Consider the following 243,793-nt stretch of genomic DNA (forward strand, 5'->3'; position numbering starts at 1 on the left):
GTCACCTTGCAACCATGTCTCTGTAATGGCTATCAGATCATACCCATTTATATCTATTTGTGCCGTCAACTCATCTATTTTGTTACGAATGCTACATGCATTCAGATAAAGTGTGTTTAATTTTGTTTTTTTTACCATTTTGCCCTGCTTTGACACCACTTTCTGATACTCTTATGTTTATATATTCTGTCCCTTCCTGTCACACTCTGGTTATCATTTCTCCCAGTGCTACCCTGCTCTATTGCCTTCTCCTTGCGCTTTGACTTTTTAAATTTCCGCTCACCTGAACCCTCCCCCCACTATTTAATTTAAAGCCCTCTTTATAGCCTTAGTTATTTGATTCTCCAGGACGCTCGTCCCAGCATGGTTCAAGTGAAGCCCGTCCCATCGGAACAGCTCCCTCTTACCCCAGTACAAGTGCCAGTGCCCCATGAACCAAAACCCATTTCTCCCACACCAGTCTTTGAGCCATGTATTCAACTCTCTGATCTTATTTACCCTATGCAAATTTGCTTGTGGCTCAGGTAGTAATCCAGAGGTTATTACCTTTGTGGTTCTGCTTTTTAATTTAGCCCCTAGCTGCTCATACTCCCTCAGCGGAACCTCTTTCTTTGTCCTACATATGGTCATTGGTACCCACATGGACCAGGACAACTGGATCTTCTCCCTCCCACTCCAAGTTCCTCTCCAGTCCTGAGGAGATATTCTTATGTTCTAACCCTGGGAATGGGCAGGCAATACACAGCCTTCGGGACTCACGCTCTATGCTGCAGAGAACCATATCTATCCCCCTAATGATACTGTCCCCTACCACTACAATGCTTCTTTTTACTCTCCCCACTTGAATGGCTCCCTGTACTACAGTGCTGTGGTCAGTTTGCTCATCCTCCATGCAGTCCCTGCCCTGTCCACAAAGGAAACAAGAATCTCATATCTGTTGGACAATTGCAAGGGCTGAGGCTTCTCCAATGCTATATCCTGGGTCCCCATACCTGCCTCACTCATAGTCACACATAGTATCACTTTTGTCATACTCTCCTTTATTGTCTATGTACTTAGGATAGGCCTTTTCTTTTAGTTTTAATGTTACCCTTATCTCTTAACTATTCGTTAGTAGCAGTAGTTGTGTGTGCCTCAAATCAGAGGATGACAGTACCAACAAGAAGGGAGCAGAAGTGAATGACTATGCAGGCCAATATGCAAGTCAATTGTCTATGACAAGCCTCATTCCCAAGGGGGTTCTCCTGTTTATCCCACTGACTTTGCTAATCCTTTTGTCTTGCACATCTTGCCACCACATTGGTATGGCATTGTAGCTCAAAGCCCTTCATTCCTCTCACTTTTGCATGCTATTGGCCTCGGTCAGTGAGTGGGGTTTCCCCAAGAATCAATGATCAAGTTGCACTGCATCAAGTGAATCTTTACTGTGTCTTTGTATCATCTTTGTTTTCTGCCCTGCACTCTTCTGCCATCCACCAGTTCTCCATAAAGCACCTGCTACCAACATCACTTTGAAATAAACCAGTGGGAGGCACACAACAGCAGTTCATAGATATTCAATTATTCCTCCACTTTTCCCCATGGGCAAAAAAAAACTCCTTGTCTCTCCACTCAGCACTTCGGCAGTATAGAGGATATCAGCAGGGTGGGGATAGAACCTGTATTTCTCCAACTGCAAAGGTTGTTCCAGTACCGAAAATATTACTTGTTATACAGCAGCCAACAACAGTCAACAATTGGGGAAAGGAAATAATTTAAGCTCTGAATTTAAAAAAATGTGTACAACTTGCGGCTAATATTAGTTATTTTTGATCAGTTGATTGGTCTTTTTAAAAAACTGTTTCAGGTCTCTTGTGCTACGTACCCTTACCAAGCTAAGTTGCAGGTGATCAATTCCCAATGGTGTGCTCCTAATTAATAATAAGTAATTATATTTTTAACTGCATGAAAGATAGTATCTATAAGGAGTACAACATGAACAGCTGTCGAATGAAAATGATCTTGGCGGTAGCACGAAGATTTGTAGAAATTGCATTGGAGTAGCAACAGGGAAGTCATATTTCCGATGGCTTTTTCTCACATTTCCCAGAAAATCTCCAGCAATGGCTTCACTTCCCACTCCCCATCATTACCTCTGGTGTCCCCCAAGGATCTGTCCTTGGTCCCCTCTTCTTTCTCAACTATATGCTGCCACTTGGTGATATCATCCGAAATCACGGAGTCAGTTTCCACATGTACGCAGACGACACTCAGCTCTACCTCTCCACCACTTCTGTCGACCCCTGCTTGATATCTAAATTGTCAGATTGCTTGTCCGACATCCAGTACTGGATGAGCAGAAATTTTCTCCAATTAAATATTGGGGAGACTGAAGCCATTATTTTTGGTCCCCACCACAAACTGTGTTCCCTAACCACTGACTCTATCCCTCTCCCGAGCATCAATCTGAGGGTGAACAAGACTGTTTGACCCTGAAATGAGTTTCCAGTCACATATCCGCGGCATAACTAAAACCACCTTTTTCCACCTCCGTAACATTGCCTGTCTCCACCCCTGCCTCAGCTCTTCTGCTGCTGAAACCCCCATTCATGCCTTTGTTATCTCCAGACTTGACTATTCCAACTCACTCCTGGCCAGCCTTCCACATTCCACACTACATAAACTTGAAGTCATCCAAAACTCAACAGCCCGTGTACTAACCTGCACCAAGTCAAGATAACCCATCACCCCTGTGCTTTCTGACCCACATTGGCTCCCAGTTAAACAACGCCTCGATTTCAAAATTCTCATCCTTGTTTACAAATCACTCCATGGACTTGCCCCTCCCTATCTCTGTAATCTTTTTCAGCCTCACAACCCCACAAGATGTCTGAGCTCCTCAAATTCTGGCCTCTTGAACATCCCTCATTATCACTGCTCAACCATCGGTGAACATGCCTTCAGCTGCCTGGGCCCTAAGCTCTGGAACTCCCTGCCTAAACCTCTACGCCTCCATACCTCTCTTTCCTCCTTTAAGACTCTCGATAAAACCTACCTCTTTAAAAAAGATTTTTATCATCTGCCTTAATTTCTTCTGTGGCTCGGTGTCAAATTTATCTGTTTGTCTGTAACACTGTTGTGAAGCGCCTTGGGACGTTTTACTATGTTAAAGGTGCTATATAAATAAAAGTTATTATTATTATGGCTTAACACACTTCTGCAGCTCTGGTTGGCAAATAATGATTAACTCTGCATTTAAACTTTCTGTGTACGAGTGAGAGCTCCAAGCAATTTTCTGGAACAGCTCCACAATCATCATCTTCATCATAGGCGGTCCCTCGAACGAGGATGACTTGCTTCCACATGAGTTCACAGATGTTTCAATGAAGGACCCGATGTTCCAGTCCTGAACTCCAATTGAGAGGGTGGAAGATGCCTGTGCATGGATTTTTTTTTAACGTGTGGTGATCGTTGCACATCAGCCACCACACAGGCTCGACAGAGCTAGGCCTTTATCCAGTGACAATCAGGAGTAGCACTGCATGAACTTGTCATCACTGGACTTATCTGCGCAGACCTAGTGGATTAATAAGCTACTCCAACTGTATTTTAACAACTTTGGACTCTTAGTATGAAAATGAATATCATGTTTAACAAACAATGTCTGTGATCCTGCTTTAGTCATCTTTTGGGGAACGGATAGTTCAGCTACATCTCTGATCTTGAAGAGTGTGGGTTCTAGAATGTAGAAGGCCACCCTCACATTTGATGGTATGCAGGAATGGTAAGGCTTTATAGAACATAAATGCACAGATAGTTACATTGAAAGGCTGCATTAGAGGGAGCAGTGTGCGACGGCGTGGTCCCGGCCTGCAAGACCATCAGCAGGCCGGGGCCATCAGAGGGAGCAGCGTGCAGTGGCGTGGTCCCGGCCTGCAAGACCATCAGCAGGCCGGGGCCATCAGAGGGAGCAGCGTGCAGTGGCATGGTCCCGGCCTGCAAGACCATCAGCAGGCCGGGGCCATCAAAGGGAGCAGCGTCCGGCGGCATACCACTGCAGGAAGGCGACGGCTGTGAAGTCAGGTCGCATATTGTGGTGCGGGCAGGCACAGCAGGAGGGGCGAAGGAGCGGCGAGAGATTGTAGAAGGAAGTTACCGGCGTCCAGGAGAGGCATGAGTCTGGGGCCCAGAAGAGGCAAGGGCCCAGGGAGATTATGGACCAGCCTGCACCACGATATGTGTGCGCGCCCGGTCCGTGCAGCAGAGCTGGTCTCCAGTCGTCTTCGGTAATCCTTGCCACTGGACCAAGACCTGGCTCTGTCAAGCCCGTGTGGTGGCTGGTGTGCAACGGCCATCACACGTTAAAAAAATCCACGCACACGCATTTTCCACCCTCCAAGATTTAGTTTGGGATCTGGAATTTTAGGTCCTTCATTGAAACACCTGTCAACTCATTCCTTTTTGGCGTGAAAGCAAGCCATCCACGCTTTGAGGGACTGCCTATGATGATGATTTTCCCTCCATTTTAGAGAAGTGCCCTGTCCACTTAGAACCCGTCCCTATGATTGGCAACTTGCCTAGTGGAAACTGTGTACATATTAACTCTCAAAGGGTTGTGAATCTGTGGAATTCGCTGCCTCAGAGAGCTGTGGAAGCTGGAACATGAAATAAATGTAAGACAAAATAGACAGTTTCTTAAACGATAAGGGGATAAGGGGTTATGGGGAATGGGCAGGTAAGTGGAGCTGAGTCCATGATCAGATCAGCCATGATCTTATTGAATGGCAGAGCAGGTTCGAGGGGCCTTATGGCCTACTCCTGCTCCTATTTCTTATGTTCTTATGTTCTTATTTTGAGTTGTAATGTGACTAATGGGGTGTTAGATGATATCCTGGCCGTGGGTTTTTATCAGTTTCCTTGCCTCTTCCAGGATATTACATGGCTGTTGATGGGTAGGGGGTGTCCAATCATGATGGTTCAGGCATCACTACTGTGTGGGCTGTTTTGATGAACCAGATTTAGATTTCCTTGCCCATCATTTTTGTATTCATATGTTCAGGCAAAGAAGAACATGCTCGAGGTGGACGTAGCCTTCACGAGGAAGAGGACATGGGGTTCAGACAATCAGCTGAGGGATAAATTAGACAACGAGGTTGTGAACACTGGCTTATCCTGGAAACAATGATGGAGTCTGTAGTGAGGTTAGAATTTGTGGCGAAGCTGAAGATGATAGCATTAGTTTAGCTGTTTAAATGTTTAGCTGGAGAAAATTAGGTTCATCCAAGACTGACTGACACTAAAATAGTCTGACAGCAGAGGCAGTGGGAGGGGGCGTAGAGTTGGCAGGAGAGATAATGAAGAAATAAAGCTGAATGTCATCAGATGATAGTTATAAACTGACCCCATGTCTACAGATGATGTCGCCAAGGGACAGCATGTAGTTGATGAAAAGGCATAATTTGATGAATCCTTAGGGGTTCATAGAATCATAGAAATTTACAGCACAGAAGGAGGCCATTTGGCCCATTGTGTCCGTGCTGGCTGACAAAGAGCTATCCAGCCCCGGCCACACGGTACTTCTCCCCGATTATCAAGATCCATGATGAGACCTTGGACAATGTGAACCACTTCCCATACCTTGGAAGCATTCTATCAGCAAGGACAGACATCGATGAGGAGGTCCAACACCGCTTTCAGTGTGCCAGTGCAGTCTTCGGCCACCTGAAGAAAAGAATGTTCGAAGACCAGATAATGAGCAGATAACCTGTTTTTTTGTTATGTTGAGTGAGGGATAAATATTGGCCTAGACACCGGGGATAACTCCCCTGCTCTTCTTCAAAATAGTGCCATGGGATCTTTTACATCCACTTGAGAGAGCAGAAGGTCAGGGTTTTCAGTCTATACCCTTCAGAACACCAGCTGCCTGTTCTCTCCAGAACGTGATTGACCTGCTTGCTATGTACTTCCAGTTTTTTCTGTCTTCGTCAATCTAGCAGTCTATTATACTACTGTACATAAGATCTCCTCTACATTTTGAGAATAAACTGGAACTGGTGATAAATCATCAATGAACTGGTCAGTTGGGCAGAAAAGTGGTAAATGGAATTCAATCCGTAAAAGTGTGAGGCATTGCATTTCGGGAGGGGCAACAGAATACATAATAAATGGAAGGATACTGAGATGTGTGGAGGAGCAGAGGGACCTTAGAATATATGTCCACAGATCCTTAAAGATAGCAGGACAGGTCGATAAGGTAGTTAAAAAGGCATACGGAATGCTTTCCTTTATTAGCTGAGGCATAGAATACAAGAGCAGGGAAGTTCTACTAGAACTGTATACAACACTAGTTGGGCCATAGCTTGGGTACTGCGTGCAGTTCTGGTCACCACATTACAGAAAGGATGTCATTGCACTAGAAAGGGTGCAGAGGAGATTTACAAGGATATTGCCAGGACTGAAAAACTTTAGCTATGAGGAAAGATTGGCTAGGCTGGGGTTGTTTTCCTTGGAAGATCCTGCAAATCTCCTGGGAGGACAGACACACAAACATTAGCGTCCTCGTCCAGGCCAACATCCCCAACATTGAAGCACTGAACACACTTGATCAGTTCCGCTGGGTAGGCCACATAGTTTGCATGCCAGACACGAGGCTCCCAAAGCAAGTGCTCTACTCGGAACACATCCATGGCACACGAGCCAAAGGTGGGCAGAGGAAACGTTACAAGGACACCCTCAAAGCCTCCCTGCTAAATTGCGACACCCTCAATTACACCTGGGAGTCCTTGGCCATAGACCACCCGAAATGGAGGAAGTGCATTCGGGAGGACGCTGAGCTCCTCGAGTATCGTCGCCGAGAGCATGCAGAAATCAAGCGCAGACAGCGGAAGGAGCATGCGGCAAACCAGGCTCCCTGCCCACCCTTTCCCTCAATCACTATCTGCCCCACCTGTGACAGAGACTGTGATTCTCATATTGGACTGTACAGCCACCTAAGAACTCATGCTAAGAGTGGAAGCAAGTTATCCTCGATACCGAGGGATTGCCTATGATGATGATGATGGGTAGAGGCAGAAACCTTCATCACATTTAAAAGGTACTTGGATGTGCATTTAAAGAGCAGTAACCTACAGGGCTACAGGCCTTGTGCTGGAAGGTGGGATTAGGCTGGGAAATTATTTTTCAACCAGCACGGACACGATGGGCTGAATTACCTCGTTCCTAATCGTAGTTTTTTATGGTTCTATGATTCTGTATGCACAAAATAACGCAGAGTATCTCAAAATCTCTGGCCCAGAAATGGAAAATTGAAACTTTGGAGCCTCATTCCTGCAGGTAGTCAATGTTCCTAGAAGTTTAAAAAAAATTATTTGTTTCTTTTTTCTGTTTTAATCCAATCTTTATTTCACTCTCTCTATTTCTCTTTCTGTATCTAATTTGACTCTAATTCCTTCTCAATCGTTCCTCTGTTTCTTTCTCTATCCTGAGACGTCATTGACGATCCCATCGCTCTCTCTAGCCACTGCCTGAGACTGAACCAGACCGTTCGCAACCTTGCTGTCCTATCTGACCCCGAGATGAGCTTCCAACCCCTTATCCACTCCACCACCTACTTCCACCTCCGTAACATTGCCCATTTACGCCCTTGCCTCTGCTGATCTGCTGCTTAAACCCTTGTTATCTCTAGACTTGACAATTCCAATGCTCTTCTGTCCGACCTTCAGGTCTCACACCAAGTCCCATTTACCCATCACCCCTGTGCTCGCTGACCTACTTTGGATCCAGGGTTGGCAACGCCTCGATTTTAAAATTCTCACTCTTGTTTTCAAATCCCTCCATGGCCTCGCCCTTCCCTATATCTGTAACCTCCTACACCCTGCTGAGGTTGCTAACCTCCTCCAATTCTAGCCTCTTGCGCATTTCTAATTTTCATCACTCCACCATTAGCTGTCGTGCCTTCGGCTGCCTCGGTCCTAAGTCCTGGAATTACCTCCCTAAACCTTTCCACCTCTCCTCCTTTAAGATGCTCCTTAAAACCTACTTCTTTAACCAAGCTTTTGGTCACCTGTCCTAATATCTCCTTATGTGGCTCGATGTCAAATTTTTTTTGATAACGCTCCTGTGAAGCGTCTTGGGATGTTTACTACATTAAAGGCGCTGTATAAATACAAGTTGTTGTTGAGGAGATATACTGTTGGTCCCATCGTTCATTAAGGTCCCAGATGCCCAACTGACCTCGCCATTTCATGATCAGCAGAAGGGTGAGGAAAAAAGCTAAAAAACGGGGCATGCTCCAGCCAATATATTACTAGTCCATCTCCTATGGCGTTGGAAACAATGACTGAGAGAGTACAGTCTATCACTTATATATAGTTGATGCCCCACTGGAACTATGGATAGTGCTGCTGTCCACTTCCTTGTGTTCCTCCCAGCTCATGGTACCATGCTGCTCTTCATGTGTGACACTGCCCTATCATAGTGCAATCTCAAAAACGCCAATAAGGAACATTCTAAAATAATATAAGTACTGAATTTATTGAAATGTATAAATATATAAATATTAATGGTTTGCAAAATTAAAAGGCAAATTGTTAAATCTGATCAAATAACTATTAATTCATTGAAATGAATAAAGATTGGAGATGTCTATATGAATAATTATGAATTGAGGAGTTTAAAATGAGATATAAAAGATTGGTCCATTGAAATGAATAAAGATTGGAGATGACTATGCAAATAATTATAATCTGAAAAGTTTAAATTAGATATAAAATATAATTCTGTTAATAAATATTCACGAATGGAAAGTTTAAATGAATGATTACATGACTACTGATAAATATAGCAAAGTTAAATCGCGAACGATGAGGAAAAAGCAAATTGCGGAGAGAGGCCATCAGACGCAGTAGGGAGTTCTGGAAGGTAGCAATAGGGGTTTGGAGGGGAAGGAACCACTTGAAAACTCGTTCAGTTGGTGCCCAAACAGCTAAAACTAAAGTCTCTAGCTGTGCTATTGAGTCCGAAGGAAGTCCAGAGAGGTGGCCTTGGAGGGGCAGGAGGGACCTAAAGGCCCAATCACACACCAACATAATTCACTGAGTGCCAAAAAGGGAAATAAAGACTTTGGAGGAGCAGCAGAGAGCTGGGCAAAGTTGAGGAAGGCGAAACAATGCAAGGGAAGAACCGAGAGACCTGACCTCGGATCTCCAGGGAGGGAGCAGTCTGGGCTGGGCTGTGAGACAGGAACATCCTGAGACCCGATCAATGGCCATCAGAAATATGAGCAAGCACTGAGAGGACTTTCCCTGAGGATTAATGAAAGTTAGAGAGGGCCTTGGCCTGGAGCTGTTGAGGCTTGGGGCAGGGAGTTGGCTTAAACTTAAAGTGGAGAGAAGGTCCAAAACAATAGATGTGTTTAAATTAATATTTCAGAAGAAAAACTTTATGTAAAAGCAGGCCATGGTGAGAGTGAGCAGGGCAGCCAGAGGTTTCGGGAAAGTGAATAATTTAAAACTATTAAGGATACCTTTTAAAAAAAATCATATTTAAAATAAAATATTCTTATTTATTAAAAAAGATGGATCACAAAACCAACAGAGACCAACTAAATATCAACAAACTGAGCATATATATGCCTATACACTAGCATCATCATCATAGGCGGTCCCTCGAATCGAGGATGACTTGCTTCCACGCCAAAAAGTTCACAGGTGTTTCAATGAGGACCTAATATTCCAAGTCCCGAACTATATCCTGAAGGGTGGAAGATGCCTGTGCGTGAATTATTTTTAACGTGTGGTGGCCGTTGCACATCAGCCACCACACGGGCTTGAAAGAGCTCAGCCTTTATCCAGTGGCAAGGGTTAACCAGGACGATTGGAGACCAGCTCTGCTGCACGGACTTAGTGCACACACATATCGCAGTGTGGGCTGGTCAGTTCTGCCCCTGGGCCTTCGGCTCATCTGGGCCCTGAACTCATGCCTCTCCTGGGCGCCTTTGGCCTACGAATGGTGGCCATACCTTCAATCACCAAGGCATCACACCCTGGAATTTCCTGCCTGATTTGCTTCACTCTTTCAAGACACCACTTAAAACCCAGGTTTTTGGTCACCCTTCTGAATATCTGCTCCTTTGGCTTAGCGACCATTTTTCATTATATCTCTGTGAAGTGCCTTAGAATCATAGGGGTCAAAATTGATCAAAGGCAAATTCCGCCCATTTACTGTCGAAAAGACCGCTAAGATCCTGACGGTAGTTTGGGCGGAACTTTGGTCAATAAAGGAGGGAAAAAGTGCCTGGCGGCAAAAATTGATGTCACATGCCAAGACTGGGTGGTAGAGGGCGGTAGGGGGGATTCTGGGCGGCAAATGGAATCCTGGAGAAAGTTAAGCCAGGGAAGGGAGAACGCACAAAAAAAAAATTTTGAAAAAATAAAAAACAAAAAATCACAAACACAAAATCGCTGCAAAAGAAGTAAAAGAAAATCTCACTCACCTTCTCTTGCAGGTCTTCATATCTACCGTCTAGGTAAAACCTGCTCACATGAGGTGGACTTTTTTCCGGCAGGGGTGCAGGACTGCTCGGATGAATCTTGGGCAGGTACGGGCGGGAAGACTTTTTTTGGCATTATACGCCGGCCCAAGCCGGCGGATGCTTCTCAGCGGTCCTTCCAATCCGCCGGCGTGAGGGCGTCACCAATCTCCCACAGAGGGGAGAATGCCGAAAAAATGGGAAAACCGCCAAGAAAACTCATCGGAAGCCGGCGGTAGGATCATCAATTTTGATAGAGAAAGAGGCCATTCGGCCCATCGAGCCTGTACCGGCTCACTGCAAGAGCATTTCAGCAAGTCCCACTCCCCTGCCTTTTCTCTGTAGCCCTGCAATTTATTTCCTTCAGGTACTTATCCAATTCCCTTTTGAAAGCCACGACTGAATCTGCCTCCACCACCCTTTCAGGCAGTGCATTCCAGATCCTAACCACTCGCTGCATAAAAAAGTTTTTCCTCATGTTGCCTTTGGTTCTTCTGCCCATCACCTTAAATCTGTGTCCTCTGGTTCTTGACCCTTCTGCCAATGGGAACAGTTTCTCTCTGTCGACTCTGTCTAGACCCCTCATGATTTTGAACACTTCTGTCAAATCTCCTCTCAACCTTCTCTGTTCTAAGTTTCTCCAATCTATCCACGTAACAGATGTCCCTCATCCCTGGAACCATTCCTGTAAATCCTTTCTGCTTCCTCTCCAAGGCCTTCACATCCTTCCTAAAGTGCGGTACCCAGAATTGGACACAATACTTCAGTGTTTTATAAAGGTTCATCATAACATCCTAGGTTTTGTGCCTTGTGACATTTTTCTACACTAAAGATGTGCTACTAAAGGTGGCTAATTTTTTATGTTATGAGAGCACGGACAGAAAGAGAGCTTCTTCAAGAATATTAAAATGAAAAATTAGTTATAATGTTTATATTCAAAACTCAGATTGATAGATTTTTGTTAGGCAAGGGTGTTAAGAGAAATGCAACCAAGACAAGTAAATGGAGTTGAGATACAGATCAGCTATGATTTAATTGAATGGCAGAACAGGTTCGAGGGGCTGAATGATCGACTCCTGTTCATAAGTTCCTATGTATGCCATCAAAATTACATATGCAGAGCTCAGTATGAGACACCGTTGATAGTATAACTTGTTTTTACCTGCTAAGCATCACAGATATATGTAGACAAGGCTGAAGTATTTGCAACCATGTTCAGGCAGAAGTGCCGAGTGGATGATCCATCTCAGCCTCCTCCTAAGGTTCCCACTATCACAGAAGCCATTCTTCAGCCAATTCGATTCATTCCACCTGACATCAAGAAACGGCTGAGCACATTGGATACAGCAAAGGCTACAGGGCCCTGGCAACATCCCGACCTGCTCCAGAACTAGCTGCTCTTCTAGCCAAGCTGTTCCCGTACAGCTACAACACTGGCATCCAACTGACAAGGTGAAAAATTGCCCAGATATGTCCTGTCCACAAAAAGCAGGACACATCCAATCCGGCCAATTACCCCATCATCAGTCGACTCTCAATCATCAGCAAAGTGATGGAACATATCGTTGACAGTGCTATCAAGTGCCACTTACTCACTAATAATCTGCTCATCGATGCTCCATTTGGGTTCCGCCAAGATCACTCGGCCCCAGACCTCATTACAACCTTGGTCCAAACATCGACAAAAGAGCTGAATTCCAGAGGTGACGTGAAAGTGACTGTCCTTGACATCAAAGCAGCATTTGACCAACTGTGGCATCAAGGAGCCCAGTTAAACTTGAAGTCAATGGGAATCGGGGAAAAGTCTTCCCTTCCCTAACACAAAAATAAGATAGTTGTGGTTGTTGGAGGTCAATCATCACAGCCCCAGGACATCGCTGCAGGAGTTCCTCAGGGCAGTATCCTAGGCCCAACCATCTTCAGCTGCTTCATCAATGACCTTCCCTCCATCATAAGGTCAGAAGTGGGGATGTTCGCTGATGATTGCACAGTGTTCAGTTCCATTCGCAACTTCTCAGTTAATGAAGTAGTCCATGCCCGCATGCAGTAAGACTTGGACGACATTCAAGCTTGGGCTGATAAGTAGCAAGTAACATTTGCGCCACACTAGAGCCAGGCAATGTCTATCTCCAACAAGCATGAGTCTAACCATTGTCCCTTGATATTCAACGGTATTACCATCGCCAAATCCCTCACCATCAACATCCTGGGGGTCACCATTTATTGTCGCTGGATCAACATCCTGGAACTCCCTCCTTAACAGCACTGTGGGAGTACCTTCAGCACATAGACTGCAGAAGTTCAAGAAGGCAGCTCACCACCATCTTCTGAGATGAGGAGGAATTTCTTCTCTCAGAGGGTTGTAAATCTGTGGAATTCTCTGTCCCAGAGAGCTGTGGAGGCTGGGTCATTGGATATATTTAAGGCGGAAGTAGACAGAATTTTGAGTGATAAGGGAATAAAGAGTTGCGGGGAGTGGGCAGGGAAGTGGAGCTGAGTCCATGATCAGATCAGCCATGATCTTATTAAATGGCGGAGCAGGCTCGAGAGGCCAAATGGCCTACTCCTGCTCCTATTTCCTATGTTCTTATTGTTCTCAAGGGAAATTGGGGATGGGCAATAAAAGCTGGCCTTGCCAGTGACATCCACATCACAGGAACAAATAAAAAAATAAAAAAAGTGTAGGTAAAATGCAGCCTTTTATATTCACGAGCTAATTTGACATCTGAAATGTGTCCATCATCTTCATTCAGGAAGTCTGATTGAAAAATTAACATTTGTAATGTCATTATCTCCCATTATATTTCCATCTAATTTATCCTCAGAATAGCTATCTGGTTATTAAGCCAGTTAACAGTAAGAAAATCTAAATTTATTATTTCATCATAACTCTTCTGGACTGGGAAAATAGATTAAAGTGTGGGACGGTTGATGAGCGATGGCAGACATTTAAGGAGATATTTCATAACTCGCAACAAAAATATATCCCAATGAGAAGGAAAGACTATAAGAGAAGGGATAACCATCTGTGGATAACTAAGGAAATAAGGGATGGTATCAAATTGAAAATAAGGGCATAGAATGTGGCCAAGATTAGTGGGAGGCCAGAAGATTTGGAAACTTTTAAAAACCAGCAAATAACAACTAAAAAAATAATAAAGTGCTCAATTTTCCCCATTATCTGTGCCGTTGTTTTTGGAGAAAATAAAAATCTCCAAGTTTCCCCAAAGTTTCTGCGCCAGCGTAATTCACTAAGGTACGATTTTTTGAGGTTAAGATTTTTTTGCGTCTGATGTCTGCACCAGTTTTTCAAATTTAAACAAGTTTGGCCGATTGTGTTCCGAACACAGATGAGGCTGCACATAAGGAGGTTAAAGTAACAGTGACCTCAGTCTTTAATAAGACATTCCAGAGTGAGGAACAGGCCATAAGGGGCCGGCTTATATACAGTGCTCCCAAGGGATGCTGGGATCCCTTGGGACTTCAGGGGATGAGCTCCCTGGTGGCGGAACATGGGAGTGCATATTTTACAGATACACAACATCACTCCCCCCCCCCCGCCCAAAGTCAAACTGAAAACTATTTACAAGGTGAGGCAGTCGGGGGCATTTCTTTCCCTGGTGGACCGCCTCACTACAAATATCTGTTCTGGTGTGTTGGCTGTGCCCTTGCTGGGCTGGCGTGTTGTTGGCCCGGCAGGGCTGTGAGGTGAGCCTGGCCTTGCTGGGCTGTTGGGCGTGATGAGTTCGATTTCCTGGTCCGGCGTGGTGTCGTTGATCCTTTTGGTGTGTGGTGTGGGCTCGAAAAAGGTGGCATCTGCTGTGGGTTGATCAGGGCAGTCTGTGAACCGCAGCCTCATTTGGTCCAGGTGCTTTCTGCAAATTTGCCCATTGTCTAGTTTGACTACAAACACCCTATTCCCTTCTTTAGCTATCACCGTGCCCATGATCCGCTTGGGACCATGTCCATAGTTTAACACATACACAGGGTCATTCAGTTCAATTTCCCGTGACACAGTGGCGCGACCATCGCTTACATTTTGTTGCTGCCGCCTGCTCGCCTGTGACTCGTTTGAGGCTCTGTTTGATTGTTTGTACTGCCCACTCTGCCTGCCCATTGGTGGCTGGTTTAAACGGGGCCGACGTGACATGTTTGATCGCATTACGGGTCATGAATTCTTTAAATTCGGCACTGGTGAAACATGGCCTGTTGTCACTGACCAGTATGTCAGGCAGGCTGTGGGTGGCAAACATGGCCCTCAGGCTTTCAATGGTGGCGGTGACGGTGCTTCCCGACATTATTTCACATTCAATCCATTTTGAAAAAGCATCCACCACCACCAGGAACATTTTACCAGGAAACAGGCCCGCATAGTCGACATGGATCCTCGACCATGGTCTGGAGGGCCAGGACCACAAACTTAGTGGTGTCTCTCTGGGTGCTCAACTGAGCAAACATGCTGCATTGCCGTACACAGGACTCTAAGTCAGAGTCGATACCGGGCCACCACACGTGGGATCGGGCTATCGCTTTCATCATTACTATACCCAGGTGTGTGCTGTGGAGATCCGAGATGAACGTCTCCCTACCCTTTTTTGGTAGCACTACACGGTTACCCCACAAAAGGCAGTCTGCCTGAATGGACAGCTCGTCCTTTCGCCGCTGGAACGACTTGATTGGCTCTTGCATTTCAGCGGGGATGCTGGCCCAGCTCCCATGCAGTACACAGTTTTTTACTAGGGACAGCAGAGGATCTTGGCTGGTCCAAGTCCTAATCTGGCAGGCCGTGACAGGTGATTTATCATTTTCAAACGCTTCCATGACCATCAACAAGTCTGCGGGCTGCGCCACCATCAACAAGTTTGCAGGCTGCGCCATTTCCACCCCCATGGTGGGCAATAGTACCGACTGAGAGCATCCGCACAGTTCTCGGTGCCTGGCCTGTGGCGGATGGTATAGTTATACGCTGATAGCGCGAGTGCCCACCTTTGTATGCGGGCTGAGGCATTAGTATTTATCCCCTTGTTTTCAGCGAAGAGGGATGTGAGGGGCTTGTGATCGGTTTCCAGCTCAAATTTGAGGCCAAACAGGTACTGATGCATTTTCTTTACCCCGAACACACACGCTAATGCCTCTTTCTCAATTATGCTGTAGGCCCACTCGGCCTTAGACAAGCTCCTGGAAGCATAGGCGACAGGTTGCAACTTCCCCGCAACGTTAGCTTGTTGTAATACACATCTGTCTCCGTATGGCGACGCGTCACATGCTAGCACAAGTCTTTTACACGGGTTATACAATACAAGCAGTTTGTTGGAGGATAAAATGTTTCTGGCTTTCTCAAAAACAATTACTTGTTTTTTTTCCCCATACCCAATTCTCACCTTTGCGCAATAACACATGTAGGGGCTCTAAAAGAGTGCTTAACCCCAGTGGGAAGTTACCAAAATAGTTGAGGAGTCCCAGGAACGACCGCAGCTCTGTGGCGTTTTGTGGCCTGGGCGCGTTCCTGATAGCCTCTGTCTTGGCGTCTGTGGGCCGAATGCCGTCCGCCGCGATCTTTCTCCACAAAAACTCCACTTTTGTTGCCATGAAGACGCATTTCGACCTCATCAGCCGCAGCCCTACGCGATCCAGTCGCTGGAGGACCTCCCCCAGGTTTTGTAGGTGCTCGGCGGTATCCCAACCCGTGACCAATATGTCGTCCTGAAAGACCACCGTGTGTAGTACCGACTTGAGTAGACTCTCCATGTTTCTCTGGAAGATTGCTGCAGCCGACCGAATTCCAAACGGGCATCTGTTGTAGATGAACAGTCCCTTGTGTGAGTTGATCCAAGTGAGGCCCTTCAAAGACTCCTCCAGCTCCTGCGTCATGTAAGCTGAAATCAGGTCGAGCTTGGTGAAAGTCGCAAATAGGTCGTCAGCCTTAGGTAGCGGGTATTGGTCCTGTAGCGAGAAACGATTAATAGTTACTTTATAATCGCCGCAAATCTTGACTGTGCCATCACTTTTGAATACTGGAACAATCGGGCTGGCCCACTCGCTGAATTCCACTGGGGAGATGATGCCCTCGCAATGCAGCTTGTCCAGCTTGATTTCCACTCTCTCCCTCATCATGTGAGGTACCGCTCGCGCCTTGTGGTGAATGGGTCATGCCTCTGGGACCAAGTGGATCCGCACCTCCACCCCGGAAAAGTTTCCAATGCCTGGCTCAAAAAGGGAAGGAAATTTGTTAAGAACCTGGGTACATGAGGCCTCATCGACATGTGATAGCGCTTGGATGTCATCCCAGTTCCAGCGGATTTTGCCCAGCCAGCTCCTTCCAAGCAGTGTGGGGCCATCGCCCAGGACAATCCAGAGTGGCAGTTCGTGCACCGTGCCCTCGTGGGTGACCTTGACCATGGCGCTGCCTAGGACAGTGATAAGCTCTTTGGTGTATGTTCTCAATTTCTTGTGGATGGGGCTCAGGGCTGATCTGAATGCCTTGTTGCACCACAGTCTCTCAAACAACTTTTTACTCATGATGGATTGGCTAGCGCCAGTGTCCAGTTCCATGGCTACGGGTAAGCCATTCAATTTTACGTTTAGTATTATAGGTGGACATTTCGTCGAAAATGTGAGCACCCCGTTTACTTCAGCATCAGACTCCTCTCTCTGAAATTGCTTTGATCCACCATGGACCGATCTTCCTCTGCCACGTGGTGGTTAGCAGGTTTTGCAGAGCTTGCAGCTCGTTTGCAAGCTCGTTGGAGGTGCCCCATTGTTCCACAGCTCTTGCAAACATACCCTTTGAAGCGGCATTAATAGGCTGAATGGAAGCCTCCACAACACCAACAAGGTGTGAATTGCCTTGCATTCATCCTTTGTTGGGGACACCGAGTCATCTGGGTCACCTGAGGCCTGCTGGCAGTTGCAGACTCGTCAGTTCTGCCCTGTACATTTCTGCTCGCAAACACAGTTCCAGTTAATTTATGAACATTCCTAGCAATTGTGTGCTGAGAGATTTGTTTGGTGTTATCACTGATGGACATAAATACTTGTGCTATCGCAATAGCCTTACTGAGGGTCAGTGTCTCTACAGTCAAAAGTTTTCGTAGGATGGTCTCGTGGCCAATGCCCAATACAAAAAAGTCTCTGAGCATTTGCTCCAAGTGGCCATCAAACTCACATTGTCCTGCAAGTCGCCTTAGCTCGATGACGCAGCTCGCCACTTCCTGACCTTTAGATCGCTGGCACGTGTAGAACCGATACCTCGTCATCAGCACGCTCTCCCTCGGGTTAAGATGCTCCAGAACCAGTGTACACAGCTCCTCTTACGACTTATCTATGGGTTTCACCAGAGCCAGAAGATTCTTCATGAGGCTGTAGGTCGGTGTCCCGCAGACTGTGAGGAGGACCGTTCTCCTTTTTGCAGCGCTTCCTTCTCCATCCAGCTCGTTGGCTACAAAGTACTGGTCTAGCCGTTCGACATAGGCTTCCCAGTCCTCACCCTCCGAGAACTTCTCCAGGATGCCCACAGTTTGCTGCATCTTTGCGTTGGATTCATATTCTCATCGCCAGTTATTGTGTTCCTAACACAGATGAGGCTGCACACAGGGAGGTTAAAGTAACAGTGACCTCAGTCTTTAATAAGACACTCCAGAGTGAGGAACAGGCCTTAGGGGCTGGCTTATATACAGTGCTCCCAAGTGATGCTGGGATCCCTTGGGACTTCAGGGGATGAGCTCCCTGGTGGCGGAACATGGGAGTGCATGCTTTACAGATACACAACAGACCAACTTACATTTTTCCTCGAACGGTTTACGTGACCACTCCCAGAAAACCTTCTGGGCACTTTAGAAAAGTCACCATTGTTTTTAGCCAAGGTTTTGGAGGGAGTGAAGAAGGTAAAGAATATGTATCATAAATCTTAATTTTATCAAAGTCAAAAGGGAGAAATTAGAAATCTAATACAATTCTTGAATTTTTGATTTTTTTAAAGTAGCACCGCACCACCGAACGTCTCCTCACTGGGCTTGAGGCTCAACCGCAGAATCGCTCCCTCGTCCGGACACAGCAGCTCAGCTTCAAAAGAAGCCCGGGGTGGGGGTTGGGGAGGGGTGTGGAAGGCGGGGGGGGGGTGGGTGTGGAAGCCGAGCCCTGAGCACGTGTCCGGCCGAGGGAGTGATTCTGAAGTCTGACACTCTGCCCTCGAGCTCGGTGAGGAGAGGTTCAGTGGTAGGGTGGTACTTTGAAAAAAATCAAAAATTCAAGAATTGCAAAACACTTTGTTGCCCCAAATGTCTTCATTGAATACCTAGCTTTCTGTTCTAAGCAAGCCTATTGTGCACATGCAGCCCAGGGTGTGGTCCATACTAGGGCGTCCACCTTGAAGAGAGATGAAAGAGGTGTGAGTGCTTTGTCCTGCTGTTTTGAGGTTGTTGCAAAGCTACAGTTTAAGTATGGGGGAAATATTTACAATGCCATACCTCGTGCAAGCCTTCTGCATGATGGTGCTGTGGAGGAGGAAATTGATTAGACAGCATCACCTGAGGAACCTCAGAGTATATAGGATGATGGGCAGGAGGCTTTACCTACATCGGGATATCGAGACAGGCGTTCATTCCTACACCTGAGTGAGGCAGACTGTGTGAGAAGGCTACATTTCTGCAAAGAAGTTATAAACGAGATCTGTGAGTTAGTAAAAGCAGACCTGCACTCTAGAAGCATCAGGAGAACAGCTTTGTCAGTTGAAGTAAAGGTTACAGCTGCACTTTCATTTTATGCATCTGGATCATTCCAGGCCACAGTGGGGATGTGTGCGCCATTTCTCAACATGCAACACTTATCTGCATTCAGCAGGCGACTGCTGCACTATATGCCCGGAGAAATGACTACATAAAGTTCCCCATGACCGCCCAGACAATGCGTAACAGGGCTGTGGACTTCTCCAGGATTGTTGGCTTTCCAAAGGTACAGGGCTGCATTGATTGTACCCACATCGCCTTGCAAGCACCTTTCGAGGATTCCGAGATGTACAGGAACAGAAAAGGCTTCCACTCCATGAACGCACAGCTCGTGTGTGACGACATGCATCGCATCATGTCAGTTGATGCAAGATACCCTGGGAGCATCCATGATGCGTTCATCCTATGTGAGAGCACTATATCTGCCATGTTTCAGCAGCAGCCAGAAGGGCAGAGCTGGCTGCTGGGGGACAAAGGGTATGGCCTCGCCATCTGGCTCATAACGCCCCTATGCGTAATCCGGATGGAAGCTGACCGGGAATACAACATGTCGCACATTGCAATGCGCAGCATAATAGAGAGGACTATTGGCATCTTGAAGCAGCATTTCTGATGCCTGGACCATTCCGGAGGCTACTTGCAATACTCCCCTGAGATTGTCGGTAAGTTCACTGCTGTCTGCTGCATGCTGCACAACTTAGCCATCATGAGGCAGCAGCAGCTGGTAGTAGAAGACCCACCTGAGGTGAGAGTGGCTGATGATGGGGGGAAGATGAAGATGAGGAGGAGGAGGAGGATGAGGAGGACAAGGAAGCCATGCAACTACCTGAATCTGGAGCACAACGGTGGAAGAGGACGGGCCGTCATGCCCCTTTAATGATTGCTTGAGCCTTGCGCCAGCAGCTCATCCATGAACGATTTGCTGCCTGAAGGTTCAGCGGCAACTATTCCAAATAGACCATGGTTACTGTTTGGGCATGTTCCGTAATGTTGTGTTCTGTTAACAATGGAACAAATAATGCAAATGATTCTGTTATAATTTTTAAAATATTTTATTCAAAATGTTAACATTTGTTTGTATTAACTTAACTTTAATAAAAAATATTCTTGTATCAAACTTTAAACTATTCAGTTAAGATCACTTACAAACTTTAAGATCACTTACAAATTTTAAGATCACTTACAAACGTTAAGATCACTTACAAATTTTTAAACTTGTAAATTTACATTATTATATCCCCCTTGGAGAAGGGGGAACCAGTGGATGTGGTGTATTTGGATTTCCAGAAGGCATTCGATAAGGTGCCACATAAAAGGTTACTGTACAAGATAAAAGTTCACGGGGTTGGGGGTAATATATTAGCATGGATAGAGGATTGGCTAATTAATAGAAAACAGAGTCGGGATAAATGGGTCATTTTCTGTTTGGCAACTAATAATTAGTGGATTGCCGCAGGGATCGGTGCTGGGGCCTCAACTATTTACAATCTATATTAATGACTTAGATGAAGGGATCAAGTGTAATGTAGCCAAGTTTGCTGATGATACAAAGATGGGTGGGAAAGCAAATTGTGAGGAGGACACAAAAAATCTGCAAAAGGATATAGACAGGTTAAATGAGTTGGCAAAAATTTGCCAGATGGAGTATAATGTGGGAAAATGTGAAGTTATCCACTTTGGCAGAAAAAATAGAAAACCAAATTATAATTTAAATGGAGAAAAATTGCAAAGTGCTGCAGTACAGAGGGACCTGGGAGTCCTTGTGCATGAAACACAAAGGGCTACATTTTACACTTTTGTGCAGATAGCCCAAAATGGGCATTATTTCCGGTGTAAGTGGTAAAAATGGGTTTTCGAATCGGCGGCTTCTTGCCCATTCTCAAAGCAACTGGGGCTAGACTTTCCACTTCACATCGCCCATATAGCGTCCAAAATGGACCTCTAGCGCCCATTTTGAACAAAAAGTGTAAACTAGGCCAGAAACATTGCCGGAAAATTAAGCCCCCAATTTTCGGCTCACTTCGCCGAACTGATCGCTGAGGTGATCGCCCGCACATCGCCCATCCCAACTTTTGGCACATCGCCGGCACTTCGCCGGGCTGATTGCTCACCAAGAACATCACTGGATAATAGTTGCTTTTCCTGGTCCTTCCTCATCGAAATGAGCACTACGGATGCCATTTTGAATTTTGGAGGAAGGGAGGTGGCAGCAAAACGCTGCAGCTGAGATATTTGTTAATTATTTAAAACTATTTTACAGATAGTGCGACTCAGATTTATACTTATATTTCATTGTACAATTGTAGTTCAGTACATTAGGCATTTTTTAACTGAAAAGTGCATTTGTAACAAGTGAAAAAAATGATAGGGCCGATGCTTTTGTGCCATTACTCGTAACTGCTCACACGTTGGTTTCTGAAAGGATCAATCAAAGAGGTGGCAGGGTACTGCATAGACAGAGACAGAGGAGACAGGAGGTGAGCATTCAGCCAACGAAGGTACTTGGAAAAGCAATCTTACCTTAACTTGTCTGAAAACACGTGACTTAGGAGGCTGAGCTTCCGGAAGGAGGTCATCGATGAGATTTGCGAGCTCGTCAAGGGGGATTTGCAGCCTTCCAGCACCATCAGAACCGCACTCTCCATTGAGGTGCAGAGGCACTAGCCTTCTACGCATCAGGGTCCTTTCAGGTGACATCTGTCGTATCTCTCAACACGCCACACACTGCTGCATGTGGCAGGTGAATGAAGCCCTTTACACTCACAGAATGAACTTTATAAGCTTCCCTATGACCAGGGAGGCACAGACCGGGAGTGTTGTGTATCTGTAAAGCATGCACTCCCATGTTCCGCCACCAGGGAGCTCATCCCCTGAAGTCCCAAGGGATCCCAGCATCCCTTGGGAGCACTGTATATAAGCCGGCCCCTGAGGCCTGTTCCTCACTCTGGAGTGTCTTATTAAAGACTGAGATCACTGTTACTTTAACCTCCCTGTGTGCATCCTCATCTGTGTTAGGAACACAATCGGGAGGGCTTTGGAATTTGCCACAATAGCAAACTTCACCAAAGTGAGGGAGCAATAGACTGCACGAACATCGCCCTGAAAGCGCCTTTACAGAACGTGGAGGTGTTTCATAACAGAAAGGGATTCCACTCCCTAAATGTGCAGCTTGTTGTTGACCACAGCCAACTCATTCTGATAGTTAATGCTACATTTCCTGGCAGCTTCCATGATGCGCACCATCCTACGTGAGAGTGCTATCCCTGATCTGTTTGTCAATCAACCAGAAGGTCACGGTTGGATGCTGCGGAATAAGGGATATGGCCTTATCAGCTGACTGATGACCCCACTGCGTAATCCCATCATTGAAGCAGAGAAACATTACAATGAAAGGAACATCGTCGAAAAGACAATTGAAGTCCTAAAGCAGTGCTTCAGATGCTTGGACCCCTCTGGTTGCAGCCTACAGTACCACCCTGACCAGGTCGCTGAGTTTATTGCAGTGTGTTGCATGCTACATAATCTAACAATAAGAAGAGGACAGCAAATGCCTGATGGGGCTGTAGGTCCACCTCCAGAAGGAGGGGAGACGGAAGAGCCAGCCAGCGAGGAGCAAGAGGAGAAGGAGGAGGAGGATCAGGAGGAAGAGGAGGCTGGTGAGGACCTCGGGGAGGACCAGCCTGGCATTGTAGCCATGGTCCTACCACCCACCCCCCGCCAGAAGAACAGTACCCCGTGGGAGTTACATGGCCACAAAGCTGTTGCATCAACAGCTGATAAAGGAAAGCTTTGTATGAACTTACATTGGGGATCGTCGCATTTACATTTCGATTAACAATTACATTTATACAAAAGTTGCATTTGCGTTGAGTTACATTGAGTTATGTTTTAGGCTTGCTGCACTGGCCTGGCCTTTGTAGTGCAGCATTTGCATTAATGCTTAACTTAAGTAATGTTATTACAAGAGAATAAAGATGTTAAATTATTCAAAATGCCTAAGTTAACTAACCTTATCAGAGAATGCACAACAATTGTTAAAATCATTAACAACATTTATTGCAAACAGAATTCTTTTCAAACACCCTCCTCCCCACCCATCGACCCCTCCCCCCAACTATGAACGAACATTTTAAACAATTTAACGTAAAATGCACAATGATCTCTAAACTCTCCTCTCTATCTCTGCCTTTCTCCTCTCTCTCTATCCTCTCTCTCTCTCTCTGCCCCTCCCTGTGCCTTCTGCGCATGTGTGGATGACCTCTGACCTCCTGAAACGCGGGAAAAGCCAGTCGGTCGGAAAAAAAACCTTACACATGCGCAGAAGCCAATTGCTAGGAAAACCTTTGCCTTCCACATCGCTGGCCATGCGGTGGGCGAACATCACATCGCCGACATTTCGGATCGCCCATTTCACATCGCTGGCCTATTACCGAGTGGAAAATCGCTAAAAGAAAATGGACGATGTTCCAGCGATCAATAAGGCTGAGACGTCGTACATCACTGGAACATCACCCATTTTTTGGGCGATGGCCAGCAAAGTGGAAAGTCTAGCCCCTAGTCTCCATTTTTCAAATTGGGTGTTACCATGAGCGATATGAAATGGGCGGTAGCGTTAAATCTCTCTGACCTTCTGCCATAAAGTGTCACCATCCTTAGCCACGGCATAGCAATGCTCGATTCCCGCAATTCAGGAGGTCAAGCGTCATCATGACATGCGCAGAAGAGGAGACAGAGAGAGAGGGCGCTAAGAGGGACTGAACGCGTGTGTGGCTGTGGTGTGTGCTTGTTTGGCTGTTGTGGGAAGCACGAGGGAGATTCACCAGCAGCAAAAAGCCTATTAAGCACCAAGAACATAGTTGGCACCGAGTTTTTGTCCAACAAATAAGATATAACATGGAAGGGATGGAGGAGGCCCTGGAGCTGTTAGCCAGGAACACTGGTGGCAGAGGGCTCCCAGTGGTCCCGGAGCATGGCACTGCACTCCAAAGTGCTGCACCCCCATTGCCAATGACACATGAGAGCCAGGAGCAATATCTTGCTTCTGGCTCGGAGCACGCTCCCACCTCGGGACCGTCCTCTCCTGTATCTGTCCAAGCAGCGGTTCGGCCGTCATCCCACCCCCCCCACCCACCCAATGAAGCATCGCCTGAGGAGCTCCTCGGCCAGGCGGTTTGGAATTAGGAGGGGAAGGGGAAGGGGAAGGGGTAGAGGTGGGGAAGAGAAGCAGGGTGGGTGGGGAGGGTTGGTTTTTACAGAAATACTGATGATTTCAGACAAATGTTCGGTTTAAATGTTTTTTATTTAACAAAACCTTGTTGCCCATTGGCTCAGATAGCTGCACCGTTACATGCTGGTGATTCCTTAACATCAAAAGGTATAATTACACAACTTCAATCAACTTAAACATTAATTATCACCAAGATAATGCCCACTATTGATGTATGACCTACACACCCAGCAGTGTGTCAGCCTTGTAAATAACACCAACATTCTTTCAGGCAAAGCGCTCATTGATGAGCTCCTGACATAAGGCTTTTCCAACTATCATACCACCACGGGCCCTTTCATGTGGTCTACAGGGGAGCGGGGGCATGGCTTCAGCATTAGCCTGATTGTCTGGCCCGATGTCAGTGTCTGCCTCCTCGTCCTCCTCTTCCTCTCTCTGGTGAGGTGGACTGTCAGACTCTTCAGGCAATTCTTGTCCCCTCCTGATAGCCAAGTTGTGCAGCATGGAGCACACCACCATGAATTGAGTTACCTGCTCAGGGTGGTATTGGAGATCGCCTCCTGAGTGGTCCAGGCATCTAAAGTGCTGCTTAAGCACGCCAATGGTTTTCTCCACGATATTGCAAGTGGCTCTGTGGCTCTCATTGTATCACCTCTCAGCTTCGGTGTGGGTGTCACGCAGTGGGGGTCATCAGCTAGGTGGCGAAGCCATATCCTTTGTCACCAAGCATCCAGCATTGACCTTGTGGCTGATTGTTAAACAAGTCAGATACAGTGCCCTCAGGCAGGATGCTGCCCGGAAATTTAGCATTCAGTGCCATTATAATTTGCTGGTGGTCGACAATGAGTTGGACATTCAGGGAGTGGAATCCTTTGCAGTTCCTGAAAACCTCTGCATCCTAAAAAGGTGCCCGCATCGCGATGTGCATACAGTCTATTTCTCCCTGGACCTTGGGAAAGTTTGCAATTCTGGAGAATCCGAGAGCCCTCTCACTCTGTGCCTACATGGTCATAGGGAAGCTGATCAAAACCCTCCTGCGTGCGCACAGGGCTTCAGTGACCTGTCTAATGCAGCAATGTGTGGCATGCTGAGACAGACCGGAGAATGACAGTGCTGTGGTGACTTTGACCTCGACAGACAGTGCAGTACTGATGGTGCTGGCAGGCTGCAGATCTCCTCTTATGAGCTGGCATACCTCAGTGATAACCTCTTTGTAGAAGCGCAGTCTCTGAAGGCAGGTGGTGTCGGGCAAGTTGAGGTAAGACTGCTTGTCCCTGTACTTGCGGGAGGTGTAACGTCTGGTCTTCCTCATCAGTCTGGCACATATTACATTGGGCACATAATGCTGTGGAGCGTACCTTCGGACATCTCGAGTCTGTAGCATGTAATTGGTCATCAAGAGAGGGTGAGAAAGGACAGGCCCCATTGCAATAGCTCTCTGTTGTCCACCGATTGGTCACAAAGAATGAATGTCTCGATGAAGACACCTATTTCATTCCAATCATAAAGTTGTTTGTACAGATGTTCACATCACCTCCAAAGACCTCCAGAGTACATCTGAGCTCCCCCGAGGTTGAAGCAGAACAGCCTTTTAAAGGATGCAACATGTGATGTAGAACATGGCGTCCATAACGCTGTGATTAGTTCCGGTTAGTTCTACTTTTTCCGGGCGGTTTTTTGGGCGAGCGATATTGTGGGCGATATGTGTGCGAGGTGGTGAAAGTGACGCTGGGCGATCTCATGGCCGTTAGTTTCGGCAAAAAAAAGTGGGCGATCGGTATTATTGAATCTCGGCGTTAATTCCTTGCGGAAACTAACGCTGGGCAATATTATGAGCGTTGATTTTGCCCATTCTGATGATTCCGCCCAAAAAAAGTGGTGGGCGGTATTATTTTTTTCCAGCATTATGCACATGGGGAAAGTAACGCTCGCCGATAAGTTTCTGAAAAATGCCCGTCAGTTTCCACTTTGTGCCTAAATGGGCGATATATGGGTGTTATACGTCATTTCAGCGGTAAAATGGATGTTAAGTGGGCGTTAAGCATGCAAAAAAAGTGGAAAATCTAGCCCAAAAAGTTAGTATGCAGGTACAGCAAGTAATCAGGAAGGCAAATGGAATGTTGGCCTTTATTGCAAGGGAGATAGAGTATAAAAGCAGAGAAGACCTGCTACAACTGTAGAGGGTATTGGTGAGGCCACACCTGGAGTACTGCGTACAGTTTTGGTCTCTGTATTTAAGGAAGGATATACTTGCATTGGAGGCTGTTTAGAGAAGGCTCACTGGATGAGGGATTTGACTTTTGAAATTAGTTATACTCATTGTTGTTCAGAAGAATGAGAGGTGAACTTATCGAAACATATAAGATACGGAGGCTCGATAAGGGGAAACTAAAACTAGGGGACATAGTCTCAAACAAGGGGCCACCCATTTAAAACTGAGATGAGGAGGAATTTCTTCTCTCAGAGGGTTGTAAATCTGTGAAATTCTCTGCCCTAGAGAGCTGTGGAGGCTGGGTCATTGAATATATTTAAGACAGTGATAGACAGATTTTTGAGTGATAAGGAAACAAAGGGTTATTGGGAGCGAGCAGGGAAGTGGAGCTGAGTCCATGATCTGATCAGCCATGATCTTATTAAATGGCGGAGCAGGCTTGAGAGGCCAAATGGTCTACTCCTGCTCTTATTACTTATGTTCTTATGTTCTCTTCAGAGACTCACTTTTTTATCCTTTTACACAATGATAAACTGCAATCTATTAAATTACATGGAAAGCTGGGTGAAGTACTTTCTAAGTAGAGTATTTGCTCACTTTGCTCACTTAAAAGAATATACTAACAAGAAGTTTGCTCAGTGATATCCTAATCTACATGACCTATTTCTGGTTATATTAAGACTTACAATTACAGCTCTCCATTTGCATCCTAAGCTACTCTGGTGACATATGTTATGGGGATGGCCCATTGGTTTTAATGGGAGCCAGCACTTTGGCTCAGCCTGGAAATTAATATAGAGGATCATCTGGTTTGTCCAGTCACAAATTGGAAAGAACAGAAAAATAAAATAATAATCCAAAAGCAAAAGAAAGTGGAATTAAATATCTTTATTCAGAGAAAAATAAATGTTTGGAATGGCCCACTTTGTTAGCTAATGGAATAAACGAGGTTTGAGGCATTCAAAATGCAGTTGGGTGTTCGACTGAGTGAGTTGAAGACTAGACAACAAGCTTGATGGGCTGAATGGTCTATTCTCATCCTTGACCTTATCTAATGTTATAAAGTCAAATAATAGGCAGCACCTGCAGACAGGATTAAAAAGAGCACAGTGGACTAGCTGATGAATGAGTGATTTTCATCCCTCGCCCTTAGCATTGGTACAAGCAGCTGCACTTCGAATGCAAAAACCCATGTGATTCACATTGGCACTAATGGCCTCCGCTGTTGTACCTGAAGGTCCCACAAACAGCAATGTGATAATCTGTTTTAAGGATGTTGGTTGAGGGGTAATTATTGGCCAGGATACCAGGGAGAACAACCCTGCTCTTCTTCGAAACAGTGCCATGGGATCTTTTACATTCACCAGAGAGAGTAGGTTTAACATCTCATCAGATGAGACAACACCTCCAACAGTACTGTAGTCCCTCAGCCTAGATTTTGTGCTTCAGCCTCTGGAGTGGGACTTGAACCCACAACCTTCTAACTCAGAGGCAGGAGTGCTACCATTGAGCCACAGCTGACACCAACATAGTAAGTATTCAGGAAAACTTTGTATTGAGTGCCGATAAATAGCCTTGAAGTATTGTGGATCCATTAAGCACTGGAGTTATAAGACATAGCTAAGCTTTGGAACCTAATTGCTTTCACCTGCAAAATAGATGACACAGCATTAAATGAATACGGACTTTGAAATCCAAAGGTTATGCTCTTGGTTAGCAGCAAGTCAATTCTCTTTCTATAAATCTGAAAGAACTCGAACTGGCAAGGATATATGAGTGATAGCTGTTGCCAGAGAAATTGGCACACATATCCATGATGGTATTGCATTTCCTGTACATTAATAGAATGGAAACCTATCCTGTTACAGTAGAGATATAACTTCCGATCACATTCACAGATAGGTATGTGGGTGCAGTCAATCACAGACAAAGCGGCAAGAAATGCAATAGTGCGAGAGAATGGCTCTTCAGTTCCCTGCTGCTGCTGATACTGACTTTAGGAAGCTGATATGAGCAAAACAGAAGTGGTTTGAGAAACTACTTTGAACATTGCTGACAGTGATTTCCCAGATCTCCTGGAGTATGAAATATGCCAGAGGCATAGAAAAAAGGCATTGTGTTCACCTTCACTAGTGTTGGAAATGTATAATTCATAAGGTCCCTTTTTTATATCTCATATTACTTTTCAAGCATTTGCTTATTAAATCTAAAAGACTGCAATGATGATTTTCTGGGGCAGGCTTTTTGGGGATGGATCTGGGGTGGAGAGTAATCTCTAACCATCCACTACTTGTGCTCATCTTAATTTGAGTTAATTTCCCATCCCCCACCCTTCCACCCCGCCCCCCGTCCTACCAACAAAAGAATGGTTCGGTTTTGAATCAAACTGCCTCTAATTTCGGACAAAACTTTAAACCGAGGTCCCGTCTGCTCTCAAATAGACATACAAAATCCCATGGCACTGTTTTGAAGAAGAGCAGGGGAGTTAAACAAGTGTCATGGCCAATATTTATCCCTCAATCAACATAATTTTAAAAAACAGATTATCTGGTCATTATCACATTGCTGTTTGTGGGAGCTTGCTTGTGTGCAAATTGGCTTTTGCGTTTTCTACATTACAACAGTGACAACACTTCAAAAATAGTACTTCATTGGCTGTAAAGCGCTTTGAGATGTCCAGTGGTCATGAAAAGTGCTATATAAATGCAACTCTTTCTTTCTTTCTTTCTAATTAATGGTACCTTCTGTGATATAGATTCAGGAAGAGTCAAAGAGACAGGGTGAGAGCAACAGACACAGTGTCTTTCCTCATCTAAATTTTAGTTTATTTTTCAAATTTTAGAAACACCTATGCTTTGGTGATAGTAGTTCGAATATTTTGACTTTCATACATCTGTGTGTATGAGAGAGACACAGATACACGTTCAGAAAACCAGCACAAAATAACAAACTCAATGTTTACAGACAACTGTTATAAGGTCAGAAATCAGTGCTGCTGGACATGGAATTTCCCTACCCAGTGCTTCCAGACCTATGCCCTGCAGCTCCCCTCAATGCTGACAGGCCATAGATCCTAGGAACTAGGTGTAGGGAACGATCCCTGCACCGGAACTGGTAGGTCCAAGTCACATGCGATATTGGGCCTTAGGCCCTATTTACATGAGACCAAACAGCTCGTCGGCAAAAAGGATTTCAATTTTGGATCCTGCATCACAGCACTGTCCCTCATGTAGGTCCTGGAAGGCAGGCGGGGCGGGGGGAGTGGGGAATGATTGTGGGGAGGGTGGTGAGCGGGGCCATTGGGTGGGGGCAGAGTGGGGGCTGGCAACAGACTTTGCACTACAGTGGAGCTGGGAGGAACACTTCAGATCCTCCAGGCTCCATATTCCCTTACTTCATTGGCTGTAAAGCGCTTGGGACGTCCGGTAGTCGTGAAATAAATGCAAAACTTTCAAGACTTTCTTAAGGATATTTTTAAAAACCTATTTTTCTGGTGGAGGGCTCCAGCAGGCCCTTTAATGACTGCTGGTTAGGTCTCATTTCGATCACTTTTTCCTGAATGCAGCCGGCCTGGTGCCAGCTATTTTCAGAGCAGCATAGTTAGGCCCCCTGTATGCATATGTTTCAGGTAAAGGCATTGGATGCCTCTTTTCCAGCCTTTATCAATATGGTGGAAGGCGCATTTCCGGCACATAATGAGCATGCACACCCCACCCTCCAAATTGGATGCTTAAGTACCCATGGTGCACTTGGAATTTCTAGGCCCAGGAATTCACCAGTGATCTCATATTCTAATCACAGCTTGTGCTAAACCATGTTTACTTTCCAGATCTCAGGTCCCTCTCGACAGTGATGCTGGATGAAAAGAGTTCCCCCACTGTTATCCAAGCACATCATCATCATAGGCAGTCCCTCGGAATCGAGGAAGACTTGCTTCCACTCTTAAAATGAGTCCTTAGGTGGCTGAACAGTCCAATACGAGAACCACAGTCCCTGTCACAGGTGGGAGAGATAGTCATTGAGGGTAAGGGAAGATGGGACAGATTTGCCACACGCTCTTTCCGCTGCCTGCACTTGATTTCTGCATGCTCTCGGCGATGAGACTCGAGGTGCTCAACGCTCTCCCAGATGCACTTCCTCCATTTAGGGCGGCTTTTGGCCAGGGACTCTCAGGTGTCAGTGAGGATGTTGCACTTTATCAGGGAGGCTTTGAGGGTGTCCTTGTAATGTTTTCTCTGCCCACCTTTGGTTCGTTTGCCGTTTCCGAGTAGAGCACTTGCTTTGGGAGTCTCGTATCAGGCTTGCGAACAATGTGGCCTGCTCAGCGGAGCTGATCGAGTGTGGTCAGTGCTTCAATGCTGGGAATGTTGGCCTGATCAAGGACACTAATGTTGGTGCGCCTGTCCTCCCAGGGGATTTGTAGGATCTTGCGGAGACATCGTTGGTGGTATTTCTCCAAGCACAGGACCTCAACTGCAGCTGAACCTCATTTCCCACTTCCTAGTATGGCAAAATATCAGATATTTACTTCCAATTGGTGCATCTGGCATAACATCTTGCTGCTTATTCTCTGCTTTAAAAATGGTAAAGGATAAAAATAAAATAAAATAAAATAAGTTTGAATCACAGAAGAAGGCCCATTCAGTCCATTGTGACTATGCTGGCTCTTTGCTAGAACAATCCAAAACTAATACAACTGACTCACGCTATTTCCATATCCTTGTATTGGGTGAGCAGGACCTGGTGCAGGATAAGGTTTGGGCAGCAGAGTTTAAGATCCACTGAAGCTTGTGGACGCTGGGAGGCCGGCCATGAGAGCATTGGAACAGTTGAACTAAAAGCAGAAAATATTGGAAACACTCAGTAGGTCAGGCAGCATCAGTGGAGAAAACAGAGAGACAGACTATTATCTGAATGGTGACAGATTAGGAAAAGGGGAGGTGCAACGAGACCTGGGTGTCATGGTACATCAGTCATTGAAGGTTGGCATGCAGGTACAGCAGGCGGTTAAGAAAGCAAATGGCATGTTGGCCTTCATAGCGAGGGGATTTGAGTACAGGGGCAGGGAGGTGTTGCTACAGTTGTACAGGGCCTTGGTGAGGCCACACCAGGAGTATTGTGTACAGTTTTGGTCTCCTAACCTGAGGAAGGACATTCGTGCGATTGAGGGAGTGCAGCAAAGGGTCACCAGACTGATTCCCAGAATGGCAGGACTGACCTATCAAGAAAGACTGGATCAACTGGGCTTGTAGTCACTGGAGTTCAGAAGAATGAGAGGGGACCTCATAGAAATGTTTAAAATTCTGATGGGTTTAGACAGGTTAGATGCAGGAAGAATGTTCCCAATGTTGGGGAAGTCCAGAACCAGGGGACACAGTCTAAGGATAAGGGGTAAGCCATTTAGGACCAAGATGAGGAGAAACTTCTTCACCCAGAGAGTGGTGAACCTGTGGAATTCTCTACCACAGAAAGTTGTTGAGGCCAATTCACTAAATATATTCAAAAAGGAGTTAGATGAAGTCCTTACTACTAGGGGGATCAAGGGGTATGGCGAGAAAGCAGGAATGGGGTACTGAAGTTGCATGTTCAGCCATGAACTCATTGAATGGCGGTGCAGGCTAGAAGGGCCGAATGGCCTACCCCTGCACCTATTTTCTATGTTTCTATGTTTCTATGAAAGTAGGGTTAACGTTTCATGTCAATAACCCTTCGTGAGAACCACAAACTTCAGCTTTGCTGCACACCTTCATTTTGCCTGCAAGTGCAACCCCAAGCTCCCGGTTGTATGCCACTTTAATTCACCATCCCACTTCCACTTTGACATCTCTATCCCTGGCCTCCTATATGGTTGAAAAGAAGTCCGCGCAAGCTCGAGGAACAGCATCTTCCCACTTAATACTTTACAGTTCTATGGCCCTAACATAGACTCCAGACCTTAACCACAGCTTCCACGGCTGTTAATTCTAGTTATTAGTTAACTTTGGGGTTTTTTAAATCAATATTTGGGCACGTCAAGATTTCTACCCACGGACCAGTGATTAGTGAAGTTTCTAATTTCCTAGTCCCCAAATCTCTTTGGCATTGTATGCCAATATGACAGTATAAATGCTTAATGCATTCTTATGAAATATCTTTGTCTGCTATTTTAACAGAGGCATTGAAATACATACGGGACAGATGGGACTGCACGTGTAAATTCCTAGTAATTTGCAAAGCCATACGTTCTCCTGGTGAGCGATGGCAAAGCTGTTTGTGCCAACATATCCAATGTGTATAAAAGTATTGCAGTACTATTGCTTTGTTTAGATGTTTTGTGTTGCACAAAATGTTCTTTTTCTCTTTGTCTACATGAGCAAAGTAATTGTGGGTGGCTATTTTTCAACTTCATGAATTTTGCCTATGTTTTATAGGTTTCCATTCTAATTTTGTGGAGAAGTTACAAGCATTATGAAAACTGGTTTAATAAGTACCAAAGTATATAGAAAACATAAATAGCCATTCTACCAGAAAGATGCAGCTGTGTATTGTATTTGAGAATCAGTGCGTAATGCCACAGAGTGCTGTCCTGAATGATTGATCACCATGCGCTCCGAGTTCCTGATCTGACCCATATTGCTGTGAGAGGTTAGGTTAGGATTAGCTGTCATGCATTTTGCAATAGACAAGCTGGGAAAGTCAGAGGGAAAGTTCTTCACATAATGCCGTTGTATATCTCCCAGAAACCAGTTCAGAGAAAAATCTCACAGAAACTCTGGAGCAGACACCACCTGTTACAATAGCCACTGTTGTCGGAACTGGGAAGACTGAAGGAGAAAAAAAAAAAGAGGATGTTTATCTTGAAACAACGTGTTTAAAAAAACTAGCCTACAAAACTGAACTATGGGAAATAACAAGAGTATACTTTGATGCTATGCAGTGGCAAGACAGAGAAAGAAAATGGAGATGGATTAAATATGAGTATGTATGGTTATTTGCTCACCTGTAACACTGGCTGTAATGCATGCACCTGTGAGTATGCTTACAGGTTTGTTGAGCTGTTGACACGGCCTTCCGCGAGAGGTGGACGCCGGAGGGATTGGAGTGCATCGTTACCCCCGGCAACCAAATTTTAATTTGATTTTATATGTTTTAAAGTTAATTTGTTTTAATTGCTGGTTTTAGTGTCCCCCTCCCCTTTTATAGGGGGCACTTGTAAAGTATATGATTTTAATGCCCCCAAAAAAATCACAAAAAAAGCACAAAGAAAACAAAAAAAAAACATTTTTAAAAAAAGGGCAGTTGAAAAGTGTCTGGAGTGTCCCCCAGATTGGGGGGCACTTGATTTAATGTTTATTTTGTTTACTCCAAAAGAGTTGTTGAGCTGTTGAGTTGGGAGTGACTTAGCCAGTCACATGATGTTCACAAGACTCAATAAAACCCCAGCCAGTTGGGTTTGGGGGATCCATGATGAGGCAGGCGGTTGTGAGCCTGGTGAATGTACTGGTAATGTGTAGTGTGATCGTTAAATCTTTTGCTAATAAACCAACTAGTTCATAACAGCAATGTGTTGCTATGAATTCTTAAGCAAAGAACCCACGAAGCAATTACATTACACTGGCCAACTGAATGTTATGCTATTTGAATATGTCACTCAGAGCCTCTGGAGGTGTTGCTTAATCAAATCTTCTTTATCAACTCACAACCACGAAAATGGAGGCATCTATAATGACAGCAACATGCTTCCTGAGCTGCTCAACAATTCAAAATTATCAGCGGACCAACAAGGCTTATTCTATGAGCCACCCCATCAACATCGTACAGAACAAGAACTACCCTCTTGTTGCAGACTTCATTATGAGCGTATCAGCCATATGAAATTTCTTAACTGATTTGGTAAATGATTTTATTATAGAATTGAAATATGCTATATCTTTATTGTTTTCAAAAGGTATTTTTTTAATTTTTACAGTAATAAGGAAAATAATAGATTTTATACTTATTAGTGGTGTGTTCATTTTTTTTTCTTACATCCTGATCCCACAAGATGTTTTGCAACTTTGGTTTGTCCTGTATGATGTGTTTTTTAATGAATACTACAACTGGTAGAGGTCAGATTAGACCCAATTATGGCCACAGGTCAGTAAGAACCCAATTCTAGAAATTTTTGGAATCACATCTGGAGAATGTCAACATGCTACAGTAACTTACTTCTCCGCCTTGAACAACAGGGGAGATTGTATGCCCACAGCACAAGTCAAGTTGATAAGATCCTATAAGAGCTTGTCTAGCTTGTTATATCATTGTTCTTCCTTTGGCTGATAAATGTTGGCCAGATTATATGCAGAATCCTTGTGTAATACCATAAGCACAATGAACTTATTGAACACAGATGTATTACAAAGTATTTACAGCACAGAAACAGGCCATTCAGCCCAACAGATCCATGCCGGTGTTTCTATTCCACATGAGCTTCCACCCACCCTTCTTCATCTAATCCCATCAACATATCCTCCAATCTATTCTCTGCCATGTGTTTGTCTAGCTTTCCTTAAATGCATCTATGCTATTCGCCTCAACTAGATAGAATAGTAGAGGCAAAAAACCTTGAAACATTTAAGAAACAATTGAATATGCAATAGGGAGACATTGGAATTTTTCTAAATGGGTGAATTAAGAATGGTCTTCCTCAACCATTATCGTGATATCGCATCTCCTCGACGCTGCTCCCGACTGCTCCCGACTGCCCAGCGTCGGCGGCAGTCGGGAGCAGCGTCGAGGAGGTCCATTGGTGATGCCTATAAAAGGCACAGCAGGGAATCCGGGGCCCAGCGTCGGCGGCAGTCGGGAGCAGCGTCGAGGAGATGCGTTGGTGAGACCTATAAAAGGCACAGCAGGGAGTCCGGGGCCCAGCGTCGGCGGCAGTCGGGAGTAGCGTCGAGGAGGTGCGTTGGTGAGGCTTATAAAAGGCACAGCAGCGAGTCCGGGGCCCAGCGTCGGCGGCAGTCGGGAGCAGCGTCGAGGTGATGAGGCCTATAAAAGGCGAGCCGGTGCAGCTACAGGGAGAAGGCAAAAAAGAAGTAGAAAGAAACAGAAAGGTGACGTCACAGCCAAGGGGGTAAGTGATTGGCTGGTGATTGGTGAGTAGTTTTTCTTTTTTCTCTTCTATAACAGTGAGTAAACTTTAGCATTGTTGTTGCCTATCTAAGGGTTAAGTCATGGCAGGAGAGCTCGGTCACGTGTTATGCTCCTCCTGTACCATGTGGGAACTCAGGGACGACTCCAGTGTCCCTGACGACTACGTGTGCGGGAAGTGTATCCGCCTCCAGCTCCTGACAGACCGCGTTGCGGAGTTGGAGCTGAGGGTGGATTCACTCTGGAGCATCCACGATGCTGAGAATGACGTGAATAGCATGTTTAGTGAGTTGGTCATACCGCAGGTGAAGTGTCCCCAGCCAGCTAGGGAATGGAAGACCAGCAGGAAGAGCAGTGCAAGGAAGGTAGTGCAGGGGTCCCTTGCGGTCATCCTCCTGCAAAACAGATACACCGTTTTGAGTACTGTTGACGGGGATGACTCATCAGGGGAGGGCAGGAGTAGCCAAGTTCATGGCACCATGGCTGGCTCTGCTGCACAGGAGGGCAGGAAAAAGAGTGGGAGAGCGATAGTGATAGTGGATTAGATTGTAAGGGGAATAGGTAGGCGTTTCTGCGGTCGCAACCGAGACTCCGGGATGGTATGTTGCCTCCCTGGTGCAAGGGTCAAGGATGTCTCGGAGCGGGTGCAGGACATTCTGAAAAGGGAGGGTGAACAGCCAGTTGTCGCGGTGCACATTGGTACCAACGAAATAGGTAAAAAAAAGGGATGAGGTCCTACAAGATGAATTTAAGGAGCTGGGAGCTAAATTAAAACATAGGGCCTCAAAAATAGTAATCTCAGGATTGCTACCAGTGCCACGTACTAGTCATAGAAGGAATCGCAGGATAGCTCAGATGAATACATGGCTTGAGCATTGGTGCAGCAGGGAGGGATTCAAATTCCTGGGGCATTGGAACCGGATCTGGGGGAGGTGGGACCAGGACAAACCGGACGGTCTGCACCTAGGCAGGACCAGAACCAATGTCCTAGGGGGAGTGTTTGCTAGTGCTGTTGGAGAGGAGTTAAACTAATGTGGCAGGGGGATGGGAACCAATGCAGGGAGACAGAGGGAAACAAAAAGGAGACAAAAGCAAAAGACAGAAAGGAGATGAGTAAAAGTGGAGGGCAGAGAAACCCAAGGCAAAAAACAAAAAGGGCCACTGAATGTAAAGGGGCTGAAGGAGGGGTCAAAACTAAAAATCATGGTTTAAAAACTAGTATTAAAACACTCTACCTAAACGCACGCAGCATTCGAAATAAAGTAAATGAGTTGACGGCACAAATCATTACAAATGGGTATGATTTGGTGGCCATTACAGAAATGTGGTTGCAGGGTGGCCAAGACTGGGAATTAAACATACAGGGGTATCTGACGATTCGGAAAGATAGACAAGAAGGGAAAGGAGGTGGGGTAGCTCTGTTAATAAAGGATGATATCAGGGCAGTTGCGAGAAATGATATTGGCTCTAATGAACAAAATGTTGAATCATTGTGGGTGGAGATTAGAGATAGTAAGGGGAAAAAGTCACTGGTGGGCGTAGTTTATAGGCCCCCAAATAATAACTTCATGGTGGGGCGGGCAATAATCAAGGAAATAATGGAGGCATGTGAAAAAGGAACGGCAGTAATCATGGGGGATTTTAACCTACATATCGATTGGTCAAATCAAATCGCACGGGGTAGCCTTGAGGAGGAATTCATAGAATGCATATGGGATTGTTTCTTAGAACAGTATGTTACAGAATCTACAAGGGAGCAAGCTACCTTAGATCTGGTCGTGTGTAATGAAACAGGAATAATAAACGATCTCCTACGAAAAGATCCTCTCAGAATGAGTGATCACAGTATGGTTGAATTTGTAATACAGATTGAGGGTGAGGAAGTTGTGTCTCAAATGAGCATACTATGCTTAAACAAAGGGGACTGCAGTGGGATGAGGGCAGAGTTGGCTAAAGTAGACTAGGGACACGGACTAAATGTGGCACAATTGAGGAACAGTGGAGGACTTTTAAGGAGCTCTTTCATAGTGCTCAACAAAAATATATTCCAGTGAAAAAGGGTGGTAAGAGAAGGGATAACCAGCCGTGGATAACCAGGGAAATTAAGGAGAGTATCAAATTAAAAACCAATGCGTATAAGGTGGCCAAGGTTAGTGGGAAAATAGAAGATTGGGAAAATTTTAAACGACAGCAAAGAATGACTAAGAAAGCAATAAAGAAAGGAAAGATAGATTATGAAGGTAAACTTGCGCAAAATTTAAAAACGGATAGTAAAAGTTTTTATGGATATATAAAATGGAAAAGAGTGACTAAAGTAAATGTTGGTCCCTTAGAAGATGAGAAAGGGGATTTAATAATGGGAAATGTGGAAATGGCTGAGACCTTAAACAATTATTTTGCTTCGGTCTTCACAGTGGAAGACACAGAAACCATGCCAGAAATTGCTGGTCACAGGAATGTGGGAAGGGAGGACCTGGAGACAATCACTATCACTAGGGGGTTAGTGCTGGACAGGCTAATGGGACTCAAGGTAGACAAGTCCCCTGGTCCTGATGAAATGCATCCCAGGGTATTAAAAGAGATGGCGGAAGTTATAGCAGATGCATTCGTTATAATCTACCAAAATTCTCTGGACTCTGCGGAGGTACCAGCGGATTGGAAAGCAGCTAATGTAATGCCTCTGTTTAAAAAAGAGGGCAGACAAAAGGCAGGTAACTATAGGCCGGTTAGTTTAACATCTGTAGTGGGGAAAATGCTTGAAACTATCATTAAGGAAGAAATAGCGGGACATCTAGACAGGAATAGTGCAATCAAGCAGACGCAGCAAGGATTCATGAAGGGGAAATCAAGTTTAACTAATTTACTGGAATTCTTTGAGGATATAACGAGCATGGTGGATAGAGGTGTACCGATGGATGTGGTGTATTTAGATTTCCAAAAGGCATTCGATAAGGTGCCACACAAAAGGTTACTGCAGAAGATAGAGGTATGCGGAGTCAGAGGAAATGCATTAGCATGGATAGAGAATTGGCTGGCGAACAGAAAGCAGAGAGTCGGGATAAATGGGTCCTTTTCGGGTTGGAAATCGGTGGATAGTGGTGTGCTGCAGGGATCGGTGCTGGGACCACAACTGTTTACAATATACAAAGATGACCTGGAAGAGGCGACAGAGTGTAGTGTAACAAAATTTGCAGATGACACAAAGATTAGTGGGAAAGCGGGTTGTGTAGAGGACACAGAGAGGCTGCAAAGAGATTTAGATAGATTAAGCGAATGGGCTAAGGTTTGGCAGATGGAATACAATGTCGGAAAGTGTGAGGTCATCCACCTTGGGAAAAAAAACAAAAAAAGGGAATACTATTTGAATGGGGAGAAATTACAACATGATGCGGTGCAGAGGGACCTGGGGGTCCTTGTGCATGAATCCCAAAAAGTTAGTTTGCAGGTGCAGCAGGTAATCAGGAAGGCGAATGGAATGTTGGCCTTCATTGCGAGAGGGATGGAGTACAAAAGCAGGGAGGTCCTGCTGCAACTGTACAGGGTATTGGTGAGGCCGCACCTGGAGTACTGCGTGCAGTTTTGGTCGCCTTACTTAAGGAAGGATATACTGGCTTTGGAGGGGGTACAGAGACGATTCACTCGGTTGATTCCGGAGATGAGGGGGTTACCTTATGATGATAGATTGAGTAGACTGGGTCTTTACTCGTTGGAATTCAGAAGGATGAGGGGTGATCTTATAGAAACATTTAAAATAATGAAAGGGATAGACAAGATAGAGGCAGAGAGGTTGTTTCCACTGGTCGGGGAGACTAGAACTAGGGGGCACAGCCTCAAAATACGGGGGAGCCAATTTAAAACCGAGTTGAGAATGAATTTCTTCTCCCAGAGGGTTGTGAATCTGTGGAATTCTTTGCCCAAGGAAGCAGTTGAGGCTAGCTCATTGAATGTATTCAAGTCACAGATAGATAGATTTTTAACTAATAAGGGAATTAAGGGTTATGGGGAGCGGGCGGGTAAGTGGAGCTGAGTCCACGGCCAGATCAGCCATGATCTTGTTGAATGGCGGAGCAGGCTCAAGGGGCTGATGGCCTACTCCTGTTCCTAATTCTTATGTTCTTATGTTCTTATGCAGAACTTAAGCACGCTGCTGGAGCCTCTCCATGTGATACTCAGGAAGGGGTGCGATTGGTTTTGGGGGGACGCCCAGAAACGTACCTTCAATAAGGCACGCAACCTTCTGTATTCCAACAGTGTTTTGACTTTCTTTGATCCAGGTAAAAAGCTAGTTCTCACATGCGATGCGTCAGCGTATGGGGTCGGGTGCGTTTTGCAACATGTCAATAGTGCGGGCAAATTACAACCCGTAGCTTATGCCTCCAGGTCACTTTCGCGGGTGGAGCGCAGGTATGGAATCGTAGAGAAGGAGGCGCTCGCATGCGTGTACGGTGTCAAAAAGATGCACCAATACCTTTTCAGGGCCAAGTTCGCATTAGAAACCGATCACAAGCCCCTCACGTCCCTCCTATCCGAGAGCAAGGCAATAAATGCCAACGCCTCGGCGCGAATTCAACGGTGGGCACTCATGCTGGCGTCCTACGACTATACCATAAGGCACAGACCAAGCACAAACAACTGTGCCGACGCGCTCAGCAGGCTACCCCTGGCGACCATGGAAGGGTCTGATGAACAGGACTGTGAGATAGTCATGGCAATCAATGCCTTTGAGTCCACAGGTTCGCCCATGACGGCTCGCCAAATCAGAGCCTGGATGGCCAGCGACCCCACGTTATCCTTAGTAAAAAGATGTGTCCTAACCGGTGACTGGGCAGAGGCTCGCGATGCCAGCCCCGAGGAATTAAAACCCTTTCACAGGCGCATGCATGAGCTATCACTATAAGCAGACTGCCTGATGTGGGGCAGCCGAGTAGTCATGCCTCTGCGAGGCAGAGAGGCATTTGTCCGGGAGCTCCACTGCGAGCACCGGGGATCGTTCTCACGAAGGCCATAGCCAGAACCCACGTCTGGTGGCCTGGTATTGACGCGGACTTGGAGCTCTGCGTCCGAAGGTGCACCATTTGTGCCCAACTCAGCAATGCCCCCAGGGAGGCTCCACTGAGCCCCTGGCCCTGGCCTACCAAACCGTGGTCGCGGGTGCACGTAGACTATGTGGGCCCATTCATGGGCAAAATGTTCCTCGTAGTTGTAGATGCATTTTCAAAGTGGATCAAATGCACCATTTTAAACTCGAGCACAACCTCCACCACTGTGGAGAGCCTCGCAACCATGTTTGCAACGCACGGAATCTCTGACATATTGGTCAGTGAAAATGGTCCGTGCTTCACCAGCGCAGAATTCCAAGATTTTATACTTGACCACGGCATAAATCACGTCAAGACGGCACCGTTCAAGCCGGCCTCCAACGGCCAGGCGGAGAGAGCAGTGCAAATCATTAAACAAGGCATGCTTAAAATCCAAGGTCACACGCTGCAGGGTCGCCTGTTGTGACTGCTGCTGGCATACAGATCTCGTCCGCACTCATTGACTGGGATCCCCCCCGCGCAACTGTTGATGAAAAGGACTTTAAAAACAAGGCTCTCATTCATCCTCCCAGACATGCACGAAATCGTTGAGGCAAAGCGCCGTAAGCTGACTGAGTACCATGACAGAAATTCGAGGGGGAGATGGAATGAGATAGGGGACAAAGTGTTTGTACTAAACTATGGCAGGGGTCCCAAATGGCTTGCAGGGACAGTAACAGGCAAGGAAGGAAACACGCTACTGGTAGTATAAATGGACAATGGAAAAACCTGCCGGAGGCATGTAGACCAAGTCAAAAGCAGATTTACCAACAACACTACGGAACCAGAGGCAGACTACAATGTGGAACTCGCACCACACCTGGTGGACAGATAGAGGGAACAACCTGAGGAAAGGGCAATCCCAACAGACAGCCCAGGCGAGTCAACAACAATCACACCAATCAAACCAGACAGCCCAGGCGAGATACCAGCAACCACACCCAAAGAAAAACAGACACCAAGGCAAATAACTGAACCACAACTCAGACGCTCCACGCGAGAGCGTAGACCACCTGAGAGACTGAACCTATAAAGAAAATAAGACCTTGGGGGAGGGTGATGTCATGTATCTTACATTATTATATATAACTGTATCCTAACGTGCTATTCATGACTGTAATAAGATATGACCTGTAACCACCAGCATATCTTACCACCAGGGGTGCACTTGCAAGAGACAGGTATATAAGGACAGGTCTCAGGCAAGTGCAGCATTCCAGAGCTGTGAAATAAAGGTGCAGGTCCAGAGTGACCTTGACTTCACTACATGCCTCGTGTGAATCTGTACTGAGGGGACAGGACTTTACACTAGTCAGTCATCATCATAGGCAGTCTCTCGAAATCGAGGAAGACTCACTTCCATTCCAAAAGTGAGTTCTCAGGTGACTGAACAGTCCAATTCGGGAATTACAGTCTCTGTCGCAGGTAGGACAGACAGTCGTTGGAGGAAAGGATGGGTGGGGAGTCTGGTTTGCCGCCGCTCCTTCCGCTGCCTGTGCTTGTTTTCTGCATGCTCTCGGCGACGAGACTTGAGGTGCTCAGCGCCCTCCCGGATGCTCTTCCTCCACTTAGGGCGGTCTTTGGCCAGGGACTCCCAGGTGTCAGTGGGAATGTTGCATTTTATCAAGGAGGCTTTGAGGGTGTCCTTGAAATGTTTCCTCTGCCCAGCAGAGGCTCGCTTGCCATGTAGGAATTCCGAGTAGAGCGCTCGCTTTCGGAGTCTTGTGTCCGGTATGCGGACAATGTGACCCGTCCAACGAAGCTGGTCGAGTGTGGTCAGGGCTTTGATGCTAGGGATATTGGCCTGATCGAGAACACTGACGTTGGTGCATCTGTCCTCCCAGGGGATTTGCAGGATCTTGCGAAGGCAGCGCTGGTGGTACTTCTCCAACAATTTGAGGTGTCTTTTATATATGGTCCATGTCTCTGAGCCATACAGGAGGGCGGATATCACTACAGCCCTGTAGACCATAAGCTTGGTACCAGATTTTAGGGCCTGATCTTCGAACACTCTCTTCCTCAGGCGGCCGAAGGCTGTGTTGGCGCAATGGAGGCGGTGTTGAATCTTGTCGTCAATGTCTGCCCTTGCTGATAATAGGCTCCCGAGGTATGGAAAGTGGTCCACGTTGTCGAGGGCCGCACCGTGGATCTTGTTGACTGGGGGGCAGTGCTGTGTGGTGGGGTCAGGTTGGTGGAGGACCTATGTCTTACGGATGTTTAGTGTAAGGCCCATGCTTTCGTATGCCTTGGTGAAGGTGTTATACTGTAGTTCGATGACAGAGGATGGGAAGGTCTTGGATCTGGCCTGGAGGCGATGAAGGTTGAACAGGCTCCCTCTGGTTCTATAGTGTAGTTCCACTCCAGCGGGGAGCTTGAGTGTGAGGTGGAGCATTACAGCAAGGAAGATCGAGAAGGGGGTTGCCGCGATGATGCAGCCCTGCTTGACCCCTGTTCAGACATTGATTGGGTCTGTGGTGGACCCGTTGGTTAGGTTCACGGCTTGCCTGCCATCGTGGAGCAGGCGGAGGATGGTGACAAACTTTCAGGGGCAGCCGAAACGGAGGAGGACGCTCCATAGTCCCTCGCGGTTAACAGTGTCAAAGACCTTTGTAAGGTCAAATAAGTCCATGTACAAGGGTTGGTGCTGTTCCGTGCATTTCTCTTGCAGTTGTTGCACTGTAAAGATCATGTCCGTTGTGCCCTGTAGTGGACGGAATCTGCACTGTGACTCCGGGAGGAGCACTGCAGCCACAGGGAGAAGGAGGATTCTAGCGACGACTTTCCCAGTGGCTGACAACAGGGAGATTCCTCTGTAGTTGCCGCAGTCAGACTTGTCCCCTTTTTAAAAAATGGTCATGATTACTGCATCCCTGAGATCTCCTGGCATGCTCACCTCCTTCCCGATGAGAGAGATGAGGTCATGCATTCGTGCCAATAGTGCCTCTCCACCATACTTTAGTGCTTCAATGGGGATTCCATCTGCTCCTGATGCCTTGTTGTTCTTGAGCTGACGGATGGCCTTTTCTACCTCGTGCAGGGCTGGGGTTTTGCTGAGATGTTGGCGGGTAGCATGCTGCAGGATGGAATCGAGGACAAACTGATCCTCCTCGGCAACTTCACTGCCAGAGTCAGTGAGGACACAGACCTCTGGAGAGGCATGATCAGCAGAGAGGGGTTAGGTAAAAACAACTCCAGTGGTACCCTGCTCCTGACAAATTGCCTCGAACACGACCTTGTCATCACCAACACCTTGTTCCGCCAGAGGGACAAGTACAAGGCATCGTGGCAACACCCTCGCTCCAAGCACTGGCACCTGCTCGACTATGTCATCGTTCGAGCAAGGGATTGCAAGGATGTGCGCATCACCCGCGCCATTACAGGAGTCGATGACTGCTGGATGGACCACCGCCAAATCCGCTCTGTCATCAACATCAATATAGCCCCAAAGCGACGATGGCAACAGAAGCAGTGCCGCAGAAAAATCAACGCCGGAGCTCTCAAAGACCTAGCTAAGAGAGCCTTGTCCACCCAGTGCTTCACTGCTAACCTGGCGACCCTTGATGACCCTGAGACGCAGAATGCCAACAGCGCTTGGTCTGCCCTCCAGGCCACCATAACCAGTGCCTGCAAAGAGACACTCGGTCACTCAACCAGGAAACATCAGGACTGGTTTGATGAGAATGACCAGGAGATCCAAGAGCTAATAAATTGCAAGCACAGGGCATTTCTGAACCTAAAACAGCAACTCGGGAGCAGCAAAGCAGCTATACAGGCGGCTTAAAGGCCGAGGTCCAACAAAAAATTTGTGACCTAAAGAATGGATGGTGGGTGGAGAAATCACAATCACTAAGGAGGTGGTACTCAGTAAGATAATGGGACTAAAAGCAAATAAATCCCCTGGACTTGATGGCTTCCATCCTAGGGTCTTAAGAGAAGTAGCAGCAGGGATTGTGGATGTTATGTGTGTAATAACTCGATAGATTGAATACTGTAAACTAACACAGGTACAAATCTGACTCTGCGTTATTAGGACCCAAAGTGATTACATTACATGATGGCTTGCCTTTTATACCTGGGCCACACACACGTGCGTACAGCCCAATGACCTCCGATAGTGGTGCCACCTGGTGGATAGTCACCCCAAGCATGCATACATGACAATATCCCCTTTAAGATATTAGTAACAGTCTTTTTATAAATTGAAGCGATTCGGGGTTTGCCGCTCCCAAGTTGATCGTCTCAGTTCAACTCCAGCCTTGGGCTAGCGTTCTGAGTCTGTTATGACTGGGGGCTGGGTAGCCGATCTGATGGGAGTGACAATGACCATGTCAGGGTTTGAAAGTCCAGATTCATTAATGACAGCGGAGTCCTTTGATGACTGAGGATAGGCTGGTTGGTCACTGATTGTGTCTTCCTCAGACTGTTCCGGTTCATCCATGTGCCTGTAGGGGAGGACGAAAACCCCTCATTTTACCCAGAAGAAAAGGAGCTGTGGGATCTGCCTGTGCTGCAATAAAACAGAAGGCTAGTGTCCTGGGAGAAACAGAGAACCCAGGACGAGGGCTGTGAGGCATCATTTGTCCGTCTGAAGAGAGACCTGCAGATAGCACCAGCCCTAGGGGCAATTGATGGGGGAGAGGAATTCTTCCTGGAGGTGGCAGCTAGTGGTGACATCTTAAGTGCAGTGTTGCTCCAGGAGCAAAACGGCCAGCTGAGACCAGTGGTGTACTCCTCCAGGGTCCTCACGGAGGTAGAAAAGGGATACTCCAATTGTGAGAGGCACTTGCTTACCACTCACTGGGCAGTAAAGAGAGCTCAGATCTTTACTGGAGTATCCCCCATTACACTCCTCACCCATCATACCCCGATGCAGATGCTGTTGGATGAAACATAGAAACATAGAAACATAGAAAATAGGTGCAGGAGTAGGCCATTCGGCCCTTCTAGCCTGCACCGCCATTCAATGAGTTCATGGCTGAACATTCAACTTCAGTACCCCATTCCTGCTTTCTCGCCATACCCCTTGATCCCCCTAGTAGTAAGGACCTCATCTAACTCCTTTTTGAATATATTTAGTGAATTGGCCTCAACAACTTTCTGTGGTAGAGAATTCCACAGGTTCACCACTCTCTGGGTGAAGAAGTTCCTCCGCATCTCGGTCCTAAATGGCTTACCCCTTATCCTTAGACTGTGACCTCTGGTTCTGGACTTCCCCAACATTGGGAACATTCTTCCTGCATCTAACCTGTCTAACCCCGTCAGAATTTTAAATGTTTCTATGAGGTCCCCTCTCATTCTTCTGAACTCCAGTGAATACAAGCCCAGTTGATCCAGTCTTTCTTGATAGGTCAGTCCCGCCATCCCGGTAATCAGTCTGGTGAACCTTCGCTGCACTCCCTCAATAGCAAGAATGTCCTTCCTCAGGTTAGGAGACCAAAACTGTACACAATACTCCAGGTGTGGCCTCACCAATGCCCTGTACAACTGTAGCAATACCTCCCTGCCCCTGTACTCAAATCCCCTTGCTATGAAGGCCAACATGCCATTTGCTTTCTTAACCGCCTGCTGCACCTGCATGCCAACCTTCAATGACTGATGTACCATGACACCCAGGTCTCTTTGCACCTCCCCTTTTCCTAATCTGTCACCATTCAGATAATAGTCTGTCTCTCTGTTTTTACCACCAAAGTGGATAACCTCACATTTATCCACATTATACTTCATCTGCCATGCATTTGCCCACTCACCTAACCTATCCAAGTCGCTCTGCAGCCTCACAGCATCCTCCTCGCAGCTCACACTGCCACCCAACTTAGTGTCATCCGCAAATTTGGAGATACTACATTTAATCCCCTCATCTAAATCATTAATGTACAGTGTAAACAGCTGGGGCCCCAGCACAGAACCTTGCGGTACCCCACTAGTCACTGCCTGCCATTCTGAAAAGTACCCATTTACTCCTACTCTTTGCTTCCTGTCTGACAACCAGTTCTCAATCCATGTCAGTACACTACCCCCAATCCCATGTGCTCTAACTTTGCACATCAATCTCTTGTGTGGGACCTTGTCGAACGCCTTCTGAAAGTCCAAATATAGCACATCAACTGGTTCTCCCTTGTCCACTCTACTGGAAACATCCTCAAAAAATTCCAGAAGATTTGTCAAGCATGATTTCCCTTTCACAAATCCATGCTGACTTGGACCTATCATGTCACCTCTTTCCAAATGCACTGCTATGACATCCTTAATAATTGATTCCATCATTTTACCCACTACCGATGTCAGGCTGACCGGTCTATAATTCCCTGTTTTCTCTCTCCCTCCTTTTTTAAAAAGTGGGGTTACATTGGCTACCCTCCACTCCATAGGAACTGATCCAGAGTCAATGGAATGTTGGAAAATGACTGTCAACGCATCCACTATTTCCAAGGCCACCTCCTTAAGTACTCTGGGATGCAGTCCATCAGGCCCTGGGGATTTATCGGCCTTCAATCCCATCAATTTCCCCAACACAATTTCCCGGCTAATAAGGATTTCCCTCAGTTCCTCCTCCTTACTAGACCCCCCGACCCCTTTTATAACCGGAATGGGAGGATTAAGGACGGGACAGTGAGCAGTGCTAGGATCACTCGCTGGACCCTCCTCTCTCAAATGGCATTAAAGGTCAAGGGCCTCTGCGAGCCCAGTCTCGGAACAAATTTAATCTATCCAGGGCAGCCTGTGGAGGGGGTATGGGACATCGACTTTGGATTTCGGGCAGGAATACACCCCACAGACCGCGAGATCTACGTTGATCGCTCCAGTTCAGTGTATGTGGGTACAGGATTCACGGGCTGCGGAGTTTGGGATCCCAAGGCAGGGATTGCCTTGGCTCTTAAACTCCCATGCACCCTGAGCGCCCAGCAGGCGGAACTCTCGGCGGTGATGTATGTGGTCACACACCCCGAAGAATTCCCTACCCCATGCACGATTTGCTCGGACAGCATGTTCACTTGCAATTCATATACAGAGTATCTGGCGATTTGATCATGCCGTGGGTACACCTCTGCGGATGGGAAGCCCCTTGTGACCAAACCCCTGCTAGAAAAAATCGTGGCTGCAGTGGGAGAAACCGGGGATGTATATATCCATAAGGTAAAGGCCCACTCCAAAACTGAGCCATGGGGGGAAGGTAACGAGCAGGCAGACCTGCCGGCAAGGGAAGGTGCTCATACAGGTCGCCTATGGGACCCATACGAGGCAGGCAGGATAGCAGCAGCAAAAAGCAAGCCAGGGACACAAGGGAGCGTAGGGGCAGCTGCGGCCCCAGACCTTAGAGTAGTCCAGATGCAGGATCCGGTCCTGAAGGCTGCCTTGGCTGCTATCAAAAAGGGGGAAAAGGCTGAGGGCCCGTACAGTGCTGCAGATATTGCTGTGCAGGAAGGCATGTTGTTTAAAGGGGATAAATGGGTAGTGCTGCCATAACACCGAAGGGAATTCATTCAGCTGGCCCATGAGGATCCAGGTGCGGGACACCCTGGGCCAGAGTCTACCTGGCAATGGGTAGAAAAGGCAGAGTGGTGGCCAGGCCTCCGGGAAGACGTCCGCGACTTCTGTGCAGGCTGTCTGGTTTGCGCTGCAAACAACCCAGACCCTCAGAAAAGTAAGGTGTCCATGGGACATGTCAGGCGGGTAGAGGGACCATGGTAGTCAATCCAGATCGACTACATCGGACCCCTACCGGCCGCCCAGGGTGGTTATAAATACTGCCTCGTCCTGGTGGATGTGTTTTCCAATTGGGTGGAAGCCTTCCCTTGCCAAACGGCTACCGCGGTGGGGACTGCAAAAATCCTGATGAGGGAGGTGTTCTCTCGCTGGGGTCTACCACAAATCGTGGAGTCCGACCGGGTAAGCCACTTCACCGGCCAGGTGATGCAGGCCACCCTAAAGGTGCTGGGGATAAGAGCCAAATAGCATGTCGCCTGCAACCCTCAGTCCTCAGGCCCTGTAGAACGCCTGAACCAGACCCTAAAGAAAAGGCTGCACAAGGAGACGGGAGACTCACCGAACAAGTGGGTGGAGGTCTTACCGTTGGTCCTCATGGGAATCCGGGCCAGTCAGTCAAAGAGCACAGGGTACTCACCCCATGAGCTGATGACGGGCCGGATTATGAGAACCCCAGTGCATGTGCTGGCGCCGGTTTTCACCGAAGGGCAGCTTCGAGAGGTGAACAGGGACCGCTTCGTCAAGAATCTGTTTGAACAGCTTCAACAGATTCACTGGCAGGCGGCCAACAACATGGGTAAACAGCACCGCATCAATCGGCTGCTGCTGGAACCCTGTAGTCACCATGATTGGGAGGTGGGCGACCAGGTGATGGTGAGAAGCTTCGCCCGGGTCGGGGTATTTGAACCACTGTATATGGGACCATACAGCATAGTCGACAAGGCTAGCCCTATGATCTATGTGGTTCAATTGCCTCGCCGGGTGAAGTGGTATTAATCAGTGTAAATTGTTTGACCCCAAAAGAGGTAAAAAAAACAGAGGGGACGAGCAAGGGAAGGGAACCAGGCACTGGGGGAAGAACAGGCCCCGTTGGATGTGGAGGCTCCGGAGGTAGCAGCGGGCCCCGAAGCTCTACAGCCGGGGATGGTTCACTGCTCCAGTAAGGCTATCCCACCACTGGGTAGGGGTTCCCAGCCCACTAACAGAAGTGGGGAGAAAGGCTCTACCACTAGCAAGGTCCAAGGGGAAGTTGAACCTCCCATGGTGGATCAGCTGGGGTTAGCCCAAGAGGTGGAGGAGATAGCATTGCAGCCCATTATGTGGGACTCTGCACCGACAGTAAAAAGGAGTGACAGAGTGCCACAGCCCAGGGCGCTGTGGTCCCCTGTTTACTTAGCCCCCCGCGCCAGACCAAGAAGGCAAAAGACAACAGGGAGGGTGCTCTGTTGCGCTAGCAAGGGTCTCCCACTGATTATCCAGGGCTCGGGAGGGCCTTGGAGGGCAGCACCAGACCCATTAAGGGGGACTATACGAGTCCCTCAGCGGAATGCATCTTGGTCCCCAGGATACGGTCAGCCGAGTGGTCGACGACGCCTGTACAGTGACAGGATGTAGCCTGGCCACCCGGGGACGGGTGGTGGTGTATATATTTTCCTTCGTGTTTTGTTACTTTGTGTTGTGAGCATATGTGTTTAGGTAAGGCAGTGACAGTTGGGTACAGCATTTTATGTTTGGAACATGTTACGCGAGCCGAGCCTGGAGAGGTCTCTCAAGGCAAGGCCATGTTCTTCTTGCCTTTCAGATGTCAACACCTCCCTACTGGACGTTAGTGATGCTGGTATCGCTAAGGATCTGCACTGGGCACCAAGGGGACACCGAGGACTCCCTGGTTTTCGGATGCTCCGGGGGCAGAGCGCCGACAGTGACCACAAGAGAAGGGACTCCAGCGGCGGATGGCCGGGTCACCTACTCCCACGAAGGGAGATGGCCTGGGTGGTTGGGATCAAACTCCACCAAGTACTCCAACCATAAGGACTTTACCTATGGAGAGGCCTCCATCTCCTGCCCGGAGATCACTGTGGCCACTTCCAGAGTGAGAGTGACAGAAGCCAGGAAGGTATGCCTAACTTGCCAAGGGGACATACCTCTGGGACGGTGGTGGTGGCTCAGAAAGCTCAAGAGGGATGTGGGAGACCGACACTCGGACTGGGAACGTCTGGATAATGATACCTACCGAACCATCATGGGGTCATCCGGCAGGGTCACGGTGTGCTGGGAGAAATGGTGGGCGTACGACCAAGGAATTTATTTGTGTATGTGGGGATCCACTCCCGTGTGTTCAGCGGGGGTCTCCATTGTTTTCTAAAGGTGGTGGCAGGATGTTGGGGATGGGGTGGTATGGGATCACAGCGGGGAGGCGTGTGTGACCCCCAATCTCCGGGTACCAGTAAACGCCACCGAACTAGTAGTTTGGGAAAGGAAACCCCCACCCACGGCCAAGCCTCACCGTCCCACACGGGTGCCCAACAACAACCAGGGGGCCGGGGAATGGTTTAGTGTTGGTCCCGACCGAGAAACTACTTTATCAGGGGGTACACTACGCAGTGGCATCAGTGGTGCTAAATCTGACAGAAGTCCGCCTACCTACATGGTGTCCCCGGGAAACCGAGCTGTTATACCAGGCTCTGCTGCGGGAGATGTTCCGGAAGTTCTACGAACTGGACTTCGGGGATGTTAAAGTGATAGACTTGTATAAACAGTGAGATAGGGCCGAACCGGGCAGGCAGAGGCGTGGCACTTTAAATTACACTGGGGCGTCCGCCATAAACAGTTTGGATAACATGCAGCTGGCCCTCCAGATAAATGGGTTAAAGAATCAGCTGTGCAAAATCCTGGGGGACGAGAATACCGTAGTGGGATCCGCGCTCCACGAAGAGGTGGCAATGACAGTTCACTTAAAGGAGATTGTCTCTGAATTGGAGGCACAGGCCAGGGCTGTAAACACTTTGATTCGGGAGGATCGAAACGCCTCTGATCAAGCCGCCCAAAATTAGGTGTGCGTGCTCTATGGGGCCTGGTTGCTGGGAGAGGGACGGAGTAACCTCGAGGATCTGAGACAGGGACAGGTCCCCTCCTGGATCAGCAACCAGCACTTAGCAGCACTGCACCCTTATGATAATGTTTTGAGTCCTTGCCAACTTCGTGTAGCGTCAGAAGCCTACCCGGTACTGGTGGACCGTGGAAAGTCAAACCATACCACATCATGGGTGTGGTGGTCAGGATGCCCATGATGGGGGCGTCCCCACGACCAGCACCCCTGTACCGAGTGGAGAATGTGGGAGTTATTCGTGGAGGGGTGCATGTTCGATTCCAAGAGGTCCCACCTTATGTCACAATGTGGGAGCACACTGTGACAGGTACAGACCTCTCGGGTTGTCGGAGCAGGGGAGCACAGGTAATCCTGTGCCCCCAGCACTTGAACGCTTTTGCAAGGCCACAATGCGGGTTCAGCACTGCTGGGGCAGAGCCTATCAATTGCACAATGGAGGTAATGGCCCCTATCCACAGGTAGCATATGTAGGCGGTGGGACATATTGTGACATCACGTGCCCAACGGTATGAACAAGGACCGGGAAGGAGGTGTCCAATACCGTACAGCAGCTTTTGCTTTAAACCCAGGGCAGAGGTTCAAGTGGCACACACCAGAATCACACCCATCCCTGAACCTTCCACGAGTCACCTCACGGTACAAAACAACAGTCACCTACAACAATATGTCGCCCATTTTGGCTATCCCATTGCCCCGCTACCTGAGAAACTTACAGCCCTCCTCCAGGCAGTGGATTTGTCTCAAAAACATTTTTACACCATGGAGCGGAAAACTGAAGTTCTAGTAGGGGAGATTGCCCAGATTAAACTCCCAGCATGGTGGGATTTGGGGATACAGGCAGACATGCCTGCGCAGGCATCCGGGTGGGATCACATGTCTTGGTAATCAGCCAACTCCTGATTGTAACATATCTGCTAGCTACAAGCTTTAAGCTCAGGAGAAAAAGGAAAAGAAAGCAGTTCCTCAGGCTACTACACAGACAGGAGAGCCGTTACTAAACCCTCAAGGCGTGTAAACAAAGCTTGACCGCAACACTCAGGCGGTTTTGTTATTTCCAGGGATGACCGTGTTTTCATACATGGCCCCTGGGGAGCTTACAGGGCAGGTTTGTTTGTTTTGCAGTTAAGACTGAAATGAGACTCAATGTACAATTACTGCTGTAACCTTAAGTACATATATGTATGTTGCTGTTGTATATTGTAACCTGTTGGATTCTGTGTTTTGCACCGCGTTAAAAGGAATTACGATATATATATCGATGGGATCAGTTTAGAGTTAAACTGAGGAAAGTTGGGCAATTTGGGAGACCAAAGGTTTTCTCACCACCCTGAACTTTCACACTCTCGAGTGGTGCCTGACTGTGTCAGATGGGGGATTATATAGGGGAGGACGAAAACCCCTCATTTCACCCAGAAGAAAAGGAGCTGTGGGATCTGCCTGTGCTGCAATAAAACAGAAGGCCAGTGTCCTGGGAGGAACAGAGAACCCAGATCCAGGCGTGGGTTGCGACCAAGACGATGTGGCCTTGGCAGAGCAGTGATTGGATGGGGGAAGGACACCGAAGGGCCAATGGTGGGACAGAGTTAGTCCAAAGCAAGGGGCTTCAAGCTAATGGGAGAGCACTTGCTCGAAAACTGTGGGACTGACTCATCACCATTATCGGGCTATTGTCTTCCCCATGTTTACACCATTATCGGGAAATTATGCAGACTTTCAGAAAACTAGGGAACCCAAAACAAACCAAGGGCCTACACAATGGCTACAGGAGGCCCACACCCTGCCAACCCAATCAACACCTACTCAACCCTTGAGTAGGTTAACATCTGAATGGTCAGTGGAAAAAACCCGCGAAATCTAACACTGCTGCATTTTTCAAAATCACAAAGCCCACAATGGGAAGGATCGATTTCAGCCCGAGAGGCCATAAGAAGGGGGTTCTGACCCAGTGTGTGTGTGTGTGTTCTGCTCTCGTGATCCAGCAACCAACAAGCCTCTCGACACAGAAGGAAGACCAGTGTCCAAAGACACCGAAAACAGAAGAAACAAACCACCAGACTGCAAAAGGCACAGTAGTGAGTACTACCTCTGGTCCCCAGAACTCCCAACTTAGTTAGGTCAGGAAAGGTGGGAGGTTGGGCATTGTACTGCTAATATTTGTGTAAAAATTTTCGTTGTGTCCGTTTAGCGGGATTTAGGGGGATTGTTTTGATGGTGTATTGCTGTTTGTTGAGATACACCTTGTTAAATAAATTGGAAGCTTAAAGTTCCTCTTGGAATCGCCTCGTCTCAGTTCTGTTGTATTACATCTCCTGATCGTGAGTCTTGTGTCAGAACAGTGTAAGGGAAGCCAGGAGTGCCTCGAAAACGCTCAACTGTGTGCTATAGGCTCGGGAAGAAAGGGGTTAAGAGTGTTTGACACTCACAGGTGCCTCACAGGCTAGTCATAAGCTGTGGGGACGCACGAGTCTCAAAACTCCCTTCATAAGCTGTGGGCACAGTCTCTCCAGGAGTGCTCTTGCAGCACTCAGGGTACCTCACAGGGCAGGCAGAAGCTGTGAGGGCAGAAGCCCAGAGAGAGACACCCAAAGCACAACACTCCCCAGAACCCCTTACATGCTGCAGCTTTATCTGATCAACATGTTTCCTGCATGTTTGCCGATTCTTGAGGTTGACGATAAGCACTCTGTTACTCTCCTTGGCCGTAACAGTACCGGCGATCCACTTGGGACCTTGACCATAATTTAATGCATACACAGGATCGTTAACAGAAATGTCATGTGACACAGCAGCGCGATCATGATACCACTGCTGACTTTGACATCTGGATTCAACATGATCGTTCAAGTCAGGGTGGACAAGAGAGAGCTTGGTCTTGAGACCTCTCTTCATCAATAGTTCAGTAGGGGGGGGACCCCGGTAAGCATGTGGGGTCTTGACCTGTAACTAAGCAATATGCATAACAAGTGAGTCTGCAGTGAACCTTAAGTTACACGTTTCATACTCCGCTGGATGGTTTGGACAACACGATCTGCTGGACCATTAGATGTGGGTTTGAATGGTGCTGACCTCACATGTTTGATACCATTGAGTTTCATGAACTCTTGAAACTCCAGACTAGTGAAGCAAGGTCCGTTGTCGCTTACACCGATGTCGGGCAGACCATGAGTGGCAAACATGACATGAAGGCTCTCAATGGTAGCTGTGGATGTACTGGATGACATGATTGTACACTCTATCCACTTGGAATATGCATCCACCACAACTGAAAACATCTTTCCCAGGAAGGGATCTGAAAGTCGATGTGGATCCTGGACCATGGTTTAGATGGCCACGACCACAGACTCAGCTGCGATTGCGCTGGTGCTTTACTTAGCTGCATGCAAGTGTTGCACTGATGCACACATGATTCCAGGTCAGAGTCAATTCCAGGCCACCATACATGAGACCTGGCAATGGCTTTACCAGATAGGGAATGGAAGACCAACAGGAAGAGCAGTGCAAGGAAGGTAGTGCAGGGAACCCCTGCGGTCATCCCCCTGCAAAACAGATACACTGCTTTGGGTACTGTTGAGGGGGATGACTCATCAGCGGGGAGCAGCAGCAGCCAAGTTCATGGCACTGTGGCTGGCTCTGCTGCACAGGAGGGCAGGAAAAAGAATGGGAGAGCGATAGTGATCGGGGATTCAATTTTAAGGAGAATAGATAGGCGTTTCTGCGGCCGCAACCGAGACTCCAGGATGGTATGTTGCCTCCTTGGTGCAAGGGTCAAGGATATCTCGGAGTGGGTGCAGGACATTCTGAAAAGGGAGGGTGAACATCCAGTTGTCGTGGTGCATATAGGTACCAATGACATAGGTAAAAAACGGGATCAGGTCTTACGAGGTGAAATTAGGGAGCAAGGAGCTAAATTCAAAAGTAGGACCTCAAAAGTAGTAATCTCAGGATTGCTACCAGTGCTACGTGCTAGTCAGAGTAGGAATCACAGGATAGCTCAGATGAATACGTGGCTTGAGGAGTGGTGCAGAAGGGAGGGAGTCAAATTCCTGGGACATTGGAACCTGTTCTAGAGTAGGTGGGACCAGTACAAACTGGATGGTCTGCACCTGGGCAGGACCGGAACCAATATCCTAGGGGGAGTGTTTGCTAGTGCTGTTGGGGAGGAGTTAAACTAATATGGCAGGGGGATGGGAACCTATGCAGGGAGACAGAGGGAAATAAAATGGAGGCAGAAGCAAAAGATAGAAAGGAGAATAGTAAAAGTGGAGGGCAGAGAAACCCAAGGCAAAAAACAAAAAGGGGCACATTACAGCAAAATTCTAAAGGGGCAAAGTGTGTTAAAAAAACAATGCAAGGAGTATTCGGAATAAGGTGGATGAATTAACTGCGCAGATAGCAGTTAACGGATACAATGTGATTGGCATCACGGAGACATGGCTCTAGGGGGACCAAGGCTGGGAACTCAACATCCAGGGCTATTCAACATTTAGGAAGGATAGACAGAAAGGAAAAGGAGGCCGGGTGGCGTTGCTGGTTAAAGATGAAATCAATGCAATTGTAAGGAAGGACATTAGCCTGGATGATGTGGAATCGGTATGGGTGGAGCTACGGAATACCAAAGGGCAGAAAACGCTAGTGGATGATGTGTATAGACCACCAAATAGTAGTAGTGAGGTTGGGGACAGCATCAAACAAGAAATAATGGATGTGTGCAATAAAGGTACAGCAGTAATCATGTTCGACTTTAATCTCCACATTGATTGGGCTAACCTAACTGGTAGCAATGCGGTGGAGGAGGATTTCCTCGAGTGTATTAGGGATGGTTTTCTAGACCAATATGTTGAGGAACCAATCAGGGAGCTGGCCATCCTCGACTGGGTGATGTGTAATGAGAAGGGACTAATTAGCAATCTTGTTGTGTGAGGCCCCTTGGGGAAAGTGACCATAATATGGTAGAATTCCTTATTAAGATGGAGAGTGACAAAGTTAATTCGGAAACTAGGGTCCTGAACTTAAGGAAAGGTAACTTCGACGGTATGAGGCGTGAATTGGCTAGAATAGACTGGCAAACGATACTAAAAGGGTTGACGGTGGATAAGCAAAGGCAAACATTTAAAGATCACATGGATGAACTTCAGCAAATGTACATTTCTGTCTGGAGTAAAAATAAAACTGGGAAGGTGGCTCAACCATGGCTAACAAGGGAAATTAAGGATAGTGTTAAAGCCAAGGAAGAGGCATATAAATTGGCGAGAAAAAGCAACAAACCTGAGGACTGGGAGAAATTTAGAATTCAACAGAAGAGGACTAAGGGTTTAATTAAGAGGGGGAAAATAGAGTACGAGAGGAAGCTTGCAGGGAATATAAAAACTGACTGCAAAAGCTTCTATAAATATGTGAAGAGAAAAAGATTAGTAAAGACAAATGTCGGATTCAGGTGAAATTATAATGGGGAACAAAGAAATGGCAGACCAATTGAACCAATACTTCGGTTCTGTCTTCACGAAGGAAGATACAATTAACTTCCGAAGGTACTCGGGGACAGTGGGTCTAGTGAGAAGGAGGAACTGAAGGATATCCTTATTAGGCGGGAAATTGTGTTAGGGAAATTGATGGGATTGAAGGCCGATAAATCCCCGGGTCTGATAGTCTGCATCCCAGAGTGCTCAAGGAAGTGGCCCGAGAAATAGTGTATGCATTGGTGATCATTTTCCAACAGTCTATCGATTCTGGATCAGTTCCCATGGACTGGAGGGTAGCTAATGTAACACCACTTTTTAAAAAAGGAGGGAGAGAGAAAACGGGTAATTATAGACTGGTTAGCCTGACATCAGTGGTGGGGAAAATGTAGGAATCAATTATTAAAGATGAAAAAGCAATGCATTTGGAAAGCAGTGACAGGATCGGATCAAGTCAACATGGATTTATGAAAGGGAAATCATGCTTGACGAATCTTCTGGAATTTTTTGAGGACGTAACTGGCAGAGTGGACAAGAGAGAACCAGTGGATGTGGTGCATTTGGACTTTCAGAAGGTTTTTGACAAGGTCCCGCACAAGAGATTGTTGTGCAAAATCAAAGCACATGGTATTGGGGGTAATATACTGACGTGGATAGGGAACTGGTTGGCAGACAGGAAGCAGAGAGTCGGGATAAACGGGTCCTTTTCAGAATGGCAGGCAGTGACTAGTGGAATGCCGCAGGGCTCAGTGCTGGGACTCCAGCTCTTTACAATATAAATTAACGATTTGGATGAAGGAATAGAGTGTAATATCTCCAAGTTGCAGATGACACTAAGCTGGGTGGCAGTGTGAGCTGTGAGGAGGCTGCCAAGAGGTTGCAGGGTGACTTGGACAGGTTAGGTGAGTGGGCAAATGCATGGCAGATGCAGTATAATGTGGATAAATGTGAGGTTATCCATTTTGGGGGCAAAAACACGAAGGCAGAATATTATCTGAATGGCGGCAGATTAGGAAAAGGGGAGGTGCAACGAGACCTGGGTGTCATGGTTCATCAGTCACTGAAAGTGGGCACGCAGGTACAGCAGGCGGTAAAGAAGGCAAATGGTATGTTGGCCTTCATAGCTAGGGGATTTGAATATAGAAGCAGGGAGGTCTTAGTGCAGTTGCACAGGGCCTTGGTGAGGCCTCACCTGGAATATTGTGTTTAGTTTTAGTCTTCTAATCTGAGGAAGGACGTTCTTGCTATTGAGGGAGTGCAGCGAAGGTTCACCAGACTGATTCCAGGGATGGCTGGGCTGTCATATGAGGAGAGACTGGATCAACTGGGCCTTTATTCACTGGAGTTTAGAAGGATGAGAGGGGATCTCATAGAAACATATAAGATTCTGACGGGACTGGACAGGTTAGATGCGGGAAGAATGTTCCTGATGTTGGGGAAGTCCAGAACCAGGGGACATAGTTTTACGATAAGGGGTAGGCCATTTAGGACTGAGATGAGGAGAAACTTCTTCACTCAGAGAGTTGTTAACCTGTGGAATTCCCTGCCGCAGAGAGTTGTTGATGCCAGTTCACTGGATATATTCAAGAGGGAGTTAGATATGGCTCTTACGGTTAGGGGGATCAAGGGGTATGGAGAGAGAGCAGGAAAGGGGTACGGAAGGAATGATCAGTCATGATCTTATTGAATGGCAGTGCAGGCTCAAAGGGCTGAATGGCCTACTCCTGCACCTATTTTTCTATGTTTCTATGTTTCTATACCGGGATGAGTACTATGTAGATCATGTACAAATTTCTCTCTGCCTTTCTTAGGCATAACAACACGATTACCCCAAAGTAAACAATCTGACTGAATGGATAGTTCGTCTTTGCGACGGTTGTAAGGTTTGGTCTCATCACCCATTTGCTTGGGTATGGCAGACCAATCACCACTAAGGACACAACGTTTCACAACCAATAATATCAGGTCCTGGCTGGTCTTAACTTGTTGAGCCGTGACAGGGGTTCCTTCACTTTCAAAAGCATCCATAACTAACAGTAGGTCTGCAGGTTGTGGCGTCTCCACCTCCAGTGTGGGCAACGGCAAACGGCTCAATGCATCGGCACAATTCTCGGTGCCAGGTCTATAGCGAATGACATAATCATAGGCAGATAATGTCAGTGCCCACCTCTTGATGCAGGATGATGCAATGGTATTTATACCTTTGTTTTCCGAAAGCAATGAAATGAGTGGCTTGTGATCTGTTTCCATTTCAAACCGAAGACCATACAGGTACTGATACATCTTTTTAACCCCATACACACAGGCTAATGCTTCTTTTTCTACCATGCTGTAGGCTCTTTCCACCTTTGACAAACTTTTAGAAGCATACACAACAGCTTGCAGTCTACCCGACTCATTACCTTGTTGGAGCACGCAACCAATTCCATAGGACGAAGCATTATGGGCCAATACTAGACACTTACACAGATCAGCTTGTTAGAGCAAAGCAGATTAGTAGCTTTCTCAAAAGCTCTATCTTGAGACGCACCCCAAACGCAATTGTCGCCTTTTCTTAGCAGCATGTGCAGTGGCTCTAATGAAGTGCTCAATCTAGGTAGGAAATTACCGAAGTAGTTGAGTAGACCAAGAAACGAACGCAGCTCCGTCACATTCTGAGGCTTGGGTGCATTTTTGATGGCCTTGGTTTTCGAGTCCATAGGCCTGATGCCGTCAGCAGCAAATTTCCTCCCCAGGAATTCGACCTCCGGTGCCATGAAGATGCACTTCGAACGTTTCAGTCTGAGTCCCACTTTGTCCAGACGATGTAGAATCTCTTCCAGGTTGTTCAGATGTTCGGCGTTGTCACAACCCGTGACCAGGATGTCATCTTGGAACACAATGGTTCCAGGGACGGACTTCAGCAGACGCTCCATGTTCCTCTGAAATATGACTGCAGCCGAGCGAATTCCAAAAGGACACCTGATGTCAATAAACAGTCCTTTATGAGTGTTGATGCACGTAAGTTTCTTCAATGTCTCGACCAGCTCCTGTGTCATGTAGGCCGACGTCAGATCCAGTTTAGTGAACGACTTCCCCCCGGCTAGCATTGCAAACATCAGCCTTCGGTAACGGCTACTGATCCTGTTTCAAAACTTGGTTGATCGTAACCTTGTAGCCTCACAAATCCTGACAGTGCCATCACTCTTCAACACAGGAACAATGGCGCTGGCCCATTCGTTAAATTCGACCGGTGATATGACCCCTTCACGCTGGTGTCTGTCCATTTTGATTTCGACCTTCTCCCTCATCATGTATGGAACTGCCCGAGCTTTATGATGGATGGGTCTTGCATCTGAGTCCATATGGATCTGCACCTTGGCTCCCATGAAATTGCCGATGCCTGGTTCAAACAGCGAGGGAAACTTGCTCAACACTTGAGCACATGCAGTATCATCCTCCGATGACAACGCTTTGATATCATTCCAATTCCATTTGATTTTTTCTAGCCAATTCCTGCTGAACAGTGTTGGACCATTTTCTGGAACAATCCATAATGGTAAATCATGAACCGCAACATCATACGACACCTTGACTACTGCACTGCCAATCACCATTATGAGTTCTTTAGTGTACGTACTTGGCATTGACTGGACTCAGCTTAGGCCTCACAGCCTTAGTATCCCACCGCTTGTCGAATGTCCTCTGGCTCATTATTGATTGACTCGCACCCGTGTCCAATTCCATCGGTACCAGCACACCGTTACATTTCACATTAATCATTATCGGTTGGCTCTTTGTTAGGAACGGATACAGTCCACAGAATTCCTCCTCTGGCATCTCGGATTGCATATCCAGATCCACGTTATACTGGTCATCATCCTCCACGTGAAATGTCGCAGCACGCTTGCTCAGTTGCGGATACATGCACTGGAAATGCCCCAGTCTTGAACAGCCTTTACAAATGTACTGTTTAAACTGCCGATTGCCCCCCACAATGCCAACACAGTGAAATCGGGTTCATTCCCATTGGCGGACTTTGGGCAGCCACAGGTTTCACATATGCAGTCAAGTAGACCCTGCCATATGCAGCTCTGCCAAACGACGATACAATCTTGTTTACAGTACTTTCTGAGTTCCGATTTTTCGATGGTATCTGCTTAAAGTTTTTGTCGGTCGTTATGCATGTCTGGGCAATCGTGATAGCCTTGCTCAAACCCAGCGTCTCCAGCGCCAGTAGCTTATGCTTGATCACCTCGTGGTTGATGCCGATTACAAAGAAGTCCTGCAGCATGTCTCCCAATGCATTTTCAAACTTACAAGGTCCAGCTAGATGTCTTAGGTTGGCAATGAATTCTGACACATCCTGGCCCTCAAAACGAACGTGCTTGTAGAATCGATATCATGAGATGATGATGCCTTATTCTGGTTTGAGATGGTCACGTACCAGAGCACACAATTCCTCATAGTCCTTGTCCATTGGACTTGCAGACGAGAGAAAATTCTTTATGAGTCCATAGATTTTCGGACCGCAAACCGTGAGGAAGACCGTCCTGCGCCTAACTGCGTTAGTGGGTTCCTCCATTTTGTTGGCCACGAATTACTGGTCCAGGCGAGCTACACAATCTGCCCAGGTCTCTCCCTCCACAAATCTCTCCAGAATTCCAATTGTGCTCATTTTTGCATGCGAAGGTTCTTAAGTTACCTCGTCGCCAAATGTTATGTATGTAATAATTCGAATACTGTAAACTAACACAGGTAAAAAACCGGCTCTGCTTTATTAGGGCCCAAAGTGATTACATTACATGATGGCTTACCTTTTATACCTGGGCCGCATACACGTGCGTACAACCCAATGACCTCCGACAGTGGCGCCACCTAGTGGCTAGTAACCCCAAGCATACATACATGATAGTGGATGCATTGGTTGTAATTTACCAAAATTCTCTGGATTCTGGGGAGGTCCCAGCAGATTGGAAAACTGCAAATGTAACGCCCCTATTTAAAAAAGGAGGCAGTCAAAAATCAGGAAACTATAGACCAGTTAGCCTAACATCTGTGGTTGTGAAGATGTTATTAAAGAAGCAGTAGCAGGACATTTGGATAAGTAAAATTCGGTCAGGCAGAGTCAGCATGGATTTATGAATGGGAAGTCATGTTTGACAAATTTGCTGGAGTTCTTTGAGGAAGTAACGAACAGTATGGATAAAGGGAAACCAGTGGATGTGGTGTATTTGGACTTCCAGAAGGCATTTGACAAGGTGCCACATAAAAGGTTACTGCACAAGATAAAAGTTCACGGAGTTGGGGGTAATATAATAGCATGGATAGTGGGTTGGCTAACTAACAGAGAACAGAGAGTTGAGATAAATGGTTCATTCTCTGGTTGGCAACCAGTAACTAGTGGGGTGCCACAGACATCAGTGCTGGGACCCCAACTATTTACAATCTACATTAACGATTTGGAAGGAGGGATTGAGTGTAACGTAACCAAGTTTGCTGATGATACAAAGATAGAAGGAAAAGCAATGTGTGAGGAGGACACAAAAAATCTGCAAAAGGACATAGACAGGCTAAGTTAGTTGGCAAAAATCTGGCAGATGGAATAAAATGTTGGAAAGTGTGAGGTCATGCACTTTGGCAGAAAAATCAAAGAGCAAGTTATTATTTAAATGGAGAAAGATTGCAAAGTACCACAGTACAGCGGGACCTGGGGGTAATTGTGCATGAAACACAAAAGGATTGTATGCAGGTACAGCAAGTGATCAGGAAGGCCAATTGTATCTTGGCCTTTATTGCAAAGGGGATGCAATATAAAAGCAGGGAAGTCGTGCTACAGCTATACAAGGTATTGGTGAGGCCACACCTGGAATACTGCATGTAGTTTTGGTTTCCCTATTTATGAAAGGATATATTTGCTTTGGAGGCAGTTCACAGAAGGTTCACTAGATTGATTCCAGGGATGAGGGGTTTGACTTATGAGGAAAGGTTGAGTAGGTTGAGCCTCTACTCATTGGAATTCAGAAGAATGAGAGGTGATCTTATCGAAACGTATAACATTATGAGGGGGCTTGACAAGGTGGATGCAGAGAGGATATTTCCACTGATGGGGGAGACTGGAACTAGAGGGCATGATCTTAGAATAAGGGGCCGCCCATTTAAAACTGAGAGAAGAAATTCCTCCTCATCTCTGAGAGTTGTAAATCTGTGGAATTTGCTGCCTCAGAGAGCTGTGAAAGCTGTGACATTGAATAAATTTAAGACAGAAATAGACAGTTTCTTAAACCATAAGAGGATAAGGGGTTATGGGTGTAGTGTCCCTGCACCTTACTACAAACTCACACGAGGCATATATATATCAGACACGGTCACTCTGTGACCTTCACCTTTATTCCCAGGACCAAGGAGTGCTGACCCTGGGCAGGACCTCCCCTTTTATACCTGGAAACTCAGGTGAGGAGTGTCTCCCGCAAGTTCACCCCCTGTGGTCAGGGTGTGCATTTCTAGGGTACAGGTACAGTGTACATGAATTACAGTTACATGACTATGTCATTGCAAGATGGTTAAATACATGACAATGGGGAGTGGGCGGGGAAGTGGAGCTGAGTCCATGATCAGATCAGCCATGATCGTATTGAATGGCGGAGCAGGCTCAAGGGGCCGCATGGAACATTTCTTATGTTCTTATGTGCTTGTGAGATTCAGCAGCTGGCCGAGAGCCATGCTGTGCGAGGATTCTTCACTGCAGTCAAGTCCACCTACAGCCCAAGCACCCAAGGCCCCACCTCATTGCTGGCCAAGAACGGGGAGATACTCATCAAGGATACCGAGACAGTCAGGACCCGCTGGAAGGAGCACTTCAAAGGTCCCCTTAATCGAGACTCTAGACAGTGAGTATTAGCAGACTATTCGACTGCATTGGACATGAGAGCCGAGGCTGATCGTATCCAAAGTTAATGTGTGTTATGGGGGACACTACTACTGAGATTTCAAGGTGTCTCTCAGCTTTACCTTAGACCTTTCCTAATGAACAGAATGTGGTAAAGTTGTGAATACTATAGGAAGAGGGGTGACGAGGGGGATTGTGTCCATCCCAAAATCATTTTCGTATGAGATATTTCTCTCTCTCCCCATGCTCCAAATCTCACATTGGCTAAGATTCCCCTCCCCAACTATTTGTGTGGTTACATTTCTGGTTAGGTCCTCGAGTTGTTTAAATGGACTCGTATGGTATTGTATTTATACAATCCCTAACCAATATATTCGTGGTTAAAATTTAAACTTCTATTATAAATTAAGTAAGTGGTAAATTTATGTTATGTATATGAGTGTGTGTAATGCGTGTATCTAAGATATATTGGCATCTGGATTCAGCTATTTTAGAGGCAGCAGTTTTTGTTAAACTATTAACTTTATTCATGTCATTGTGCAGTATGATGGTTTTGTTTTGCAGTTTAATTGATTTATTTTTATTTCCATGATGAAATTTGACCTTGGGAAAAGTGAAAGGGTGAAACCTTGTTCATGTGATGCAGCTTGCAACAATTGAAAATAATCCCATGAGTAAATGGCATGGCAAGATTTATGTCATGCTACATTAAAGGCTGTAACAATCAAGTGCCATAATTCTTGTCTATTTGATGGATCATATTTTTCAATTCACTGTGGAAAGCAGAAAAACCTGTCCTTGTGTGTTCCAGACATTATTTGGTTAGTATTGCCTCTGTCAGCTTTAGTCATTCATGGGAATTTTCATTGGATGCAATAGCACTGAGTGAGCATTTGATGTTCAACAAATTCTCTTTTTTAGTATTAGCATCAATTTGTGGAAAAGATTGGAGATGAAAGACTGCGGGAGTTGAAAACATGCAAATTCAGATGAGCAAAGATAATGTCGGAGCAATTCACATTAATTGTAAAGACTATTATCTGTCTGAATATGAACAGCAATATAGTTTGAGCCAAGTTATTGGACATTCTTTCATAAATTAACAATTGGTATCCATTGTTTTTGCAACTAGCCGGACTCGTTTTCATCAACTAGTCCGCACAACACATAGGGCTAGAAACTCCACTTTTGAGCTTATCACCCAAAAATGGGCATTATTTCCAGCGTGGGCGTTAAAAAAGGGCTTTCAGATCGCTGGCTTCTCGCCCATTCTCAAAACACCTAGTTTACATTTTTGCAAATGGGCGTTACTGTGAGCGATAGCAAATGGGCGGTAGCGTTAAATTTTTTTCACCTTCTGCCGTAAAGTGTGGCCGTTCTTAGCAACAGCATGGCAATGCTCGATTCCCGCGATTCTGGAGGTCAAGGGTCACCATAACATGCGCAGAAGAGGAGACAGAGAGAGAGGGAGCTCAGAGGGACTGAAGGCGTGGCTGGGTGTGGTGTGGTGCTTTGTGAGGAAGGAGGGAGACTTTCGAGCTTCACGGCAACTAGGCAAACAAAAAGTAGGTGTTAACAGCCACATATTTGACTAAAGTTGCCCTATAGTGGAGGGAGAGGAGGAGACATCACAGCATGCTGTGGAGACTGACGCTGGGAGAGCAGTGAGGTCGGAGAGGAGCACATTGGAGGCCGCAAAAGAGCCAGGAGGTTCTCGGACGAGACAAATGCCTCCTTCCTGCAGGAGGTCGAGTTACGCTGGGGTGATTTGACACAGGGAGGGCGTGGGAAGCCCACCCCAAAGGCGTACCAGAGAATATGGACCGGGATAGCAGAGGTGGTCTCGTCGGCGACCAACGAGGTGCGTGAGGGCAACCAATGCCGCAAACGATGGAACGACCTTGTGAGATCTGCAAGAGTAAGTATTACATTGATTTACATGTAATTATGTATTTATATAATTTGAGTTGTAACAGTCATGAGTGACTATCAGCAGATGTGAGGTCTTGCACTTTTACCGGGAATGTTTTACTCAAAGCCTGCAGTCACGGTGTAATGTCTTTAGGTAAAGAATGATGATAATCATGATTACATCTGTCGGTTATGTGTTGTATCAGTCTCTGTGACAGTACCTAGCAATGACATCATGCAATGATCTCATGCCATGTCATCCTGTCACCTTTTACAGAAGAAGCTATCGACGACGAGATCCATGCAGAGGCGAACAGGTGGGGGGCCACCAGTCCCCAGCGACATCACAGAGATGGAGGAGCGGGTGCTTGCACTTGTGGGGAAGCACCCCCGGACAGCCACGGACGCATCTGCAGACCCTGAAGTGATGCCACGTGAGTAAAGCTTACACCATTGCGTGATGTCAAGTCAATAGATGCCATACCAACTCATATTCGACCAATCATATATGATAGATGATTTCTAAAAGTGTCATAGAAATAATGCTGGCCTAATGAAAATCATTGCAATGCACAATGTGTTGATGGTCATGAAACGTGATGTCTGTGATGATTTTGAGAGCGGTAGTGCTTTTGTCGTGCATATGCTGTGTGTAGCGCTGGACTCACCTTGTCACCCTAGCACTCCCTTCTCCTGTAACAACCTCATTTGTGTCTCGCAGCTCAGCCAGCAGCGCTGCCCCAGGCAAGGCCACAGAGGCCAGAAGGTGGGGGCGCGGGCAAGAGTCGGCGGATGATCCTACGACATCTGGTGCTGAGGAGCTCCAATTTCGCCCGTCAATCCACTGGATCTGTTCTCGATGGATGAGAGCGCGGACTTCGAAGAACCTGCATCGTCATGCTCCAGAACCCATTCCACCCAAGGCTATCTATTGGTCCTCCGGTCATTCCCGCCTCCACTCTGGAAGTGCCGGCCCCAAGCACCTCTCCACAGGGCACCCCATTTGTCCCCAGGACGGCGCCTTCCCTGCGGAGGTCTCGTGGACATGGCAGGTCTTTTCCACGAGCGCGACATGACAGGGGAAAGGTGGTACAGTTGTCCAAGAGGACTGTAGACATTGGTGACCAGCTCATCGAAGCTTTGGGGGGCATATCCCGACACCTGGCCACTATGACCGAGTACATTCCACGCGTGGCGGAGTCCCTGGATGCGATAGCCAGGAACACTGCTCTCCCAGTGGTCCCAGAGCGCGGCACTCCACCCCTACGTTCCGCACCACCACTGTGAACGACAGATGAGAGTAAGGACCAAGATCCTGCTTCTGCATCAGAGAATGTTGCCCCCTTGGCACCCCCCCGCTCCAGTACCCATCCAACCAATGCATCTGCCTTCATCCCCCCCCCCACCAATGGGGCACCGTCTGAGGACCTCCTCGGCCAAGCGCCGTGGAACGAGTAGGGGAAGAGGTTGAGGTGGGGAGAAGAAGGAGAGGGGGAAGGAAAGTGAGGTGCATGTGCACAGGTGATGGCTGTGTTATATCTCCAGCTGGTTGTATGCAATTTGTTGCAATGTGTGGGGGCTGGGGACCACTCTCCTGCTTTGCCTTTGTATTCTATGTTGCTGGACATGTTGAACATGTGATTGATGTCAATGGTGGAAAAAGCGGGGTGTGGGCGGAGGTTGGGTGTTATTGGCTGTGATACTTATGATTTCAGACGAATGTTGGTATTAAACTTTTGTTAATGAACATAACCTTGTTGTGCATTGTCTCAGATAGCTGGATTGTTACACACTGGTGATTCCTTACCATGAAAGGCTTAAATACAACTTAACATCAATCAACGTAAATTCTAACTGGCACCAAGGTTATGGGCACCATTGATGTCTAAGCTGCATGCACACCAGCACTCTTTCAGTCAAATCTTTCTGATATCAGCTCCTCACGTAAGAGTGGGATTTAACAAATGCCAGCCACACCGCTGCCGTTCGTTCCAGTTAGTTCCACTTTTTGTGGGTGTTTTTTTTGAGCGAGCGATATTGTGGGCGATATGTGTGCGAGGTGGTGAAATTAAAGATGGGTGATCTCCATAGCCACTAGTTTGGGTAAATATGCTCTTTGCGACAAAAAACCGTCGACGGGCGTTAATATTGGATCTCGGCGTTAACTCCGTGCGGAAAGTAACGCTGGGCAATATTATGGACGTTGAATTTGCCCATTCTGCTGATTCCGCCCAAAAAAGTGGGCGGGCGGTGATATTTATTCTCGACGTTAAGCCCATTGGGAAAATAACGCTCGGCGATAAGTCTCCTAAAAAAAGCCCGTCTGTTTCCATTTTGTGCCAGAATGGGCGATATCTGGGCGCTATATGTCATTTCAGCGGTAAAATGGGCATTAAGTGGGTGTTAATCAGGCAAAGAACGTGGAGGTTCTAGCCCATAGCTTCTGATGCTAGCCCTAGTAGCCAATGGTGGCTTCTTTTAACTTTTGCTTGGTTAGTTCCTTAAGATTCAGAGTCAGGGCAAGGAGCATGAGGTGAGAGGGAGGGCAGATAGGGGTTCATAGAATCATAGAATCATAGAAATTTACAGCAGAGATGGAGGCCATTCAGCCCATCGTGTTCGTGCCGGCCGACAAAGAGTTATCCAGCCTAATCCCACATTCCAGCTCTTGGTCTGTAGCCTTGTAGGTTACAACACTTCAAGTGCCTATCCAAGTTATTTTTTAATGCTATGGAAGGTTTCTGCCTCTACCACCCTTTCAGGCATTGAGTTCCAGACTCCCCCCACCCTCTGGATGAAAAGAATTCTCCTTAAATTCCCTCTAACCCTCCTACCAATTACTTTAAATCTATGACCCCCCTGGGTATTGACCCCTCTGCCAAGGGAAGGCTGACATAACCACTGTCCCCTGTTGGGACCCCTGCAAATGGAAGTAGGAAGCATAATCTGGATAGGGATTGAATCTTTCGGTTGAGAACTTGAAATTGGCTGGTCCCACTGAGCACTGGTCTCCTGAACCAAATGGGCTCCTTCCAGTTCCAAGATATTCATTTAGCCACACTGATGCCAAAAGCACCATCTCCTTGTGAGGGTGGGGGGCAGGAGTAACTTGAGTTTCTTTGGAATTAAGGTTGCCCCAAGGTGACATACCTGGTGACAAAAGCTGGCAGACTTGGTAATCCAATAACTGAGCCAGAAAAGTCAGCCGATGATTGACCAGCAGCCTGACTCACTGATGGAACCAGGAGCGGTGCATGTGTCACTTGGACTGGGATTTTTCCAATTTGACTTCAGATACCCCTGCAAACCAATGACCTAATGGGGAGGGTGGACCTGGCCGGACAAGCAGCAGAAAGATTACCAGTGTTCTGTGCTGGTAGGCTGCAGAGTTTTAGTTAGTTCAACTTCTGTGCATGCTTGGAAAGCCCTAAGCTTTGGCTCTGCCAACCCACACCTAAGATCTCTGGACGTCTGTAAGTGGAGTATGTTCCTATGTGAACAGATTATGCACTCCATATCTGAAAAATATAAATTCTACCTGTGTGGATCTCTGAGTAGCCAGGTTTGAAGATTTTAAACATGATAATGTTAGCTATCTGACTAACCAAAGTCAAATGCAGCAAGCATTGTAGCCATTTGTGTTGGTAAGCTCTGTTATGTGTGTGGAATTATGGGAAGCAACTGGCATTCTCTATGTTTTAACAGTTTGAAATGCGACCTCTATTGTCACATACTGAGTTTACTCTGGATAAACCTTAAGCAGCACTGCATGTTTGTAATCGTCTACCTGGCAACAAGGTCACACTGAGTTAACCCAGTCCCAAATGAAGCAAAAATATTGCGCCCCTAATATTGGATGCATTGCTCTCTCAATATTAACCCTGGAGAACAACTGATCCTCCTACTGCTCCAAGTTGACACATGTGCCTTCATATGCCTCTGTTCCAGATCTACTTGACTTTTGAGGTATCACTTGAAACTGTAACTCTCTTTTCTCACACTTGACATGCCTGTGGTCTATCAATGTTTCACTGTCTGGTCAACCAACAGTTGCATTTCCTTCTCATTAATGTACTCTTTAGGCTTTTTTCCAGCTTTTACAATTTACTCCTTTGTGTGTTTATACACTGCAGCACTCATGAATATAGTGAACAAGTATGTGTTTGTTTGTAGTAAATATGATTATGCTCGAATGTACACATTGACTCCAACTTGTGTGAGCAAATCTTGCATATCATAATATGGGAAAATGACAGAATCATAGAAGTTTACAGCAAGGAAGGAGGCCATTTCGGCCCATCGTGTCTGCGCTGGCCAAAAAGAGGCTATCCAGCCTAATCCACTTTCCAGCTCTAGGTCTGCAACCCTGCAGGTTATGGCACTTCAAGTGCACATCCAAGTAATTTTTAAATGTGGTGAGGGTTTCTGCCTCTATCACTTCTTCAGGCAGTGAGTTCCAGACCCCCACAGCCCTTTGAAGGGAAATCCCCTCTAAACCTTCTACCAATTACTTTAAATTTATGCCCCCTGGTTGTTAACCCCTTTGCTAAGGGAAATAGGGCCTTTCTATCCAGTAGGTCTAGGCCCCTCATAATTTTATACACCTCAATGCGGTCTCCCCTCAGCCTCCTCTGTTCCAAGGAAAACAAACCTAGCCTATCCAATCTGTCCTCACTGCTAAGATTCACCACTCCCAGCAACATCCTCGTAAATCTCCTCTGTACCCTCTCTGGTGCAATCACGTCCTTCCTGTAATGCGGTGACCAGAACTGCATGCAGTACTCTAGCTGTGGCCTAACCAGTGTTTTATACAGTTCAAGCATAACCTACCTGCTCTTATATTCTACGCTTCAGCTAATAAAGGCAAGCATTCCATATGCCTTTTTAACCACCTTATCCACCTGGCCTGCTACCTTTAGGGATCTTGGACATACACTCCCAGGTCCCGTTGTTCCTCTATACTTCTCAATGTCTTACCATTTAATGTGTTTTCCCTTATCTTGTTAGCCCTCCCCAAATGCATTACCTCACATTTCTCTGGATTAAATTCCATTTGCCACTGTTCTGCCCACCTGACCAGTTGATTGATACCTTCCTGCAGTTCACAGCTTTCTTCTTCATTATCAACCACACAGCCGATTTTTGTATCATCTGCAAACTTCTTAATCATACCCCCTACATTCAAGTCTAAATCATACCACAAAAAGCAAGGGGCCCAGTACTGAGCCCTGCAGATCCCCACTGGAAACATTCTTCCAGCCACAAAAACACCCATCAACCATTACCCTTTGCTTCCTGCCTCTGAGCCAAATTAGTTGATGAATGCTCCAAGATATGGGCAGTAATGCAGTTTATTGGCCCCAAGTTTCCACATGATTTGCTCCTGATTTTTAGGAGCAACTGGTGTCGAACGGAGTATCTTAGAAATCGGAATTCTCCACATTTAGTTTCCTCCAGTTCTAGTCAGGAACAGTTTCACTTTGGAACAGAATTTTTTTTTCAAAAGGGGGCGTGTCCGGCCACTGACGCCTGATTTCAAAGTTTTGTGAGTGAAAACGTACTCCAAACTAACTTAGAATGGAGTAAGTGAAGATTTTTGTACGCTTGAAAAAACCTTGTCTACACTTTAAAAAATCAGGCGTAGGTTACAAATTAGGCGTCCGGAACGAGGTGGGGGGGGGAGGGGGGGAAGGGAAGTAATTAAATTCTACAATCAATCCTTAGTTATACTTATACAAATATTATACAAATAAATCCAACCTGAATAAAAATTTATAAGCAAAGAAAAGATTAAATAAACCATGTTTCTACCTGTGTGAAAGTGCTTCAGGCAGGCCTTTCAGGCAGCGGTGTGGCGTCAGTGTCTCGACGGCAGGGGCAGCAAGCAGCCTTCGAGCTGAGCTGCAGTGCTTGAGGCAGGCCTTTCATGTTGGAGACAGGCAGGGGTGTGGTGTCAGTGTCTCGTCGCGATGGCAGCGGCAGGCAGCAAGCAGCCTTCGAGCTGAGCTGCGGTGCTTGAGGCAGGCCTTCATTCCCCGCGAAGATGTAGCACCTGGACGGACTTGAGGCCATTCGGCCATGGGATTGCAGCGGCGTCAGTGGCTGGCCGGGAGCCGAAGAATGAACACAGGACACACGCAGCTGCAGATTTAAAATTCTTTAGGCCGTTCGGCCATGCTTATGGGGCGGCGTCAGTGGCTCGAAGGCAGCCGAAGAATCAGGAGCGGACGTGAGGCCATTCGGCCATGGGATTGCAGCGGCGTCAGTGGCTGGCCGGGAGCCGAAGAAAGAACAGCAGCAGCCTTCGAGCTGTGAGGGGGACTGACTGAGGCCATTTGGACAGGGAGAGGCAGCCACATCGACATCTTTATATTTAAATTTGCAGAATGGGTGCACCACATATTATGCAATGGTTTGCTTCCTCATGCAAGAAATTCTTTATTCTTGGTGGACGTTGATCCATTGCAAAGTTGAATTGGCATTTTTATTTCTCCAAACACACAGTCCTTAATTTGCAGGCACCGGTTCTGCAAGTTTAGCAGTGAAAAGCTGAACTCACTGATTTCAGTAGGTGATTTATTCAGCAGTGCTGCTAAAAGCACTCCCTCACACACAGAAATATCAAGAAAATTAAAATACAAGCCTTTGCAGGGGTCCAAGAAACAAATCTTCACTTTCTGCAGTACTTTTAAAAATGGCCGAGTGCCAATGTTTACTTCAGACTGCGCGTGCGCGAACGCTCCAACGCGCACGCGCAGGGTTGCCAGCACCAAGAAGCCTCATTTCAATTGTACCCGCCCCCTCCTACTTACAAAATCGGCGCGAGTGGTCGGCTCCGCCCCCTGTGCGCCGTGCCAAGCAGACATCGAGCTCCAAGGAGCTCGAGAATACCGCACTTTTTTTCCGGCGCCGTTTTCGGCGCGAAAAACGGGCGCCCAGCTCTGAGGTGTGCCTTTTTCACCGCGTGTGGAAACTTGGGGCCACTATTTCTAACTAAGGTATTATAATCCTCATGTGATCTTTTAATGAAGATTAATTAAAATGCTTTGCTATCACACATTATGGAATCTTTCAAGGTATTACAGCTTTCAAGATATTAGTCATGTTTTATTCTAAATAATATTTTACCTTCTAGAAAGGTGCATTTTCCACTCAAATATTAATGTACAGTTTTGTAATTACTTTACCATCACTATTAGCAGATAGCTCCAACTGGTGTTGTTATGTCTTGGATAAGGAGTCAGACTAGATACTGCAAGCTCAAAGTAAGTGTGACCGTTGTCCTTTATTACAGATCTCAGAGTGCCTCTCCAGCCTGTGAGGACTCCTTTATATACAGGTGCTCCCAAGGGATTGTGGGATCCCTTGGGACTCCAGGGGATAAGCCCTCTGGTGATTCGACATGGTAATTACAGGTTTACATACATAACAGGTGTGAGCCTCCGAACATCGCTGCAGGAGTTCCTCAGGGCAGTGTACTGGACCCGATCATCTTTAGCAGCTTCATCAATAACCTTCCCTCCATCATAAGGTCAGAAGTGGGAATATTCGCTGATGATTGCACAGTGTTCAGTTCCATTCGCAACTCCTCAGATAATGAAACAGTTCTCACCCCCATCATCATCATAGGCAGTCCCTCCGAATCGAGGAAGACGCCTGAAGTGAGTTCTTTGGTGGCTGAACAGTCCAATATGAAAGCCACAGACTTTGTCACAGGTGGGATAGATAGTCATTGAGGGAAGGGATGGGTGGGACTGGTTTGCTGCACGCTCTTTCTGCTGCCTGCGCTTGCTTTCTGCATGCTCTCAGTGTTGAGACTCGAGGTGCTCAGCGCCCTCCTGGATGCACTTTCTTCACTTAGGGCGGTCTTTGGCCAGGGACTCCCAGGTGTTAGTGGGGATGTCGCAATTTATCAGGGAGGCTTTGAGAGTGTCCTTATAACGTTTCCGCTGCCTACCTTTGGCTCATTTGCCGTGAAGGAGCTCCGTGTAGTGCACTTGCTTTGGGAGTCTCATGTCTGGCATACGAACTATGTGGCCTGCCCAGCGGAGCTGATCGAGTGTGGTCAGTGCTTCAATGCTGGGGATGTTAGCCTGGATGAGGACGCTGATGTTGGTGCGCCTGTCCTCCCAGGGGATTTGTAGGATCTTGCGGAGACATTGTTGGTGATATTTCTCCAGCGACTTGAGGTGTCTACTGTACATGGTCCATGTTTCTGAGCCATACAGGAGGGCGGGTATTACTACAACCCTGTAGACCATGAGCTTGGTGGCAATTTTGAGGGCCTGATCTTCAAACAATATTTTCCTCACCCACATGCAGCAAGACCTGGACAATATTCAGGCTTGGACTGATAAGTGGCAAATATCATTCGCGCCACGCAAGTGTCAGACAATGATTATCTCCAACAAATGAGGGTCTAACAACTTCCCTTTGACATTCAACAGCATTACAATCACTGAATCCCCCTCCAGCAACATCCTGCGGGTCACCATTGACCAGAAACTTAACTGGACCAGCCACATAAATACTGTGGCTAAAAGAGCAGGTCAGCGGCTGGCTATTCTGTGGCGAATGTCTCACTTCCCGACTCCCCGAAGTCTTTCCAACATCTACAAGACACAAATCAGCAGTGTGATGGAATAATCATCATAGGCAGTCCCTCAAAACGAGGATGACTTGATTCCACGCCAAAAAGGAATGAGTTCACAGGTGTTTCAATGAAGGACTTAATATTCCAGATCCCGAACTACATCGTGAAGGGTGGAAGATGCCTGTGCTTGGATTTTTTTAACGTGTGGTGGTCGTTGCACATCAGCCACCACACGGGCTTGACAGAGCTAGGTCTTGGTCCAGTGGCAAGGATTACCCAAGACGACAGGAGACCAGCTCTGCTGCACGGACCGAGTGTGCATACATATAGCACTGTGGGCTGGCCCTTGCTGCCCCTGGGTCCCCGCCTCTTCTGAGCCACAGACTCACGCCTCTCCTGGGCCCCGGTCACTTCCTTCTACAAACTCTTGCCGCTCCTTCGCCCCTCCTTCTGTGCCTGCCCGCACTGCAATCGACAACCGGATTTCGTGGCCGTCGCCCTCCTGCAATGGTATGCCACCGCACGCTACTCCCTCTGATGGCCCCGGCCTGCTGATGGTCTAGCAGGCTGGGACCGCGCCGGGCCACTGCAATACTCTCCACTTGTCTGGATGAGTGTAGCTCTAACAACACCCAAGTAGTTCAACACCATCCAGTGCAAAGCAGCTCGCTTGATTGGCACTCCATCCACTACCTTAAACATTCACTCCCTCCACCACCGGCACATCGTAGTATGTAGCATCTACAAGGTGCACTGCAGCAACTCGCCAAGGCTTCTCCGACAGCACCTCCCAAACCTGTGACCTCTACCGCTAAAAAGGACAGGGTCAGCAGGTGCATGGGAACACCACCAACATTCCACTCGTCAGGAGGTCCCCCGAATTCTGCTCACCGCTTTACATAACTACGGCACTTGCCTTCTATGCCTCTGGCTCCTTTCAGGCATCAGCAGGGGACATATGCTGCATCTCGCAGCACGCTACACATCGCTGCATACGACAAGTGACTGCTGCATTGTTTTCACACAGGGTCGACGTCATCAACTTCCCTATGACCAGGAGGCACAGAATGAGAGGGCTATAGGCTTTGCACGAATTGCTGGCTTCCCCAAGGTACAGACTGCCATTGACTGTACGCACATCGCCCTGTGAGCACCTTTTGAGGATCCAGAGGTTTACCAAAACCGAAAGGGATTCCACTTGCTGAACGTACAGGCCATCTGCGACCATACTCAGCACATCATGGCAGTAAATGCAAAATTTCCAGGAAGCATCCACGATGCTTTCATCGTGAGTGAAAGCACTGTCTCACAGCTGTTTGACGAGCAGCCAGAAGGCCAGAGCTGGATGCTTGGTTTAAAGGTTTGTCACCTGGCTCATGATCCCCTCTGCAAAACGCAGACAGAAGGCGAGCATTACTACAATATCTGCCATATAGCCACAAGCAACATCGCCGAGAAGACAATTGGCGTGCTAAAGCAACGCTTCCGATGCCTGGACCACTCTGGGGGCTCCCTGCAATACTCCCCTCAGCAGGTCGGTGAGTTCACTGTGGTGTGCTGCACAACTTAGCCATCATGAGGGGACAGGATTTGTCACTGGGGACTGCAGAACCACCTCAGGAGAGAGGCGGGGTGGAGGAGGAGGAGGATGAGGAGGAGGAGGATGAGGAACCCATGCCACCACTACCACCCCCAGGAGGACACGGGAGGAGGCCTCATGGATTTTACACCACTGCAAGAGCCTTGTGTCAGCAGATGATACTTCACCGCTTTGCATGAAGGTTGAACGGCACTTTTCATCATGGACTACCCACTGTATCCCAGCATGTTGACTATTTTCCCCTGTTATTCTGCAAATGAGACACTGCATAAGTTTGGTTCAGTTGAAAAAATAATTTGAACTTTATTAAACATTTGTACACTTATACTTAACTTTAATTAAAACTTTTGATATTATATTAAACTTTTAAATTAACATCACTTAAATAACAATAACGCAAACAACCAATCACAACAACAACAATAGAAGAATAAAAGAAGAGCAAAACAACAACAGCAACAGCAGCAAACAAACTTCAGTTGCAGCCACCTCTCCCCCCACCCCCTTATTTAAACACCGCCGTGCTGCCCTCCTTCTTGTCCTTGCCATTCGCCTTGCCCATTACCGCAGGCTTAGCCCTACTCCCGGTGAGCCCAAGCTTCTTATTAGTTTGTCGTGTACGGCGCTCCGCTTGTTGGAGGACAGACGAAGGAGACGCCAGTGGAACCGCTGGTTGCTGAAGGCCTGACTTCGGACTCTTCAGCCTGTGGATCAACCTGCACACTGACTGGTGAGGTTGGTCTGGGGATTGGAGTGGCATCAATTGAGACCGTCAATTGCCGCTGGGTAATGACAGCCTCGGTGTTTTCCCGCGTTGCACTGGCTATCTCAGACATGCCCTCCCTAATGTCAGCAGATAATACTGCTATGCCTCCCAACATGCCCTCCCTAATTTCACCAGATAGTGCTGCTATGCTTGCCGAGATCCCACCCACGGCCTCAAAGAGCGATTTTGTGAGCTGGACGCTCTCCCCAGTCATTCCTATCAGCTCTACCAGCTCCCGTGGAGCCTGCATCTCGGGAGAGTGCTGTTCACGTCTCCGCATCCATACAGATGGGCCTGCTGCTGCCCTGGATGTGTGTTCCTGCAACCCACTGGGACCTGGGACTTCGGATGGTGCATAACTGACATATATCCCCTCTTGCGTAGGGCAAGCTAAAACCCTTTCTACCTCCGTGGCGTCGACCTCCTCCAAATTCAATACCACCATCTGATCATCCTCCCCCACCCTCCCCCAAAAACATCAATTGAAGCATTGTCGCCATCCTCCTCCTCCTCCTGCGGAGGTTCAGCAGAATGGCTGAGTTGGGTGTCACACACTTTCGCTTGTGGCAAGCTGGCGGGGTCTTCTCCATTGGGTCTATCTGAAACATCTGCAAAATATAAAAGAACACATAACTGGTTAGCAGCAGGGGAGGGGACAGGGTGACATGAGTAGGCTCACATAGCACAGGCTCATTTGAAGGACCATGACGGATGATAGTACATTGCATAAACTGAAGCCTAGCACACAGTACTTAACATTGCGGCAACCCAAACTGTGGATTTTGCAAGACTTACCTGGACTCAGCATCCGCACAGGTGGTGGAACTGGGTGACGCACCAATCAGACCGGCATTCCGACTTTCCAGGGCTGTCAGTGGGAGCAGTCTTGCCGGACCCTCACCAGTTTTCCACTGCTGTCGCCGGTTCTCGGACAACTTTCTCCGCAAAGATGGCAATAGACATTTTTAAGCGAGGGGCCTTCGGCTGACGTGGCACACACAGATAGTCATCAAAGGACATACAGTAGTGTGTGCATTTAATTAATTGATCTGTATAGTGTTGGTCATCATGAAAACATCGAAGTGCAGTGCATAAAAAAAGCAATCTTTTTAATGTGTGATGATCAGAAGCCTAGCGATACCAAGAAGGGTCATATTTACAATTCAAGTAACTATAGTGCATAAATAAAAATATTACTTTCTCTAACTATCCCGCAAAGGTTATGTCACCTCTTCCTGCACTGCGAAAAGATCCTCATAATGGAGTCCACCGAGAATACCTGTACTGCAATGCGTCGCCAAGCTTCAGCTGTTATGTTCAGAATAAATCCACAGGACTATATCGCAATCTCAAACTGTTGTGACCTTGGTCTCTTTATTCAGACTCCAGAGTGAGGAAGCAGCATGGTGAATCACCTTTTATACCTGTTTGCCCCAGGGTGCACAGGTGACCCTTAGGTCTCCTACAGGTGTGTCCCCTAGTGGCAAGTCTTACATTTTGGTAAGGTTTCATACTTACATAACATCAGCCATTGCAGATGGGTGCAGTTTACCAGCACCCTTCTTCCCAATCTGGTCCCATCTTCTCTAACCATGCCTACCAGAACTTCATTTGCATCCTGGCTAAACTTTCTAGTCCTCTTGCTTTTCGAATCAAGCTCCATTTTTGATCCTGCAACACCTGGGTGTTAGTACTGAGAACTCTCTTGCAACTTTCAATATCTTTAAAAATGGCTGCTCCAGACCAGGAAGTGTACTGCGCATGCACATCACATGAAAAACAGGCAATTTTTTAAAACAAAATTTCCGCGTATGCGCAGAACTGCCGTTTTTTTTATTGCACAAATTTTTTTTTGTTCTTATAAACGGCGCTTTTTTAACTCTTCGCCAAAAGTTATAAATCGTTTCGGGAAATTTAAGCATTTTTTTCGCGTTATTTTGGCGACAAAAAAATGGTGTTCATTGCGAATAACGCCAAAAAACATTGATATTCTTGATTGTGAAAATTCTAACCCGTAGGGCTAGAGATTCGGCTATTAGCAATTTCGTCCATTTTGGGGCGATAATCATGGAGTTATTTTTTTAGTGCCGGGTTCGCGTTATCGCTAGAAGTCACAAAATTTGGCAAATGGTGACTGGTGATAGCGATAGCGCTAAATCCAGCTTTGCACGATGGAATTTGTGCGCCAGAGCCAAAACTTGCAATTAAAAAATGGACATTCTGCGCATGCGCAAATTTTTTTCCCGATTTTTATTTTCTCAGGTTTTTTTCTTCTTCCCGCGATTCTGGTCAGCTGTCAAGGGGCGCCTGCGCATGTACAACATATCCAGGGCTGAAGCAGGAACTTTTCACAGACCAAGCAGCCACCATGGAAGGGGACTGCAGCAGGTAAAGAGCTCAAAAGTTTAGTTATGAAGAAAACGAGGCCTTGATTGAAGCTGTGCAAGCCAGATGGGGGGAATGTAATAGATGGGGTGCTGCTAAACCCCTCCCGGCTGTGCAAAGGCTTCTGTAGACCAGCGTGGCTGAGGAGATTTCCTCAATCGATAATACCAAGAGGGACCATCAATAATGTAGGAAAAAGTTCAATGACCATTGCAGGGTCATCAGAGTAAGTAATATTTTTATTCATGCACTCCTTCATTACTTAAATTGTAAATATGACACATGTTGGTATAGGTAGGCTTATTGTTGCACCTTATTTGCCATGAATGATTGTTACACATTAGTAAGACTGCTTTTTGACATCTTAAAAGATGTTTCTGCACTTCGATGTCTTCTTCATGAACCACGTGCAACTATCAGGGCCATTAAACAAGAGGACTGTATTAAATGCACACAGTATGGTATAAGTGCTTTGATGGCTATCTGTGCGTGCCACAAGAGCAGGTGGACCCTCTGGTGACCATTCCAATTGTCAACTTTGCAGGCAAAGTTGTCACATAACCGCCGGGAGCAGCGACGCACAGGCTGTGGTCCATCCCAGACACTGTCGGTAACGGACCTGGAGGAACGCGTGGCAGTTCTGATCGGTGCCTCAGGGAGGTTAACTACCCATGGGCTGGGTTGGGGCAATGTGATGGAGTGTCTATGGGCTAGGATTGGGGCAATGTGATGCAATGTCTGTGGGCCCAATTTTGGCTATGACTTGCTCCAAGTTTTTTTGAGTAAGTTGGTTTTTCTGGTGTAAGTTAAGAAATGCCATTTTCCCCAATAAACTTGCTCCAGAGTAACTCAGTTAGGTAGTATTTTTTTTAGTTGAGTTTTTTTTTCAAAAGGGGTTGTTCCCAGCCACTTATGCCAGTTTTGGCCATTTATGCCACTTTGACCAGCTAAAACTTAGTCCAAATCGACTTAGATCAGCGTATGTGGCCAGCTCTGAAAAACATTGCGGGCAGTTAAGAAATTGGCGCAGGTTAGTACACTTAAAGCACCAAGACTTACAAAGCACTAAACAAAGCACAAAAATAAGCATTCAATAACAAATAAAAAATACAAGGAAGCTGAGTGGACCTGCACCAAGACTTACAAAGCACTAAACAAACCACAAAAAGTAATAAGCAATCAATCAGTAACAAATAAAAAATAGAAGTCCTACTTTTACGCCAGAAACAAGTTTTTTTTAAAGTCCCCCTCCAATCAAAACACTCTTCCCCCACCCCCACCGGCACCCCCCACCCCCCCGCCATCAAAACTCTCCTCCTCCCCCGCCTCCCAATCAAAACTCTCCTCACTAAACAAAGCACAACCATCAATAAATAAAAAATAAAACTCAAGTCTTACCTCGGCCCGGGAAGTCAGCGGGCCGGCCGGCCTGTGCGGGAGGCCACTCGGCCGGGGATCGGGGCTGCGAGCATTGGGTCCTGCTCACAGCCCGCAGGACACGCTGGGAGGACGAGGAGCATGCGTGCAGACTCCACTGCGCATGCGCACTGCTGCCGGCAGTGTTTTCTGCGCTGGGCTGTTGCTCCATCCCTCACTGCACTATATACGCCACGCAGGGACACCGGAGACTCAGCAGAGCGGGCAGGATGGGGCCACTTTTTTTCGGCGCTGTTTCCAGCGCGCAAAGTCGCCGCATTTAGGGTAAGTGCGCCGAAAAAAGGGGTTGGGGAAAATTCAGCCCTGTGGGCTAGGGTTGGGGCAATGTCATGCAGTGTCTGTAGGCTAGGGGTGGAGCAATGTCATGTAGGGTCTGTGGGATAGGGTTGTAGCAATGTCATGTAGAGTTTGTGGGCAAGGATTGGGGCAATGTCATGCAGTGTCTGTGGACTAGGGTTGGGGCAATGTCATGTAGGGTATATGGGCTACGGTTGGGGCAATGTCATGCAGTGTCTGTGGGCTACATATAATGCAACAACGCCGGTCCTTCAAATGAGCCTGTGTTATATGATCTTCCTCATGTCCCCTCTCCTGCTGCTAACCACTCGTCTGTTGTTTTCTATTTCCAGATGAGGAGATGCCAAATCCGCCAATGGAAGCCTCCAACTCAGCCCATTGTGTGGGGGTGCAGGAGGGGGACCACAAAGTCACCGAGGACGAGGAACATCCATGGGAGGAGGAAACTCAGGAAGCTATTCCAGGGGGTTGGGGCCGGGGGGACCGATGCAATTGACACTTCTTTTAGCTGCGGCCAGTAGCTCTTTGGCCATTCTCGGGCTTTGGCCAATCCGAGGCCCCGGGTCCAAGTGGCGTGCAGCCACGCCCTCACAGGGTTGAATACCATATGCCGTCTCTCCGGCGAGTGAGTCGGCAAAGCCAGTCTGCTGACAGACAGGCAGACACACACCTGGACATCATGGGACTGTCCAGGGAGAGCATCCAGCTCAGCCGACAGCTCTTTGAGGTCTTGGTTGCTGTTCCCGCAAGCATTGCAGCGCCATTATCGGCGGACATGAGGGCATGTCACAGATTGTCGTGGCTGTCACTGACCACGCCCAATTGATGGTCCAACATTTGGCATTGCAGTCCCCAGTGTCACAGCACCCAGACCCACATCACCTGTGAGTAGCGAAGCCGAGCAAGAGGCTCGCTAATCAGAAGCCGGGACTTTCATACCCCAAGCTTCTCCAGAGGATCCACACATGCCTACCCGCTTTTAGAGGAGGACTCTGGCTGCATCGTTGGACGATGTCTTGTTACCACCTTGGTGTTGTGTATGCAATAACTGTTAGACTGAGTACTGATCAACTCCAAGAGGTATGACCTTGGCTCTGCTTTATTAAGGCCCAAAGTGACTAATATACAAAATGGCTGGCCTTTTATACTTGGGCTGCACACACGTGCGTGCAGCCCAATGGCCTCCAACAGTGACGCCAGCTAGTGATCCCAAAAGTACATACATGACAATACCCCCCTTCTAAGATATTAACACAGTCTTTTACAAATTGAGACGGTCCGGTGTTTTACACTCCCGGTTGACCGTCTCAGTTCAACTGCAGCCTTGGGTGAGTGTTCAGAGTCTGTTGTGACTGGTGGCTGGGTGGCTGACCTGGTGGGAGTGGCAATGGCCATGTCAGGGATTGAAAGTCCATTTTCATTGAACATGTCAGTGATTGAAAGTCCCGATTCACTGATGACCACTGAGTCCTCTGATGACTGGGGGTAGGTTGGTTGGTCGTCGATTGTCTCTTCCGCCGACTGTTCCGGTTCGTCTGTGTGCCACAGCTTTGTCTGATCCATAAGTTTCCTGCATGTTTTCCCATTTTTGAGCTTGACAATAAATACTCTGTTGCCCTCCTTGGCCATGACAGTACCAGCGATCCACTTGGGACCCTGACCATAATTCAGAACATATACAGGATCATTTACAGAAATATCGCGTACACAGATGCGTGATCATGATACTCTGGCTGACTTCGTTGTCCATATCCAACATGATTATTCAAGCCAGGGTGTATAAAAGATATCATGGTCTTAAGACCTCTCTTCATCATTAGTTCAGCAGGCGAGACCCCGGTAAGCCTGTGCGATCTTGTCCTGTAACTCAACAGTATGCATGACAAGCGGGTCTGCAGTGATCCTTGGGTTACTCGCTTCATACTCTGCTTTATGATTTGGACAGCATGTTCTGCTTGCCCATTGGATGCAGGTTTGAACGGTGCTAACCTTACCTGTTTGATACCATTGAGTTTCATGAACTCTTGAAACTCCTGACTGGTGAAGCATGATCCGTTGTCGCTAACAACGATGTCAGGCAGACCATGTGTCATGAACATGACACTGATCTTCTCAATGGTAGCTGTGGATGTGCTGGATGAGATGATTATACACTCTATCCACTTTGAATATGCATCCACCACAACTAAAAACATCTTCCACAAGAAGGGACCTGCAAAATCCAGGTTATGTATGTAAACATTATCAATGTGTAAGACTTGCCACCAGGGGGCGCACCGGTGGGTGACCCAAGGGTCACCTGCTCACCCTGGGCAAGCAGGGGAAAAAGGCAATCAACCATGCTGCTTCAGCACTCTGGAGTTACATTAAAGAGACCAAGTTCACAACAGTTTGAGCGACAATATACAGTCTTGCAGAGTTATTCTGAATATAACAATTGGCGATGAGTAACAGATCACGAACTTTCACGCGGTTATGGCTGCCATTGGTGTTCTTGAGAGATTTGTTGAGGGCGATGATTGGGAAGCCTTCGTTGAGCGTCTTGACCAGTACTTCGTGGCCAACGAGCTGGAAAAGGAAGAAACCGCGGTCAAGCGCAGGGCGATTCTCCTCACCGTTTGTGGGTCCACGATATATGGCCTCATCAAAAATCTGCTAGCACCGACGAAACCAACGGAGAAGACATATGAAGAGTTGTGTATGCTGGTTTGGGAACACCTCAAGCTGAAGGAGAGCATCTTGATGGCCAGGTATCGCTTTTATACACACCACTGCTCGGAGGGCCAGGACGTGGCGAGCTATGTCGCCGACCTAAGACGCCTTGCGGGACCGTGCGTATTTGCTGGATTTTTGGGGGAAGTGTTGCGGGGCTTTTTTGTGCTTGTAATCAGCCACGAGGTCATTCTTCGCAAACTGCTGTCTGCCAAATCCCAAGATCTGAGCAAGGTCATCACGATAGCCCAAGCCTTCATGTTCAGGAACGATGACACTAAACAGATATCATTGCAGCATCGAAGCTCACCGGCAAGTACTATGCTTAAAATAATGCCTTCAGCAGGCAGAACTGTACATGGCAGGGCCTAAGCGCCTGCAGAGGCCAGACCTAGGATGACTCAGAGTCCGCCGTGGGGCGTGAATGCGAATCCATTAGCATCATGTTGGCACTATGGGGGTAATCATCGAGCCCTCCAATGCCGATTCAAACACTACGTGTGCAAGGGCTGTGGAACAAAGGGGCACCTTCAACGAATGTGCAGACGGGTTGCGACTCACTACGTGGCAGAGTCGGCAGAAGATGACCGATCTGGCGTGGATCACGCTGAACGAGTAAGAGAGGCAACTCAACCCAAGGCTGAAGAGGAAGTGTATGGGGTACACACCGTCACCACCAAAAGCCCTCCGATAATGTTAAAAGTCAAGTTAAACGGCATTCCAGTTTCCATGGAATTGGACACGGGGGCGAGTCAGTCAATTATGAGCCAGAAGGCTTTTGAGAAACTGTGGGGCAATAAGGCACAAAGGCCAAAACTAAGCCCGATTCATACAAAGCTGCGCACTTACACCAAAGAGCTCATACCAGTCATTGGCATTGCGGCAGTGAAGGTATCGTACAATGGAGCTGTGCATAATTTACCACTATGGATTGTACCAGGTGATGGTCCAATGAAGTTCGGCAGAAGCTGGCTAGGAAAGATCGGATGGAATTGGGACAACATCAAAGCACCATCTTCAGAGGATGACGCCTCATGCGCCCAAGTGCTTAACAAATTCCCATCGTTATTCGAGCCAGGCATCGGCAACTTCACAGGTGCCAAAGTGCAGATCCATCTAGTCCCCCTGATGCATGACCCATTCATCACAAGGCCCGAGTGGTTCCATACATGATGCAAGAGAAAGTCGAGATCGAGCTGGACAGACTTCAATGAGAGGGGATCATATCGCCAGTCGAGTTCAATGAGTGGGCCAGTCCAATTGTTCCGGTGTTGAAAAGCGATGGGACGGTCAGAATCTGCGGGGACTACAAGGTAACGATCAACCGAGTCTCGTTACAGGACCAGTACCCACTACCCAAAGTGGATGACCTGTTCGCAACGCAACCAGGGGGGAAGTCGTTCACCAAGCTGGATCTAAGCTCTACTTACATGGCACAGGAGCTGGTTGAACCTTCGAAAAAATTAACGTGCATCAACACGCACAGAGGACTGTTCATATACCACAGATGCCCCTTTGGGATTCGCTTGGCTGCGGCTCCAGAGGAAGATGAAGAGTCTGCTGAAATCGGTTCCGCGCACCGTGGTGTTTCAAGACTGTTGTGTTCCTAACACAGATGAGACTGCAAACAGGGAGATTAAAGTAACAGTGACCTCAGTCTTTATTAAGACACTCCAGAGCTACCATTGCCCACCACCGGGGTGGAAATGGCGCAACCCGCAGAATTGCTTCTTGTAATGGATGCTTTTGCGAGTGAGGGGTCACCCATCACGGCTCGCCAGATCAGGGCCTGGACTAGCCAGGACCGTGTGCTATCACTAGTAAAATGCTGCGTCCTCAATGGGAGCTAGTCGGCGGTTCCCGGGGAAATGCAAGACGAAATTAAGCCGTTCCACTGACGCAAGGATGAAATGTCCATCCATTCGGACTGTCTCCTATGGGGGAATCGTGTAGTTTTGTCAAAAAAAGACAGGGAAATGTTTATAAGCAACCTTCACAGTACCCACCCAGGCATAGTCATGATGAAGGCTATCGCCAGATCGCACGTTTGGTGGCCCAGTATTGACTCAGAATTGGTGTCATGCGTACACCAATGTAACACTTGGTCACAGTTGAGCAATGCACCAAGGGAGGCCCCACTGAGTCTGTGGTCATGGCGCTCCAAACCGTGGTTCAGGGTCCACATAGATGTCGCTAGCCTCTTTCTTGGAAAGATGTTCCTAGTAGCAGTGGATGCTTACTCTAAATGGATTGAATATATAATAATGTCATCATGTATGTCCACTGCCACCATTGAAAGCCTCCGGGCCATGTTCGCCACCTATGGTTTGCCTGACGTCCTTGTTAGTGACAATGGACCATGTTTCACCAGCTCGGAATTCAACGAGTTCATGACCCGCAATGGCATCAAGCATGTCAGGTCTGCCCCGTTTAAGCCCGCATCCAATGGTCAAGCGGAATGGGCAGTCCAAACCATCAAGCAGAGCTTGAAACGCATGACGGATGGTTCCCTGCAGACCCGGTTATCTCGGATTCTGCTCAGCTACCGCACGCAATCCCACTCGCTTACCGGGGTTCTCCCTGCAGAATTGCTAATGAAGAGAGCACTCAAAACCAGGCTCTCCTTAATCCACCCAGATCTCAATGATCATGTAGAAACCCGGCGTCATGGGCATAACGCATACCATGATCGCACAGCTGTATCGCGTGACATTGAGGTTAATGACCCTGTGTTTGTTCTTAATTACGGTCATGGTCCCAAATGGGTTGCTGGCACTGTGTTATCCAAGGAGGGGAATAGAGTCTTTGTTGTCAAACTTTTGAATGGACAAACATGCAGAAAGCACTTGGATCAGACCAAACTGCGGTTCACTGACAACCAAGAACAGTTTGAAGAGAACATTACCATCCATGATCCACCCACACAACACCCAACCAGCAATTGACCTCGCGGTCAACCACGAGGATGAACCCACCATGCCCAACAGTCCGATCAGACCAGCCACACCGCAGTGCAGCAATGATCTGACCAACTCGTCCATGCCAGGACTTCAACTCAGGCAATCAACCCGGGAACTCAGAGCTCCGGATTGCCTCAACTTGTAAATAACTTGTATCTAAGACTTTGTGGGGGAATGATGTTATGTATGTAAACATTACCAATGTGTAAGACTTGCCACCAGGGGGCGCACCGATGGGAGACCCAAGAGTCACCTGCACACCCTGGGCAAGCAGGTATAAAAGGCAGTCTACCATGCTTCAGCACTCTGGAGTTACATTAAAGAGACCAAAGTCACAACAGTTTGGGCTTACAATATACAGTCTTGTGGAGTTATTCTGAACATAACAGTCTATGTGGATCATGGACCATGGTTTGGATGGCCACGACCACAGACTCAGCGGCGATTCTGCTGGTGCTTTGTTGAGCTGCATGCAAGTGTATCACTGATGGACACATGATTCCAACTCAGAGTCAATTCCCGGCCTCCATACATGAGACCTGGCGATGGCTTTCATCATTACAATGCCGGGATATGTGCTATATAGCTCACGTACAAATTTCTCTCTCCCTTTCTTGGGCATAACAACACGATTGCCCCACAGTATACAATCCGACTGAATAGACAGTTCGTCTTTGCGACGAATGTAAGGTTTGGTCTCCTCGCATATTTGCTTGGGTATGGCAGACCAATCACCTTTGAGGATGCAGCTCTTCACCACTGATAAAGTCGGGTCCTGGCTGGTCCAGGTCTTACTTTGTTGAGCCGTGACAGGGGTTCCTTCACTCTCAAAAGCATCCATAACTAATAATAGGTCCATCGGTTGTGGTGTTTCCATCCCTCTGGTTTGGGCAGCGGCAGACGGCTCAAAGCTTCGGCACAATTCTCGGTGCCAGGTTTATGGTGAATGACATAATCATAGGCAGATAATGTCAGCACCCACCTCTGGATGCGGGATGAAACATTGGTATTGATACCTTTGTTTTCAGAGAACAGTGAAATGAACGGCTTGTGCTCTGTCTCCAGTTCAAACCGAAGACCAAACAGGTACTGATGAATCTTTTTAACCCCATACACACAGGCTAGTGCTTCTACCTCTACCATGCTGTAGGATCTTTCCGCTTTAGACAAACTTTTTGAAGCATTTGCGACTGGTTAGAGTTTACCCGACTCATTAGCTTGTTGGAGTACGCAACCAATTCCATATGACGAAGCATCACAGGCCAATACTAAATGTTTACATGGATCATAATGTACCAGCAGCTTGTTAGAGCAAAGCAGATTAGTGACTTTCTCAAAAGCTCTGTCGTGAGATGCACCCCGCACCCAATTGTCACCTTTTCTTAGCAGCATGTGCAGTGGTTCTAATAAGGTGCACAATTTAGGTAGGAAGTTACCGAAGTAGTTGAGTAGACCCAGGAACGAACGCAGCTCCATCACATTCTGCGGCTTGGGTGCATTCTTGATGGCCTTGGCTTTCGCGTCCGTGGGCCTGATGCTGTCAGCAGCAATCTTCCTCCCTAGGAATTCGACCTCTGGTGCCATGAAGACACACTTCGAGCATTTCAGTCTGAGTCCCACTTTGTCCAGATGATGTAGAACCTCTTCCAGGTTGTTCAGATGTTCCTTGGAGTCATGACCTGTGATCAGGATGTCACCTTGGAACACGACGGTTCTGGGAACGGACTTCAGTAGACTCTCCATGTTCCTCTGAAAAATTGCTGCAACCGAGTGAATTCCAAAAGGGCACCGTGTGATAAATAAACAGTCCTTTATGTGTGTTAATGCACGTAAGTCTCTTCAGCGTCTCGACCAGCTCCTGTGTCATGTAGACCGACGTCAAGTCCAGTTTGGTGAACAACTTCCCCCCAGCTAGCATTGCAAACAAGTCATCAGCTTTTGGTAACGGGTACTGATCCTGTTTTGAAACTCTGTTGATCGTAGCCTTGTAGTCTCCACAGATTCTGACTGTGCCATCACTTTTCAGCACAGGAACAATGGGGCTGGCCCATTCATTGAAATCAACTGGTGATATGATCCCTTCACGCTGGAGTCTGTCAAATTCAACCTTCTCCCTCATCATATACGGAATTGCCCAAGCTTTATGATGGACGGGTCTTGCATCCGAGTCCACCTTGGCTCCCGTGAAGTTGCCGATGCCTGGTTCGAACAGCGAGGGGAACTTGCCCATTGCTTGGGCACATATATCTTTCTCCAATGACAACGCCTTGATGTTGTTCCAAATGCATCTGATTTTTTCAAGCCAGTTCCTGCTGAACAGTATTGGGCCATTGCCTGGGACAATCCATAGTGGTAACTCGTGAACCGCAACATCATACGACACTTTAATTGTGGCACTGCCAATCACTGTTATGAGTTCTTTGGTGTATGTGTGCAACTTGGCATTGACTGGACTCAGCCTGGGCCTCACAGCCTTAGTATCCCACAGCTTGTCGAATGCCCTCTGGCTCATTATCGATTGACTCGCCCCTGTGTCCAGTTCCATCGATACCGGCACCCCATTAAATTTCACGTTGATCATTATCGGTTTGCTCTTAGTTAGGAACAAGTACAGTCCATTCACTTCCTCCCCTGGTATCTTGGATTGTGTATCCGGATCCGTGCTAGGCTGACCATCATCCTCCACGTGGTGTGTCGCAGCACGCTTGCTCATCTGCGGACACTTGCACTGGAGACGCCCCACTCTCAGCAGCCTTTGCAACTACATTGCTTAAATCAGCACTGCTGGCACCAGTGATTTCCCTCACAACGCCAACACGGAGAAATCGGATGCATTCCCGCTGGTGGACTTTGAGCAGCCACAGGTTTCGCGTACGCAGTCGGGCCGTGCCATGTGCCGCTCTGCCAAACACCGAATCAATCATATTTACAGTACTTGCCGAGTTTTGATTTTTCACCGATGTCTGCTTTAGACTTCTATCCATCGTCATGCATGACTGAGCGATCGTGATGGCCCTGTTCAAGTAAAACGTCTCCACCGCCAGTAGTTTATGCAGGATCACCTCGTGGTTGATGCTGATTACAAAGAAGTCCCGCAGCATGTCTACCAATACAGCCCCGAACCTACACGGTCCCGCTAGACGTCTCAGGTCGGCAATGAATTCTGCCGCATTCTGGCCCTCTGAGCGTACGTGTGTGTAAAATCTGTATCTCGAGATGATGATGCCTTCATCTGGCTTATGGTGGTCCTGTACCAGTGTACACAATTCTTCATACGTCTCCTCTGTTGGACTCACAGGCAGGAGTAGATTCTTTATCAGATCCCATAAATTTTTGGACACCGTGAGGAACACCGCCCGGTGCCGATCTGCATCGCTGACCTCCTCCGTTTTGTTGGCCACGAAGAACTGGCTCAAATGGCTCACAAAGTCTGCCCAATCTTCCCCTTCCACAAATCGTTCCAACAGTCCAATTGTGCTCATTTTTGCATGCAAAGGTTCTTGTTGCCTAGTTGCCAAAATGTTGTGTATGCAATAACTGTTCGACTGAGTACTGTTCAACTCCAAGAGGTATGACCTTCGCTCTGCTTTATTAAGGCCCAAAGTGACTAATATACAAAATGGCTGGCCTTTTATGCTTGTTCTGCACATGCATGCGTGTAGCCTGATGGCCTCCCACAGTGGCTAGTGATCCCAAAAGTACATACGTGACGCTTGGGTACGGTCAGGGCGCGAGCGAAGGGGGTTAGGTTGAGAGAGTGGAGGAGTGGGGAGGAGGAGGGGCCGCAGGTAAAAGACGTTTGGTGCAGGGATTGTTCTTTCCTTGTTTTGTTCCTGTTTTGTTGTTGTTATTATTTTATTAAAGTTTTAAAAGTTTCCCAATTCTGTTAAGTTATTAAAAGTTCACAATAATGTTTAATACATTTTATTCCAGTTTCCAAAATACATTTACAGTCTTATTCAAGTTACTGTATGTTAAATAAATTATTTTGTTCACCTTAACCATTCCTGTGTAGTGTCTCATTTGCAGAATAAGAGGGGGAACAGTCAATAAAGTGGCCAGGCAATGGTGAAACATGCCGTTCACTGTTCAAGCAAAGCAATGAATTAAGAGCTGCTGACGTAAGGCCCCTGTGATGGTGGTAGGGTTGGTGGGATGGGTTCATTGCCAGGCTCCTCGTCCTCCTCCTCCTCTTCCTCGTGGTCCTCCTCCTCATCCTTGTGATCCTCCGCCTCCTCCTCGTGTTCCTCCTCCTCCCCCCACCACTCCTCCCTTCTTTCCTGAGGGGGTATTGCAGTCCCCACTGGCAAATCCTGTCCCCGCATGATGGCTAAGTTGCGTAGCATGTAGCACACCACAATGAACTCAGCAACCCGCTGAGTGGAGTATTGCAGGGAGTCTCCAGAGTGTTCCAGGCATTGGAAGCGCTGCTTGAGCACTCCAATTGTCTTTTCAACCATGTTGCGTGTGGCTATATGGCTGTAATTGTAGTGATGCTCGGCTTGTGTCCGAAGGTTCTGAAGCGGGGTGATGAGCCAGGTGGTGAGGCCGTAACCTTTGTCCCCAGCATCCAGCTCTGGCCTTGTGGCTGACGCTCGATCAGGTATGAGACAGTGCTCTCATGCAAGATAAAAGCTTCATGGATGCTCCCTGGAAATTGGCCATTTACTGCCATGATGCGCTGAGCATGGTCGCAGATGATCTGTACGTTCAGGGAATGCAATCCCTTTCAGTTTCGGTAAACCTCTGGATTCTCCAAATGTGCTCGCAGGGCAATGTGCGTACAGTCAAATGCACCCTGAACCTTGGAGAAGCCAGCAATTCGTGCAAAACTCACAAGCCTCTCATTCTATGCCTCCTTGATCATTGGAAAATTTATAAAGTCCATCCTGCGTGCATACAGTGCAATAGTCACCTGGCAAATGCAACAATGTGTAGCGTGCTGCAAGATGCAACATATGTCCCCTGCTGATGCCTGAAAGGAGTCAGAGGCATAGAAGGCAAGTGCCACAGTCACCTTCACCTTGACAGGGTAGTGCAGTCCTGTTGGTGCTGGTAGGCTGGAGGTCTACCTTTATGAGCTGGCATATCTTGGTGACCACCTCTTTTCAGAAGCGCAGTCTTCAAATGCACCGTAGCTGCAGGTATGAGCACTGTTCCCTGTAAACTCGTGGGGATTAAGGCCTCCTCCCCGTACATCTGCGAGCTCTTCGATTATGCTCATAACACTCTTGAAAAAGCCTTCTTCCAGCTTGATGCTGCATAGAAAAAGCAGCCAGCAATAATGGCAGAGATATTATAGCCCCCATTCTTTTAGATGTCTTTAAATATCCTTAAAAACGAACTATAAACTAACATAAAGCTCATTGAGTAAAAAGCAGCCTATTATGCAATGAACTTTTGTTCTGTGTAATGTACGTATGCCTGGGTTTATCTGCCACCAGGGGGAGCAACCATCGCAGGTCATTGGGCCACTGACACACACATGCAGCCCTTGTATACAAAGAAAGCCTCCATGTTTAATCTTCATTTTGAGAGTTAATAAAGTAGAGTCAGGTTGCACCTGATTGAGTTCACGGTACTAAGCCTATTGAGTTATTGCATACGCAACATTTGGTGATGAGACACAACACGAACTTTCACGCACACAAAAAAAATGAGCACCGTTGGAATCCTGAAGCAATTCGTAGAGGGAGAAGACTGGGAGGATTTTACAGATCGCCTCGACCAGTACTTTGTGGCCAACAAGATGGATGAAGACACTGACGCAGTTAGGCGCAGAGCAGTTTTCCTCATAGTTTGTGGTCCAAAATTCTATGGCCTCATAAAGAATCTGTTCTCACTTGCACGTCCAACGGAAAAGACCTATGAGGAATTGTGTGCTCTGATTCGGGACCATCTCAAACCTAAAGAAGGCATCATTATCTCGAGATATCGCTTTTACAAGCATGTTCGTTCTGAGGGCCAGGACGTGGCGGAATTTGTTGCCGACCTGAGACAGCTTGCTGGGCCATGTAAGTTTGGAATGCGCTGGAAGACATGCTGCGCGACGTCTTTGTAATAGCATAAACCATGAGCTGATCCTGCAGAAGCTGCTGGCTGCGGAGACGCTGGATCTGAGCAGGACCATCACGATCACCCAGGCTTGCCTGACCACGGTCGATAGTACAAAGCAGATATTCTCGCAGATTCGGAACTCCATGGCAAGTACTGTGCACCAGATTGTGTCGTTGGTTGGCAGAGCTGCACCTGGCAGGGCCTACCCGACTGTGTTTGCGAAACTTGTAGCTGCTCGAAGTCCGCCATTGGGCAGGAAACCGATTTCACCTGTTGGCGTTGTGGAGGCAATCATCGGCCTCATCAGTGCCGTTTCAGACAGTGTATTTGTAGAGGCTGTGCGAAAATGGGGCACCTTCAGCAGATGTGTCCGCAGCTCAGCAAGCGTGCTGTGACACACTACATGGATGATGATGACCGATCCGGAGCGGATCCGGCAATGCAACCTGAGATACCTGAGGAGGAAATGTGTAGTGTACATTCGTTCCTGACAAAGAGCCATCCGATAATGATTGAAGTAAAATTGAACGGCGTGCCGGTATCTATGGAATTAGACATGGGTGTAGGTCAGTCAATTATGAGCCAGAGGACTTTCAACAAACTGTGGGACACCAAGGCCGTGAAACCCAAGCTGAGTCCAGTAAATGCAACATTGCGTACCTACACCAAAGAGCTCATACCAGTGATTGGCAGTGCAGCAGTCAAGGTGTCGTAAGATGGGGTGGTTCATGATCTATTGCTGTTGATCGTTCCAGGCAATGGTCCAACGCTGTTCGTAAGGTGTTGGCTCGAAAAAATAAAGTGGAACTGGAATGATATTAAAGCTTTGTCATCGGTGGATGACGCTTTATGTGTTCAAGTGCCAAGCAAATTTCCCTCGCTGTTTGAACCAGGCATCGGCAACTTCATGGGAGCCAAGGTGCAGATCCACCTGGACTCAGATGCAAGACCCATCCATCACAAAGCCCGGGCGGTTCCGTATATGATGAAGGCGAAGGTCAAAATCGAACTGGACAGACTCCAGCGTGATGGGGTCATATCACCGGTCGAATTTAACGAATGGACCAGCCCTATTGTTCCTGTGTTGAAGAGTGATGGCACTGTCAGGATTTGTGGAGACCTCAAGATTACGATCAACCGAGTTTCAAAACAGGATCAGTACCCATTACCTAAGGCTGATGGCCTCTTTGCAACGCTAGCCGGGGGAAAGTCGTTCACCAAATTGGATCTGACGGCGGCTTATATGACAGGAGCTTGTCGAATTGTCGAAGAAACTTGCGTGGATCAATACACATAAAGAGCTGTTCAATTACAACAGGTGCCCTTTCGGAATTCGCTCAGCTGCAGCCATATTTCAGAGAAACATGGAGAGTTCACTGAAGTCCATCCCTAGAACCGTCGTGTTTCAAGACGACATTCTGGTCACAGGTCATGACACTGTCAAACATCTGCACAACCTGGAAGAGTTTCTACGTCGTCTGGACAAAGTGGGGCTCAGGCTGAAATGTTGAAAGTGCGTCTTTATGGCACTGGAAGTCGAATTCCTGGGAAGGAAGATTGCTGCAGATGTCATCAGGCCTACGGACTCGAAAACAGAGGCCATCAAAAATGCACCCAGATCCCAGAATGTGACGGAGCTGTGTTCGTTCCTTGTTCTTCTCAACTACTTCGGTAATTTCTGACCTAAATTGAGCACATCATTAGAGCCACTGCACATGCTGCTCAGAAAAGGTGACAACTGGGTTTGGGGGTATCTCAAGACAGGGCCTTCGAGAAGGCTAGAAATTTGCTTTGTTCCAACAAATTGCTGGTACATTATGACCCGTGCAAGCACTTAGTACTGGCCTGTGACGTTTCAACACATGGGGTTGGTTGCGTGCTCCAACAATCCAATGAGTTGGGAAACTACAACCTGTTCTGTATGCATCGAATAGCATGTCTAAAGTGGAAAGAGCCTATGGCATGGTAGAGAAAGAAGCTTTAGCCTGCGTATATGCGCTTAAAAAGATGCACCAGTATCTGTTTGGACTTCCTTTCGAGCTTGAAACCGATCACAATCTGCTTTGTTTTCAGAGCATAGAAGTATCAATACCAATGCGTCGTCCCGCATCCAGAGGTGGCCGCTGACATTATCTGCCTATGATTATGTCACTCGCCATAAACCTGGCACCGAGAATTGTGCCGATGCATTGCTGTTTACCGTTGCCCGCGCCGGAGGTGGAAACGCTACAGCCCGCAGACCTACTGTTGGTCATGGATGCCTTTGAGAGTGAAGGGTCACTTGATACTGCTCAACAAGTTAGGACCTAAACCAGCCAGGATCCGATCTTATCAGTTGTAAAATGTTGTGTCCTTAGTGGTGATTGGTCGGCCATTCCCAGGTAAGTGTGTGATGAGACCAAACCTTACAACCGTTGCAAAGATGAACTATTCATTCAATCTGATTGTTTGCTATGGGGTAATCGTGTTGCTTTGCCCAAGAAAGGCAGGGAGAGATTTGTAAGGGATTTACACAGTACCCATCCCGATATTGTGATGATGAAGGCCATTGCCAGGTCTCACATTTGATGGCCTGGCATTGATTCTGATTTGGAGTCATGTGTGCATCAGTGCAACACTTGCAAGCAGTTAAGCAATGCACCAGTGGAATCTCCGCAAAGTCTTTGGTCATGGCCATCCAAACCATGGTCGAGGATCCAAATCGACTATGCGGGTCCTTTCCTGGGCAAAATGTTTTTGCTGGTGGTGAATGTGTATTCCAAATGGATAGAATGTGTAATCATGTCATCCAGCACATCCACAGCCACCTTTGAGAGTCTTCGTGCCATGTTTGCCACTCATGGTCTACCCGACATCGTTGTGAGCGACAACAGATCGTGCTTCACGAGTTTGGAGTTTCACGACTCAATGCTATCAAGCACGTAAGGTCAGCACCATTCAAACCCGTGTCCAATGGTCAAGCGGAGCGGGCCGTCCAAACCATCAAGCAGAGCCTGAAACGCGTAACTCATGGTTCTTTGCAAACTCGCTTGTCACGCATACTGCTGAGTTACAGGACGAGACCTCACACACTGAACTGTTGATGAAGAGAGGTCTCAAGACCAGGCTCTCACTTGTCCACCCTGATCTTAACGATCATGTCGAAAACAGACGTCAACAGCGGTATAATGATCGCACTGCCGTGTCACGAAACATCTCTATTAATGATCCTATGTATGTGCTAAGTTATGGTCAAGGCCCCAAGTAGGTCACTGGCACTGTTACAGCCAAGGAGGGTAACAGGGTGCTTATTGTCAGGCTCACTAATGGGCAAACATGCAGGAGGCACATTGATCAGACGAAATTGCAGCACACAGACGAACCAGAACAGCTTGAAGAAGACACCATCAATGACCAACCGGTTCATATTCAGCCATCAGAAGACCCTGCTGTTGTCAATGAATCTATGAATCAATGAGAAGGAATTTCTTCTCCCAGAGGGTTGTGAATCTGTGGACTTCTCTGCCCAAGGAAGCAGTTGAGGCTAGCTCATTGAATGTATTCAAATCACAGATAGATAGATTTTTAACCAATAAGGGAATTAAGGGTTATGGGGAGCGGGCGGGTAAGTGGAGCTGAGTCCACGGCCAGATCAGCCATGATCTTGTTGAATGGCAGAGCAGGCTCGAGGGGCTAGATGGCCTACTTCTGTTCCTAATTCTTATGTTCTTATGTTCTTATGTAATCTGGACCTTCAATTCCTGAAATGGACACTGCCACTCCCATTAGATCGGCTACCTAGCCTCAAGTCATGAATGACTTGGAGAGCTCACCCAGATCTGGAATTGAACTGAGACTATCAACTAGGGAGCGGAACGCCCCGGACCATCTCAATTTGTAATAGGACTGATACCAGGATCTTGAGGGGGGTTTAAATGATGTCATGTATGTATGCCTGGATTTACCTGCCACCAGGGGGAGCGACCGTTGGAGGTCATTGGGCTACAGACACACATGTGCAGCCATTGTATATAAAGAAAGCCTCCATGTTTAATTCTCACTTTGAGAGCTAATAAAGTAGTCAGGTCGCACATAATTGAGTTCATGGTACTAAGCCTATTGAGTTATTGCATACGCAACACTCTGTTTTTCAAGATAGCGACGAACGTGTTGTGGGTCCGACCTGGTATGACTTGATTTTTTCAGGCGTGTTTTTAGGCAGGCCATAAAAATGGCGATATTGGCAAATTTTCTGCCACTGGCGATAGCGCAGAGTTGCCCGTCGATTGATGTCATAAAAATGGCAAAAAAATGGGCTGCCGATAATTTTTAACTGCTGAATTTTCTGATCAAGCGCTAAATTTTGTGCAACTCGTTTAGCGCCAAAAAAAAAACTTTTTCAGCTTCACCATGGCGCTAAACGGGCACAAACCTGCCGAATTTCTAGCCCATTAAAATTAATTTATGATCAAGTGGGTGACAATAGGTCGAGTTGCAAAAACGATCACTTTCCAGTGCAAATTGAGTTAAACATTAAAGTAGCTCGAGTCCAAAGCCATTGTTCAAAAATAAACACATGCATTAATAAATGATAGTTACTAAAATAATTAACAAATCTAGTAACAAGGGCAACCCCTCAGCGAAATCGTGTCGATAGACAAGCCTGCTGTGAGTGTGAAAAGCACCAATAGTTGTTACTATTGCAGTCAACCGCCTGGCAGGTGATTGGTTTAGGGCGGAAGGCGGGGGGGGCTGTCTGGTGACGTCAGAGCGTCGGCGATTTCCGATTGGCTGGCATGTTGGCAGGGCGGATGACCAGGAGGCGGGCGAGCGGTGATTGGTCGGGCTGGTTGGCAGGGGGCTGGTTGGCAGGAGCCTGGCTGTGTGGTTACGCCATATTTGTTGTCGTGTCAGGGTCGGAGCTGCGGCAGTGACAGCGAAAGCCAAAGGCGCCGGAGCTGCGGCATTTTTGTGTTGTGTGTTTCCCCCCCTCCCATCCCCTCCCCCTTCGTCTTACCTTGAGAAGCGATTTTGGGCCCGAGCGGTCCGGGGTGGAGCGCCATTGATATCTAAACTGGAGTTGGGCTCGGAGTTAGCTGCCGCAGTTCATCGGACTCGGGGGACGGGAGAATGGTGCAACACTGAGGCCACCGGGACTGGGGCCGGGGCTGGATGAGGCGCACACGGGCTTGGATGAGTTTGTGGTGAGTCCGGTAAAAAATGCATTTGTTGGTGTTTTTCTCTCGCTCTCCCTCCCCATCCTTGTCCGTTTCCTGAGGAATCCGGGGCCGCTAAACAGGCTGCAGGCCTGTGGTTGCACCTCCTCCCTCCCTCCCATTCAGCTCTCCTGGTCTTTTTTGGGGAGGTAGATTTGGTACCTGACGCATCTAAAGGTGTCTTGCCCGAGTCTTTTTGTTGCAGCTCCTCTTACCGACACCTCATCTGTCATTGTTCAGGTGTGTGTGTGTGTACATACGATCCTTTAACTACTGCACCACGATTATAAAATCATTATACTAATTTCATAACCCCCCCCCCCCACCCCCGTATTGTTGTCTTAATCTGGTTTTATTGCATGTTTAATGGCCAAAAAGTTGCAGTAGACGACGTGACTAAAATATTTTACACACGATGTTGTAAATGTCAGTATCGCAGATACGGTCAGTTTTGCATTCCTGCCATTTAGCGAGAAGACTTTCAAACCCCGTGTATTGTATGTGATGAGATGTACAATTCGGAATGGGTAAGCAATGGAAGACGGAATAGTCCAAGGCTACGTTCTAATCGAAGCCAGGCGTACTAAACGAAACACTGCACAGCGTACTGCAAATAATAAATGATACTTGTCTGGCTATAAGGATATAAATCTTATCAGTATTACTTTCCTGTGGAGTAACAGATCAAAGTTCGTGTCTCGTTATGTTCAAGATGTGTTTTCTTTTAATAGTGATATATGTATTATGTACCAAAAGGTATGTCTGGATTCTAAGCAGGACATCAAAATGGCAAAGACACATTTCGAATTAAATATGGCAAGACAAGTGGAACATAGTATTTTTGATGTTTTAACACAGTACGTTAAGAGAAAAATAAAAAATAAGGGATGGAGTGTCACAAAGTGGTATCAGGTCAGGCCATGACAACAGGCTGCAAAAGTGTTAAGTATGTTTTTTTGCATCAGCCTTTACCAAGGAGGAGACAGGTAACTTATTGATCCGGAAAGGGAAATAGAGGGTGTTGCAGAGGTAAGTTTGTGACTGTGACTCAGTTCACATTATGACTGGCATGGTTGCCAAACAGCTATGCAACCTTAAGCTACATCAATCTCAGGGGCTGGATAAGATGCATCTGAGAAACATAGAACCCGTAAGGAAATAAGGGAGGAAATTGCAGGAACCCTGGCACAAATCTCCCAGGACTAGAAAAAGGCAGATATTACTCCCACTTAAAAAAAAATGATGACACAGGAAACTACAAAGCCCTTATTAGAGATTAGATCATGGAACATGTTAATAGAAATAAGATCATCAATGGTCACCAATACGTATTTATGAACAGGAGGGCTTGCCAGTCTAACTTACTATGTTGTGGGTGTGACAAAGGAGCTTGATGGGAGTATGACAGTGGATGTGGTATACTTGGATTTAACTAAGTACTGAAAATAAAGAAAGTGGAAAGATTTTATAATGGATCTGTCAGCCATTGACCAATAGAACCCAGAGGATGGTGGTACAGGGACCATCATCAGCCTGGGAGAACGTTGCCTGTGGGTGTCTCTGGTATCTGTTTTGCGATCTCTTTTGTTTAATATCTTTACAAAATGATCTGGAGCTCGGAGTCACAAATGCAATGGCTAAATTTGCAGATGATACAAAGCTCATGAAGGTGATAGACTCCAACGCTAGGCAGGAAAAGGTACAGGATGATATGATTATTCTTGGAAATTAGGCAGTCAGGTGCCAGGTGAAATGCAAAGTGCTTTCCCCATGGGGACAAACATCCAAGAAGGGATTGTTACTTAAATGAAAATAAAATAATGTACATGGAAAATGAAAGAGATCTGGTGATTCTGATTGATGATAAATTGAAGCTATTACAACAATGCTTGCTGGCAGTGAAGAGAGCAAATCCAATGTTGGGATGTACTAAAAGGCCAATATTGAGCTGAAGTGGTGAGGTAATCCTGCCGCTTTATAAATCATTGGTGTGACCGTGCTTAGAATACTGTGTACAGTTCTGATAGCTACAGTACAATGCAACTATTGAAAGAATACAGAAGAGAGCAACCAGAATAATTGAGGGGATGGAGGGATCGTATTTGAGGAGCGATTATGTAAATTCACCATGTTTTCAGTGGAAGAGAAAGGTTGAGAGGTGATATGGTTGCTGTTTTTATTATTCTAAAGGGACTAGATAATGTAGACCATGACGAGCAGTTTCACCTTGTCCGGAACAGTAGAACCAGAGGACATAGCCAGCACTTGATGTGGGTTCATTTCAAAACTAATCAGCGGAAACTATGGCCCCAAGTTTCCACATGATTTGCTCCTGATTTTTAGGAGCAACTGGTGTAGAACGGAGTATCTTAGAAATCGGAATTCTCGTCATTTAGTTTGCTCCAGTTCTAGTCAGTTAGAACAGTTTCACTTTGGAACAGAATTTTTTTTTCAAAAGGGGGTGTGTCCGGCCACTTATGCCTGTTTTCAAAGTTTCGTCAGTGAAAACTTACTCCAAATTAACTTAGAATGGAGTAAGTGAAGATTTTTGTACGCTCGCAAAATCCTTGTCTACACTTTAGAAAATCAAGCGTAGGTTACAAATCAGGCGTAGGGAATGGGGGGGGGTTTAAAGGGAAGTTTACAAACATTAAACACTTCAGTTTTACAAATAAAGAGCCATCATCAATAATAAATGATAAATACATCAATAAATCAACCAATAAATCAATCAAAAAAATTTAATAAATAATTTTTTTTTTAAATCAATAAATAAAACATTTTCTACTTACCGACTGCAGCACCGGGAGCCCTCCAACAGCGTGCTGGGATGCACCCCCAGTGTGTCTCTGTCAGTGTGTCTATCTCTCTGTCTGTCTGTGTGTGTCTCATTCTCTGTCTGTCAGTGTCTGTGTTTCTGACAGCGAGGGGGGGAGCAGACGGAGGGAGGGGGGGATAAGGGGATAAAGGGGAGATTGGGGGGGGAGAGGGGAAGGAGATTGGGGGGGGGGGGAGAGGGGAAGGAGATTGGGGGGGTGGGCAAAGGAGAAGGGGGAGAGAGGCTTAACTGGCAGGGCCCGTCCCCAGCACCAGATTTACAGGTAGGTGGCGTTGGGTTGGGTCGGGGGGAGCGCGGGTCGGGGGGGTGGTGGGAGGGAGGTCGGTTCGGGTCAGGTGGAGGGAGGTCAGGTCGGATCCAGTCTGGGGGCAGGCAGGAGTCGGGACAGTGTCCGGTCCGGAGGCGAGGCGGGGTGGGTGGGGAAGCGGGAGTCGGGTCCGGGGGCCGGGGGAGTGGAAGCAGAGGTCGGTGTCGGGTCCGGTCCGGAGGGGGGGGGGGAGTGGGAGTCGGGTCGGGTTCAGTCCGGGGGCGGGGGGGGAAGCGGGAGTCAGGTCCTGGGCGGGGGGGGGGGGAGCGGGAGTCTGGTCCGGTCCAGTCCGGGGGAGTCGGATCCGGTCCGGGGGGGGGGGGGAGCGGGAATCGGGTCGGTGTCGGGTCCGGTCTGGAGGCGGGGCGGAGGGTGGGAGTCAGGTCGGGTCCAGTCCGGGGGCGGGGGGGAAGCGGGAGTCAGGTCGGTGTCGAGTCCGGGGGCGGGGGGAATCGGGAGTCGGGTCGGTGTCGGGTCCGGTCCGGAGGCAGGGGGCAGGAAGCGGGAGTCGAGTCGGGTCGGGAGGTAACAGGAGCTGGCCGTGGGAGGAGCCTTATTCACGCAGCCCCAGTGAGGCCATTCGGCCAGTGCTAGGGGCTGCGTGCTTCAGCCCCTCCCACACAGTTTTGGGCGCCTGGAGCTACTGCACATGCACGCCCACTGTAGCTCGCATGTGCAGAGGTCCCGGCACTGATTTCAGCGCAGGGAACTGGCTCCGCCCCCTACGGCTCCTGCTGCGCTGCGCCGAGGGCCAGAGGACCTGCAGAGAGCTGGAGAATCTGGAGTTTTTTTTTAGGCGCACTTTGTGATGCGAAAAACGGGCGTCCAGGTCGGGACTGCGCCGTTCTAGGCGCGGCTCGAAACTTGGGCCCATTATTTCAGTGAGCGAGTGGTAGATCTATGGAACAGGCTCCCTAGGACGATGGTGGAAGCATATAGTATTGATTCATTCAAATGCAAATTAGATTGCTTTCTTTCAGAAAGTAATATTTTAGGATACAGTATATGTGTAATTTGAGACACAATATATGGTAAGTGTAGGATGCTTGGGCGAACAGCTAACTTATGATGTATGGTTCCCAAAGCTTTCTATCACTGGTGTTTTCCTTGCCACGTGTCTGGGTCTGTTGTAGACGAATTGATCGAGATTGACTGCCATGATTAGTCAACAACTCCATTTATCATTGTATCCTGCAACTATCAGGATGCTCGAAGGTGAACTAGACATATCTTGATTTTTTTTGTCTAGAAATATCTGTGTTCTTATCTAACATGATTGTAAAGACTTGGGCATTCTGGCAGAATAGTAACATTAATATTCCTTGTGTTATGAATGTCAAAAAAAATCCCATTTGTTTTATTCTCAGTATACTACTGGTGTTCGAGAGCATGAGATAAAATGAGAAAATTTCACGAGATTCCTTTACTTCCTCCTCCCCCACCCCACCATACTATAAGTATATAGAATAGATTCACATCAGATGCAGTGAATGCTGTATCAATTAACTCAAATCCCTTACAAGGAACTGTTGGTTGCAGAGATGTTAAAACATACAAGCGATCATTTTGGTGCAAGTTTTTAAACTGGAATCCTTGGACCATCGTCGGTTCTGTGATGGGATTCTAGGAGTCTCCAAGGTCATCAGATGTCTGTGTTTTTCTGTACTTGCTGACTTGTAAATATGCTGCATTCTGTTGCTGTATTCTAATATAAATGTCTTCTGAAATGTTAGCATTCTTTTCCTTTTGAATAGCTGACGTTTTCTTTTGGAAGTTAGGCCTCGGGGAATCAGTATTTTTAAGGGCTCCTTGGGTGTGTGTCAATACTTGCAGGGGTTCTCCATGTATAAGTTTGAAAGCCACTGGTCCAGGCCTGTTTGGACAGTTGGAATATCATTTTTGGAATTTTACTGATGATGCAAGTTGTGAGTGGCATCTTGGAACTTTTGCTGCTTTTTTGGGTTTGAAAGTGTTGTGACCTACAGTTTTCCACTGTCTTCGCATTCCAGATTCATTCTTTATATTATGATGGCATTGCTAATTGTAGTGCTGACTTCAGTGGTAATGCTATAATGTAAAAGATGTGGCACTGGAGCTGCTAGATATGTCAAGAAGTGTATCACCAGAGGTTACAATGTCAATTCTCCACCCCACACATATATTTATTTCATTCGTTAGCAATTTCAATCACAACACAAGCCAAACGTCCTCCAACATTTCCTGTTCGAGAGCTCTCCTCATTTCCACCTTTTGCCCAATTCATCTTCCTTCTCATGAATCACAAGTTTACGTCCAAACAGCTAATGACACTGGCTTTCCACTGGCCACTATTTTTAGCCTGAATAGCCTAGCAAATTGTGTTTTGGGTGCTGGCCTGGATAGACCTTTTCCCAACATCTGCAAGGTGTGTATAACTCGACAATTAAATTTTCAATCACAGCTTTTAAACTGCACCACTGTATTTGGTTCTCTGTAGTCATTGGCTTTCTGAAATCTATTTCCTAATTTAAATGGGCTGAGTTGCAGAGCATTGGGATCCCAGCACATTGTATTGGTGATCCTGCAACACAAGCGTCTCTAGAATGGCTATAGCCTTCTGTATGTATCTAAATACCCTAAAGCTAAGTTTGAACGTGTGGTTTCTTTTAAGTTTGAAAGAAAGACGAAATAATTTTATAAATCAAATTTTGTGAGATCAGGATGTTCCAAAGCACTTTTACAGCCAATTAAGTGCCATTGGCGTGTAGTCTCTGTTGTAATGCAACAGCAACTTTGTGCACAGTAAGGTCCCAAAAACAGAAATAAAATAAATTACCAATTAAGCTGTTTTATATTAGATAAATATTGGCCAGGACACTGGCAAAACTTCAAAATGTAGCATAGGATCTTTTCATTGAATCATAGAATGGTTACAGCACGGAAGAAGGCCATTTGCCCGTCGAGCTTATGCCGGCTCTCTAAGAACACCTCAGCTAGGCCCTTTCTCCGGAGCCCTGCAATTTTATTTCTTTCAGGTACTTGTACAACTCCCTCTTGAAAGCTGTGATTGAGTCTGCTTCCACCACCCTTTCAGTCAGTGCATTCCAGATTCTAACCACTTGCTGTGTAAGAAAAGTTTTCCTCATGTCGCCTTTGGTTCTTTTGCTAATCACCTTAAATCTGTATCCTCTGCTTCTCGACCCTTCTGCCACTGGGAACAGTTTCTCTCTATCTATTTTACGTCCACTTGAGAAAGCAGATGGGGTGTCAGTTTAACATCTCATTTGAAGATGGCACCTCTAACAGTGCAGCATTCCCTGAGTAGTGCACTAAAGTGTCAACCTAGATTATGTGCTCAAGTTTTTGGAGTGGGAGTTGAACACTCAACCTTTTGACTTGGGTGAGAGAGCTACCACTGAGTCAAGGCTGACATCTAAGTTTGGGGACATTTTAAAACTTTGCACAAGCTGCCAGCTCTCTTTAATTGGGACCCCCTGCCTCCTTGGCCTCTGTGGCTCTGGATTGGAATTATGATTTGCTGAGCCTCCCACTCTGAAAGATTGTGCTTTTGAGCCTTCGAAATACTGAAGCTGTTTACATCATGACTGGCTTCATGATCAAGGTTATCTTCTTTTTGAAAAAAGTAGGCATGAAATGTACTTGTTGGATGAATAATGAAGGTAAAGGGCATTGTAAAACTAAAACTAAATCAGGGGAAATCTGTGATTATGAAGAATGTGCAAGGTTTGGTGAAACAATAAACACACATGTAAATATTATTCTGCACTTTCTTCTCTTTCTAATCTCGGAACAAATTGTTGTCTTTTTAAAAATTAAACTTGTTTTGTGGTGCTAGCAGAGACTCCATTGTATTATTTGGAGGATTCATTTGGAAAGAACCTGATATTCTGTTACATCCTGCGTCAGTTTGCATCATCACTGTGTAGCATTGGAAAGAAGGTGACAGGAGAAGTCAAGATAAACTAGTTTTGAAATTGGAAAGCAAAGAACTGGGTGGGTATGAGTGGATTACAAGGCATAAATGCAATTGACCGGTTCTGATGTGGTCATAATTAGCAAGCGTCAAACCTGAACAGTTTTCTGGGCACCTTAACTTGAACATTCTCTACAATAGCGACATTAATTATGCAAATTACAGCCTCTCTTCCTGCATCAGTAGTTGTACTGACCTTTTGTACTTTGAACATCAAAGGGAGCAGGCAGCATAACTGCAGCTTTCAGCTTGCATTCTTGTTCATTGGAGAACAGCAGAGTATTGCACACCTATGGCAAACACACGGAGTGCTGTTCGTCAATCTCCGACTGCCAATGAAATATTAATAATTGAAAAAAGCTAACGGGATAATCAGCTGTTTCCAATTATCAGAAATTGAATGTTGGTACAGCAGCAAAGCAGTTTAAAAACTGGCTGTTTCCCATTTGCAGTTACTAGCAACTGTACAAAGTGATCTCTCTTTCACATGCTGTCACTGGCAAAACTTAGTGGTAACACTATATAATGTAAATGATTTCTGTATAACTGCCAATGTTCTATTGGATGTAACCCATTCAGGCAGTGCAAATACTGGCAACTGTGCAAAATGATCAATATCATATAAGCATTAGGTACAAAAGTGGTCTGCCATTTTGTATTTTGCTTTTCTGTTTATAAATTAAATTGAAATTTCGTTTTAATCGTTTGCAGCGATTGAAATGACCCATAATCTCTTAAGGTTTCAGAATTATACAGCAGAGCACATTCAAGGGTAGATTGTACATGTTCTGACAAAGAAATGGGCTTGATGAACTGAAAAGGATCCCATGCTTTCCAGTTAATTCTTATGTACAGCAGTTACAAAGATTTACAACACATGATTGTTTTACTGAGACTGAAAATGTTTTACTGAGACAGAAAATTTGAATTTCATTTTGTTTATATGGATTTCGAAATATATTTATGGATTGGAAATAGCGATGTAATTTATTTCCAACTTGCTGGATTTAAAATGCACAAGTGACGCTGAACGGATAATAGGAAAATGATTTAATTTCTGTTTCATTTGCCATTTTATCAGCAGTTTTAATATTGCTACTCCTTGAGAGCTCAGTATTTGTTTGCTTTGCGTGGGCACAGATCTAAGGAACCATTAGAACTGACTGATTCTGCTGAGTGAATATACTTTGTTATATTTAAAAATGAGCTTTTATGATGGCCAATCAGAGGAATTAATAGAAATCCACCCTTCTTTGAAGATCACAGTTGGGTTATTTTGGAAACAATATATTGCTGTATACTGGGAAGTCACTGGGATGGATAAAATGCTTTTACATTGCTCTGGGTTCGAGTGTGGCACCACTCTCTACGATTTACTCTCCTTCCACCTGACTTAATTCTCCAGCAGAAACCCAGTGGCACAACACCCACAAAACCTGCGGCTCTGCTGCTGCAAGAATGACGCAAGTCTACTGTCCAGTTCTGACGAAAAGTCATCGACCTGAAACGTTAATTCTATTTCTCTCTCTCTATCTCTCTCTCTCTCTCTCTCTCTCTCTCTCTCTCCCTCTCTTTTTCTACAGATGCTGCCTGATCATCTGAGTATTTCCAGCATTCTCGTGCAGCTGACTGCAGGAGAACTGTTGATCAGCAGCTTCTAGTAATGTAAAAACACACACAGCTGTCTCCAGATAATTGCACACAACTGATCAAAGCATAATTTCAGTGTAACTAACCACATTGAACCTAGTGGTAGTGAACTATAAATGATGTACCAAAATATTAATACTAGTGGAAGATATTGAACTAGCATAAATGGTAGTGCCACCACTAAGAATTATAGTAAAGCCAATTCTCAATTACTCCTACTATGTAGAATTACTAATCCAAATGCCATGTTTAAAAACATCTTCATGTATTTTCACATGTAATAATCATTTCACATTTTAAATGTAATAAGCGTGTTTATTGACAAATTTATATTTAGAGATGGTAGCATGTTTTAGTTATTCAATTAAATGTTTAATATTTTTGTTTGGTTGCTTTTCTTTCTCTCTTGCTCAGAATGAATCGTTGATAATTAGTGTACTGTGGCATTCATTATTTGTAGTTAAGTTTATAAAAATCATGATTGAGGCACATAGCAATTAGTTATTTGTTTTTCAACACTTCACTTTATTGGCTTTACAATAATTCTTATTGGTGGCACTACCATTTATGCCAGGTCAATATCTTCCACTAATACTAATATTTCGGCACATTATTTATAGTTCAATACCACTAAGTTCAAGCAGCTGGTGTGAAGTAACATAGATGTGATTCTGGCAGTGAGCACAATTCTATTATCCAAATATTCAGGTATTTCACTACTAAACAATTGTTTGCCATAAGCTGCTTTACAATTAATTTTACACCGCTTCTTGCTGAAATACAGGACTGACGATGCTTAGGTTAACTGTTGCGTTTTAATCTTCATTGAAGTATTCATTATCATTAGTAGATCAGTAGTGATAAAAGGAAAAAAGACATCGATTTTAGATAATGTCTTTTGTGACCTCGGAATGTCCCAAAGCGCTTTACAGCCAATAACCTACTTTTAAAGTTAGTCACTGTTGTAGTGTAGAAATGTCAATTAGTGTATTAATACTTGCTCTTAAGTGCCTTTCACATGAAACATCTGAGTACTTTCCACAATGTAATTACTTTTTGAGTATTAAGCATGTGGATTAGTTCAACACATTAAGGCCCTGGTCTCAATAAAGTCATCAAGATTTCATACAATAAACTATTATTATTTTTATGGAACAGAAAATACTAATTTATTATACATGATTCCATGTTGCATGGTGATGGGTGGAGTTTGGGGGACATGCATTTACATAGTGGCTAACAAATGATCAAATTTCCCAAGGCATTTTACAGGAGAGCGGATGGACAAGTAGGAAGGAAGGGAGATGACCGTTCAGGTGACAAGAAGCATGTTTAAAGCAGTAATTTCTTGAGGATTTTGAAGGAGGAAAGAGTAGTAGTAATGGGTTTAGGGAGTGTGTACAGTGTGGCTCAGCCACTTTGATGCTGGGTGCTTCCTTACAGTTGAAGAAAAACTGGCAGAGTCCAGTTCAGAAAAGTATTGGGATGCTCGAAGGAGCAGGTTGGTTGTAGTTGGTAGAGGAGAAAGACTGATAGTTGGTTAGAGTGGGGCAAAACAATTGTACGGTATATGATATGAAATATAGAGTAGCTATGTGATGTGCTCCTTGAAATAGCTGTTTATTTTTTCAGAATTGTGCTGCTGTGTCCATGGAAAGTAGTTTGCACATGATCTGTCGAAAGAATGGGCTTGATGGGCCAATTGACCTTGTTATGCTTTCACGCTTTCTGGTGGGATTTTAATATACAGAAGTTTTTAAGTGTTTTATCTTACTAAGGACCGGAAACAGAAATTTGAATCTCATTTTTAGTTTAGGATGTAGAAAAAAAAATCACTTGGGTGAGTTTGCACTGTGGTTTCAACTGACGAGGGGAGAAGGGATAATCGCTTGCATTGTACAGTGGTATTTGCAAGTTGATTTGATGTCCTTGAATCGCTGTGTTGTCCTTGATTCTTTGTCGTTTACGCACAATTTCTGCTGGTCTTTTGATTTCTTTCTTGTCCTTAGTAGCTGAATAGATGGTTCAGAAACTATGGCAGTTGGCTCCTTGTTATATTTCACTCAAGGAATGTTAGTTAATAGTTTTTTTGAAAGGTTAGCAAATGCATTTGGGCATCATTGCATACTTGGTCTGATATCCAGGAAGGAAGCTTTCTCTGCAAGCTTTTAGAAGGCACCTTTTGCACACTTGTGTGTTTTAGCAGACAAACTGTTCCTGTCAGTAATTGGTGTGCTTTTCAGTGGTTCTGGAACCTTTAGATTTAAATTGTGAAAAATGAAACTTATTGTAACTGAGCTTTCCTGCAGAATGTTTGACTAACAGTTACAAGATTAAATAAAACAAATCGTTGCTAAATAATTGAAGCATTCAATGATTAAGAAGGCTGTGTAACACCGAGAATTCTACAATTGAAAAGACATGAAACTATTTCCCCACCCATTGGTGACGCAGTTCAATCCATGTCATAAGATCTTTTCAAATTGCACTATGATATTTCAAACCACACCTTGAGGTTAAGTTGTTTAAGGTCAAACCTTTATGACCGATTTAAAATCTACTGCATCTGTGCATCAACTTGCTCTACTACTGAATGTATTGCAGAATTAATGAATTCTGTCAAACCTGTTGTACAGCTGAGGAAGTTAATTAATCTGCAGTGTTACTATTATGGAGCAAAATATCAATTACTTTCTCATGCTCATGGCATCAATCAGACAGAACAAATGTTGGGAATGTTTCATTTTTGACAAAGTTTAAAGTTATTAGAATTCAGCACCTCCCTGTTCTGGTGAATCTCTCTTTGAGGAAAAAAAACTAACAAACTTTCCAAATCCTAAATCTAAAACCAGTGCTAATTACTTGAACAAGTCTTCTGATTTCATAGAAATCATAAATTCATAGAAACTTACAGCACAGAAAGAGGCCATTCTGCCCGTCGTGCCTGTGCTGACTCTTTGAAAGAGTAGTCCCACATCTCTTTTTTATCTGTAACCCTGTAGGCTCCTCATCCTCAAGTACCTGCCCAACTCCCCTTTGAAAATTACCTTTTCAGGTAAAGTGTTCCAGATCCTGACAACTCTGTGAAACAAATTCTCCTTATCTCCCCCTTAGATATTTTTGCAATGATTTTTGAATCCATGACCTCTAGTTATTGACTCACTCACCAGAGGGAATACTTTTTCCCTATTTACTCTATCAAAACCTCCCAACATCTTGAAAATCTCTAATAGGTCACCTTGTTTATCTTCTCTATTCCAACCTCCTCATAACGGAAGTTCCTCATCCCTGGTAAACCTCCTCTGTACCCTTTCTAAGGCCTTTACATCTTTCCTGAAGTGTGGTGCCCAGAACTGTCCACAATACTCCAGCTGAGGCCCAGCCAGTGATTTATAAAGTTCTAGCATGATCTCTTTGGTTTTATATTCTATTCCTCTATTTATAAACCCAAGTAACCCATATGCTTTTTTTAACCACTTTATCAACTTGCCTTGAAATGGCTGTTAATTTATTGGCAGTTAATTAGTAGGTGAATGGAAATATACTATTGTTTGTTCCAAAAATGCCATTTACAAATTGAACTTGGCAGTAGCTTAATACTATCCCTTTTAAGAGAAGACCGTGAATATTGTCATGTGTGCAAACTCTTTGTATTCACTATGTAACTATGTACGATGTATCACCTGAGGGTGTTGCTGTTGGAGGCCCAGTGGTTTCCTGCCCTGGTGTGCAGGGGATATAAAAGGCAGCCAGCCATGTTCACAGTACAAGGCCTCGTGGAGTTATTTGATGGTAATTGCAGACATAATAACTGGCGACAAGAATATGATTATGGCTGCCTTTGGCACACTAAAAGACTTCGCAGAAGGTGATACTTGGGATGCCTTCACGGAAAGGCTCGAGCAATATTTCGTGGCAAAGACCTGGCAGGGGAGACGGACACTTTGGCGGAGAAGCGCAAGGCTATACTGCTGACCAGTTGTGGGCCCGAAGTCTACCGCCTCGTCAGGGACTTGCTGGCACCCATGAAGGCCAAGGATAAGACATACGATGAGCTGACTGAACGAATTTGCGATACCATACAGCTGACTTCCTACCAGAATTGGAGCTCACTGGCAAGTATGGTACGTAAAATAACACCAATTGTAGGCAGAACTGTTGAACTAATGAGAACTGTACAGAGCAGAGCCTGCTGCTGCTAGGCCGCCAAAGGGTGTAAATGTGAAATCATTAACATAATGCTGGTGTTGCAGGGATAATCATAGGGCCCATCAATGTCGATTTAAAGACTATGCGTGCAAAAGCTGCAGAACAAGGGGCCACCTCCAGCGAATGTGCAAACGTACTGCGACTCACCACGTGGTAGTGGAGTCGGCAGAAGAGTTCCGACCCAGCGTGGATCACAAAGGACAAGCTAGAGAGGCAACTCGGCCCGAGGGAGCAGAGTGCGAGGTGCACACCCTTTCCACAAAAAGTCCTTCCATGATGATAAAAGTCAAATTAAATGGTGTTCCTGTATCCATGGAGCTGGACACTAGAGCAAGTCAGTCAGTTATGAACCAGAAGGCATTTGAAAGGCTGTGGGACAACAACAAAGCACAAAGACCCAAGCTGAGCCCGATTCAGATAAAGCTATGCACTTACACCAAGGAACTGATACCAGTTATTGGCAGTGCGAACATAAAAGTATCCTATGATGGAGTGGCACACGAGCTGCCACTTGGATTGTACCAGGCGATGGGCCAACGCTGCTTGGCAGAAGCTGGATGGGGACGATTCGGTGAAACTGGGAAGGCGTCAAAGTATTATCGTCAGTGGCCAATGCTTCCTGTGCTCAAGTGCTGAGCAAGTTCCTATCTTTATTTGAACCAGGCGTCGGCAACTTCACAGGCGCCAAAGTACAGATCCACTTGGTCCCCGAGGCACGGTCTGTTCATCACAAGGCTCGAGCAGTCCCCTACATGATGAGGAAGAAAGTGGAGATCGAATTGGACAGACTTCAACGCAAGGGAATCATATCGCCAGTCGAGTTCAACGAGTGGGCCAGCCCGATTGTTCTGTTACTAAAGCGCGATGGCACGGTCAGAATTTGCGGTGACTACAAAGTAACGATCAACCGAGTCTCGTTATAGGACCAGTACCCACTACTCAAAGCCGATGCCCTTTTTGTGACATTAGCCGGGGGAAGGCATTCACCAAGCTGGATCTAACCTCCGCTTACATGACCCATGAGCTGATTGAATCGTCGAAAAAGTTGTGTGTTAATGCATGTTAAAGGACTGTTCGTGTACCACAGATGCCCATTCGGGATTCGCTCGGCTGCAGCCATATTCCAAAGAAACATGGAAAGCCTGTTGAAATTGGTTCCACGCACCGTCGTATTTCAGGACGACATCCTCATCACTGGTCGCGACACCTCCGAACAACCTGGAAGAAGTTTTAAGTCGACTAAACAGAGTTGCACTCCCGTTGAAACGATCCAAATGTGTCTTCCTGGTGCCAGAGGTAGAAAGATTGAGTAAGGAAGATTGCAGCGGACAGCATCAGACCCACGGACTCGAAGACCGAGGCCATCAAGAATGCACCCACACCACGAAATATAACGGAGCTGCGCTCGTTCCTGGGACTCCCAACTATTTTGGTAAATTTCTTCCAGAGTTGAACACCTTGCTGGAACCATTGCACAAGCTGTTGCACAAGCTGTTACGCAAAGGAGACGACTGGGCTTGGGGTAAAAAAATCAAGAGGACGTCTTTGAGAAGGCCAGCAACCTGCTGTGTTCGAATAAGTTGCTGGTATTATTTGACCCATGTAAACTTCTAGTTTTAGCATGTGATGTGTCGTAGTACGGTGTCGGGTGTGTTTTGCAGCAAGCCAGTGCAGTGGGCAAGCTCAAATCAGTTGCATATGTGTCCAGAAGCCTATCGAAGGCCGAAAGAGGTGACAGCATGGTCGAAAAGGAGGCTTTAGCCTGTGTTTACAGTGTAAAAAAGATGCACCAACATTTGTTTGGACTCGGGTTTGAGTTAGAGAAGGACCACAAGCCCCTAATCTCTCTGTTTTCGGAAAGCAAAGGCATAAACACCAATGCTTTGTCTTGAATCCAAAGATGGGCACTAACACTGTCTGCCGACGACTGTGATCCGCCACAGGCCAGGCACTGAAAACTGCACCGATGCTCTCAGCCAACTACCGTTGCCCAACACCGGGGTGGAAACGGCACAGCCCGCAGACCTGCTACTGGCCATGAATACCTTTTGATAGTGAAGGGTCACCTGTAACGACCCACCAAATTAAGACCTGGACCAGCCAGGATCCTCTCTATCCCATGTAAAAAGTTGAGTCCTCAATGGAAGCTAGTCAGCAGTTCCTCGAGACATGCAAGATGAGATCAAGCCGTTTCACCATCGTAAAGACGAAATGTCGATCCATTCAGATTGCCTCTTATGGGGCAACTGTGTTATCTTGCCAAAGAAAGGCAGGGAAACCTACATACGTGACCTACACAGCACCCACCCAGGCATAGTCATGATGAAGATTATCGCCAGGTCCCACGTCTGGTGGCCCGGCATTGACTCTGACCTGGAGTCGTGCGTGCACCAGTGTAACACATGCTCCCAGGGCATTTCGACTCTGGTCCTGGCCCTCGAAACCATGGCCCAGGATCCATGTGGATTATGCGGGCCCCTTTCTGGAAAAGATGTTCCTGGTTGTTGTGGACGCCTATTCCAAATGGATTGAATGTGCTATAATGGCATCCAGCACGTCCGCAGCCACCATTGGAAAAACCTTGGCCACATTTGCCATCCATGGCTTACCCGACATTTTTGTCAGCGACAATGGTCCGTACTTCAGCTTGGAATTCAATGAATTCATGACCCGTAATAGCATCAAACATGTCAGATCTGCCCCATTCAAGCCTGCATCCAACGGCCAAGTGAAGCGGGCAGTCCAAATCATAAAGCTAAGCTTGAAACGCGTCACGGAAGGCTCCTTACAAACCCGCCCGCCCCGGGTACTGCTCAGCTACAGGACACGACCCCAGTCACTTACCGGGGTTTCCCCTGCAGAATTACGAATGAAACGAACGCTCAAAACCAAGCTCTCCTTAGTACACACTGACCTCAGTGATCAGGTCGAAACCAGGCGTTATTAGCAAAACACGTACCATGAACGCACAGCTGTATCACGTGACATCACTGTAAATGACCGTGTTTGTGCTGAATTACTGTCAGGGCCCCAAATTGTTGTCAAACTGCTTAATGGTCAAATGTGCAGAAAACATTTGGACCAAACCAAATTACGATTCACAGATAACCAGGAACCACCGGAAGAGGACCTCATCTTCAGCGACCCATCGACAACAGACCTCACTGCCAACCACGAGGATGATCCCACCATCCCCAACAGTCCAGCCCAACCAGTCACGCTGCAAGACAGCAGTGGCCCAACCAACTCACCCAGGCCAGAAGCAACACTCAGACGGTCAACCAGGGAGCGCAGGGCCTTAACCTGTAATCAACTCGCATCAAAGACTTTGGGGTGGAATGATGTCATGTATACAAACTCTTTGTATTCACTATGTAACTATGTACGATGTACCACCTGAAGGTGCTGCTGTTGGAAACCACTGAGCCTCCTGCCCTGGTGTGCAGGGGATATAAAAGGCAGCCAGCCATGCTACTCCTCTCTTTGCAGTCGTATTAAATGGACTGAAGTCACACAGCTCTTACTCACAGTACAAGGCCTCGTGGAGTTATTCGATGGTAATTGCAGAAATAATAATTGTAACATTTAAAAATTCATTTAAACACAGTGAATGAGAAAGGAGTATTGAGTGTCAAATGTGCATTTTCTCAGTTGATATTTTTAAGTGGAAGCAGCAAATTTTACGAATGAGAAATTGCAAAGGCAAGACAATTGAAACCGGTATTTTCAGAGATCTAGTAAACATGCAGCTATGCAGTTTTGGGGTGGTGCCGCATGGAGGTTGTTTACCCACATTATGAGTAAGGGCAAAATTGAAGAATGTCATCTCCTTCAATTTATTTTTAGCCATTAGTAATTGAATTTCTTTTGCAGTTTTAAGTACTGTTTTTTCAGTAATGCTTTGTCTAGTTTTTAAAAAAAATCATACTGATGCTATTCAGGTTCCCAATGGATGTTTGATTTCTGATGATTACAAAAAAAGGAGAAAACAAATTACATAGGAATAATGGGTCATTCTGACGTTCCAGCCGATTCTGCCATTTGGAGCATAACTAATCGGTACCTTACTCCATATCCCTGTATACTCTTGCCGAACAAAAATCTATCCATCTCAGACTTGAAAATTTCAATTGACCCAGCATCTGCAGCCTTTTGGGCAGGAGACCCTTTTGATTATTTTTTTTTGTATATGTGCACTAGCTTTTAGTGATTTGTGTACATGGACATCTAAATCACTTTGCTCCTTCACAGCTCCTAGTCTAAAAATATATTCCGATTTGTCTTTCTCTGATCCAAAGTGGATGACTTTACACGTCCCCTCATTGATTTCTGTCTGCCATAGTTTTTCTCCACTCACATGGTCTTTGTATGTCCCTTTGTTTGTAACTTTCTGCTCTTTACTCTGCTTCCTAACTTAGTCATCTGCAAAGTTGGATATACAACTCTCTGTTCCTCCATCCAAGTTATTAACATCTATGGTGACAATCTAAGGCCCCATGCAGATCCCTGGGTAACACCACTTGTCACATCCTACCCATCAGAGAATGTTCTCTTCATCCCTACTCTCTGTCTCGTACCTCCCAACCAATTGTGAACCCATGTCACAAGATTACCTTCAATTCCGCGAGCTTTCATTTTTGCTAATCGCTTTGTGGAATCATTATCAAATACCTTCTGGAAGTCCATATAGACAACATTCATAGACACACCCCTATCCATCCTCCCAGTAACCTCAAAAAATCCAATTAGATTAGTCAGATATGACTTGCCCATCACAAGCCCATACTGACTCTCATTGATCAGCTCATATATATCCAAGTGCTCAGTCACTCTGTCTCTGATAGATTCCAGTACCTGATGTTAAATTGATGGGGTTCTGGTTACCTTTATCCCTTTTGTTTTTTAAATAGTGGAGTGACATTTGCAATCTTCCAAATCCCATAGGCACAATTCCTGAATCTAAACATTGGAATATTATGACTTAACGCATCTGCAATTTCCTCACCTGTTTCTTTTAATGCTCTGCCGTGGAAACCGACAGGTCCTCAGAATTTTAGGTCCCATTCTTTTCTCCATTACCATTTTCTTTTTACTTGTATTAATAAATCCACAAAGTTCTTCCCCATGACTTATTTTTAGATTCCCTTGTACCGCTGATATTTTGTCTTTCTCCACTGTGAAAATGGGGGAAAAAGTACTCCTTTAATAGGTTTGCATATTGTTCATTGTAGTCTCTACTGGCTCTGCCTTTAATGAGTGCTTAATATAGTTAAAAGCTTTAACTATTAACTTTGTTATCCCTTGCAAGTTTTTTTTTCATATTCTCCTTTTGCACCTCTTATTGCATTCTTTTTTTTATCTCTTTAAGCTAAATTAGTGCTTCTAACTCATTTGTTTTATTTCTTATGTTGCGAGCATTTCTGTACAGAACTCTTATTTGGGTAACTATCCTCACCCTGCACTTGTGACCGGCTGGCCTTTTTCTCACATGTTTTGACTTTGTGTGGATTTTCCCCTCCCAGCTCCCTAACTGGCTTAAACTCTCTTCTCTGTTTACCCTTTCTAGTTTAGGTGAAGGTCATCCCATCTGTACAGCCTTCCCTAGCCCCAGAGGTAGTCCCAGTATCCCAGGAGTCTGAAGGCCCCCTCTCGACACCATCCTTCCAACCATCCATTTACAATCCTAATCTTTTTTTTTTCTCCCTGCCTGGTCCAGCACGTGTCACTGGGAATAATCCAGAGATTACTACCCTGGAAGTTCTGCTCCTCTCCTCTAGAATTGAACTTCTTGAAATCCCTTTGCAGAACCTTGAGTCTGCTTCTAGCTATGTCATTGGTTCCCACTTGAAGCATAACCTCTGGCTACACGTGCTCCCATTCCAGAACCTCTTGTACTCGCTCCATAATGGGCCTGGAAAGCAACATGGCATTCGGGACTCTGGATCACATCTGTAAAAGAAACTATCTAGCCTCTGACTATAGAATCTTCCACAATCACGACGTGTCTGTTCTTACAACCTGTTAGTGTTTTCCTCCCCCTTGGCTAACCACTTGCTCCTCAGTTCCTTGTGGTCGCTCATGTTGCCCTCTTGTATGCCGTCCTTTTTGTCCTCATCACTGGTACCTAAACAGGTATACCTATTGGAGAAGTCCTATTCCACAGATTATTCACTTTCTACCCGTCACCAGTTGCTTCCTGCCTTGTCTGCCAGTTGTTATCCAGTCTACTGTACCAGCTTCACTGTTCCTATCAACCTGTAAGGTAATCGCCCTCTGTGGAACATCTTCTCAAAAACAACTTTCCCTCCCAGATGTTATGAAAAACAATCCAGTAATGGATTGTTGTGGCTTTAACTATGAAAAAGAAGGCTACTGACTTACCTGCTAGAACTTGTAAATTGTGGTGACACTGCAGTCAAATTCCTGGCCTGTGATTCACTAAACACTGAACAAGAAGGCTTTAGTTTGGTGTTGATTTTTATCCGATTATGCCTCAATGAAGCACCTTGAGACATCTTTCTATGTTGAAGGCGTCGTATAAATACAAGTTATTGATTCCATTTTTTCACAGGGCTCAAATTTGGATCCTGCTATTTTTCAGCACACACTCCCTACTTGCTCCGCTTTTCTAGGATGAGAAGTGTGCTGGAAAAAATCCTCCCGACTTTGCACACTGTCCGGCCTCTCCCAGGGTCCTCGCGTAGTGTGGAGAGTCGATTCGGGGGCGGAGCTCGGGCCCTGCGCCAAAAACAGTGCTGGCAGCTCGCCACATGCGCATTGGAGTGTGCGCGCATGCGCAGTAGCTCCTCGCACCCCCCCCCCCCCCAGCGTCTCTGTGTGCATCCCGTCCCTATCTTAGGCCAAGAGGCCTCTCTGTGTGCATCCCGCCCCTATCCCAGGCCCAGTGGCCTCCTGCACAGGCCGGCCCGCTGCCTTCCCGGGCTGAAAATTGACAGTCTGGCTTCAGGATGGGCGGGGGGAGGGGGAACGCTGGATAGAAGGCCACAACAAGCAGGTTGGTGCGGGGCCTAAGGCGGGGCGATGGGGGTGGGATGGGGGGGAGTTTTGTTCCCAGGGGGGGGGGGGCAATTCCGAACCGGAGGGTGGGTTCGATCACTGACCCCCATGGGAAGATCTGATTCCCAGACGTGTCCGATCTCTGACCCCAGTGCTGTTCTGATCCTGGAGGGTCTGATCCCTGATCCTGGGAGTAGGGTTGTTTGTAAGGGGCGGGCTGATGGTGGATGAGCTTAGGCGGCAGGGAGAATATAAGAATTACAAGCAGGAGGTACTTCTATTTTTTATTTAGCTATTTTGAAAAAATTATGTAAATATGTTTTGTCTCGTGAATAGTAGTGACCGTTTGTCAAGCCTACTCACCTAGTCCTATTGTGAAACAATATTGTGAAAGAAGAACATAAGTGATGGAGGAACACTGAAAGAATATCTTATTTATTGAAGTGGACTTTATTTCGATAACATGGGCTCAATTTTGGCCCAGTATAATCATTGCAAATACATAGTTGTTTAAATTAGTTGTGAGATTAGGGCAATTTAATTCAACTATATTTACTTATTTTATTTTTGTAGTTTAAGCTTCCATGAATGCCTCTGTTGCATAGTAAATAAACTTTGCGAAGTTTGTCATATGATGCCCTGTATAACTGTTTGATCCTATTCACATTCTTTAGTCAAGTCATTAAGTTCTGCTGGCCTCCGATGTACCTACCTGCGCTGATTTCTTAACTCTCCGCAAGGATTTTCACAAGCGGCCACACTTTGGAGTGGCCAAAGTGGTCGAAATGGCCAAAATGGGTGTAGGTGGCTGGTAACACCCCCTTTTGAAAATAATAAAATGAACCAAAAAAAAAATCCTAACTAACTCACTTACACTGGCGCAAATTGAATATGCAAAATGTGGATTTATAAGATACTCCAGAAAAATCAAGTTGCTTCAAAAAAAACGGCGCAACTCCTGGCCAATTTTGAGCCCTCAGTATTGGGCTGGACTGTCAGCCTAGATCTTGTGCTCAAGTTGCACACACTTGAACACACAACCTTCTGGCTCCAAGATGAGAGTGCTACCAACTGAGCAACGGCTGATACTTGCCATCTTAGAATCGACGTGTTGGATTTTAACCATATTAACGCACATAAGCAATAATGTATGCCTAGAATTGGATCCTTGACACTAAGGCTTTCAGACCCAGATTGGCAGCTTGACTGTGGTGTAAATTTCATGTAACACCTGATCTTGGATTACTGTTACAGGTATCTTGTTATTTATAATGAGCATGTCATTTTTTTTGCCATGTAAGAATTGATTGAAATGTCGTCTGCGGTGATTCCCACAGAAACCATGTTTTAAAAATTTTTATTGGATGGATCAGGGATTTATTTGTACAAAATTCTGACCCCCCTGCTCGCTAAAGTCATAAATTAAATAGATGATTATATTAGCTGCTGCATTTGAAGACACTGAGAATAATTAATTAAAAAAAATAACTGCAAATGCAGTAAATCTGAAATAATACCAGAAAATTGGCACCAAATTCGGGATGTTAGTCAATACTGAGGAAGACTGCAACAAATTGCAGGAGGATATTAATAAACTTGCAGAATGGACATCTAATTGGCAGATGAAGTTCAACACAGATATTACATTTTAGTAGGAAGAATAGGGAGGTCACTTATTACTTGGAGGGTGCGAGTCTCGGTGTGGTACAGGAACAAAGGGATCTCTGAGTACAAATACTCAAATAGCTAAAAATTGCAACACCGGTTAGCAAGGCCATTTTAAAAAAAAAAGCAAACCAAGCATTATGGTTTATTTCTAGAGGTTATAAGAATTGAAAAATATGGAAGTTATACTAAACCTATATCAAACCATGGTTAAACCACAGTTCTGGTCACCATATTATAGATAGAATATAGAGGCACTGGAGAGGGTGCAGAGAAGATTTACAAGGATGATACAAGAAATATGAGGATATACATTATCAGGAAAGGTTGAACTGGTTGAGCCACATTTTTTCCTCTTGATAAAAGAAGGCTGAGGGGTAACTGAATAGAGGTCTTTAAAATTATGAAAGGTTTTGATAAAGTGGATACAGAGAGAATGCTTCCACTTGTGGGGAAGAGCATAACAGAAGGCCATCAATATAAGATAGTCAATAAGAAATCCAATAGGGAATTCAGAAGAAACATTTTTACCCAAAGAGTGATATGAATGTGGAACTCGCTACCACATGGAGTGGTTGAAGCGAATAGCGTAGATGCATTTTAGGGGAGGCTAGACAAGTATATGAGGGAGAAGGGTACAGAGGGCTATGCGGATAGATTGGGATCAGGAAAGACGGAAGGAGTGGAGCATAAACACCGGTATGGACTGGTTGGGCCAAATGACCTGTTTCTGTGCTCTATATCCTATGTAATCCTATGTAAAATGATTGACTGCTGTGTATGCCCATCAGCATCTGTGCAAAGAAAAGTGATTAGGAGATCAGAATGAGTTCTGATGAACAATATAGGCTGGAAATGCTGTAATCTTTTTACTTTGCAGGTGTTGGTTGATGTGCTGTGTACATCAAGCATTTTCTATTAGAACATAAGAAATAGGAACAGGAGTAGGCCATACGGCCCCTCGAGCCTGCTCCGCCATTCAATAAGATCATGGCTGATCTATTGTTACTTAAGAGGATACAACTGATTTATAGTGTAATGGACGATAGTGCATGAGGTGACTCTATGATGGCTAAAGGGAGGACATGAGCTAAATTCCTGCTGGAGAAATTGGCGCGAGTGTGAAGGGGAAATTTATAAAGGATTTGCATTGCAATGAATGTTTGCAGTGGAAATGTATCACTTTTTTTAAAAAAGAGAGCTGTTTCCTTTTGGAATAGTGTTGAATTGTGGTTAATACATTGATGTAAATTTCCGTTTCCAGTTAAGGTAATAGGTTTGTGTGATGAAATAGCTATTCCTTCCAGCAGTTGACTCATTGGGCCCAAGTTTCCAAATGATAAAAAACGGGCGCCCCTCCGAGCTGGGCGCCCGTTTTTCGCGCCTAAAACGGCGTCGGAAAAAAAAGAGCGATTCTGGAGCGTTCTGCAGCTTCTTGTCTGCTTGGCGCGGCGCCTAGGGGGGCGGAGCCTACACTCGCGCCGATTTTGTAAGTGGGAGGGGGCGGGTACTATTTAAATTAGTTTTTTCCTGCCGGCAACGCTGCACGTGCGCGTTGGAGCGTTCGCGCATGCTCAGTGTGAAAAAAACATTGGCACTCGGCCATTTTTGTAGTTCTTTGTAGCTGTTTAGTTTTTGAAAATTTTTTAATAAAAGTACATTGCCATCAGCATAGAGGCTTCTTGTAGCAGTGAGAAGGGTGCAGGAAGCCTCAGAAAGTTGAGGCAGCCGTTTCATGACGACCTCCCCCTTTTGCCGTCGGGAAATGGCTCCTCAATTTCTGAGGCTTCCTGCAGCCTTCTCTCTTTCCCGTCTGGAACGGCTCAATCCCCCCCGCCCCCCCCCTGCGTTCGGTCGGCTCCCTCCCGCCCGCGTTCGTCGGCTCTCCCCACCACCCCCCCGCCCGCGTTCAGTCGGCTCCCTCGTTTTGTGAGGCTTGCTGCAGAATTCTCCGTGCCTGAAGCACTTTCACACAGGTAGGAAGATGGTTTATTTAATCTTTTCTTTGCTTATAAATGTTTATTCAGGTTGGATTTATTTGTATAATATTTGTAGAAGTATAAATAAGGATTTATTGTAGAATTTAGTGACTTCCCTTCCCCCCCCACCTCTTTCTGGACGCCTGATTTGTAACCTGCGCCTGATTTTTTAATGTGTAGAACAGGTTTTTTCAGTTCCACAAAAATCTTCACTTGCTCCATTCTACTTTAGTTTGGAGTACATTTTCACTGTGGAAACTTTCAAATCAGGCGTCAGTGGCCGGACACACCCCCTTTTGAAGAAAAAATTCTGTTCCAAAGTAGAACTGTTCGACCTGATTAGAACTGCAGAAAAAAAAATGTGGAGAATTGCAAATTCTAAGATCGTCCGTTCTCCACCAGTTGCTCCTAAAAATCAGGCGCAAATCATGTGGAAACTTGGGCCCATTAAGTCTACTGTGTTTTTTTTCATCCTCTCTGCTGTTCATTAAGTTGTTATGCATCGGAAGACATTAAGTTAACATGATTGCAGCTTACAGTCTGAGTTTTGTGATTTTGATAGTATATTTGCTAAGATAAGAGATTTGTAGTAGAAATGGCAAGGTACTAGTATGATTGTATTTTGTTTCATAACCAAATGTTCTTCTGCTCTCCACCCTCACTGTGTTATAAAGCTGAATTTCTTCGTGTTATTTTCTTTTTCTTCCTGTCATTCTTGCTGTTTTCCATTGGCAACTGCTGTTTGAAGTAAGTCATTCATTCTTTATTTACATGTCTCATTATATTGCTACTGAGGACCTGTATATACATTTTTTTTTACAGCAAATGAACTTCTACATCCTCCGAACATAATAGAGACTTAATTTATTTGGATGTTAGTGAGCTATTTTTTGCACTTTGGTCAGCTCATTCATTCTCACTGGGTACTTGTACAATGCTCTGAAATAATGCTAAAAGATTGTCCTTTGCCTGGTATTCCTTCCCTAAGCCTCTCTGCCCTTCTCTCCTTTTAAGATGCTCCTTAAAACCTACCTCTTTGACAAAGATTTTGGTCATCTGTCCTAATATCTCCTTATGTGGCTCGGTGTTTAATAACGTGTCTGTAAAGTGCCTTGGGATGTTTTACTATGTTAAAGGCGCTATATAAATGCAAGTTGTTACTGTGTTAAGCATTGGTATCACGTATTTATGCGTCTCGATTCAAGTGAAGGAGTTTTTTTGAAATTTTAACTTTTCCTTGGGAATTTTTGGTGGGCTGTCATATAGGTAAATACATTAAATGACACAAATATTAGTTTACTTAATTGCTGGATGTTCTATTTGTTGACTTTAGGGACAGAAATAGAAGTTTTTTTTAATAATGTTATCCACCTCTTTTCGATTGAGGCTCTGGATTGAATCCCAGTGAAACAATTAGGTAAACTAATTGGAAATGTAATGTGTCTTGTGCTCAATCGTCAATTATTTAGAATTGCTGAACTGCTCATTACAGCATTTTCATAACCTCCATCTTCATGTTTTTCTGATTGTCAAAATTAAACAAGTGAATCACCTAAATCATGACTCTTTCATAATATGTTAGATATTGCAGTTATTGTACTTGAAATAAGCCATGATGTGGAGCTATTGTTAGATCTATTTATATTTCTGGAACCAGCACCGTCATATAGGAAAACAGCTGTGTGGGCAAATGTCTTTTCATTTTCAATACATTATTCAATACACACGTGTAAACTTGTCTTTTCAACATATCCATTCTGTTTTTTTTATTGTTGCAGGATAAATATTTGAATGACCTGAGAATGGAACAACATCCAAATGAACAGATTGCGCTGCAGGCCAATGAACAGGTGTCGAACAGTGAAAATGAAAAAGGACATCTGTCGGTGATTGACAGTGCTACTAGCAATGACGCTATTAATGATGACACTGCAGCAGAAACTGATGCATTAAATCACACACGTCTCAAGTCAGAGACATGTTCACCAATCGAAACACTGAAACTGAAAGTGGATATTAATGCAGAACATGAAACTGCTGAGGCACAATTGCAAAGTGAAAAGGTTGAACAGAGTATGAATAACTTGGCAGATCATGGTGGAAGTGGAGAACCACGTGCTCTAATAGCTTTCAAAAGTGGTACGGGAATAGCATCAGAAAATAAGTCAGAGGCTAGCGAATGTATAGAACTTATTAGAACGGTCAATGATCAAACACTTTGTCCTGTATCAGAAACATCAAAGCAGGCAGAGTCTACTGATTGGACCAAATGCATATCTCACCCCTCTAACAAGTTTGATCCCGAAAGTCCGTTTGATACAAAGATAACCAAGGACCTGATGTCCAGGATGGAGCACGAATCTTCGCAGGATGCATTGCTGGACGAGCTAGAATCAGAATTTAACATTTTTTCAAAAGAATCCTCCGTGAGCCCCAGTTTACCCAATGGAATTACAAAAGAAAGCAGTGCTGTAACTGTATTTAATGAGTCAATACAAAGTAAATGTCTCCAACAAGAAAGGAAAATCAAGAAGTAAGTGTTAATAGCAAGACATCTGTTTTTTAAATTCTAAAAATAGTTTATAGTTCTGTCAATATGAGTGTATGCAATAATATGAGAGAAATTTAAACACACTTTTTGGTCACTGTGGAATGTAGAACAGTGGCAGATGGATGTATTGGGACATTTCTACTAGCAGATATTTTTCATAGGTTCCGTGCCAAAGCCCTTTCCTGCAAGTGAGCTATCACTTTCTGCGAAGCACAGTGCGCCTTTGCCTGGCCCACTATCTGGGCAATTGTAGAAAGCCCAGGGGTAGAAATACAGGTCCGCCCGAAATGGGTCGCTGTTGAAGTGCTGTGAATGAGGTGGCCTCCTGTGTGAAATTCAGCTCTTGGGCAATTTTTTTGGAGCGGGCCGGAAGTCGGTCATAATGGGTGAGCACTCTAGCGAGGCGGAAGTGGAGCCGGGATGGAGTCTCTGCTGCTGTCAGTCATCAGCCTAGCACTGATGATATCATGACACGTGTGCATCACCACGTCTCTCCCCTTCACTTAAAGGGGAGAGCCTTCGCCATTTTCAAACTTCATTTCACTGGGCCACCAGGGAGGGTTTCAGCCGGGCCAGCGGCCTGGCACCCAAGAGGTGTTAACGGCCTGGCCGAACCCGGGGGCATAATTGTCGGCTGACAAAAAAAAAACACATGGCGGCCGCAGAAGTGCAGCCTCACCTTGAATGAGCATCGTGCAGCCTCACCTTGAATGAGCATCATACAGCCATGCCGCACACACTTAAAAACACAGTGCACCGACAGAAAAAGCTGTGGGGGACACTGGTTGGCGGCCCGAAGATTTTTGTGGGTGAATTTATATGGAGGTGCAGGAGATCGGCGGTGTACATTTAGGAGGGGTTGGTAGCAGCGAGGTGGAATTGGGGACCGCTGTAAAAATCCCTGAGGTGAAATTCGGTGGCCACTCGACTCTGCCACTTGGCCGCCGCTTTCCGGTGGTAAGAGGCCTTTTCGGGGGGCTCAATTTCAGCCCCAGAAACTCTTGCCTCTGCAATTCAGGAATATCACATGCCCTCGAGGCATTTCTATGATTTCAGAAAGCAGTTGAATAAAAACACACACATTCTGTGGTAGAATACAAATATGTTTACACTTGGGTTTTGGCTGCAAATTATCAAAATGATTTATTAATAACTAGACAAACAGTGGTGGGTACAGTAGTGCAGTGCCCATGTTACTGGACTAATAATCCAGAGAATGTGACTTTAAATCCCACCATGGCACTTTGAGAATTTAAGTTTATTTAATAAAAAGAAATCTGAAAAGAAAAAGCTGTTAACAGTAAAAGTGATAAGAAGCTGTTGGATTGTAAAAATCCAAATGGTTCACTCATGTCCTTTTTTAGGGAAGGAAACCTGCCATCTACCCAGTCTGACCTGCCATTCCAGTCTCGTACCAACATGGTTCTTAATCACCTTCTGAAGTGCCCTCGCAAGCCACTCAAGAAGGTGGCCACCACCACCTTCTTGGGGCAACTAGGGATGGGCAATAAATGCTGCGGTGACAGCAATGCCCACATTCTGAGAATGAATTTTTTTTAAATACAAATAGTAGATTTATCGTAACTACTATTTTTACTATTCTTCCTCAATGTAGAAAAGTCATGAGTCCTGTAAAGCTGGACATGAAGCATGGTTCCTGACCAGAACATTACTTGGTGATTTGCTGCTTACCTTCCAAAAAGTACCCTGTCTAGCTTGCTATCTAATTGCTTCAAAAGTACTGCTGACTTGGAGCATAATATATTTTGACACATTAAAAGTGTATCTCTCAAACTCAGAGGTGCAACATGAAGCTGCAGTTTAAAAAGACCCTAGTGATACTTGTAATCGAATTGGATGGTTTGGCTCCTTCTTGGGAACAAATTAATATATTCCAAGCACTTTGAGAGAAAAGTGGTGCATCTCCGGTAAGTGCGCCGAAAAAAGGGGTGGGCCAAAATTGAGCCCATTAATTCTCTAGTTGTGTACAGTAGTTGACTGTAATGTCTGATTAGTCATCACAATAATGTAATATAAAATATAATGCAAGAAGTGTGTCTGTACAGCAGTTATTTAATTTGTTTTATTCTGAAAGCCCATTTCTCTGCACCACCACAGAAATTGCAGTTGGATTTAGTTTCATTGGGCCCAAGTTTCCACACGCGCCTAGAACGGCGCAGTTCCGACCTGAACGCCCGTTTTTCGCGCCACAAAGTGCGCCTAAAAAAATCCTCCGTATTCTCCACCTCCCTGCAGGTCCTCTCACCCTCGGCGTAGCGCAGCACGAGCTGTGGGGGGGGCGGAGCCAGGTCCCTGCGCTGAAAACAGTGCCGGGACTTCTGCACATGCGTGCTACAGTGGGCATGCAAGTGCAGTAGCTCCAGGCGCCGAACTGTGGGAGGGGCCCGAAGCACGCAGCCCCTAGCCCTGGCCGAATGGCCTTACTGGGGCTGTGTGAATAAGGTTCCTTCCACGCCCAGCTCCTGCTCCCTCCCCCCCCGGACCAGACCCGACACCCGCTCCCCGCCCCGCCCCCCCTGCCTCCGGACTAGGCTCCCCCTCCGCCTCCGGACCAGACTCGACACCCGCTCCCCACCCCCCCCCCCTGCCTCCGGACCAGACCCGACACCCGCTCCCCCCCCCCCCCCCCCCCCCAGACTGGACCCGACCCGACCCGCGCTCCTATTCCCGCTCCCCGACTGGACCTGACCCGACCCGCGCTCCTGTTCCCGCCTCCCCGACTGGACCCGACCCGACCCGCGCTCCTGTTCCCGCTCCCCGCCCTCCCGACCCGACCCGCGCACCCAACCCGACCCGACTCCCGCTCCCGGACTGGATCCGACCTGACCCTCTCCCTCTCCCTCTCCCTCCCTCCCTCCCCCCCCTCGACCTGAACCGAACTGAACCTCCCTGACCCGACGCCACCTACCTGTAAATCTGGTGCTGGGGACGGGCCCTGTCCGAAGTCTCGGGCCCAGCCCGTTCAGCCTTAGGTCCCGAAAGGCCTGCCTGAAGCACTTTCACACAGGTAGGAAGATGGTTTATTTAATCTTTTCTTTGCTTATAAATGTTTATTCAGGTTGGATTTATTTGTATAATATTTATATAAGTATAAATAAGGATTTATTATAGAATTTAATGACTTCCCTTCCCCCCCCCCCCCCCTCACCTCGTTCTGGACGCCTAATTTGTTACCTGCGCCTGATTTTTTAATGTGTAGAACAGGTTTTTTCAGTTCTACAAAAATCTTCACTTGCTCCATTCTACTTTAGTTTGGAGTACGTTTTCACTCTGGAAATTTTCAAATCAGGCGTCAGTGGCCGGACACACCCCCTTTTGAAGAAAAAATTCTGTTCCAAAGTAGAACTGTTCTAAACTGACTAGAACTGCAGAAAAAAAAATGTGGAGAATTGCGATTTCTAAGATCGTCCGTTCTCCACCAGTTGCTCCTAAAAAAATCAGGCGCAAATCATGTGGAAACTTGGGCCCATACTGTCGGGACTGCTTTGATCCTTTTGTTACATTAGTGGATTACTAACATACAGATTCCTAATGCAGATTAAGATTGAATTCAAAATTACTTGGTCAGCAATTTAAAAAAAAGAGCAGCTTTGATGTAAGAGATGGAGCCAAAATTGTGTGAAAATGTAATTTAATCCTTCTCACTGGTGCAGTACATGGGGCCAAACACAAGCTTCGTTAACATAACGATGAGATCACTTGATCACTTTCTTGAGTAATTTGGACAGTTCTTCACTAAATATTTTAAAAATTTGGATATTATCTTGCAAGTGTTTTAGAACAGCATATTCGAGTAACAGTTCCTTCATTGCTAAATGCCAATGACCACTACAAGGGCACGGGGACAAAGTGGCTCAGGCTATAATATTACCTGGTGATTTACGAAAGTTACACACAATTTCTGGTATTTTCATATTCATCCAAGTGTGATTTTTTTTTTCTTCTGGGGTATGGTATTCTGTATTAGATTTTTCTTTAGATGGATACCCAGATAATGTGCCCCAGATATGGACTACAACTTGACCCAACAGTGGCTGTGGTTTACTGCTTCTGTGCTTCCCAGCGCATGATTTTTCTGTCTATTAAAATGGTTGGTATTGGAATGCATAAGTGGAAAACCCCATGACTTGACCATGGAAATGCATTCTCTACCCCTCCCTGCCACAGCTAACTTTCCACAAAGCAACTTTTTGGAAAAGCTTTCAGAGTGAGACTGCCAACTAAGTTGAAATATGGCCAGCTTTGTGCTTTGGTCATTTGCTTAAAAAATTGATTTAAGACTGACTACGCTTATTTTGGTTGGAACTCGTACTTTTTCTTTGGGTGCATTTACTTTCATTCATCATCAAGGTTGAACTTGAGATGAAGAGATTTTTAAAAATAAATGGGTTTTAACCTACCGTGCCATACAATTTCTGTCTGGACCTTTCAATCACTACTTTAAAAAAAAAATTCTTCCAGTTTAGCTGTAAAAACAAATCTCTCCAGCTCTAGGTTATATTGTAATCGTCTTTATCAAAAGATTTAAGATCGTAAGTTTGTCTGCTGCAGGTATAACTGAACTCCTTGCTGTGCTTCTCGAAATTTATTTGGGAATGCTCAGAGTTACGTGAAACTACAAGTGCAAAGAGTTTGTAGCCAACCAAATGTTTATTAAAATGTCATTATTTGTGAAGGTGAATGCTGTTACTCTGAAACATTTCTTTTGCTCATGTTGCTATTGTGTTTACTGTGCAGACTGATGGAAGAAAACAGAAAACATCAGGAAATGATTGTGGAGATCTGTGCAGAGAAAGACAACTTGAAAGATGAATTGAAAAAGCGTTCTGAAACAGAAAAGCAACACATCAACACTATAAAACAGGTAAGCCATCTCTGCGACTTAGTTCATTTTTGTTTCTTTTTGTCAGCTTCTGTTTGTAGTATGCCATTTTGCAGTATAAAAGATCATCCATTGACCTTCTACAATGCTGTTCTTCAATTCATTTGTAAGGAGTTGAAACTAAATTGGTAACTTGTGCTTTTTTTCCCTCTTGAATTTCTATTCATTTCTCTCCTTACTAGGGGAAGGGTCAGGCTTCTGCTTGGCACCTCCCTTGTGACATAACTCGGCAAAGAAATCGTATTCCTCACATGGAACAGGGAGGCCCTGAGAGCGTGTGAGTGTAGACAGCCAAATGTTGATGATTATTCATTCTTTAAAAGCTTGATCTTTACGGGTCAGCCTATTTTTAGACTTTTTTTGGCAAACTTCTATCAAATGCCTTGTGGGGAAGTCTGCCCTGAATGGGAAGTGATTCAAATTTCAGACTGGAGTCAACCCTTTGCATGTGTCGGAGATAATTTAATGGTTCATAAAGCCATAGAAGGAAGGGCTTGGGCCCATTATATCTGTGCCAGCTCTTTACAAGAGCAATCTAACACTAATCCTGTTGCCTTCTTCCCTCCTCATAACTCTGGATCTTCCTCTGCTGCAAAGGTTTATTTGCTTTTCCCTGAAAAGATTCAGTTGGTCTCTGCCCCAACTACTTCCTGTAGTAAAGCTTTCCATGCTCTTAACAACTCTGCATAAGAACTTTCTCTGAACCTCACCTCTCGCTCTTTTAATGGGAGGAGGGCGGGGGGAGGGAAAGATGAATATTGAAGGGGGGCTTGCAATAAAAATTATAATTTTAATTATAACTACAGCAACCCTGTCCAGACTGAGAAGCTTATTGATAATGTTGCTTTACATGTTTGACATGTTAAGGTGAGTAAAGTATTGTATACTTCTAGGAATCAAATTTAGAAAGCTTTACCTGCTCAAACATGCAACTTCATTTAAAGCACCCTGTTGTAGAGCTGGGCACCTGCCAGCCTTGAACTCTGCTGAAGTATTTCACTTCTCGAATACTCATTTATCATCTCTTCCTGATCTACCTGTGCTCCTGCTCCTACTCTTCCTTTATTTCACACTCACTCAGTGTGGTCCATGTCCCATCCCAGGTGGGTCTGCTGGACATATCCTCAACCTGCAAGCAATGCTGTGGGAGATCCACCAGTCTTGGATTTTGTTTTATATATAGTTGGAGACCATGAATTATTACAGCAGGAAATTAATTGTAAGGCAGACAGTAACTCTTATTGAGCTATGTTGTGATAGGACACATTTCTGTAACATTGCTACAATTTAACATAGTGAGATTCTTTTACTTTGCATCTCTATATGTAAAATCAAAAGATTCAAGAATTCAGAATTTCTGGGCAACTTTAGTTCTTGGGGTTATGTGCGCATATTTCTATTTTTGAGCGTCTTTAACCAGAGGTTCTTGTTTTGGAGCAACATGCAAATGTAGTAAGACATTGAACCACTTCCAGTGTCTTTCATTGGTCTTCTCTGACAAGTTTTCTTTCTGTAAAGTCGATTAGAAGACCAATATTATTAACTTTTGTTTGTCTGTACAAGGTGGTTAATAGTGACAAGATCATAAGATAATATGGAGGAGGAAGTCTATCCTAACTCATCCATTTAGAACAATTGTCTAGTCTCCTCTTTGCAGCAACCAATTCTTAGATGATTCCAATGTTTTCTGTGCCATTTACTAATGTATATGCCTGTATGAGGTACTCTCTTAGCCACCTTTCATGGCTGAAAATATCTCGTCTCTCCATTGAACTTAGTAAGTTGCTGCTAAGGATTAGTCTTGTTCTTTATGCAACTTACAGGCTTAAATGTCTCTGTTGTGTCTCTCATGTTTGGTGATCACAATTGTACAAGTTGCAATCTGTTCTGAGCACTGTACAATTTGAGCATAACTTTTTGACATATTTGGTTGTGTAGTTCAGCATCCAGCTTGCTCTGTTGATCGCTGCTCTGCAGTGACTGGACATCCATATTTTACACTTATCTGTATTAAAATTCATGTGCTTCTCATCTCTCCCTATCTCTGTAACTTCCTCCAGTTTGCCAATCCTCTCCCTTGAACTCTGTTGCTCTGACTCTGGCCTCTTGCGCGTGGTCCTTCATCCTTTCGCTTAACCACAGGTGCCGTTACTTCAGCTGTCTACACCCACGCTCTGGAATTTTCTCCCTAAACCTCTCCATCTCCCTGTCTTCCTTTAAGATCTTTGTTAAAACCTACCTCTGACCAATTTTTTTTTGTCATCTCCTAACCTCTTCTTTGGCTTGGAATCCCTTTCTTTGATTCTGCCTCTGTGAAACACCTTGGGACATTTTCTTATGTTAAAGGTGCTATATAAATGTAAGTTGATAGCAGTGAAAAGTATTAGAGATTGGAAGAAAAAAATGGACAACATTGCTGCATGAATGGTGTCAAAATAGGTTGTGTTTATTTCCAATACCAGATTTCTGATTGGTCACCTTGAGGGACAAGACCTGATTTATGATTGGTCCCTTTGGAGGACAAGACACACCCAAAAGTTTTCTTGGAATGTGTAATTAGATCCTGCCTTCCTAAGTAATCGTACTTTGCAAAATGTAATTCGAGCCATTCTGACTGCCAAGCTCCAGACAGAACAGACCTCAGAACAGACGGGGCTCACCCTCGTGGGTTAAAACTTTTTCCCACCCCCTAAACAAGTTCCTTCCTACCCCCCCTCCCCCCTCTCCCCAGTTACTGACCTCCCCCTGCCCAAGTTGCTGATAATCACAGTGGTCAAAATAGCTAAAGTGAAGTTGAAAGATCTGGGAATTAAACCAGAATAGGTCATTAACATCACTTGAATACAGATATTTAATTTTGTAGGTCCTTAATTGTCTTTTTTCGATCTGACTGTCCCCTCTCTCCAAAAGTTACCTTGTAGATTCACACAGCAAAAAACTAGCTTTAGCCACATGATGCTAAATCCATGATTTGCTTTCATCACAATGCTTGTAGGTTCCAATAGCTTTTATTGCCCTTCCAGCTTTCTGTTGTATTCAGTGTATAATTGGCAACAGACGAGGACAGATGTTTAATGAAATTGACCTTTCGGTAATTGGGACTCCAGAAAGGCTTGGAAAATTTGTACTGTGGCAACATATACTTCCATTATAAGTTCCTAGATTCATATTTATAAGCAGCCTATATAAATGGTCATGTTGTAACTACACCCTTGTGCTGCAGCACCACAACTGCTAGGAGACTACCTACCGCCTGACAAGTTTACATTGGTAGTTTAGACATAGGAATTTATAATTGGAAAAGCTGATGGGGAAGTGTGCACAAATATAAGAACACAAGAGAAATATATAAAATTGTGCATACCTAGGAGGGAATGGAAAACTATAATACAATGAGAGCTATTTAATGATCCCCATTAACTTTTATAATTCCAACTTTTTAATTAGCTTACAAGCCTGTAAAACTCCGAACAGAGGAATGATTTACTCATTTATGGATTCACTTATTTGTTGCAGATGGAAGTCAAAGTTGAAAATCTTATAAAGGAAATAAAGATGACGAAGGAGCGAATGATCTCTCAAGATGCTGCTGCCAAAAACGCCATTCACCAGTTGCAAAGAAATGTAACTTTTCGGATAGAACAAGTAAGAATGCTTTCACAATATAAGATTAACTTTTAAAATTCTATTTCAGGCTTTTGTTTGGGAATTATATATCTTTTGGGATGTAGTTTGTTTTGCTTGACCCCAACAGGAAGATTCCCACTCCCCCCCTCCCCCACTCTTGACCTCCTCCTGAATTTTGCCTGTGTATGGACCCAACAGGACACCTTCCAATTAGTGAAGTAACCCTCCACACGCATTCTGGGTTGGTCTGTTGAGTTTGGAACAGTGTCAGAATTACTGAAAAAGTTCAATATAAAATTGAACTTGATTGTACTTGTACTTCTTCCTTTGTCCCACCTTTGTTTATATTTATCAGCGCTGTCTGAATCTGAACAATCCAGTTTTGTAGGTCATTGTAAACATGGAAATGATTGCAGCCTAAAGAAAAATGTGCTCTCTTGGAAATCACATCTGACTACTGTGTGAAATTTAGGAGATGCAGCTCCTAATAGGAGAGAAGGAATCCCATTGCTAATTAGAAATTATTCAGTTTACCAAAGACGTCTCACTTAACAGCTATATTCTATATGCTTAAGAAGCAGGATAACTGCTACTGCTGGGGGCTTCTACTGTATTTTTGCTGGCTCATTTACCAGAGCACAAATGATATAAAAGCCAATTTTATGGGCTTTGTCGGTGGATTTTGAACGAACTATAATGGAGAGAGGATTTTATGCTTGTGAATGCAGTATTTAAAAAAAAAAAAAGCACATTCTGGTTTTAGTGAGAGCTTAAATTGCTACTCTATTAATTAATATATGGAGAGGAAGCAGAGTTAACATTTCGGGACCCTTCGTCATCGACCTGAAATGTTAGCTCTGCTTCCTCTCCACAGATGCTGCCTGACCTGCTGAGATTTCCAGCATTTTCTGTTTTTATTCCAGATTCCAGCATCCGCAGTATTTTGCTTTTGTGTTGTGTGACTATATTAATTAAGTTTGTTTACATCAAAAAAAAATGTAATGGAAGTATGTGATTTTTTTGTTTTCCTGTTGGGTTAAGAAATTGTCCAGTTGTATAAACGGAATCATCATCCAAATTTAAATTGGTCCGAGTGGGAGAGTGTAAAGTGCAGCTAGCAAGACCCATGTTAAGTTGTGGGAAGCACCTGGCTGCGAATTGTAATCTGCTTGCCAGGAGAAGGTTTTTTTTTGCATGAGTGTTTGCATAAATAGGTAGAGCTCTACTCTCTTGGCAGGTGTTAATAGAGTGGTTGGGAGTGTCCACTTTCTGATGCTTTAAATTCTACAGCAAATTCTACACCAGGCTCCTGAATATAATATAATCCAGGCTTCACACCACTCTGATGATATGTTCTACAAGTAGCAGAACCAGGAGGTGTGAAATGGTGCTTAGTACGTTTTGTCAGATCAGAAGCTGACTATGAAGTTATGCTGTCGCTCTTGTATAAGTGTATATTCAAATCTGTTTTATATTGGTGTGAAAATGGAGTACGAGATGATAAACCAAAGATCCATCTGCATGTTCAGATGGGCGTTGAAGACCTCATGGCACTATTTGAAAAGAATCGGAATTCTCCCGGTGTTCTGGCCAATATTCCTCCCTCAACTAATGACCTAAAAAAAATATTAACTGGCTAATCATTTTACTGCTGGTTATGGACAGCTTGGCATCTTCAACGCTTTGAAGATCATGTCAAGTCTACAGAGCAAGAGTAACTGTGATGTTATCAACCCACTCTCATTGTCATTGAATGCTTCAAAAATGATGATAAAATCCATAGTTAGCCATCACCTGCTGAGCTGGGGTTGTTGGAGTGTGCATTCGGGCAAGTTACATTTCTGATTTTCTTTAATGTTTGCCTCAATACATTTTCTCGAAGGTCTCCCATGCCCCCATAACCAGCAGGGTTAGTGGGACATGTGCCTTCATTGCAGCTATCATTGGCCACATTCTGTTATGCCACCTAGTACACAAGGAAAGGAGAAACACAGCCCAAGGGATTGTGCAGCTGATACTTGATTTAAAATGCAGTAAGAAATCTGTGTGTAATCATTGCACTAAAGACTGTATGTTTGCCTGTAAGCTTAATTCATGATTGCATTATAACGTAAATGGATATAATCCACAACTTAATGTGTCTATCGGGTTTTTTTTTAAAGAAAAGTGGACCTGGGAAATTAATTGGTTCTTCTTTTTTAGGCTAACAAAAAATGTGAGGATGCGCGTCAGGAAAAAGAAGCTATGGTAATGAAGTATGTTCGAGGAGAAAAAGAAGCCCTTGATCTTCGAAAAGAGAAGGAAGGAATTGAAAAAAAACTAAGGGATGCAAACAGAGAACTGGAGAAATTGACAATTAAGGCCAAACAGCTCTCACAAGAGAAGGCAAGATTACAACAGCTCTATGAGGCAAAGGTAATTTATCTCCGTAATGTAATGAGACTGTATATAGAGCTATAATCCATCTGTAGAAATACTGATGCCAGTAGTACAAGAGGACTTTTCCCCTCTACTTTTCTCACTTAATTCCTCTCTTTAGCAGAGGTCTTCTTCTCCTGAAGATGACATATTTGTTGGTATATATTCCATAACTGGCCATTCTACCTGTGTGAACTAAAAAATAAGACAATAGTGTGTGTGTGTGTGTGTTTATCTGAAATCTATCCATAATTTTGCATGTCTTTTTATAGTAGCTGCTTTCATTTGGCACTTATAATCATCTACTCGTTGAAACATCAGCCATTCATTTTAATGGCACATCAGCTTATTGGTGCACATCTTTTGTGGGAAAGGTGCCATGAATTTAAACTGGCTTCACCACTCTATAGACTAGGTTAGAAATCATTATTGGTGATATTTGTGGAAAATGCTTGACTTAATTGAATGGCATTTCTCTTCATTATTTTAAAGGTGGTTCTAATCCATTTATTTTAGGAAGTAAAAAGAAATAAACTCTTCAATACTAATGTTGTGGTAGAACCACTAAGAATGCTTTCTCAGTGCTGAAACTTCATATAGAATGGAGCAAGGATTGCTCCCAGAGTCTGTGTTCGAGTGAGGCTTGGGATTCCTGGCCGGCTGTCGTAAAACCTGCACACCAGGAAATAGCAGAGGCTTCAGGGCTTCATTATCAGATTTAAAATGCTAGCCTGCCTCCTGACAGCAGATTGGCTGACTGCCCCCAGCCCGCCTGAGTAAAAGTTGAAATTGGGTGGGTTGGAGTTGGGATTTAGCTTTTTAAAACTTTAACTACCCCCACACTCCTAACCCACCTGTTTTTCATGTTAAAATTCCCCTGTAAACTCTGTTACACTCTCCACAGATGCTGCCTGACCTGCTGAATATTTTCAGCATTTTCTGTTTATCAGATTACTATTGCTGTATTCAAGTGACAACATTATAATTATAATGCGAATCGAGGCAAAATAAACTCAAGTGCAGCCATTCCACACACCCTACATAGTTTAGGTGAAAGATATGGCTATTGTGCCAATCTTTTTTTCGAAAGCAAATGAAACTATTTTACGGCTGATGAAACTTTGCAGCATATTTCATTTGATTTTGAAGTATGTCTGCAAACCTATGTATGAAAAGCATCCAGAATATGTAATAAATACTAAACCTAGAGAAGTAAATGCTGTAGGTTGAAATGATCTAAGCCAGGAGTAAAAATCTTTTTCAGGGTTGTGATAGCATCTTGCTCAGCTCATCAGCCAGTATATTTGAATCATTTAAATAGGAATGTCTATCAGTACTGCCAATTCAATTCGAACAAATTTTGCAAATGTGATTTGTGCTGTATTACCTGGACAAAGCAGTTAAATGGAGACTGGATGCTTGCCAGAGAGAGTTAAAGAAGATTAGAAGTCAAGTCAATTTTTCTTCATACTTGTATATTTCCAAACAGTTGATTCAAGCTGGTCAGGGAGAGGCACACAGAACAAGAGATAAAGAAATACACTTCAGTAAAAATGTCAACGGCCTAGTTTTAGAATAAATGTTTATGGTTGGAGGGGAAATGTAGTAAAGATGCAAAAGATGCTTGAAGATGGGAAGATTCACTTTTTAAGCTTTATTACAAATCTGCAAAGCTTTGATTCAAAGCTACATGCTTTAAATGTGTATTTGCAGGAAGGAGAAGCCACAAAGCTCAACAGAGATGTTGAAAAACTGAAGGAAGACATCAACTCCAACATCATCAAAGTGAAATGGGCCCAAAACAAGTTAAAAAGTGAAATGGATACACACAAGGTTAGTCGAAGTGTTGCAGCTGTTTAGATCATCAAATTGAGTAATCACGAAAAGATGGTCATTGATGCGTTTCATATTTAAAAATCTGAATCATTTTATCTGTAGCGTTGAATGTTATTATAGGAAGGTAGTGAATCAAAGTACAGCTCACAGTATTTGGGCAAAGGAAAACACAAAAGCAAATTAACGCTGCTTATGATTCTTGGATTTGTTTCTCACTTGTTCTTGGCCAACACTGAAGTATAGTTCTCATTATTCAGAACATATTGCAAGTTTGCCCTGCTAGAGCCCCTTACTAACATTCCTGCTCTGCTAGAACCTTCTGGGCTAGAAATTCGGTAGGTTTGCACCCATTTATCATTATTTTACCGCCGTGGCGGAAAAAGTGATGGAGTTTTTTGGCGGTAAACGCGACGCACATAATTTAGCGCCCGGGAGGAAAATTCGCCAGCGGTTTTGCGCCGGCGGTAAAAAAGAAAATACCACGCACGTTTTTTTTTCACCGTTTTTATGGCGTCGACGTGCAACCCCTCACTATCGCCGCGGGTGGGAAATTCGCTGATACTGCCATTTTTACCGCCCGCCGGGAAAACTCGCAAGTCTTGCCTGCTCGAACCCATGACGCACCTGGTGCTAACGATGCCATCTTGAAAAACGGAGTAGAACTTAAGTGCATAAAATGATTTTGAGGGAAGGCTGTGTTCTACACAGATGTTTTTGTGAGGTTTATAGTTCATTTTTAAGGCTATTTGAGGACATTTAAAAGAATGGGGGCTATAATATCTCTGCCATTATTGCTGGCTGCTTTTTCTATGCAGCATCGAGCTGGAAGAAGGCTTATTCAAGAGCATTTTGAGCATAATCAAAGAGCTTGCAGACGTGTGGAGGAGACCATACCCCCCACGAGTTTACAGGGAACAGCACTCATACCTGCAGCTGTCTGAGGCACAGTGCGTTCGAAGGCTGCGCTTGAAAAAGAGATGGTCACAGAGATATGCAAGCTGATAAAGGCAGACCTACAGCCTCCCAGCGCCAACAGGACTGCACTGCCCGTCAAGGTGAAGGTGACTGCGGCACTTACCTTCTGTGCCTCCGGCTCCTTTCAGGCATCAGCAGGGGACATATGCTGAATCTTGCAGTTCGCTTCACATAGCTGCATTTGCCAGGTGACTACTGCACTGTAAGCACGCAGGATGGACTTTATAAAGTTCCGAATGACCAGGGAGGCACAGAATGAGAGGTTTTGCACGAATTGCTGGTTTCGCCAAGGTCCAGGGTGCCATTGACTGTACGCAGGCCCTGCGAACGCCTTTAGAGGAGCCAGAGGTTTACCGAAACCGGAAGGGATTCCACTTGCTGAACATACAGATCGTGTGCGACCATACTCAGCGCTTCATGGCAGTAAATAAATGCACAATTTCCAGGGAGCATCCATGATGCTTTCATCTTGCGTCAGAGCAGTGTCTCAGACCTGTTCGAGCGTCAGCCACAAGGCCAGAGCTGGATGCTGGGGGACAAAGGTTACGGCCTCGCCACCTGGCTCATGACCCCCCTCCGGAACCCCCAGACACAAGCCGAGCATCGCTATAGTGACAGCCGTATAGCCACACGCAACATTGTCGAAAAGACAATTGGAGTACTCCAGCAGTGCTTCCGATGCCTGGACCACTCTGGAGGCAGCCTGCAATACTCCCCTCAGCAAGTCGCTGAGTTCATTGTGGTGTGCTGCATGCTACGCAACTTAGCCATCATGTGGGGACAGGAATTGTCACTGGGGACTGCAGGACCACCTGAGGAAAGAGGAGGAGGAGGACGAGAGCCTGGCGATGAACCCATGCTGCCTCCCCCACCACCACAACAGGGAAGGCCTCATGGAGCTTTCGCCACTACAAAAGTCTTACGTCAGCAGCTCATAATTCATCGCTTTGCTTGAACAGTGAACGGCCATTTCACCGTTGCCTGCCCACTCTATCCCACTATTCTCCCTCTTATTCTACAAATGAGACACTGCACAAGAATGGATAAGGTGGACAAAATAATTTATAAAACATTTGTAAATTTATGAAACATTTGTACATTCTTGAAACTTTGTAAACTTGAATTTTGAAACTTAAATACATTTTTAACTTGAACACAATTTGTAAAACTTTTATAAAATAGTCAAAACAGGAAAACTACAGCCAAACAACAACAATCCCTGCACCGAACGCCTTTTAACTGTGGCCATCTTTTCTTTCCCCCCTCCCCCCATCTTGCTTCTTATCTTACCCCTACCCCTATCCACGTTGGGACCAAGACGATGTGCAGCAAGGCGCGCAGGGCGCTGCTGTAGTTGGAGAGACAATAGAAACGCCATTGGACTCCCTGGAGAAGCTCTGGGTATGGAAGGCCCGGCTTCTGAGTTGGGAGGCTCTTGCACGGCCTCCCCACTCGGGTGCTGTTGGTCTGCAGTGCCAAAAGTCGGGACCATCAATTGTCGCAGTGCATTGACAGCCTCTGTGTTCTCCAGGATCGCAGCTGCAATCTGCGACATGTCTGCAGATTGTGTCGCAGATTGTGCTGCGATGTTGCCGGAAATGCTACCCAAGGCTTGGAGGAGCTCTCTACTGAGTTCGACCATGTCCCTTGACAATCCCAACATAACCAGGTCTGCGTCTGCCTGTCTTTCAGCAGACTGGCTTTGCCGACTCAACCACTGCAGAGATGGCACACGGGGTTCAACCCTGGGGGTGCATTGGATCCGCTGCCTCGGATGGGACAAAGCCTGTAAATGTGTCTTCCTCTGAGGAACTTGTGGCAGCAGCTAAAAGATGTGCTCACTGCATCACCGCCACCAGCCCCTCCACCAACACCACCCCCCCACCCCCCCTGGCAACAGCTTCATGATGTTGTTCCTCCCATGGGGGGTCCTCAGCGTGGCCCTCTTCGCCCCACACACGATGGACTGAGGTGGAGGCTTGCATAGGACGATATGGCGCCTCAGAATCCTCATCTGCAAAATAGTAAACAACAGACGAGTGGTTAGCAGCAGGGGAGGGGACAGGGTGACATGAGTAAGGTCACATAGCGCAGGCTTATTTGAAGGACCACCACTACTGCATTATATGTAGTCAAGAGACATTGCATCACATGACCCGAACCCGAGTCCACAGGCACTGCATCCTATGATCCCATGCCAACCCGAGGATTTTGCAGGACTTGCCCTCAGTTCCCACTCTGGGCTCAGCACCCGCATGGATAGTTGACCTCCCGGAGGCACCAATTAAGCCAGCGACGCGCACCTCCAGGTCTGTTAAGGAATGTGTATTGGGCGGACCACCGCCTGTCCATTGCTGCTCGTGCTGATTGTGTGACAACTTCTCCTGGAAAAATGACAATAGGAATGGTTACCAGAGTGCCCTTCTGCTCTTGTGGCACACACACATAGCCATCAAAGCACTTGTACCATACTGTGTGCATTTAATACAGCTGTCTGTTTAATCGCCCTGGTAGTTGCATATGGTTCATGAGGAAGACATCAACGTGCAGAAACATCTTTTAAGATGTCAAAAAGCAGTCTTAATAATGTGTAATGATCATTCATGGCAAATAAGATGCAATACTAGCTACGGCAACATGTGTCAGATTTACAATTTAAGTAATCAAGGAGTGTATGAATAAAAATATTACTTGCTCTCACGACCCTGCAATGGTCATTCCACCTTTTCTTGCATTGTTGGTAGTCTCTGAGAATGTCGTCCACTGAGGACACAAACTTAGCAACAGCGGTCCAAAATCTCTTTACAACGGGTGGGGGGGCGGTTTGCCTCGACCTCTCCTATTAAACTTCCTCCATTTACTCAATTGCTGTTATAAGTGCCTCATTCACATCACAACTAAATTTTCTGGTCTTCTGCCTGCTCTGATCAATCTGCTGCATCTTTTCTCCTGTCTATGAAAAATGGCAGATTGAGAGCTGGATATACTGTGCATATGCGGGCACACCCTGACATCTGACCAGAATTGTGGGGGAAAAAATACAACAAAAAAAAAATGCGCATGCGCAGAAGGTCCTTTTTTTTTCACGATCGCTGAATTCAGCTCCGGTGCACAAATTGCATCGTGCAAGGCCGGATTTTACTGCTACCGCTGTTTGAGTCACTGTTTGGTGAATTTTGCAGCCTTCAGCCATGGCGTTATTCCGGCGCTGGTAAAAATCAAAATCATCGATTTACTGTCCAAAAACCAGTCATGGCGCCATTTCCCGAATTTCTAGCCCATAGGTTTTTTTATTGCAGCAATTCTAAACCACCTTCCTGATCATAATCCAGAAATGGATGACTAAAGTGCAAGAATCAAGAGCATTTTGTATTGTTTGCAGGAGATGCATGTCCGCATTATGGTGTCACAGATGTATATGTTTGTGAAAAGCTGGGCACCTTGCCTGGATCAGAATTGTAATGGCGTGCCCAACAGACAACAAATGGATCAAAGCTAGCATTAAGCTGAGATTTTACAGACCAGTCAAAACTTTATCCTAGAAGGGTTAGATCTTTGGAATGAATCCAGAAAATATGCTGCTAAGCACCCTCTATTCCACAGACTCTCCCAGAAGCTTATAAGTAGGAGTAAAATTAACACAGGTATAAATGACCTTTTTGTCGATTAAGCGACCACATTCTCGTGGTGAAAAAGAGGTAAAAGGAAATCATTTTCATAACTTGATATTAATAAAAAGAGAACATGGTCGTGAACGCATCTTGTACAAAATATTATTTTGATGCATTTGAGATTTATTTGGAGGGTAACTACAGTGGTCACTACAATGGTCAGAATTTTTTCTGCAACTTTACTCTGATAAGAGTTGGCACATCTGTCTATAAATGCCAAACGTAAAACTAAAATGTCCAAAATGAGAAACTCGGCAAAGCTCATTCCTTTCATTACCTAACTCTCCTATTATAGAATCCCATTATAATTTGTGCGTCATTATTTTGATCTTTATTTCCGTGTCTAGTAGTGTTGCCAGTTGATTTGAGTTGTCTGGGAGTCTCCTGAGATGACACATTAATCTTGTTGGTACTGCTGTAAGTAGTCTGTGGAAAAAGTAAGGAAGTTGAGTTAATGGGCAGTGCCAGGGCGCCGGTGAGCAGAGGCAGTGCATTGATGGGTGGGCATGCAGGCCAATAAGTACTGGGGTGGGGTGGGCGGGGGAAGGATGAAGGTCTGGTTAGCAGGTTAGGCTGGACTGGTGCCTGTATGAGCACCCTTCTTAAATAATAGCTGTGTTTTGGCTGCATCATTAGCCATTTTAGGTAAATACTTGGATAAGATTTCCATTCAAGTTCCTTTTTCAATTTGCCTTCCGACCCCACTCATGCACCTTTTCTAGATTTGCCCATCCTTCCAGATTGTCTGGGAATCTCCCAGAATGGAAGATGAATCTCACTGGGCACCGCTGCCAGCAACTCAAAAACAAAAGTGAAGCTTTGTGCTGGTGGTTTGGTCCTGCATACCTCCTTCCTTGCTACTCCCACCAGGATTCCGATCCGCATGGGCCTCCCCGCCTGTGAATCATACAGAGCTTGGGTTTTTCTTATAATTCCTACGTAGCGCATCCTGTTTATAATTGGGATGAGTCTTTTTGCCCCCGAATTGAACACGTTACTCCCGTGTGGTCTGACCAGTTACAGCATAACCCCCATACAACTTCTAGAGGTCTGTGCTCTGATATTTTGACTCTATATCAGAGCCCCAGCATTCATACCCCATGTTATCCAGACATTGAAACTTTATTACTCCCCTTTTCAGCATGAGCCTGTCTGCTCAAACCTAAACATTATTTATTTATCAAGCGCTTATTTTGACCAACTTTACATTAATATACGAGTCAATTTTCATTTATTACACTGCCAATTGTGTAGTCAATCTAACTCCTTAGTTAAATCTTTTACAGCATTCTCTATCTCTACTTTACTCATTGTTTTAGTATGCACTGCAAATTTGGCAAATTTAAATTTGTTTTTAATATTCAGGATATTAATGTAGACTAGAAACAACAGGTGTCCAATAACTGTTTTGTGGGACTCAATATCTTTCCCCAATCTGACATTCCACCACTGTTATTTTTCAGCTATCATCTTATCCACTCCCATGTTCTATCCTGGATTTATGGCCGCTTGTTTAAATAGGAATCTTTCATGTGTCGTGTTGCCAAAAGTTTTCTCAAAGTTCAAATAAACCATATCATAGCGAGTTCTGCTATCTATTTTATCTGTAGATCTGTACACCCTCAAAAAATTACGCCGAATTGCCAGACAGGGTCTTTTAAATCCAAGCTGGACTCCCATCCAGGTAACTCTGCAACCGACCCCTAATAGTTTCCATTATTCTACCTGTCAGATCGAGACTTAAAAATGAAAACCAAAAAGGCTTGGGAATTACATTTACCCCAGGATTATATAGTTTAAGAACATGGCAATGTCCAGTAACAGAAACCATAGTAATCTTATTTCCATTTAATAGTTTGTGGCACATCTGAAGTGGAATGCAGTGCATGAGAGGGTGGTGGAAACAAATTCAATAGTAACTTTCAAAAGGGAATTTGAATAATTCACATGCTGTGGGGGAAAAAGTGGGGAGTGAGACTAATTGGATAGCTTTCAAAGAGATATTCGGCATGATGGGTGAAATGGCATCCCTCTGTGCTGTAAGCTTATATTATTACATAACGCTCTAAGTTTAGAAAATTACGGTTGCTGTTCTTTCAGGATACCATAGAACAGTTACAGCACAAAAGGAGACCGTTTGACCCATCAAGCCCATGCTTGCTCTCTGCAAGTGTACTTCAGCTAGTCTCACTCCCCCACCCTTTCCCCGTAGCCCTGCAATTTTTTTTCTTCAGGTTCTTATCCAATTCCTTTTTGAAAGCCACGATTGAATCTGCCTCCACGACCCTTTCAGGCAGTGCATTGCAGATCATAACCACTTGTTGCGTAAAAAAAGTTTTTCCTCATGTTGCTTTTGGTTCTTTTGCCAGTCACCTTAAATCTGTGTCCTCTGATTCTCGACCCTTCCGCCAATGGGAACAGTTTCTCTCATCTACTCCATCTAGACCAGTCAAGATTTTGAATACCTCTATCAAATCTCCTCTCAACCATCTCTGCTCTAAGGAGAACAACCCCAGCATCTACAGTCTATTCACATAACTGAAGTCTCTCATCCCTGGAACCATTCTTGTAAACCTTTTTTGCACCCTCTCTAAGGCCTTCACATCCTTTCTAAAGTATGGTGCACAGAATTGGAAACAATACTCCAGTTGAGGCCGAACCAATGTTTTATAAAGGTTCATTATAACTTCCTTGCCTTTGTACTCTCTGCCTCTATTTATAAAGCCCAGGATCCCGTATGCTTTTTTAACCACTTTCTAAACCTGCCCTGCCACCTTCAGCGATTTGTGCACATATACCCCCAGGTGTCTCTGTTCCTGCACCCCTTTTAGAATTGTATTCTTTAGTTTATACTGTTGCTCCTCATTCTTCCTACCAAAATGCATCACTTTGCACTTTTTTGTGTTAAATTTAATCTCACATGTCCTCTCATTCCACCAGCCTGTCTGTCTGTCTTGAAGTCTATCACAATCCTCCTCACTGTTCATTATACTTCCAAGTTTTGTGTCATCTGCAAAATTTGAAATTGTGCCCTGTACTCCCAAGTCCAAGTGATTAATATATAATCAAGAAAAACAGTGGCCCTAGTACCAACCCCTGGGGAACACCACTGTATACCTTAAACAAGTCCGATAAACAACCGTTCACCACTAATATCTGTTTCCTGTCACTTAGCCAATTTTGTATCCATGCTGCCACTGTCCCTTTTAGTCCATGGGTTTTAACTTTGCTAGCAAGCCTATTACGTGGCACTTTATCAAACGCATTTTGGAAGTTCATGTACACCATGTCAACGCACTGCCCTCATCAATCCCTCTCTGTTACCTCATCAGAAAACTCAAGTTAGTTGAACACGATTTGCCTTTAACAAATCCATGCCAGCTTTCCTTAATTAATCCACACTTTTCCAGTTGACTGTTAATTATGTCCCAGATTATCGTTTCTAAAAGCTTCCCCACCACCGAGGTTAAATTGACTGACCTGTAGTTGCTGGGTTTATTCTTGCATCCTTTTTTGAATAAGAGTGCAACGTTTGCAATTCTCCAGTCCTCTGGCACTGCATCCAATCTAAGGAAGATTGGAAGATTATGGCCAGTACCTCTGCAATTTCCACCTTTTTATTTCCCTCAGCATTCGAGGATTCATCCCATCCAGTCCGGGTGACCTATTAGCTTTAAGTACAGCTAGCCTTTTTAGTACTTCCTCTATCAATTTTTATCCCATCCAGTACCTCAACTAATTCCTCTTTCATTAACAAATGATTCTCCTGTTAACAATTATTATATTTGAGTAGTTATTTGCATGCATTTGCTTTTGGTACACTGTACCACATGAATAAACCTGCAGCAAGAAATTGTCACCAAAATATAAACATAACTAGAGTCAAGAATGGAATAATGCTCTTTGACCTATAAAAGCTCATCCCTCTCTTGTCCTAGTTCTTATCATTGTAGCATCCAGTTGAATGACCTCTAATTCTGTTGTCACTACTACCTACCTGGCAGTTTATTGTAAACATTCAGCACCTTGAGTAGAGCAGTTCTTTCTAATATCTGTTGTTAATTTTGCACTTTCTTAAGTTTATATCATGCATTTCTGAATTTATTTTGTCTATCATTTAACATTTTTTAATACCTTGACTGATGAGATCACTTCAACCTTTTTAATACTGTAGCGCTCGAGTTTCTCAAATCTTTCTTTGTAGCTTGTCACCCTTACACTTGGATAATGTTTTTGCACTGAGGATCTGAAAATTCAGGATTCTAGTAAATCACTTGCACTTAAACTTGCGATTCCCTATTCAAAATACTTTACTTTAGTCATCAAGGAGGAAAAATAGTATTTAAATGTGCATCTTGGTGCTGTCATGGTTTGTGAATATTTAAACTGTATATTTAAGGAATCCAAGTTTAAGAAGTATTACATTTAAGAATTCAGACAGATTTCAGGACTTCTCTGCCCGCAGTCTGAAAAGTAGCACAATACTGACATAAGTTGATTAATTCTCTGGTGTTTTTGTTTGTGTATTTTTAATTTTCTCACTTTTTCACCCTGCGGGAAAGCACCACATGACTACTTGCTACCTTCCCCAGCTGCAATTTAATAACTCAAATGGGGAAGGATACAGATGAACCAGAATTCTTTTGCCTGCAAACACAAGATACACTTTACAAAAAAATGAAACCAAGCATTAAAAAAAATAATAGAAATGCAAAATACCGTGGATGTTGCAAATCTGAAATAAAAACAAAATGCTGCAAGTACTCAGCAAGTCAGACAGCATCTTTGGCGAGAGAAACACAGTTAACATTTCAGGTAAATGATCATCGGTTTCTCTCTCCCCACAGATGATGCCCTGTTGAGCATTTCCAGCATTTTTTTTATATTAAAAGAAAAGTATTCACCCAATGTAAGATGCTGTTTTATGTTGGACACTTTTATAATTTTCCTCCCAAATTTTTGTATGTATTCTCTTGGTGATTATGACTGAATAACTTGCATTTCTATTTCAACATGTTAGGATTTTGTCATTAGATTTCTAGCCATTTACAGAACTTTCCTACTTGACACATTATTTATTCACATCACCACCAGATGGCATTATAAGATCTGGCTTCAAGCTGCAAATAATGGTTTCTCTATAAAATTAGTGTAGTTGTATTGTTACGTTTTCAGTTTAGATGGTTTGCAAACTAAATCAGCAGTGATGTTCTGTGATCACACGGGCTAGAAATTGCGGTTGTGAAAGTACCTGCTGGTGGCGAGGCTGTGAAAACCTGTGGCAGAGGGCAACGTAATCGCCCACGGATCTTGGTGATGCAGGCGGTGCGGAAGCGTACCTGGGATCACGTGGGCCCATTATTCCAATGCCAAAGCAACATTCCATCATTTACGAAGGGAATCCCCGAATGAGATGCAATGGAATCCCCAAATCTAATATCTATACAATTACAGAATTGGAATTTTATTCATAATTACCTTGATTCTACCAACCTCGCTTAAAAATTTAATTTTTTTGATAATTGTATACATCATTAAAACTGTAATCTGGGCCAATATTTGCATGAACTCCTTTCTTACAGTTTAGGATATGAAAATGTTTAATAGCTTAGATATCCCCTTACACTGATGCAAACAGGCCCTGCACCTGCTTGTATCAGCCGTAAGATCTCAGCGTGCAATCGCTGGATAGTCACTCGGCAAATAGCCAACTCTGCACCAGCGATTTGCTTTTTTGTGGCCCGCACAGATGACCTGTCAGCATGCATGCACAATTCCCGAACATGCAGTGGATTTCAAAGGGAATATGGGGGCGTACTCAGAGTACACCATCATACACACCGCAATTTCAGGGCCATAAACAGGAGGCAGAATTTCTTGATTTCATATCGGGGGGCAATACACACAGGTTGTTTCTAACTTAATGTTTTAAAGTAGTTTGTAAAGAAAGGAAGCTTGAAGATGGAGTAGTAGTTGGCATGATCAGAGAGGTTGTGGATGAGTTTTTTTGAAGAAGGGGTTAATGTAATTGAGGAGCAGGAACCATTTGCTGTGTTATCTTAGATTGGATCCAGGAAGGGAAGTTGGGTGGTCAACAGTTTAGTGGGAATGGGGTCAAGGGGTACAGTGCAAATTCACCAGAATGATACCAAGGCTTAGAGTTAAATTATGAGGACAGTTTGCATAAGCTTGGCTTGTCTTTGCCTGAGTTTAAAAAGGTTGAAGGGTGATCTAATGGAGGTATTTAAAATGATTAAGCACTTTGATGGAGTAGATCAAGAAACTATTTCCCCTTGTGGGACATCCAGAACAAGAGGACATCATTTTAAAATTGGAACTAGGTCATTTAAAAGTGAAATCAGGAAGCCGTTTTTTTCATGAAGGGTAGTAGAAATCTGGAACTCACTCCCCAAAGTATATTAGGAGAGAGCCTAGTGAAAGACATGAGTTCAGGGGGAGTTTTGGCTTGGAGAAAAAGGAAAAGGGGGTTAAGCAATAGAGGTGGCTGAATGGATGGCCTCAATCTTTGTGACCATGAAGTTCTTGCACTTATTTTCAGAGGGGGAGGGTAGAGGGTTGTTGGGCTTAAGGAGACAAGATTCTGAGAGGTATCTTTGCTCTCCAGGATACTTCTGGAATAGTAGGTAGCTTTTGGCAGAGGAGTGAAAGGAGATAACACAAGTTGCTTCTAATTTGAAGTTTTAAAGCTTAAAATATGCGAACAAGAGACACTGAAAAACATAAATGTATTTAACATTTATGATTAATTATTGGATTGTAATGTAGAAACTAAGTCCAAAAATGTAATATTTTGTTGAGTAATTATTGCACGTAAAATTGATTTCCAGTTCAGCCATTTTACTAAAGTAAAATTTAAACTAAATATTTTTAATATCCCTAAAGGAAACCAGAGAAAAATTGAAGGAAACAACAGTCAAACTAACTCAGGCTAAAGAAGAGACTGAACAAATCCGAAGAAACTGCCAAGACATGATCAAAACCTACCAGGTTGGTTTGAGTTTTGTAGTATTGATGATCCTATTGTTTGTATTTTCCATTCGGTTATCATCCACTTTGCTATCTGTTAAGCCATTCCCTGTACCTTACAAAGCAATTTTACAGGGAAGGTCTTGTCTTAAATAATACATATTGGAGGATGGTTATGTCATACATCATATGGTGAGTGGACCAAGCAAATGAAATGTTAAATGCTTAAGAGTTTCACAGGCATCCTATCCAACAGAATCCTGCTGTTTATTGCTTTTTTGCACTTTAAATGTTATAAATTAAAAAGTGGGTGTGTTAATTTTGGCACCATTGATGCATTATGGTCATGTTGACTGGTAGAATTTGTCAGTTGGGTTCTGCAGTTGGCAAAGGCTATTTTTGGCATGTTGAAGAACACTCCGGACTAGTGAAAAGCATTTGTGGGTATGAAGTGAGACTTGGAGATGAAATCTTTAAACGGGATAGATATAGTGATAGATTTTTGAGTGGGCGGCAGAAGGAATGCTTGCGTTGCCTACCCGAAGTGTCCCCCGAACCATAATCCCGGAGTGCTTTTGGGTGCTAACAGTCACCTTGACAATCGAGGGTGGGGTGAGGGTGTGTTGTGGATAGGATGGCGGGGGTGGGGGCGGTGTTGGTAAGAATCAGGAATGCCAGTGGCTTCATTGTGGAGCTGAATGGAAATAGTTTCGATGGCCATGTTTTTCAACTACGAACTGTTGCAATGGTATATAATCTTTTTGTTTTGTTAATTACTGCCTTTGTTTCTTTGGTTGCAGTTATGCTCCCACTTTTTCCATTGTTGTGATATAATTATCACTTTGCAGCAACACAAAAGTGGCAGTTAATTCTGGAGTCCATAATGCATTAAAGTCGGAGGATTGAAATCCTGCGCAGTTGGGATTTCATAGCCATTCGGCTACAATCTTTAACTCTGGTTTCCTGGAGCATGTAACTGGACATTGGATAAATACTCAATACTGCAACTTAGCAACAAAGTGTGTCATTATACCATAGCTGATAGTGTGCGCACATTGTGGAACTCACAACTGGTTCTGGAATTACTGAAAAGTTGCAAAAAAATCTGAGTGGGATTATAACTCTGGTCTTGCACATTTTTTAGGTGGGAGGTGATTCAAAATATGTATTGGATTTTGAAATGTGCCAAAACTACCTGCAAGGTTCAAGGTTATAATGCAGCGCTGCAAAAGTTGGCACAAGTAATCTGGAGATACTGATTGTTCATTAGTGCAGGGACCATGCTTTGACACACTAAGCTCAACAGAGGGCAAGAGTAGCATAGCTTACGAGAATTTTGTCTATGGAAGAAAGATGGATTGGATGAGCCACCCTTAAATTGTACTATAAATCTACTGGACATGTTGATCTTGCATCACTACGTATCACAAAGTCCACATTTTAAGTTGAGGGGTTGGGGACAATTCCGCTTGGAGGTGAACAGTCTGCTTGTTCTGGAAGTGAGTCAGTCATAGCTCAGTGTCTGAGTCAGTCATAGCTCAGTGTCTGAGTCAGAAGGTTGTGGGTGTAAGTCCCATTCCAGAGCCTTGAGCACAGAATCTAGACTGACATTTCAATGCAGTACTAACGAAGTGCCTTACTATTGGATGAGATGTTAAACTGAGGCCCTGTCTGTCCTCTCAGGTGGATGTAAATTATCTCATGGAACTGTTTCAAAGAAGAGCAGGGGAGTTCTACCAATATTTTCCCTTGAACCAATATCACTTAAATAAGAACATAAGAAATAGGAGCAGGAGTAGGCCATACGGCCCCTCGAGCCTGCTCTGCCATTTAATACGATCATGGCTGATCCGATTATGGACTCTGGTTCACTTCTCTGCCCGCTCCCCATAACCCCTTATCCCCTTAACATTTAAGAAACTGTCTATTTCTGTTTTAAATTTATTCAATGTCCCAGCTTCCACAGCTCTCTGAGCCACTGAATTCCACAGATTTACAACCCTCTGAAGAAATTTCTCCATCAGTTTTAAATGGGCGGCCCCTTATTCTAAGATTATGCCCTCGTTCTAGTCTCCCCTATCAGTGGAAACATCCTCTTTGCATCCACCTAGCCAAGCCCCCGTCAATCTTTTATATTTCAATAAGATCACCTCTCATTCTGAATTCCAATGAGTAGAGGCCCAACCTACTCAACCTTTCCTTATAAGTCAACCCCCTCATCTCTGGAATGAACCTAGTGAACCTTCTCTGAACTGCCTCCAAAGCAAGTATATCCTTTCGTAAATGTGGAAAGCAAAACTGCACACAGTATTCCAGGTGTGGTCTCACCAATATCCTGTATAACTGTAGCAAGACTTCTTCTCTGCTTTTATACTCCATCCCCTTTGCAATAAAGGCCAAGATTCCATTGGCCTTCCTGATCATTTGCTGTACCTGCATGCTATCCTTTTGTGTTTCATGGCACAAGTGCCCCCAGGTCCCGCTGTACTGCAACACTCTGCAATCTTTCTCCGTTTTCTCTGTTTTCTGTTAGTTAGCCAATCCTCTATCCATGCTAATATATTACCCCAACCCTGTGAACTTTTATCTTGTGCAGTAACCTTTTATGTGGCACCTTGTCAAATGCCAAATACACCACATCCACTGGTTCCCCTTTATCCACCCTATTCGTTACATCCTCAAAGAATTCCAGCAAATTTGTCAAACATGACTTCCCCTTCATAAATCCTTGCTGATTCTGCCTGACCGAATTTTGCTTATCCAAATGTCCTGCTACTGCTTATTTAACAATGGACTCCAACATTTTCCCAGCCACAGATGTTACCCTAACTGGTCTATAGTTTCCTGCTTTTTGTCTGTCTCCTTTTTTAAATAGGGGCATTACATTTGCAGTTTTCCAATCTGCTCGGACATCCCCAGAATCCAGGGAATTTTGGTAAATTACAACCAATGTATCCACTATCCCTGCCGCTACATCTCAAGACCCGAGAATGCAATCCATTTGGTCCAGGGGATTTATCTGCCTTTAGTCCCATTATCTTACTGAGTACCACCTCCTTAGTGATTGTGATTGTGTTAAGTTCCTTCCCATACCCCCCACCCCCTAGCCCCTTGACTACCCACTGTTGGAATATTGTTGAGATTATCTTGTCATTATCACATTGCTGTTTTAGTTTTTTCTTTTTCTTTTCTTTTCTTCTTAAAATTTGTTCATTGTGTTCTTCTAATCAAATCAGCCCTTTGGCATGTTTCATTGGATTTAGCTGAAATTGAGCTTGAGCCTGTTTCAGCACAAGCTCACCTCCATTTGTGGCTTGTGCTGAAACAGTCCTATTCAACATCATGCAGCAACAGTTAAATGGAAGCACTCAATTATTCTTTTCCTTTAGGTTGTTTGGTTATTACCTTTTTGTGTCATTTTAAGAATTAGAGGAGGGGATCTAAAAATTGAATCATGTTCAGTTTGTCGACGGGTCTGGTGGTAATCTAGGGCCATTATACATTGAAATAAAAAAGTGTCGAACATGTATTATGGTTTTTAAAGATAAATGCAAGGGGGTACTTGCAATAAAAAGAGTACCCCTTCCAAATTTCTGACAACTTAAAGTAAAAAACTTTAGTAACATTATCCCATGACTGGATGATTGACCTATTCTAATGTGAAGGGTAATCTAGATTCAGAATATAATGGAAGGTCTGTAAATGGATAGTAGATTAATGTGAGCAATGATGTGTCTGCTACTACATAGTTTGAGAATAATGAAAACTGCATTTTAAAACTTTTTAGACATATCTTTTGAGTATAAATCCCCAGGGCTTGATAGTCTACGTCCCAGAGTACTTGAGGAAGTGGCGCTAAAAATAGTGGATGCATTGGTGATCATTTTCCAACAGTCTATCGACTCTGGATCAGTTCCTATGGATTGGAAGGTAGCTAATGTAACACCACTTGTTAAAAAAGGAGGGAGAGAGAAAACGGGGCATTATAGACCGATTAGCCTGACATCAGTAGTGGGGAAAATGTTGGAATCAGTTATTAAAGATGAAATAGCAGCGCATTTGGAAAGCAGTGACAGGATCGGTCCAAGTCAGCATGGATTTATGAAAGGGAAATCATGCTTGACAAATCTTCTGGAATTTTTTGAGGATGTAACTAGTAGAGTGGACAAGGGAGAACCAGTGGATGTGGTGTATTTGGACTTTCAAAAGGCTTTTGACAAGGTCCTACACGAGATTGGTGTGCAAAATTAAAGCACATGGTATTGGGGGTAATGTACTGACGTGGATAGAGAACTGGTTGGAAGACAGGAAGCAGAGAGTCGGGATAAACTGGTCCTTTTCGCAATGGCAGGCAGTGACTAGTGGGGTGCTGCAGGGCTCAGTGCTGGGACCCCAGCTATTTACAATATATATCAATGATTTGGATGAAGGAATTGAGTGTAATATCTCCAAGTTTGCAGATGACACTAAGCTGGATGGTGGTGTGAGCTGTAAGGAGGATGCTAAGAGGCTGCAGGGTGACTTTGACAGGTTAGGTGAGTGGGCAAATGCATGGTAGATGCAGTATAATGTGGATAAACGTGAGGTTATCCACTTTGGTGGCAAAAACAGGAAGACAGAATATTATCTGAATGGCGATTTGGAAAAGGGGAGGTGCAACGAGACCTGGATGTCATGAAAGTTGGCATGCAGGTACAGCAGGTGATGAAGAAGGCAAATAGCATGTTGGCCTTCATAGCTAGGGGATTTGAGTATAGGAGCAAGGAGGTCTTAATGCAGTTGTACAGGGCCTTGGTGAGGCCTCACCTAGAATATTGTGTTCAGTTTTGATCTCCTAATCTGAGGAAGGACATTCTTATTATTGAGGGAGTGCAGCGAAGGTTCACCAGACTGATTCCCAGGATGGCAGGACTGACATATGAGGAGACACTGGATCGACTGGGCCTGTATTCACTGGAGTTTAGAAGAATGAGAGTGGATCTCATAGAAACCTATAAAATTCTGACAGGACTGGACAGGTTAGATGCAGGAAGAATGTTCCCGATGTTGGGGAAGTCCAGAACCAAGGGTCACAGTATAAAGATAAGAGGTAAGCCATTTAGGACCAAGATGAGGAGAAACTTCTTCACTCGGAGAGTTGTTAACCTGTGGAATTCTCTACCGCAGAGAGTTGTTGATGCCAGTTTGTTAGATATATTCAAGAGGAAGTTAGATATGACCCTTACGGCTAAAGGGATCAAGGGGTATGGAGAGAAAACGGGAAAGGGGTACTGAGGTGAATGATCAGCCATGATCATATTGAATGGTGGTGCAGGCTCGAAGGGCCGAATGGCCTACTCCTGCACCTATTTTCTATGTTTCTATTGCAGCTCATTATGCTATGTAGAGCATTTGGTGTCCCTGTTCTGTCTTCACAGGAATCTGAAGAAATTAGATCCAATGAGTTGGATGCCAAACTTCGTGCGACTAAAGGGGAACTAGAAAAACACTTGCAAGAAAAATCAGATCAGATGGAGGTGAGTTGAACTTGCAACAAAATATTTAGAAGAATTGACGTGAACATTTATCTACAAGATTACATGAGTGTACAAAATGGCGAATGAAGTTCTAATAGAAATATATAAAATAACCTTTATTGGTAGATCCATAAAATAGATTTTCCAAAAATCTCGGGTCTTTTAGGCCCCAATATGTTACACACAATATGCTTCAAAACCAAGCAGGCGGGTGACCAGTTGATATATTTTTTATTCATTCATGGGATGTGGGCGTCGCTGGAAAGGCCAGCATTTATTGCCAATCCCTAATTGCCCTTGAGAAGATGGTGAGCCGCATTCTTGAACCGCTGCAGTCAGGGTGGTGAAGGTTGTCCCACAATACTGTTAAGGAGGGAGTACCAGGAGTTTGACCCACGACAATGAAGGAACAGTGACATATATTTCTAAGTCTGGATGATATGTGATTTGGGGACCGTGGAGTTGGTGGTGGCCCCATGCGCCTGCTGCCCTTGTCCTACTAGGTGATAGAAGTTACGGGTTTGGGAGGTGCTGCTGAAGAAGCCTTGGCGAATTGCTGCAGTACATTTTTTAGCTGGTACACACTGCAGCCACGGTACGCTGGTGATGGAGGGGGTGAATGTTTAAGGTGGTGGATGGGGTGCCAATCAAGCCAGCTGCTTTGTCCTGGATGCTGTTGAGCTTTTTGAGTGTTGTTGGAGCTGCACTCATCCAGGCAAGTGGAGAGTATTGCATCACACTCCTGACTTGCCTTGTAGATGATGGAAAGTCTTTGGGGAGTCAGGAGGTGAGACACTCGCTGCAGAATACCTAGCCTCCAACCTGCTCTTGTTGCCACAGTATTTATGTGGCTGGTCCAGTTAAGTTTCTGGTCAATGGTGATCCCCAGGATGTTGATGATGGGGGATTTGGCGATGGTAATCCCGTTGAATATCAAGGGGTGATGGTTTGACTCTTGCTTGTTGGAGATGGTCATTGCCTGGCACTTGTTGGATGTTGGAAGGGGTCATAAGGCCAAGTATGTCAATAGATGAGGATCTAAGGGTAAGGCCTTGGAACAGGAGGGGTGCTAAAATTAAGAAACCATGTAATTGATGAATTGAAAGAATGAGAATTGTTTTTTATCATTGAAGAGCAAGGAGAAAATGTGGAAGTTCAACATTTGCACTGAGGGGGATAATATTGTGTGTGATCTATACAAAATATAATGGATGTATAGTGGAAATATAAATGAGTGGATGAGGTTGAATGATTGTGAAGGTCATTTATGAGCCGGCACAAAGAGAGTGGATGGAGTCCTGGGAAAACCCTGTGAATTAAAGAGCAGTCTGAGGATAAGCTATCGACTACATTGCAGATGCAACAATTTTGAGATAAAAGTAGGTAGTAATAAACTTAGCTTTGATGAAGAGGCCATCTGGTGGCAACTTGTTTCTGACTGCATTGGACTTGGGAAAACTTTGGCAATGTCCAAGACAATAAATTATGATTTGCCAAGTGTTCAAGAGCAGAATTCTAGGGGTATGTAACAAAAGACGACCAGATCACTAATAGAATGGCCACACATAAATCCATTTGGCTGAATGTGGATTAGGCCTGAACTTTGAAAGTAATTGATTTTTTGAGTTCACAGCAGCTTCTATAACTTAGTAAGTACCAATTCAATAGCAATAAAGTTGAGGGGGGAAGTGGGATTTCCTTTCTTGGGTTTAATCCAAGTAAATTTAAAAGTAGTAAAGATGAACTGGGCGGTTGGGAGGCTGATTTAGGTCTCTGTTTGATTAATCTCTCATGTTTTCATTAAGAAAATATTACATTTTATTTGGTTCCTAAGTAATTCCGAGGGAATCCAGGGATATGGGGATAGTGCAGGAAAGTGGAGTTGAGGTAGATCATCAGCCATGATCTTATTGAATGGTGGAGCAGGGGCTGAATGGCCTACTCCTGTTCCTAATTCTTATGTTCTTATGTGATGTATTTCTCCAACAAAAATACAGATTCGCCATGCTAAAATAAAAGAACTTGATGACCTGAAGAAAACATTCAAGGAAGGGATGGATGAGTTGCATACTTTGAGAACAAAGGTGAGTACTGTTGTTCATGTCTTTGTATTTTGAAATTGGATTGTTATAAATTTTCTTGAACTATTTCCTAAAATAACTGAGAAACTTCACTGCCCATTTCACCGGTTGATATTTTTATATTGAAGTATTTGAATAAAGAATAAGTACTTTTCCCAGAATGTTTCTCTTGCATTTTCTTGTCTATTCTCTGTGTTTGGTCCATAATTAGTGGTGATGTATGCTAGTTACCGTGTCAAGAAGTAAGAAGGCAGGAAATTACAGTTTTTGAAAATATATTTTGCTGAGTTAACTGCAGCCATAGGGGACACTCCAGTTGGCTTATCTGTCCCTCCATTAGGAAGATTCAAAATCTTCTTGCTGCTCATCAGCATTCTACGTAAATTGGGTTATTTTTGTGGCCTCACTTTCTTTTTTGTCCTGTTATCCCCATCCTCCCGCAGGTGAAATGTCTTGAGGATGAGCGTTTGAGGACTGAAGATGAACTGTCAAAATATAAAGAAATTATCAACCGACAGAAAGCAGAATGCCAGTCTTTGCATGAACGAGTAAAGATTGTAAATCAGTTGCAAGAACAGCTTGAAAGGTAGAGTAGGCAGTTTAATTGGTTAGATATAATAGTTTATTTTGTATATTACATTAACCATTAATGTACGCATGGTCAATGAGTTCTGCGATGATTTTTATCGCCTGAGGGGGGCTCGGAGAGGAATTTTCCAGTAATTTGTTTTCCTTGTTAGTCCTGCGTTTTTTCCTCTTTTTTGCTTCTCCGAGGAAATTACATGGCGGCTTGGGGAGGTTGGAAGTGTCCTGTCATGATGCTCCAGGTGTCATGAGTGTGGGGCAGGCTTGATGGACCAGCTGGTCTTTTCATGCCCGTCATTTTCGTAAGTTCGTATAACCATCATCAGGTTGTTGCTTATTCATACAAATATGGACAAATAAACCAATCGTCAAATTTCTGCTTTCTTAACTGTTGAATATTTGTAGAACATAATCAGATTCTGTCGAAAATATTTTGCAAAAACTAGAGGTATAGTTTTTTTCTTCAGTACATTGCTGTATTCTGATTTACATTAGTGTTTAATTCAGCAGGCAAGATTTTTCACAATTTAAAAAAAAAAAAAATGTTTTCTACAAGTGCAGACTAGTATAGAAAAATAATCGAGTGTGATTACATCATAGGAATGAACAAGAGATTCAGTCGCTGAAGGAAGAGGTCGACAGCCTGAACGTGCTCATTACCGATCTGCAGGAAGACATTGAAGGGAGTCGCAAAAAGGAATCTGAGCTGCTTCTATTTACAGAGAAACTGACCACCAAAAACGCACAACTTCAGTCTGAGAACAACACACTGCAGGCACAGCTTGACAAACTAAATATTCGTGAGCGGGAGTTGAGCACACAACTTGAAGAGTTGGGACAAACTAATGTTGAGCTGGTAAGAGCACAGTAAATATGAGAAGAACTATCAGATAATAAAGCTTCTGGAAATTTTTCCGTAACCTTTTAAATGCTATTTTCATTTGAGATGGTTCGACATCATTGAGTCATGAAATAAATTTTGCATTATTCCACATCTTTGTATGTTTCAGACTTGATTAGTGCATTGGGCAACCATGCTCTTCGTTTTTCCTCATCTGTAATGGCTTGCTTAATGGCCTATGTAGAAAAGTCCATTTCTAGCAAACATATTGAAATTTTCTCCTAAATTGATTGAGAATTCTGTTTTTTTTTCTCAAGCCACTTTGGTAATCTGTGAACCGCCAATAGTTGCTTATATCTTGGTTACTTCAAATATTCAATACTTTTAACACTTGAATGTTTAAAGTAAGAAGTTTGTTCTAGATTGGTTTCATATCCTACCATAGTAAATTGAAGAATACAAATCCATAGGCCTGAAATTCATCGATCTACCGCCCGCTTACTCCCCAAAAACACAAGTTTCATCAATAAACAGGTACATACCACTGACATACTGCCCAGTGGAAAATTCATGAGTGACATACCGCCACCGCCCGCCCATGTAGACCGCCGACATAACGCTAGAACTGCATACTGTCCTGGAGAAGGTGCTTTTAAGTGGATCTTAAACGGGCAGTATGGACACAGAGCTGGCAGGTTTGTTTGATATTACACAGATCTTTATAATTCGCCACAGATTGAAGTATTTTCTAGGCGATAATATAAATGGTCTAATAATGCCTTATTTACTCTTTTATTAATGAACTATAATAAAAATATTAGTCTCTCTTGCCCCCCCCCCCCCCCCCCCAAGTCTCCATAACAATCTCAGGTCGGCAGTCTCTGGCCCCTCGAGGGGAGAAACTTGACAGCTGCATGCGCACAACTCGGAAGCCGAAGCTTCCCAAGTCGAAAGGCCTCTTCCGCCGGCCACCGTCCGCTGCACTCCGCTACCGCCGAGAAAAGTGGGATGAAACTCCCGCCCACTCTACCCCAGCGGTACCAGGCAGCAAATATTGACGCACCACCTAGGGACCGCTGAAAAACGGGCGGAACTTGTGTTTCACCAAATTCGGGCCCAATATGTGTTAATCTTTGAAACGTTTGTTGTGGGCTATGTGTATTGCAATTGGAAATCAGTCTGTATATGCCCCCCTTCCAGGGAAAAAAACTTCACAGTGTAATGTTGACATCTGAGTTTTTTAAAAACAGACAGTAGCTTACTGTCTCCTACCTCCCAACATCCACGCCTGTCCTGATTTGAATGAGCCGAGTATTGTTTTCCAGTGGTGAATCGGTGTCCCTAGTCTGGCTCTCCATTAAGCCCTCATGGAAACTTTGAACTTTATTTGTGGTAACAAAATCCCATTGGAATACTGTGTTCATTCTTCCCTTAACTTTGTGTCTATGAAGAAGGTTTGACCTACAGCAAATGCTGGCTAACGTTCTGTAGAGAACTGTGAATTTATATATGATTAGTTACAAATTATAGTATTTTTATTGTTTTATAATAGAGGATTGGCCATTTAGCATAAGTTCACTGGCACTTTACGATAAGGGGAAGGCAAACAATTGAATTGATCCTAAACTTGATTGATATACTTTTAACGGTGTTGAATACAGATGCTTGACACGTGTGGCAAATACCCTGTACCCATTTTCTACATATATGATAAGAAATTCCTTATGTTTTAAAAGGAGGATCACTTGAGCATGGTAGGCCTTTAGAATAGTTTTTTACTTCCTACTAGACACATGTTAACAGCAAAGGAAAACTGAGAAATTTAGCATTATTTGCAGCCTCATTCACACCGATTACAAAGATGGCTGGCATGGGAATTGGAAAGGTCAAGTGTGTTTTTATAAAATTGGGGTTAATGCGCATTGCTGGGGAAGGGTACATGGCAATTTACTAGGATCAGTGCACATTGTTGGGGCAGAGTAGGGGGCAATTTACTTGGAAGTTTTTCATTCTGATACTGAATTTAACAGTATTCCATAGGGACCGGAGTCAGCTATTCATCCCCTCGAGTCTGTTCAACCATTCAGTTGGATCATGGCAGATCTGTACATGTACTCCATTTATCTGCCCTTGCTCCACAGGCCCTTGACTTTGGTGGCAAAAACAGGAAGGCAGAATATTATCTGAATGGTGACCGATTAGGAAAAGGGGAGGTGCAACGAGACCTGGGTGTCATGGTACAGCAGTCATTGAAAGTTGGCATGCAGGTACAGCAGGTGGTAAAGATGGCAAATGGCATGTTAGCCTTCATAGCGAGAGGATTTGAGTATAGGAGCAGGGAGGTCTTACTGCAGTTGTACAGGGCCTTGGTGAGGCCACACCTTGAATATTGTGTGCAGTTTTGGTCGCCTAGACTGAGGAAGGACGTTCTTGCTATTGAGGGAGTGCAGCGAAGGTTCACCAGACTGATTCCCGGGATAGCAGGACTGACATATGAAGAAAGACTGGATTGACTAGGTTTATATTCACTGGAATTTAGAAGAATGAGAGGGGATCTCATAGAAACATATAAAATTCTGACAGGATTGGACAGGTTAGATGCAGGAAGAATGTTTCCGATGTTGGAAGTCCAGAACCAGGGGTCACAGTCTAAGGATAAGGGGTAAGCCATTTAGGACCGAGATGAGGAGAAACTTCTTGACTCTCAGAATTGTGAACCTGCCACAGAAAGTTGTTGAGGCCAGTTCGTTAGATATAGTCAAAAGGGAGTTAGATGTGACCCTTACGGCTACAGGGCTCAAGGGGTATGGAGAGAAAGCAGGAATGGGGTACTGAACTTGAATGATCAGCCATGATCATATTGAATGGTGGTGCAGGCTCAAAGGGCCGAAATGGCCTGCACCTATTTTCTATGTTTCTATGTATATCCTTACCTATACTTATCAGTCTTACAACTTTCAATTGATCCAGTATCCACAGCCTTTGGGGGAGAGAGTCCAGATTTCCACTACCCTTTGTGTGAAAAAGTGTTTCCTGATTTCATTCCTAAATGGCTCAGCTCCAATTTTAAGATGATGTCTGCTTGTTCTGGATTTCCCCCACTAGAGGAGCTAATTTCTCTGCCTACCCCATCAAAGCCCTTAATCATTTTAAATACCTCAATTTGATCACCCCTCAACCTTCTAAACTGAAAGGAATACGTGCCATGTTTATGCAACTTGTCCTCATACTTTAACTCTTTAGTCCCTGGTATCATTTTGCTGAATCTGAGCTGTACCCCTTTCCAAAGCCAATATGTCTTTCCTGAGGTTTGGTGCCCAAACTGAATGCAGTACTCCAGATGGGGTCTGACCAAGAATCTGTACAACTGAAGCATCACTTCCTTGATTTTGAATTCCAATGTGCCTTGAGATGAAGGCTAACATTCCATTAGCCTTTTTGATTACTTTTTGTACCTGTACACTAGCTTTTAGCAATTTGTGTACTTAGACATCTAAATCCCTTTGATCCTTCACAGCTCCTAGTCTCTCTCACATTAAAAAACATATTTTGATTTGTTGTCCTCCGATCCAAAGTGGATGCACTTGCTTTGCACTTCCCCACATTGAACTCCATCTGGCAGAGTTTTTCCGATTCACTGTCTGTCTATGTTCCTCTGCAACTTCTCCCTGCCCCCTCTTCCACATAACGTAATGTGCCTCCCAACTGAGTGTCATTTGCAAGCTTGTTAACTTTTTAAATTCCTTCATCCAAGTTAACTGACAGGAAATATAGAGTAGGAATAAACGGATCTTTTTCAGGCTGGCAGGCAGTACCTAGTGGGGTACCACAGGGATCAGTGCTTGGAGCCCCAGCTATTCATAATGTATATAAATGATTTGAATGAGGGAACCAAATGTAATATTTCCAAGTTTGCTGACGACACAAAACTAGGTGGGGTTGTGAAGAGGATGCAAAGACGCTGCAAGATGCTTTTAGATAGGAGGAGTGAGTGGGCAAACACATGGCAGTTGCAGTATAACCTGGAAAAATGTGAAGTTAAACACATAAGGACAAAGTATTATTTTAAATGGTGATAACTTGGTAAATGTTGATGTGCAGAGGGACCTGGGTGTTCTTGTCCACCAGTCATTGAAAGCAAACCTGCAGGTGCAGCAAACAGTTAGGAAGACAAATGGTATGTTGGCCTTCATTGCAAGAGGATTTGAGTACAGGAGCAAGGATGTCTTACTACAGTTAGACAGGGCCTTGGTGAGACCACACCTGGAGTATTGTGTGCAGTTTTGGTCTCCTTACCTAAGTAAGGATATACTTGCCATAGAGGGAGTGCAGTGAAGGTTCACAAGACTGACTCCTGGGATGGCAGGACTGTTGTATGAGGAGAGATTGGGTCGACTAGGCCTGTATTCAGTGGAGTTTAGAAGAATGAGAGGGGATCTCATTGAAACGAATAAACTTCTGACTGGGTTGGATAGACTGGATGCTGGGAGGATGCTTCCCCTGGCTGGGAAGTCTAGAACAAGGGGTCACAGTCTCTGGATACGGGGTAGGAAATTTAGGACCGAGATGAGAAGAAATGTTTTCACTCGGAGGATGGTGAACCTGTGGAATTCTCTACCACAGAAGGCTGTGGAGGCCAAGTCACTGAATGAATTTAAGAGGGAGATAGATTTCTAGAAACAAAAGGCATCAAGGGGTATGTGGAAAAAGCGGGAATATGGTGGTGTTATAGAGGATCAGCTGTGATCATATTGAATGGCGGTGCAGACTCGAAGGGCTGAATGGCCGACTACTGCTCCTATTTTCTATGTTTCTAAGTCACTAATAGATATGGTGCATTGATGTCCCCCAGGGGTTGGTGTTGGGACCACTGCTCTTTATCATGTATATTAATTATCTGGACTTGGGTATACAGGACAGTCTTCTCCCTGTGGCCGAGGAACTCCTCCCGGAGTCGCAGTGCGGATTTTATCCTCTACGGATCACAACGGACATGATCTTTGCAGCGTGACAGCTGCAGGAAAAATGCAGGGAGCAGCGCCAGCCCTTATACATAGCCTTTTTCGATCTTGCAAAGACCTTTGACACTGTCAACCGTGAGGGTTCTCCTCCGTTTCGGATGCCCCCAAAAGTTTGTCAACATCCTTCGCCTGCTTCACTACGACATGCAGGCTGTGATCTTTACCAACGGATCCATCACTGACCCAATTCACGTCCGGACCAGTGTCAAACAGGGTTGCATCATCGCTCCAACCGTCTTCTCAATCTTCCTTGCTGCCATACTCCACCTCACAGTCAACAAGCTCCCTGCTGGAGTGGAACTAAACGACCGAACCAGTGGAAAGCTGTTTAACCTACGCCGCCTCCAGGCCAGGTCCAAGATCACCCCGTCCACATACTGAGCTGCAGTATGTGGACGATGTCTGCGTCTGCGCACATTCTGAGGCTGAACTCCAGGATATAGTCAATGTATTCACTGAGGCAGATGACAGCATGGGCCTTACGCTTAACATCCGTAAAACAAAGGTCCTCCGCCAGCCTGTCCCTGCCGCACAGCACTGCCCTCTAATCATCAAGATTCACAATGCAGCCCTCGACAACGTGGACCATTTCCCATATCTCGGGAGCCTCTTATCAACAAAAGCAGACATTGATGCGGAGTTCAACATCGCCTCCAGTGCACCAATGCAGCCTTCGGCCGTCTGAGGAAAAGAGTGTTTGAAGACCAGGCCCTCAAATCTACCATCAAGCTTATGGTCTACAGGGCTGTAGTAATACCCGCCTTCCTGTATGGATCTGAGGCATGGACGATGTATATATGCACCTCAGTCACTGGAGATATATCACCAACGATGTCTCCGCAAGATCCTGCAAATCCCCTGGGAGGACAGGCGCACCAACATAAGTGTTCTCGTCCAGGCTAACATCCCCAGTATTGAAGCACTGACCACACTCGATCAGCTTCACTGGGCAGGTCACATAGTTCGCATGCTAGATACGAGCCTCCCTAAGCAAATGCTTTATGCGGAGCTCCTTCATGGTAAACGAGCCAAAGGTGGCCAGCGGAAACATTACAAGGACACCTTCAAAGTCTCCCTGGTAAAGTGCAACATCACCACAGACACCTGGGAGACCCTGGCCGAAGACTGTCCGAGGTGAAAAAAGTGCATCCGGGAGGGCATTGAGCTCTTCAAGTTTCAACACAAAGAGCGTGAAGAGGTCAAGCGCAGGCAGCGGAAGGAGCGCGCGGCAAACCAACCCCACCCACCCCTTCCCTCGACGAATGTCTGTCGCACCTGTAACAGGGTCTGTGGCTCTCGTATTGGACTGTTCAGCAATCAAAGAACTCACTTTGGGAACCAAGTCTTCCTCGATTCTGAGGGACTGCCTATGATGATACAGGACATAATTTCAAAGTTTGCAGATGACATGAAACTTGGAAATGCAATAAATAGTGAGGAGGATAGTAACCGAGTCCAGGAGGACATAGACTGGTGAAATAGGCAGCCACATGACAGATGAAATTTAACACCGAGAAGTGTGAAGTGATTCATTTTATTAGGAAGGATGGGCAGAGGCAATATAAACAAAATGGTATAGTTTTAAAGGGGCTGCAGGAACAAATACCTGAGGGTATATGTACACAAATCTTTGAAGGTGGAGGACAAGTTGTGAAGGCTATTTAAAAAGGCATACGGTATACTTGGCTGTAAAATAGAGGCATAGGATACAAAAACAGGGAAGTTATGCTAAACCTTTATATTAAAAAAAACACACTGATTAGGCCCCAGCTAGAGTATTGTGGCCAAGTCTGGGCACCGCACATTTATTAGAACGGTGTCAGAAATGAAAGACTTCAGTTATGTGGAGAGATGAGAGAAACTGGGGTTGTTCGGTTAAGGGGAGATTTGATAGAGGTGTTAAATCATGAAGGGTTTTGATAGAGTAAATAAGGATTAACTGTTTCCAATGGCTGAAGGGTCGGCAACCAGAGGATACAGATTTAAAGTAATTGGCAAAAGAACCAGAGACAACATGAGGGGAAAAAAATTATGCAGCTCGTTATGATATGGAATGCACTGCTTGAAAGGGTGGTGGAAGCAGATTCAATAACTTTCAAATTTGCAGAACAATGGGGAAAGAGAAGGGGAATGGGACTAAATGGATAACGCTTTCAAAGAGCTGGCACAGGCACGATGGGCTGAATGGTCTCCTTTGCTGTAACATTCTTTGATTCTATGGTAAAACATTGAGGCCCCAGTGCAGATACCTTGGGAACACCACTTGTCACATCCCACCAATCAGACAACAAACTCTTTATCCCTACTATTTTTCTCCTACCTACCAACCCATATCATAAGGTTACCTCCAATTCTCTAATAATTTGCAGTTTTCCAACCCAAAGGCACAATTCCATTTTCGTAGACTAACTCCTCTTACCTTGGGTATAAAACTCTCCCAGAAAACTGTTGGAAGTTAAGCCTGCTTACATCTCTTAATTAGTTTAAAGCCCTATTTAATTGTAAATAACATTCTAAGTGGTTAATTGGTTGTTGTTATTTAAGCTGCAGTGAAATGAATGGCAAAAAGTTAAATGTACCATGAGTTGTATACCGAAGGTGAAAATTACTATGATTAATACCGTAATACTAGTACTGAAAAATAAGTCTCTCTACTGTGTATACTTTGCAACCCATTTCCAGTGACTTGCAACGTTCATTGATTTTTAATATGGGTTAGGTTCAAAAGGTAAAACTTAATTTTTTTTTTTTACTGTTACCAATATAAATTAAGAAAAATACAGCACATGTTTTGAAACCTGCCCATAGTCACTTTGCCAAAGATGGCAACAACCTCACATTTCAACCAAGAGCAGCTCAGTGCCACTTACTATATTTGGTTTTGTTTGTACACAGGTGGACAGATTGCAGAAAGAACAGCAGCTCCGACAGCAGGATGTGAAAACTCTGCAGAGTGAGGTGATCTCTGAACAGAAGGAAGTGAGTAAGCTGACTTTACAAGTAGAGGAGCTTAAAGATGACCTCGTCACACAGAAACGAAAGAAAGCAACTAACATTAAGGACCTCACTAAACAGCTTCAGCAAGGTGGGTGGAAAGTGGAAAAGTACTATAAATTCTTCTTCTTTTGTATCATAATATTTTGATATTCAAGACCGCCATCATTTTTTGATCTTACTGGTACTGTTCTGATTGGCTTTACAGCCCTCTGAATGTTAAGTGCCCTTTGTACCTTGTAAAGTAAGCATTTTTCATATGAATTGGCAAATGCAAGACGTGCATCAATAATTTTCTGATTATAAAGCATCGAACTGATCCTGTGTAACTATAAAAACATAATTTGCAAAATGCTTGGTGCACATTTTGACTTCAGGGAGGGACTTTAAAACCCATGGTTTTTGATGATTCCGCTTAATCAGGCAAAGGGCTGGATTTTCGGCTAATTTGTGCCCCATTTAGCGCTTGGGCGCGGCACAAAAAAATTTTTTGGAGTGCGAAACGAGGCGAATAACAGGTGGAACTTTCGGCAGAAGTTTTAGCACTGCCGCAAAACCAAAGGCCTGCCCGATGTTTTCACCGTTTGGATGATGTCACTTTGCATGCAACGCTGCACTAGCGACTAGCGCCCCGGGTGGAACTTTCAGCCATATTGCCCGATTTAGAGTCTGCCCGGGAACCCGCCAGCAAAAAGCAGTCACACCCGGCGCTAACGCCGCCATTTTGAAAACGGAGCACAAGTTGAGTGCGTAATAAGATTGGGAGAAGTCGTCTGCGTTTTTCATACTGAAGTTTTATGTGAGTTTATAGTTCATTTTAAAGGACTTTTAAGGACATTTTAAAAGGTGGGGGCTATACTATGTCAGCCATTATTCCTGGCTGCTGTATTTATACAGCGCGAGCTGGAAGAAGGCTTATCGATGATCATTTTGAACATAATCGAAGAGATTGCAGACGTATGGGGAGGAGGCCTTACCCCCAACAACTTTACAGGGAACATCCCTCATATCTATAGCTCTCTGAGGCACAATGCGTTAGAAGGCTACGCTTCCAAAAGGAAGTGCTGACAGATATGCCAGCTCATATAGGCAGACCTACAGTCTACCAGCGGCATCAGGACTGCACTGCCCGTTGAGGTGAAGGTGCCTGCGGCACTTGCCTTCTATGCCTCCAGCTCCTTTCAGGCATCAGTGGGGGAGCATATGCTCCATCTCACAGCACACTACACATTGCAGCATTCGCCAGGTGACTACTGCACTGTACGCACGCAGGATGGACTTCATAGACTTCCCAATGACTAAGGAGGCCCAAAATGAAAGGGCTGTAGGTTTTGGACGATTTGAGATTACAAATCTAGATAATTCCTGGAGATGATCAGATTTTCACAACGTTAGTGTCATTTTAGATCGAGTTCAGAAATGTAATTTTAGCACCGTGTGGGTTTCTTCTAGCACGACGGCGATTAGAGCAAATGGAAAATGGCAACTATGACAGCAAAGAGGCAAGCAGCATGGGAAGTCGTTCAAGTTCATCAGGTAAACAAAAAAGTAAATACCACATTACTTCATTTTATAGGGCAAAATTATGTTGTCATTTACAGAAACGGGTAAAGTAATAATATCTTTCTGCTTTTGCCTATAATGGCTTCTGAAGCTGGAAAAAAATTGAAATTGCACCCAGCAGCCTTTATTTTAACTAATTTGAGGTTAAATGATAAATCAAGGTGAAGTGGTTGGATAATACCAAGTTTGTATTTCAACACACTGAAGATCCATGTAGGGTGCAAGAGATTAAGCTTTTGAGGAATAGGAAAGGAAAGTTCACAGGAGCAATGCCCATAATAGCATTGATTTTAAATAGAGAAAAGAGTTTTTTGGGGGGATGGGAAAAAGAGAGTTTGGATTACTAGCTATTAAATAACAATTTGTTTTCTTGTAACTGTGTGCCCTGGTCCTGCTTATTTTCCCATTGTCCATACCGTTTTCATTTTTTTTTTACAAAATTGCTTTCAGCTTGCACTCTTTGATCTTGGTTCCTTCCAGTTTGCAGCATCCGTAATACCACTCCGTATAGCTTTGTGTTTCATTGAATCTTTGTGAATCCTTGAGCCTGGTGTTTCCTCTCAGCTTCTTGTTGAACTTTGTGAAATTTGGCCCTGGACTACTCAGGACTTCAGAGAAAGGTTCAAGGAAGCGCAAAAGTGCTATAGTTGCAAATTGAAGCAGAAAGATTGAAGTCGGGGCTGGGATGACGTGAAGAGGTCAAGTTCGGCCCTGAGCATAAATGTTCCACCAGTTACTTTGTATGCCAAAGCTGGAGTGTCCCGGGGGAGTAACCAAGGCAGGATGCTGAGACGAATTGTGTGAGGTATGCAATGGAGTGGTATGAAATACTGAGGCCATTCTAAGGCAGGTCCCTTCAGCAAACCTTGATAATTTTGTGGGGAGGGAGGAGAGGAAAGAGATCTGGCAGTGATGTTCAAGATTGTAGGAGTTGGTAAAATGCCCGGGGTGGACGACTAAAGGAAAGTGGGGAAACTAGGCACCGTCATGGCCATTAAAAATGTTTTTTTTGCAATAATCTGATTCTCTCCTTATTTGATTTTAATGGGAAAGTAAATTTGTGATTTGATTTTGTGAAAGTAGCTTTTGGTTGCTTTTTAATACGGTTTTCATTTAATGCTAATTAAATTTATTTGATTCATGAAAGAACTTGCATTTATAATCATGCCTTATCTTATCTCTCAACATCTTTCTGTGAATCCTTGAGCCTGGTGTTGTTTCCTCTCAGCTTCTTGTTGAACTTTGTGAAATTTGGCCCTGGACTACTCGGGACTTCAGAGAAAGGTTCAAGGAAGCGCAAAAGTGCTATAGTTGCAAATTGAAGCAGAAAGATTGAAGTCGGGGCTGGGATGAAGTGAAGAGGTCAAAAAAAAATAAAAAAGGGAAGGTGGCTCAACCGTGGCTATCTAGGGAAATCAGGGATAGTATTAAAGCCAAGGAAGTGTCATACAAATTGGCCAGAAATAGCAGCGAACCCGGGGACTGGGAGAAATTTAGAACTCAGCAGAGGAGGACAAAGGGTTTGATTAGGGCAGGGAAAATGGAGTACGAGAAGAAGCTTGCAGGGAACATTAAGGCGGATTGCAAAAGTTTCTATAGGTATGTAAAGAGAAAAAGGTTAGTAAAGACAAACGTAGGTCCCCTGCAGTCAGAATCAGGGGAAGTCATAACGGGGAACAAAGAAATGGCAGACCAAGTGAATAAGTACTTTGGTTCAGTATTCACTAAGGAGGACACAAACAACCTTCCGGATATAAAAGGGGTCAGAGGGTCTAGTAAGGAGGAGGAACTGAGGGAAATCTTTATTAGTCGGGAAATTGTGTTGGGGAAATTGATGGGATTGAAGGCTGATAAATCCCCAGGGCCTGATGGACTGCATCCCAGAGTACTTAAGGAGGTGGCCTTGGAAATAGCGGATGCATTGACAGTCATTTTCCAACATTCCATTGATTCTGGATCAGTTCCTATCGAGTGGAGGGTAGCCAATGTAACCCCACTTTTTAAAAAAGGAGGGAGAGAGAAAACAGGGAATTATAGACCGGTCAGCCTGACCTCAGTAGTGGATAAAATGATGGAATCAATTATTAAGGATGTCCTAGCAGCGCATTTGGAAAATGGTGACATGATAGGTCCAAGTCAGCATGGATTTGTGAAAGGGAAATCATGCTTGACAAATCTTCTGGAATTTTTTGAGGATGTTTCCAGTAAAGTGGACAAAGGAGAACCAGTTGATGTGGTATATTTGGACTTTCAGAAGGCTTTCGACAAGGTCCCACACAAGAGATTAATGTGCAAAGTTAAAGCACATGGGATTGGGGGTAGTGTGCTGACGTGGATTGAGAACTGGTTGTCAGACAGGAAGCAAAGAGTAGGACTAAATGGGTACTTTTCAGAATGGCAGGCAGTGACTAGTGGGGTACCGCAAGGTTCTGTGCTGGGGCCCCAGCTGTTTACATTGTACATTAATGATTTAGACGAGGGGATTAAATGTAGTATCTCCAAATTTGCGGATGACACTAAGTTGGGTGGCAGTGTGAGCTGCGAGGAGGATGCTATGAAGCTGCAGAGTGACTTGGATAGGTTAGGTGAGTGGGCAAATGCATGGCAGATGAAGTATAATGTGGATAAATGTGAGGTTATCCACTTTGGTGGTAAAAACAGAGAGACAGACTATTATTTGAATGGTGACAGATTAGGAAAAGGGGAGTTGCAACGAGACCTGGGTGTCATGGTACATCAGTCATTGAAGGTTGGCATGCAGGAACAGCAGGCGGTTAAGAAAGCAAATGGCATGTTGGCCTTCATAGCGAGGGGATTTGAGTACAGGGGCAGGGAGGTGTTGCTACAGTTGTACAGGGCCTTGGTGAGGCCACACCTGGAGTATTGTGTACAGTTTTGGTCTCCTAACTTGAGGAAGGACATTCTTGCTATTGAGGGAGTGCAGCGAAGATTCACCAGACTGATTCCCGGGATGGTGGGACTGACCTATCAAGAAAGACTGGATCAACTGGGCTTGTATTCACTGGAGTTCAGAAGAATGAGAGGGGACCTCATAGAAACGTTTAAAATTCTGACGGGTTTAGACAGGTTAGATGGAGGAAGAATGTTCCCAATGTTGGAGAAGTCCAGAACCAGGGGTCACAGTCTAAGGATAAGGGGTAAGCCATTGAGGACCGAGATGAGGAGAAACTTCTTCACCCAGAGAGTGGTGAACCTGTGGAATTCTCTACCACAGAAAGTAGTTGAGGCCAATTCACTAAATATATTCAAAATTGAGTTAGATGAAGTCCTTGCTACTCGGGGGATCAAGGGGTATGGCGAGAAAGCAGGAAGGGGATACTGAAGTTTCATGTTCAGCCATGAACTCATTGAATGGCGGTGCAGGCTAGAAGGGTTGAATGGCCTGCTCCTGCACCTATTTTCTATGTTTCTATCCCAAATTGCTTTATATCCAATGAATTACCTTTGAAATGTCTTAGTTGGTTTTGTGAAATCAGTTAGACACACAAAAGATAGGCAAGATATGACACTTTGGACCCGAGTACTAAGTATACCAGCTACAAGAATTATTAAATAAATGAGTACATTTCCCCTCACCTTGCCCTCAGTTAGGTGGAGGAAATGGTTGCTGAAACTTTCAGCTTCGTCGGGGGCATAAAAAAGGTGGTAGCCTGTTATACACATCGCCCAATTTTCCTTTCCATTGTATAATGGCGGCTGATCCTCTACAGCCCATTTTATGTCCCGTCAAAGTTTCTTTCGACTCTTTTTTTTGTAATGGGCTAAGAGAGGTTGCAGTGCCCCCTCTGGAGTAAATAAGAATAACAGGCTCTGTTTAATATTTGTTTTTAGAGGTCACCGTGCCATCCTGTGGAGGAACTAAGAATAGCAAGTATTGCTGTTTGTTGCACAGCAGATGATGATCTCCACTTCATTGATTTCAATGGTTTGGGGATCTTGGCATAGGTGCAAGTGAGGGGAATTAGGATTAGGCAGATAAACCAGATTGGCAGAATGAAATGTGTGTGAAGACTATGAAAGTGTTGTACAGATGTGGCAAAAAATCTGTGACTCCAATCAGATCTCAAACAAAAACAAAAAATGCTTGAAACACTTAGCAGGTCTTAATAGGGCCAGTAGAAACAGTCATTTTATATTAAGGTTCTCAACAAAGTTCTTTAAGGGAAAAATTTCTGCTTTGAAATTAAGATGCCGTGGAAATGAAGTACATGGATAAATATTTGTAAAACTTGATACTTAAAGTTGTTTTGACCAGTGGACTATGCAAGTGATGGTTCTGCTGAATCTTATTTATTTATTTCTATATATATCTAATATATGGATAGTTTTGCAATCTGCACCTCTTTTTTAATAAAAATCTTAGGTTACCAAGAATTGTGCTTAACTTCAACAGAAACATAATGGGATTTTGTTTAAAGAAATGAAAAATACAATGACCTGGATTTTGCGTCGATAATAACAGTGAGCTTAACAGCGCTCACCGTTAAAGTGGAGTAAATCAGACAGCAACTACCAGCATCCGAACATGCACAGTTAAAGATGGAAATCTGGAAGTTGCTGTCAGATACCCCGCTCCTCCAGAGGGAGTGCTGTAACAGCCTTCGCCAATAGATTCAACACTGAAATCAATCATCATCGGCAGTCCCTCGGAATCGAGGAAGACTTGCTTCCACTCCTGAAGTGAGTTCTTTGGTGGCTGAACAGTCCAATACGAGAGCCACAGACTTTGTCACAGGTGGGACAGATAGTCTTTTGAGGGAAGTGGTGGGTGGGACTAGTTTGCCGCATGCTTTTTCCGCTGCCTGCGCTTGCTTTCTGCATGCCCTCGGCGTTGACACTCGGTGCTCAGCGTCCTCCCGGGTGCACTTCCTCCACTTAGGGCAGTCTTTGGCCAGGGACTCCCAGGTGTCAGTGGGGATGTCGCACTTTACCGGAGGCTTTGAGGGTGTCCTTGTAACGTTTCTGCTGCCTACCTTTGGCTCATTTGCCGTGAAGAAACTCCGAGCAGAGCACTTGCTTTGGGAGTCTTGTGTCTGGCATGCGAACTGTGTGGCCTGCCCAGCGGAGCTGATCGAGTGTGGTCAGTGCTTCAATGCTGGGGATGTTAGCCTGGACGAGGACGCTGATGTTGGTGCATCTGTCCTCCCAGGGGATTTGTAGGATCTTGTGGAGACATCGTTGGTATTTTTCCAGTGACTTGAGGTGTCTACTGTACATGGTCCATGTCTCTGAGCCATTCAGGAGAGCGGGTATTACTACAGCACTATCGACCATGTTTTGAGGGCCTGGTCTTCAAACACTCTTTTCATCAGGTGGCCGAAGGCTGCACTGGCGCACTGGAGGCGGTGTTGGATCTCATTGTTGATGCCTGCTCTTGTTGATAGGCGGCTCCCGAGATATGGGAAGTGGTCCACGGTGTCCGGGGCCGCACCGTGGATCTTGATGACTGGGGGGGCAGTGCTGTGCGGCGAGGACAGGCTGGTGGAGGACCTTTGTCTTACGGATGTTTAGCGTAAGGCTCATGCTTTTGTATGCCTCAGTAAATACGTCGACTATGTCCTGGAGTTCAGCCTCTGTGCGCAGACGCAGAGATGCAGTAATCGTAACCATCTTTAAAAAAGGGGACCAGTCCGACTGCGGCAACTACAGAGGAATCTCCCTGCTATCAGCCACTGGGAAAGTCGTCGCTAGAATCCTCCTCAACCGTCTTCTTCCTGTGGCCGAGGAACTCCTCCCGGAGTCAGTGTGGATTTCGTCCCCTACGGGGCACAATGGACATGATTTTTGCAGCGCAACAGCTACAGGAAAAATGCAGGGAACAGCACCAGCCTTTATACATGGCCGCCTTCGACCTTACAAAGGCCTTTGGCACACACAACCGCGAGGGTCTATGGAGTGTCCTGTAGAGAGTGCCACAAGTGCCGTTCCTTCGCCTCTGACTGCAAAATCTGGGCCAATATTTAGTGTTGATATGGTTAATGGGGGCATAGTCTTGAAGTTATATGAGCTTGCCAGAGTGCATTGATATACACGAGTAGCAGTGTTGGAGCCCCAACGTGCTCTGCCTTGGAATAAAAACAGAAAATGCTGGTTATCTCCGGGTCAGATTTCCAGCATTTTCTGTTTTTATTTCAGATTCCAGCATCTGCAGTATTTTGCTTTTGTATTAGTGCTCTGTCTTGGTGTGGTTTGCAACTGTAATGCTTCACATACTGAATTCCAAGTCATTACTGTGTTGCTGTGAGATTGTGTTCAGCACAGGCTGGGAAATTTTCTACAGGGTCTGTGAAGAAAAATGAGTGGGTTTCTCCCAAGTTGTTTATGCGCACCTTTGCAGTGGCATTATCTAACCACTTAACCAAGAACGGGTTTCAGCACCCAAGAAAGTCGAAGATGTGCATTTAAAAATAAATAAATAACGTTTAAAACAGGATAGCACTAATGTTTATGCGGCTGAGCTTAGTAACTCCTACAAGCCAGCTCATATGTTACATATGTTCAAAAGCAGCGGTCCCTGGACAGCATGGCGGCCCCGACCTGCAAGAGACCATCAGCGGCAGGTCAGGGCCATAAAAGGAGCGGCGAGCAGCGGCCCCTGGACAGCATGGCCACTGCAAGGTACAGCGCAAGTTGGTGCAGGAGGGCGACGGCAGGGAAGAGGGACGTCATCAAGGTCCAGGTCGGTGATTGGAGCGTGGGCAGGCACAGCAGGAGCGATGAGGTCGGGGTGAAGGAGCGGAGATAGAATGTAGAGGGATGTGATCGAGACCCGGGAGAGGTGAGAGTTCGGGGCCCAGGAGCAGCACGGGCCAGCCCACACTCTGATATGTGCGCGCACTAGGCCCGTGCAGCAGAGCTGGTCTCCAGTCGTCTTGATTAATCCTTGCCACTGGACCAAGACCTAGCTCTGTCACGCTTGTGTGGTGGCTGGTGTGCAACAGTCACCACACGTTAAAAAAAATCCACGCACAGGCATCTTCCACCCTTCAATATGTAGTTCGGAATCTGGAATATTAGGTCTTTCATTGAAACACCTGTGAACTCATCCCTTTTTGGTGTGGAAGAAAGTCATCCTCATTTTGAGGGACTGCCTATGATGATGATATGTTACAAAACAAATGCTGGAAATACTCAGCAGGTCTGGCTGCATCTGTGGAGAGAGAAGTAGACTTAACGTTTCAGTTCTGACAAAAGATCATCGACCTGAAACATTAATTCTCTTCTTTCTCTCTCCACAGATGCTGCCTGACCTGCACTTTCTGTTTCTATTTCAGATTTCCAGCATCTGCAAAATTTTGCTTCTGACAAACCGAATGTTGCTACCATTCTACATAAAATTTCAGCACTGAGAAAGCATTATTGCCACAACATTAGTACTTCAGAGTTTATTTTTTACTACCTAAAATAAATGGGTTAACACCACCTTTAAAATCGTGAAGAGAAATGCCATTTAATGAAGTCAAGCATTTTCCACAAATATCATCAATAGTGATTTCTAACATAGTCATTAGAGTAGTGAAACCAGTTTAAATTCTGCATTTTCTGTTTTTATTTCAGATTCCCAGCATCCGCAGTATTTTGCTGTTGTCCTCCAATATGTTTATTGTTACAAGTGCTCAAGAATATTTGAAATAGAGAAAACTCAGTTATTCGCCTCCATGCATGGGGAAATGTAATTTGTAGAGTGAAACATTGTATTAAGAAGGGATTTCACAAGCCGAGCTTGAAAATGGAAAAGAATCACTTATCCTCATTCAATTGCCCGTAATTGCTGAATTTATTGAAATTCTAACAATAAAAGACATCTCTGTTACTGCTGTAACATATAATCTTTTTTTTTTAAAAAGAAACTTTATATTTTCTGAGCCCAGGATAATATAATTGTGCAGTTTAAATAAATCATCCTGAATTATTTTTCTATTTACTCCAGAAATCATCTTTGTATTGAATTCCAGGTTCTCTTGATGCTCGGTGCAGTAAAGAAGAGCGGTCTGCAGAAAATACTGGCTGTCCTGTGCAGGGTGACAGTTTCCCTGAAGTGGACAAGACCATACTGATAGAACGTATTGTGCGGCTGCAGAAAGCTCATGCACGTAAAAATGAAAAAATTGAATTCATGGAGGATCACATCAAACAGCTGGTGGAAGAAATTCGAAAGAAAACAAGGTGAGTTGATTATAGGGTCAATGAAACCTTCATTATTTAGCCACTATACCTAACAAAAAAGGCCAACCTTGTTAAGACTGCCGAGACTGGTTGTGGATGCTGTTTGGGATCTAGCCCAATTGGGTGTTTTAAACCAAGCATCATGGAAAGGGAGTGGATTCTTGTCGGGTGCTTGGTTTTATTGACTGGCATGACTGCAGCAAGCATCGCTTGATTATTTCAGTGAATCCTTAAACTTGGTCTTCAATGGCCACTATGGTTTTTATCTTGTCTACTGCTTCGCTTTCTCAAGTAGTTTAGATACTGAAGAATTGTTGCCTTCTGATTCATAAATTGGAGCCACATTGAAGTTGAAGACAGTAAAAAATGGTGTAACAACTACTGCATCATCATACTTTGGAATTTTAAGTTTATCTCCTTCCAATCTAGTTTGAAAATTTAATGTGCAGCAGTTCATGGACAAGGCTTTTTAAAAAAAAAAAATAATAATAAATCCTGTGTCTTTCATTTGTCTCTGCTCTGATTTTCTGCTTTTGCTTGTGCGTGTGTGCCTTGCTCTCTTTAGGCCTCTCACATACTTTGCATTGTTGTCACTTCTGTTTCTGATTCTTTAGACTGTACGTTGACCAGGATGGACTGCGTAGGCAGGTGGGAGCAGAGTTTCTGTTAGGAAACCCAGAAGTTCAGGTTTCCCTGCATGCTCTGAGTTTTGATTTGACAGGTTTCCGTCCGGAAGTCAGCCTGATTGACAGGCTTTGCCCCCATCGGGCGGGGAGCACTCGGGAGTAGGCCACAGCTGCAGGTAAGTTGCCTGCGGCTGCTTGCAGAAACTGGCGGGGGATGGGGCTTCTTGATCCCCGACCCGGGTGGTGGGGGGAAGCATTGCCTTCTCCCGAAGCTGTCCTCACCTCTTTCAACTGATGGGTTTCCCGAGGCCTAGGGAACCCAGCCGACCTCTGTTGCACCTGCAAAGCAGGTTAAAATAGAGGCTGCTAGCCTCATTAAAATATTTAATTGGCCAACCCGTCTCCTGGGAGTGGGTTGGCTGCCCTCCCCTTGTCCCGCCTCCGTTAAAGTTGGAAGTGGACGGATTGGGGTCGGGGTTGAGATTTTTAAAGCTTTAACATCTCACTTGACCTTAACCCAACCGGTTTCTATGCCTCGTATTCTTATGTCTATCACTAATGCTCTCTCTTGCTATCTGTATATATGTGTATGCGTTTCTGTCTATCTCTCTCTCTCTCTCTCCTTCCACAGTAGCTTTCTTTAAAAAAAAAACTGGTAACTGTGCCTCTCAAATAGCAGCACAAAATAGATTTATAAAGACAAATATCCTGCAACTTTAAACGATAAAGTAGCACTACTGCTGATCTGCAAGAGTGTGTAGTTGATTAACAGTGCTGAAGCAAATTATAATGAATAGGAAAAAAATGTAGCGAGAGTATGTGATTGAATTATTTTTTGTAAAAGATGTAAATAAATAGAAATTCAAGACAAGTGTGGCAATAACTAGGGATCTATGGGAATGTAGGCATGTCAGGTGGAATTGATGACTGTCTTTAAAAAGATTTTTAAGTTTAAAAGAGATTAAAAATCAAATGTAGGCAGTGGCAACAGGTTGTTTTTTTTAACCTAATGAAAGTTTTATTTTTGAAAAGCTTTCATTTTTCAACTGCAGAATAACATTGATAACCTAGTGATCTATTTCTATCAAGAATTGAACAGCAGTTACCACAGAGATGGCCCACTATGTATAGATTAACGCAGACCAATTGCATTATTCCAGTTGCAGCGATCAAGAAAAAAAAAAAATTGCTTCAAAGCACTTTTTGGTAGATAATATCGTTGTTCATATAACTTTTATGTGACCTTATTGAGAAGAGGATAAAAGTATACAGATCTTTTTTTTAAAAAAAATTTGATCTGATTTTCATAGTCTGCATTGGGAGCAACAACTACTTGATTTATATATTGCTTTTAATATAAAGAAATGTTCCAGGGCACTTTATTATTAGGAGTAAGGTAAATGAATGTTAGCCAAGAAAGGAGAGATTGGAAGATTGACTAAAAGCTTCGATGAATGAATAGATGGGTTTTAAGAATAATTTTAAAATTGGAAAGGCAGAGCACTTTAGGTAGAAAGTTCCAGAGAATAGGACGCAGGTGGCTGAAGGCATGTATTGGGGTTTCAGCAGCAGTGTGGCTGTGGTAGGGGTGAACATGGGCAACATTACGAGGTGGAAGTAAGGATAGGATATGGGGTTATAAACTTGGCTCAGAGTCAAACATGATGCCAAGGTTGTAAATAGTCTGGTTAAGTTTGAGTGAGAGTTCCCGAGGAAGGGGATGGAGTCAGTAGGAAGAGAGCAAATGTTTTGGCGGGACCCAAAGACCATGGCTTTGTTCTTCCCAATGTTGAGTTGGAGGAAGTTGTGAGTTGGATGTCAGACAAGCAGTCTAACAGCATTGAGGCAGTGTAGGAGTTGAGAAGTGGTAGTGAGGTTCAGCAGGGTACCCTCAGTGTATAGTGAAAGCAGAGAGACATAATGTAGATGAAGAGGAGGAAGGGGCCAGGGATGAAATCTTGGACCCCAGAATGTTACTTTGCAGGGGTTGAAAGAGAATCACTGGCTGCGTTTGGATTAGTAGGACGAGAACCATGTAAAAGCTGCCCTTGGAACCGGATGGACAAGAGGTGGTGGAGGAGGCTGGCATGGTCAACTGTATCGAATGCTGTGGGAAAAGTCCAGGAGGTATAATGCATCACGGTTATGTAAGAACATAAGAATTAGGAGCAGGAGTAGTCTGCTCCGCCATTCGATAAGATCATGGCTGATCTACCTCAACTCCACTTTCCTGCACTATCCCCATGTCCCTTGATTCCCTTAATATCCAAAAATCTATCGATCTCTGTCTTGGATATACTCAAAGACTGAGCCTCCACAGCCCTCTGGGGTAGATAATTCCAAAGACACTCAGCCCTCTGAATGAAGAAGTTTCTCCTCATCTCAGTCCTAAATGGCCAACCCCTTATTCTGAAATTGTGACCCCTGGTTCTAGACTCCTCAGCCAGAAGAAACATCCTCCCTGCATGAGATCAATGAGATCACCTCTCATTCATATAAACTCGAGAGAATATAGGCCTAGTCTACTCAATCTCTCCTCTTACGACAATCACCCCCATCCCAGGAATCAGTCTGGTGAACCTTCGTTGCACACCCTCTATGGCAAGTATATCCTTCCTCAGGTATGGAGACCAAAACTATACACAATACTCCAGGTGCAGTCTCACCAGGCCCCTATATAATTGCAGTAAGACATCTTTACTCTTTTACTCAAATTCTCTTGTTGTAAAGGCTTTCTTAATTGCTTGCTGTACCTGCATTTTAACTTTGTGATTTGTGTACAAGGATACCCAGGTCCCTCTGAACACCAACATGTCCCAATCTCTCACCATTTAAACAATACTTTGCATTTCTATTTTTCCTACCAAAGTGGATAAAATCACATTTTTCCACATTAGATTCCATTTGCCATGTTCTTGGCCCACTCACTTAGCCTGCTTATATCCCCTTGAAGTCTTTTAGCAACCTCCTCACAACTTACATTCCCAGCTAGGTTTGTATCATCAGCAATCTTGATATTACATTTGGTCCTCTAATCCAAATCATTACAGTCACAGAGGATGTTTTTCATGACCATTTATTTTAACAAATTGCAGCCAATAGAGAAAAAGCAGTTTATGCCTGAGGCCAAGGGCAGTGCTAGAATTGTAATTGGAACTATTTGCTTGTGTAGAGGAAAAATACTGACACAACTGGCTTGTTTCTATATTGTAACTTTGCTGTATTTATATGCAAAGGATTTTAGTCTCACTGCGAGGAGCATTCGTAATAAGGTTGATGAATTGACAGCGTTGATAGCTGTTTACGGATATGATGTAATTGCGATTACGGAGACATGGCTCCAAGGTAACCAAGGCTGGGAACTCAACATCCACGGGTATTCAAATTCAGGAAGGACAGACAGGAAGGAAAAGGAGGTGGGGTAGCGATACTGGTTAAAGAGGAGATTTAACGCAATAGTAAGAAGGACATCAGCGTGGATGATGTGGAATCTATATGGGTAGAGCTGCGAAACGCCAAAGAGCAGAAAACGTTAGTGGGAGTTGTGTACAGACAACCAAACATTAGCAGTGAGGTTGGGGATGACATCAAACAGGAAATTAGGGACGCGTGCAATAAGGGTACAGCAGTTATCATGGATGACTTTAATCTACATATTGATTGGGCTAACCAAACTGGCAGCAATACTATGGAGGAGGATTTCCTGGAGGGTATAAGGGATGGTTTTCTTGACCAATATGTCGAGGAACCAACTAGAGGGCTGGCCATCCTAGACTGGGTCTTGTGCAACGAGAGAGGATTAATTAGCAATCTGGTCGTGCGGGGCCCCTTGGGGAAGAGTGCCCATAATATGGTAGAATTCTTCATTTAAAATGGAGAATGACACAATTAATTCAGAGACTAGGATCCTGAACTTAAAGAAAGGAAATTTCGACGGTATGAGACGTGAATTGGCTAGAATAGACTGGAGAATGATACTTAAAGGGTTGACGGTGGATAGGCAATGGCAGACATTTAAATATCACATGGATGAACTACAACAATTGTACATCCCTGTGTGGCGTAAGAATAAAAAAGGGTAGGTGGCTCAACCGTGGCTAACAAGGGAAATTAGGGATAGTGTTAAATCCAAGGAAGAGGCATATAAATTGGCCAGAAAAAGCAGCAAACCAGAGGACTGGGAGAAACTTAGAATTCAACAGAGGAGGACTAAGGGTTTAATTAGGAGGGGGAAAATAGAGTATGAGAGTAAGCTTGCAGGGAACATAAAAACTGACTGCAAAAGCTTCTATAGGTTAGTGAAGACTAATGTAGGTCCCTTGCAGTCAGAATCAGGGGAATTCATAATGGGGAACAAGGAAATGGCAGACCAATTGAACAAACGCCAGAACCGGTGGATGTGGTGTATTTGAACTTTCAAAAGGCTTTTGACAAGGTCCCACACAAGAGATTAGTGTGCAAAATTAAGGCAAATGGAATTGGGGGTAATGTACTGACGTGAATAGAAAACTGGTTGGCAGACAGGAAGCTAAGAGTGGAAATAAAAGGAATGGCAGGCAGTGACTAGTGCTGGGACCCCAGCTATTTACAATATACATTAATGATTTAGATGAAGGAATTGAATGTAATAGCTCCAAGTTTGCAGATGACACTAAGCCGGGTGACAGTGTGAGCTGCGAGGAGGCTGCAAGGGAACTTGGACAGGTTAGGTGACTGGGCAAATGCATGGCAGACGCAGTATAATGCGAATAAGTGTGAGGTTAGCCACTTTGGTGGCAAAACCAGGAAGGCAGATTATTATCTGAATGGTGACAGATTAGTAAAAGGGGAGGTGCAACGAGACCTGGGTGTCATGGTACAGCAGTCATTGAAGGTAGGCATGCAGGTACAGCAGGCAGTAAAGAAAGCAAATGGCATGCTGGCCTTCGTAACGAGGGGATTTGAGTATCGGAGCAGGGAGGTCTTACTGCAGTTGTACAGGGCCTTGGTGAGGCCACACCTTGAATATTGTGTGCAGTTTTGGTCTCCTAATCTGAGGAAGGACATTCTTGCTATTGAGGGAGTGCAGCAAAGGTTCACCAGACTGATTCCTGGGATGGCAGGACTGACATGAAGAATGACTGGATCGACTAGGCTTATATTCACTGGAATTTAGAAGAATGAGAGGGGATCTCATAGAAACATATAAAATTCTGACGGGATTGGACAGGTTAGATGCAGGAAGAATGTTCCCGATGTTGGGAAGTCCAGAACCAGGGGTCACAGTCTAATGATAAGGGGTAAGCCGTTTAGGACCGAGATGAGGAGAAACTTCTTCACTCATTGTGAGCATGTGGAATTCTCTACCACAGAAAATTGTTGATGGCAGTTCGTTAGATATATTCAAAAGGGTGTTAGATGTGGCCCTTACGCCTAAAGGGATCAAGGGGTATGGAGAGAAAGCAGGAATAGGGTACTGAAGTTGCATGATCAGCCATGATCATATTGAATGGTGGTGCAGGCTCGAAGGGCCGAAAGGCCTACTCCTGCTATGTTTCTATAACCACTCTACTGTAGTCTACAATTTGATAGAAAAATGCTCTTATTAATACTGTTTAAACATGATCATTATACACATCATGCCATATTTAGAAAGTTATGATCCTACATTTTTGAAGTCTCATTTTTGAAAATAATGAGTACTCCAGTATTATATGCTGGTTTTCAGGACCTGTGGGTGATGATTGTCCTTTTGCATTTTTAGAAAACCAATGTTTTCGTTTTTTATCTCTCTACAAATAAATTGTTTTATTGCTAGACCTTTATAAAGTAGAAATGGAGGAATGTGCAGACCATAAAGTTTTCTTCACATTTTGTAGAATTGAACTATGAGTACTGTTTTATTTTCATAGAGTTCAAATTCCTAAAGCATTGAAATATGGGTCACCAAAGGTACTGACTTTAAAATTATACCGTTTGCTATACTGTAGTCTACAATTTGATAGAAAGATGTGTAGCAAACTGACTACAGTATGAGTGCAATGTGTTACTTCATAGATAAATGCGGTTTGCATTAAGGCAGATTAAAAGAAAATTGTTCAGAACTCCATTTAAATTCTTGGAGCTCTTTGCTGTTCTACATCATGAATGGCATATTTGAAACAAAAGGATAATTCAAAGCTAGCGGCTGCTTTTATGTTTTAATAGATAATCTAAATAGTCCAAACAACAGTGTTATGCAGGGAGCTTTTTAGTGTAATACTTTGCCAGCTGTTCTAAACATCAAAGAACCAAATTGTCTTTTAATGTTTAATGACCAGCATATATTTGAGATAAATCTGAATGGGAACAGAGGAACAGGAGTAGGCCATACAGCCCCTTGAGCATATTCTGCCTTCTATCATGGCTGACCTATTTACCCACCTTTTCTCCATTTTCCCTTCGTGCCCTTACCTAACAAAAATCTATCGCTCTCAGTCTTTAAAATTTTAATTGACCCAACATCCATGGCATTTTGGGGAGAAAGTTCCAGTTTTCTAATGCCCTTTGTGTGATTGTGTTTCCTGAATTCATTCCTAGCTGGCTATCTCTAATTCTAAGATGATGTTCCTTCGTTCTGGATTCCCCCATCGAATGAAATTGTTCCTCTATATCTACCCTATCAAATCCCTTTTATAATTTTAAACAATTCAATTAAACCACTCCTCAACCTCTGAACTCCAGGGCATACGTTTTTAGAACCATGTCTGATACGTCCTTACGACACAGTATAAATGCACACGAGGCCCATGCTTGAGAGAAGGTCAGTCTGTGACCTGTCCTTTATTCCATAGCACTCAAGTGATGGAAGTGGGTGGAGCTTCCCCTTTTATATCTGAAGGTCCAGGTTAGGAGTGTCTCCCACAAGTTCACCACCTAGTGGTCATTGTTCTCACAGTGTACAACTTAGGTCAGATTATACATGGGTTACAATGCTGGTTGAATACATGACAATGTCATCATTTAACACTTTACAAAAGACGAGGGAAGGTAACTCTAATTTACTGCGAATGTCAAAGAAGCTATATTATCAATTCCACTTCCCCTGAATTCTGACGCAGCGTGGAACTCATTCAGAACTAATCTGCAGAGCTGCAAATTTAGCTTATAGTTTTTAAAAAACTGTATAAGATAAAGACTCGTTTACAGCATACTCTGAGGAAATGGTTCTCTTTATCGAAGCAAAACTCTCAATATCCCCACCACAGAATGAACTTCTGAGACATGTGTCAATCTTCGAGAGGTTAAAAGCAAATTGCAATGAACAACAAGGAAATGCGCTCAATCATATTGGTGCAGGAATTGCGATCAGTGGCTTCCCGCTTGCAGATGCCTCCGACCTGAAAAAAAATCTACAAACTTACCTGGTGGTCCGGGAGGTTCGGAGACTTGCGGTCCTGGGCCTCTGCGCGTTGTCCAACTTGGAGGCCCATGTATCCCAGGGATGTAGGCGGTTCGCAAGCGTCCGTGGGATCAGTGGGACAGCCCATCCAATCAAAGTTGGGGTATTCCCATTCATTCATAAGGAAGATAGTTGTGGTTGTTGGAGGTCAATCATCCCAGCTCCAGGCTCCAGGTTCTCAGGGCAGTGTCCTAGGCCCAACCATCTTCAGCTGCTTCATCAATAACCCTCCCTCCATCATAAGGTCAGAAGTGGGGATCTTTGCTGATGATTGCACAGTGTTCAGTTCCATTTGGAAACTCCTCAGAAAATGAATCAGTCCATGCCCGCATGCAGCAAGACATTCAGTCTTGGGCTGATAAGTGGCACGTTTCATTCGTGCCAAATAAGTGCCAGGCAATGCCCATCTCCATCAAGCGAGAGTCTAACCACCTAGCCTTGATATTTAACGGCATTACCATTGCCGAATCTCCCACCATCAACATCGTGTGTGGGGGGGTGGGAGGAAGTCACCATTGACCAGAAACTTAACTGACCCAGCCACATAAATACTGTTGTAACAAGAGCGGGTCAGAGGCTGGGTATTCTGTGGCGAGTGTCTCACCTCCTGACTCCCCAAAGCCTTTCCACCATCTACAAGGCACAAGTCAGGAGTGTGATGGAATACTCTCCACTTGCCTGGATGAGTGCAGCTCCAACAACACTCAAGAAGCTCAACACCATCCAGGACAAAGCACCCCACTTGATTGGCACCCCATCCACCACCTTCAACATTCACTCCCTCCACCGTGGCTGCAGTGTGTACCATCTATAAGATGCACTGCAGCAACTTGCCACGGCTTCTTCGGCAGCACCTCCCAAACCCGCCATCTTTACCACCTAGAAGGACAGAGGCAGCAGGTGCATGGGAGCACCATCACCTGCAAGTTCCCCTCCAAGTTACACACCATCCTGACTTGGAAATCGCCATTCCTTCATTGTCGCTGGGTCGAATTTCACAGGCATTCTCTGGGTAGAAGTTGGGCAAATAGCCCAACTCTCTGCCAACAAATGCCCATTTCTGTTAGATTCATACGATCTGTCAAGAGGATTCTTGACAGATCAGGAGTTCGAGGAGGCGTCGCTGAGGCGGAGCAGCAGAGTCGGGAGGCCTACAAAAGGCCCATCAGTCGGGAGGTGCCAGCGGGAGGTCGAGGAGGCGTCGCTGAGGTGGAGCAGCAGAGTCGGGAGGCCGACATCAGTCGGGAGGCGCCAGCAAGAGGTCGAGGAGGCGTCGCTGAGGCGAGCTTGTGCACCTGCTGCAGGGAGGCAAAAAAGAAATCGAAATGTGACGTCACAGCCAAGGGGGTACGTGATTGGCTGGTGATTGGTGAGTAGCTTTTTTCTTTTTCTTTTCTTTATCAATAAGTAACCTTTAGCATTGTTGCCAAATTAAGTTAATCTAAGGGTTAAGACATGGCAGGAGAGCTCGGACACATGTTATGCTCCTCCTGTACTATGTGGGAAGTCAGGGACGCTTCCAGTGTCCCTGATAACTACATATGCGGGAAGTGTATCCGCCTGCAGCTCCTGACGGACTGCATTGTGGCACTGGAGCTGCGGGTGGATTCACTCTGGAGCATCCACGATGCTGAGAATGATGTGAATAGCACGTTTAGCGAGTTGGTCTTGCCGCGGATAAAATGTACACAGCCAGATAAGGGAGGGGTGACCAACAGGAAGAGCAGTGGCAGGAAGGTAGTGCAGGGGTTCCCTGTGGTCATCCCCCCTGCAAAACAGATACACTGCTTTGAGTACTGTTGAGGGGGGATGACTCATCAGGGGAGAGCAGCAGCAGCCAAGTTCATGGCACTGGGTGGCTCTGCTGCACAGGAGGGCAGGAAAAAGAGTGGGAGAGCTATAGTGATAGGGGAATAGATGGGCGTTTCTGCGGCCGCAACCGAGACTCCAGGATGGTATGTTGCCTCCTTGGTGCAAGGGTAAAGGATGTCTCGGAGCGGGTGCAGGACATTCTGAAAAGGGAGGGTGAACAGCCAGTTGTTGTGATGCATATAGGTAAAAAACGGGATGAGGTCCTGCGAGACGAATTTTGGGAGCTAGGAGCTAAATTTTAAAAGTAGGACCTCAAAAGTAGTAATCTCAGGATTGCTACCAGTGCCACATGCTAGTCAGAGTAGGAATCGCAGGATAGCGCAGATGAATATGTGGCTTGAGGAGTGGTGCAGAAAGGAGGGATTCAAATTCCTGGGACATTGGAACCGGTTCTGGGGGAGGTGGGACCAGTACAAACCGGACGGTCTGCACCTGGGCAGGACCGGAACCAATGTCCTAGGGGGAGTGTTTGCTAGTGCTGTTGGGGAGGAGTTAAACTAACATGGCAGGGGGATGGGAACCTATGCAGGGAAACAGAGGGAAATAAAATGGAGGCAGAAGCAAAAGATGGAAAGGAGAATAGTAAAAGTGGAGGGCAGAGAAACCCAAAACAAAAACAAAAAGGCCCACATTACAGCAAAATTCTAAAGGGGCAAAGTGTGTTAAAAAGACAAGCCTGAAGGCTCTGTGCCTCAATGCGAGGAGTATTAGGAATAAGGTGGACGAATTAACTGCGCAGATAGCAGTTAACGGATATGATGTAATTGACATCACGGAAACATGGCTGCAGGGTGACCAAGGCTGGGAACTCGACAACCAGGGGTATTCAACAGGAAGGATAGACAGAGGAAAAAGAGGCGGGGTGGCGTTGCTGGTTAAAGAGGAAATTAATGCAATAGTAAGGAGGGACATTAGGCTGGATGATGTGGAATCGGTATGGGTGGAGCTGCGGAATACCAAAGGGCAGAAAACGCTAGTGGGAGTTGTGTACAGACCACCAAACAGTAGTCGTGAGGTTGGGGACAGCATCAAACAAGAAATAAGGGATGTGTGCAATAAAGGTACAGCAGTTATCATGGGCGACTTTAATCTACATATTGATTGGGCTAACCAAACTGGTAGCAATGTGGTGGAGGAGGATTTCCTGGAGTGTATTAGGGATGGTTTTTTAGACCAATATGTCGAGGAACCAACTAGGGAGCTGACCATCCTAGACTGGGTGATGTGTAATGAGAAGGGACTAATTAGCAATTTTGTTGTGCGAGGCTTGGGGAAGAGTGACCATAATATGGTAGAATTCTTTATTAAGATGGAGAGTGACACAGTTAATTCGGAAACTAGGGTCCTGAACTTAAGGAAAGGTAACTTCGACAGTATGAGGCGTGAATTGGCTAGTATAGACTGGCAAAAGATACTTAAAGGGTTGACAATGGATAAGCAATGGCAAACATTTAAAGATCACATGGATGAACTTCAGCAATTGTACATCCCTGTCTGGAGTAAAAATAAAACGGGAAAGGTGGCTCAGCCGTGGCTAACAAGGGAAATTAAGGATAGTGTTAAGACCAAGGAAGAGGCATATACATTGGCTAGAAAAAGCAACAAACCTGAGGACTGGGAGAAATTTAGAATTCAACAGAGGAGGACTAAGGGTTTAATTTAAGAGGGGAAAATTGAGTACGAGAGGAAGCTTGCAGGGAACATAAAAACTGACTGCAAAAGCTTCTATAAATATGTGAAGAGAAAAAGATTAGTGAAGACAAACGTAGATCCCTTGCAGTCGGATTCAGATGAATTTATAATGGGGAACAAAGAAATGGCAGACCAATTGAACAAGTACTTCGGTTCTGTCTTCGAAGGAAGACACAAATAGCCTTTCGGATGTATTGGGGACAGTGGCTCTAGTGAAAAGCAGGAACTGAAGGATATCCTTATAGAAACATAGAACATAGAAAATAGGTGCAGGAGCCCTTCTAGCCTGCACCGCCATTCAATGAGTTCATGGCTGAACATGAAACTTCAGTACCCCATTCCTGCTTTCTCGCCATACCCCTTGATCCCCCGAGTAGTAAGAACTTCATTTAACTCCCTTTTGAATATATTTAGTGAATTGGCCTCAACTACTTTCTGTGGTAGAGAATTCCACAGGTTCACCACTCTTTGGGTGAAAAAGTTTCTCCTCATCTCGGTCCTAAATGGCTTACCCCTTATCCTTAGACTGTGACCCCTGGTTCTGGACTTCCCCAACATTGGGAACATTCTTCCTGCATCCAACCTGTCCAAACCCGTCAGAATTTTAAATGTTTCTATGAGGTCCCCTCTCACTCTTCTGAACTCCAGTGAATACAAGCCCAGTTGATCCAGTCTTTCTTGATAGGTCAGTCCCACCATCCCGGGAATCAGTCTGGTGAATCTTCGCTGCACTCCCTCAATAGCAAGAACGTCCTTCCTCAAGTTAGGAGACCAAAACTGTACACAATACTCCAGGTGTGGCCTCACCAAGGCCCTATACAACTGTAGCAACACCTCCCTGCCCCTGTACTCAAATCCCCTCGTTATGAAGGCCAACATGCCATTTGCTTTCTTAACCGCCTGCTGTACCTGCATGCCAACCTTCAATGACTGATGTACCATGACACCCAGGTCTCGCTGCACCTTCCCCCTTCCTAATCTGTCACCATTCAGATAATAGTCTGTCTCTCTGCTTTTACGACCAAAGTGGATAACCTCACATTTATCCACATTATACTTCATCTGCCACGCATTTGCCCACTCACCTAACCTATCCAAGTCACTCTGCAGCCTCATAGCATCCTCCTCGCATCTCACACTGCCACCCAACTTAGTGTCATCCGCAAATTTGGAGATACTACATTTAATCCCCTCGTCTAAATCATTAATGTGCAATGTAAACAGCTGGGGCCCCAGCACAGAACCTTGCAGTACCCCACTAGTCACTGCCTGCCATTCTGAAAAGTACCCATTTACTCCTACTCTTTGCTTCCTGTCTGACAACCAGTTCTCAATCCACGTCAGCACACTACCCCCAATCCCATGTGCTTTAACTTTGCACATTAATCTCCTGTGTGGGACCTTGTCGAAAGCCTTCTGAAAGTCCAAATATACCACATCAACTGGTTCTCCTTTGTCCACTTTACTGGAAACATCCTCAAATAATTCCAGAAGATTTGTCAAGCATGATCTCCCTTTCACAAATCCATGCTGACTTGGACCTATCATGTCACCATTTTCCAAATGCGCTGCTATGACATCCTTAATAATTGATTCCATCATTTTACCCACTACTGAGGTCAGGCTGACCGGTCTATAATTCCCTGCTTTCTCTCTCCCTCCTTTTTTAAAAAGTGGGGTTACATTGGCTACCCTCCACTCGATAGGAACTGATCCAGAGTCAATGGAATGTTGGAAAATGACTGTCAATGCATCCGCTATTTCCAAGGCCACCTCCTTAAGTACTCTGGGATGCAGTCCATCAGGCCCTGGGGATTTATCGGCCTTCAATCCCATCAATTTCCCCAACACAATTTCCCGACTAATAAAGATTTCCCTCAGTTCCTCCTCCTTACTAGACCCTCTGACCCCTTTTATATCCGGAAGGTTGTTTGTGTCCTCCTTAGTGAATACTGAACCAAAGTACTTGTTCAATTGGTCTGCCATTTCTTTGTTCCCCGTTATGACTTTCCCTGATTCTGACTGCAGGGGACCTACGTTTGTCTTTACTAACCTTTTTCTCTTTACATACCTATAGAAACTTTTGCAATCCGCCTTAATGTTCCCTGCAAGCTTCTTCTCGTACTCCATTTTCCCTGCCCTAATCAAACCCTTTGTCCTCCTCTGCTGAGTTCTAAATTTCTCCCAGTCCCCAGGTTCGCTGCTATTTCTGGCCAATTTGTATGCCACTTCCTTGGCTTTAATACTATCCCTGATTTCCCTAGATAGCCACGGTTGAGCCACCTTCCCTTTTTTATTTTTACGCCAGACAGGAATGGATAATTGTTGTAATTCATCCATGCGGTCTCTAAATGTCTGCCATTGTCCATCCACAGTCAACCCCTTAAGTATCATTCGCCAATCTATCTTAGCCAATTCACGCCTCATACCTTCAAAGTTACCCTTCTTTAAGTTCTGGACCATGGTCTCTGAATTAACTGTTTCATTCTCCATCCTAATGCAGAATTCCACCATATTATGGTCACTTTTCCCCAAGGGGCCTCGCACAATGAGATTGTTAATTAATCCTCTCTCATTACACAACACCCAGTCTAAGATGGCCTCCCCCCTAGTTGTTTCCTCGACATATTGGTCTAGAAAACCATCCCTTATGCACTCCAGGAAATCCTCCTCCACCGTATTGCTTCCAGTTTGGCTAGCCCAATCTATGTGCATATTAAAGTCGCCCATTATAACTGCTGCACCTTTATTGCATGCACTCCTAATTTCCTGTTTGATGCCCTCCCCAACATCACTACTACTGTTTGGAGGTCTGTACACAACTCCCACTAACGTTTTTTGCCCTTTAGTGTTCTGCAGCTCTACCCATATAGATTCCACATCATCCAAGCTAATGTCTTTCCTAACTATTGCATTAATCTCCTCTTTAACCAGCAATGCTACCCCACCTCCTTTTCCTTTTTTTTTCTATCCTTCCTGAATGTTGAATACCCCTGGATGTTGAGTTCCCAGCCCTGATCATCCTGGAGCCACGTCTCCGTAATCCCAATCACATCATATTTGTTAACATCTATTTGCACACTTAATTCATCCATCTTATTGCAGATACTCCTTGCATTAAGACACAAAGCCTTCAGGCTTGCTTTTTTAACACCCTTTGTCCTTTTAGAATTTTGCTGTACAGTGGCCCTTTTAGGTGGGAAATTGTGTTAGGGAAATTGATGGGATTGAAGGGCGATAAATCCCTGGGGCCTGATAGTCTGCATCCCAGAGTACTTAAGGAAGTCGCCCTAGAAATAATGGATGCATTGGTGATCATTTTCCAACAGTCTATTGACTCTGGAGCAGTTCCTATGGACTGGAGGGTAGCTAATGTAATACCACTTTTTAAAAAAGGAAGGAGAGAGAAGAAAGGTAATTATAGACCGGTTAGCCTGACATCAGTAGTGGGGAAAATGTTGGAATCAATCATTAAGGATGAAATAGCAGCGCATTTGGAAAGCAATGACAGGATCGGTCCAAGTCAGCATGAATTTTTGAAAGGGCAATCATGCTTGACAAATCTTCTGGAATTTTTTGAGGATGTGACTAGCAGAGTGGATAAGGGAGAACCAGTGGATGTGGTGTATTTGGACTTTCAAAAGGCTTTTGACAAGGTCCCGCACAAGAGATTGGTGTGCAAAATCAAAGCACATGGTATTGGGGGTAATGTACTGAAGTGGATAGAGAACTGGTTGGCAGACAGGAAGCAGAGAGTCGGGATAAACGGGTCCTTTTCAGAATGGCAGGCAGTGACTAGTGGAGTGCCACAGGGCTCAGTGCTGGGACCCCAGCTCTTTACAATATACATTAACGATTTAGATGAAGGAATTGAGTGTAATATCTCCAAGTTTGCAGATGACACTAAATTGGGTGGCGGTGTGAGCTGTGAGGAGGATGCTCAGAGGCTGCAGGGTGACTTGGACAGGTTAGGTGAGTGGGCAAATGCATGGCAGATGCAGTATAATGTGGATAAATGTGAGGTTATCCATTTTGGGGGCAAAAACACGAAGGCAGAATATTATCTGAATGGCGGCAGATTAGGAAAAGGGGAGATGCAACGAGACCTGGGTGTCATGGTTCATCAGTCATTCAAAGTTGGCATACAAGTACAGCAGGCGTTGAAGAAGGCAAATGGTATGTTGGCCTTCAAAGCTAGGGGATTTGAGTATAGGAGCAGGGAGGTCTTACTGCAGTTGTACAGAGCCTTGGTGAGGCCTCACCTGGAATATTGTGTACAGTTTTAGTCTCTTATCTAAGGAAGGACGTTCTTACTATTGAGGGAGTGCAGCGAAGGTTCACCAGATTGATTCCAGGGATGGCTGGACTGACATATGAGGAGAGACTGGATCAACTGAGCCTTTATTCACTGGAGTTTAGAAGGATGAGAGGGGATCTGATAGAAATGTATCAGATTCTGACTGGACTGGACAGGTTAGATGCGGGAAGAATGTTCCCGATGTTGGGGAAGTCGAGAACCAGGGGACACAGTCTAAGGATAAGGGGTAAGCCATTTAGGACTGAGATGAGGAGAAACTTCTTCACTCAGAGTTGTTAACCTGTGGAATTCCCTGCTGTAAAAAGTTGTTGATGCTAGTTCATTGGATATATTCAAGAGGGAGTTGGATATGGCCCTTACGGCTAAAGAGATCAAGGGGTACGGCGAGAAAGCAGGAAAGGGGTACTGAGGTGAATGATCAGCCATGATATTGAATGGTGGTGCAGGCTCGAAGGGCCGAATGGCCCACTCCTGCACCTATTTTCAATGTTTCTGGGTTTAGGCTCATGTGCATGCCTAAACCCGGAACTTGCGGGGCCCCTACGGGCGCGTACGCGCCTGTAGGGGCTGCAAATTCAGCCCCATTATCTAGATCCGTGTGAGAAGATACAAGCTTCCTTTGAAAATGGAGACCCAAGAGGCATGCATGATGGGATAAAGAAAGCAATAGGTCCTTCAGTCAAGAAGATTGCATCATTGAAATCCATTAATGAAAATATCATCCCTGACAGAGTCAAAGAGAGTAATACTGCATTGAATACTTCCATAAACATTAATCACACAAAACTACTGTTTCTAAAGCAGCATTAAATGCGATCCTCAGGCTTCAGATCACCGAGGAGCTAGATTATAGAGCCGTCTATAAATGAGCGTGAACAGACCATCCCCTTCCTAGCATTAGGAAAGGCTGCAGGAAAAGAGAGAATTCCAACCAAGTACTGAAACATGGAGAAGGGATTGTGCTGAAACTCCTGCACAATGTCTTGATTGCCTGCTGGAAGGGTACCACAAGCCATGAAAGATGCTAACATCATTCTGTTGTACAAAACCAAAACAGATTGAACTGATGACATGTAAGGATATTTCCCTCCTTAGTGTTGCAGGCAACACATTCGCATGGGTCATTGTTAAGATTACAAGTAGTTGTTGGGCGTGTTTGTCAAAGAATCAGTGCGGCTTCCATAGATCAACCATGACATGGTCTTTTACTAAGACAACTGCCTAAGAAAAGTGTCCGGAACAGGGCAAATGTCTTTACATGGCCATTATAGATCTTCCATGGGCCTTTGACCTGATCAGTAAAGGGTCTTTTTCAGTTGCTGGAGAGAGTTGGTTTCCCTCCTGTCCTTGTCTGTCTGATTCGGTCCTTCCGTGATGGTATGAAGACTGCAATCCAGCATCTGACGGCTTGGAAATCCATAGCGATGTCAAACAGGCATTTGTTTTGACACCAACGCTCTTTTGGTATATTCTTCTCACTGGTACTTTGCTATGCTTTCTCATCTAGTGCCAAAGTTGTAGTACTCTGTACAAGATCAGATGGAACACTCTAATATCTCATAGTTGATGACAGAACTCCTTTTCACTGATGATGAAGGGCTCGTTGCACACTGAAGTGGAACTTAATTTTGCAGTAGCTTGTCAATAACTTCTAATAAATTTGGACTAACCATCAGTCCTAAAGAAAACAGTGACATGGTGCAAGATTTGTTGACGGCACCAGAAGTTTCATAGCTAACACCATGCTAGAAGTTGAACTCCAGTTCAGCCACCAAGGTTCAACGGTATTCGATAACTTATCTCTAGATGACAAGCTAAGATCTCGCATTGTAAAGGCAGCAATCACATTCGGTCAATTGACTAAGCATGTGCGGAATAATAGGAAATTATCATTGAACACCAAGATATAGATATACTCATTGTGTGCCTGAGGCCAGGACAAACCTATCTGGCATGAGAGAAGGCTAAACTGTTTCTACGCCCACTTTCTTCATTGTATTCTAAATATCAAGTGGCAAGATAAAATTCCTGACACTGAAATACTTGAAGCTAAATTGCCAAGACTAATAACTCTTCTCAAACATAGACACCTCTGATACCTTGGTCACCTATGTCAGATTGAAGATGGACATATCCCAAAGGATCTCTTGTATGGCGAACTTGCAGATGCGTCAAGGTCACTGGGACAACCTAGGCTCGGGTTCAAAGAGGGATTTGTAAGCCTTTTAACGTTAATAATGCAAACTAGGAAGATGTGGCTAACAACAGGCCTCACTGGAGGGCTGCTTTGCAGTAGAGTGGACAAGGGAGAACCAGTTGATGTGGTATATTTGGACTTTCAGAAGGCTTTTGACAAGGTCCCACACAAGAGATTAATGTGCAAAGTTAAAGCACATGGGATTGGGGGTAGTGTGCTGACGTGGATTGAGAACTGGTTGGCAGACAGGAAGCAAAGAGTAGGAGTAAATGGGTACTTTTCAGAATGGCAGGCAGTGACTAGTGGGGTACCGCAAGGTTCTGTGCTGGGGCCCCAGCTGTTTACATTGTACATTAATAATTTAAACGAGGGGATTAAATGTAGTATCTCCAAATTTGCGGATAACACTAAGCTAGGTGGCAGTGTGAGCTGCGAGGAGGATGCTATGAGGCTGCAGAGTGACTTGGATAGGTTAGGTGAGTGGGCAAATGCATGGCAGATGAAGTATAATGTGGATAAATGTGAGGTTATCCACTTTGGTGGCAAAAACAGAGAGACAGACTATTATCTGAATGGTGACAGATTAGGAAAAGGGGAGGTGCAACGAGACCTGGGTGTCATGGTACATCAGTCATTGAAGGTTGGCATGCAGGTACAGCAGGCGGTTAAGAAAGCAAATGGCATGTTGGCCTTCTTAGTGAGGGGATTAGTCAGGGGCAGGGAGGTGTTACTACAGTTGTACAGGGCCTTGGTGAGGCCTCACCTGGTGTATTGTGTACAGTTTTGGTCTCCTAACTTGAAGGACATTCTTGCTATTGAGTGAGTGCAGCGAAGGTTCACCAGACTGATTCCCGGGATGGCGGGACTGACTTATCAAGAAAGACTGGATCAACTGGGCTTGCATTCACTGGAGTTCAGAAGAATGAGAGGGGATCTCATAGAAACGTTTAAAATTCTGACGGGTTCAGACAGGTTGGATGCAGGAAGAATGTTCCCAATGTTGGGGAAGTCCAGAACCAGGGGTCACTGTCTAAGGATAAGGGGTAAGCCATTTAGGACTGAGATGAGGAGAAACTTCTTCACCCAGAAAGTGGTGAACCTGTGGAATTCTCTACCACAGGAAGTTGTTGAGGCCAATTCACTAAATATATTCAAAAAGGAGTTAAGATGTAGTCCTTACTACTCGGGGGATCAAGGGGTATGGTGAGAAATCAGGAATGGGGTACTGAAATTGCATGTTCAGCCATGAACTCATTGAATGGTGGTGCAGGCTCGAAGGGCCGAATGACCTACTCCTGCACCTATTTTCTATGTTTCTATCAAAGAGGTTGGAGAGGTGACTTGGAGAGAAGGAAGAGAACAGAGCAAAGCACATCAGGTTTCAGGGGTCAATTCTGCGAGGGCTTCATCATCTGACCCTGTGATTTATACCTGCACCACCTGTCGCTCGGGAATTCAGCCACTTATGTTGCAGCAGAGCAAAGTAAATTAACCGATCTGGCACTGACACCATCATCTTTTGAGACAGACAGCTGCCATACACACATTCTGCTGAATCGGAAGGATCATTTCCCCCTTTGTATTCCAACCCGCTTGAGATGAAAGCTAACATTACATTCAGCTTTTTCATCGTACCTGTCTACTAGCTTTTAGTACGTTGTGTACATGGACACCGAGTTCCTTTGCTCCTCCCACAGCTTCTAATTTTTTGATTTTAAGTAAATATTCCGATTTAACTTTCTCCGATCCAGAGTGGATGATCTCACACTTCCTCACATTGAATTCCTTCTGCTGCAGTTTTGCCCATTCACTTAACCTATCTGTGCCCCTTTGTAACTTCCTGCGCCCATCTACACAACTTATTATGCTTCACAACTTGTCATCTGCAACCTGAGATATACAGCGCTCCATTTTTTCATCCAAGCCATTAATATACATGGTGAAAAACTGAGGCCCCAATACAGATCACTGTGGAACACCACTTATCACATCCCGCCAATCAGAGACTTGTCTTTATCCGTATTCCTTGTCTCGTATCTCCCAACCAATTATCAATCTGTCTCAACAACAATTTGTATTTATAAAGCACCCTTAAAGTAGTAAAACATCCCAAGGCACTTCACAGGAGTGTTATAAAACACATGGTTGTCTCCAATTCCGTGTGCTTTTATTTTTGATGATGTCTTCTGTAGAATCTTAGTAAATTCCTCTTGAAAGTCCATAAAGACAATATCCACAGACACTCCCCTGTAAACCATGCCATTGACATCCTCAATAATTACAAGTAGATTAATCGGACATGACCTACCTACTCTTCACAAATCCATGCTGACTCTTTGATCAGCTCATGCTTGTCCAAATGCTCAGTCACTCTGCCTGGTGATAGATTCCAGTAGTGTCCCCACAACTGATGTTAAACTGACAGGTTTTTAGCTGGTCTGGTTACCTAGTTTCTCTCTCCCTCAAATAATGGAGTGACATTTGCAATTTTCAGTTCATAGACGCGAGAGCTTTGGAAAATTACGACTTGAAGCATCTGCAATTTCTTCACTTATTTTAACAATCTGGAGTGGAAACCATTAGGTTCCCAAGATTTTTCTATCTTGTCAAATTATTGTCCCAATTCCCATTTGTCCAAACAATGTTTCTCCCCGTGACATGTTTAGGTTCCCTTATATCGCTGGTATGTCCTCTTTCTCCACTGTGAAAATAAATACGAAGTACTCATTTAACAAGTCTGTCATTTCTTTATTGTCCATTATAGTCTTGTTGGTAACTGTCTTCAATGGACCATATTCCCCATTACCACTGTCTTTGAATATATTTATAAAAAGTTTTGTTACCTTTGATATCCCTTGCAAAGTTTTTTTTTTTCATATTCCCTTGTTGCAGCTCATTACTTTCTTTGTAATGCTTTGTTGATGGATTTCCACTTTTCCTTGCATTTGTGCAAGCTTTAACTTCATACTATCTCTTCTCATTTGTTGACTATGATTGTTTAACTACATAAGTGGAGCCGTAGCCTTTTAAGGGTAAGTACTGGTTTTGCATCATACCAAATACTTCTTTGAATACTACCCACTGTTTGTAGGTTTACCTATTAACATTCTGCCCAGTATAATGTGGTCAATTGATTTGTTTATCCCTCCGACATGTACCTTAAATTAAAACCTTGTTTGTGACTCCCTTCTCCCCCTCAAACCTAATATCAAATTTAATCATGTTATGGTTATGATTCCTAAGAAGTTTCCTGACCATCAGATTGTTAACTAATTCTAGTTTGAAACATGAATTTTTGAGGTGATTAAGAAATTTATTTGTGATCGAAAATGAAAATATTTTTGAATATGTATAATCCTGGTAATTACAAGTTGGCTGTCTTAACAGGCATACTAGGGAAAATGCTCATTTGTAGGATCCTGTAGAATGCCATCAAGCATTTAAAGAACACTGCTTCAAAGGGAGTAGTCAGCATGGTTTTATAAATAACAGCCCATAGCTTAAAAACATACTAAAGTCCTTTGAGGGGGTATCTAAGTTAGTGGACAAGGACATTCCAGTAGATATAATTGCCTTGGATATTTAGAAGACATTTGTAACGGTTCTCCTTGTGAGCCATAAGGAATTTTACGTCCCATTGAATACTCAACATATTGTTTAGAAGGCTGAGAACTGGCTTAGCAACAGAAGACCAGTTGTGATAAATGGAAAATGTTCTGCCTGGGGAAACGTTAGCCAGCAAAGTTGTTGGGGTAAAAGGAAGATGTCTCTCCCTCGAGGCAGACTACCTGATATAGGTAATTGACACCTCACCCTTCGCCCTCTGTATAACGACCATGGAATCAAACAAACAAAACCTTAGGTTCACCAGCTTTATTTCGAGCAAATGCAAGGGAAGATTCAACGGTGAAACTTTCAAAATACAAAAGATTTCAAGTATAATTTATACAGATTTTGGAGAAGAGCTACCCACCTCCAAAATCATCGATAGGTCTATTGCTATCAGCGGAGTTACATTGATTTGTCGCCTCTTATCAGACTGGCTGAGTGGTACATACAATTGTCCATCTCCCATCATATGTTAATTGTGTTTGTTCTGTGATTTGCACTTTGCCATAGTCTATATAACGCCTGAAGTAACTGTTCCAAAAATACTGGCTTTCTTATCTTTTCCTCAGAAACTTCTAATCAAAATTGGAACTGCTAACTTCTGCTGTTTCATTATGTGTTACTAAGGTTAAGGATGATTTAACCATACAGATTTAATTGCTATCGGTGTGCTATACTTACTTAAGCTAGTGTTACATACAATAGGCAATTATTCCTCAGACCCTCGTAATACTGATTAGTTCACTACCTTCAGCATTATGTTGTGATCACCTATCTGTCTGCTCTTTGCCTGCTACAATTCTATATCCCTTACAAAAGTCAACAGGCATCTGTTCTGGGACCTTTGCTATTTAAAGTATTTGTGAATTATATGGAATAAGATGCCTGTTGTAGCTGTATGTAAAATTTGTTGATGATGCAAACCTCTATGGGTAAATAGAAAATTTTTTAGATTTGGCTATCTTCAGAAAAGTTGGATCAATAAAATGAATGGGTTGAGATATGGCAGATGGATTTTGTGAATAAATATAGGTAATGCTTTTCGGAAGAAATAAAACATATATATAAGTTTTGAGGGAGGGGTGATCCACCTAAACTAGTTTTAAAAGAAATAAATACAAAAAGAAAGGGTCTTATTTCACTTATTTTTACTAGAGTAAAGAAGTTTGAGGGGAGACAGATCTTCAAAATAATGAAAGGTAAACAAGCTACTTATTTACCTTAACCATAGGACTAGAGATTATAAGTATAAAATCTGCAAGCCTCGAGCAAAATTGAGAGATAAGAAAAAAAATGCTCCACTCCCATGGGATAATCGATATGTAGTACAAACTCTGAGAAAATAATTGATTTGGGGTCATTTTAGGGCCTTTTCAAAAGCATTTGGAGTGGGTTTGAGGGTTATAGGAATACTTGAGTTTGTATCTTTGCTCAAGTTTGCTTTTTCTGTGAAGATTGGGAAAGGGAATTCGTGTTCCCTAAAGTAGGGGAATCAACAGGTGATGTGGGAGAGCAGTCCATTATAGATTTATCGATTTTGGAGAGCAAGCTTTATGGGCTGAATAGCCTGTCTTGTGGATGTTCTTGTGTGGTTCTGTAAACCAGATTTTACATTATCAATGACAAACAATACATTTGTTAATATTTCTGCAACCATTACAGAAATATTTTCTCTGATGCAGAATCATTCAGACTTATGTTCTGAGGGAAGAATCTGGTGCCCTGTCCTCAGAAGCATCTGATTTCAATAAGGCCCAGTTGAGTCGACGTGGAGGAATCATGGCTTCACTTTACACATCACATCCAGCGGACAGTGGACTAACAATGGAGCTCCTATTGGAAATAAACAGGAAGTTGCAAGCTGTGCTGGAAGACACATTGTTAAAGAATATAACACTTAAGGTAGGTCATAGGTTGTGTGAATGTAGAGTTCTCATCCGAAAAAAAGATAAATGATTATTCTATTCATCTAGAATATAAACTGCAAGGATTGGATTGGACTTGACTGCAATGCACTCTATGGCTGACTGGTCTGTGACACACTGTCTGCATATGCATATGAAGAATGGTCACTGCACACAGTACCAGTGGTGGCCATCACCTGTGGAATTGTACCCTATAAAAAGTTGTGAAAGGGAGAAAAATCTAGGAAGAGAAATACTTGAAATATGGTACTGGCGCTTAAGAGTTACTCAAAGAATGGATAAGCGTTTTATATAGCTGAATCAAAAATGTTATGAAAGGTTAGAAGAAATTGGACAGTGAGAGAAACAGTGCCCTCATTTAAGTGTGGACCTGAGTGGCACAAAGAAAAAGATACTAGTAACTGTAAATAGACAATAAAGTATGTTTATATAGCAGCTTTAATATCGTGAATGCTCCAGAGTACTTCAGAGTGTAAAATGACATCTGACAGAAGAATTGGAGAAGGTGACCAAAACCATGGTCAAAAGGATGTTTTCAGGAAGGTTGAGAGTGAGGTAGTAAGGCAGATGGGTTTAATCAGAGGGTTTCAGTGCAGGACCCAAATAACTGAAGGCTCTAACACTGGTGCAACAGAGGGAGGGATAGAGGCCAACGTTGGGTGAGGGAATAAGCCATTACACAAGATGTGTTGGGAGTCAAACCAAGTGTGGAAGGTATCATGTAGGTGGAAGAGGAAGTAATCGTTTATCATGTCGAATGCTATGGACAAGTAGAGGAGAACAAGAAGAGATTACACTCCTCGTTTGAAGTCACAATGGATTTTGTTGGCCAGGGAGTTTAGAGATAAAGTAGTAGATGATGCAGAGGAGATTTATTGGAATGGTACCAGGGATGAGGGAGTTCAGGTATGTGGGATTTTTCTCCTTAGAGCAGAGAAGGTTTAATCGAGGTGTTCAGAATTATGAAGGGTTTTATTAAGAGGAAATAAAGAGAAACCGTTTCCACTGGCAGGGATGGAGGTGTGGGGTTGGTTACCAGAAGACACAGATTTAAGTAATTGACAACAGAACCGGAGGGGGGTTGAGGAGAATTTTTTTTTCTGCAGCGAGTTATGATCTGGAATGCACTGCCTGAAAGCAGATTAAATAGTAACTTTCAAAAGGGAATTGGATATATACATGAAAAGGAAGAATTTGCAGGGCTATGGGGAAAGAGCAGAGATGTGTGATTAATTAGAAAGCTCTATTGAGTCAGTACTGGCACGGTGGGCTAAATGGCCTCCTTCTGTACTGTATGATTCTCGAGAGGAGGGTTTTTCCTCTTTTGAAGCAAGCACCACCTTGTTGATGCAGATTTAAAGATTGTGGTGTTAAAGCAAAGAAACAATAGTTTGGAGCCTGTTTGCTTGTGCAGGCACTGTTCTGTGGTGATTTCCCCAGCTTTTAGCTGTAGAGTAGCCACTAGGAATAATTCCATTCATTTGTTGTACAGTAAAGCTCCAAGCTAATTCTATGTTTTAGTCTTCAGTCCCAGCTCCACTTTTAGTTTTCCAATTATACACTCTTGTGTGAAAAATCAGAGATTTCTGACCATTGATATGATTTGTCTCATTCTTCGAACTGAAATTTCCATGTGTGAAAGTTTCATCTCGCATATCATTTGACTCTCTCAACCCAGTGGCGTTGAACCTATCTGGATTTAAATGTGTTTTATTGCCCATATTGTGCAAAAATGGTCTTGAAGGTACATGACAATGGAGAGAGAGTATGGCAGTGGGAATAGTTTTGCACTATTCGAGCAAACAGCCAGCATAGATCCAATAGGCTGATTAGCCGCCTTCTGTGCTATAAACCTCCTGGTTCTTCCGGTCAAGAATCTGGCCAAATGAACAATCTCCATCATGACTACCTCTCCATAATAGATATGCAATTACATTTTATCTTATAGAAGCAAGCCATACTGATTTATACAAAAGTTTCTATTTAGTATTGGCACATTTAGCAAGGTCTTTTGAAAATGTAAAATAGTCGAAAAACTTGGTAAGATCAGATTGAGTTCGCCTCATCTAGTTCACCTCATTGCCTAGTCCACGAACAAAAAGCTTTATTTGTGGAATACGTACATTTGGTGAAAAAAATCAAAAACTGACTAAAAGAAGTAAAAATTGCCAGGTTTGAAGAAAAACTAATATTCCATGAACAAAAAGCTTTATGTACATTTGCTGCAAAAAAATCAATCTGTCACATGAGTAAAAATGTAAAAAAGGTGGTGGAAGCAGGTTCAATAGTCACTTTTAAAAGGGAATTGGATAACTGCTCATGATGCGATCTCATCTGCACTGCGGAGACTGTTCTGCAAACTCCTCCGTTTATATCCACGTTTGATCCATACCTACGCTCAGTATTTGGGTCATTTATTCAGTTCTTCAAATGTTATTTTTGCTTTTACTCTTTCGGCAGTACTAAGATTTCTAATGGTTAAACCTGTGGCTTTGCCATTTTTTCAACAGACTAAATGTTAACTACTAAGATTCCTTTTGAAAAAATTGCTCATCTAACCAAAAGAGAATATGACTGGAGGACATAGGGGTCCAAATTTTGCGGTTGAAATAATGGTGAGGCTAAGCGCTCTACTTAAAGTGTAAATCGTACAGCTGACCTCCAGCGATCACACATGCGCAATTAAACGCAGAAATCAGGAAGCAGCTATCAGAGTTGCCCTGCTCCTCCAGAAGCTTCGCTACATCGGGTTTGAAACGTGGAACGGCATGAAGTTGCAGTACTTGTGATAAATACACTAAATTCTCCAGAAAAAGTTAGGGCATGTCCATTCCAGTGTAAGTACATTTTTAATGATGTGATAAGTATTAGTTACTGCTGAACAACCTCTCTGGCACCGAATATTAATTTTTACAAGTCTCATTCCTTCAGATTTTAATTATTGGAGATTTTTAAAAATAAATACTTTTTTTAAAAAAAAAACTTTTTTCTGTCTCTTCCATCTCTCTCAATCTCATCTTTCTTTCCCGTTCTTTATTTAAGGAGATACCCAATTGCTTGCCCTGTTCGCACAGATACAAAATCCCCTGTAGAGGGCGATGTGCCAAGATGGCGTTCTAATCACAACAAGTTCCAATGCAAAACCCCATTAAAAAGTCTGACAAGTGTAAGTGTAATAAACGCCTGCCGCTGATCATTCGCCGCTGTACGCAAAATCCGGACAATTCAACACTTCTCGCCTGTCCGCCATTCAATAAGGTCATGGCTGGTCTGTATCCTAACTCCATCCACCCGCTTAATATCCTTGACTAGCAAAATCTGTTGATCTCAGATTTAAAATTTCTAATTGAGTTAACATCGTAGGAGAAAGTTCCACTCTTCTTCCATCCTTTGAGTGAAGAAGTGTTTCCTAACTTCGCTCTTGAATGGCCTGGCCCCTTGTCCTAGACTCTGTCACCAGCAGAATAATATTCTCCGTTATCTACTCTACATATTCTTTTCAAAATCCTAAAAAATCTCTATCAAATCACCCCATAACCATCTATATTTCGGAGACAACGAGCCTAGTTTATGTAATCTCTCCTAATCTAACCCTTGGAGCCTTGGTAACACTCTGATGAATCTACACTGCACTTCTTCCAAGGCCAATATATCCTTTCTAAGGTGCAACATTCTACACTTTTAAATCCAATGAGAGAATTAACACACTCCAGCATGTGGTATGGTACTACTCTGTTGTGAATCAGGACAATCCTTGGTTTTCCAACCCTGCTGAAGCACCAGAAGTTTATCTCTATTACAGGATTTAATTCTCCACAATACAGGCTGGCAAAATGGTGCAGGAGGGAGGGCTTCAGATTCCTGGGCATTGTGACCAGTTCTGGGGCAGAATAGACCTGTTCAAGATGCATGGGTTGCATCTCAATAGAGCTGTGGCTAAAGTCCTCGCGAGGAGGTTAACAAGTGCTGTGGGGAAGGGTTTCAACTAATTTGGTAGGGGAGTCGACAGCAAGATGAAACATTTGAGAGAGAGAGAAGCAAGTTCCACGAGGCCTGGGCGACATGAATAGCACTAATGTAAAGAATAGTTCAGAAATTGCAGGGATCAGATGGATGCATGTCTAAGATGGGTTTGGAGTGCATGTGCGTAAATGCAGGTAGCATGGTAAACAAGGTTGGTGAGCACAATTCACCACATGGGACTATGGTATAATGGCAGTGACAGAGATCTGGTTTAAAGAAGAGGTGGATGGGGAACTTAATATTCTTGGCTGCAATATATTCAGGGGGAGGCAGGATTGATCAAATAAACTATTACAGGACTAGAAAGGGATGCTGAAGAATTAAAGACTGAATCTGTTTCGAATTAATGAACAATAGAGGAGCTATTACGCTACTGGGTGTATACTATAAGCCACCAAATAGTGGGAAGCAGAAAGAGGAGCAACTTTGCAGGCAAGTTACAGAAAGATACAAGAACTAGAGTAGGAATAATGGAGGACTTCAATTATTCCAATTAAGAATGGGATAGTAACAATGTAAAGGGCTACGGGTGGAGGAATTCTTGAAATGTGTGCAAGAGAACTTGCTTGATCAGTTTGTTTCCAGCCCAACGAGGAAGGAAGCAATGCTCGATCTGGTAGTGGGGAATGAAGTAGAGCATGTTTCAGTGAGGAAGCATTTGGGGAACAGTAATCAAAATATCATCAAGTTTAGAATAGTTATGGAAAAGAACAAGGAACAATCAAGTGAAAAACTACTCAACTGGAGGAGGGATCATTTCAATGAGTTAAAAAGGGATCTGGCCCAAGTGGATTGGAATCAAACATTGGTAGAAAAACAGTAACTGAACAATGAAAGGCCTTCAAAGAGGAGATGGTTCAGGTACAGAGAGACATATTCTCATGAGGGGAAAAGGAAGCATGTCCAAAGCTAGAGCTCCCTGGATGACTAAAGATATAGTGATTAAAATGAAACGGAAAAAGGAGGCTTATGACAAAAATAAGGTTGATAATACAGTCGGGAAGCAAACTGAATACAGAAAGTACAGAGGAGATCTAAAAAATGGAATAACAAGGGAAAAGAGAGATGATGAGAATAGATTAGCGGCTAACATAAAAGGGACCCAGAAGTCTTTTATAAACATATAAATAGTTAAACAGTAGTCAAAGCCTCCTTGATGAAGTGTAACATCCCCACCGGCACCTGGGCATCCCTGGCCCAAGACCGCCCGAATTGGAGGAAGTGCATCCGGGAGGGCGCTCAGCACCTCGAGTCTTGTTGCTGAGAGCATGCAGAAACCAAGCGCAGACAGCGGAAGGAGGGTGCGGCAAACCAGGCTCCCCACCCACCTTTTCCTACAACCACTGTCTGCCCCACCTGTTAGAGACTGTAATTCCCGCATTGGACTGTGTAGCCACCGAAGAACTCACTTTTAGAGTGGAAGCAAGTCTTCCTCGATTTCGAGGGACTGCCTATGATGATGATGATGGGACCGATTAGGGACCTGAGATCTCCTGTGGAGGCAGTGGCATGGATGGAATGCATTCTAGGTTACTGAGGGAAGTAAGGGAGGAAATTGCAGAGGCTTTGTCCACAATCTTCCAGTCCTCCTTGGATATGGAGGTAGTGTCAGAGAACTAGAGGATTGTAAATGTTACACCCCTATTCAAAAAAAAAAGGGGATAAACCCGGCAATTACAGGCCAGTCAGCCAAATATCGTGGTGGGTAAACTTTTTGAGACAATAATTCGGGAAGAAAATAATTGGCATGTACAAATTATGGGCTAATAAATAAAAGTCAACATGATTTGTTAAAGGCAAATCATATTGGACTAACTTGATTGAATACTTTGATGAAGTAACGGAAAGGTTTTTTTTTTATTCGTTCCTGGGATGTGGGCATCGCTGGCAAAGGTCCTTGCCTAATTGCCCTTGAGAAGGTGGTGGTGAGCTCCTTTCTTGAACAGCTGCAGTCCTGTGGTGAAGGTACTACCATAGTGCTGTTAGGGAGGGAGTTCCAAGATTTTGATCCAGCGTGAATGAAGGAACAGTGATATATTTCCAAGTCAGAATGGTGCGTAATTTGGAGGGGAATGAAGTCTGGAGCCGAGGTTATGCTGAACCTTTATAAAACACTGGTTAGGCATCAGCTGAAGTATTGGCTGAAATTTTCTGAGGTCCATGCGGGCGCGATTGGAGGCAGGTCAGGAACCTGCCGTCATCCAGCCCCCACATGCCTTTCCCTTGAGCGTATTTGCCGGTGCAGCAGCAACCCGACCGGCAGAGAAGCGAGCCACCTAATTCAAATCATTAACAGGTAGTTGTCATTAACAAAAAAATTTTTAGCCTACCTTTTGAATTTCCCTGCTTGCCCACTGGATTCACGCAACTCAGGAACCATGTCTGTCAGCCTGAGGCGGGAGTTGAGTGGCCATTGGTTCAGCTGATTAGATGACAGCATGAAATGGACTCTAAAGCCTCCCACCTCACAGCTGGTCCATTCCTCAGGCATAAGCTGTTGATGACTGCATTCCCAGCACACATTTAGCTTTCTCATGGCTGCAAGTGTTCCCAGCAAAGTCACCATCCAGTTTTACCTCATTGTTACAACCTATCACACCATTTACAGCTTGCTCCTCTGATCTCTTCTTGACCTGCCATCTATTCCATCAGCAAGGGTGGCGTTTATACTATGTCATCTTGGTCCTCAGAATCAGACCACGATGAGCCCCAACACCAGCAGCAACAAGCACACTATCAGCACCAACAACAACACCATCAACCTTCTCCTCAACTACCTGATGCTGCACAGGATAGAGAGCATTAGTGCAGGGCTGACCGCACCGGAGGAGATAGCCCCAACACAGGGGTATACAGGCAGAGGATGAGCTGCTTCAACAAGACTGAGTAGCTGTGCCAAAGGAGGCTCAGGTTATCATGGAAGATCGCCGTAGACATTTGCACATTGCTCGAGCAAGACCTGCAGCCCAGAGGAGCTGGTGGACAGGCCTTACCAGTGGCTGTCAAAGTCATCAGTGCCCTCAACTTCTTCGCCTCAGGCTCCTTCCAGGAATCTGCAGCACCCATTTGTGGCATCTCTCAGTCGGCCACCCACAGATGCATCACACAGGTCACCGATGTCCTCTTCAACAAGTCAGCCAATTATATCCACTTTGCCATGGATGAAGTCAGTGTTATTGAGTGGGTGCTCGGCTTGGCCACACTGGCTGGCTTCTCACGGGTGCAGGGCGTCATCGACTGCACACGTGGCCATCGGGGCACCCCATCATAACCCAGCAGTCAACTGCAAGGGCTTCCACTTCCTCAATGTGCAGCTGGTCTGCAACCATGGGAAGATCATCATGCATGGGTGTGCCAAATTCCCTGGCAGTTGCCATGACTTTGCCTCAGCTCTTCGCTCCTCAAAACAGACTTTCTGGCTGGCTGCTTGGAAACCAGGGCTATCCACTGAAGATGTGGCTCATGACACCCTTGAGGAGGCCAAGTACTGAGGCCCAGGAGAGATACAATGAAAGTCACATTTCCACCAGATGTGTCACAGAGCAGACAAGACATGCTTAAATTGTGCTTCAGATGCCTTGACCGATCTGGAGGGTCCCTTCAGTACGCACCAGCCAGTGTCTCCAGAATCATTGTGGTCTGCGCCCTGCACAACATAGTGCAGCAGTGAGGATTAGCGCTTCATGAGGAGCAAGGCACTGAGCGCACAGCCTCTTAGGAGGAGGAGGAGCTGGAGGAACCTGCGGCTCAGATCCCATCAGCACCCAACCACATTGCTGCCTGTGAGGTCGGGGATGGCCTCATCATGTTCAGATGTACTTAACATTACGCAGTACACCCATATGCTGCCACATGCTGCGTCAGGTTGGCACCACCCCACAGCAACACCATAAAGGATCCCTACAATGACCAAGCCATAAAGATTTAAATGGTTGACAGTACATTAACGGAAATTTGACATTAACATTGACTAAAACTCCCAAGTGGCTACCCTTAAGAATCTACTTGTCATATTTCTCTTTCGCATGCTTCTATGAGGTGCGAACCCTGTGGCTTCACCAGAGACAGAGAAAGCCTGCTCACTTCCCTGCTGCGACTGCTTAGCCACTCTTGGCGGAAGCCCTCTGGGTTTTGGAGCCTGTAATGGCCCTGCCAAAGTCTGTTCCTCTTGCAGGGGGGCAGACTCTGCCATCGCTGTCCGAGGAGGCATCTGGGGCTCTGACTGAGGGAAGAGGTGGCAACGGGGATGAAGTGACCACGGGAAAGAAGTGCAAGTGCTTCCATGTCTCCTTTCACCAGCATCCCTCTCATGGGCTACTCGCACTTTACTGCGAGCAAGGAGCTGGAGATCATTTTGCTGCACAGCAGTGGGGCCATGAGGACCCACGTTACACTGAAATCTCTCCTAAACAGTTGGTCTATGAGCCTCTGCCATACATTCTCTATAGATAGCCATCTATTCTCCATAGAGACAATGTACTCCTGTGAGTGGCACATTAGCTGCTCCATGCCGGTGGCTATCTTATCCATGGAAGAGCCTACCGACACCATCGCCTGCGACACGGTGGTACTCATGTTGGAGAGGGACTCCTCCATTCTCTGCACATTTGCAGACATTGCACTCGCAAAACCTGTCAAAGCGTCCTGCACCTGCAAGATCACCCTCTTTCTGGATGGCCCCGAGGCTCAGCATTTATATGTAGCTGAGCAGAGCTGGGAGCGTCCTGCACCCTCCAACGTGGAGTCTCAGTTGCTGCCCGTCTCCACCATCTGCTCTTGCTCACTCGTGACTTGTGACGGACCAGATGACGGCACTAGTCTATCACGTGAGGAACCCACCGAGGTATGTGTGTCTGCATTGGTGATGGGTGTGTTCATGTCTGGTGATGCTGCTCTGGCCTGCTGGAGGCTCCTGTGAGGAGTCCTCTTCCTCTTCCACCTGTACAGTGGGGAGGGGGAGCCCTTGATGGACCTGTAGGAGAGTAACGAATTGAGTTACATATGTCATATGAAGAATGGATACACATATTATGTAAAAGATGACCATTCAGTGGCTGATGACATCAGCCCTCATATGAGTGGCTAATGTATGCCATGTAGCTGTATGATATGTAATTCTGTCCCCAGGTTGCTGAGTTGGCCCCCTCTCTCTCCCACCTCCAGCTGCTCAGCCACTCCCAGTACAGCCTCCTCTGCTGTTGTGAGGATGGTAAATGATGGAGCCCCACCTCCAGTTCTCTCCCTCTTACTGTGTGCTCGCCTCTTCTTTCTCTCCTTGCAGGAGAAAAGTTTGAGTAAGAGTGATGGAATGGGTGTAAGAAATGGATTGGTTACATCTATAGTAGGACACTATGATGGATTGCATTAGGATGAGGGTGAATGTGAGAGATGGCTAGTAAGATGGGGATGTGATAATATAGATAGAGAGGGATGGGTGGACGTGCAAAGTATGTTGATGTAAGGAATATGCAGGAGTTGGGTTGGAAAGGCAGAGTGATAGGGATGTGATGAGAGGCACAGCAGGAAGAAGTTGTGTGGCTTTGTACTCCCCTTTCCTGATCTAATGAGATAAATGAAATGTTTGCAGCACTGCACCCAGGTCCTCCTGAACACATTCCTGCTGTTGACCTCTGCAATTTGGAGCCAAGCTCTTTTTGTCTCCTGGGGAGGTCTCTTCTGCCCATTGGAAGGGAAGAGGACCTCCCTACATGCTCTGACTCCCTCCAAAAGCATATGGAGGGAGTCATTGGAGAATCTGTGCAGCCATCTCTCCAACTGTTTGGAATAATCAAAACCTCCAGTGTGGTGCCTGCACACTCCTTGGTGAACCTTCAAATGTAATGTGGCCATGGCTCCTTTAAATATCCTGGCTGAAAATGCGACATCGATGAAGTCATCTGACCTGCACCATTTAATAGGGCTGGCTAACACGCAGGGCGGGCTTAATAGGCCCCATTACCGCAAAGTCGATTTCTGCAGCGAGATGGAAGCAACAATGGGGTCGCCACCCACTACGCTGACCGCCCACACCCGACTCGCCCAGGTACAGAAAATTCCAGCCATTGGGCTGGATTTTCGTCATTGTTTCGATCATTTACCACCGAAAATACCATGGTGATAAATTCTGTGCAGATTGCCACTGATTTCATAACGTAGAACCGAAATACCCACCAGTGTCAAATTCATCAGTGATTTACCACCGGTTGTAAAAAATACCACCCATCTTATTTTTTTTCTGTTTTTATGACATCATTAAGTGTGCAACACCGAATTACCACCAGAGGTGAATTAATCAATACCACCATTTTTGCCACTGGCCTAAATTACCACTGAGAAAAATGCAGTCTTACCTGATCGAATCCAGTGCTGTGGATGCCATTTTTAAAAACGGGAGCTGCAGTCCATTCCACATGAGAAGGCTGAGTTTTACACCGACATCTTAATGTGAGTTCAGAGTTAAACTTTAAGGTTATTTGAGGCATTAAGTGGATTGTTTGAGTAAATCGGAGGACATTTTGAGAATATTTGCAGGACATTTAAAGGAATGGGCCCTAAAAAATATCTACCAATATTGCTGACTACTTATGATGCAGAATAGAGCTGGAAGAAAGTTTATTCAAGAGCATTATGTGCCTAATTGAAGAGAGCGCAGACTTATAAGGAGGAGGCCTTACTCCTAACGAGTTTTCAGGGAAAGGCGCTCATACCTGTACCTATCTGAGGCACAGTGCATTAAAAATACCACCCATTTTACTTTCAGTGCTGCATGTTGAAAAATAAGAACAAAATACAGTTAGCCCTACCACTGGTCATACTTGATGAAAATAGCATCTTTTGAGTGACAGTGGTATTTCGGTGATTTAAAAAAAAAACTTGATTTTTAAATGGCACTGAAATACCACCGGAAAACTAGTGGTAGGGCTAAATGATGAAAATCCAGCAACGTGTTCAATTCTGGGCACCACACTTTAGGAAGGATGTCAAGGCCTTGGGGAGGGTGTAGAAGAGGTTTACCAGAATGGTACCAGGGATGAGTATCCACAGTTACGTGATGAGGCTGGAAATGCTGGAGTTGTCCTCCTTGGAGCACAGAAAATTAGGAGGAGATTTGGTAGAGTTGTTCAAAATCATGAACTATTTTGATAGAGCAAATAAGGTGATTAAATAAGGTAATTGGAGGACACAGATTTAAGATGCTGGACAAAAGAACTAGAGGCAACATGAGAGAAAAGAATGTACACAGCGAGTTGTTGTGATCTGGGATGCACTGCCCGAAAGGGTGGTGGAAGCAGATTCAATATTAACTTTTAACTCAAAGGGAAAAAAAGAACAGGGCAATGGGGAAAGAGCAGGGGAGTTGGACTAATTGGATTGCTCTTTCAAGAAGCTGGCACAGGCACAATGGGCTGAATGGCCTATAGAAACATCGAAACTAGGTGCAGGAGTAGGCCATTCAGCCCTTCGAGCCTGCACCGCCATTCAACAAGATCATGGCTGATCACCCACCCAGGCTACGCGAAGCATTCAGGACTTCCTACATGGCATAGGATGTGGACTCCATGGGACGGAGCTGCCCTGCCTCTAGTTATTAAATTATTAATTTTTTTTAGTACACTCCTGCCCTTAAAGACTAAAATTTTGAACTGGTGCTCTCCACTCTGTCCTGTGACAGTTTGAACAAGCAATCTCCACTCTGTCCTGTGACCGTTTGAACTGGCCAATCCACAGAAGGCCATCATGTTCGTGCAATCTCTGTGGAAGTGCCCCCATTGTGATTACAGGATAAAAATAAAGGCAGCATTACAGCAGTGGTAACACCTTTTCTTGGTTTATTGAGAAAGCCATTGACAAAAAAAATTAACTAAGCTAGTGGTGCAGTTTAAGTGCACTCTACCATTGAACAGTATGCCTGCATTGCTTCCCCATCACATCTTTGATCGATATTTGCGATCAGTAGTTTCTACAGCAAAAACACTTGTATTATACACTGCATCTAATTTTCCATATCCATTCAGCAACTCCACCATTTGCCAAACATGTGTTGATTAACATATCAATCCCAGATTACGTTCTTGAATGGGTTCATGAGCAGCAACCACTTTCCTTCCCTCTCCGGCGTTATTCATCAATGAATCTCCACAGTAGTCGGAAGACTTTTGGTCCTCTTTCCAGCCTACGTTTTGGAGATTGAGCTATTCTTCTAGTGTCATGAATGGCAGCAGCCCAAAATTTGTATTTTTCCAGTATCATTTTTATCCAGTGTTGCTTAGGGAGAAAATGCAAAGATCGCAGCTGATTAGGATGGTGTGGCAGGTACCACCCTAATCAGCTGCTAGCTTTACATTTCTGGAAAAATGAGCAAACATGACAGAAAATCAGCAGCAGAGTTCTGGATGGTTGGCGTTTATGCAGGGTGGTGGACATAGGAATGAGGACAATGACAAATTAGAATCTGGAATAGAAAAAGGAGTGGATGAAGGTTGCAGCGGCAAGACAGGCAAGTCCCCCCAGAAACCAATCAACTAGTCATTAATTTCATAGCTGTCTGTGACTTCTTGCCGCGCACAAACTTGGAGAGATGTCCCCACACAGTCACCGCATTGCAAAGCAAATTCATTCTGTGATTCTATTATTCTTGTACAGAATTTCTAGATTAGTGCTAACTGCTGCCAAATTTGAGCTAGTTTTATGCTCTGACTGGTTTTCAATTAGATTAAGTTTGTCAGACAAATTTTACTGGAGCTACTGGAACAAGTTGACTTTTATCTACCTTTTTTTTTGAATTTATGTCTCAATTTGAGGTAACGTAATATTTAAAGCAGTACAATGTATTATATTTTCAGAGAATCTATAGTGCTGCGAACAGTACATGATGTGTTGGAATTCCATATGATTTATTATATCTTTGAATATATTTACATTTTAGATTATTGTAGGAATTTAGTAGAATTACAAAGGATTATGACTTGTGTTCACACCACCAGCTGTTAATCCACGGTACAGCGTCTGTGACATGATGTCATCCCTCTGAGCTGCAACTACATCAAAGGTGTTTGCATATAATAAAAATGTTAAGTAACGAAAGAAACGAGTGCGAAATGATTATGTATCTCCTATTTTTTGATGTATAACAATTAATTAGGCTTTGTTCTCTTAAGACACATCTGCAGCATAACAGAATAAATTATAAACATTACATCATGTAATAGTCCTTTCCTTCTGTAATTATGCTTCCTCTGACTTGCCATGTGCAGTGCTGCAAGAGATCCATTAGTGTAAATATAATTCTGCATTGGCTATTTGAACAGATTAGTTTCATGGTAAAATCACTGATCCTCTTTTAGTTCCTTCATAATTTGATCATTGATGGATATTTTGAACAAGTATGCTTATCCAGGCACGGCTGGATTCCTGATGATGTGCATAAAATAACTCTTCCAGTGACTGTGATAGTGTATTCATGCAGAAAACTCAGGTTAGAGGTTAGGTGCAACTGTGTTGATGTTTATAGTTCTGGAACTTGATTGGCTGAAATATGGCCTTCAGTGATCAGAAAGCCATTCTGACGACATCTCTTTTTTTTAATGTGGATTCCACCTTCGAAATTCAGAAGAAATGTATTTACCCAGTGAGTGGTGAGAATGTGGAACTCGCTACCACAGGGAGTGGTTGAAGCAAATAGTATAGATGCATTTAAGGGGTGGGGGGGGTTAGATAAGCGTACGAGAGAGAAGGGAATAAAGGGTTGTGCCGATAGTTAGATGAGGAAAGACTGGAGGAGGCGCGAGTGGAGCATAAACGTCGACATTGACTGGTTGGGCTGAAAAGCCTGTTTTTGTGCTGTTTATCCTGTGTAATGGATGGTGGACTGCAGGGGGTTTAAAGAAAAGTGAATAAAAATGGTTTGTAAGATAATATAGAAATGTTGGAATAGATTATATTGGAAATAGAACAGAGGAAATGAAGAGGAAGGCAAGAAATATGAAGATGGGGCGACTAAATTTTTTTTTTAAATTCTTTCGAGGATTTTAATTTTAGAGGTATTGGATGATTATTACAGTAGAGTAATCTTCCCGTGACATTTGAGTGGCTTTATTACTTTAAGGTTTATTTCAGCATCAGTATGTGAGCTGTGCTTTTTTTAATGGCTGCCCCAGGGAGCCTGAAATTCTTTGGAGCTGCCAGCAGTTTGCACGTATATTCGCCTGCTAAATCCATGCCCACTTTTTCCACAACTCTGTCTGGATCTTACCAATCATGTTTCTTCCCCTCCCACAGCGTCCGAACAGCCCTACTCAAAGTCACAAATTACATTCTCTGTGACTGTGACCATGGTGCATTATCCTTCCTCAACTTCTCTGCAGCCTTTGACTGGTTTGGTCACACAATTCTCCTCCAACATCTCAGTTATCCAACTCCGTGGGACTATCCTCATCTGGTTCTATTCTTGCCTATCTAGTCATAGCCAGAGGATTTCCAGCAACGGCTTCACTTGCTCCTGCATTGTTACCTCCAGAGTCCCCCAAAGATCTATCTTTGGCCCCCTCCGCTTCCTCATCCACATGTCACCTTTGGGCAATGTCTTCCACAGACATGGAATTAGCTTCCACATGTATGCTTATGACCCCCAGTTCTACCTCTCCATCACTTCTCCCAACTCTCCCACTACCTTTCTGTTGTCCAACTGCTTCACCAGCATCCAGTCCTGGATGAGCCGTAAGGTCCTCTAGCTAAACATTGAGAAGACTGAAGCCATTGTCTTCGGCTATCACCACAGACTTCGTAATCTTGCAATTGATTCCATCTCTCTCCCCGGCCACTGTCTCAAGATGAATCAGACTCTTCCACACCTCAGCAAATATTCAACCCAGAGCTGAGCTTCTGATCCCATATCCTCTCCATCACAAAGACCACCTACTTCCACCTGCATAACATTGTCCACCTCTGCTCCCACCTCCGCCCATCTGCTGCTGAAACCATGCTCCACGTCAATACTCTCCTTGCCACCCTCCTCTTCTCCACCCTTCCTGAACTTAAGCTCATCCAAAACACTGCTGCCCATATTAAGTCATAGGGCTCAAGTTTCCTTTAGAACGGCGCACCGCCAAGAGGCACACCTGTTTCCTGGGGGAAAAAAGTGCATCTAAAGCCTACCTCGGTATTCTGCGATCTTTCTCTGGCCTGTTCCAGGTTGGCGCGGCGTACCAACAGCTGCGGGGGGGGGGGGGCCAAAGCGTGGCGCTGAAGATCTGCTGGCAGGGGGGCAGGGCTAGCTTACAGCAGCACATTTCGTGCCAGCAGCCCTGCGCATGCGCGCTGGAGTGTGCATGCATGTGCAGTAGCTCCTCGCCTCCGTATCTGTGTGGGAGGGGCCTGAAGCACGCCGTCCCTAGCCCTGGCCGAATGGGCTCCCCGCCGCGACTGCGGGAACAATGCCTGCCGCGTTCAGCTGGGAATACTATAAAGAACATCAAGTCTGGAATGAGAGAGGGCCATTTGAATCATCAAGCCTGCACCATCCCGAATCCATGTCTTATTATTGTATCATGGAACAAGGAGGGAAGTCAGTGAGCATTTATTTATACAAAGAGTAATGACGTTAGATGTAGTCCTTGCTACTAGGGGGATCAAGGGGAATGGCGAGAAAGCAGGAATGGGGTACTGAAGTTGCATGTTCAGCCATGAACTCATTGAATGGCGGTGCAGGCTCGAAGGGCCGAATGGCCTACTCCTGCACCTATTTTCTATGTTTCTATGTTGTGGAAGAAGTTGCGAGAGAGAGAGAGAGCAATAGAGAGGAGTAATATAAATGAGTTTAAGGTAAGTTTCTGGAGAGAAAATGATCGAAGGGTATGGGGAAAAGCTGGGTTTTTGGGGTTGAGATTATTTAAAAAGGGATGGGCTTGTTCCTAAACATGTGTCTGTTCTCCCCCACCCCATGGAGTTGTGTGTGTTTGCATTAATTTCTGAAGAAGCAATTAGTGAGCTTTTCACAGTGGCTCAGCCATTTGGGGGTTTGCAATGACAAAGCTAAAAATGTATTGCTGTGCAGACAGCTTCAAATAATTTGATAAACTATACAAAAATCACTTGAAGGTGTAAAGATCCTGTGTTACTGGATATTTTAAAGTACTTTATGCAGCTTTTATCTCCACCTACCTGTTGCGTGTAGATTTGTGTTAGTTTACCTAGGATTCTGTAAAAGCAATCAATATGGTAAAGGAGGGGCAGTTCTGAAGCACGTCTGATTTAGCAATGCATGAAGCAGTCATATCATCATAGGCGGTCCCTCGAACGAGGATAACTTACTTCCACATGAGTTCACAGATGTTTCAATGAAGGACCCAATATTCCAGACCTGAACTCCAGTTGAAGGGGTGGAAGATGCCTGTGCGTGGATTTTTTTTTTTAAACGTGTGGCGGCCGTTGCACACCAGCCACCACCCGGGCTTGACAGAGCTAGGTCTTGGTTCAGTGGCAAGTGTTAACCAAGACGACTGGAGACCAGCTCTGCTGCACGCTTCACAGTGTGGGCTGGCCCGTGCTGCCCCCGGCTCTTCTGGGCCCCATATACTCATTCGCCGCACATTAGCACCACCCCCATCTTTGGTGCATCACCTCACGGAGCACATCAACAGAAGGTTATTCTGTTGCAGAATAGTCACGAGCATTATTCCCTCTAATTTTGCGGGGGGGGGGGGGGGTGCGGGAGAGAGGGCATGGTCCTTTTAACGGGCTACACGACACATTCAAATTTCCGCGCATGGGCGGTTTTTCCATTATAAAGCCGTCAAGCGTCCTGCAAGGGTCGTCAAAGCCTCTGCGCGGCCACGCAGCTTAACAGAAACATTGGTCACGAGAGACTTTGATTAAGGTGTCGGCCCTGTCTCAGTGGGTAGCACTATCTCCTCGAGCCAGAAGTGTGTTTTTATTATACTGTGTATATAGATCTACATTCAAAATTCTGTAGAATGTAAATTCTGCATTCTGACGGGCTCCAACTTATAGTAAGCTTGTAATCCAAGATGTACATTCAGAGGAACTGGCTGAGATAGTCAGTTGTGATTAGGCATGTCAACAGTTAATTAGCAAATTTACTACATCAAAAAATAGTTATGGTGTGGGATGGTGTAATCATTTTCAAAACATTATAGTGATTGATTTATTGATTTATTTATCATTTATTATTGATTTTTTTATTTGTAAAAGTGAAGTGTTTAATGCTTGTAAACCTCGCCCCCCGCCCCCTGCCCCCCCACCCCCCCTCATCTCTCGTTCCCTGCGCCTAATTTCTAAAGTGTAGGCAAGGTTTTTCTGAGCGTACCAAAATCTACACTTACTCCAAACTAATTTAGAATGGAGTAAGTTTTCGCTGCCTAAACTTGCAAAACTAGCGTAAGTGGCTGGACACACCCCCTTTTGGGGAAAAAAAAACTGTTCTAAAATGAAACTATTCTAACTCACTAGAACTGGAGCAAACTAAATGTCGAGAATTGCAATTTCTAAGCTGTTCCATTTTAAACTAGTTGCTCCAAAAAAATAGGAGCAACTCAGGCCAAAACTTGAGCCCATAGTCACTAATCGCTACCCGCTGTCCTTCATGAGCTCCACTGGCTTAAGGTCCCCCAACTTTTCAATTTAAAAAAAAAAAAAATTCTCATTCTTGTGCATAAATCTCTTCATAGCCTTGGCCTTCCCTATCTCTGTACCTCCACCAGCACTACAACCCCGTCCCCTCCCCCATAACCTTTCATTCCTCTGACTCTGGCCTCTTGTGTGTCCCTCATTACTGTTGTTCCACAATTGGCCCCATACTCTGGAATACTCTAAACATCTCCACCTCCCACTTCTCCTTTTAGAACCTGTCTTAAAACCCACCTGTTTGAGCAAGCTTTTAATGACAATTTCTAATATCTCCTTATTTGGTACTGTCCATTTTTTTTTCTCCTTTCGATTCTGTGAAGCACCTTCAAATGTTTTTTTCTATGTTTTTTTTTCCCTGCCACCAATATACATTACTTTTCATTAATCCTTATTAAGCAGCATATGTCAAATGTTATCTTATGTCCACAATTAAATTCAATATTCTGCTTTTCATTTTTGCTGTTCTACTCTAGTCTTATCCTCTCTCCAAGGGACCTTATTTGAGTATTGTAGTTATGCTCGGCTTACATTAAAGCTCTAATTCTGTACCAATTGGATACCAAGCAAATAAACTTAGAAAGACATTATTTGCTTGTAAAGTCGCATTTGTATTAAGTTGTTTTCAATGATAAGGAAGTTAGTCTTGTTGTATTGTCTTTTCAGTTTTCGCCATTTGCCATTTTATAGATAGTAACAAAGAACTCAGACAATCAGTACCTGTTTCTTCATGGTGCTGATTCTTTTTGGGGAAACATAAAATTGTACCATAAACAAAGGGTTAACCTGGTAGTTTTCATTATCAAACATTAAAGAAAACAGAAAACTCAGTCATTTGCAAATGCACGACCCGTATTCCGTCGCTTGCTGATAACAGTGAAATGCAGTTATCTTACTTTAAATTGTGGTTCTGCCTTGACTGATACGCAGGTTTCTTCAAATGTTATTACTCCGATATATTTTAAAATATGAACCTTAGAAATTGTGCCATTTTCCAAGTAGCTTTTTCCCCCCTCCCAGTCTGTGTTCATTTTTTTTCTGTTGAATTTTTACATTTATCAAGGTGAAAGTGAGGGAGAAAATTAGTATTTTACCAGAAAATAACTCCAGTTAATATAGGTAATGATTACTAAAATTCTGTAAGGAAAATGTAGATTAATTATTGCATCTTTGAGAGGGAGGGAGGGGGGGGGAGGGGAAAGGGGAAAGAAAGGGGGGAGGGGAGGGGGGGAGAGAAGGGGAGGGAAGGGGAGAGAAGGGGAGGGAAGGGGAGCGGGGGGAGAGAAGGGGAAGGGGAGGGGGGGAGAAAGGGGAGAAGGGGGAGGGAAGGGGAGGGGGGGAGAAGGGGAAGAGAAGGGGGAGGGGGGGAGAGAAGGGGGAGGGGGATGAGAGAGAAGGGGAGGGGGGGAGAGAGAAGGGGGGAGGGGGGGGGGAGAGAGAAGGGGAGGGGGGGGAGAGAAGGGGAAGGGGTGTGGGGGGAGAGAAGGGGAGGGGGGGGAGAGAGAAGGGGAAGGGGTGTGGGGGGAGAGAAGGGGAGGAGGAGGGGGAGAGAAGGGGAGGGGGAGAGAAGGGGAGGAGGAGGGGGAGAGAAGGGAGGGGGGGGGGAGAGAAGGGAGGAGAGAGAGAAGGGGGGGGAGGAGAGAGAAGGGGGGGGAAGAGAGAGAAGGGGGGGAGAGAGAGAGAGAGAGAAGGAAGGGGGAGGAGGAGGAGGGGAAGGGGGAAGGGGGGGAGGAGGAGGAGGGGAAGGGGGGGAGGAGAGGGAGGGGGAGGGGAAGAGGGGGAGGAGGGGAAGGGGAGGAGGAGAGGGAGGGGGAGGAGGGGGGAAGGGGAAGGAGGAGGAGGGGAAGGGGGGGAAGGGGAGGGAGGGAGCGCGGTTCGGGTCGGGGAGGGCAGGTTGAGTCGGGTCCGGTCCGGGTAGGGGGGGGGGTCGGGGTGGGAGGGAGGTCAGGTCGGGGGGGGGGGGGGGGAGGAGGGAGGGAGGGAGGAGTAGGTCAGGTCGGGTGGGAGCACAGATCCGGTCCGGGGGGGTTGGTGGGGAAGCGGGAGTCGTGTCTGGTCCGGGGGTGGGGGGGAAGCGGGAGTCGGGTCGGGTCGGGAGGAAGCAGGAGCTGGGCGTGGGAGGCAGCCTTATGCACGCAGCCCCAGTGAGGCCAGTCGGTAGGGGCTGCGTGCTTCGGGCCCCTCCCACACAGTTTTGGGCGCCTGGAGCTACTGCACTTGCACATCCCGCACCCGACTCCAGAGGACCAGCAGGGAGCCGGAGAATCTCTAAGTTTTTTTTTAAGCGCACTTTGTGGCGGAAAAACGGGCGTCCAGGTCGGGGCTGCTCCGTTCTAGGCACAGCCTGAAACTTGAGCCCATTATGACAGTAAAAAAAAAAATTGATCCGAGCCATGCTGTTCTGGTTATTGCATTTGCTAAAATTTATGATGAAATATAAATACTAAATTTGTAGTTGTGACCCTCGTACATGTCTTAATTACCTTCAGACTCTACTATTCAAAAGCATTCTGATCCCTCATGTTAAATCTGCCCTTGCTGACTTACATTGGTTTCCCATTCCCCAATGCATTAAATTAAAATCCTCGTACTTATCTTAAAATTCCTCCTTGGGCTCCATACCTCTGCAGTCTCCTCCAGCGGTATATTTTTCTCCCTCCTCTCTCCAGAACACACCATTTTTCTGACTCTCGACTCCCCACCCCACTTCCTTGTGCCACCACTGGTAAGAGCTGCTTGGATCCTACTCTTTGGGATTCTGTTCCTAAACCGCTCTGCCAGCATCTTCCCTCTTTTAAACTCGAAACAAATGTTTTTGACCAAGTCTTTGGACACCTGTCCTAATCTTCCCCTTCCTGTCTAGGTGTCTTGTTTTCCTTGGACCTATCTGTGAAGTACCTTGTGGCATTTCTAATGTTAAAATTGCAATATAAATTTATGTTGTCGCTATAAGACCTTGACTTTTAAGCACAGTATCATGGGGACAGCAGTTTGTATGAAGTATTTAATATGAAGCTTGACTACCCATGAAGTACCATGTTCCAGGTATCACTTCAGGAAAAGAATAATAATGGTGTTTTCAATTAAGGGTACTTTTTAAAATTTACATAAATTCAAGATCCTTCATGCATGGGAAATGAAGCATTTTTTGACTTTCATACAGCCAGCAATTATTTCAAAAACAATCTCTTTGCAACAGTGAGGATTACTTTTTAAAGGATGGTGAATGAATGCAGTGGATACTATATGCTGCACAGTTGTCCTGCAATTGAATTTTGTAGTTGGTGTGTCGTTGAGTTAGGTTGCTAGTCATTAATTACGTGAAGTGCATGGTTTCTGCTGTTCTTAATGTTGAGTTCAAGAAGCTATTGTTGTAACACTTGAAATGTGCTTTATAACTTTGTGGGATTTGGCAAAACATTTTGCTTGTGGTCAGTAGAAAGCAAAGATTTGTCATTTGGGTTGTTTCCAATTATACGAGTAAATTTTAATGGGTTTAATTGATGTTTTTAGTTGTGTGGTAATACATTATGGCTGTGCTAATCAATTATGCTAATTATGCCAAAAGTAGAGTTGCAGACAAAGTAACAATTCCACTATAAGTGGGAATATGGCATTAACATCAGTAATTTCTGCTGTACCTCATATTTTATTCTTCAACCATTAGCCCTTTACATTGATTTCTCTCTTTATTTTCAAAGAATTTAAGTAGTAAAAGGATTATTCTACTCTACATACACTGAGTACTTTTGGAAATGTGTGCAGGTATTCCGGATTCATAGATGAAATGAGTTGTGGCAATTTCAGTTCAGTTACAGCATTCCATTAGACCTTTCTAATTTGGCAGTTTCAGCTTTGAGAATATGTAAAAATTGAGCCTATACAATTGCAGACTGAATAGAAAAACCTCACAAAATAGCTTTGAAACTAAATGCCATGAAGTATTTTTTTTATTCTCTTAGCTTCTTGCATGTCATCCGTGTGACAAATCTAATTTTGTTTCACAATTTTGGACAGATTTGTACTCCGCAGGAGGCAGGGAAGGATTAACATGCCGCTAAATTAGCTTTAGAAACAATGCTGGCTAGAGCGACATTGAAGTAGATTTCACACATTTAGCACAAGATGGTGCTGTAGTAATGTAATGTTTGATTAAGTAAATCTGCTGAAATTGGACTACGGTTGCTCCCAATGGCACAGTGACTAGTCAGCACAACATATTGATTTGCCTCAAATATCTGGGTTGCAAATATGTATTTTTCAGTAGTTCCTGCCAATATTGCACCAACTAACAGTAATGTGTGAAAGAGGAAACAAAATGGCATGTGACAAACTTCACATTGTGACTTTTAATTACAGGAAAACTTGCAGACACTGGGTACAGAAATAGAACGTCTGATCAAGTGCCAACATGAATTGGAGCAGCAACTAAAGCACTGAATTGGCACAGTTCTCAGTTTAAGCAACTCCATTGTGAATTCAAGAACAGGTGCTGGACAAGCAGAGATCGCACATCACTCATGACTCAGACAAGTATATCTTATCTGCACTCCGCAAGAAGATAATGTTGCTCCCATCAACACGCAGGTTTGGAGCATTCAGTATGCTCCATTGAAATGACTTTTGTGAAACCTTACTTTCTGAAGCAAGTTTTATGTTAACACTTCCAAGTTACCAAAAACATTACTGCAATCCGATACAAAAATAATGAAAGAAGACTGCTACAACCTGCGCAGAAGAGCAATCAGTGGATGTTTGACCATTCTTCTGTGCTCTTTGTTGCTCTCAAAGCAATGAATATTGTGCATCCTTACATGAGGATGGTTTATCATGAAGTATTTGGGGCTATAGTGCAATTATACATTGGAACTCCTGGACATTTTTAGCTGACAACCTAAGTGATTTTTTATTTTAGAGCCTTTTTGATTTATTGGTAAGCTACACTCATACAGTGCGGAGGTAAATAAAGTGCATATCCATCCTACTGTCTGTCAGATTTTGCTTCCTTGCTTTGACACTAAATATACTTAATGACACAACTTTTCTGGAAGTGAAATATTTAATTTTCATGTGTTGTAGTATGAATACATTATGTCTGAGAGACCAAAATAGTGATGTACTCAATGCAGTTAACCAACCAACCCACAAATCAAAGTTAGTAATTAGGTTATGATATTTGGCTATTGATTGATCATATGCCTACATGGAAAAAAGTTTCAAATACTATAATAGAATGTTATCAATGTTGATATTGAAAAACAGTTCAGATCTTTTTTATTAAGAGGTTTTGCAAGAAGGGTGATTAAGGTTTTTGGGAAAGGAACTGAAGATGGCGTCCAGAACTCTGAATTCTGTGATTAATAACTAGTTGCTCAGCTTGCTTACAAATAATGTGCATTGACCAGTCAATGAATCAATACTACTGTTTAATTAGCATTCTGACGATTGTACGAGAGTTGACTATTTTATGATACCAAATTATTCCCTGCAAAATGTAATGGAAATGCACTTTAAACTCAAATTATTACTTCCAAATTGCATATTACAGACCTATTGTCATAGCACAAACTCCTTTTCGATTTTTTTTCCCCCCAACTTTTTCGGTTAATTATTTTTGCAGTCTATTCACCGTATGTTCCGAAAGTGACATGGTAGTTTATTTTGGAAATTAATTTGTAAAATTAAGTTGTAGATATGTTTCTGTATAAAGAGGACAGTTTTTAAAGTTTTAATCTATATTATGTATATATGGCATATTGGATTAATAAATTACATTTTGTGTCCTATTTTGCTGTTAAGTTAGTTTATCAGAAGAATAACCTCATTCATAATTTATTTTAGTCTGTATAACATTTATTTGTAAAGGGAAGTGAATTCCACTAAAATCACTTGACTCTAAATATTAGAACATTCATCCAGTATCTTAGAAGCTGTATATGGCTCTTCTATGGCTTATGTATGATTCCTTGACTTCTTGTTTAGAATCTACCCCATGCCTTAAGTTATTATGTGAGAGGTGCAAAATAACAAAGAATGCAATCAGCCACAACAAAATACACAACATTCCTTCCATTTTGAATTAACAATAATTTTATCCAGCAGGGGGCTTCCCAGTAAGAAAGAAGAAAGAACTTGCATTTCTATAGCCTCTTTTCCAACCTCAGGATGTCCCAAAGTTCTTCATTGGCTGTAGTCACTGTTGTAATATAGGAAACACGGCAGCCAATTTGCACACAGCAAGGTCCCACAAACAAAATTTGGACACAAGTTCCCACAAACAGCAATGTGATAACCAGATAATCTGTTTTTTGTTATGTTGATTGAAGGATAAATATTGGCTAGGACACTGGGGGGAACTCCCCTGCTCCTCCTCTTCGAATAGTTCCAAGGGATCTTTTATGCCCACCTGAGAGAGCAGTCTCTGTTTAATATCTCATCCAAAAGACGGTACATTCTGCATCTTTGCCAATTTGTTTAATGACATTTAGGAAGGAACTGCCACAAGTACAAATCTTCAGTGCATCTGGCATTGGTGGTAGAAGTACGGAGTGGAAGTTTGGGTTTGAGACATCAAGTTACTGCTGGTAACTGTGCAAGAGAATAATATGGGTGAGATGAGTAGTTGGGGGAAGACGAGAGAATAAATGGAGAATGAGGAGATTCACTGGGAAGGCAGTCAGAACAGAAGAAAGAAATAGGAGCAGGAGTAGGCCATTTGGCCCCTCGAACCTGCTCCGCCATTCAATAAAATCAAGGCTGATCTGATCTTGGCCTCAACTTCACTTCATGCCCCACTCCCCATAACCCTTGAAAGGGCGAGGGGAGTATAACTGAGGTGGAGGTTCTTTTTTTAAAACCCTATTTAGAAAGATGCATACTCAGCTGTAATTAAGTTTTCCACTTAGAGAAGTTTTGCTACAAATTGAATGTCTCCAAAGCCTACAGTAAATTGAGAAGTATCATTATGTTTCTGTCTTGTAGTTCATATATTTATTCCATGTCCAAGCATTGTCATTTGTTCTTGGAGAAGAGAGGTAGACTGATATCCTAATTATAATGACAACTGCTGACATCAGCAGTAACTTTGCATTACAAATGCTGCAAAATATCCCTCAAATTTCAATGGGATGCACCTGAGGGATTAATTTTCAGACTTTGAAGCATAAAATGGCATTCTCCCTCGGTCTTTGTGCTCTTATGCAGCAAGACACTAAAGGTAGCGGTGACAAAAGATGTCCCCAGGCTTCCCCTCCACAGGCAATGAATTGCCATTCACCAGTATAGGGCTTCTCTAACTATTGGGAAAGTTAGCTGGAGAAATGGTTTAAAATGATTTTTACTGAAAATGTTTTATTATGTAAAAAAGGAGGCAGACAAAAAGCAGGAAAATATAGACCAGTTAGCCTAACATCTATTGGGATAATGCTGGAGTCCATTATTAAGGAAGCAGTAGCGGGACATTTGGAAAAGCATAATTCAATCAAGCAGAGTCAGCATGGTTTTATGAAAGGGAAGTCATGTTTGACAAATTTGCTGGAGTTCTTTGAGGATGTAACGAGCAGGGTGGATAAGTGGGGAACCAGTGGATGTGTATTTGGATTTCCAGAAAGCATTCGATAAGGTGCCACATTAATGATTATTGCACAAGATAAAAGTTCACAAGATTACATAGAAAATAGGTGCAGGAGTAGGCCATTCGGCCCTTCGAGACTGCACCACCATTCAATAAGATCATGGCTGATCATTCACCTCAGTACCCTTCTCCTGCGTTCTCTCCATACCCCTTGATCCCTTTAACCGTAAGGGCCATATCTAACTCCCTCTTGAATATATCCAATGAACTGGCATCAACAACTCTCTGCGGCAGGGAATTCCACAGGTTAACAACTCTGAGTGAAGAAGTTTCTCCTCATCTCAGTCCTAAATGGCCTACCCCTTATCCTCAGACTGTCCCCTGGTTCTGGGCTTCCCCAACATCGGGAACATTTTTCCCGCATCTAACCTGTTCCGTCCCGTCAGAATCTTATACGTTTCTGAGATTCCCTCTGATCCTTCTAAACTCCAGTGTATAAAGACCCAGTTGATCCAGTCTCTTCTCACATGTCAGTCCAGCCATCCCTGGAATCAGTCTGGTGAACCTTCGCTGCACTCCCTCAATAGCAAGAAACTTCCTTCCTCAGATTAGGAGACCAAAACTGAACACAATATTCCAGGTGAGGCCTCACCAAGGCCCTGTACAACTGCAGTAAGACCTCCCTGCTCCTATACTCAAATCCCCTAGCTATGAAGGCCAACATGCCATTTGCCGCCTTCACCGCCTGCTGCACCTGCATGCCAACTTTCAATGACTGATGAACCATGACACCCAGGTCTCGTTGCACCTCCCCTTTTCCTAATCTGCCGCCATTCAAATAATATTCTGCCTTGTGTTTTTGCCACCAAAGTGAATAACCTCTCATTTATCCACATTATACTGCATCTGCCATGCATTTGCCCACTCACCTAACCTATCCAAGTCACCCTGCAGCCTCTTAACATCCTCCTCACAGCTCACACCGCCACCCAGTTTAGTGTCATCTGCAAACTTGGAGATATTACACTCAATTCCTTCATCCGAATCATTAATGAATATTGTAAAGAGCTGGGGTCCCAGCACTGAGCCCTGCGGCACTCCACTAGTCACTGCCTCCCATTCAGAAAAGGACCCGTTTATCCCGACTCTCTGCTTCCTGTTTGCCAACCAATTCTCTATCCACGCCAGTACATTACCCCCAATACCATGTGCTTTGATTTTGCACACTAATCTTGTATGTGGGACCTTGTCAAAGGCCTTTTGAAAATCCAAATAGACCACATCCACTGGTTCTCCCTTGTCCACTCTACTAGTTACATCCTCACAAAATTCCAGAAGATTTGTCAAGCATGATTTCCCTTTCATAAATCCATGCTGACTTGGACCGATCCTGTCAATGCTTTCCAAATGCACTGCTATTTCATCCTTAATTGATTCCAACATTTTCCCCACTACTGATGTCAGGCTAACTGGTCTATAATTACCCGTTTTCTCTCTCCCTCCTTTTTTTTAAAAAGTGGTGTTACATTAGCTACCCTCCAGTCCATAGGAACTGCTCCAGTGTCGATAGACTGTTGGAAAATGATCACCAATGCATCCACTATTTCTAGGGCCACTTCCTTTAGTACTCTGGGATGCAGACAATCGGGCCCTGGGGATTTATCGGCCTTTAATCCCATCATTTTCCCCAACACAATTTCCCGCCTAATAAGGATTTCCTTCAGTTCCTCCTTCTCACTAGACCCTCGGTCCCTTAGTACATCCGGAAGGTTATTTGTGTCTTCCTTCGTGAAGACAGAACCGAAGTATTTGTTCAATTGGTCTGCCATTTCTTTGTTCCCCATTATAAATTCACCCGAGTCTGACTGCAAGGGACCCAAGTTTGTCTTCACTAATCTTTTTGTCTTCACATATCTATAGAAGCTTTTGCAGTCAGTTTTTATGTTCCCGGCAAGCTTCCTCTCGTACTCTCTTTTCCCACTCCTAATTAAACCCTTTGTCCTCCTCTGCTGAATTCTAAATTTCTCCCAGTCCTCAGATTTGTTGCTTTTTCTGGCCAATTTATATGCCTCTTCCTTGGATTTAACACTATCCTTCATTTCCCTTGTTAGCCACAGTTGAGCCACCTTCTCTGTTTTATTTTTACTCCAGACAGGAGTGTACAATTGTTGAAGTTCATGTGATCTATAAAGGTTGGGGGTAATATATTAGCGTGGATCGAGGATTAGCTAACTAACAAATAAGAGAGTCTGGACAAATCGGTCATTTTCCGGTTGGCAAACAGTATCTAGTGGGGTGCCGCAGGGATCGGTGCTGGGGCCTTAACTATTTACAATCTATATTAATGGCTTGGATGAAGGGACTGAGTGTAATATAGCCAAGTTTGCTAATGATACAAAGATAATTGGGAAAGCAAATTGTGAGGAGGACACAAAAAATCTGCAAAAGGATATAGACAGGCTAAGTGAGTGGGCAAAAATTTGGCAGATGGAGTATAATGTAGGAAAATGTGAGGTTATCCACTTTGGCAGAAAAAATAGAAAAGCAAATTGCAATTTTTCTCCATTTAAATTATAAAGTGCTGCAGTACAAAGGAACCTGGGGATCCTTGTGCATGAAACACAAAACGTTAGTATCAGGTACAGCAAGTAATTATGAAGGCAAATGGAATGCTGGCCTTTATTGCAAGGGGGATGGAGTATAAAAGCAGAGAAGTCCTGCTACAACTGTACAGGGTATTGTTGAGGCCACACCTGGAGTACTGTGTACAGTTTTGATCTCCATATTTAAGGAAGGATATACTTGCATTGGAGGCTGTTCAGAGAAGGGGATTGACTTCTGAAGATAGGTTGATTAGGTTGGGCCTATACTCATTGGAGTTCAGAAGAATGAGAGGCGATCTTATCGAAACATGTAAGATAATGAGGGTGCTTGACAAGGTGGATGCAGAAAGGATATTTCTACTAATAGGGGAAACTAAAACTAGAGGACATAGAATAAGGGGCTGTCCATTTAAAACTGAGATGAGGAAGAATTTCTTCTCAGGGTTATAAATCTATGGAATTCTCTGCCCCAGAGAGCTGTGGAGGCTGGGTCATTGAATATATTTACGGTGGAGCTGGACAGATTTTTGAGCGATAGGGGAATAAAGGGTTATGGGAAGCAGGCAGGGAAGTGGAGCCGAGTCCATGATCAGATCAGCCATGATCTTATTGAATGGCGGAGCAGGCTCAAGGGGCCAGGTCGCCCACTGCTGCTCCTATTTCTTATGTTCTTATGAAAACCTTCCTTACTGAACGAAGGCTTTGAGTCCGTGCATCCTACATTGTTATACTTGCTCTGCATCTATAATGTTTAACTTCAATTTCGGCATAGTGGGATGATGGTGGCTGTGGTTGGGCCTACTACGCATTCTGCATCGTGATCTTTATATTTTGAGGTGAGTGGATATTTTGATACCTAATAATGCTTTGAGATGGGAGAGAAGTGTCTCTTTCATCCTCTGTTCTCCATCCTTTACAGATTCAATATCTTTATGCTGATCCAGTAATCGGCAAATTCCTTTTAATAAATGCAATGAATGTAATTTCACTATTGCTTCAAATCTGGTTGCTTTCCATGTTAATTCCATCCTAAACTTGCACTTTTGGGGTTGCTAGGATGTGTCAAATACAGCAGACACCTCAAAGCGCTGGAGAAGTACCACCAGCGCTGCCTTCGCAAGATTTGCAAATCCACTAGGAGGACAGATGCACCAATGTCAGTGTTCTCACTCAGGTCAACATCGCCAGCATCAAAGCACTGGCCACATTCTACTAGATCCGTTGGGCGGGCCACACTGTTTGCATGTCCGACACGAGACTCCCGAAGCAAGTGCACTACTCCGAGCTCCTACATGGCAAATGAGCCCGAGGTGGGCAAAGGAAACTTTTCAAGAACACCCTCAAAGCCTCCTTAATCAAGTGCAACATCCCCACCGGCACCTGGGAATCCCTGGCCCAAGACCTCCCGAAGTGGAGAAAGTGCATCTGGGAGGGTGCTGAGCATCTTGAGTCTCATTGCCAAGAGCATGCAGAAACTAAGCGTAGGCAGCGGAAGGAGCGTGTGACAAACCAAGCTCCCCACCCACCCTTTCCTTCAACCACTCTCTGCCCCACCTGTTAGAGACTGTAATTCCCGTATTGGACTGTACAGCCGCCTGAGAACTCACTTTTAGAGTGGAAGCAAGTTATCCTCGATTTCGAAGTACTGCCTATATAAAATCTATAGCAAGGCTGAATGCAAAGCTTCTCAGAGCCGAGGATATCTTGCTGTTTAGCCACACCTAGTTAAAAATGTCTTGCCTTTCTGTCAACTAATAGACTATCTTCTAAAGAACCTTTCTGATGGGCAACCATTCTGACAAGTTAATAAAATGGGTTTTAAACTGCACATAAACTTGGTGCCATATGGAATGTAGCTCTTAAGATGGTTTTTCCAGTCTTCCTCTGGTAGGCAGGGTTTCTCTTGAACTACAATTTGCTTTAAGAGACCAAGTTGGAGATATCCTGCAGCAGCAGTCAATGCATCACTACCTCCCCAATCGTGAAATACACTCCCTGGCCAGAAACCAAAACATTGCAGAGGAGTGGGACGTTTTCAAATTGAATAGACACGCAAGAGTGACTATTCCCTTCATTTTAATAGAATCCTGTAATTCCAATAAATCAATTGCTTATCATAGTGTGAAGAGGTGAACTTTCTTCTTCAGTGATTTGTTTAAGTCAGAAACTTGATTTATTATTTCCTAGCTCTAAGAAAAAGATGTTATACTTTTGGCACATACTGCTCCTTAACTACTTAATCTACACGTTCAAGATGGTGAAATTTGAATACTTCCCTATAGAGCTGCAAGATATTCCATCAAAAATATGTGGTTTGTTGTGTAGTGTGCACACCATCAATTGAAAGATTTTGTGAGCTTAATTTCTCTGAGGTACTTTTGCACTTCCAGCACCTGGCACACAGCAACATTACCAGAATCCTTACGTTTGTTGCTCAGTGTGTGGTCCAGTAATATTAGACCATTCACAAGAAACAAATATTTTCAAGGGCCTGACAGCCACGTCAAATAAGAACGGGGGGAAGGGTAGAGAGGGTAAAAGTGTCTGGCCATTTACCATATCTTTGGATGCAGCATACCCTGCGGTGCATGGAACCTTCTCCGATTACTGTGTACATGTGACAGTCTTTGCCCAATGCCAATTCCCTGTATGAGTGGGTTGGACGGCGCTGGTCGGTTTTGGTGAATGACGTTAGAACAACCTTTATGCCGTAATGATACACTGGGACGGGATTGGCTGAGTTCTACGCGCCGTGACGTTGAACATTGTAGCAAGCCGTTTGCTTCAACGTCCAGGGCCGTCCAGTAGCCTTCCAGCAGGAGGATCCGCATTTCATTCAATAAAGTTCATTCTTGGTCGTTTTCCCTCTAAATGTAGTCTAAATTACCTCATATTTCGGACTTAGTTTCATTTATAATGTAATTAGTTCATGCAGAAAAAAATAAGCGTGGTGTCACCACTGCCCTTCGGAGCAGTTCTGTTCGAAAATTTACATTTAAAAATTATTCGAATTACAGCGGAATGCGTGGCAACATGTCGCGGCTGACTCTCCTTTTACAGTCCGCTCTCTATTCGGTGTAGAGCCGAGAAACTGCTGTAACTATTTATCTTTACCTTTTGGACCCAGTCTTTCTAAATATTGCATTACATCATACACAAGCCAAAAAAGGGAAAAAACATAACCATCAACTGCTATCAAACAAGACCCTGTTCTATCGTAAAACAGAAAATGCTGGAAATCTCAACGGGTCAGGCAGCATCTGTGAAAGCAGAGTTAACGTTTCTGGTCAATGACCCCCTCGGACAGAACAGATTCTTAACCAGCACTGATAGGGAGAGGGGAAGAAAGAAGAAAAGGGAAGGTCTGTGATAGGGTGGAAGACAGGAGAGATTAGAGAGACAAAAAGGATGATGGCCTAAATTCAAATAGTAATGCCAAGAGTTAGATAAACATTAGTCAAAATAGGGCGTGAATGATGGGATAATGACCAGCTGCCATTAGAGACCAGGAGAAAATAAAGAAACAGGCTGGGGGGGGGTGCCAAAGAGGATGCCACCTTTCACAATAATGCCTCTGACGTCTTCCTTTTTCCTCAAGAGGATTCCCCTCCGCCGTGGTTAACACGGCCCTCGACCGTGTTTGTTCTATTTCCTGCACCTCTGCTCTCACCCCTCCCCCTCCCTCTCAGAACCATGACAGAGTTCCCCTTGCCCTCACCTTTCACCCCACCAGCATCCACGTTCAACGGATCATCCTCTGCTATTTACACTACCTCCAGCATTATCCCACCACCAATCACATCTTCCCCTCCCCGCTTAGCATTCCAAAGGGACTGCTACCTCAGCGACACGCTGGTCCATTCCACAATTACCCCCAGCATCCCCTCCCCTTCCTACAGCACATTTCCGTGCAAGCACAGGAGATGCAACACCTGCCCTTTTACTTCCTTCCCACTATCCAGGGCCCTAAATACTCCTTCCAGGTGAAACAACGATTTAAGTGTACTTCTTTCAATTTAGTATACTGCATTCGCTGCTCACGATGTGGTCTTCTCTACATTGGGGAGACCAAATGCAGATTGGGTGACCGCTTTGTGGAGCACCTCCGTTCAATCTGCAAGTGTGACCCTGAGCTTCCGGTCGCCTGTCACTTTAATTCTTCACTCCACTCCCACTCTGATCTCTCTGTCCTCAACCTCCTACACTGTTCCAACGAAGCTCGATGCAAGCTCGAGGAATAGCACCTTTCATTTCGGCACTTTACAGCCTTCTGGACTCAACATCACGTTCAATAATTTCAGAGCGTAACCGCTGCCAATCTTTGGTGTCCCCGACGTTCTCCCCCCCCCCCCCCATCAAAACATGTTTCTTTTTTTTCTCCTTGTCTCAAATGGCAGCTGGTCATGATCCCACCATCCACACCCTATCTTGACTAATGTTTTTACATAAGACCAATAGGAGCAGGAGTAGGCTATACGAGCCTGCTCCGCCATTTAATATGATCATGGACTCAGGTTCCACTTCCCTGCCCACTCCCCATATCCCCTTATTTCCTTATCGGTTAAGAAATTGTCTATCTCTGTTTTAAATTTATTCAATGACCCAGCTTCCACAGCTCTCTGAGGCAGCAAATTCCACAGATTTACAACCCTCTCAGAGAAGAAATTCCTCCTCATCTCAGATTTAAATGGGCGGCCCCTTATTCTAAGATTATGCCCCCTAGTTTTAGGAAAAGGAGGTGGGTTAGCATTGCTGGTTAAAGAGAATATTAACGCAATAGCGAGGAAGGACATTAGCGTGGATGATGTGGAATCTGTATGGGTAGAGCTGCGAAACATCAAAGGGCAGAAAACATTAGTGGGAGTTGTGTACAGTCCACCAAACAGTAGTAGGGAGGTTGGGGATGGCATCAAACCGGAAATTAGGTTCACGTGAAATAAGGGTACAGCAGTTATCATTGGTGACTTTAATCTACATACTGATTGGGCTAATCAAACTGGTAGCAATACTGTGGAGGAAGATTTCCTGGAGTGTATAAAGAATGGTTTTCTGGACCAATATGTCGAGGAACCAACTAGAGAGCAGACCGTCCTAGACTGGCTCTTGTGTAACGAGAGAGGATTAATTAGCAATCGGTCGGGCAGGGCTCCTTGGGGAAGAGTGACCATAATATGGTAGAATTCTTCATTAAGATGGAGAGTGACACAATTAATTCAGAGACTAGGGTCCTGAACTTAAAGAAAGGAAACTTCAACAGTATGAGACGCAAATTGGTTAGGATAGACTGGAAAATGATACTTAAAGGGTTGACGGTGGATAGGCAATGGCAGACATTTAAATATCACATGGATGAACTACAACAATTGTACATCCCTGTAAGAATAACGTAAGAATAAAAAAGGGAAGGTGGCTCAACCGTGGCTAACAAGGGAAATTAGGGAAAGTGTTAAATCCAAGGAAGAGGCATATAAATTGGCCAGAAAAAGCAGCAAACCTGAGGACTGGGAGAAATTTAGAATTCAGCAGAGGACTAATGGTTTAATTAGGAGGGGGAAATAGAGCATGAGAGTAAGCTTGCAGGGAACATAAAAACTGACTGCAAAAGCTTCTATAGATATGTGAAGAGAAAAAGATTAGTGAAGACTAATGTAGGTCCCTTGCAGTCAGAATCAGGTGAATTCATAATGGGGAACAAGAAAATGGCAGACCAATTGAACAACTACTTCGGTTCTGTCTTCACTAAGGAAGACATGAATAACCTCCCGAAAATACTAGGGGATCAAAGGTCTAGCAAGAAGGGGGAACTGAGGGAAATCCTTATCAGTCAGGAAATGGTGTTAGGGAAATTGAAGGGACTGAAGGCCAATAAATCCCCAGGGCCTGATAGTCTGCATCCCAGAGTACTTAAGGAAGTGGCCCTAGAAATAGTAGATGCATTGGTGGTCATTTTCCAACATTCCATGGACTCTGGATCAATTCCTATAGATTGGAGGGTAGCTAATGTAACCCCACTTTTTAAAAAAGGAAGGAGAGAGAAAAAAAGGAATTATAGACTGGTTAGCCTGACATCGGTGGTGGGGAAAATGCTGGAATCAATTATTAAAGATGTAATAGCAGCGCATCTGAAAAACAGTGATAGGATCGGTCCAAGTCAGCATGGGTTTATGAAAGGGAAATCATGCTTGACAAATCGTCTAGAGTTTTTTGAGGATGTAACTAGTAGAGTGGATAAGGGAGAACCAGTGGATGTGGTGTCTTTGGACTTTCAAAAGGCTTTTGTCAAGGTCCCACACAAGAGATTAGTGTGCAAAATTAAGGCACACAGTATTGGTGGTAATGTATTGACATGAATAGAGAACTGGTTGGCAGACAGGAAGCAAAGAGTGGGAATAAATGGCTCCTTTTCAGAATGGCAGGCAGTGACTAGTGGGGTGCCGCAGGGTTCAGTGCTGGGACCTCAGCTATTTACAATATACATTAATGATTTAGACAAAGGAATTGAAGGTAATACCTCCAAGTTTGCAGATGGCACTAAGCTGGGTGGCAGGGAGAGCTGCGAGGAGGATGCTAAGAGACCGCAGGGGGACTTGGACAGGTTAGGTGAATGGGCAAATGCATGGCAGATGCAGTATAATGTGGATAAATGTGAGGTTATCCACATTGGTGGCAAAAACAGGAAGGCAGATTATTATCTGAATGCTGACAGATTATTAAAAGGGGAGGTGCAAAGAGACCTGGGTGTTATGGTACACCAGTCATTGAAGGTAGGCATGCAGGTACAGCAGGCAGTAAAGACAGCAAATGGCATGCTGGTCTTCATAGCGAGGGGATTTGAGTATAGGAGCAGGAAGGTCTTACTGCAGTTGTACAGGGCCTTGGTGAGACCACACCATGAGTATTGTATGCAGTTTTGGTCTCCTAATCTGAGGAAGGGCATGCTTGCTATTGAGAGAGTGCAGCGAAGGTTCACCGAACTGATTCCCGGGATGGCAGGACTGACATATAAGGAAAGACTGGATGGGCTAGGCTTATATTCACTGGAATTTAGAAGAATGAGAGGGGATCTCATAGAAACTTATAAAATTCTGACAGGACTGGACAGGTTAGATGCAGGTAGAATGTTCCCGATGTTGGGGAAGTCAAGAACCAGGGGTCACAGTCTAAAGATAAGGGGGAAGCCATATAGGACCGAGATGAGGAGAAACTATTTTAACCAAAGAGTTGTAAACCTGTGGAATTCCCTGCCACAGAAAGTTGTTGAGTCCAGTTCGTTGGACATATTCAAAAGAGAGTTAGATGTGGCCCTTACGGCTAAAGGGATCGGAGGTATGGAGAGAAAGCAGGGGTGGGGTACTACGGTTGCATGATCAGCTGTGATCATATTGAATGGCGGTGCAGGCTCGAAGGGCCGAATGGCCTGCTCCTGCACCTATTTTCTATATTTCTAGTCTCCCTTATCAGTGAAAACATCCCCTTTGCGTCCACCTTGTCAAGCCCCGCATAACCTTATACGGTTCGATAAGATCACCTCTCATTCTTCTGAATTCCAATGAGTAGAGGCCCAACCTATTCAACCTTTTCTCATAAGTCAACCCCCTCATCTCCGGAATCAACCTTGTGAACCTTCTCTGAACTGCTTCCTTTCGTAAATATAGAAACCAAAACTGTACGCATTGTTCCAGGTGTGGCCTCACCAATACCCTGTATAACTGTAGCAAGACTTCTCTGCTTGTATATTCAATTCCCTTTGCAATAAAGGTCAAGATTCCATTGGCCTTCCTGATCACTTGCTGTACCTGCATACTATCCTTTTGTGTCTCGTGCACAAGTACCCATTATACTGCAGCACTTTGCAATTTTTCTCCATTTAAATAACAACTTGCTCTTTGATTTTATTCTGCCAAAGTGCATAACCTCACACTTTCCAACATTATACTCCATCTGCCAAATTTTTGCCCCCATCTTTGTATCATTAGCAAACTTGGCTATGTTACACTCAGTCTCTTTTTCTAACTCCTGGCATTACCAATTGAATTTGGGCCATCCTCCCTTTTGTCTCTCTAATTTCTCTTGTCTTCCACCCTATCACAGACCTTCCCTTTTGTTCTTTCTTCCCCTCCCCTTTCAGTGCTTGTTAAGATTTTGTTTTTTCCGAAAGATCATCCACCAGAAACGTTAACTCTGCATTCACAGATGCTGCCTGACCCCCTGAGATTTCCAGCATTTTCTGTTTTTATTCCAGATTTCAGCATCTGCAGTAATCTGTTCTATCGGTCCGTTTAAATCGAGGTTTATTGGAATATGTTGTCATCTCATCCGTTTTAAAAGACTGATCAGAACCGGTGGAAAATGTGCACCGTTTTCTATCTGGGTTTTGCCACCGTTAATGTGATGTGGGGGTCGTGGGGTGTTGAATAAGAACGGTTGTTATTTTAACCTTTTTTCAGTTTGTTTTACTGGCACTTGGTCATAAATCAGCGAGAAATGTTACAGCTGCCAAACAAACAATAAATTTAGCCACCGCACCAAGGAATATTGGTAAATATCCTCACAATGTTTCTGCGTCAACCAGCCGGAATAATAAAACGGTGTGAGGGACAACTAAAACCTTGTTTTATATCCTACTGAAGTTAAGAGTGCAACACATTTTGAGAGCCACAAGATAACGTTGTGTAACCAAACTATTTTTTAAAAAACTTTAATTGCCACACTTTGATCAGTAAACTGCATGGCTACTATTAATGTAACCTCGTCATAAGCAAACGTATCAAAGCGGGTTAGAAGCGGCAGTAATCACGTTGTTCTTGTGTATTTCTGGTGAGACAAATATGTATCGAAATTTGTCATTTGTGTTGAACATCGAGAGCAAGCAGCGGATATAGTTGTCAGCAATACAACGTTTACCCTAAAACCTGCAAATTGTTCAGTAAGTGTAAATAAATAACACCAAGTGTTATATATATTATAAACTCAAATGTTACCAGAAAACCAGCCACAGAAACAAACTACTTGTACTGAACACATTCCACTTTTATTTGCACTCTGCACCATCAAGCCTTATCATATTCCAGCGTCTCACCTACTGTTTGTAAATGATACGGAGTCGTGGCAGACCGGCCGCTCAAACTTTTCAGTAAGTTATCGAAACGTGCACATGAAATGTTTAATTACGTTTATTGCACATATGCCAAATATCTGCACAGATGCCACATATCCACACATTTTATAGAACTATATATAAATATCTGTGCGAGAAAGCAGACATTGTGACAAGTACATTATACATAGCTGCACATGAATTTCATACGGAGTAGGTGGGAAAACACTATTTTTGGTTTAGTTGGCAAATGTTACAGTACATAATAAACACGAGTCCCCTTTTCTGCACTCACTCTCACCGAAGCAGATGTTTTGTTTCCGAAAAGCTTGCGGGAGTTTTTTTGGCTGTGACTTTACTAACGTTAGCAGTAAAATATATAAGTAATGTTACAACATGGCGCAGATAATGTTCATACTCGAGAAATACCAACTTTCAACACTTTTAGGAACTGCACGTAAGTGAAGTTGGTCCTCTGTGGAATTTAAATTATTTTAAATAAGTAATAGAGCCCCGTTCATCCATCTCTCGTACTGTCAACTCTGAGCCTATTTTTAAATATATAAAATGCGATTTGTTTAATATAAACAATGTTGAATATAAATATATCTGTACACGATCAGTACAGCCGGAGGTAGTGTTATTCAAAACACAATCTTACCATGAAAAAGTTATCACGAATTTGGCAGTATGTCTTGATCCGTTCTTGAACATCGATTCTTCAACAAGTCACATACAACACGATATAAAGTGAGGCATCGGTTACTGACAGGATGAGTCGTTTCTTTAAAAAAACATCTTAAATCTCTTTAGAAAGTAGAGTTTGTGTATTCAAGTTGTTTGAAAATAAAGCTTACGTTTGCTCTATTACACATACTCTAAAATGTTTAAAATAACAATAACACAACAAAAGTGAATGTATTTGCTGTTCCTCATTCGAGTGACATGGTGATGTCTGATAAGGCAATCGTTCATGTAAATACAGGCGCCCAAGTCGCTGCTCTTTCAAGCTCGTTGTTGGAAATTTCCTTTCATTGTGGAATGTAACAACAAGGACAAACCATTTATGTTGCAAAACTGACCCAGTGGCGCTGCTTGCTCCTGTCAAAGTTGGAGCATCTCGCCAATGCCTGTCCTGCTCCAGAATGCTTTATATTCTGTGGTCACTCGGAGTTCAAATGTTAGTGTTAATGCGAAGTACCTTCTCTTTGTCTTTTATCCTCCAATATTGCTTGGAAACGATCGCTTATAGAAGTTTCTCCAATGAGTTGATGCCGACAGAATTCATTGTGACCGTGTGTAGCACTTTCCCAGCCTTGAAGATGCCAGCACTGACGGGTGATCTTCAACACCTTTAAACGGCAACTTGTATCAACTGCACTCGATGCGGATTCCCGCACTCGGGTGTTGCTACAACTGCGACTCCTCGTCCTCGGGTCGGAGGCTTTCTTTCTTCCGAGGCTCCGCGTCGCCTCCGTTGCGTTCCTGCGTCCTGTTCCAGTCCGACCAAGTCTCCAAGGCGCTGGGGTCCAGGGTGCTTCCAAACATTGCCGAGCAGCGGGAGAACTCCGCCGAGCCCGAGTACAGCCTGCTGTCGGCGGGGCTCGGGCAGAAGAGTAACTTTTTGAAGGCGGCCCTGAAGTCGGGGCTCTTGCAGTAGATGATGGGGTTGAAAGCCGAGTTGACATAGCCCAGCCAGTTGAAAAACAGGAAGAGTTTGCCCGGCACGATGTCGGCGCGGAACGCCTTGGCCACGTTGGCCAGGAAGAAGGGCAGCCAGCACAGGGTGAAGGTCCCCATGATTATCCCCAGGGTCTTCAGCGCCTTGTGGTCCTTGATGGCGATCACCTTGGAAGGTCTGCGCCGCGCTGACCTGCCGTTCGGGAGGAAGTGGCTGGTGTAGAACCTGCCCTCGCACTTGCCGATCTTCTGCATTTGCTTCTTGGCTTCCTGGAAGACGCGGGCGTAGACAAAGATCATGATGAGCAGGGGCAGGTAGAAGGACGTGATGGACGAGGCGACGGCGTAGGCTTTGTTGGTGACAAAGTCGCAGCAGCAAGGGTCGTTGTAGCAGCGGATGGCTTCGGGGTGGTCGTCCCGGGACCAGTGCATGAGGATGGGCAGCAGGGAGATGAGGGCAGAGATTGCCCACACCACACACACAATGCCCCGGGCTCGGGCTTTGGTGAGCAGGCTCTGGTAGCGGAACGGCGAGGTGATGGCGATGTAGCGGTCAATGGCGATCACGCACAGAGTCTCAATGCTCGCCGTTACGCACAGGACATCAACTGAGGTCCAGATCTCACAGAACACCGAGCCGTGCAGCCACTTCCCTCGAACCACCAGGGTCGCGCCGAAAGGAACCACCAACAAACCCATTATCAGATCTGCACAGGCCAGAGATACAATAAAAAGATTGGTTAGGGTTTGCAGCCGCTGGTTCTTTGCGATGGCAAACACCACCAACAGGTTCCCCAGGACTATGGTGAGGACGATGATTGCCATGAATGTGCCCATGCCTATCACCCACTGCTCAGAGAACTCCGGCTCGGGCACGCTTGGACTTACCCCGTTTGCAGCGTTCACAAATATTACTGTGGCCGATGAATTGCTGTTGCAGTCCGTGGAGGAGAGTCGGTCTCCCATTGTAGGTGCGGCTTTTCTAGCAAAGGCTGACACGGCCGAGAGCATGCATGGGTTTCATTTGCCTCTCCCTCCCCCGCAAGTCGCTGCGCGTTCTCCTCGCTCCCCTCATCCCATTCCTGTGCCACCAGCAACCTGCAACTTGCTCCAGATAAACTGTCCCGCCCGCCCCCTTGCGTGGCCGGCCCGAGGAATCCAATCAGCCCGCGGCACCATCGGCCCTGCCCTCTCCCTGACGCCACATCTCCCCGTCCAACAACCGCTTCCCCTTCACAGCAGCGGCCCGTGCCCCGAACACCGGGACAATTTGGCAACAATTGCTTCTGGCTCGTTTTGTAAGTATTCCTTCAACAGTTGTCTCCAAGTTCCGGTCGTTCCAACGAAAATGGTGAAAAATCTTTGCAGAAACGTTAGAGATTAAAAGAATACTCCCAGCAAGGCGAACACAAATTGCACTTGTAAAGTTTACTCGAGGAGCTGCAAGTTTCTTAACTGTTGACACATCAAATCTACCTGTGGTTCACTTTTAGTTTTCAATACACAGAGAGCAATCCCGTGGATTAAGATGATGGCAACTATTCAGGCAGCAATGGTAAAGTCTTTGCTCCTTGTATACTTCCTTGGCCAGGAATAGACTGAATAGACTAATTTTAGAGGCCGCGGAACATGTTCCACCCTTTCCCCCTCATCAGAACTGTTTGAAAAGATTATTTGCAGTTCAGAGAATATGTACACCCTGTTGTTAATTTGAAACTCGGAATGCATTTTAAGGTGGCCGCCACAGAACTGATAAACAGCGCTTTGCAACAAGGCGAGCATTGCCAAGTCGTTCACGGTAGTGATTTCTTCATAAAATTTTTGTACCCAAACTACAAGCTGCTCTTCAGATCTTGAGCTGTTTAAATCGAGGAATTTAATAACACACGAAAGTAAAGAACAATAAAATGCATTGGGTCCATTTAGCCAATTCTTTTCAACATGTCACGTACAATTACACTTTTGTGCACTCTTTAACTTATTTAATTCTCCAAGAAAATGTTACAGATAAAAGTTCCAAAAATGTATATAACTGTGAAATGTCTTCTTTATTCCTAAAGAAGATCAAGTGAGAATTTAGGATATTAGTTACAATCTCTGCTATTTAACCCTGGCCAATTGTATACCACAACTGGCATAGCAGTAACAGCACTGCTCACTGTGTTCCTGAGTATCATAGAATCACACAGCACAGAAGGAGACCATTTGTGCCTGTGGCCGATCTTTGAAAATGCTATCCAATTAGTCCTTAGAATTTTATAACTTTTACTGAGCTGTTTAATGTAATATTCATCTGATTCTTTTTTTATAGTGGTTATTTGACATTGCTTTAAATAATTCTCATAGCTTATTCACATATCCATTACTATAGAGAGGGAAACTATCTTCTGTTCCCCTAGCTTTCTCTGAGCCCTGTCAATTTCACTCTTACTCTGATTCTGTGATTACAGTAAGTTACATAATTAATTTAGATCTCTGCTATCAATCCTTTGATGAGAAAAAAGTATGCTTGCTATCATCTTTCGAATCAGAACAAATTTAAATCTGTGATTCTTTTCTCATGACTCAAGAGTTTTGATTCCCAGAAATATCCTCGCCACCCTTCTCTGAACAGCTTCAATTCACTCTTGCCCTCTTAAAGTTAGGTACCCATAATCTCACAGTATTGCAAATATAGCTTTACCAGAACAAAATAAGCTGTTTTAATTTTTTATCCAAATATTGTTGGGATGCATTCCAGTATTTATTTGATTTTGTATTGACCCTGGCCACTTTTATTAAATAGGCAATAATCACAATCAAATATGTTTCTCTTTCTGTATTTCTAATGAAGTTTATCTTTTATATCAAAAATTGTCTTTAATCAAAGGCAAGCCATAAGATTCCACTGGTCGGTGACTGGGTAACAAGAATGTGACAATTTAAGACACATCACTGAAAGAATTAAAGGGGGGATTAGAAATAAAATCTTTACACAGAAAGTAGTTAAATTGGGAATTTTTACCAGAAATAGTCTTTGAACTAGTCTATAAATTATTTTAAAAGGAAATCATTGATTGAAAAAGAGGAATATTGAATTTTATAAGGAGCAAGCCGGAGAGTGGGATTTATCCAGATGTCTCATGAAGAAAAAAATAATGAAGCAGACTTGATGGGCTGAAAGGTCTGTTTTTATGCAGTAACAAACATTCTTGGAGGAATAGCCATCCAACTCTCATCGACCAGTTGTGTACACTTCCTTCAAAACTTCCTTCCTTCAGGAATTCTGATGACTTGCTAGCAGTCCCAGTGCCTATTTAGCACCTACATAGGCACCTACTTAAAGTAAGTCCCCTTTTGAAAAGAATAAGAAGAAAAAAATCTGAAATAAAACATAATGCTCTGAAGAGGAAAAATACTTTCTCAATGACCTTTCTTAGAGGGATCGCTCCTGAGATAACTTCTTTGCAGACCAGTAACACTCTGGTTGAGAAGCTAACAGCGAATCACTGGATCACGCAAGTACTCTTTTTTTGAACTTTGTAGTTACATATGCCACTTCTCAGCCCATGCACTTTGTACAGATGCCTTTGAACTCTTATCAATTTTCCTAACAAGGTCACCCAAACATCCAGCTTTGTGCTATCAGTAAATTATATAATATTACAAGAAATACCCTGCTCCATGTCATTTATACATAATGTAAACCACAGAGGAGCCAGAACAGCCCTGCGAAGTGTCATAGTTATTGTATCTCAGTCAAGCTCTGTCCATGTATTATTATCTTCTGCTTTCTAATACCAAGCCACTTTTCAGATAGTTAGCTTGCAATTAATTCCATGTCCTTTTATCTTCTCTAAGAGCCTATGAAGCAAAACATCAAATGCATAATGGCACTTCTAAAATATTATTTTGACTAGAAAGCCCTTATCCACTAATAATTCCCTCTTCCAAGAATTTCAGAATATTTTTGAAGCATGGTCTGAAACCATGCTGATTACACTTTTGTCCTCTTTGTTCTTGAAATGACACTTTATTCAGCAATGACCTGAGCCTGGAGTCCCTTTCAATAGTTACTCATCCTCGCCTCTCAGGTTGACAGGAGATTTGGCAGCAGATCAACGGAAGCTCTGGTCAGAAACTCATTACTTGGCTGTGACTCAACGTATGTGTAGCAAATCTGTTACAAGCTTCTGTTTTAACTTTTCCAGTGTTAGTTCCATGTGCGGGTTCTGTTTTATGGCGTTTGTCTTGTTGTTTGGGTTACTTGAGCACATAAATCTAGGCTGACACTCCAGTGCAGTGCTGAGGGAGTGCTGCACTGTCGGAAGTGTCATCTTTCGGATGAGGTGTTAAACCGAGGCCCTGTCTGCTCTCTCACATGGACATAAAAATCCCATGGCACAATTTTGAAGAAGAGCAGGGGAGTTATCCTCGGTATCCTGGCCAATATTTATCCCTCAATCAACATAACAAAAACAGGTTATCTGGTCATTATCACATTGCTGTTTGTGGGAGTTTGCTGTGCACAAGTTGGCTGCCGCGTTTCCCACATTACAACAGTGACTACACTCCAAAAGTGCTTCATTGGCTGTAAAGCGCTTTGAGACGTCCGGTGGTCGTGAAAGGCGCTATATAAATGCAAGTCTTTCTTTCTTTTACTTAACCTAATTTATTAGTGTGGTCTATACTTGCTGGAGCCACCGAAAAACTTTGTTCATATCAGTATCAAATGTAATTACAAAGCTAACACTACCTTTTATAGCCTTCCTTTGAATTTCCATTATTGATTCTGTAGGCTATAATGCAACTTTTTTATGAGTGGCAATTCACTACTGAATTTAAGTAAATACAAATACTAACCCAATTCTGGAAATGTTACATCATCCTCCCTAACCTGCCTAGAACAATTTCTGTGTTATAGTGGCTCCTAATAGGTAGCTCAGTAGAAACAATAGTGATGCAAGGTATCCATTTTTAGTGTCAGTAAATCTGTTGATTATTGTCTAATTCTATATCATTAACAGATTAAATTCTGGACTGCAGTTATCTTCTATTTCAATTTTTGTACTTAATCTACTGGTTCAGATAATCCACACATATAGTAACTGCAATATTATATATCCTTGCACAGTATCAGATTTTACCAGTTCCAAAAACAAAACCTTCGTTCAAAGAAACTCTATATTACAGTCAGGAATTTGAATATGTAATCATAATTGTACAATTGGAAAAACTATTTCTCCTTACAATTGGGTCTTTTTAAAACCACACAAACATTTTTGGTACTTTATACTCTTGTACATAGAATCATAGAAATTTATGGCATAGAAGGCGGCCATTCGGTCAGCCATAAAAGAGCTATCCAGCTTAATCCCACTTTCCAACTCTTGATCCGTAGCCTTGTAGGTTACGGCACTTCAAGTGCATATCCAAGTACTTTTTAAATGTGGTGAGGGTTTCTGCCTCGACCACTTCTTCAGGCAATGCATTCCAGACTCCCACCACCCTCTGGGGGAAAACATTGCTCTCCACGCCCCTATAATCCTTCTACCAATTACTTTAAATCTATCCCCCCTGGTTATTGACCTCTCTGCTAAAGGAAACAGGTCCTTCCTGTCCACTCTATCTAGGCCTTTCATAATTTTATACACCTCAGCTTCCTCTGTTCCAAAGAAAACAACTCCAGCCTATCCAATCTTTACGCATAGCTAAAATTCTCCAGTCCTGCTAACATCCTCGTAAATCTCCTCTCTAGTGTAATCACATCTTTCCTGTAATGTGGTGACCAAAACTGTATGCAGTACTCTAGTTGTGGTCACACTAGTGTTTTATACAGTTCAATCATAACCTCCCTGCTCTTATATTCTTTGCCTCAGCTAATACAGGAAAGTATCCCATATGCCTTCTTAACCACCTTATCTACCTGTCCTGCTACCTTCAGGGATCTGTGGACATGCACTCCAAGGCCCCTCTGTTGTTCTACACTTCTCAGTATCCCACCATTTATTGTGCATTCCCTTGCCTTGTTAGCCCTCCCCAAATGCACTACCTCACATTTCTCCGGTTTGAATTCCATTTGCCACTTTTCTGTCCACCTGACCAGTCCATTGATATCCTCTTGCAGGACAGTAAACTAACAGAGTTTGAATTCTATATCTCCTTTCTACATGTCTTACCTTTACATAACTTAAATTGAAAATCTATTAATCGAGTTATTTTTTTATATCATATCAGTTATGTTGTTATTTTATTCTCAGTGAATTCTTCATGGCTGCAATCATTTTACACAAGTTATTTTTTAATCATTATTTTAAAGTAATCTACTTGATTCTTACGTTATTTAATTGGGTTAAGATTGGCACTTCTCAAACTAACTTCTTCACTTTATCCTTTCAAAAATAATTTAATACAACAAAAAGTTTATTGATATATAACCAGACAAAGACAACCG

At 44.5% G+C, this 243,793-nt stretch overlaps 2 protein-coding genes across 6 annotated transcripts; one reads left to right on the forward strand and one right to left on the reverse strand.

The window, feature by feature from the left end:
* Positions 1-97,350: 97,350 nt before the first annotated feature.
* ccdc186 (coiled-coil domain-containing protein 186) lies at positions 97,351-222,115 on the forward strand. 3 transcript variants are annotated; one of them, XM_070876599.1, is made up of 16 exons: positions 97,351-97,677; positions 123,107-123,861; positions 128,638-128,764; positions 132,299-132,427; positions 134,612-134,824; positions 136,541-136,660; positions 148,213-148,317; positions 153,714-153,812; positions 155,810-155,896; positions 156,337-156,479; positions 157,079-157,334; positions 165,236-165,425; positions 166,787-166,882; positions 174,874-175,084; positions 198,501-198,720; positions 220,767-222,115. In XM_070876599.1, exons 2-16 carry the CDS (start codon positions 123,131-123,133, stop codon positions 220,845-220,847), a joined length of 2,808 nt encoding a protein of 935 aa, XP_070732700.1. In that variant the 5' UTR covers positions 97,351-97,677; positions 123,107-123,130; the 3' UTR covers positions 220,848-222,115. The 3 variants fall into 3 exon arrangements, with proteins under 3 accessions (XP_070732700.1, XP_070732701.1, XP_070732702.1); XM_070876600.1 differs by having other exon boundaries at positions 166,787-166,870; XM_070876601.1 differs by lacking the exon at positions 220,767-222,115 and having other exon boundaries at positions 198,481-198,721.
* On the reverse strand, positions 141,691-238,428 carry adrb1 (adrenoceptor beta 1). Of its 3 annotated transcripts, none has more exons than XM_070876604.1 (2): positions 236,342-238,428; positions 141,691-141,735 (listed from the first exon to the last, which is right to left on the reverse strand). In XM_070876604.1, the coding sequence occupies exon 1, from the start codon at positions 238,369-238,371 to the stop codon at positions 237,091-237,093; it is 1,281 nt and encodes a 426-aa protein (XP_070732705.1). In that variant the 5' UTR covers positions 238,372-238,428; the 3' UTR covers positions 141,691-141,735; positions 236,342-237,090. The 3 variants fall into 3 exon arrangements, with proteins under 3 accessions (XP_070732705.1, XP_070732704.1, XP_070732703.1); XM_070876603.1 differs by lacking the exon at positions 141,691-141,735 and adding an exon at positions 144,849-144,876; XM_070876602.1 differs by lacking the exon at positions 141,691-141,735 and adding an exon at positions 211,148-211,218.
* Between the last annotated feature and the right edge of the window lie 5,365 nt (positions 238,429-243,793).

This window comes from Pristiophorus japonicus, chromosome 3 (assembly GCF_044704955.1).
Source record: "Pristiophorus japonicus isolate sPriJap1 chromosome 3, sPriJap1.hap1, whole genome shotgun sequence".
Taxonomy (NCBI): domain Eukaryota; kingdom Metazoa; phylum Chordata; class Chondrichthyes; family Pristiophoridae; genus Pristiophorus; species Pristiophorus japonicus.

What these genes read in the sequence shown, in the direction of transcription:
- adrb1 (XM_070876604.1), bottom strand. Translation starts at nt 238,371, where the DNA reads ATGCTCTCGGCCGTGTCAGCCTTTGCTAGAAAAGCCGCACCTACAATG.
- ccdc186 (XM_070876599.1), top strand. Translation starts at nt 123,131, where the DNA reads ATGGAACAACATCCAAATGAACAGATTGCGCTGCAGGCCAATGAACAG. An exon ending in ACATCAACACTATAAAACAG is followed by an intron (nt 128,765 to 132,298) that starts GTAAGCCATCTC and finishes TATTTGTTGCAG; the next exon opens with ATGGAAGTCAAAGTTGAAAA. An exon ending in TAAAGAATATAACACTTAAG is followed by an intron (nt 198,721 to 220,766) that starts GTAGGTCATAGG and finishes TTTTAATTACAG; the next exon opens with GAAAACTTGCAGACACTGGG.